The sequence below is a fragment of the Adiantum capillus-veneris genome, chromosome 26 (genome assembly GCF_014529385.1).
Source record: "Adiantum capillus-veneris isolate H3 chromosome 26, ASM1452938v2, whole genome shotgun sequence".
Classification (NCBI taxonomy): Eukaryota; Viridiplantae; Streptophyta; class Polypodiopsida; order Polypodiales; family Pteridaceae; genus Adiantum; species Adiantum capillus-veneris.
The window spans coordinates 93,278,831-93,567,188 of NC_140956.1; the positions used below are offsets into that span (position 1 = coordinate 93,278,831).

Consider the following 288,358-nt stretch of genomic DNA (forward strand, 5'->3'; position numbering starts at 1 on the left):
GAGAGATATTATACATGAGTGGATGTGTGATATGTTCAACCTTGCACTTCAACATGGTATGTGTAAAGTGTGAGCTTTGTCCTAAAGTATGAGTCAAGGAGAGAAGAGTGGAATTATCCCACATACTGTGGTGCAAGGCTGTAGAGCTACTTAAAGCTCATTTTCATGAATTAATAAACACAACTCTATTTTGCACTACATGCTTGTCTATGGTGAGCCAGTGTTAAGCTAATTTAATACTCAAGATTGTGTTTATGAGTCCAAGCTAATTCCATCTTGGAACCTAATTCACTTGAGTGATAATCTTGCTCACACACTCATACACTTGCACTATGTTTCTCGTTCATCCACCCTAGCTAGCACGATCCCATTCCCATCAAGTGGTATCAGAGCACCATGGTTTGCTAGCTAGGTTTGTTATTATACATTTTCATATTTGTACAATTAGCATTTCTTAATAACCATTAGCTAGATCCATTAGGTTTTATCTTCTTATGAATATCGCATGCCTAATTAGTACTCCATTGGCTAGCATGAGCATGTTCTTGAGTTAAACAGTCTTGGGCCACTACTCATCACTGGCTAATTGGAATCTTAATTAGAATTTTAATTCATTAATTTGTCATTAAGAGCTTGCATTTCCAGCTCTTGCATAGCCCACCGCAAGAGCTTTCCATCAAGACAATCCATGCTCAAATCGCCTCTCATTTGCACAGTTTAGAGCTCGATCACTTTTGCACACTCTCAATCTCTAGAATCCCTACAGAACTGCAGTCAAAGAGCCTAATTGTGGGTGTGTGTGTCGAACATTAAATTCTCCATGAAGGCATTTAAAAGGTGGGTAGAATTTTTCTTACTGAAGCCATGGGAACACCCCATTGAATAAAGCCATTGACCAAAAAGGGGAGACATAAGGGGCCACCCCCACATGGATGTCAGCTGTCGGACCTCAAAGGAGGCGCTCAGGCATTTTCAACAATTTCCCTCACGTTCGTGAACGAACCCACTCATCACCCGGTGCCTGTGCTCAACTGGCCGGCCGCTTGCGGCTGTGAAGCGCCATCCGACGGCCCCCTGCATGCATGCCCAACTACCCGCGTTGCCCAGCCCTGCCCGCACTACCCTGGTTTACCAAAGCAACCTATCCCATGAGGCTCAAAAGCCTTCAAATATTTAAGCTTGCCCTCCTCACAGGGGCGCATTCCCATGGGCAAGAGAATGAGCTAAACCATACCTTGGTAACCAGTCTCACCCACACCTTGGCCCAAACAAATCAGCAGCTACAAGCAAATAAGGACTCCAAGGCAACCTCAAACTTCAAGTTTATCCTTAGATCATCAAGACAAAGGCTTCATTGAGGATTGCTCCAAGGCTTCCAAGAAATTTTTCTCTCAGTACCAATTTTGTGAAGAGGTCCTTTACAAGTTAAGCAGAGAATCTCTCTCTCTCTCTCTCTCTCTCTCTCTCTCTCTCTCTCTCTCTCTCTCTCTCTCTCTCTCTCTCTCTCTCTCTCTCTCTCTCTCTCTCTCTCTCTCTCTCTCTCTCTCTTGCAATGAACCCTAAAGTTTTGCAGCCAAGCACAATAAATTGCAAGTAGATTTTCTATCATTTTCGAAGGGGAATTTGTGCTCATGTAAAGAGGTAGACACTGGCTAGGAGAGTCTCCTAAGCTAAGAGCCCTCTATTAGCACAATGCGGGAAAAAGAAATTGAGAAGTACAATAGGGAGGGATTTCACACCTGGTAAACAAAGTTAAGGGGTTACCTAATGAAAAAATGTTTATGGTCTTTCATCAGCACTGCCTTAGAGCAACAAGCCGAACCCGATGGCGTGCACACTAGGGCATCTACACTCTTAGCAAGTGCACAGAATTTGGCCAAAAACGAACAAGCATTAGGAATCATCACCACCTCCTTGCATGACAACTATGTGCATTTCATAGACAAATGTAAGCATGCACATGAAGCCTGGCATATCCTAGAAAGTAATTTTGGAGGCAAGGCCAAAAGAAGTAAAGTTAGTCTCAAAAAACAACTTTACAAGATCATTATGACTAAAGGGGAGGACATTGTTAGCTTAGTAAATAGGTTTAAGAGCATTGTCACGCAGCTCACTTACATTCATGTCAAAGTACCAGAGACGACAATGTGGCCATACTATTAAGTGCACTTTCACCTTCCTATGATCACTTAGTCACAATTCTTGAAGAAAAGAAACCGTCTTCACCTTTCCAAGATGTCATCAACTCAATCCAAGAAGAAGAAAGAAAGAAAAAAGGCTCATTAACATCATCAGGAGGGGCTTATGTCACGACATTCTCAAGGGGAAGATATTTGACATCGACATCATCAACTGGAAGAAAGTGTTATGAATGTGGAAGAATGGGACACGTAGCAAAAGACTGCTACACAAACAAAACTTGCAAATAATGCAGTAAGAAGGGACACTCTCCTTCTTGATGCTACTCAAATGGAGGTAGAAATAGTGGAGAAAGCAGTAGTAGTAGAAGCAACATCAGAAGCTACGAAGGGAAGAGATCTATCAAAGGGTCAGCTCACATGGTAGAAGACGAAGAAGACGAAGGCGAGAACAACCTTGTATTTTATGAAGACGTACTTTGAAGATGCAACCTCTCTACTTGTAGGGGAGGACTTTTATTTTCATGTGTGGATATTATCATCCTGTGTGGATTTTGTCAGCCTATGTGGATATTACCATCCTATGCGGATACCAACTTATCATCCTGTGTGGATATTGTATCTTCAGTATTTTGTCTTAGTCTAAACCTCAAGGGGAGGATTGTAAAGTGTGAGCTTTGTCCTAAAGTATGAGTCAAGGAGAGAAGAGTGGAATTATCGCACATACTGTGGTGCACGGCTGTAGAGCTACTTAAAGCTCATTTTCATGAATGAATAAAAATAACTCTATTTTGCACTACATGCTTGTCTATGGTGAGCTAGTGCTAAGTTAAGTCAATACTCAAGATTGTGTTTAGGAGTCCAAGCTAATTCCATCTTGGAACCTAATTCACTTGCGTGATAATATTTCTTACACAAACTCATACACTTGCACTATGTTTCTCTTTCATCCACCCTAGCTAGCACGATCCCATTCCCATCAGTATGTCTTACGATTTTGAGTACTAGTTGGGTCAAGCCTTTTCATAAAGGAGGGGATATAAAGAATGTAAACAACTACCAAACTATAATGATTGGGTCTCTTATGACAAGGTGCATAATGGAGATGAAATTGAGTGATTGGGTTGAAGAGAATGACAAGCGTGCAAAAGAACAAGCAGGTTTTTGACGCCATATCACCATTGATCATCTTGTCACTCTTCGTGTTATCATGGAGAAAAGTCGGTTGAAAGGCAAGCAATTGTATTTTTGTTTTGTGGACCTTAAGAAATCCTTTCATATGATTCCACGTAACAATTACCAAGTGAGTTTATGCTTGCGGTTTCTCGAATCTATAAGAAGATGATGTGTCAATTGCACATGGAAAGAGGAATTTTAGAAATTTTTGCAAGCACTATTGGGGTTAAACCAGGATGTCCGTTGTCACAACTCTCTTTGGTCTATGCATCGATCAATCGGAACAAATGGTACTTGACTTATGCAAGAAGAAGGCATTTAAGAGGTCACTATTTGCAATGCGGTAATCATGCTTTTGTTGTATACGGATGATGTAGTGCAAGCTTTAGAAGATGCAAAAAGATTATGGTTGTCCTTCAGAATTTCTGCTTGCATAGTGGGCTAATTGTGAATAAATCCAAAAACAAAGGTTATGCTTGTGAAAAACAACCATAAGGAGAAGTCATGCATTGTGTACAACAATGAAACACTTGAAGCTGTTGAGAGCTTTAAGTACCTTGGCCTTGAGGTTCTGGCCAATCACAAGTGGCATGAATGTGCTATGCGTCATTTGGAAGTGGGAAAGAGAGCATATTATGCATTTGAGAACATGTGTAATGCGGGAAACATCAAGTGCTGGGTTTTCGAACGTACCTTTTCGACACATTGGTGACATCGGTTCTTCTTTATGGAGTTGAAGTGTGGGGTGGGAGCATCTTGAATTCTATTTGAAAAGAGTTTGAGAATGTCCAAAAGCGTTTTCTTACAAGCTTTCTCCAAGTTAAGACACAAACACCATATATGCTCCTACTTCCTCAGTCGGGATCTCTTCTAATCGAAGTTATGAGCATGGAAAGGGTTGTGGAGTACATGATAAAGATGCATCAAAACCCCTCACATCAACTTCCTACAATTGCATGGGAAGCAAGAAAAAAAGTTCAAAAGATGCATAAAAGCAAGATCATGAGCACGGGATGGATCCAAGACAAAAAGAAGTGGTTTGGGAGATGGGATGCATTACACTTGCTACATGATGCCTCAATTGACTCGCAAGTAAATGAAGCTTTTCTACAATGCCAATGTATTACAGTTTAGGAGAAATTTGGTGGGTCACACTTCATACACTACACCACCCATATTGCCCCCAACTAAAAAACCATGGTCTTCGTTGAAAGAGAAAACCGTACTGACACTTACATGCTTGAGCCTATCCCCTTCTCAACGATACGCACTATTGCAGCCATACGGCTTAGCTCCCCCTCCCTTTGATGTGAGACAACGCATTGGGGTAATGGAGAAGAGTCAAATTGATTGTGCACATTATCCTCATTGCAAGTTCGAGTGTCTGAGTATCACACACTACTAGAGTGCTCATCTTTTGGTCACATCCACACTTGCTTCCCACACATATTTAGCCATGACTTAGACTTGCACACTTTCCTCTCCCAACCACAATGTGGGCTCTCCATTGCGACTCTCATCACCACATTTTTGGAGCATCGAGAGTCACTTATCAGTCACACACATACTACATCACATGTAACTTTGGTCCCATAGGTCATATTTGACCTTCGAGGACGATAATAAAATCTCTCTCTCTCTCTCTCTCTCTCTCTCTCTCTCTCTCTCTCTCTCTCTCTCTCTCTCTCTCTCTCTCTCTCTCTCTCTCACACACACACACACACACACACACACACACACAAGAAATGCAACCGTTTTTTTGACCTAATAGACAGCAGTTCACTCTTTTGATCATAACTTCTTCATCTAACTCCGATTTGGTTGATCTATAGCCTCAATCAAAGAGCACAACACCCTCTACACATTGATGTAAAGACAAAAAATTTAAGAGTTATGGAAGTCATTTCTGTAGCAGCATTTCTGAAGTGAACAGGTTCAAGAAAGTTGACTCTCATCTCCTATCTTACATACAATGTCTTCCGGCACTTGCAAGGGTTCTTCTTATTCAACAAGGTCCACAACCATTGTGGAACATGATCCAAAATCTCCTAAGTGTAGAGATAGCAACATAACCACCCAACCAACAACATCGGAAACCATGATCATGGCATACTTGGTATTGTTGCAAGAGACCGTAAACAAACAAGGCGAAGACTTACGAGCACTTGCAATGGCGAATGGCACATTAAGGGTACTTGTGGCTGAGAATGAGAATCTCAAGAGGACACTTGAGATGCAAACAACACGTTTGAAGCAACTTGAAGAGGAAGTCAAGGAATGTAAACGCTCTCTTGTGGACTTGAATGCTTTTAAGGAGCACATGAGCAAAGTAGAGCATGACCATGTATTGAAAGCGGAGAAATTTGACACCATGAGTCGGGATGTATGCGACATGAAAAATGTATACACCAGCAAGTCTTGGGCTAATGTATGTGGTAACAATGTGGTTCCTAATTCCTCACTCATTCAAGATATGGTTTAAACAAAGAATGTTGAGAATGTGGATGTGGAGGAGTTGAAGGAACGGGAGCGACGTTCCAAGAACATTGTTATTCATGGAATTCTCGAAGAGAAGTTAGAGACACATCCTTCTCTTACCATTGTTATCAAAGACTTCTTCAAAACCCACTCTGGCATGTCCGGAGTTCTGGTATATGGAGCACATAGAGTGGGGAAGCAAGGAGCTCCTTGCTCGGGAGAATGGCCAATTGTATATACCATGCCGGATGAGACCAAACAAAATATTATCCTTGATAATAGTTGGATCTATTTGAGAGATACAAAATGTTTTGTATGTGAGGATCGCACTATTAAGCAACAAAATATGCATCGCAAGGCATATGAGGAAATTAATGAGAAAAACAAGGAGATCTCTCACAAAGAAAATGTGCCTAAGGAGGAGGCAAGTCCCTCGAGAAACTAAGGATGCATGACCTATGACACCGAGTTACAATTGAAAATATACTTTTGGAATTGTAATGGATACCCATGGAATATGGGGGTTGGCATTGATGAAGCACAAGCAAAGCCGATGTTGTACTTCTTGTTGAAACTTGGAAGCATGATACACAAAGGATTAACGGCTTGGAGGATTACAATGTACATTCATTGATGTGGTCCAATAATCTCAAGCAACGAAGAGGGCAAGGAGGGGTAGCATGTATGGTTAAGAAAGGATTGGAAGATTTTGTATCAATTGTGAAAGATGACAAGTACAAATGTTATGTATGGCTAAAAATTATGACACCAAAAAGAGCACCCATTTTTGTATCATGTTGCTACATTCCTCATCATGATTCCCCCTTTTATGCTTGCATGGATAGAGATCAACCATTTTTTGATTTAGAAGAGGACATTGCTTATTTCAAAGACGAAGGTGATGTTATTGTATTTGGGGATATGAATGCTCGTACAAAAACATTGCAACATCATACTCAACAATTTGATATGCCATACATTTCAAGGGATTTGGAGGAAGTTCACTTGTATGATCGTAATTCAATGGATGAGAAAGAGCCAGATCACGTTGGAAAGTTACTTTTACACATGTGTAATAGCACGGGTATGCTCATTGCCAATGGTGTATCTTTGTCAAGTGGAACAAATGGATTTACATGTAGGAAACATAATGAGGAGAGTGTGATTGACTATATGCTACTCTCCGAAGCCATCATGTATTGCATAAAGAGTTTTATGGTTGGCCAATGGACTCCGAATTTCGACCATCGAACCTTATGTATTGACCTTTCATGTGGAGAAGCAACTAAGCATAATAATTTCAGCCAAAGGAAAGAGAAATTATCACTATGTATGGATTTCAAATGGGCACCAATGTACATCGAAATGGTTGAGCAAAAGTTATGGATGACAAAGCTTCAATATGACGCACCATTGGAAACTACATGGGAAGCCCTCAAGAAAGTTATTTGTTCTTGTGTGGAAGAATGATTTGCTATAAAGAATCCCCATGGTATCAACAAAGATAGATCACGCAAAAGGTGGTTTGATAAAGAATGTCAAGATGCTCGAAAGTCCTTGATAAAGCTTGATGCAACTATGGACAAAGACAACTATCAAAGTCATTTGCATACATACAAGGCATTGATTCAAAAGAAGAGAAGAAGATGGAAGTAAAGGAAAAAAAATTTCAAGTCCAAGAAAAGGCACATGCATGTGGAAGATTTTGGAGAAACTTGAGGGGCAAGCGGGTTGAGAATTTTGGCAACTTGAGTCTTGTGGATATGTACACACATTATAGGAAATTATATGAGCAAGCAAATGCTAAAAAAATGTCATTTTATGGTGCACTCCCATGTATGCCTTCTTTTTTTACTATTGAGGATGTATGCGGTGGGCTTGAAAAGTTGGCCACTTGCAAAGCGGGAGATTTTCAAGGTATCAAACTGGGGATGATCAAATGGATGGGACATGATATGCCTTATGATTGGAGTACTAATTGGGTTAAGCTTTTGCATAAAGGAGGGGATGTAGAAAATGTAAACAACTATCGGACTATAATGATTGGGTCTCTCATGGCAAAGTTGTTTGGGTGCATAATGGAGATGAAATTGAGTGATTGGGCTGAAGAGAATGACAAGCATGCAAAAGGACAAGCGGATTTTTGTCAATGCCATAGCACCATTGATCATCTTGTCACTCTTTGTGTTCTCATTGAGGAAAGTCGCTTGAAAGGCAAGCGATTGTATTGTTGTTTTGTGGACTTTAAGAAACCTTTGATATGATTCCACGTAACAATTTTTGGAGAAGGATGGAAGAACTACAAGTGCCAAGTGAGTTTATGCTTGCGGTTTCTCGAATCTATGAGAAGGTAATTTGTCAATTGCGCATGGGAAGAAAAATTTCAGAATTTTTTGTAAGCACTATTGGGGTTAAACAATGATGTCTATTGTCACCAACTCTCTTTAGTCTATGCATCGATCAGTTGGAACAAATGGTACTTGACTATGTAACATTTAATGGCCTAGTAACTTGTGTGTAGCGGAAAATAGCATAAACATAGTGAGCATTTCATAGAATAGATTCCTAATGAGCATAGCAAGAGTGCTTGGATGGAGAGAGCAACAAAAACCATAACACCTAGTTAGATATGCAGGAACAATACTTCAAAAGAGAGAGAAATCAAGCCATTGATAACAGTTAAGGACCGGATTTTCATGGAGCCAATCCCCCCTCCAAAAGGCTTTGTATTATAGGTTTCCCCCATTAAGGGAGTCATTTTACAATACAACACTTTGTGTTCCTTCAATAACTTGATGGTGCAAATGAAGATGGAAGCTTCAAGCACCATGCACACACTTATAAAACACAACATCAATTCCCTCACGGTCTTAGACCCAAGACCTCACACACCTTCAAAGATGGTGAGAGCTAGCCGGGTATGACAGTAGATTGAGAGGAAGAAGGAGTATTCATACAAGAAAGAAGTATATCTCATCACATAATCACTCATAAAAGCTTAGCATAGCTTAGTAATTAGCATGGTAGAGGAGATGAGCATGCATTGAAGCTTGGCACTTGGTTGGATTTGCATCACAAAGCTAAGAGTTGTTGGTGTAGGCCTCCCTTTTCACAAGCTTGGAGTAGATGATGAGTTTTCCATTAAAGCTTGAGAAGGAGAGAGAGTCTTCTTTGCTTCACACATGAGATTGTGTGAGTGTGTGTGTGATAATGCCTTGCCAAAATCCACCCCCTCTCTCTCTTCGTCGACCCCTCTTGCATTTTACTCATGTTGGCACCCCATTGGATCCTACAAAGCTTAGCCAATGATAATTGAGAAGCATAAGTGATAGCCTTTTGACATGTGTCCCCCTTTCCCCTTTTGTGAGAGCTTTAGGTATTTAATTAATTTAAAGTCTCATTGGACCCCTTTGTCTTCTGGCCAGTAGGAATCATGCAAGCCATTGGGCTGTTGAATGCTCATTGGACCCCTTGGGAGACTGTCCAATAGTCTTCTAGAGAGCTTAATTCCTATTAGTTCTTTTATCAAGTGTTTTAAAATGAATTAAACTAAATGTACTCTAGCCTAATTCTCATTGGTCAACCTCTATGGCCATCCAATAGGATTTGAATGCACCTTGGGGCAATTGGGCTAGGGAGCTGACACGTGTCCCCTATTCCCTTTGTCTAAAGGGAGCGTGAGTGTGTGTGTGTGTGTGTGTGTGTGTGTGTGTGTGTGTGTGTGTGTGTGTGTGTGTGTGTGTGTGTGTGTGTGTGTGTGTGTGTGTGTGTGTGTGTGTGTGTGTGTGTGTGTGTGTGTGTATGTGTGTGTGTGTGTGTGTGTTTCTCTCTCGTCCCCTACTAAAAGGGCTCGCCCCCTCCCTTCTAGGGATTTGCAAAGACTTTTAGGTCTTCCAAAGGCATCCAATTTCCCTAAGGTTTGACCATTGGACTTTTTATTGAATTTTGGAACCTTAGCATTTTGGAAGTCTTAATGGGCTGAAACTTAGGGTCTTTGAAGCCCATTGATGCACATTGCTCTTTTGCAGATGCACCCCCCCCCCCCCCCCCCCCCCCCCCCCCCCCCCCCCCCCCCCCCCCCCCCTTGGATCCCTATTTTCCCTCCTTTGGATCCCTATTATGGCCGGTCTGTCAGCTTAACCAATATTCTATCTTTTTCTCCCCTGGTACTTCCCTATATTAAATGATCAATTTAACATGAGAAAATCATTTAGGAGAATTATATTAGTTATTATGACATTACCTCTCTCTTGAAATCATAGTGGTTCTCGACTATGGGGTAGAGAAGATAAAGCCTATTCATTAGTCCTTTTTCTAGCGGGTAGAGGATCCCTATGTTACCCTACAACATCGTTCCAGAATGGATGAATAATCAATTTGGTGCTTGAGAGCCTAATCTGCCGCAAGCATCTCTACGCATTAGTCCTTTCGATCTTCCATAGTAGAGTGACAAGCTCTACTTTGTGTTTGGAAGACATCGTCTCCGCAAACTTAATTCTAAGCATGCATACTACTTAACATTTGTGCACAATAAAGAAAAAGAGAGTCTTATAAGACAAAAACTTTGTTCATTTTAAACATTTGTGCATTTGCTTACTTTAGGGAAGCATTGTAAGCATTGACAAGGTTTAGGTTATCCTTTAATTGTATGCCTTGCATCCATCTAGCATCTTCAAAAGGATAGTTCTTAAACTTAATAAGATACTGTCGGATAATCTTACCGCCTCTTAATACCTTGTCTTGATGTCGGAGAATGAACTCGGGCTGCAGCACCTCTTCTTGGTCCTCGATCTCCTGTGGGTCTTCAATAGTTGGTTCTTGAGGTGGCTCTCCTTTGTAAGGCTTAAGTAGGCTCACATGGAAAGAATTTTGTATGAGCCAATGCTTGTGCAACTTAAGTTGATAGGCCATCTCATTGATTGGTTTAAGAATCTGGAAAGGACCATAGTACCTTTTTGCTAATTTAGCATAGTACTTTTGGTGTCCCGTAGGATTCTTGCCCGTCATGTGCCTTAATCGAGCCTTGGGAAATTTAAGCAAGACCCAATCATTTTCTTTAAAGGCTTGGGCTCTTCTGTGCTTATCAGCAGCAGCCTTTTGCCTTTGCTGTGAGATAGAGATAGCTTCCTTAATCTTTTGGAAAAATTCTTGTAGGTCTCGGCTATAGTCATCTGTAGCGAATATCTTCCCGTGTACCTTAAGTGGCAGGGGACTTTTAGATCTTCTCTCAACTACCTCGAAAGGTGCTTTTCCCGTGGAAGTATGTACAGTGTTATTGTAGGCATACTCCACTAAGGGTAATTACTTCTCCCATTGGGACCTTTGATCTACTTCCATGACATAGGCTTTTAGTAGATCAAGAATTGTTAGGTTAGCTATTTCACTTTGGCCATCCGTTTGCGGGTGATAGGCCAAAGAGAAGTTTAGCCTTGTCCCTAACTTCTCAAAGAGACCCTTCTAGAAATTACTGGTCATTCTAGGATCTCTATCCGACACTATGGACATTGGCAAGCCATGGTACTTGAAGATTTGTGATATGAAGAGGTTTGCCATTTGATGGGCTTTGATAGTCTTTTTGACAGGTATAAAATGAGCTTGTTTGCTGCACCTGTCTACTATCATCCATATTCCCGTATTCCCATGGATAGATTTAGGCAATCCAAAGATAAAATCCATGGATATGCTCTCCCATGGTGAATAAGGGATTGGCAAAGGTTGAAGCAATCCAAGTTGCTTCCCTCTATTAAACTTTGTCTTTTGGTATACCACACATTTAGAAACATACTCTTGTATTTTTTCTTTCATGGCAAGCCAATAGAAATATGTTTCAATCCCTTTTAGGGTAGACTGAATCCCTTTATGCCCCGCATAAGGAGGAGCATGAGATTCATACATTACTTTCTCACGTAGTGAGTCAGTAACGCATGGTCTATTGCCATAGAGAAGATAACCATCTTGTAAAATAAATGGTTCCTCTTTCTTCCCTAGTGCAAGGGCTGAAATCACATCTCTAACATTGGGATCAATAGCGTACTCATCCATCATAGAAGATAGATCATTGTGAGTTGCTATGGAAACCGCATTCACTCTCGACCTTCTTGAGAGTGCATCGGCTACTTGATTATGTTTGCCAGCAATGTGAGCAATATGAAAATGAAATTGCGAAAGGAAATTTGCCCACCTCATTTGTTTGTCGGAGAGCTTGGTCTGTGTCATGAAGTACTTAAGGCTTTGATGGTCCGTCCGTGGAATGAAAGGAGTCCCCAATAAATAGTGCTTCCACGAGTCTAAGGCATGTAGAATTGTGAGGAGTTCCTTTTCATATATGTCAAGGTCGAGCCTTCGACTTTCATAGACTATGGTGTGCCCTTCTTGGAGTAAACCAGCTCCAAGGCACTCACCAGAAGCGTCACATTGGGCTTCAAATGGCTTGAGAGATCCAGCAGTGTAAGCAGAGGTCGAGAGATAAGTTTTTCTTTAAGCTTTTCAAAAGCATTGTTCTCCTTGGCAGACCACGTATACCTAACGCTTTTCTTTGTTAGGTCATGTAATGGTCCCGCGATTTGTGAGAAATTTTCTATGAAGCGTCTATTGTATGCACACATACCTATAAAGCTTCTTAGTTCATGAAGATTCCTTGGATTAGGCCATCCTTTTATTACCTCTAGCTTTGATGGATCCATTTGGATGTCATCTTGAGAGATAATGTGACCTAAATATTGAATCTCTTGTAAGAAAAACTCACTTTTTTTCGGTTAATATAAATTTTATTCTCTCGTAGGACTTGAAATAATACTTGGAGGTGTTGCTTGTGTTCATCTAGTGAATTGGAGTAGATGATAATATCATCAAAGAACACTCCAGTAAAGGCTTGAAAAGCTTCTCCATCAAGCGGTTAAATGTGCCTGGTGCATTGGTCAATCCAAAAGGCATGACAATGTATTCATAAAGACCAAACATAGTGTGAAATGCGGTCTTTACAATGTCTTGATCAACTATTCTTATTTGATAGTAGCCACTTTTTCGGTCAATTCTATTGAAGTAGGTTGACCCTTGTACCTTATCAAATAGTTCTTCTACCCATGGAATGGGAAACCTATTATTGATAGTGATCCTATTTAGTGCTCTATAGTCGACACACATACGGTATGTGCCATCTTTCTTTTGCACTAATAATACGGGTGAGCAAAATGGAGATGAGCTAGGCCTAACCATGCCCTTCTCAACTAACTCATGCACTTGCCGCATAATCTCCTCTTGTTGAGCTTGAGAAACTTTATAAGGAGGTTTATTAGGCGGTGAACTTCCTGGAAGAAGTTCAATTGCATGGTCATCATTGCCTCGTTTAGGAGGTAGTTCACAAGGGATGTCGTCAATAAAAACATCTTGAAAGCCCTTGAGAAAATTGGATAACTCTAATTCCTTGTCATTATTTATATTTTATTTTGCTAAAGCATTAGGTTCATTTTGAGAATATTTAACAAAAATCATGTACACGGTAATAGAGCTCTTTATTGACTTATTGAAAGCTTGTGTATGTACATTTGGTATGGTGTTACCCAACTCTTTGGCATCTATGTACATATCTTTTTCCCTGAACCTAAAGTAGATTTTCCTTTCAGGGAATTTAACATTGGAAGCCATGCAATCAAACCATGGTGCCCCTAGGATTACATCCTCGTGCTTGAGAGAAGAGATAAAGAAGTTCTCTTTGTCCACATAGCTGTGGACATGGAGCCTCAATTTCCCAATTAAGGGAGTGACTGAAGCTTCTTGCCCCTTGAAAGCACCATCGGCGGGTAGGACATGTCCCATATCATAGGCTTGAATGCCTAGCTTGGTGGCCAACTCTGTGGATATGAAATTGTGAGTAGAACCAGGGTCAAATAGAATAAAAGCATCATGTTCTCTTACCTTTCCCCAAGCATGGCATAGAGGAGATCCTTTGTGGTGAGCTTCCTCTTCTTGGATTTCGACCAAGGTAGCTCTAGGAGGCTCATTTCGTGTATTATTGTGGGGGCAAGCACGATAAGCATGCCCTTGCTCCCCGCACTTGAAATAGCGGTTATCTTTACGATAACGCTCAATCTCTTCTGGAGAGAGTTTATTTTTTCCTTTAGAAACTCCCTTCTCCTTAGATTTGTTGTTGTTGGCGTTGCCCTTAGGCGACTTTTGGACATTGTCCTTCCCCTTAGGCTCATTGTTATGGTCCTTGTTCTCCGTGGGCTTAAGATTTCTCTTAGCCCCTGTTTGGAAATTGATTCATGAAGCCACCATGGTATGGTGTATGACCACAGATATGGTGTGTGGCCTTCAGGAGTTGACATACTCCGCCATATCTTCAGTAAGCCCGCACAAAATTATTGTTTTTTCTCTCCAAAATCCATCTTTTTGAAGACAGTGGCTTTAAGACGTAAGTCCCAAAACTTGTCTACATATTTGTGAGTAGATTTGTAAGGAGAGAGCTTCAAGCTTCGCCATTCGGTGAGTACTTTGTCTTTGGCATCGGTAGCCAAAAACTGCTTCATGATGGAAGCTCTTAAAGCTTTCCATGTTCATGGAGCTTCACAGTTTTCACGTAGGCTAGATCACCATTGCCTGGTGGACTTTTGAAAATGCATAGCTACATGGCATAGCTTAGAGGACTCCGTGAAGCCCTCATCTCCAAACGCTTGATTGAATTGTTGGATGAAGGCCAAGACTTTGTCCGTAGCACCAAAGGTGCCATCGTAGGTAAGGAAAGAGATGTTCTTTCCTCATTCTTTGAACTTCTTGAGCGTGGACGACATCTTCCATGGGGCATAGGATTTTCTATGGACTCTTCTCTTTGGTGGTTCAAAAGTTGCACCATCGCTTTCTTCAGAAGATGAAGAATTTGAGGAAGATGGAGAAGAGGGTGACCTATTTCTCGTTGCCTTGTTCCTCCTTGTCTGCACCATCACTTTCTTCATAAGAGGAAGAGGATGGAGAAGATGGAGAAGAGGGTGACCTCTTTCTCGCCTTTTTCTTCTCTTTTTTTATGTCATCCCTCTTTGAATTATGGTGTGGAGAAGTGTGAGATGGTCTTCTCCGTTTAGGAGGTGATGGAGAGTGTTTTGAGAGTGTTTTGCCTGCCGTCTTTGTGGAGCCATCTCCACCGAGGTGGCAGGAGTCTCACTTCTTTCTTGTTCTTTTGGTGGGGCTCTTGAGTTCTCCTTTGGGAAGGAGATGCGTCATCAAGTAATAGATTTTTGAGCCCTTCATACAGATCCTCTTCTTCTTCCCGAATCACAGAGAGGCCTCTTTTGTAAGTCTCACAAGGAGGCTTCCTAGGTACTCTCTCTTCATGATGGGGAGTTTAAAGAATCCCATGAGCACGAAGCTGCCGTTGCACTTCACTTTGGAGGGATGGATTGCCCATGGCTTGTTGAAGCTTAGAAACAAGGTAGTTAACAAGCATAAGGGCATCATTAGTAGCCTTCTCATTAGCAAAATCAAAGCTATCAACATTAATTTCACTCTCTTTACTATTGTCAGTCATTTTAACTATTTTTAAGTGTAAAATGTTTAGGTGTACTTTGGCACCTCAAGCCCTAGTTGCTACTCCTCTTTACCCCTTTAGAAAAGCACTCAAGCTCCTGTACCCGTGGCTCGAATATCATTAATTGCAAGGAATAGAAGAGAGGGTCTTTCAACACCAAAACAGTACCGGCTCTTGTCAAGCTTCTAATAGCTCAATAGTGGTTAAGCCGTAGGCAAGCCCCGTAGGACTCCACTATTAAGACCACACCTCTCGACGATGATGCCTGTTAAGTATGGAGCCTGATTTACCCTTGTAATTTTCTGTGGTAAAAGCGCACATTTGTAAGGCCCCCATTATGAGGAGAAACCATCGTGCGTGAAGGAAAATCACTCACCGGAAACCAAAATTTTCACGGACAAGAATCAGGGGCAACTTTAGAGGCCTTGGGAGCGGAGGCCCCCGAGACTTCCTTTTCGCCGGAATATTATGGCCGGACGGCAGCCGTAAAGTGGTCGGAAAACAACCGGTCGGTTGGCCAGTGGCCGGTAGTCAATGGTCGATGGCCGGTGGTCGAAAGTCAATGGCCGGTGGCCGGTGGTCGGAAGTCAATGGCCGGTGGCCGAATTCAAAAGCGGACTTGTCTTCTCAAGGGCGACCACACAAGGGCGGATTGGAGGGTCCGATTTGGACTTATTCGCACAAGGGCGGCTACACATGGCTGTCTCTCATAAGAGAGGGCAGCCCTTTTGGCCTATAAAAGGAGGCCATTTCTACACACATTTCATAGTGTGAAGTTGATGCAACAAGGTGAGTGTGAGGTGGTGAGAGTGAAGCAAGGCGGGAGCTCTATCAAGGGTTTAATCCCTTTGTAAACTACTTCTTCTTTTGAAGTAATAAAGCCATTGAGTGGCTGCTTTCCCGTGGACGTAGCCCACATTGGGTGAACCACGTATATCGTGTGTACTCTCTCTCTCTCTCTCTCTCTCTCTCTCTCTCTCTCTCTCTCTCTCTCTCTCTCTCTCTCTCTCTCTCTAATCTCTTGTGTGTGAAATCTATCTCTCTCCATTAAGTAATCTACTCAAAAATCTATTTAGCTACGTCTTATTTTCTAACAACTGGTATCAGAGCAAGGTTTGCTCGTAGCTAAATTATCTCAAGGAAAGGATTCCTTGAATTGAGTGGGAGTTATGGCTGAGGAAGGAAAGCTCAAGATTGAGAAGTTCAACGGCAAAAACTACCAACATTGGAAGATGCAGATTGAAGACTATCTCTACCAGAAGGACCTCTATTTGCCACTAGGCGGTCTTGCGAAGAAGCCCGCAACAATGGCAGATGAAGCATGGATTGTCCTTGATCGAAAGGCACTGGGAACAATCCGGTTAAGCTTGGCGTCAACGGTGTCCTTCAACGTTTCGGAGATGAATACCACGGAGGACTTGATGAAGTCACTTGACGACTTCTATGAGAAACCATCGGCATCCAATAAGGTATTTCTTATAAAGCGCTTGTTCAATCTAAAGATGGCAGAGAATGGTTCATTTGCAGAACACCTAAATGACTTTAACACAAACATAAGTCAACTTCGATCAGTGAAAATCAATTTCGATGACGAAGTGCGAGCTCTCCTTATACTATCATCTCTACCGGATAGTTGGGGCAGCCTTGTGATGGTTGTAAGTAATTCTATCTCTGGCACAAATACTCTTAAGTTTGATGATGTTGTGGGTGTTCTCCTAAGCGAGGAAATGTAAAGGAGAAGCACATGAGAATCATCAAGTGCTGCACTATCAGTGGAAACAAGAGGAAGGCCTAAGGAGAGGTTCAAAAACCAAAAGAGTCGTGATTGCTCAAGGCGGAGCAAGTCACGCACAAAGTCAGTTCTTGAATGTTGGAACTGCGGCAAGAAGGGCCACGTCAAGAAGGATTGTTGGTCCAAGAAGAAAAAGGAGACAGAGTCTCAAGACAACAAGCCAACATCGAAGGCCAATGTGGCAGGTAAAGTAGAGCAAGATGCTCTAATTCTCTCATTAGACAATGTGTCTAATTCCTGGATAGTAGATTCCGGGGCTTCATTCCATGCGACACCACACAAGCAACATTTCCAAGACTACACCAAAGGTAATTTTAGGTATGTATACTTGGGAGATGATGAAGCTTGTGAGATTGTCAGCAAAGGTACAATTTCTGTCAAAACTGCTAACGGAAATGAATGGAAGCTTAAAGATTTTAGGCATGTTCCTTCTCTTCACAAAAATTTGATCTCTACAGGACAGTTGGACGATGAAGGTCACAACATTGCATTCGGAAACAAACGGTGGAAGATCTCAAAGGGATCTTTGGTGGTTTCCAAGGGAGAAAAAGTCGGTACACTTTACTTGTGTACTGTTAGCACGCAACCTTCAGCTTGTGCAGCAACTACAGAAGTTGACAGTGCGGTGTGGCACTACCGACTTGGGCATATGAGTGCCAAAGGAATGCAAATCCTTCAAACGAGGAAGCTTCTACCAGGTTTGAAAGAAGTGGACTTAGAGTTCTGTGAAGATTGTGTTTATGGTAAACAAAAGAGGGTAAAATTTCAAAAATCAGGAAATGAAAGAAAAAATAAAAAACTTGAGTTGGTTCATTCTAATGTTTGGGGTCCTGCAAGTACACCATCACTTGGTGGCTCATTGTACTATGTAACATTCATAGACGATGCGACTAGAAAAACATGGGTTTATGTCATGAAGAATAAATCCGATGTATTTTCCATATTTCAAAGGTGGAAAGCCTTTGTGGAGAATGAAACAGGTACCAAGGTTAAGTGCTTCAGATCCGACAATGGAGGCGAATATTGCAGCCAAGCTTTTGAAAGCTTTTGTGCTAGCAATGGCATTCGGAGGCAAAGGACAACCCCAAGGACACCTCAACAAAATGGGATTTCAGAAAGGATGAACAGAACAATCATGGAACGAGCACGAAGCATGCGGCTACATGCAGGCCTACCGCTTGAGCTTTGGGCGGAAGCTGTAAGTACGTCTGTGTACTTAATCAATCGGTCACTCTCAACGGCATTGGATGGGGGAGTTCCAGAAGGGGCATGGACAGGTAAACCGGTGAATTATGCATTTCTCAAAGTGTTTGGGTGTGAGGCTTTCATGCACATAGATAGAAGCCTAAGATCAAAGCTAGATGCAAAGTCCAAAAAGTGTTTCTTCAGTAGCTATGGAGAAGGAGACTTTGGGTATCACCTATGGAATCCTGAAGATGGTAAAATCTTAAGGAGTAGGGATGTAATTTTTAACGAACAAAATATGTACAAAGATTACTTGGAAAGAAAACAAACAAGAGAAACAGGTGATGAGTACATGGATCTTGAGGACGGTGAAGACTCAAGGACTGCAAACGGTGACAATGTGCAACAACGTCAACCAAATGAGGAGCCTCAACCTATTCCCCGAAGATCTACAAGAGCAAGTAGACCTCCAGAAAGGTTTGTTCCTTCCTTCAACCATATCTTGATCTCAGATTCTGGAGAGCCGGAATCATACGAAGAAGCTATGCCACATGAATCCAAAGAAGAATGGACGAAGAGCATGCAAGTGGAGATGGACTCACTACATCGCAACCAAACATGGGAGTTGGTTGAGTTGCCTAAAGGTAAGCGGGCACTTCAAAACAAATGGGTGTACAAGCTCAAGGAAGAAGAAGGTGGGAAGAAAAGGTACAAGTCTAGGCTTGTGGTAAAAGGTTTTTCTCAAAAGAAAGGTACTGACTTCAATGAAATATTTTCTCCTGTTGTAAAAATGAACTCAATTAGGCTTGTCTTAAGCCTTGTGGCTGCTCATGATCTAAATCTCGATCAAATGGATGTAAATACGGCATTCCCTCCCGGTGACTTAGAGGAGGAAATCTACATGCTTCAACCAAAGGGGTATGAAGTAAAAGGTAAGGAGAAAATGGTTTGCAGATTAAAGAAGAGCTTGTATGGTTTAAAGCAAGCATCAAGACAATGGTACTTGAAGTTTGATCGATGGATGTTGGATCATGGATTCACAAGATGCAACTCGGATCACTACGTCTACACGAAGAATTTGGGAGATGGGAAATTCATCATCCTAATGTTGTATGTTGATGACATGTTGATTGCAAGTGCTAACATGCAGGACATCAAAGACCTAAAAGAGGAGCTATCCAAATCTTTTTCAATGAAAGATTTAGGTGCTAAAAAGAGGATACTTGGTATGAAAATATCAAGGGACAGGACGAAGAAGACAATAAAGCTATCTCAAGAAGATTACATCAAGAAGGTACTAGAAAGGTTTGCAATGCAAAATGCAAAACCAGTTTCTACACCTTTGGCTGGTCATTTTAAACTAACGAAGGATATGTGTCCAAAGACACAAGAGGAGATAGCCTATATGTCTAAAGTTCCATATGTTGTAGCGGTAGGTTCTCTAATGTATGCTATGGTCTAGACAAGGCCAGACATTGCACATGCAGTGGGAGTTGTGAGTAGGTTCATGGACAACCCAGGTAAAGAGCATTGGCAAGCTGTGAAGTGGATACCTAGGTATCAAAAAGGGACAACAACAAATGCTTTGTATTTTGGAGGAACTGATATTTTTCTAGAAGGGTATGCTGATGCAGATATGGCAGGTGACAAAGATACTCGAAGGAGCACTACTGGCTATGTGTTCACGGTTGGAGGCACAGGAGTAAGCTGGGCTTCAAAGCTGCAGAAAGTGGTTTCACTTTCTACCACGGAAGCAGAGTATGTAGCAATGACGGAGGCAAGCAAAGAAATTCTGTGGCTTCACAGATTCTTAGAAGAGCTTGGATTCAAACAAGACAATTGTGTCTTGTACAGTGATAGCCAAAGCGCTATCCATCTTGCAAAGAACTCAGCCTTTCATTCAAGGACAAAGCACATTGAGGTGAGATATCACTTCATACGCACTCTTTTGGAAGAGGGACAGCTAAAGCTAGGAAAGGTGCATACAAGTGAAAATCCTGCAGACATGTTTACAAAGGTGGTCAACAAGGAGAAGTTGAGTTTTTGCTCATCTTCAATCGGCATTCAAGGATAAGAAGCCAGAATGGAAAGCAGTCACAGGTTTGGTTTGGAGATCAGTCTCCAAGTGGGAGATTGTTAAGTATGGAGCCTGATTTACCCTTGTAATTTTCTGTGGTAAAAGCGCACATTTGTCAGGCCCCCATTATGAGGAGAAACCATCGTGCGTGAAGGAAAATCACTCACCGGAAACCAAAAATTTCACGGACAAGAATCAGGGGCAACTTTAGAGGCCTCAGGGGCGGAGGCCCCGGGGACATTTTTTTCGCCGGAATATTATGGCCGGACAACGGCCGGAAAGTGGTCGAAAAACAACCGGTCGGTTGGCCGGTGGCCGGTAGTCAATGGCCGGTGGCCGGTGGTCGGAAGTCAATTCAATGGCCGGTGGCCGGTGGCCGAATTCAAAAGCGGACTTGTCTTCTCAAGGGCGGCCACACATGGGCGGATTGGAGGGTCCGATTTGGACTTATTCGCACAAGGGCGGCTACACATGGCTGTCTCTCTTAAGAGAGGGCAGCCCTTTTGGCCTATAAAAGGAGGCCATTGTTACACACATTTCATAGTGTGAAGTTGATGCAAGAAGGTGAGTGTGAGGTGGTGAGAGTGAAGCAAGGCGGGAGCTCTATCAAGGGTTTAATCCCTTTGTACACTACTTCTTCTTTTGAAGTGCTAAAGCCATTGAGTGGATGCTTTCCCGTGGACATAGCCCACATTGGGTGAACCACGTATACGTGTGTACTCTCTCTCTCTCTCTCTCTCTCTCTCTCTCTCTCTCTCTCTCTCTCTCTCTACTCTATAATCTCTTGTGTGTGAAATCTATCTCTCTCCATTAAGTAATCTACTCAAAAATCTATTTAGCTACGTATTATTTTCTAACAATGCCCTCTTATCTGCATGAAGCAGACGCACTGAAAGGTTGAAAAATTCATATTCTACTTACTCAATTGCAATTAATAATACCAACCATTTATATATTTAGCTCGAGGACTTCCCTTCTTGAGCAATAAAAGAGAAACCTTGTGCTCTGATACCAATGTAACATTTAATGGCCTAGTAACTTATGTGTAGCGGAAAATAGCATAAACATAGTAAAAATTTCATTAGAATAGATTCCTAATGAGCATAGCAAGAGTGCTTGGATAGAGAGAGCAACAAAAAGCATAACATCTAGTTAGATAGGCATGAACAATACTTCAAAAGAGAGAGAAATTAAGCTATTGACAACACTTAAGGACCGGATTTTCATGGAGCCAGTCCCCCCTCCAAAAGGCTTTGTATTATAGGTTTCCCACATCAAGGGGTCATTTTACAATACAACAATTTGTGTTCCTTCAATAACTTGTTGGTGCAATGAAGATGGAAGCTTTAAGCACCATGCACACACTTATAAAACACGACATCAATTCCCTCACGGTCTCAGACCCAAGACCTCACACACCTTTGAAGATGGTGAGAGCTAGCGGGGTATGAGAGTAGATTGAGAGGAAGAAGGAGTATTCTTACGAGAAAGAAGTATATCTCCTCACATAATCAGTCATAAAAGTTTAGCATAGCTTAGTAATTAGCATGGTATAGGAGATGAGCATGCATTGAAGCTTGGCTCTTGGTTGGATTTGCATCACAAAGCTAAGAGTTGTTGGTGTAGGCCTCCCTTCTCACAAGCTTGGAGTAGATGATGAGCTTTCCATTAAATCTTGAGAAGGAGAGAGAGTCTTCTTTGCTTCACACATGAGATTGTGTGAGTGTGTGTGATAATGCCTTGTCAAAATCAGCCCTCTCTCTCGCTCTTGGTCGACCCCTCTTGCATTTTACTCATGTTGGCACCCCATTGGATCCTACAAAGCTTAGCCAATGATAATTGAGAAGCATAAGTGATAGCCTTTTGACATGTGTCCCCCTTTCCCCTTTTGTGAGAGTTTTAGGTATTTAATTAATTTAAACTCTCATTGGACCCCTTTGTCTTCTGGCCAATAGGAATCATGCAAGCCATTGGGCTGTTGAATGCTCATTGGACCCCTTGGGAGACTGTCCAATAGTCTTCTAGAGAGCTTAATTCCTATTAGTTCTTTTATCAAGTGTTTTAAAATGAATTAAACTAAATGTACTCTAGCCTAATTCTCATTGGTCAACCTCTATGGCCATCGAATAGGATTTGAATGCACCTTGGGGCAATTGGGCTAGGGAGCTGACACGTGTCCCCTATTCCCTTTGTCTAAAGGGAGCGTGAGTGTGTGTGTGTGTGTGTGTGTGTGTGTGTGTGTGTGTGTGTGTGTGTGTGTGTGTGTGTGTGTGTGTGTGTGTGTGTGTGTTTCTCTCTCATCCCCTACTAAAAGGGCTCGCCCCCTCCCTTCTTGGGATTTGCAAAGACTTTTAGGTCTTCCAAAGGCATCCAATTTTCCTAAGGTTTTTGACCATTGGATTTTAAAGAATTTTGGAACCTTAGCATCTTGGAAGTCTTTGCTTATCCAATCATTTTAAGGAGGCCATGGCTTATAACCCTTGGTGCGTATTATAGGTGTCAATGAACCTATCAGTTGTTATCCATGTCCTACTTATAAAACTTTTTAAATTATGCCTACTATCCTTTTTAAAGCATCAAATGGTGCAAAGTATTTAGGAGACAAATATCCTTGCAAAAGTAAGTAGATAAACCAAAAGAAGTGTATTTCTACATGTTATTTTTGTAATCAGAAGGCCATCACCCCTTCCGATCCAATTGTCAAAAAATCATTTTAGCTTTGAAGTGTTATGATCAGAAGGCCACCACCCTTTCTGATCCAAATGTAAAAAGATCCCTCTTATATTTCATTTTTGCTAACAAATTTTGTGATGTATTCCAAATAAAATATAACTTTTTGAATTGCAAACCCCAAAACCTAAAGCTTTATTTTTTAAGGTTTTTAATGTGATCAAAAGGCCACTACCCCTCTGATCCAATTGACAAAAGATCCCCTAAACGTTTCATAAAAAAATGAAGTATTTAGAATATGATGTAATTATCCTTTCATAAGTGAATGGTTAGAAATTGTTGTGATCAGAAGGCTATCACCCCTTCTAATCCAATTGTTGTCCCAAAACCTTTTAAAGTATCCTAAAACATGAGCCAGTCACATAGTCAATCGGTTGCTTATTAAGTTTAAAAAATTTATATCAGACTAGTGTCCAAGTTGTTAACAAAATATCATGAAAAGTGAAGTTTTAAGTAGCCCAGATAGTAGCGGGCCACTCTATTTTGTTGGATTTAAAGTGCCATACAACTATAGCTTTAGAAATTCTATAACCCCATTCGATCTAATTAAAAACATGTTACCATTTACATGTGGTAGTGATGTGTGTAAACACACTTAGGACCACGAGACATTATTTCCCTCACTAGGAGGTTTCCCCCCCGTGCATTGTATATACGTCCATCACTCTAGGGCTATCTAATCTTTGCATTGCATACTAAGTAATACACTCTCTATTGTGTGCCTTGAGCTTCCTTCATCTTCTCCAAGTTGTGTGTGTTTTCTTACAACCCTAATTTCAACGATTGGTATCAGAGCGGGTTGCATCCTCTTGGGCTTACTCGACAGCAACTCCAGCACACGCCTTCTCACTTTCTCCAATTTTTGTGAGCTTTGGTGAGCATTCGCAGGTCTGTAATTATTCTGGAAAAGCTCAAAAAATATTTCTGCGTAGATTTTTTATTCAGGCTCATCTCGGCCTTTGTTTCCCGCAGTACTGGATAGGCAATTTTGTCATTTTGTGCAAGATTTTTATCAGTGCCATTTTCTGCATAACAGGTCCCTTACAGTCTCCTACGATTTGTGCTAAATACAGCTATTGTTCTTGCATCATTTCTCCTCTTTTTGGGCAGTTTTCACATCAGGTGCAACATTCGCCATGGCTGACAACAACACAGATGTGTTCAAGATGTTTGCTGCTGAGGACATATTGGATGGGGACAATCACCCTATGTGGGCTTAAATGATGCAACATGTCCTTGTGTCAAAGGGCGTTTGGAACATTGTGCAGGGCATTGATGTACGTCCTAGTTCTGAGGATGTAGGCAATGTTGAGGATGTTGCAGGTTTTGGTGGTAAGATTGCTGATGCCATAGCTGTTATGCCTACAATTGAGCGAGCTCATTGGGATGTAAAAGATTCACAGGCTCATGCATGGATTGTGTTGTCTGTGAAGCGCAATATTACTCCCCACATTCGTTTAGCAAAATTTGCAAAACAGGCTTGGGATATTCTGGCTAGTCTTTATGCAAATTGCAATGAGGCAAAAATTTCATTACTGCATAAAGAGATGGAGTCGAAGATTATGCATGAGAAATATAAAAAAGAAACTTTCCTGGTTGGTGACAAGGATATCAATGAGCAACTTATTTATGTAGGTGAAGTCACTTCAGACAGTTCCCTTGTGCAAATTGTTCTTGATGCCTTGCCAGATTCTTACTAGACTTTTGCTATTACTTGGAGACTTATGACCCAAGGAAATCCTGAAGTTGTCAAGTTTGATGCATTCTGCACATTGATGTTGCAAGAGTCTCTTTCCAAAAAAATAGGACTAGATAGCGTGCAATTGAACATGCCTTTATTGCAGGCTCAAAGAAAAGGTGGTAACAACAATGTAGCCACTCCTCATGGTTCTTCTGCGAGTGGTAAATCACCTGTTCCTAATGCTTCTCCTAACAGAAATTCTTCTAGGAATTTTGGTGATAAGGGAAAAAAGAAGATGCATTGCCATTATTGTAAATCTAATGATCACTTGATCAAGCAGTGTCCTAAGTTGAATGCCAAAGAGGCTAAGAAGAAAGCGGTTGGCTCCACTACTAATGGTGGTTCCACAAATGTAGCTATTGTTGAGTCTTCTGTGAAAGGAGACTGTGATGCTGATGTTGATGCAGAATGGGATTTTAGTATAGAGTGCACTTATGATCCTTCTATCCATGATGAATGTTTGTCAGTTGCTACAGATACTGAAGTGTGGTACTTTGATAGTGGTGCTACAAAGCACATTACCTCACAGCGTGACTTGTTTACATCTCTTGAGGATGTCCCTCATGGAAATTCAATCACTTGTGCTAACACCGCCTCTTATCCGGTCAAGGGAGTTGGAAAGATTGTGCTTACTACTGCAAATGGCAATTCTTTCACACTTGTTGATGCATTGTATGTACCTGGGATAAAAAGGAACATTTTGTTTGTACTACACTTGCTAGACTTGGTCTTGTTGTCAAATTTGTGTATGATACATGTACAGTTCATGATCTCAATTTTGGTTATGAAATTGGTGCATCTAACATTAATGTCGTGGGCTGTATAAGCTCAGTTTGTATGACAAGTGTGGGAAGAATTTTGCAAATACTATTGTGGATTCAAAGGCTATTTAAGTGCTAAACATTGGCATGCACATTTTAGGCATGTGAATTTTGCCAGTTTGCTACGTTTGCAGAAATCTGATATGCTTGCTTCTTTGCCGCCTCTTGAAGCACATGTCAAACATGTTTGTGAAGGCTGTATTTTGGGTAACATGCAACATTCAAAGTTTCCAAAGGATGGTTCAGTTAGGGCCACATGCAGGTTACAACTTGTTCATAGTGATGTTTGTGGTCCCATGCAAATTCTATCCTGGGCAATTACCTTTACTTCGTGACTTTCATTGATTATTATTCCAGACATGCATGGGTGTATCCACTTAAGGTGAAGTCAAAGTGTTTTTGTGCTTCAAACAATTTCTGGCTATGGCTGAAAATGTCGAATTATACTATGGGCACCCTCCATTCCGATCGAGGGGGGGAGTATATGTCTCAAGAATTTAATGCATTTCTAGCTAGTCGTGGGATAAAACACCAACGTACAGTGCCTTATATGCCTCAACAAAATGGTGTGTTGAGAGGAAAAATAGGTCACTTACAAAAATGGCACGATGTATGGTCAAAATTCAAGCTTTATAGTCTATGACTCCTTATGAAAGCTTTGCAGTCTATGAAAGCTTTGCAGTCTATGACTCCTTATGAAGCATGGCATGATAGAAAGCCTTCTATTGAGCATATGCGTGTTTTTGGATGTTTGGCATATGCTTTGGTGCCACAAACGCAGCATAGAAAATCTGATGATAAGGATGTCAAATGTATTTTTGTTGGTCATCCACAAACAAAGTGTATCTTGGTCTCATGGGATGTTGTGTTTGTGGAAGATTCTGTTCAGCCCTTGCTGTCATGTATAGCTAGAGACAATAATGTAAGCTCACATGACATTTATGACACTTTGTTGCCTCTTTTTGGTGGTAGAAGTTCTAATGTAAATTCCAATGAGGCAAATGTACAGCCTATGGGGGATTTTGAAAATGTTACAGAGACTAACCTATTATTGATGCAGATATACATGATGTACTTGACGAGGAAAGGGCTGAGAATGAGCAGGCTAGAGCTATGCCTAAATGGCTGGTGCATACTTTGCGTGTCAGTAAATTGGATGCACCTTTGTCTAGTCGTACTCGTTCAGATTCTCACCATGCATCTTATGCATCAGATTGTTATGCTTTGGTTGTGTCTAGCTTACATGATGTTGAGGAACCTCTGTCTTTTGATGAAGCTCATAATTCAAAAAATTGAATGGTTGCCATACAATTTGAATATGATGCACTTACAGAAAATGACAGATGGACTTTATGTGATTTGACTTTTGGCAAAAATGCCATTGGTACAAAGTGGGTTTTCAAATTTGAAACGCAAGCTGGATGGTGAGATTGATTGCTATAAGGCTCGACTTGTTGCAAAGGGTTATGCACAATAAAAAGGCATATATTATGAAGAGACTTTTGCTCCCACTTGTCGTATGACTACTATGCATTTTCTATGTGCATTGGCAGCTTATTTTGGTTAGGATGTACATTAGTCAGACATTGTTACTGCTTTCTTGAATGGTGACATATTTGAGGAAGTTTATGTAACACAGCCTCGCGGTTTTGTCATTAAAGGGCAAGAAGATAAAGTGTGCAAATGTAAGAAAGCTTTGTATGGGTTGAAGAAATCTCCTCGTGCTTGGTATGAGAAGGCTGACACTCATTTGGTCAAATGAGGCTTTTGTAACAGCCCAACAAAAAGCACATTGTATGTAAAGCGTGAGGGTGATGTACTTCTCATTGTCGTTCTCTATGTGGATGATTTGTTGATCATTGGTGGACCAAAATGAGAGACATATTTCTGAATTTAAGGCTGATTTGAATGCTACTTTCAAGATGAAATATTTGGGGATGTTGCATCATTACTTGGGTATATAGTTTAAGCAACGTGATAATGGTATTGCCTCGTGTCAGACAAGTTACATAGAGACATTGCTATGTAAGTTTGGACTTGAGGATTGCAAACATATTGCCAATCCCATGGAAACAGGTTTGAAATTGAGTCTTCATGATGATGCTGATCTTGCGGATGTCACTCTTTACCAAACTGATGTTGGATGCCTCATTTTTGTATGCAACATGAGGCCGGATATTCAATTTGCAGTCTCACAGGTCAGCAGATTCATGCATAGCCCAGGGTCTAAGCATTGGCAGTCTGTCAAGAGGAATTTTTTGCTACTTGAGTGGCACTTTACCTCTTGTCTTGTTTTATCCCAAGGGGAGATCATTGCCACCAAATTTACATGCTTTTTTGGACTCGGATTGGGCTGGTTGTTTTGACACACGGGTGTCCACAAGTGGTTTTTTTTTCATGCTTGGCAGCTCATGCATATCATGGTTGAGCATGAAGAAACCTACTATGGCCACTTCCAGTTGTGAAGCTGAGTAGTACAGGGCAGTCTTTCACAGCTACAGTTGAGTGTGTATGGCTCAGATGCCCTTATGGATGATTTAGGTGTTGGACAAGACACTACCAACACTATCTACACTGACAGCCAGAGTGCAGTGGAAGTTGCAAGCAACCCAATTTTTCATGCTCGCACAAAGCACATTGAGGTGCATTACCACTATCTCAAGGAGAGGCTCTCAATAGGAGAGATCATCTTGGCTTATGTGCTAACAAAGGACAACCTTGCAGATCTTTTCACAAAGGCATTGTCTCGTGAGAAGTTTGAAGCTTTCCGCAAAGCTTTGGGGTTACTCACCTTTGTGACTGATCATGTCCTCAGGGCATGGCACTTCCCTATACTCTATGTGCCAACTCTCGTTCACCGCATCACTCCTAGGGGGGATTTGTTACCATAACATGTGGTAGTGATGTGTGTGAACACACTTAGGATTGCCGGGGCATTTTTTCCCTCACTAGGGGGTTTTTCCCCATGTGCATTGTATATACTCCCATCACTCTAGGGCTATTGAATCTTTCCATTACACATTAAGTAATACACTCTCTGTTGTGTGCCTTGATCTTCCTTTGTCTTCTCCAAGCTGTGTGTGTTTTCTTGCAACCCTAATTCCAACAAAACAATTAGAGATTTATTGTTACAAACAAAGCACAAGCCAAGGTCTGCAAAGCCCAATATTGAGGTAAATTCAAGCACTAGAGCTAGGACTATCAGTAAAGCACTGGTTTTCATGTAAATCCATTCCACATGTCAGTTTCTTCAAGGAAAATTATCGACAACAATATCAAGAATCATAGCCCTAATCATTAAAGTCAAATCTGAGCTTCATTTATAGAGTTAAAACATGATTTTTATGCCAGTTTTTATATATATACAAATATGTGTCTTTTAATTTTTTACCACCAGATGGTAAGGTTTATTTAAACCAAAACCACAGCCAAACTCACCAACCATAGCCAAACTAGCCAACCATCCCAAGTATTACAAGGGAGTGAGAATATTCAAAAGTCTAGGAAAGATTAAACCATATCATCCTTTGAAGATCATAGCACAATGCAAAGAGACGATCATAGTAGCCATCCCCCAAGTGTAAGTCCAACATAATAGTCATATTGATACAAACTATCATGGCTCACCAATTTACTAACAGAATGGTTTTCCAAGGTTCCATGAACCCAAACGCCAAAGCCAGGTATACCAGATCAACTAATTATACCCAAGTAGTGCACAATCATCATAATATAGATCAATTAGTGTCATTAAAGGAACACAAAACCAAAAATAAAGAATCCGTACTCCTATAAACATAGATCAATCAAAGCATCCAGAGTCATCAATGAGTTCATCCAACATGAGACATGATTCATAGCTAAAATCAATTTATGCCCAGGAGTAGCAATTAGAGGCTATCAGATTATCATAACCAGCAACCTAGATGGGTAAATAGGAATTAGAAAGTAGAATCATATTAAAATTGGAGTGCGAGTATCATAACCAGCAGCATGGGAAGCAATAGCCAAGCCATGATCTTTACCATTATATTAGAATTAATAACCATCAGAAGCAAGCCCAATAATTGCAACCAATCCAGGAAGGGAGTGCTGAAAAAGTAAAGCCTGAGTGTCAACCAGACTCAAAACCAAGTGAAGAGCGAAATGAAGAGTCAACATGCATCATCATCTTATACCTATCATCAACTTATAAAAAAGATACCCCTATGTTTGGTCAGATCCATTTTGTATAGTAGAAAAAACACCAAAAATAAGTGAGCAATTTTTTTATTATAAAAAACATACAACTGTCTCAGTAATAAAAATTGACATAAACTACCAAATGCATCAAAGTCAAAATTGCAGCTATTCAAAACAATAGCTAATTTATGGAATAAGATCCTGACATACACCCACAATGCCTATTTGCATGAGATTAAAAGTGATGTTCTATGCAAGATTTTTCAAACTCAGTAGTCCAACATGGCCATCATCAGATTTACAACAGTAATTTACGACACTTAAATAATCATCAACCAAGCATGATAAAGAATAGAACTTGTGAAGTAGTGAACATTATTATCATCTTCATGTTGTATCAGTTAAACCATCAGAGAACCCATCATCACCCACTCTTACATAGGTTTAAACAAAAATCAAATAGTAAAACAAGGGTATAGAAAAACCCTCACCTTGGTTAAATAGGCAACTCATCCTCAGATATCATCAAGACCATCAAAGCCATGTACAACTACGAAATAGGCAACCTATCCACCATAGCAGTTTTGAAACTAGGAAAGCAGCTAGGTAGCATCTTTCATGATGGAATCCAATAGGCCACATTGAATGATGCTCCATATCCCAAGTATCCAGTAGCCTTGCAAGCCTCAGAGGAGCACATAAGCACAACAAATAAAGGGTTGCGCAGTAGGCTAAGCAGTTAATCGATGTCAGAAACGGCCACATTTATTTCAGCACAACCAAAGGGGCCGGGGGCGGGGGGGAATTATGGTATCCAATTGTGAGCACGATATTGTAGGCATTAGAGGTGTAGAGAGCGACATAGAGGGAGGAGGATAAAGGGATGGATAAAGGCTCGTCACAGAACATTTAGAGTCAAAGGTTAAGGTAACAAATGCAAGCATGAAAACCCACAAAGAATCCAACGCAATGACTTATGTCAGTACAAGTTTCCACACAGAAAGTCTCCAGCCCAAAATGTGAGTTCCCACCAACCATATCATATGATTAGAACAAGTAGCAAGGGTAAGTGCCAACAACCAAGACCATTTTCCCAACCATGGGTGTCCAAAATCACCATGCATTGAAAACAAAACCAAGCACCAACACCTGGTAACCACCTACAAGACATTATGTTCAACAACTCATAACAAGAAACTCCCATTGAGGGAAGTACAAGATAGAGACTCATGGTATTCACCCGCAAGACATTATAACCAACAGGTACATCAACAGCATCAACTTGGATAATGCAATTGAAGCCAGATTAAAGTGCCAAAGTGTGTGTGTGTGTGTGTGTGAAAAAATAACCATATGCTACATCAGTAGCTCAAATTTGTGTGTGTGTGTGTGTGTGTGTGTGTGTGTGTGTGTGTGTGTGTGTGTGTGACCAAGTAAATTCACAATTAACTAGCACAAGGCAGTCATTTAGATTTCGTCTGGCTCAGATGTGATGATACCCATTTGGTTGTTGCCCACATAGGCACTTAGGCAAACAAAGTTGTATTCCATCCCTCCCTCATTGTATTGTAGAATACATATGTTCTCGCTCATATGTGTAGTATGTGCATTTCATCTGGTTTGAGAGAGGTGCACAACACATGCACGGCTTCATAGTAGCTTGGCATGCACAACACCCAGGCTAGTCCTCTCTCTCTCTCTCTCTCTCTCTCTCTCTCTCTCTCTCTCTCTCTCTCTCTCTCTCTCTCTCTCTCTCTCTCTCTCTCTCTCTCTCTCTCTCTCTCTCTCTCTCTCTGGGCATGATCACATCTTGAATATTTAAATTTCTCTACAAATTGTAGGATAGAATCCTATTTTCATTTCCTAACCTTGGAGTAGACCTTCATATGCTTAGAGGTGGAAAAAAAATAGGGCAATTACTTTAGCCTCTAATCTACACAACCCTTTTTTTTTCAACAGTTCAAATCAAAAGTCACACTAACCTGGAGTGATGTCTTACAAAAGGTGCCAAGAGTGGGGTCCTATAGGAAACTCTTTAGGCACTGCTAAGATATTTATGTAGAAAATATGCTCAAAATATGCAAAATAATGGGATCATATAATGACAAGTTTGATCATGAGATATGTGCACTAGGTAAGTGATATGGTGGACATGGTTATGGAAAGAGTGCGAGTAGACATACAAACCAATAATTGTGATAACATCAACATAATCATGGCTACAAAGTTAGAGTGCCAAGCACCTTTGGGTGCCTTAGACCATCAAGTTAAGATGTGTGTAGGAGTGCCTTTATATAGGCATAGAAATAGAGATTTAAGTAGGAGTGTCTAGAATGGGTAATAAAAAAAATTCCATGAGATGCCTTTGGAATAAATCATTAGCATTGTAGAGATAAAGGTAAGTTGGAGTTAAGGTTGCAGGAATACACACACAGCTTGGAGATGGAGAAGAAGCTCAAGGTACACGATAGAGAATATATTACTAAGTGTGTGAATACAAGATAAGATATGTAATGGGATTTGATTATGATGCATTGACAATCATTTTTTGTAGCTGACTTGAGGCAAAATATAGTTGATTTATGGCTCATGCAATACTTTTATGGACATTTTTTAGTAGAGATCTAATTAGAAATAGTTATTTTTATGTCCAAGTGAACAATTGTAATCATTATTGAGTTGTTAATTGATATCTATAATACATGTGCAAGACAGAAATGCTCACTCTTACATAGGGGGAATTGTACTCAGTGATTCATGTCTCTCTTCTTCCCTCCTCTCATTCTCTCTTTCTTTGTGCTATGTGCATGCATAGCACTCTGTTCTAGGAGGTGTGCATGTCGCATGGCCTCTCATTATCTCACTCTTTTGGTTCATGGTGTTGTGATTTATGCACAAGGATTCTCTTGAGGTATATATGTTTTCTGGCTCTGTTGCAAAAGTATGCATGTAATTTTGTGTGTTTTGTAGGGAGGCTACACATCCGGCTATTGCAATGGTATTAGAGGCTTGCAAAAATTATCCTAGTGGTGCTGGTATCATGCTAGTGAGGAGAGTTGTGACATTCATACCCCAAAAGATGTTTATTTCTCTTATTTCATTAACCTAGTGGTGCTGGTATCATGCTAGTAAGGAGAGTTGTGACATTCATACCCCAAAGATGTTTATTTCTCTTATTTCATTAACAAGATGTTTTTTGTAATCTTGTCCTTTTCTTTCAAGCTTGATCGCTATTTGATTTATTTAAGTGAAGATTATCTTGATTAGAGGCATGGTTAATTCTTCAAAAGATTAGCTTTAGTAGGAGATTACTTGAGGTGAATCTGAGGGTAACAATCAATCAAATGAGATGCATGTGATTGTACTCATGCATGGAGAGAAAGGATTAGGCTATCATATTTCTTGTATGAGTTAGATCTAGAGTAGAAGAACAAGGAATAGAAGAATTAGATGAGATGCATGCGATTGTTCCCATGCATGCAGAGAAAGGATTAGGCTATCATATTGCTTGTATGTGTTATATCTAGAGTAGAAAAAAAGGAGAAGAAGGATTAAATAATATTTAATGTGATAGGAATATTTTGAGCTTAAAGAAGATGAATTTTATTGTTGTAGGAAAGAAACCACAAGATCTTTCTATCAAGGGCTGCTTCATCCAAAAAGATAAGTTTTAAGGAGGTTATTAAAGGAAGAAGAAGAAGTGGGGGTTGTAGAAGAAGGAGAAGTAAAGGAATTAACTTTTTCTCTTATCACTCTTGTTGTAGGAACCTACCTCAAGAAAACTCTCATAATCTCCCCTCTGTTGAATTTCAACAAAAGAGGAAATCAAAGAAATGCAAAAGAAGCGTGAATATGATGCTAAGTTAAAAGAAGAGGAGCAGCGCAGAAGCAACGGTAATGGTCAACATAGTAGAAATAGTGAGCACGACAATCAATAATTGCATTTAAAATCATCATCACTGTTAGTAGGAAAAGCGATAGCATGGTAATCGCATGAAGCTGTAGGACGGACAATATGGATGGACGATTCCAATAGGCTGCCAATAGCCTGAGAAGGAATGCAATTGATTGGGCAACGGCCTAAGCAAGAATGCAATTGATCAAGGAGCATACCATGTGTCGGATCTTCGGCAGGTTTTGCAGCACTACATGAGAACATCATGCCACCTGAGACACCACTTGGCAGAGCTAGCAAGTTGTAGAGTAGGTGGCTATAAGTATGAGACAAGTTGAAAACCTCAAGAAAAGTGGCATTTTTGACATTGAATAGTCTCTTAACTTGCTACCAACCTTGCATGCAACTATTGGGGGCTTAAAACAATGCTAGCTCTTTTGACTTAAAGCGATGACAAATATGTGTCATTCTCGAGAGAATCTTTAGCTTAAAACAACACGAGGCTCTTGTTTTTTTTTACTTACAACATTATTTTTTCTCCCTTCAATTACAATCCACAAAAGGGTGGCCCAAAATATTCACGACCTTTGAAATAAGTTCCATATTTTTTTTCCCAAAAGACCCTACCCACCTTTTGCAAAAAGTGTTTTCTCCTCTCTGACTCAACAATTTGTTTTAAAATCAATTAAAACATTTGTTTTCCCCCCTCCTCTGACTCAACAATTTGTTTTAAAATCAATAAAAATTTTCAGTGACCCCCCAATTGTGAGCATCATTCTAATCTTGGGTGATGAAAAACTAGAATGAAGAATTTTTTTCTTTCCCTTGGTGAAAAGAATTCACACAACTCATACAACAACCTACAATGACCAGAATGGCTAGATGTTAGGAGATGCAAGCATCACGAAGCAACAACTTATCATATACTACCATAATATACATACATAGCCTAGACACTAGTTTTGGACACTAGTCAATATCTCTAACTTATCTTTGACCAAAACAATGATGAGCAACTCTTGCTATCGCTCCAATACACAATAGATTGGGCAGCGCTCTAAAAACTGCAAACAATCTTATAATTGAGACATGGTGCAAACTACTCGTTGACCCTCTTGAAAATCCTATGCATGGCTTGCATAAGTATCATGACTGTCTCCCACACATTAAACACTTGAAGTTCATACGTTGCAAATCTTGACCTTTGGAAATCTCATGCCTTTGAGTGGTAACTTCATATGGAAACACACAATACTACAAGCCTCAATTGCTCTCTCTTTTTCTTCTTGATCACACAAACATACTTGAGTGTGGTTGGCTGATAGCTCCACTCCCCTTCCCGCATTTTCCAAATGATAAACCACCCTCTCTTTGCAGAAGTTCATAGTGGATGCAAAATCTCTCATTCTTGGAGGCAAGACCTGAACCATTTTGCAACTCGAGCAAAGCTATATCCAACTAACCAATCGATCAAGACTAATCTCAATGACCTGTCACATATACTCCCTAGTCTTATTGACCACCTTAAGGGATACAAGCTATGTCCTTTGGATGATATAAAATAGAAATCCCAACATAAAACATAGCATATATTTTTGACTTTCAACTTTGTTGTTTTATATGCTACCAAATTTAAACATGTGTTGTAGCTTTGGAAAATTACGTAGAACCTCTACTTGAGGTTAAGGAGTTGTATTCATCATAAAATATAATTGTTTTCAAGGGTAAGTGAATCTAGAACAGTTTCTAGCTCATTCAAGAAAGTAGAATGACAAGTCTATGCCGATTTCTAGTTTAGGTGTATTTGGAATGCTAGTGGTTCCTGTTTTGGATGATCCTCTCGCTTTGTTTTTGTCAACTTTGATAAGTTGAAGAGGAACTTGAACTCGCCATTGACTATGACAAACAAGGATTCTGCTTACCCAAGGGTGTTAAGTCCTTCTAAAATCCATTACTTTTTTATGATATTGTAGTATTTTTGTGTGTAAATTTGGTTTGGAATACTGCTATCATTTTTTGGTATACATGAGCTCCATAATACTAAGTGATAAGTGCAATATGTGCTTTTTATGCAATTGCAAGTACTTATGTACATGGTATTAGATACACTCTGGCTATACTCTCCCACCTCTATCATAGATATATGTTTGATTGGCAATAACGAAGCGCAAAATCAGACAAGTTGACAATTTTTTGATTCTTTTTGTTTTAACCAGGGAAAGGCCTTTTGGGTATGATGATGATAAGTTAACAATTTTTTGCAAAGTATGTTCTTATCTGTGTAAATAGTTCTCTTTTGTATTAAATATCAACACTTATAGGTAAGTCCCAACACATCAATTGAGAGCGTGACTTTGGTTCTTGAACATTGATTATGTGCAACTATAGCAAGACTTTGAGCCAACGGCTTTTAATTTCCCCCAGTTTTGCTTGTAAAATATATACTCTTTTACCTAGGAATCATACATTTTTCATTCACCTTCAAATTTTGAAGTTAATTATTAACTAATATTCATGTTTGTTGTTTTAGCGCTTACTTTTAGTTGTGTATGTTTACCTCCAACTCAATTGGACATATGATTCAAGTTGCCAAAGAGAGAGATACACATCTCCAATCCCACACTTGTTCATAATTTCTTCTAAACTCAATAAATTCCATCACGATTTTCTTTTGTAATTTCCACCGTAACTAGTTCATTTTCAAGTTATACAAGTTTCAAGCAAAGTCATGCGATAGAGATCAACAAGGGTTATTTTGAATGATAAATATTAAGGCTGTTGGTTATTCTTTACTAAAATTTACAGAGATTTTGAATGCAAAATAATAGAAATTGTATTGTAGTTTATGCCATGCCCAGTCCATGATTGGTCACTTATACAAAGATTTGTCGTTTTGACAGCACAACAATCAATGTACATTCACAAATTTTAAGCAGGAAAAATGTACATCCACACGTTTAGATAGCACAAATATGGATTCTCCAGTTTAGGTAGAACAATTATGAGTGAAAATTTCTCAATTAGGCAACCATAATGCAGATTTGTCAATTTAGTAGCACACCATGTTGGTGTCGATTTGTCGGTTAAGGAAACACCGATTACAAAATCATACTGCAGTGGTTGGCCACCACTTCTACTAGTGTGATTTTGTTAACCCAAGTATATGATGTAAATGATTTGGATTATATTGATATGGAATTGGATTTGGTTTATAATGATATAATTTTGATAGTATTTATAAGTATGGACTTGGAATTGATGGAGCTTTGTTATTGAATGGTGATTGTGACCAATGATATCTTGATACGCCAGGATATGACACATTGTACTTATTCTAACGGTATGGGACACTAGAATACATAGTGTGTGGACGAGGAAAGGCATAATAAATTTATTTTATTCAAGTTTGTGAGATTTTATTTCGATGCATGCTAATTTGATACATAATTTTAACCACTATTTTTTGCCAATTATGACTTGCAAATTAATAACATAGCAATTGAGGGACATTTCTTCCTTAATTGTAATGGAAATGGCCTATGAACATTGACAATAGCAGAATTAAGAGAATTATAGTGAGCATTTTTACGAGACTACTTTGAGAACACAAATGGTGAACTTAATTAGCGATAGCAACACAACCATTATACTTAATTATCTTGGCGTGAACAATATTTTTGCAAGAGAGAGAATTAGAGAACATGACAACAGTTGAGGACCCAAATTTATGTAGAACTTGTCCCCCCTACAATAGTCTTTTGTATCATAGATTCTCCCATAAAGAGAGACTCGGTATGATACAATATTTATGTTCCTTGTGACCTAGGTGATGCAATGAAGATGTTAAGCTTCATGCATCATGAGCTTTACATAAACTTTGTAAAAACATTAACCATCCTTGGCCTCAATCCCAAGGCCTTAAACACCTTTGAAGGTGGAGAGAGCTAGCGGGGAATGAGGGTAGGGAAGAGGAAGAAGAAGTAACATAGGAGAAAGAGATAGTTCCTCACTTATCATCACTCTCCTTGCATAACATACCATAATATCGTAATAATGATGATGAAGAAGATGGCAAGATTAAGCATTGAAGTATGGCTCTTGGTTGGATTTACATTCCAAAGCCAAGAGTATTGGTTTAGGCTCTCAAAAAGCTTGGAGAAGGAGATGGAGCTCTTGCTTTTTTGCACTTCACACAATGAGAGAGAGAGAGAGAGAGAGAGAGAGAGAGAGAGAGAGAGAGAGAGAGAGAGAGAGAGAGAGAGAGCGTGTGTGGGGGGGGGGGGGGGGGGGGGGAGTATACCCGTCAAGCTAGACCCCAAGTTTCTTGGGTCGACCCCCTCTTTTTGGCCTTGCTGGAAGCTCATTGGCTCTCACTAGCCTAGCCAATCACAAGCCTGGGTCATAACTAGCAATAGGGGTAGTCCTTGGACTAGTATCCTCCTTTCCCCTTTGAGAGAGATGACTTGATAAATTCTTATACAGTAATTTAATTAGCTAAATTATCATTGGACCGCTTTAGAGGCGAACCAATAGGCTTTAGGGCACACGATGAGGGCAACTTAGCTAGGGGGTTGACATGTGTCCCTTTTGCCTCTTTGAGCAAGGGGTGTCCTTTGGATGAAGGAGTGGACACTCAAGCCCATCCCCTCCTCCTTTTTAGGCCTTTCTTTGACTTTTTGGAACACCTTAATCCCCTCTAGCACCTTAGTCATTAAGCACCTCAAGAACCTTAGTCAGCAAGCACCTCAAGCACCTTAGTCAACAAGCACCTCAAGCACCATAATCAGCAAGCACGACAAGCACCTCAAGCTTGGGCCAGATTCCCACCTCAAGCATAGCCCTAGCTTGCCTAAGGTCTAAGGACTTTTACACAAACCATTGGTGGTATTTAATGAAGCTAACCCTAAGGACTTTCAAGCTCCATTAGCTAGCATTGCTCTCTGATAGATCATCTCTCATTTGGACCATTTTAACTTTGGTCCCATGTTGAGATAGATCCATAAGCACATGACTATAATCTAGCCCTTGTTCCCATTTATTCTCCCACATTAAATGATCAGTTTAATATGAGAAAATCATTTGGGTTGGTTAGATATTAGATATATGACATTACCTCTCTCTTGAAATCAAAGTCGTCCTTGACTATGAGGTAGAAGAGAGTCATTAGTCAATGTTTCGTAGCTGGTAGAGGATCCCTTTTAACTGTACGACGTCATTCCAAGATGGATGAGTAATCCATTTGATGCTTGGGAGACGTAGCTGTTGCAAGCATGTCTGCTCTTTAGTCCATATCATAGTTTCAACTCTTCCAAAGTACAGTGAAAATTTCTACTTGGTGTTTGAGAGACGTCGTCAACACAAACATGATTCGAAGCATGCATACTGCTTAAATTTTTGCACAAAAAAAAGAATTAGTTTTATAAAACAAAAACATTGATCATTTAAAAGAAATATGTACATTTGCTTACTCTAATGTAGCATTGTAAGCATTGACAAGGTTCATACTATCCTTAAGCTGTATTCCTTGCATCCATCTAAGCATCTTCAAAAGGATAATTTTTGAACTTAATAAGATACCATCGGATAATGTTACCATACCATAGTACCTTGTCTTCATGCTGAAGGATAGCTTTGGGTTGTAGCACATCTTCTTGGTCTTCGATTTTTGGGGGTTCTTCAGTAATTGGTTTACTTGGTGGCTCTCCTTTGTAGGGCTTAAGTAGGCTCACATGAAAAGCATTGTGTATGAGTCAATGGTTGGGCAACTTGAGCTGATAATCCATGTCATTGATTGGCTTCAAGATTTGAAAAGGACCATACTATCTTTTTGCTAGTTTAGCATAATACTTTTGGTGGCCTGTAGGATTTTTGCCCATTGTTTGCCTTAATCGAGCCTTGGGAAACTTGAGTAAGACCCAATCATTTTCTTTGAACGTTAAGGCCCTTCTGTGCTTATCAGTAATAGCCTTTTCCTTTGTTGAGATATGGATATAGCCTCCTTAATCTTTTGGAAATATTCTCGTAGGTCACGGCTATACTAATCAGCAGTGAATATCTTCCCATGTACTTTAAGTAGCAAGGGACTTTTAGGTCTTCCCTCTATGATCTCAAAAGGTGCCTTTCCCATAGTAGTATGGACATTATTATTGTACATGTACATAGTCTACAAGGGGTAAGTACTTCTCCCATTGTAAGCATTGATCTACTTTGGTAACATAAGTCTTTAGTAGATCGAGAATCGTAAGATTGGCTATCTCACTTTGGCCATCCATTTGTGGGTGATAGGCCATAGAGAAATTCAATATTGTACCTAGATTTTTAAAGAGACCTTTCCAAAAATTACCGGTCATTCTAGGATCTCTATCTGACACAATGAATGTTGGAAAATCCATGGTGTTTGAAAATTTGTGATATGAAGAGAGGTGCCATTTGGTGTGCCTTAATGGTCTTTTGACAGGAATAAAGTGTGCTTGCTTGCTAAGCCTGTCGACTATTGTCCATATTCCTGTATTCCCATGGATAGACTTGGGTAATCCAAAGATAAAATCCATGGATATACTCTCCCATGGTGAATTAGGGATTGGCAATGGCGGGAGTAACCCAGGTTGCTTCCCTCTTTCATACTTGGTCTTTTGGCATAGCACACATTTTGAAACATATGTTAATTTGGCAGTGAGCTTCCTAGTAGGAGCTCAATTCGATGGTCATCGTCCCCTCATTTTGGAGGTAAGTCCATAGGGATATCATCGATAAAAACATCTTGGAATCCATTTAGAAAATTAGACAAGTCTAACTCTTCTTGATTCCTACCATTTTCATTTGATAAAACATTAGGACATTTTGTAGATTGTTTGACAAAAATCATGTACGCAAAAACTGAGATTTTCATTAATTTGTCAAAAGCAGGAGAATTTACAAGGGGTATGGTACGACCAGGCTCATTAGAATCTATGTACATGTTCTTTTCCCTATACTTGAAATACATCCTTCTTTTAGGAAACTTTATATTAATATCCATATGGTCAAACCATGGTGCCCCTAAGATGAGATCTTCATGCTTGAGAGGAGAGATGAAGAAATATTCTTTGTCAATATAGCCTTGGACCTAAAGCCTCAATTTCCCAATCAAGGGAGTAATTGTGTCTTGTTGCCCCTTGAAGGCTCCATCGGCTACAACATCTCCCATCTCATGAGCTTGAATGCCTAACTTGGTGGCCAACTCCGTGGATATGAAATTGTGAGTAGATCCAGGTCAAACATGATAAAGGCATCATGATCCCTTAACTTTCCCCAAGCATAGGAGAGAGGTAATCCTTTGCAATGAGCATCCTCTTTTGGAGCTTCGATCATGGAAGCTCTAGGAGTCTGATTGCCGGCATTTCTTTTGGGGCAAGAACGATAGCCATGTCCTTGCTCCCCACACTTAAAGCATTTGTGGTCCTTACGAAAAGCTTCTAGCTCTTTAGGAGAGTTTATTTTTACCTTTGTAAACTCCCTTCTCCTTGGACCGGTTGTTGTTGTTGGAGTTGCCTTGGGAAGAGTTTTGGGCATTGTTCTTCTCCATTTGCTTCATTTCGATCTTTGTTTTCCATGGGCTTGGCATTCCTTTTAGCCCCTTGTTGGAAATTGATGCGCGAAGAAACCATAGTGTAGTGGATTACTACGATGATAGAACCAGGCCGTTGGGAGTTGACATACTTGACCATTTCTTCAGGTAATCTCGCACAGAATTGTTGCTTTTGCTTGATGAAGTCTATATTTTGAAAGACGGTAGCCTTGAGATGTAAATCCCAAAACTTGTCCATATATTTGTGGATAGACTCGTTGGAGAGGAGCTTCAAACTCCACCATTTGGTAAGCACTTTGTCCTTTGCATTGCTTGCAATGAATTGCTTCATGAGATGGAAACTCGTAGAGTTTTCCATGTCTTTGGGGCTTCGCCGTTGTCACGAAGGCTAGCTCACCATTGACGAGCAAATTTATGGAAGTCCATAGCTACATGACGTAGCTCTGAGGACTCTATAAAGCCCTCGTCTCCAAAGGCCGCATCAAATTGTTGGATGAAGGCCAATACTTTTTTGGTAGCACCAAAGGTGTCATCATAGGTGAGAAAAGAGATACTCTTTCCTCTCACTTTGAATTTCTTGAGATTTTGAGACCTTTGCCATGCAGGGTAAAATTTGCGATGTAGGAGAATAATTGTTGCTTTCGTCAAAAGAGGAGGAAGGTGAAGAAGAAGGAGAGGAGGGTGACCTCTATCTTGCCTTTTCTTGATTTGTTTCCCCTCTTCCATTTCGAAGTGACGAGGAGAAGGACTATGGGTTGATTGTTTCCTCTTGGGAGGAGTTGGCGATCGTCTAGACCACTGTCTTCGTGGAGCCATCTCTTTAGACGAACTTAGCAATTTTCTTCTTTCTCGTTCTTTGGATTCCTCCTCTCTTATGGGAGAGAGTCTTCTTTTGGGAGTCTCATCAAGAGGCCTCCTAAGCTCTCTCTCCTCTTAGAGAGGAAGGGAAATCCCATAAGCATGAAGTTGTTAACTTCGGCTTGCAAAGAAGGGTTGCCCATAGTTTGTTGTAGCCTAGTAACAAGATAATAAACAAACATGGGGGCATTATCATTAGTACCTTCATGTGCAAAATCAAAGTTGTAAATATTCATTTTACTCTCTCGATTATTGTCAGCCATGCTAATTAAACTTATGTATAAATACTTTGTGCTTTGGTATCCTCAAAAACCTTAGTCGCTACTCTTCTTTATCTTTGAAAATTAGTTCTCAAACAGCCACACCCGTGGTTTAAAGATTGTTGATTGCAAAGACTAGTGGAGAGGGTCTAACATTGCTCGACTGATTATGGTCCCTGTTGATCTTGCTAGTAGCTCAATAATGGTTAAGCCAAAGGCAAGCCCCGAGAGACTCCGTTATTAAGACTATAGTTTCCAATGGTGTACCTCGAACTAAGTCCTTTTCAACCAAGATAATAGATCCTTGCCCCACTTATCCTATTGCAATAAACATGTCCAACCTTTCATGGAAAACTTAAGGACCTCTTTTCTTAAGTAAGAAAAGAGAACCAATAGCTCTGATATCAATGTAATGGAAATGGCCGATGAACATTGAGGTCAGCGGAATTAAGAGAATTATAGTGAGCATTTTTATGAGACTACTTTGAGAACATAGAGAGTGAACTTAATTAGTGGTAGCAACACAATCATTATACTTAATTAACTTGGCATGAACAATACTTTTGCAAGAGAGAGAATTGGAGAACATGACAACAGTTGAGGAACGGATTTATGTGGAGCCGGTCCCCCTGCAATAGGCTTATGTATTATAGGTTCTCCCATAAAGAGAGACTTGGTACAATACAATATTTGTGTTCCTTGTGACCTAGGTGATGCAATGAAGATGTAAAGCTTCATGCATCACGAGCATAACATAAACTTTGTAAAAAAATTAACCATCTTCGGCCTCAATCCCAAGGCTTCAAACACCTTTGAGGGTGGAGAGAGCTAGCAGGGAATAAGTGATGGGAAGAGGAAGAAGAAGTAACATACGAGAAAGAGATAGTTCCTCACTTATCATCACTCTTCTTGCATAACATAGCATAATATCATAATAATGATGAAGAAGAATATGGCAAGCTTAAGCATTGAAGCATGGCTCTTGGTTGGATTTGCATTCCATACTCAAGAGTATTGGTGTAGGCTCTCAACTTCTCAACAAGCTTGGAGAAGGAGATGGAGCTCTTGCACTTTGCACTTCACACAATAAGAGAGAGAGTGTGTGTGTGTGGAAGAGTATACCCCTCAAGCTAGCCCCCAAGTTTCTTGGGTTAACCCCCTCTTTTTGGCCTTGCTTGAAGCTAGCGGGGAATGAGGCTAGGAAAGAGGAAGAAGAAGTAACATACGAGAAAGAGATAGTTCCTCACTTATCATCACTCTTCTTGCATAACATAGCATAATATCATAATAATGATGATGAAGAAGATGACAATCTTAAGCATTGAAGCATGGTTCTTGGTTGGATTTACATTCCAAACCCAAGAGTATTGGTTTAGGCTCTCAACTTCTCAACAAGCTTGGAGAAGGAGATGGAGCTCTTGCACTTTGCACTTCACACAATGTGTGTGTGTGTGTGTGTGTGTGTGTGTGTGTGTGTGTGTGTGTGAGAGAGAGAGAGAGAGAGAGAGAGAGAGAGAGAGAGAGAAGCGTGTGTGTGTGTGTGTGTGTGTGTGTGTGTGTGTGTGTGTGGGGGGGGGGGGGGGGGGGGGGGGGGGGGGGGGGAGAGAGTATACCCGTCAAGCTAGCCCCCAAGTTTCTTGGGTCGACCCCCTCTTTTTGGCCTTGCTTGAAGCTCATTGGCTCTCACTAGCCTAGCCAATCACAAGCCTGGGTCATAACTAGCAATAGGGGTAGTCCTTGGACAAGTGTCCTCCTTTCCCCTTTGAGAGAGAGGACTTGATAAATGCTTAAACAATTAATTTAATTAGCTAAATTATCATTGGACCCCTTTAGAGGCCAACCAATAGACTTTAAGCACACCATGAGAGCAACCTAGCTAGGGACTTGACATGTGTCCCTTTTGCCTCTTTGAGCAAGGGGTGCCCTTTGGATGAAGGAGTAGACACTCAAGCCCATCCCCTACTCTCATGGCTCGCCCCCTCCTTTCTAGGCCTTGCTTTGACTTTCTAGAACACCTTAATCCCTTCTAGCACCTTAGTCATGAAGCATCGTAGTCATTAAGCAACTCAAGCACCTTAGTTAGCAAGCACGATAAGCATGACAAGCACCTTGGTCAACAAGCACGACAAGCACCTTAGTTAACAAGCACGACAAGCATCTTAGTTAGCAAGCATGACAAACACCTTAAGCACCTTAGTTAGCAAGCACGACAAGCACCTCAAGCTTAGGCTGGGTTCCCACCTCAAGCACAACCTTAGCTTGCCTAAGGTCTAAGGAATTTTACACTAACCATTGGAGGTCTTTAATGAAGCTAACCCTATGGTCTTTCAAGCTCCATTAGCTAGCATTGCTCTTTGACATACCGTCTCTCAGTTAGACCCCTTTGACTTTGGCCCTGTGTTGAGATAGATCCATAAGCACGTGTCTATATTCTAACCCATGTTCTCGTTTATTCTCCCACATTAAATGATCAGTTTAATATGAGAAAACCATTTGGGTTTATTAGATATTAGATTATATGACATTAACGAAGAGGTATGTAACGGGATTTAATTCTAATGCATTAACAATTATTTGATGTAGTTGATGGGGTGGCGAATCATAGTTGATTTATGGCTCATGCAATGCTTTATGACATTTTATTAGTGGAGAGCTTTTATGTGCAATATTTAATCTTATGTCCAAGTGGACAATTGTATTCATTATTGAGTATTAAGTGATATCTATAAATAAATACGTGTAAGAGGGAAATGCTCACACTTACAGGGGGAGAATATTGTACCCAATACTTTGTGTCTCTCTTTCCCACCTCATCTTATTCTCTCTTTCTCTCTACCATGTGAATGCGTTGATATGTCGTGGCATGTTTACAACGTGAAATTCAAATGCTCACCTCACTTTTTATGCATTTGTTTTAATGTGGGACTAAATGCTACAATGTACATAATGTCATATGTGTGAAACAATTGCCACCATTGCATTCATGCGCATACCTTACCAGGGAGGTGAGGCCCTAGATGTGGCATGCCTAGTTTGGTTTAGAATGCACCTATATCAATTGCATCAAGATTGCACACTCGTATCACCTAGAAAGTTCAATGCAAGCGATCTTGTCCAAAATAGTAGGTTTCTTACGTAGCCATAAACGATGTATCTAAAGTGCTTAACAAGTGGAAAAATGAGGTTTAGTATGTGGTTTGATCCCAAGGGAATATTTTCACAAATTTAGGCATTTTTCTCAGTTTGTTTGACCTTTTTACAGACAAAAAATTGACATTTTTGGTTTAAAAGTCCAAAATGTCAAAAATAATCCAAAAATGGCTCAAAATGACACATCACTCATGGTGACATGACTATAAGGAACTAGAAATCTTGTTTGAAGAAATATATCAGTGCTTCAAGCCTCTTTGAGAAGGAATATGCATGCTTCTTCTATGGTGTGCTAGTGTTGTCTCTCACTGTTCCTACCTTGTATTCGAGTGTGTGGAGGTTCAAATTAGGGTTTCTGTCTTCCAAAAGGTTTGTGGGCTTGTCTAAGTAGGTGTTGAAGCCTCCATGAAATGGCTTCGATGAGAATTGAAGGAGGAAGATAGTGTTTATGATAGGGCAAATAGTTACTATGTTTGTGCAATTGGGAGTGAGGCTACACCAAATCATCGCACACGAGAGTTTTGAGTTGATCTTGGTTCTTTTTTAAATTGAAGCTTTCATGGACTGAATTTTGGTAAGTTTTATTGTGTCTTTTGCTTAAAAGGTTCCTTGAGTCGCTTGATTTTGCTACGAACTCTTACAGTCAAAGGCCTCGTACTTTCCTAGCCACACTGCATACTTCTTAATAGTGTAGTACTCCATTATAAGAGGTGCATGTGTTGTGTGGTCTCTCATCATCTCACTCTTTCCGTTCATGGTGTTATGATTTATGCAAAAGGATTCTCTTAAGGTATATATGTTTTTCGCCTTCAACAAGAGTATGCATGTTATTTTGTGTGTTTTATAGGGATGCTATGCCTCCAATTGTTGCAAGATAGCCCTAGGGTGATAGATGTATATGCAAAGAAAGGGGGGGGGAAAAATCTCCTAGCGAGGGAAAAAAGTGCAGCAGAGGTCCTATGTGTGTTCACATACATCACTACCATATACATGGTAATAAATCCCCCCCGAGAGTGATGCGGTGAATGAGAGTTGACACATAGAGTATAGGGAAGTTCCATGTCTTATATGGACATGATCACTTCACAAAGAGTAGAAAGCCCAAAGCTTTGCAAAAGGCTTACTAGTAGCTAACTAATAAAGGGTAACATTTGTAGGATCTCCACCATCATGTAGACTTAACTTCAAAAATGTTTTCATATGAGTGTCAATTGGTTTTCAATCATCAAGTCCAAACCTGCTTAATAAAGTTTGCACGTGCTTTGTTTGACATAATGAAATTCCCTCATCACATTGCTTTAATTGAATGCCCAAATAATGATGCAAAGCCCCAAATATGATGTCTCAAATGTGGTAGTTAAATTAGCATTAAATTTAGCAACATGTGTCTCATTCGGACAAACAAGCAACAAAGCTATCAATAAAAGATTAAAAGCAAGTCTTTCCATTCACAAGCTGAAAAATGAGTTGAGTAGAGCACTTTATAAGAATGGGAGCAAATCAATAATGGGTATGCCTATAAACGGACAAACAAAAACATTGTCTCAACAAGTCATAAAGGTTTGTCATCCACATCCAAACCTCCATTCTATGTGTTCTCTTGGACCACACGACAAAACTATGCGGTAGGGCACGACTTACACTTCTTATAACTTTTGGGGGGAGACAATGTCGATTCTCCACCATACTTCTGTATGGCACTTTTGTATGTCGTGCATTGCATATGGTTTATAGTTTTGTCATTTCCTCATTGCATAACCAAAGGTGCACATGGTTTTCTTGTAGCTTGACAAAACAACATTCTCTGCCTTGCACAAATGGACGAGACGCCTATTCAATGACTATGTCAATAGTCCAAGTTAATTTTGTATTTCTCTACACCACAATCTACTATATGTAAACAAATTGTTCCCGACTGCAAGAACACATCAATCCTAAAATGCATCAACACATCAAGACTAAACCATATCAATAATTTTCTTTGGCAAGGCCAACCAAACAATACTAGTTATTAACCTAAAACCATGCACTAAGTAAAGGTCTAAGGAATTCGTATGAAAAAATCCCTCCCTTGCAATTTAATGTACTAGTGAAATTTTGGTTCTACAATGTTGTAATACTCCCTGAGTATAACTAATAGAGGTTTCTTCTCCCAAGAAGGGCACACTTGTTTGGGTTCACTCTTGTGCATGCCACATTGGTGGACGAGAGGGGCAATTAGGGAGCATTTCTTACTTTCGTTCTTTTCTTTAAGCACAACCAAACCCTGATCCCACTAAACTATACTACCAAACCATTGTATCCTTGTAGTCTCCCAAGAATTCAAACCCTCATTGCACCACTTACCCTCATCGGCTATCTTTGCCATCAATATTCAATGAAAGTACATGAACTAATTTTTAAACCTTGAAACTTATCAAGAGCTTGATTAATGATATATTTTGCATATGAAAATCCCATGAAATCACCTGACCCAACCTTTTATCATATCCTAAATCTTATATAGCCTAGTCCCTATAGCCACTTCTCAAGCCCTCAACCCCGTTGGGCTATCTGAATGCTTAAGCCTTGGCCCAACCTTTCAATATAACGCCCTTCAAATCATAGCCCCTCTCTCACGTCCTCTATTTATTCTCTACAACTCATGTTTTCGTTGTTCTTAATAATTTTCCCTACTAGAGTTCTCCTTGGTAGTCATTCCTCCACTCTTGTGTCAACCTCTTATTCTTATCCATTTTGTGTATGGAACCTCTTAAAAGTTGCATGAGTAATGATCTACTAGCTCTCATGGAACCTCTTAAAAGTTGCATGAGTAATGATCTACTAGCTCTCATGGAACCTCTTAAAAGTTGCATGAGTAATGATCTACTAGCTCTCTTGTCTAAAACTTCATATCCTTGAAGGCACATTTCACATGCCTTTAGGATGCTCAATTCAAACATTGAAGATTGTAAGCATTCTTGAAAATGTTTGTACTCAAACCTTGATAGTGACAATTACCAAACCTTGTGACAAAGAATTTCTCTTAAACCAAGGTAAAGCCTTTAGGTTCACCACCATTATTTTGATCGAAGATACATTTCACATGCCTTCAATTCTAGCATTAAAGATTGATAGCTTTCTTGGAAATGTTTTTAAGCAAACCTTGATACTAACCCTTACCAAATCTGGTGACAAAGATTTTCTCCTTAACCAAGATAAGGCCTTTACTTCACCACCCTTATTTAAACCATAAGAGAGACGTATCATTTGCCATGATGAGACCCTAAAAGTACCAAAATACGTTGGGCCATTTTGAATACACACTCTCTTACCTTATTGCCATATGGCCCTTTTTTGTTTCTTTTTTTACTTGGTGTTTCTTACCCTTTGAAAAGTTTTGTATGTCTCATTTTACATATCTACTAGAACATCTTGAGAAATGAAGATACGTTTTGACTTTCAATTTTATAACCTGTAACCCTTGTTGTCAGAGCATCATAACCAATACAGATGCATTTGACATCCTTATCATTCATTTCATGTGTTGCGACACTAGAGTGTAAGCCAAGAAACCAAAAACACATGATGACTTGCTATAAAGCCATGTCCCATATGGAATCGTAGATTGCTAGTGGGACATATGTTAAGTATGCAGATAAAACACATGAGAGCCTCTAACGAGAAAGCATGTGGCAAAGCTTTGCTTTTGACCATATCATGCCATCTTTGTAAGTGAGATATTTTTCCTCTCAACAATACCACTTTGTTCAGGTGTATAAGGCAATATACACTGGTGTTTAGCCCCAAGACAACTAGAAATTCATCAACTTTTCTAACTTAATAGTCCCCCCTTTATCATATAAGGGTACCCACATTACAATCAAAACCATGTTTAGTCAATAGCAAAATAGACCTTTTCTTTATGGAACATGGAAAAGAAATTAGTTTAAAAAATGGCTATAAATTACCTTCTAGAAGCGTCTTGCAAGAAGCATCACAAACAATACATTGTGCATCACTTTGCCATGCTCTTCTTACTTGGAAGTGGGCTTAATGCTTAAATGGCCTCTTTTGCATTAATACTATTTAAAAATAAATAAAACCAAGTGGTTTTAGTATCTGATATAGAGGGGACATGGGATATGGATAACAACTATCGGTAAAATAGGAGACACTTGTGACACACACACACACACACACACACACACAAAATTGATGAATTTGTTCTTTTGTTTGTATTCATGCAAGGACCCTCTTTCCATGTTTGATTGACCTAGATTGCCTCCTATATATACCATAGATTGTAAGATATCTTTTATTCACCGCATGCTTAGAATGAGATATAATTCATTCATGTTACATGTAGAATTTGATGCCATCATAAGGTTTTCTACATCTCTTCTTGAACAAGCAATCGTTCTTTGTAGTAGTTATAGGGTATGTTTAAGCAACACAAACACTCATTCATAAGCACATGAATTCAGAATCATAAAAGGCACTTCAAAATTTTATCAAAAAAATTGGAGCTTGGAACAACAAGCATCATAATATAAGGCTTTAGAGGTGCTTGATAGACTCAAGGCCATAAAAACATTGAGTGTGAAAAATCAATCTACAATAAACAGGCTCTTGATAGGGCATATGCACTCTTCAAAATGGAATAAATTGGTACAAAATCAACTAATTGCCACATAGAGAATTTTTTAACAATGTGCATGTCCTCTCCACATAGAGAATGTGCATGTCCTCTCCACATAGAGAATCAACTAATCTGCATGTCCTCTCCACATAGACTATGTGACCCTTTTTATGTGCCAACGAAAGCAAATTCTCATTGTGACTCCATCTCTCTTAGCCTTCTCTTATTTTCACAAGAATGCGCTAAGACAAGAAATCCATTTGAGAAAATATAGACAACTCTCCTATTCCCTCTTCCCTTGCACCAAACAAAGGGGTTTTATCATATTAGAAGCGTTGATGTCCTAAGGATTTCATATGTTGGAACAACCATAGGCTAACCTTATGTGCACTTGAGAGCCTGACAAACATCTTAGTAGGTTTTACACATAAAGCTCCTGTGCTTTGGCTAACAGCATGGAGCACAAACATTATTGCACTTTCTCTTCGTCCACCAAAAGCTTCACTATGTAGGAGGCAACCTCTTTGTTAGAGTTTCCAAGGGATTCCTGCAACAAAAGAACAACATTCTTTTTGTCAGAACATGTTTTCTTGTGCATAATATCAAATAACCTGGAACCAGTGTGTTGCCTGAAGCAGACGACTGTGCACATATACATACAAAGGCACACGTGTTCTTACAAATAATAGCGTCAAGTGGTGTGACACAATGATATGTATATCTACATATGTATATAGATGTGGATATCTCTAGATACATACATACGTAGATATGCACACCGGCTGCTTTTGAGAACAACAGCAAGTCCTCTATTGCTAACATCAATTTACTGTGTACTATATGGAAGCAGATGCTTGCGCATTAAGATGGCACCAATCTGGCTAGGAACTGAACTTCCCTTGCTATGGGGGACATAGCATGCATATAGATGAACATGGCATGCAGTGCTGGCATCAAGAGAGGCACCACTGTATACATCCTGTCTGACAGTTTCTATAAGAATCCAAATAAATTACCACCAACTGGGTAATACACCGAGTATTCTTGCATTTGACTATTTTGTCAATAGGTCTCCTGTCCGTAACACATACATTATCCTTTGACGTTGTATATAAAAGGTGATTGCGACACATATATAAACTGTGCGGACTACTAGAGGAGCAGAGACCTGGTGGATCTTCAATTTTACTTCGGTGGTATACTAGACAGCAGATTCAAGAGCACAGCAAACCATGATGATGGCTACAGGCTGTGATTGTTGGGCAATCCTAGAATGGATATGGAGCGGAATCGTAGCTACCTCTACCTCTTCCTCTTGCTCTACCTCTAAATGAATGGCTTCCTCTACCATATGCAAATGGCACCTCAATTCACAAAAGACAGCCACATTAAGCTTTTTTTAGCTTACCATTCCCACACCTGTTGTCACTCTTTCAGCCTTATCATACGGACAATGAATCAACATAAGCTATTGAGAAATATAAATCTAACAGGCTCTGAAACACTTAACAATTGTATGGGGAACAATATATGCTCCAAGGACGAAAATGACCGTTTGATACATGGAAGGATGCCAAATGCTGATGAAATTTCCAATTGGCTGGCAGGGAAAGAATTAGCATTCACGGCTGTTCTTTTTCCTTTACATTATACACCTTCCCTGTACTCAGAGGATTGCAAGCTCTATGCACACATGCACACAGAATGTTGGAGAAACCGTAACTCTTCAAGAACATCTCTTCCATCAGTTTGCCACGAAATATAAACTGAGGTGCAAACCTGATTTGCAAGTGATACAGTGAGGCATTGTTCATGAAGTTTGAGATATATATATAAATACATATGCCTTTGATTCAGCCACACAAAGACGACCTTGTTTACTCAAGTCAGAATCTACATTATTCATTGCATGACCTTGCTTACATGAGACTAGTGGTTTTTAGAAACTGCAACATACGATAACATGATTTTTTCGGATATGACAACCTCGATTTCAAGCTATTGTTTTGAAGATACCTTAGGGTTCTTGATGAGTTCCTCAAGAACAACATCCAGCGCAGCACGCAGCTCTTTGAATAAAACAGCTGTCTGAGCTGGAGCATTCATCTTCAGCCATCCATCTACTGAAACGTGTCCTGTCTGAGACGCAAAAGCAAGTCATGCTTCATGATCTTCCAAGTAGGTGATGGTTGTTTTAAACAAGAATACCTGATGCTGGACGGAAATTGCACCACCAAAAAGTAAAAGCGTGTAAGGAGATACAATAGTTGTGTCCCGGATGTAAACCTTACTTGTTTTGACCTGTGGTGACACAAAAATTGGGTTCTAGAGGATGGTTAAACTAATTCTTCATAGAAAGGAATTTGGCCCTGATGAGTGCACCCTCATTTCTAGTGCTACTTTGGATCTCAGGGTCAAGCCCGAATATCTTAGCTTCACTACAGTCTATGAGCCCTTCAAACAGCTTGATAGAATAAAAGTTATTCACAGTCAAAATATTACTTTCAGCAAACTTGTGGAACCCTCCATATCATAAGCATAGTTTGATGATGCTGTCAGTTTGATATAGTGCAGAGTATTATTACTTTATGGGAAAAAAATTTCTATCCTAGGCAAAAGAAAGTCAAAATAATTGGGATTGACGCATGTAATTTGCCAACCTTTTCATGATACATTAGGAAAGGATGCTGAAACTCAGAGACATCGTGATTAACGGATGAAGGATGAATAAAAACTTCTTGTCGCCCATCAGTCCAAAGCACTTTTTGACTTGAGGCTAATCCAGCACGACTAGTAAGTGCATTAGCATGCCCAGATTTAACACTCTCATCATCCATTTTTGCAACGTTAGGATAAAGACCTGCACACATAGTAGCCTGGCAAGACCAAAGTAAGTGAAAGACTTGTGTATACACGTCTACATAATTTGGATCAAAGAACATAGATACCTTCAATATGGAAGGTAGATGTGCAGTACAATTGAATGGCCTTTGTGTATTATTCATCCAATGGTCTAAATCACCATTCTTGAGATTATTGACCTTGCATGAAAAGTGCCACTGCTTAAATTTCTTGATTTTAGGGGTTCCAAGTCCCCTAAAACTTATACTTCAAATCAGAGGTAATTGTCACCTCTTGCAGGCTGATAAACCCAATGTCCGCTAGAAGAACTGCAAACTGCAGCCGAAGATCTCTGTTTCACGAAGAGACTATGTGCAAATAAGATTCATCCTTGGAGGCATGGAACAACAGACTGATATAGATTCAATCACTAGCTGATTCTGTTCTTTAGAACTTAAGAGTAGAAGTTAATTCAACCCATTGGCCTGAATATAATTGCCTTGAAGAAAATGGGTTATAATACTCCTGAACTCATAAAGTAGAGGATAAATGAACCGCAAGTATTTAGCTTACTACCAATAATGCAATGTCAGATTGAGAAAGCAGAAGAACCGCAAGTATTTAGCTTATTATCAATAATGCAATTCCCCCTTCTCAAGCAGTTTTTATGTACGTAAAAATTCGTCCTTTTTTTTTCAAAAAGCCTAAAACTGAGAGTACTTCATACCTTTACTTATGCATTCACCAAGACTTCAAATAAAGATTAGAGTCCACGATTCTAACCAAACAGTGAAAACACGAAGCTAATCAATGTCTACAGCCAAACAGTGTCAAATGTCTCATGTCATGGTCTCATAAAACTAAAAGCATTAAAAAAAAGTACATAATGATAATCCAAGACTTAAGTATGAAGTCCTGACTCTAATAAGTTCTACAAACCTCACAATGCACGATTTTTTTTCTTTGAAAAAAAGAATCTGCATAGATCCCTATCCATACGCATGGATCTGTATTGTACGGACCTATCCGTACGTATGTGTATCTATTCTAACTTATACCCCCAGGAGGTCCTGGGAATGTATGCATGTATAAGTTAGCATAGATACACATACTTATACCTAGAATAATCCTGGATAAGCCCAGACTCACCCTTAAAGGAAAGTGCAAGCTATAAACCCATGGTAGTCACCGACAAGACAATATAGCCATCAGCTCCATCAACAGAGTACCGACTAAATACCACAACATCCCCACTAACGTCGTCAGTGCCCAGTAGTGGGTGTAGAACTAGGTACAAACATATGCTCCCAAACACAACACACACCACACGCGCACACACATGAGCATACACCAACACAAAATTCAACGTACTAAGTTTCTGTCATGACTTTGGAGATCAAGGGTAGACTCGGTCATAATGAAGCCTAGCACTAAAAAAAGCATTAAAGCTAAAAAAAATTAGCACAAAAATGAGGTAGTTGATAGGGCATACATACCACAAAAGATAGGAAGAATTAGCTCAATATCAACTAGTGGTAACTCGTCGCAACTTATATACATATACATTTATATATTTCTTCACATGCACATTGTCACAAGGACATGGCAACTGCTAATTACTGTCACGAGGACATGGCACCTGCTAACCTTAGTTGTTGGTTTCTTTCCAATGATTTTTATTTAATTTTTGGGACCCTCTTTTTGAAGTTGCAAATGGCTGGACATTGTATGGCCAGTGTGAAACAGTCGACGGCCGAGAGTTTCACCCGTAGACGGGAAGGCCTTGTTGCCACGAGTTGATTGGGCCAACCGACACTAGAATCCAAGCAGTAAAAGGATGTCTAGGCTCAGTTCAAAGTCATTTAGGCCCCCTCGCTACACTTATAAGTCGGTGGGTACTAAAAAATTAACTCAAAAGAGGCATAGTGGACACTTGGCAGTATCAGAGGCTTCAGAAAGTCAAACCAAGCCACCTCCGGCTGGAATTTGCGCAAAAATCACTTTGGGGCTGCCTTTCTCTCTCACTATGACTTACAGTGTGTGTGTGAGTAGTTGGTGCAAGTGTTGAAGCTTTAATGGAAAGCTTGCCTTCTCCCTTGCACTATGTAGCGCGATGATTCTGCTCTCGCACACCTCTCTCCTCTTTTGAATACAGAAATGTGATGCCCCGCTCGAGGGCTTTTCATATGTATGTACATTTGTGTGGGTTCATGCACGATTGCCGATACAAGAGCCTCTAGCACAAGTATTGGATAAGCTAGTTGCTAATCCCCCACAGGTACAGGTGAATTTGGAGAGATTTCATGCGAGAAATCTCCTCCGATTCAAAGGGCAAGTAGCCTTACAGGTGCGGGAGCTCGAGGACTTGCTACGGATGCGACCGGCTCACGAAACGGAGCCCAAAACAGAGAATACAGCTTGCTGTGTATTTTTGCAGGTTTAGGGTTTCGGCCCCAAACGGTTCCTAATACCCCTAGGAGGTCCAGGGACGCGAGGGGACAGCTGTGCGACTGATCTGACGCATTTTCACAGAAGAAAACAGAGAATTCAGCGTGCTGCAGATTCTTGTCAGGTTTTGCAAAGTGTCTGTATGTGTCGGGAAAGCCACTTTTTGTGTGGGAATACTGCCTGTGAAGCGTCCTAGTACTGTTATTCTGCCGAAATCGGGCCAGAACAGGTCAATTGCAACCCGGATTATGCAGGGCAGCTTGTAGGAAATCACAGGTTTTATTCCCTCTTTGAATACAATAAAGAAATACCGAAAGGGGCCCCAGTCTTTGGGGCCAACAGGTGTCGGCGTCTGCTTGGTAGTGCTCTAGCTTCCAAGTCGTGTGTGTTTGAAGTGTCAACTCCCGTTACAGGTTTTTATTTGCAAATTTTCTATGTGTCCTAAAGTCTGAAGTAAAGTTTCAGGTGAAAGCCTACGTCTACTGCCCTACGGGCCAGTTTCATGGTTCCATTGCCAGGATAGAATCACTTTTTCCTTAAGAAGTGAGCCTTGGTTGGTTTGCAGCGAAGACACGGAGTACAGGAACACAGGATTACACTACGGCCGACGAAGGGAAAGGCATCATGGAAGAGGGTTCCTCTTCACAGGACACGCAGGCAATTTCTACATTGTTTGAGGTTGGCGAGAGTTCACGGCCACGTCTGTCTATACCTCTTGTTGATGTGAATGCTCCACCAATGCAAGGCTTTATGACTGGGCAACTTGAAGATGATGCTTTCAGGACTCAGTTGGTTGCCGCTATGAATGTGTTTTCTCGGTTGGTGCAGAACCCAAGGTTTATGTAGTTTTTGCAAGCACCACCATCCACAACAGACAAGGCAACTCACACAGCCAGTAGAGCCCGATGTAGCTCAAGCTCGGGTACTTCATGCGCCCCAGCAGGATAGGGAGCACTCGCATGTTGCAGAGTCAGTGGCTCCAAGACAGGTTCCTCTCGTCCATGAACAGGTGGTTAGGACGCCAATTGCACAGGTTTTGTCAGTTCAGCCCACCACATTTCAAAGTCCACATGTTGCATTAAACAGACAGGGAACCAGTTTCTAGGCAATGCATCACGTTTTTCCACCACCCATGGTACATCCTGGGTATTTCGGGGATGGATATGTGTTCCAAAGTATGGCTGGTTATGCGCCTGGAAACCAGCAATATATGCCAGGAATAGTGTTTGGGGGTATGCAAGGCATGATGCCAAACCCCATGTATGCCCCATGTATGGTAATATCAGCATGCAACAAGGCTTTCAGAGCAATCAGAGCCAGTTTGGGGTGCCACAAGGCAATTTTAGCATGGCTGGTTTTTCTGGACAGCAGCCAGATATGGCACTTACGATGCAAAATGTCAATGGCCAAGGAATGACGATAACCCCTATTACAGTGCCCGTGTTGTAGACAATTCCTTATGACAATTTGGGGGCACAGGAAAAGCCAAAAGCTTACAAAGAAGGTGGTGCAGCTGTAAAGTTTAGCACTTTCAGCGGCTTGGAAGATAAGGCAAAGGCTACTTTCCTCCAGCAATTTGATACATCTTATGCAGAAGGGAATTTTACAGAGGTCTCTAAGGTCAGGAAAGCTGCCACTTTCTTGAAACACAATGCGCTTACATGGTGGATGACATTGTTGATGTAAGGACAGGCGTCCGCCACATAGGTATACTTCAAGCAAATGTTTGCATCTGCGTGGTTGTCAAATGAATTTGAAGCCTAACGGATTGGCACCAACTCACTACGGCTACTTGCAAGAGCCTACAGGAGTACAATCAAGGGTTTTGCAAAGCGTTGCTCTTAGTAACCTCCTACAGGTTTGTGCCACTGACAGAGCAGATTGAGAAGTATTGTTGTGTCCTGCCTAAAGGGCTTCGAGATTACTGTACAAAGAACAGAGTGGCTACCCTCACTCAACTTATGGAAGTTGCCAACACTGGTCTTGCCATGTTGAAGGGAGAGGACAATGGGTTTCTGGGCAACGTGAAAGGGGGGCAGCAAAAGAAAAATTCAGCAAAGAAGCCCTTTGTGAAAATGGCTCCTTAAGAATCACAAGGGTCAGAAAAGGTCAACAAGGACAAGGACTCAGCCGGGACTTCTGGAACACACGTAAAGAAACAGAAAAGGAAGCCTTTTGTGTGTAAGTCACTCGAGGAAAAGGTCTTGATGGCTAAGAAAAAATGCTTTATATGTGAGCAACTTGGTCACTTTGCTGCAGATTGTCCACAAAGGAAAAGACCAGGTGACTCAGATGATAAAGAGGACAAGAAAGGAAAGAAGACCAACCCACGACAGGGTGCCAGACATGGTGGGTGACAGGCCAAGCACGTATGTCAGTGAGTTATGCAGAGCATGGGGTAAAGTCAGAGACCAAACGGCACTTATCTTTTTTGATCCAAGTGCCAAAGCGAACTTTATCTCACCAGAGTTAGCTATGAAGCTGGGCATCAGAGCCGAAGAGATGGGGTACACGGCAGAGGCAAGGTTGGCATGTCCTGGTCACTCAGAGTGTATTACTCCTATCATTGGAAAGCTGCGTCTGCATATTCAGTCGTATGTGGACACAAAAGAGTTTTATATCATGCCAAAGGAAGGGTGTGATGCACTACTGGGAATCCCGTGGATGTTCAGGATACATGGCGTGCTGGATGTCTTCAACAAAACGATCACCCTTCAGCATAGGGGCAAATGTAAAGCTCAAAGGGGAGTCTGTCCCTAATGTATCTGCTTCGGCTATCACTTCTGTAATTAAACATCATTCTTCTGCCTACTTGGTTTTTGCACGTGATGTTTCACATAGTTGTCAATCAAATTTATCTGTGTTAGATAAAGAAAGGGCAACATTTTTGCGAGAGTTTAATGACTGTTTTTGTGATTCATTACCGTCACAATTGCCGTCGGAGAGGCCTGAGGACCATGCGATAGATTTGGTGCCATGGTGTAGCCCACCAAACAGACCTCCCTACAGGGTTAGTGTGGCTCAGCAGAAAGAGATTATGGGCCAGGTTGAGGAGCTTTTAGAGAAGGGGCTGATTTAACCTAGTTTTTCACCTTTTGCTTCCCAGTGCTCCTAGTGCAGAAGAAGAATGGCTCTTGGCGCATGTGTATTGACTACCGTGCGTCGAATAAGAATACCATCAAGAACGGGTTTCCTATCCCAAGGATTGATGATATTCTTGACCGTTTAGAGGGTGCTGCAATTTTCAGCAGGATAGACCTTAAGAGTGGGTACCATCAGATTCGTATAAGGCCAAAGGATGTGCACAAGACTGTGTTTAGGACGACATTTGGTCTCTATGAATTTTTAGTGATGCCATTTGGTCTTACAAATGCTCCTGCTACGTTCAATAGGATGATGGACCGGATTTTCTGCTCGCATCAAAAGTTTGTTGGCACGTTCTTTGATGACATGATAGTCTATTTGAAGAATATCATGAGGCGTCACTTGACCATTGTGTTCGAAGAGCTACGCAGTCACAGGTTACTCGTCAATCCTAAGAAAAGTGAATTCTTCTTGGAAGAGATCCACTTTCTTGGCCACATAGTGTCAAAGGATGGTGTCCGAATGGATCCCACAAAATTAGCCTACTTTGAGGAGAGATGTGGACGCCTTTGTGTGAGCATGCGTGATTTTCCAAAAGGTCAAGTTTGACAGGCAAAAGGTACTAGGATTATTACAACCACTGCCGTCTCCGGAAAAGCCATGGGAAAGCATTGCTATGGATTTTATCTTTGATCTTCCAAGAACGCCAACAGGGAATGATGGTATATGGACCATTATTTGCAGGTTCAGCAAGCAAGCCTCTTTATTCCTGTCAGGAAGAAGATAAAATCTGACCAGATGGCACGATTGTTCATGTACAATGTGTTTAAGTACCATGGTATGCCACAATCGATTGTCAGTAATCGTGATCCTCGCATGACTAGTTTGTTTCGGAGAGGATTGTTTGAGAACATAGGCACTACGCTCAAGTTCTCGTCTTCATTTCATCCACAAACAGATGGACAGTCAGAAGAGGCTAATTCTACTGTCTTGGATCTGTTGAAATGTTATGTGTTAGATAATAAGGGCAAGTGGGAATAATATTTGCCTATGCTTGAGTATGTGTACAACAATACCATGCCCATGACCATCCCCACAAGACAGTATATCCACATAGCATGCAGTTCACAAATCACACACTTAGTATACACTGAACACTCGTGTTTCAATCATTCAATCTAGCCATCTCATTCTGTCCAAAACTCTTGTTGCACCTAGAACACTGTTTAGCCATCTCATCCTTTCGGAACTCTTGATACAGCCGCAACAATATCCAGTCATCTTATCCAGATAGACATCTTGATGCACAAGAATTTCATTTACTTATGCATCACATCCAGATCTCACCGATCTCTAACAGATGTCAAGATGCACTAAGTTCAAATCATTCATCAAACAAAATGCTGCAAACATTTCATCTTTCTCTACATGTCTCTGACAATACACACATGAAAGAGCACAGGTTTCAATTCAATCAAGAAAATTTCCAATTCAGTGCACACAATTCATAAACTCATTCTGCAAATATTGTCAGCCCGCCAGTACCCTAAAATCTTAAAGAGAAATTAGTGACTTTATTCAATCTAGGCAATCTGTGACAAAGGAGTGGAGTGGGCTGTTGGGGTATAAAGCCCAATGTGGTCGCCCAGGTAAGTGGGCGGGCCGCCAGGTATGTACACATATTCTTTTGTAAAAACCTAATAAGAACTCACTATGCTCTACACATTACAGTAGAGCGAGTTCACCATATCGTCGTGCTCTTCTTCTCGCACTCTCTCTCGCGTCGCACTTCCGCTCGTACTCCTTCAACTGGTATCAGAGCTCAGATCGAGGCTTGGGGCAGCACGTAGGGCTCGGTGTGCTCAGAATTTCATTCTGAGGTCATCTCGGCCACTGTTCGGCTTCGACAAAGGTCTGCGCAGGCCATTTTCGACTACGTGGTCTCAGCGGGTGCAGATCCGACTCTGCAAATTTGGGATTTTCGGCCTACGACTGCAGATGCTGAGGATATCGACACTCCCAGAGTGTTGATTTGTGGTTGTCTACACATCGAAGGACGGCTCACAGTTCTTGGAGGCGTCACATACGACACGGACGCATCTACACACAGACTGTAGGCGACATCCACTAGTTCATCAGGTAGCTTTGCTGCTTGATATTCCAGATTTCATCCTGACATTGTAGGTACTTCCACATGGGATGTATTGTCAGAGATGATGTATGTTTGTTGAGGGTTTGCTGGCTGTGAGTCACGCAGCAAACAACCGCCGCAGCGGTTACAGCATATAGTGGGAAATTTGTGGATGTATGACTTTGTGGGAAGTCTATATACTGTCAGATTTACTGCAGCCTTTGTTGAGGGTCGAGTGAGGTTTTATTGAGCTGGGGGATTCTCGAATGTTGAGATCCTTTCGGTGATACAGGTCTTGGAGCGATCCCTCGAGCACCCTTAGACAGGCAGCTAGGATGTATTGACTGTGAGTTAGACAGTTGGGATTGCATCTTTGCTTTACTGCCGTTGAGGCATTGTCCCAGTCTATGCTTACAGGACAGTGACAGGACAGTCAGAGATAGTACAGGTGCAGGACAAGTTTACCCGCAGCTTACAGTGTCAGAGAGACAGTGTTTTTTGAGCTGTTTTTTGGTCTGTTTTTAGTACACCAGAGCCATTTTACAAAGGAGACTCTGCCAAAATTTCTGCAGAATCTGAAGCTTTCTTGGTTCATTTGACAGGTTGATATTGGTTCAGAGGTCAGTTTACAGGGGAAACTCTGCCGAATTTTTCCTAGAAAAGTAAACTACTGTGAAGCGTAGCTATGGCTGGATCACAGGACACTGCTCTTTACAATATCAAGAAGTTGGATGGAACCAATTTCCCATTGTGGAAGAAGCAGATTTGGCACATGTTGGTACAAAAGAAGCAGATAAAACCTATAAAGCTCAAGGGGATAAAACCGGAAGATATGGACGAAGATGAATGGAGCGAAATAGATGAATTGGCACTTTCTACCATTATGCTCACTTTGGCAGAAAGCGTTTACTTCAATGTAGCAGACGAGATGTCGGCTTATCAAGCAAGGTTAAAGCTAAGTGATCTTTATGAGAAGCAGAGTGCAGCTTCACAGGTATACTGGCTTAAGAAGCTTGTTGACTTGAAGATGAAAGAAGGGACACCTATGTCCAATCATCTGAATGAATTCAACACAATCTATAGTCAGTTGTCAGCTCAAGGTGTCAAGTTTGATGAACCTGTTAGAGCTATGTTCCTGTTCATCACATTGCCGGAAAGTTGGGACACTTTTCGCACAGCTTTGAGTAATTTTGCACCTCCAGATGGTTTGAACATAGCAGGTGTAGAAGGAAGTCTGCTTACTGAAGAAACCAATAGAAAGACAATGGACAAAGGCAAAGGAACAGCCTTAGTTGTCAGGGGAAGGACCAAAGAAAAGTACAAAGGTGGAAAGAGGAACTCAGTCTCGTAGCAAGTCCCGCAGTGCTAAAGGCAAGAGTGACATAGAATGCTACCATTGTGGCAAGAAGGGTCACATGAAAAGAGACTGCAGAGAATGGAAAGCAGAAAAAGGCAAAGAGAAAGCTGAAGACCATGGTGAGAAGAACAAGTCCTCAGTGAAGATTCAAGAAATAAATGTGACAAACATTGCTGCAGAGGATGACAGTCTAGTGTCAGGAGACATCTACTTCTTGAAGAATACAATGGACTCAACTCTTCTTACAGCATCTGATGGAAATGCACTGAGTGACTGGATGAGAGACTCAGGGGCATCACTTCATGTGTCTCCAAACAAGGAGTGGTTTACCTCTTATGTGACCACTAAAGATCATGTTCGGCTAGGCAATGGGCAGACATGTGAGATCTTAGGTGTTGGAGATGTACAATTGAAGTTTCAGAATGGCTCTTCTTTCACGCTGAAGAATGTGAGACATGTTCCTGCAATTACAAAGAGCTTGATCAGCACAGGTTTACTTGATGATGCTGGCTACGTCACCACTTTTGGACAGAACATGTGGAAGATATCCAAGGGTTCTATGACAGTAGCACATGGAGTAAAGTCTGGAGGACTTTACATGATTTATGTATCAAATGTCTCTAAAAATGTAATCAATGTAACCGAGCAGCCGAACGTTTCTTTGTGGCATAGCCGGTTAGGACATATGTCCAAGAAGGGAATGGAAATCTTGTCTCGTTCTGGTTATTTGCCTGGCTTTTCATTTAATGATTTTGAATTCTGTGAACATTGTCTGTATGGTAAGCAAACACAGCAGCCACATAAGCATAGAAGCAGTAGAAGAGATACACAGTTGGCACTTGTTCATAGTGATTTGTGTGGACCTATGCCTAACCTATCTCTAGGGGGAGCTTCTTACTTTATGACATTTATAGATGATTACTCGAGGAAAGTATGGATTTACTTTCTCAAGCACAAGGATGAAGCGTTTAGTGTTTTCAAAACGTTTGTGACACTTGTGGAGAATCAGAGTGGCAAGAAGCTTAAATGCTTACACACTGACAATGGTGGAGAGTATGTTTCAAAGGCCCTTCAGGACTTTTGTGAGTCAAAAGGTATAAAACGTGAACTTACTGCTCCTTACAATCCTCCTCAAAATGGTGTTGCTGAGAGGATGAATAGGACCATACAAGAGAAGGTCAGAAGTATGTTGTCTAATGCACAGCTGCCAAATGGGTTTTGGGCTGAAGCTGTATCAACAACTGTTCATCTTGTAAATAGATATCCTAGCAAGGTTTTGCAGAAGGATTCAGTGCCACAGATGGTATGGTCAGGCAAAATGCCCTCATACAAGCATCTCAGAGTCTTTGGCTGTGAGGCATATACTCACGTTCCAAAGGAATTTAGGAACAAACTTGAGCCAAAGAGTAGAAAGTGCATCTTTCTAGGCTATGGTAATTCTGGTGAGATGGGGTACAGACTTTGGGATCCCGAATCCAGAAAGGTTGTCCGCAGCAATGATGTTCACTTTAATGAATCCAAATATCATTCTAAACCAGAGAGGGTTGAGGAGATTAGAAGAGTTGTCTTCCAAGAAGATGGACCTGCACGTACAAGACAAAATGTCAGGGCTCAAGAGGAGCAAGGACAGGATAGAGTGGAACCACAGGTTGTGGCTGAGCCTGAGCCACCTATTGTGCGTAGATCTGGACGTGTCACGCGACCTCCTGATAGGTTTGTTCCATCTATGAACTATGTCATGTTGACTGATTGCAATGAGCCTTCATGTTACAAGGAAGCAGTGCAAATGAAGGACTCCGGGAATTGGCAATTGGCCATGCAGTCAGAGATGACAGCTCTGCATAAAAACAAGACATGGAAGCTAGTTAAATTACCACGGGGCAAAAAGGCTCTACCCTGTAAATGGGTTTACAGGTATAAGATCACCGCTCATGATAGTCAGCCAAAGTACAAAGCAAGTCTTGTTGCCAAGGGCTTTAAGCAAGAACAAGGCATTGACTTTGATGAAGTCTTCTCTCTGGTGGTCAAGATGACTACATTGAGATGCTTTCTTGCATTGGTTGCCATATTAGATTTGGTGTTGCACCAAATGGATGTCAAGACAGCGTTCTTGCATGGTGATTTAGATGTGGAAATTTACATGCAGCAGCCAGAAGGGTTTGTTGAGAAAGGCAAGGAAGATTGGGTATGCCAGTTGTTAAAGAGTCTTTATGGCTTAAAACAATCACCGAGGGCATGGTACCATAAATTCCACAAGTTTATGCTTTCTCAAAGTTACAAACGTAGTGAGTTCGATCACTGTCTATATACAAAGAAGGCTAAGGATGGTAGTTGGCTGATCCTTATTTTGTATGTGGATGACATGTTGATTGCTGGCAAGCACTTGGAAGAAATTTCAGCTATGAAGTCAAAGATGGCAAAATCGTTTGACATGAAAGACATGGGTGAGGCAAGTCATATCCTTGGTATGCGCATTGAGAGAGACAGATCAAAGAAGTTGATTTGGTTATCTCAAACAGAGTATATTGACAAGGTTTTGTAACGTTTCAATATGGAGAAGGGAAAGGCACTGAGTGTTCCATTGCCACCATATGTGAAACTTAGCAAACAAGATTGTCCTGTGTTTGAAGAAGAACAGGCTGAAATGGATAAGATTCCATATGTGTCTGCAGTGGGTAGTTTGATGTATGCAATGATTGCTACTCGCCCAGACATTGCATTTGCAGTGGGAGTAGTAAGTCGATACATGTCAAACCCAGGCAAGAAACATTGGGAGGCAGTGAAAGCAATATTGAGATACCTGAAAGCTACAAAGAGTATGCGTATATGCTATGGGAGTCAGGAGCTAAGTGTAAAGGGTTTTACAGACTCAGATTATGCAGGTGACTTAGACAACCGAAGGTCTACGTCAGGGCATGTCTTTACATTGGCTGGTGGAGCAGTATCATGGCGTTCTAGATTACAAGATTGTGTTACTCAGACTACTACAGAGGCTGAATATGTTGCAGCATCAGAGGCATGCAAAGAATCAATTTGGCTTAATCGACTAGTAACAGATTTGGGAATCAAAGAAGAGATGCCTGTGTTATATTGTGATAGTCAAAGTGCTATACAATTGGCTCGCAATCCAGTTTATCACTCAAAGACAAAGCATGTGGATGTGAAGTATCATTTCATCAAGGAAATGCTCGAGGATAAGCAACTTCAGCTTGTCAAAGTTCACACCACAGAAAATCCTGCTGATCTACTTACAAAAGGACTTCCCTCAGAGAGCTTTGCGCATTTTCGCAAGCAGTTAGGTGTAGGGTAGTACATCACTTCTCTACATCTCTTGTATATTAGCTTGTATAGTAGCTTCTCTCACACTTAAAGTACCACATTGGACTTTAAGTGGGAGGTTGTTGGGGTATAAAGCCCAATGTGGTCGCCCAGGTAAGTGGGCGGGCCGCCAGGTATGTACACATATTCTTTTGTAAAAACCTAATAAGAACTCACTATGCTCTACACATTACAGGAGAGCGAGTTCACCATATCGTCGTGCTCTTCTTCTCGCACTCTCTCTCGCGTCGCACTTCCGCCCGTACTCCTTCATGGGCCCCCCTCTTGTGCAGTCCGCACCGCACCAAATTCAACCTTGATGATTCATCGGTAACTCTTGCAATAAACACTGCTCATAGCCCAAAAGCTTCAAGGTACAACTCTCTCTGAAGAGAAATTGTGAGGTTTTCTTCCTCCATCCACTTTGCATCGAGGGCCAAAAAGTAACCTTGACCAAATTATCCGGTGGACCTAGCTTACCTTTCTGTTCTTTTCTCGTGCCCTGTGACCTGTTGGTAGCCCTTCTGGCCTCCCTGTCTTTGGCACCTCAATCTAGATCTAGGAATTCTCTAATCTACCGGCTGATTCCCTTTCCTTTATTTCCTTGTGCCCTAGGACCTGTGGGTAGCTTCGCTAGCCTCCCCTGTCCATTGGCACGTCAGTCTCAATTATCGGAACCCTGAGACGCACTATCATTTGATCCCCTTTCTTCTCTGGAATCCTTTGATGAGCTTGAATTTGGTTCCCTTAGTTCATTGGAATCCTCGGATGCGCTACCGTCTGAATCTCTTATTGCTCTAGAATCCTGTGATGAGCCGTCGTCCGGTTCCCTTGATTCATTCTCTTCACTTGCAGACTCTTGCCCTGTTGAGATGGATACTATCCTGTCCGTAGGAGAAGTCAATGAGCTGGCATGCATTCCAAATCCTTGCTTAGCATGTCCCATAAATCTCTAAATAGAGTCAGACTTCTAGTTTAGACAATACTCTCGAATCTCTTTTGGCAAACCACATCAAACCGCTGAATCTGGTCTCTCAAAGTAATCTTCCGAAACGAAGACACAGGCAAATAAGTATCCCAAAACCTCTGGTAGTAGTCATCCAATGTATCTTTCTTAGTCATTCTGTGAATCTCTTATTGTTCTAGAATCCTGTGATGAGCCGTTGTTCCGTTCCCTTGATTCATTCTCTTCACTTGCAAACTCTTGCCCTGTTGAGGTGGATCCTATCCTGTCCGTAGGAGAAGTCAATGAGCCTGCATGCATTTCAAATCCTTGCTTAGCATGTCCCATAAGTCTCTGAATAGAGTCAGACTTCTGGTTTAGACAATACTCTCGAATCTCTTTTGGCAAACCACATCAAAACCGCTCAATCTGGTCTTTCAAAGTAATCTTCCGAAACAAAGACACATGCAAATAAATATCCCAAAACCTCTGGTAGTAGTCATTCAATGTATCTTTCTTAGTCATTCTCAAGTGATGCCAAGCCGTGATGACATCTCTTTCATATTGATATACAAGTTGACATGAAAATTTTCTTGAAATTTTAACCACGTTGCAGGTGCTTCTTTGCGTAACAACAGAGTAGACCACCATGTCTGTGCATTTCCTTTTAAGTAAGATGCCGCCCTTCGCACCTTGGAGTGTTATGTGAACCAACCTCTAGAGAAGGCGACGTCAAACTGTTCTACAAACTCAAGGCCTCCATGGGTGTCTTTGTAGCCTGAAAACGTCTCAAACCTGACTACCTGTTTTCCTTCCTTGAACTCCTTGGTCTTCTTGCTCATTTGGTCACTGACAAAAGAGGACGAGCTCTCCTCCTCTGAACTGCTAGATGGACTCCCATGCCTGCTAGGCTTTTTCACAAATCTACTTTTCTTGCTTTTTCTCCGCTTCTTCTGGCTTTTCTCATCCTCTCTGGAACTAGAGGATGACGAACTGTCGGAACTCTGTGAAGATGAAGAAAGATTTGAGTCATCCTCGAAACGAGCACGCTTCTTTGATTTGCTTGCCACCTCAAAAGTGGACTTCTGGCCCAAATAACCAGGAAATCCCACGATTTCCTCTTCTTCTGAGAATGCTTCAAGCCTTTCATTATGTGGTTCATCTTCTTGTTGAGATCTCTCTCTAGCTCTTTTTGCGAGTACAGCTTCCGCTTTTTTACACTCTTCTGTCCTTTATCTTTCTTTTTTTTTTGTTGCAAGAAAAGAGATCCTTCCATTAGTTAATGATAACTGCCCGAAGGCTACAAACCACCTCTACAAGAAAGGGTTACATCAAAAACATGGGGAGACTCTCCCATTGAGAAAAAATATGTACAATGGAGGCTAGATCACGAGATGGGAGGAGGAAAAAGCCACATTGGTGGCCGGTAGTGCCATCTAGGCGCACCTTGAACCATGGTGAAGAAGAGCCCTTGGCGCCATAGTTGCAAGAAAGCCTCTCGGCGCTCCCGCATGCGGTCGGAGCTGCCCTGAAGTCTCTCAAACTGCCCCCCGAGTCAGTGTAACAGGGAAGCGGCGGAATGCAGCCCAAACGTTCCGAAACGGCGTTCCGACAAGTCCTGTTCCCAAAACGGAGTCGAGAACGGAACGCCGTTCTGGAACGGGATGTAATTGGAACACTATTCCGGAACGGGGTGGAACGTGAGGCCGAATGGCGGAACGGGCAGTCACAAACTGATGACGTGGCAGCACTCTACTGACGCGGACATGACTGTACGGAATTCAGCAGTTCACGATGATTGGCTGACGTGGCAGCAGTACGGAACTCCACGATTTGCGTTGACTTTCTGACGTGGTAAAATGTACGGACTTCCGCGTTTTACGATGGTACCTGACGTAGCCTGGCCATATAGATTTTTGCTGCTGCTTTTACTGGCAGATTTTTGACCAATTGCTTTTGGGACTAACATGCTTTTGAGTTTCGTGCTTTTGGGGCTCTGCTTTTAGCATCTCTTGTAATCTTTATAAGTGATCCAAGGGGGCTCACTTCTCAGAGCATCTGGACACAGTCTGAGAGTGAGCACCCACGGGGAGTTGTACTTTGCTCACAGATCAATATAAAAGAAATACCCATAGGGACGCCAGTCTTTGGGGCCAATCTCTCTTGGCATGGAACTATGCCAGGCCGTGTTGACTCTCTCATAATTGTGAATTGTTTTAAGGACTCTCTGCTGTGTCGCGATAGAATCTAGACTTGGGGTGTCCAAGTTTGTTACAGTGATATTAGAGCACGGCCGATTTCTCTTCTACCTGGAAATCCGACGCTTTCTCTCGCGACACCTATGGATTCCAAAAAGAATCAATCGATCGAGAAACGTTTTGTTCAGAACAGCATCTCACGGAATGCACTGATTGCGGGATACGCACAACAAGAGTCGAGGTTTTGTGCCAGAGCAGTAGAATTCATGTTGATATTGTTAGCCAAGTGATGTTGACAAAAAACGCCATGCTAGGCACTGCCTTGCTCGACATGTATGCCAAATGCGGTGTTCTTCATAAACCACAAAAAGTGCTCGATGAGCTTCCTGTCTGGAATGCTGTCTCTTGGAATGCTCTGATCGTGGGATATGCCCAATAAAGGCAGGGCCAAGAAGCGTTGGGCTGTTTTCTGCTGCAGCACACACACACACACACACACACACACACACACACACACACACAGAGAGAGAGAAAGAGAGAGAGAGAGAGAGAGAGAGAGAGAGAGAGAGAGAGAGAGAGAGAGAGAGAGAAATGAAATGAAATGAAATGTTATATTAACGTCTTCAAAAGGCCAAAATGACCTATGAGACCAATCAGTTACAAAATAGTGAATCTAATACCATGTCTGGGTACAAAAGAACTAGAAAAGAACTAGAAGTGGAACAAAATACTACTACTACTACTACAATCTAAAACTACGTGGGTGTAGCAGCTGATACAATAGGTACCCGGTAAACTGGATGTAACAGTGTGTGAAACAAAGATGGAAGAAATGGTGAGGATCCATCCTCATCTGCACTCTGGATGTCGAGAGAGTATGGCTCGAATCTTCTGTTGTAGTCTCCGTCGATGCTGTGTAGCTCCTCTCCTCAGTCGCGGTCGTCTGTATCTCTGTAGCTCCAATGCTCGGTCGATGAGAGTGCCAGTAGTGGTCGAATGAGTGTGGGACGAGCTCTGCAGTGGTGGCTGCTCCTCTGGCTGTCCCATATCTAGTGAAAAGAAATCTGTAATGTGTCTCTGGGACTGCCTCTCTCTAGCTCTCCCCATTAAAGTGTCTCTATACCTATGTAACTCAAGTAGATATAGTCCAAGACATCTCTGATCCTCATAACTCATGACCCTAGATAGAGGACCAAAACCCTCTCTGAATAAGCAGTGGAAACGCCCCCGTATCTCATAGAACACTGTGCAATGACATATGTAGTGCAACTCTGTCTCTGGCTCTCTCTGGCATAATCGGCATATCCTGCTGTCTGCTGGTATCCCTCTGAATCTACCAGTCTCAATCTCGAGCTGATGTGAGGATGTGCGTATCTGACCAATGGCACAACGCAAACCATGAGACATATGTGTGTCCATGTAGCTGGGTCGAATCACAAACCCATCTCCTGTGAGGTGGAGAAGATGCTCTCTATAGAAAGCCATCTTCGTGCTCAACTCCTGAGGCGGCTCTATCCATGTCCTCCTGGTGTCGAGCTGGATCAGGTCCTGACGAATGAGTCTAGTGATCTCCACCCGTGTAAGAGACAGCGAGGGTGCCTGAAGAGAATACTGGAAAGGGGGCAACCTGTCCATGGTGAAGCCATGCGTCTGAAACCATGAAGTCATCTGTGCATACCAGCATGAAGTGTCCCCCTGTAGAGCTAACTGTCTGGAAGACTCAAGGGCCAGTCTAGCATATCTGTCTCTAGTAGTATCCCATAGGCTGTGCACAAAGGACACTGATCTCGTAAGCGCCTCAATCTCCATGGGGGGGGCAGCTAGCTCTGCTCGAATGATCGCGTGAGGTACAGAGGCCTTGGCTCTAATCAATCGGGAGATCATAGATACCAAGGGCCTCTCCATACGTCTCCAACCATCCTGGCCTACAGAAGGTCCCCATACCTGTACCCCATACATCATAGCTGAGGCTACTAAAGTATCAAAGAGCCATAACTTTGTCCGAGGTTCCTGGAACTGAACCTGCGAACACATCCTCTCCAAGCCTCCCAAGGCTGCATAAGCTCTGGTCAGTCTAGTCTCTGCTGCTCTCCCCAAAGAAAACCTCGGCCCAGTGAAGACTATCCCAAGGTAAGTGTATGCATCTGTATACTCCACAATCTCTTGACCATACGTGAAGGTCGGTGCCGATCTCCTGATCCACTGCGGTGTGGTGTTAAACACCATGACCTTGGTTTTACAGAGAGAGAGAGAGAGAGAGAGAGAGAGAGAGAGAGAGAGAGAGAGAGAAATGCTATCTGTGTTAAGCATAAGGTTTTGTGCCAGAGCAGTAGGATTCATGTTGATATTGTTAGCCAAGTGCTGTTGACAAAAAACGCCATGCTAGGCACTGCCTTGCTCGACATGTATGTCAAATGCGGTGTTCTTCATAAAGCACAAACATAGTCTTTAGCAAAGACAAGATTTTTTCCATTCACTTTACATGGAATGGGTATGTTCATGGTTTTGTGTTGGAAATTGTTTCAGGAATTTTCAACCATGGAGATTCTTGAAGAAGAAGGAAGCATAACTCTAGACGAAGTTGAAGCATCGAAGGAGACTCAGAAGACTTTGTGTCGCTTTCGGCGCGGCCCAAAGAAGCAAGCGTTGCAGACCTTTATGAAATTCAAGTACCGCACAACCCACACATCAGAGTGGGCCGGCGAAGAGTCCCTTACAGGATTCCGGATGCTATTGGCAATCTCCCTCGACGCCATACAATTCGGTACCAGTACCTCACTTTGAAAAGGAGGGAATGTCACGTGACACATCCAACCCTATGTGTCCGTGGACAAGCTACAACATGATTAGGGTTCAGTTCAGTCAAGTCAGTCTAGAATAGGAAGTGATCTGGCACTTTTGTGAGTCTGTTCGCAGACCGTGCATGTCCAGACACTTAGATTAGATGCATATCCTCTAGTTGCACACAGCATGATCATCAGCATTCCCATCAAAATCCATCAGGGGAATTTTCCAGTGCATTTAGCCTATTTTCCCTATTTTTTGACATTTTTCACTTATTATTTTTAAGTGACTTTCCAGCAAAAGTAGGTAGGGCAATTTTGCTAAGTTTGTATATAAGCAAACTAGAGCTAGCACTATTTGGCAGAAGAGGTAGCAGGAGCTCCCCGCTCAACAGGCACCTTCTCAGCAAGAACCCGTCAAGAACCTAGCGTTTGCAGTTTACCTCATCGCCAACACACATTCAGCCTGGCATTTTCAGTTCCCTCCATCACCCACAGCCTCTGGCGTTTCCAGTGTTGGCATCGCCTACAGTCTCAAGCCTAGCCCTGGTGTTTTCAGTGCCATCATCGCCAGCCTTTCCTCAGCCCTAGCGTTTTGCTAGCGTTTTTCAGATGCAGCAGCGTTTTCATTTTCAGCCATAAACACAGCACTTGCAGCAGCGTTTTCAGCATTCCCCACAGTAGCAGATTCAGCCCTTGAAGCATTGCACAAGACCCCCATTTTCAGCCATCAAAAACGCAGCCAAAACAGTCATTTTCAGCCACGGAAATTCAGCAGATAGAAGACCACAGATTTCAGCTCTAAAGTCGTTGTCGTCGTCATCGGCATAGTCCCAAGTTGCATCAGTCCATTGCATCCGCATTGTACCACTTTGTGCAATCAATAAGTAGACCACTCTCGCCGACGAGAGTGGGGCCTTCGGAGGAGGGTTTTACAACGTCTCTGGTGTCGTATCTCTCTTCTCTCTCTATCTCTCAGTCTCATACACTTGCACGCACAGTGTCCATTCACTTTGTTTGTGGTCATAGCACTTCCCATTAAGAACGGAAGGCTCTACCTTCCATAAGAACTATAAGGAACCCTTGAGCACAGTTCGGAGCACTATCTAGAGCAAAGCGCAAACAATCATTCCGCTGCACCTAACAATGCTCTTCTTGTCACAGAAGCAGCTTTGCAAAAAGCAGATAAGGTGGGCTAACATCTTGTCACAGTTTAACTTCCACATTGTCTATGTTCACGCATTGTCTTGGAAGCCCCTAGTCTTGGCTATTTCCGCGATTCATCATAGAAGCTTTGAGGATATGGTTGATCAGTACGCCACCGATCCGGATTTTTCTGATGTGTTTACTCGGATACAGAATAGGGAGATAGTGCCAGGGTATTCCATACGGGATGGCTACTTGATGGAGAAAACAATGTTGTGTGTTACACAGCCGTTGAGGGAAAAGGTTTTGACTGAGTGCCATTGTCCACCTTTTACGGGTCACCGCGGCATTGACACCACCTTGAAAGGTGTGGAGCGTTATTTATTTTGGCCGAAACTCAAGAAGGATGTAGACGACTTTGTTCGCAGTTGTTTAGTATGCCAGAAGGTCAAGTTTGACAAGCATAAGGCACAAGGATTACTACAGCCTTTACCCATTCCCACCCGCCCCTCCGAAAGTATTGCAATGGATTTCATCTTTGATCTCCCGAAGACACAAAGTCGGTACGATGGCATTTGGACTGTCATTGATAGATTTAGCAAGCAAGCTCACTTCATTCCAATGAAGAAAACAGTCAAGCCGGACCATTTAGCGAGACTATTCATTCTCACAGATTTTTCGATTACATGGCATGCCTAAGACAATAGTCTCCGACAGAGATCCCCGATTCACAAGTTTGTTTTGGAGGGCTATTTGGGAGAACATTGGAACGCGGTTGCAGTTCTGTCATCATTCCACCCGCAGACAGATGGGCAATCTGAGATTGCAAATTCAATTGTTTTGGATTTATTGAAGTCTTACATCTCTAATCAGAAGACTCAATGGGAATGTTTTCTGCCTTTGGTGGAATTTGCCTACAACAACACGGTTCACTCTTCAATGGGGAAGGCGCCATTTGAGATAATTGAAGGTGCTCATAAGGTTCCACCCTTTCTCAGCACTAAAGACAAGATTTTTGAAGCCAACCAGTACACGAGGGCCTTGGAAAATGCTTTTGCCAAGGTCCGGGAGGCTTTAGAGAAATCTCAAGAACGACATAAGAAGGTAGCAGACCGACATCAACAAGATTTGAAATTAAAGGAAGACGATTGAGTGCTCTTATGTTTTGAGAAGGCACGCCTAAGGAAATGAAAGGGAAAGGAGCGGCTTTTTCCAAAGCTTAGCATGAGGTATTATGACCCTTTCTAGCTTAAAGAAAAGATAAATGATGTCTCCTTTCGACCCAAGGTGCCCGATACTTGGAAGATTCACAATGCGTTCCATGTGAGTCTCTTTGTAGCAGGGCTACAGTCACTTCACAAGCCAGACAGTTGGACAGTTGGTACAGTTGGTCTGGTTCACACTGGACGGACCCTCTGGGCTGGCTGGGGAATGACACGTGGTAGGGTACCGACGGTGGTCTAGTGGACATCGTGGCCAGGTCACCACCACCACTCAGTTTGGAGATAGACTTAGCTGACTGGACATTTATGAGCCGTTGGTGGCTCTTTATGATTATACTTATGAGTAGTCGTTTTGGGTCATTTGCATCATTATCTTTCAGGGTAGTCGTCTAGAGTGAGCATATACACAGAGCACTTATTCACCATCCCTGCACATCTGAGCCTTGACACCCCATTGTACCTGAGAGTCCTGGGCTGGAGCTGAGTGTGCTGCCACGCCAGAGTCTGTATCAGTTCTTTGAGATAGTCGAGTCATTTGTTGTGGTCTACTGTTGCTGTTGTGTCTCTGTGAGCTCAGTTGTTGTCTATTGTTTCCTGTTTTCAGTCTGTTTTGAGTGAGATTGTGACGCACATTGCACTGAGGAGCACCCACTGTAGAGAGCAGGACACACTATCTGCGCTATAGGTGCTCTCATTTTGGCGATCACAGTGGGACCTCAACTCAAGTCTCACTCTCTGTGAGGTGCACATCTTGAAGCTAGTTGGGTTTATCTAGCTTCGCCTACTTTGCCTAGCACTAGTGATCTGGTCCTCTCTCGCCCTGGTCCATTTGGTTTGGTCCTCTCTCGCCCTGGTCCATCTGTTATGGTCCTATCTCGCCCTGGTCCAATTGGTCTGGTCTCTCTAGCCTGGTCCAATCAATCCTCGTCCCTGGTCTCATTCTCCTCGACCCTGGTCTAGTCCTCCTCGTCCCTGGTCCAGCCTGGTCTAGTCACTTACCTGGCCTAGTAGAGTCTAGACCAGTCTTCATCCAATTCAAGGTTTTCTTACCCAAAGCTTGGTTGGATTGGTGGTCGCTACATGACATATACAAGGAGGTCAGTCGAGCGTCAAAGCGCACTACTGAGTCCTCTGAAGTACTGCAACAGAAGACGACCCTTAGTACCTAGTAGAAGTCCATCAACCTCATCACCCATACCTCCACGTACGACATCACCCATTTCTCCCTCTGGTTCCACATCTTCCAGATCACCTTCTCCAGTAAAGCTCTCTCCTATTCTGCTACAGCAGGCTACTGAGCAACAGGCTCAGCAAGGGGCCATGGAGCCGTTGGCTAGCGTTTTGGCCAAGGTAAACATCAAGTTCCCTACATTCCAGGTATCTCTCTGTAGGGGTCGTGGTCTTAACAGGGAAGATGCTTATTTGGTACTCTTTCCATCCACCTTGGATGGCTTAGCAGACAAATGGTACAGCCAGTTTGCAGAGAACCATTTTGCAACTTGGTCAGCCTTAAGACAACAGTTCTATGAAGCTTTCAGGCCAGGTGACTACCAGGAGAAGGTGTTGGATGAGTTGGCCAACATGGTGCTCCAGCCAGAGGAGACTTTTGCAGAGCTTATGACTAAGACCAAGTCTCTAGTTGCGAAGCTTCCCCAGCACCCCGGTGAATTCATGGTTAAGAAGTGGGTGGAGAAGGCGCTCCCCAAAACCTCTCAGCAAAAACTCCGAGAGAGCCTCCGACCAGATGCCACTCTGGAGGAATTCATCGCGGCTGCTACTAGGATAGAGGGGGCTAGGAAGCTGTTCACCAACTCCCCTCAGGTAGAGACCACCTGAGTGTTTTCGGAAAGTCCTTCTGATCCGATAACTTCTTTACGCACGGAACTGGAAGCCCTAAAGTTACAGAGAGCTCTTCAAGAGGAGACGTCAATCTCCCTAAGACAGGAGAAGCCCCCACATCACGACGCTTTGGATCAAATAAAGAGAGAGCTAGAAGAGCTTAGGTCTCAATAGGAAACTAAGGCTATGGTATGGTGCAGCTCATGCCGCTCTCCAGGACACCCTCCACAGGACTGTCCCCTTCGGGTTTACTGCCACTTCTGTGAAAAGTCTGGTCATGAGGACAAGGACTGCTACTACCTCAAGGGATTGTGACAAATACAGCAAAGCCTTGGTCATACTCTTCAACAAGGGGTAGCTCCGGCATCCAATATCGTTTCTCCCTGTGGCCATCCACACCACATGCCACCTTTATTGGCAGCCCCTCCTATGCAAGGTATGCAGAGCACTTTTCCCTCTCAAAGCTTTTATCATACCCATGCTCCCTCATCACCTCAAAGCTTCTATGCTTCCACCTCCAACTCCATGCACCAGAAGCAAGGACCACCTCGCCCTTGGACTCGCCCATTGAATCGACCCATTTGTGCTATAGATGCGGGGAATATGGGCATTACCAAAGCAAATGCCCCCTGCTAGAAGGGTCCCCTCCCAGCCGTCATTGCCCTGAAACGAAGGATCACTACAGTAAGGATTGCCCTAAAGTTCGTGCATCCACGGCTTCGAACCCGAGTCAAAGCCAGAATGAGTTTGCCTTTCCCAAGCTCAATTTGATAGCAGTTAGCACCGTTTCTCAGCCGCCCCCTTCTACCCACGTGGTTACCCCTCAAAATAAGCAGCCGCAGTTGGCAGAGGAGCCATCGGGCGTCCTCACCCGGACCTAGAGAGCCGCTCTCGGTCTTACAATTCCAACAAGTTCAACTCCCCCACACATTCTCACACCAGTGGATACCCTGCCTACAGCTGTTAACAAGCCATCCCCCAGTGCCATGAAGGAATCCAAATCTTTGCTCTCCAATATTGATGAAGCTTTTTTGGAAGCAGTTTCAGATCTACAAAAGATCAAGGTACCAGAGAAACCACTGGTAGAACAAGAAAAGCTTACAGCAGAGAACACTTTCCAAAAAGTGTCCCTCTATGACATGTTGCAGCTAGATGCGAGTTTTAGAAGTGACACCCTTGCAGTTATTCAATCACTTTACCCTGGAGCAGGTCTTAGTGGCAGGCACCTCCCAGTGCGACCGTCAGAGTCCTATATGATATCCAATCACGCTGCTCCCCTCACTGATTATAGAAGCCCTCGCCTGACAGTGTCCGTTTTGGGTCGGCAATTCTCATGAGTGATAGTGGATGGTGGATCTGGCATCAACCTGATGCCTGAGTTCACTATGTTAGCTCTAGGTTTATAGCCTACTCGCCATGCTCCCTTCACAGTTACATTGGACGACCAACGGACAGTATACCCAGTGGGCATCGTGGACAATGTGCCTCTTCAGGTACAAGACTTTACTTTTAACTTGGATTTTGTTGTGGTTCGTCTTCCCCAGGTTGAGGGCGGATTTCCTTTGCTCATTGGTAGACCATGGCTACGACACACTAAAGCCCTTCATGATTGGGGAAATGATGCAATGTGGATACATACTTCTGGCTCCCCGATGCAACCCATTCTCTTAGAAGGATGTATGGATCCCGTGGTGCAGCAAGTTTCTTTGTCAATGGAAACCAACCCTGAACAAGAACAGCCTACTACACCTGAAGGGTCAAATGAGGATCTGTTGGAGTGGTTGGATGCTACCAAATCTATGCCTTGTGATGGAGTCTCTATTCACTCTTTGCCGGAAGGTACACCCTCTTCCAATGTTTCCTTGGTGGACGCCTTTGAATTTGGTACGCCTATAAAGAATCATAGAAGCGGGAAGAAATCACCACTACAATATCTCTCTCGGCCCTACTCAACCCCTTGCCCCTACCCAACCCCCTCGCCCCTACCCAATCCCACCCCTCACCTCTCGCCCCTACCCACCCCTACCCAATCCCACCCCTCACCCCTCACCCCTACCCACCCCCTCTTGCCCCTACCCTCTCTTACCCTCGCCCCTACCCAATCCCACCCCTCACCCCTCGCCCCTACCCACCCCCTCTCGCCCCTACCCTCTCTTACCCTCGCCCCTACCCTTTTTCCCCTCGCCCCTACACACCCCCTACCTACCTAGCCCTCGCCCCTACCTACGTACGCCTCGCCCTATCCACCCCCTACCTACCCCCTCCTCCCCCTACCTAAACCCTACCTACCCCTCGCCCTCAGTGTTGAGAAGTAAGTGTTGCAAGGTTATCTGCAAGCATGGACCAAGTCATTTTCCTCTCACTATGGTTATCAATAATAAAAGATGCGCTGGATCCAAACCAAGCATATCTCTTTGTAGTGGAGCCTCATTCTGTTGTGCCAATTGGGATTCATGGACTATGCAATCATACTGGGTTCCTGCCTATTCAAAGGCTTAAGGCGTTTGCAAGCAGTGCAGTGTTTTTACTCCACTTTTGAGGTATGTAAGGTCATGGGCCTAGCACCTTCTTCAGGAAAGATGTACGGATGCACTACCTAGTGGTTTTCTTTCACAGTTTTTTCAGTATTCCTCTCACTGAGACGGTGAGCGGTCTTGTGGCGGGCAACCTGTAGCAGGGCTGCAGTGTCACTTCACAGGACAGGCAGTTGGACAGTTGGTACAGTTGGTCTGGTTCACTCTGGACAAACCCTCTGGGCTGGCTGGGGAGTGACACGTGGCAGGGTACTGACGGTGGTCTAGTGGACATCGTGACCAGGTCACCACCACCACTCAGTTTGGAGATAGACTTAGCTGACTGGACATTTATGAGTCGTTGGTGGCTCTTTATGATTATACTTATGAGTAGTCGTTTTAGGTCATTTGCATCATTATCTTTCAGGGTAGTCGTCTAGAGTGAGTATATACACAGAGCACTTATTCACCATCCCTGCACATCTAAGCCTCGACACCCCATTGTACCTGAGAGTCCTGGGCAGGAGTTGAGTATGCTGCCACGCCAGAGTCTGTATCAGTTCTTTGAGATAGTCGAGTCATTTGTTGTGGTCTACTATTGTTGTTGTGTCTCTGTGAGCTCAGTTGTTGTCTATTGTTTCCTGTTTTCAGTCTGTTTTGAGTGAGATTGTCACGCACATTGCACTGAGGAGCACCCACTGTAGAGAGCACGACACACTATCTGCGCTACACTCTTGAAACCTTTTAAAGGTGAGGTGCCACTTGGGGGGACCTAGTGAGCCAACCTGAAGTGGAAGAGAGCGAGAAGATACTTATTCTTGAACAACTTTTGGCACACAAGGAAAGAAAGATGAAAGGTAAAGTGATTCGGCGGTTCTTGGTTAAATTCAAGAACTATCTCGAAGTGGAACTTTACCTTGAAGCATTCGGTTTAGCATAGTCTACTCCGATAGAACCCCGAACTCAACAAGGTTGAATCTGGTGCAGGAGTTTGCACACGAGGGAGTCACTCCACTCCTTTGTCAATAGATTACCTCGATCGAATAAGGTCACTGATGTCCCCTTTGGGTTTCAGGGATACTGATGGGTTGACAATATTCTACTCTATGACTTTATGAAACGGAATTCCCAAAATTGAATATGATTGATTTGTACTCTCATTTGACTCGTTTGAGTGCAGGAACTGAAAGACGAAATGGCTAGAACATTTCGGTCTCATAAATCTCTATAGACAGATCGCAATAAAGATTAGTTAATCCGGCATCAGTGAGGTTCGGGATGGATCTAGATGTGGTTACTAAATACATTGTTGGCAGTCAGGGATTTGGAATGAAGTTTTCTGTGATTTGTCATGTGATGTCCTATGATGTGACTGTCGTCTTTGTACAAGTGCTAGATGTGTCGGGTCTAGTGCGTCGGTACTTAGAGTCAGTGTCTACTGAGACAGTTTATGGCCTCTTTCTATTTTGCAGGTGTAATCGAGGGCGATTACAATTCTTTCAAGAGGGGGGTATGTCACAAAGGGATGACGTGTCAACACTCTACCGACGCGGACAGGGCTGTTCGAAATTCCACAGTTCACGGTGACTGGCTGACGTGGCAACAGTATGGAACTCCACGATTTGCGTTGACTTGTTGACGTGGCAGAGTGTACGGACTTCCTCGTTTTACGTTGGTTGCTGACATGGCCTAGCCGTACAAATTTCCGCAATTGGCGCTGCTGTTTTTATTGGGAGATTTTTGACCAGTTGCTTTTGGGACTCTAATGCTTTTATGTTTCATGCTTTTGGGGCTCTACTTTTAGCATCCCTTGTAATCTTTATAAGTGATCCAAGGGGGGGCTTACTTCTCAGAGCATCTGGACGCAGAGTCTGAGAGCAAGCACCCGCGGGAAGTTGTACTTTGCTCACAGATTAATATAAAAGAAATACCGAAAGAGGCGCCAGTCTTTGGGTCCAATCTCTCTTGGCACGGAACTACGCGGGGCCGTGTCGACTCTCTCTCGTAATTTGTGAATTGTTTTAAGGACTCTCTGCTATGTCGCGACATAATCTAGACTTGGGGTGTCCAAGTTTGTTACACGGGCAAAAGTGGGCATTTGGGGGCAGAAAAGTAGGCATTTGGGGGCAGATTTGGGGCTGTTTGGGGGACACATTTGGGGCACTTTTGAGGGCGGGCTTGGGGGCAGTTTTGGGATTGTTCAAGAGTTGATTTGGGACTAAGTTGAGGTAACTCAAGCCTTACTTTTAGTCAACCGTTCCGGCCCCATTCTTGTTCCGGCTCCCACCCATTCCTGTCTTGTTCCGAACCCTCCCGTTCCTGTTTCCCATTCCGTTCCGGGCAACTATGCTCCCACTCCTCTGTCTGTCTGTCACTGTAAGAATCACTAGTGCATAATCTAAGAAATAATTCCTAGAAGAATGTAAACGAATCCTCCCATGTCACAGAGACGATCACTCGTGTAGAAGCGATCTATCCGAGATATATTCACTGATCCTACTCTACCGTCAGAGTGAGAGAAATATAAGTTCTCTTGAGGCCGCACAAAACCTGCATGCTGCCAAACATCTGAAATCCTCAAGGTCATACATAACTGCTCTCAAGCTGCCAACTCAGCCCCGTGCATAATAGCATGACTACCTCCAATCCTATTTGAGGGATCCTCCAACATGTTGAAGTCTCCCCCAACACACCACTACTCTGCATGCGGCAAAGACTCTACAATATGTGATCAAAACTCAGCTCGTGCACTTGCCACATTGGGCGCATAGATGTTCAAGAAGCCTATGAGGCAACCGTGAACCTGCATAGTAATCCATTGGGCCCTACCTAGCACAATAATACCTCTGTCCACAATGGCGTTCTTCTTCGCAATAGATGTACATACCCCTCCCTGAATGCAGTGTTGCCAAGAAACGCGTTTCTTCACTCATGAAACGTACGAAATGTTTCAGAAACGTTTCTGTATGAGTTTGGACGTTTCAAAGGTAAAGTCAAGGCTCATGTTACATGTAAACCTTGAAGCCTCTTGTTCTTTGTTTCGGTCGGTCATGAAATCCTCAATGTCATGAATGTAGCTTCTGACTTGCTTCTAATGATGAAAGTTAGTCCTATTCTCCCTCTTTTTCATGTCTAATTGTAAGGTAATGCTTAAAACATAGATCTCACCTTATACCACTTAAACTTACGTACATTTCTTTAGTTTGTACGAAACTTCTGTTTTGGCGTATCTTTCTCGGACGAAACCATTTCGAAACTTCTGAAACTCATTTCAAATGAAATGTTTCGAAATTCCGTGGCAACTATGCCTGAATGCCTCCAGGCCCAAAAGCAGCTGACCAAAAAGTCTCATAGTGGCCATGCAAAATCTGACCACATCGCCGAATGCGGTTCTCACAAAGATGATGCTCCTGGAGCATAAGATTATCAATCATACCACCCACAAGGCATCTCTCAAGCTCTTGACGCAAGCGGCCTCTCTGGCACTAAAAACGGGACCCACCTAAACCTTGTACATTCCATGAGACAATCCTCATGGGACCAGTGAGAAAAGACCCATGTTGCAACAACAGCCAATCTCGCTATCTTCGAGGCCGATTTGCATGGGAAGTAATCGCACCCGAACGACCTCTAGAAAAACGCATCTAGAGTCCAGTCCCACCCAATCCTAAGCAGAGGGTGCAATCCGTAGGGCTACATCCTCTGACCAAGAATCCTCATGTACAAATGCATAGCACGGGGGGCTCTGAGTGTCAACAAACGTGAACCACAAGGTATCTCATCCTGCTGCATCCGGTGTCACACTGAACTTGGGCCAAAGTGTCTGTACTAAATCTGTCACCCCCAGGTCCCCTGTGTGGTGTGAAACTCAACAGCCTGGACCTGGAGCCTGTCAAGAACTGTGTAGGGTCCACTCTGTGTGATCCCTGTCGCACAACGGAAAGGAAAAACCTACCGCTGTATCCAGAGCCTCGGTTCCTCTGGCTATTAGAAAGAGGACGTGAACTCGAAAGCAAGCTGCCTCAAGGTCGGGAGAAGGGTCAGCGAGGAAATGGGTGAAGCTGTAGTCGAAAAAATCTCATTGTCTGTCAATATCAAAACTGGTCTGCCAACGGGGGACTGCTGCAAAAGGAGAGGCCTGAACCAGAAGTGGCATCCTCAAGTAGGGTTGTCCCTCTCCAGCCATTCGCCTAATGGCGAAATCTCTACCAAGAGAGCGTCTAGTTGCAGATGAGTGTCTAGTCCCCTGTGCCAGAGAAGGAGTGTGGGATGGATCGGGTGATGAGGCTGAAGGCCCAGTAGGGGAAAGGGGGGGAGCAGGAGGTGGGGATGGAGGAGGGAAAGGGAGGGGAGGTGACGGCGGAACAGAGGAGTCTGAAGGTGGAGGGGGAGGAGGTGATGGCGGTGGTGGAGCTGAGGTGGAGGGGGGCTCCTCAGAGGACTCCTGCTGCAGAGGGTCGAAACGGTTCCTTGTCAGAACCCAAATGCTGCTGAGCTGCAGGAGGTCGGCCACTAGGGGGGTGCAGTCTGGCGAGCCCGTCCTTGTTGACGACAGCTAGCACCTGCTGTCAGCCATCAACTGCTACTGGCAGACGAGGTGCCACTCGACCTTTACTGCTACAGAACCCTTTCTCAGAAGGGCAACCGAACCAGGACAAGGTAGGCCAACACAGTGATAAGCAAAAGGGGTTTGGGGATTGACGGGCAGCGGCCGGAAGCGAGCAAGGAGGGGGCGGGAGGGCAGCAAGAGTATGGAAGGGGAGGGGAGGGGAGGGGGCGAGGATGGCGCGGGGAGGCTGGGCACGAGCAGCGTGAGCTGGGGGGGGGAAGGGGATGCGTAGGGCCGGGAGCAGAGCAGCGAGCCATCTCGCTAGCACAATTTGAGAAGGTTCTTTTTGTTCTAGCTTTTAGAGGGCATAGCCTATATAAGAGAATCACAAGTGCATAGTATGGAAATCAGAGCACGGCAAACTTTTTACCAACATGTTTTAAACGAATCCCTAACCGTGGGCCTGCATACCCTCCAGAATCCAAACATTTTCACTTTGGTGACTCGAACAGTCAGGGAACATACCTGAGCATTATCAAAGTTGGTGTACTCAAATAGTTCGCTTTGCAATATTCATAACCAGCTCTCGCCCCATGCTATAGATATAAACGTGAAGTCATGTTCAATAACACAAGACAAGACTGAGCTACTAAGCATGACAGCGAAGATAATTTCAGCCTAAGGTGATTACTTTATGTAAAACAGTGCTCCAACTGTTATATGCAGCAGCAATTGCAAGCTGGTCTGATTGCTGTCCTCGGCAAATGCTAACAGAGCTGTCATTAGATTTCTTAGCATCGACAAATGAGCGCTTTGCCTTTTCTGCAGCAGATATCTGCACGAACAAAAGACCATCACAATTCTCAGTTGCCATGTACTAGCTACTAGATTTTTCAAGTAGTGTGACAAAGAAACCTCTCACTGACCTGCTCTCGTGGAGCAGAGAAAGGAGACTTGTAGCTCAAACAAGCTGCAATTGTCAGTATTGGACTTACACATCCAAGGACTGCTCCATACAATATCATCTGCAACAAACATGGAAATTAACAAAGATATCTTTATAAACGAGACGTAGGGGCAAAGGATTTGGATTGTAGAGGGTGTTTCATCCCAAGAAAGAATTAGAATTTCAAGGCACACCTTGCCTACATGCACATCGACCGGTAGCTTGGCAAGATGGAAGCCCAGAGGGGTCAGTTCTTCGTTACTGTCCAAAGCCCCGACCTATATCAAACGAGGCATCACTCAATCATGAATTACTTGTATGATTTCTTGAATGCTTTGTGAATGAGCACACGTTTCTTATTTAAATATTATCTGCAATAAGCACACGAAAAAAAACTAGCCTCACGAAGTGTATGAATGGCAGAATCTACAGCTTCCATCTTTGGATGTTCAATAGCCTGGAAGGTCATGTCATAGAGGTTTGCTTAGACTACTTGGAAAGTTATTTATCCAGTAAAAGATGACAAAAATTAAAACTCCGTTAGCAGCGATAACATTTAATTCCCAACCTGTAAAGCAGAAAAAATAGTTTTCAACAAGAAAGACCCCTCTCTTCTGACTTGTCCTATTTGTACTTACGCACTTTTAGACAACTCAGTGGAGAAAAAACTTATCTTTTCGAGAAAAGCTCCAATCTTGCCGAGTGATAGAGATTTTATTTGTAAACAAAGCTCCACCAGTGGAACACGCAGCATCTCAGGTAGCTACAATAGCCAAGGCAGTCAGCTACTTCTCTCTGTTTTGATAGTAGTTCATAAACATATGTCTAACATACTTGGAATGGGCGTAAAAGGTCTTGAAACCGATACTTGGTGTATAAAGCAAAGCAATAACCAGGCTGCACACGCCCTGCTCGTCCAGACCTCTGCTTTACGTTTGCTTGAGATACCCAAGCTTCTTCCATTCGGGACATTCCCTAAACAGAAGCCATAGAGCTATAAACCAAAAAAATCTACAAAAAACATCTTCACTTCTAAGTCAGCCAGCACATCAACACTGTAACAAATCCCTCAAAGCATAATATATGAAATTTCTCAAAAACGGTCCTATGAGAAAAACAGGTTAAGTTGAAACCTCAGCAAAAACACCCAGATACTAACTCAATACCCAAAATATAAAGTAATGAATACGTTTAGAATACGAGTCCAACAATAAACATCTGTTTGCCTCTTCCTCAAATATCAAAGAAACAAATTTTAATGTTAATTGTTCAGTTGTAAAAAAGTACAAAGAAAAAGATTCATAGACTAACCCTGCGAGGATCATATCGCATTTCTTTGTGTTTTCCACAATCAATGACATGCACAACATCCTCAATTGTAATGCTTGTCTCTGCAATGTTCGTTGCAACCACTATCTAAAGCAGCAAGAAAAACAATATCAGAAAGCAAAAACTCAATTCTAAGCCAATAAAACTGATTTTCTTCATAAAGACCTAAACCAGTGGAAAGCCCAAATTGGCCATTCAAAGGAAAGTGCAAGTTATACACTCGTACATGACAAAATAACAATCAGCTTCATCATGCTTACCATTCAATATGTCCCCAATAACATAACTCAGTGGTCAATAGCGGATATGGATGTAGAATAGATGCCCGTGCACGCACATAAAAACTTTTTCCTTGGATTAAATCATGCCAATTGTATGCTCACACAGAGACACACATACAAGTACATAAACGTGCATGCAGTAATACAAAGGTCTCTTAGTGTTTCTGGCATGGCTCCTGAAATGCAAGGCAGACTCGCACTAAACAAAGCATTGAAAAAAAACTTTTATCCATTTGTAACTACTGTTAGTACATAAATCACCCGACCCTGAGATGAGCAAGCAGTCAAGGTTCAATTCAGAAATGAGACTAGAACCGAATCTATGCTTTAAAAGTGTGTACAGGGCAATACACAGATATCTTTTGAAGTACTGTAGCCCAGCTACAGTGCTTTTAGTCTTATAGTGGAGTGTCAGCATATGGGAGAGTGTTGTGTGGCAGTGTCTCTACACTGCTGGTAGTCTCTACAGTAGAGTGTTAGCATAGGGGGGTGGTGGTGCTAGAGTCTCTAGTCAAGATCAGTTGGACTAGGGGATCTATTGAGATGCTGACCTGGTGACTTTTGGACGAGCATTTTGGCAGGAGCAGGACTAGGGATAGCCAAGCCATCTGCTTGGCCTAACGCCTACCTGGTCTTTCATTGGCCACACCCTATGGGGTATACATCATCTAGTCACCACCTGTAAGAGATATTTCATCAGACATATCAGTTGCGACTATTAATAGCTTGGTGCTAAATTCACCATCACCTTAGCTGATCAATGCACAGTGCTACCCCTCAGCATAGTGGAGCACACTCCATTACAGGTTGTTCGTCTTCCCCAGGTGGCTGGAGGCTTCCCATCGCTCATTGGCCGACCTTGGTTGTGGCATACTAATTTACTAAGACATTGCATGATTGGGGAAATGACGCTATGTGGTTCACAAATCTTGGTTACCCAATGTGACCTGTTAAACTATGAAATCAGGTTGATCCAAACATCCAACAAAGCTTCCTCTCTATCCAATCCAACCTAGAGCACCGTCTTGACCATGCCATGGATGGACTTGTCTTGTGAAGCCTGAATCCCTACGATATTATACAGTCACCATCCACCCCGTGCCAGAAGCTGAGCGCGTTGCAACTAGTCCCCAAGATACCTCGTCTCCTGCTTGTTAATCAGTCTAGATATAGTTCTAGCAATACCGGGGCACGAGGTTGCAATGACACCCTTGATAGGCAAGCTCCGCTTGCATTATCAAGACTATGCTGGACATAAGGACTTCTATATCATGCCACTAGAAGGGTGTGATGTTCTCTTGGGGATGCACCAAAGGAACAATGTGATCATGGATGCTCGTGCTAGGAAGCTCTAGATGAAGAATGTAAAGGGCAAGGATCTAACCATTGACGTAAAACTCAAAGGAGAGTCTATTCCTCTTGTATTAGCGTCTACCATTTCTATACTACTAAAATCACATTTTTCCGCTTACATTATCTTTTTTAGAGTTCATCTAATTTGGCTTAGTTAGAGTCAAAGCATCTAGATTTTCTCAAGCCTCATGAAGTTTGCTTCTCCAAAGAATTTGAGGCGATTACCTCCTAAGCGACAAGAAGATCACACCATCGATTTGATTCCACTCCAAACAGACCCTCTTGAGGACAAGAAGAAATCGTGAGCCAAGTCAACGACCTACTGGAAAAGGGTTTGACCCAACCACGTTCATCCCCTCTTTGCTCATCAATGCTACTTATGCAGAAGAAAGATGGATCTTGGACTATATAGCTCTTAATAAGAAGAGTTTTTTACTACCCAGGATCGATCATATACTTGACAGATTGCAGGGTGCTACTTGCTTTAGTAGGATCGATATGAAGACTAGATACCATCAGATCAGGATCGTTCTTAGAGAAGAACATGGGGCTGCATTCAGGACGTCCTTCGGATTGTATGAGTTTTTGGTGATGTCGTTTGGGCTTACCAATGCTCTTGCAACATTCAAGAGGATGATGAACATGATTTATCGAGAAAACAGGCAGTATGTAGGCACATTCTTTAATGACATCATTGTTTTAGCCAAGTCCGAGGCAACGCGTCAAAAAAATTTGGCACGGGTGTTTAGAGCATTGTGGGAACATAGACTGGTGATGAACGGAAAGAAAAATGAGTTCTTTATGCGAGTGATACACTTCTTGAGGCATATTGTTATGTCTGAGGGTGTTAGCGTGGTCACCTTTGTGGAATGCTCATGCTGTGAGGAATTCTGGGGCTTTTGTACTTACTATCGACGGACGTTCATCAGATGGTTTGGGGAGGTTTCTTTGTCGTTGCATGCCCTTGCATAGAAAGGTGTACCATTCACTTGGGGACCGTCCACACTTTACAACATTTGAGTGACTTAAGGAGACAATAACCACATGACATCCTTTGCTACTCCACACTTGTAGAAGTCTTTTGAGGTCTATTGCGATGCATGTGGTAGCAATTTGGGAGCGATGTTGACGTAGGGGGGCCACGTGGTAGCTTACAAGAATCGGATGCTCTTAAAGTTAGCACAGATTTATAACAAGGAGCTCTTAGTATTGTTTCGTCATGACTTCGATGATATGAAGGAAAATCTTGTTCTCATTTAGATTTTGGCATCATTTTACATACTACAAAGACAGTTGTAGGTTATTCTGTCAAGGTTACTTACTTGATGCGAAAAGCAAAGCTATGTCTAACAAGGGCTTTGAGAGAAAAGTGTTCACAGAGTGCCATAGAGGGATAGACACGACACTCAAGGCAGTCAAGGGTTACTTCTATCTGCCTCACTCAAGGAGGATGTGAATTAATTTGTGTGTACTTGTTTGGTATTTCTAAAAGTGAAGTATGATAGACATAAATCAACACGACTTTTACCTATTCTGAATTGACCTTGGAGGACTCAAGGTGGGCATTACAGACTACAGTATCTAGACTATTGTAGATAGGTTCAGTAAACACGCTCATTTTGTACCGATGAAGAAGACAATGAAGTCTGATCATTCAGCTAAGCTGTTCATTGCATAGATCTTTCAGATTCAAAATATAATGTGTCATACAGAGTTCCCATGTTTACTAGTTTTTTTCGAAGAGCAGTGCCCATACATTTGGGTGCAACACTCAAGTTCTCTTCGCTGTTTCAGCCATAGACGGATGGGCATTCCAAGATCACATGTGGATCAAGCGTCGAGTAGTCTAGTGCAATGCGTGCTGCACAAATCACAAAGATTGAGAGAAGAGTCAACATTTTGTCTTTGAAATTTTGGGGGTATTGAGCTGACGCTACTCTGCCAGGAGATAACTATTTGATAAGTACAGATGTTGCACCATCATATGTGATGGGGTAACATGATGGGGTAACATCATATTTGATGTTACATAACGTCATATGTATGTTATGGTTGGAATTCCAGTGAGTGATTAAATTGTTCAAATAAATGATGTGTACTCTTTCAAATTGGGGTTTGTTTTAGTATATGTGAGGTATGATGGCTATGATGATGACTTTAGTGCATCGAGACATCAGTAAAAAGGTCAATAAGCCTTGATGTGATGACTAAATAGTTCATTGTGATCATAGTTTGTTTGAGAGGTCTCACCGAGGACTGATATGTGAATGTGATTGCTGATTGTTGTTTGTGCTAGTGCATGCTTTGTGATTTGTACTGCCTTGTGCATGATAATTAATGGAATGTCTCCATGGAGTCAATGTCAATTGAATCCTTGTTTTCTATCTATTTTGTAGGCATAATCAAGGGCAATTAATCTTCTTTAAATGTCTAACAACTACCTCTATATAAGAAAAGACATGCCACAAAGTCTGGACTATGCATTGTATTGAATCCAACCGCTCTCTATTCACCCGAAAATATGAACCTCAGAAACCAAGCATACCAAGATGACAAAAGATAATGGAAAATTAGGACAAAGTAACAATCACAAGCAAATCTGGCATATTCAATCCAAAGGACAAGAGATCTAACCTTACGCACACCTCTTGGGGGGATTTGAAATGCTCTTTGTTGTTCGATAACTGAGATGGACGAATGCAACACAAGTATCCAATTGGATGAAGCGCCACCAAAATGTTCTGAGGCAACTAGTCTATTGACTAAAGAAAGTATATCTCCCATTCCCTGCGGAGAATAAATAAACATCAAGAGAAAATCCATTCCAAATTTAGCATCAAAGACGTAATAATTCCAGATTTAGAGTCACAGAGGTGATCCAGTTCTTTTCCCATAAATACAGCACCTCTCTCCCCTTTTATGCCCCTATATAGAACTGTCACGAGAAGGATGGGCACTGAGAAGAAATTGAAAAACCGTTCACAAACATCAGGGGAGGCCTTTATATTTAGATAGGCCTCTGCTAATGTGATCAACTCAGACAAGTCAGTATGCTCTTCACAACTTATTTTGCAGATCAGTTACTCAAGCCTCTGAAAGAATAAAAAAGAGTGTTAGAGACTTTAGGTGTGCGTGCATGAATGAAAAACCTGGCCAACCCCAGCATATAGCCTTTCATCTCTGGTGCTCTCTTCCCATGTCTCTACCGTTTTGACTTCCCAGACTCAGGTTAGGTTTTCTTTCAGCATAAACTTTTGAGATTGGTGGTTTTGCTTTTAACTAGTAGTAGCCTATCAATTTGAGCTTATATTGATAAACCGTTGCAAAGTTTCCATATGACATGCTTTTAGGAGATGAATGAGAGCCTAGGACTCCAATTTCATCAACTCAAAACTGGAGTGATTGTAATGAAGAGCTCACTTAGCTCACTTTGCATATCAGCTTCTTGTGATCTGGAACTGAAGCAAAGGCAGGAAGATACGTGTTTAAGTTGTTTAATTTTATACTTTGTATTTGGAATTGTTGTCTGTTCTTCCACAAATGAGTGGTGGGAGATGTCAGCATTCTCTATATTCAATTGTGGTCCACTTCAGATTTGAAAGGCCAAATTTTAAATTCCTAAAGTGTCTAGCTACCCACTTTATAAAGTGGGCAGCCTCTGATTTGAAAAGCTCTAGATTTTGGGCGCCTCCACCAACAGAAAATCAGCCTTCAAACTCAGCCATCCCCCTTTTTCTCTCATTGGCAATTTTTCTCTCTCTAGGTCAATCCGAGAGCCCTCAGAGAGATCAGACTAGGATGCCAGGCCACAGATGAAGACCCTCACAAGCTGCAAACGGCGAGCTTTTGAGGAGGCACAGGAGCTTGAACTCTATTATCTATTCATGAGCCAAGATAATGTGACAGCATGGTGTAATCTCAGAAAGCCCCACCCAACCACACAAATTGAGGACCTACAGACATGGCATGACTACACAGAGGTTATATGAGGTACCAGGGCAGCCTCCGATCCTAGAGCCACCTGAGCCACAACCTACCAGGTCCACCTTTTTTTGTTGTAGATATGGTGGCAAAAGCCATCCTTTGACCAGCACCAGCTCAACTAATCATACTGGACTACAGAGTGAGCACCTCATGTACAGAGTTGACACCATAGCCCAGTTGATCGCACACATCTTCAACCGGGGTATGGTGGAGGGTTTACCAGAAGATAGACTAGGCACACTATCGTTCCTATTCACAAATCTGACCGATCTGCCCATGTCACAAATGTGATCACTAGCATAGAAACTTTCTATCCTTGATAGATAAACACCCCCTAATCTAGGGTTAGACCGAGAAAACGAGAGGCTAACTGAGGGTCGTATAAAGCCTGCATGCTGTCATACATCCGAAATCCTTAGTCATACATAGGCGTTCCCAAGAAGCTAACTCAGCCCAGTGAACAGCAGCATGGCTGCCTCCAATCCTGTAAGAAACTAGGCAACTAGGCTCTCCTGGATCCTCCTCCCAACCTCCCTTTATAGGTGGGCTCCTAGCCCCTTGCCCTAGACGGATCCCCTGTCCACACTGCCTAGCCCGGCCCTTGGCCGTAGTCCTTGCCTAGCCTAGTTCTTAGGGTACAGGACCCGTGTCCTGACATTACTCCCCCCTTAAAGAAGAGTTTTCGTCCTCGAAAACAAAAGTGGGAAACTTCTTCTTAAGAATACTGATGTTCTCGTTATTGATGTCCCATAAGTGAGCCAGTTGTCTGTATGACCGATAATTGGTGTAATGAGGAGGTTCAATTAAACTAAGAGGAATATCTTGATTTTCAACATTGTTGTCCGTTTACAACCACTTGGGTCTAAATGATAACTCCATATATAACTCACTTGAGTGCTGTAAAGGAGGAACCACAACTAAGAGTCACTTGGGTTTAAATGGTAACTCCATTTATAACTCACGTGAGTACTGTAAAGGAGTAACCACAACAAGGAGTTGTCCAAAGGCATAACCAGTTTTCAGATCTTCTGAAGGTACTGGAATAATGCAAGGAAACCTTGACGTAACTTTCCATGCAATTGTGAGCCAGATTTCCTACTCGCCTGAGTATCTTGAAAAGTCCGTTACATGTTCGTCCCTAATGAAGGTTACGTGCCAACGTACTCTGTCAGCACACCTGGTAAGTCCTTGACGTATGAAAGTATTGACACAATCTCCAACCCCACCCCATGAGGTGTTCAAAGTCGAAAATCGTACTTAAGCAAATTCTAGAATAGGGAGAAAATCATCTATTTAGAAATACGTTGTGTTAACGTATGCTCTTAGAAGATCCTTTAGCACAAGATTACTCTTTGTAATCTTTGTAATCTGCCTATCCCCTTGGATAACTGACAGTACTGAGGTGTGTTTTCCTCACGGTTTACAGACAGTCGTCCTAGATGATTGGTAAACGGGAAATCACAGTAGTGTTTAACATTGGTGAAGAATCAACAATGTCCGAAATAACCATCATGGTTAACTTGAAAAAATCCACAAACGCCCAAACCGAGCCATGACCTCTATTGGTGATTTAGTGGATCCAAAAGTAATCTCAGAGAGATAGGGCACATAGAGTGCAAAATGCTTCATAAGCAACAATCTGTGGAATATGCATGCCGTTCCAAATCAGCCCTTGCTAAACACTAGGGCCCATAACACCTAGTGTGCATGCATTTAGCAAAAACTAACCGAACCTGTAGATCCATAATGATGCTTGCCAATACGTATGGCAAATGTGATGTGCCTAGCACGCAATAAAAGGAATGTAAATAGTTCTGAAAAGAAACTAAATACTTTTAGTTGCAATCTTTTGCAAACCTTCTTGAAACGTCTAAATCACAATAAAAGGTGAAACATTGATCACTTCTAGATACAAACAATGAAACTTTTTCCTTAACAGTTTATAGCCTTGCTATGTGTATAAACAACCATCTGTAATGTTGTTTAGCAGTACTTGTACCTTAACAAGTCCTTCTAAGTATCCGACAATTTCTGGCCACGAAATTGCGCTTGATACGTCGTGCTAAAAATGGTCTGCGAAAACAGATGTGACCAGCACCTAGGGACTTTGTCGTGACACATAATTGAAATAATGGCGCCAGTGTCAGTCCAGAGACTCATATTCTCCACCTGTGGAATATGTCTCGTGTGAGGATGTATAAAAAGAATATCCGTCAAGTACAAGATGTACTTGTGTGTGGAGATAATTCTGAACACTCTACGACAAGAGTGAGAGGGACCCTCATTCGTCGCTCCACACTGGCTAAACCGAACTCCTTGAGTTCCTAGACCATGTTGTATCCCATGTGACAACATGTGCCAAATTGAACCCTACAAGTAGGTTCGTAACAGCATAAGGCAGAAAGATAGATTGGATACTTGGCCAAAAATACTTTGTGCCGACATGCCCTTGGCATGACTCTGTAACATTCAAGCGTACTTATACGTCTTGAAAAACCAAGCAAAGCATACTAAAAATGGAGTAATACCAAATCAATAGATGCATACCTGGAGATTTGGACGTAATGTTCACTTACGCGTATTCAAATGGAGAGGAGCACGTCTCCTACCTGAAAAAACAAACAGTATTGCACTGGGAACCTTGTTTGTTGCCTTTGCAACCTAAGCCCGTGAATTAGAATCTACGTAGTCAAATCCCTTGATAAGACTTCTTTGTAGAAACTGCTCAACTAGGAGATAACGGTGACCATCATAGTTAACCGTGTACAGGTCGATTGGAATCAACTTGAAAAGTGTGTTCGTCTGCTACCGCTTGGTAGATTGCGGAATTCTTTCCTTGAAAGTATAACCGGGAGAAATCAACGGTGATCCTCAATGCAGATCAAACTATGATCCTTAATGCCTATGGGGTGATGTAGCAATCACCCGCCGGGTCTTACCCCAAAACAATATGTCCGTAGACGCTCCGTAGTGCTATAGAGAGAGAAGGACATCCACACAAGTGAACTGCCTAGCTCTTGTGGACAGCCATGATGTCTCAACTGATTGCTGCATCTATACTTCCTTGTAGAAATCAGCTACTGTGAGTTGAAGATTTATCAAAAACGCAACTTGAGTGTCGCACTGAAAACATGTAGTGCAAAAATGACACTGTAAACATCCGTAATGACAAGACTCTTGCTCGGCCATTAATGGCGATGTATATTTCCCTGGATAGATCTGTTCAATCTTGAAAACAATCACCCAAGGAATGCCAATAGTTGGGTCTTACCCTTCTCATGAAATCGCCTCTTAGCCTGTTTGGCTCATAGCCCTTAGGCAAAATAGTGTTCAATCGACGAACCGATGAAGACTAATTTGAGTAGCATCTTAGCCACATGCTAGCTGTGAGTGAGAGCACCTTGGCCCAAGCTGGCTCACGAGCAGAATATGTATCAAAAGCTTCTTAGAAGAGTTTCGTTATTCGCGAAAGAAATAAGAAGAAGAGAGAAAAGAAAAGCATGCTGGGCCGAGGAACTTTCCTTAAATTTGTAGAGTGTGTGCCCAGAATGTGTGCTCTTAGACATCTTATGCCTGAATTGCAGCTTATCCTATAAGCATTCCACAATCTGTCTGTATGACGCTCTCATCGAGAGAGGTAACAGAAAACACAAGTTAAATCTTGACCATCTACCGTGTAGGGTCGTGACTGTATGAGGATGTCTTGAAAGGGGCACCTTGCCGGTGAATCTAGACGAAATTTTAGGTTCTTTTTAGTATTGTTGAGTGTTGATAGCAACCAACAATCTATCCGTACTCTGTCCTTGACAGAGTTGCGAGTGTGTTAGCGGAAGCGTAATGCATGAAGCGGTAGTATTGAATCCACCTCATTAGCATGCCTTGCATACAGAATTGTAAGCCCTTGCGGAGAGTGATGGCCTCAACCGTGAGAACCAAAACCATAAGTGCCTTGCACAGTTTAGACTGGGAGGGATTCTGTGAACTGATGTTCCTTATTTTGCCAATTCCCCTGGCCCTAAAGTATAAATAGGGAAAAACAAGAAAAACTTAAGCTTGGCTAACCTGGTTGTTGTTGTAGCGAGTTGGCCTGATAGTCCGTGGAAGAAAACTCGCCTAAAAAAATGGCGCATAGACATACCTGCTGCACGAGTGGGGTCTGTTGTATGTACAGATACGTCCCTTGTATCATGTACGCCCGTCTGTTTAGCATGAAATAACCTACTGGCATATTGTCAAGCACGTCACAAGTTTGTATACTCATAGCATAGGCCAAACATGGAAGTCTTGTCGTTGCATGATACTTTTCAGTAGACCCACTGTGGATGCTATCATGCCTCAGAGCTACAGATACTCTTGCTCATAGACAAATGTCCTCGTACCGGATTGGCTTGATGATGGAGACGAAGCTGTGCTCCAAAAATCTTGCTTTCCTCCACTTCGAGATAACACAACAAGGAGAGATCTAAAATTAACAACTGACGTAAGACCCAAATCGGGTGATTGATGTGTTGCTATAGGGAGCCTTGATCCTGAAATGTTTTTGATGGTAGACAAATTATACTTACTGATCGGCCTTGCCGAATACCACAAGCAGATAGGATTACCTCGTCTCTATACTCAAAGTTGAGACCGAGTTACCCCGTCTGTGTTCGACCTTGGTCAAGCAAAAAAGTGGTAATGATTTCACAGACAAGCCATACCTGTGTTATCAAATATCCATTGATGATGATCTTGGAGTAATGGTGAATTATGTGGAATTATGTAAATTGCGTTTGCCAATGACTTCGACCTCCGATAATTTTCCAAGCTGTGCCTGGTTGGTTGTAGTCGTGGATATGTTGTTCAAAGCGACCGTTTGGGTCGATTCCCTTTTGTTCGTCACTGCGAGAAGCGACCATTTGGGTCGATTCCCTTTGCATGCCAAAGTTGCAAGCCGTGCCGTACCGACTATATTGATGTCGAGAAAATCCTACAACCAAGGCATGCACGATCTCTGGCTGCATCTTTCCCTTGCGAATGCCCTTGGCCATGCTGGTCATGTGACAGGCCGCTTTGGGTGGTCCTTGGGTGGCCCATGGGCACCCTAGGGCGCCCAATAGTGGGAAAAAAGAAAAAAAAACAAAGTAAAAAGAAAAGCGAACTTGGCGCTGGCAGCAAGCGGTCGTCTGCGCAGGGGGGAAACCAGAGAGGACGCACGCTGAGGGCCGTTTCGAGCCAGGCTGCTGTGACAAACCATCCTCCTTGGCCCATGGCGAACTCGGCAAGCCTAACATAGCCCTGTTTCGCGCAGGTCGAAGTCGCCCGCCTCCCTCATGCAAGCGGCCATTCCCGCGTCCTCTCAGCCATGACGAGTCCAAACGGCTTCCTCTCCCCTTGCTAAGCGGCCATGCCCGCCTGCTCCTCATTGCCCGAGACCTCCTCCCTTCACAAGCGGTCGGACCGTGCCCACAAGCTGCTCGACTTCGTCTTCCCCTTGACTTGCATGGCATGAGAAGACCACGCCCTCCTCCTCCTTTCCCAGAATAGCCTAGGGCTCTGATACCAGGGTAAGAAACTAGGCAACTAGGCTCTCCTGGATCCTCCTCCCAACCTCCCTTTATAGGTGGGCTCCTAGCCCCTTGCCCTAGACGGATCCCCTGTCCACACTGCCTAGCCCGGCCCTTGGCCGTAGTCCTTGCCTAGCCTAGTTCTTAGGGTACAGGTCCCGTGTCCTGACAAATCCTATCCGAGGGGTCCTCCAACATGTTGAAGTGCCCCCCAATGCACCACTGATTTGCATGAGGCAGGGACTCCACAATATGTGACCAAAACTCAGCCTGCGTATCCAGATGGTTGGAGGCATAAACGTTCAAGAAGCCCACAAGGCTACCTTGAACCTCCATGGTGACCCACTGGGCCCTACATGGCACAATAATACCTCTGTCCACAATGGCCTACTGCTATGAATCCACAATAGTCATACATACGTCTCCTTGAATGCCACCAGGCCCAAAAGCAACTGACCAAAATGTTTCATACCTACCTCGTAGAACGTGTCCACATCGCCGAATGCGACTCTCACACAAATGATGCTCCTGTAGCATAAGGATATCAATAGGTCCACCCACAAGGCATCTCTGAGGCTCCTGTCTCAAATAACCCCGATGGCGTACAAATTGTGGTCCTCCAAGGCCCTGGATATTCCATGAGATAACCCTCATCGGGTCAGTGAGAGAAAACATATGTTGTTACAACAGTGAGGAAAGCAATCTTCGAGGCCGGTTTGGATAAGGAGTAGTCCGCATCCGATTGACCTTGAGATTAGCGAGTTTGCAACACATGTCCCACCCATGCCCAAGATGCCGTGCAATCCTCTGAGCCACATCCTCTACCCAAGAGTCCTCATGAGTGTATACCTAAGGAGGAGGAAGTTGCACATCTGCAAAAAAGTGAATAATGATGTGACTGTAGCCTGTGGCATCGGGCCAAGACAGTGTAAACTTGGCCACCGGCCTCAAAGTCTGTACCAGATCTGTGATCCCGAGGTCCCTCGTGCGATGAGAAAACTCAAGGGCCTACGTCCGTAGCCAACCAAATGTCGAATCCAAGGTCCAATCCTGTTGGTCCTGACCACAAAGTGGAAAAGAGTACCCCATTGTAGAGTCAAGAGCATCTGTACCACGTGCTACAAGAAACGGGATATGAACACGAAAGCAAGCCGCCTCTTAGTAAGCATGGGGGTCACCAAGAAATCAAGTGAAGGTGTCGTTGAAGAGGTCCCATCATCTACTGATGTCAAAACTGGAGAGCACCCATGAGGTCTCAACAAAGAGGGGAGGACAAAGGAGGGGCTGCCTCTCCCGAGACAACCTACCTGCAACAAAAGAGCTGCCCAAGGAGCGGTGTGCAGCAAGAGTGTGCTCAGAAGCAGCAGTGTAATCACTTCCGGCAAGGGACTGGGACAAAAACACAGAGACAGTTGCAATCTACACGCTCGACGAAACTTTAACACTTCAAAATACTTGAATAACTGTGAGAGGAAGAGAGAGTAGACAGCATGACTCGAAGGAGTTCTAAGCAAACACATATTGACCCAGAGACTAGAGCCCCTATTTCTTTAATATTATTGCCCACAAAGTACAATTCTTTAGGGTCCGACTCTCTCCGAGACGTTGCGTCCATATGCCCTTGAGAAGTGGCACTCTAGGCACTTATAAAGAGTACAACGGATGCCAAAAGCAGAGCCCCAAAAGCATCAGATCAAAAAGCACTTAGTTCTAAAAGCAACTGTTCTCAAAAGCTAGTGCCAAAACTGCCCAGAGCTACCAACGCAAAAAGCGGAAATCCGTACAGCAATGCCACGTCAGCATGTTAGTGCAAAAAGCAAAAATTCCTTACAACAACTGTCACGTCATCATTTTTACACATCCTCTGTGTGTGTGTGTGTGTGTGTGTGTGTGTGTGTGTCCTTTAGTTTTAGGCCCCTCGACAAGGGACAGTAAGTTGGTAGAGTTAGGATTATTAATTCCTAACCCTTTGGGCCACTCCACAGGACTTCACAAGTTGGTAATTCTTCTGTTTTCTCTTCTTCTAGGTTTTAGGCCCCTCAGCCGGTTCTTGAAAAACTTAGTGAAGCTTGTTCACCAACCGAAGGTCACTTAGATGTCCTAACATCATGCAGATGACATTCAAATGTAGAGAGAATTGATCACGGCACATATGATTCCGTCTTTGACCAAGAGAGAGTGACCACCTTCCTAGGGAGAGTGAGTCTGGGGCGGGAGCGCATTGCACCGATGCATCTATGACCTTGACGCGGAAACCCTAACCCTAAAACCCATCACATACTGCCTTCTAAAATCAAAGCAATCGTCCTCGATTGCAGGGTACAAAATATTCACACTTCTTGCAACTTAAACTCTCACAATTGATCATTCAGTCATGCATTCTTGTGTCATGATGGCCATGCACACATAAAAGCTAGAAGCAAACACCTCGGGTGCGTCTAAAAAATCGATCTTATGGCTAGTTGCTTAGCCAATGCCTAGAAGGTCATTGGTTCCTGCTTATGGTGTCCATCACACACCCAAGATCATATTCTTGGCCAATGCGATAAAAGGTTATTGGATCCTGCTTGTGGTGTCGTGCACACACCAGAAGATCATAGTTCTTTAGTCTTAGTCATAATCATAATCTTTATTCATCATAAATTCGTAAAAAAATTTCTAAATTTCTTTGCTTCAATTCGTGATTCTTAGCTTGCCGTCACTTCTTGAGTAGCTAGAATATTGAAGTCCAACACCAACTCTTTGTTCTTGTGCTTCAATTGGATCGTTCAATCTCTTGCATCCAATCGGGCATGATTCTTGTAGAACCAAGGCATGCCCAATAGAACATCACATCCTCTCAAATCCATAATGTGGAAGTCAACTAGAGGTTGAAGTGATCCAATCAATGGTGTTAATGACGTGTAAGTTCAATTAGCCATTTGTGCTTCAAATGACGTCCCTTTGACATATTCCTCAAATTCCTAATCTTGTAGCTAATTATGGGGAGATGAAATTTTGCATGGAGTTTCAATCAAAGAGAATAAGGGCATCTTGATCTTTAACCTTTCCGATAGCTTTGCATGGTTCACTGGATGTGTCGACGAGAGGAAACCTATCAAATCAGAAATCAATCCAACCGAGGGTTAAGGTTTCTTGTTCTCTGTGCTTTCATACGAGAGAGATCTTTTATTCTTGGGGTTTTCTAGGCAGTCCGAGGCAGCATGGCCGCAAAGGCCACATTGGTAACACCCTCCTTTAATCGGTATTGCACCATCTCTTCAGGAGTCAGTTGTCCATTAGATGTGTTGGTAATTGCAGTAGTTTGCGGTTGTAGGGTACCTTGGGTGGAGGATCATAAACTTGAGTTTCTCTTCTGGGAAGGGGCGGAAATGTCGGTAAAGAGTAGTTCTTTCTTCAAAATGTGATAACCTACTCCGGCATGTGATATGAGTTGACAGATATTTGAGACCACTTTTCCTATACAGTAATCTCGCAGTGAAAAAGATAGGCTCATAGTGTACTTCCCAATCACAGTGTACTTCTCAATCTGTTTTGCAAAAGTAATGTCTCGAAAGGTGGAAATTGGCAAATAGGCGTCCCAAAATCTTTCATTATAAGTTGGAATGTGTTCGAGGGATACATCCTGAGACCAAATGTCCCGTCAAGGAAGCTTGGGTAGAAAGCGAGCTTAAAATCATGTCCGGGTCTTCGGACTGTCATGTTTCTTGGTTAAAGCAGCCCACCATCTCTTGCACTCACACGTTCAAAAATCAATAGGACAGTCGGTTGTACCAGACCGTACATGCTAATACGCATAATTTCTTTTGAATAAATTTTCGAGGGATTGGGCGCCCCCATGGTAGTAACCAGGGGTTCCAATTATAGATGTGCACCTAGGGTGTGCAACGTTGAAGAGGGGTGAAATTAGGAGTGTTCTTTATGTATGCTCTATTAGGAGCCATTTTGGCTTGACATTTGTCACTACTGTGGGCCACTTGAAGCAATGTTATGTTCACACTTCTGGCTCTTTTTTATGTAGAATTTACACTTTCATTGTTCAATTGTCAGTTGGTAATCTTATTGTTCAGTGCTTGAAGGTTTTTCATTGCTCTTTTGTCAGCAGGTACAAATGTTTAATGTATGTTTTACACGATAATTATTTGGTACTTGGTTAGTGAATCTCCAATTGATAATGCGTGTAGTAATGTGTCCCCAAGTAGTTTGCATGATATACATTTTCTAAATCTCCATTGAGGAATGGAAATTTTGTTAAATGTCCTCTCATTTATTGGTTTTTTACGAAGGTACATATTTACGTACATAAAAAATTTATCCATACGGAACGACGTACACATACGTACCGTACATTATGTATGGTACCACCTTGATATTATGACTATAAGAAAGGATCTCATGCAAATTGACATAGAGAGGACAGAATGACGATTCCTGAGAAGTTCAAGAAGAAAATAGCTTTTCACAAGGAAAATTTTCTTCAGATTACTGAGGATGAATATATTCAACACGATACATGGATTCACACCTCTCAAATGGCCTTCGATCTGTCATAGGCTAGCTCTTAGATCTAGAGACATACGAGCATTATATATGTCGGTGCCTAGTAGGTTGGCAGACACGGAGACAATTTCACGCTCTCTTCAGATCCCCTAGTGAGGGTGATGGACTGGACTGGTTGAAGATGCATTGGGCTTTTCTTGCTGGAGTTACGTAGGCACAAACATACTATATTACAGAGTCAGACGCGCTCCAGCAGAGGATCCATTCAAAGGCAGATGACAACTTTCTTCTAGAGCAGCCACCCTCAGCTCTTTTCGGTTCTTGTGACTCTCCTGGATAGAGCTACACTGATTAGTAGATCCCAACGCACTCAACCCTCTTGCAGATCACCTCGCACATACATTTACCATTGCCGCATCCAGGCCATATTGACAGGCATAGAGCAGCTCCTAAGTTCTTTACAGAGGAGGAGATTGATGCCATGAGTGCATCAGCTCTAGAGAGACTTATGTGATGCTACTTACAGTGGCAACCCACTCAACAGATCAGGCTTTGGAAGCTACGCTACCAGCTGGCTCTACCTGTTCACTAATTTGTTACATTATTTATGTTAGTCTTCTGTATCTTTGTACTGGACATTGTGAATGTGGTGATGATTGACTTTCTTTTTAGGCCTTTATGTAAAAAACATTCATTTCCTTCTCTCAAAGTGAAGAAGCACTATATCCCAGTAGGGATGCACTAGATCCTCCTATGTTGTATTCTCTCAACCTTACCACTCATTCAAGTTAAACTTCAGATTTTAACTCTTTACAATTGTTATTTGTGAAGATCATAGGCCAGTGGGGCACTGTTGTCACTCACTCCTGCTGAGGCAAAAGTTTGTTAGAAAAAGAGTGCTCAAATGCAATATTTCGGGGACACTATGACACTAACTTTGAACACGAGAGTGCACAGCTGGTTTGAAAAGACTTCACAAGATCTATCAAAAAGTTTAACATATGTCAAGAGGAGACACGAATGTGGCAATTTATATTCACAGCAGGGTTGCCATTGAACAAACATATGGCAACATATGGTATGGCATCACATGGATCACAACCAAATATTTCGACATGCAGTCAAAAATACGTTGGGATACAGTCAATTTTTTTCCAAAAAATCGATGTTTTAAAACGCACCATGCACCAGTGTGGGCTGGGAGTAGATAAGATGCAGACAAGACTCTTACAGCAGCCAGCCCATATCGGAAGATATATGTGAACTATCTTCCATGCCCAGAGGAAATGCAAATTAACTGTCACACCCTCTCTAATGGAAGAAGAGTAGTGGACAGCGGCGAGCGCATTATGCAGAACCTAGCACAAGATCTATTTTCTTTGAGGCAAGGAACAGCCTAGAAGAGAGAGTGCAGTTCCACAGGAGCTATGTAACATTACACTCCCTCAGTAATAACTTGTATTAAGGCACCTTAGAGAAATTCTAAAACAATCTCTCCAAATAGAAATGTATAACATTTATTATGAAAATTACTCAATGAAATTCTCCAGAATCACAGTAAAATGCTTCAAAGTTAATGCAGCTTAAAGTTGTTATCTCTTCTTCAAAATAAGAGGGCTTACTGGTAAAAACACCAAAATAGCTCCTTCCTCACCAGTCTTATCAACATGCATGATAAGCTCTTCTAGCAGGTCAAAGTCAATCACATCCTCATTCAACTTGCGCTGGAACAGAGAAAACCAAAAAGGAAAACATGCTTAGGTGTTTTCGAATCTGAGAGCGTCAGAAGCACGAGCCTCGACGAGACTCCTAAGTAACTGCATTATAACACTTTCAAAAAATGAAAAAATCCCAACCAGGTTATTCTTTGTTCTTAGGCTGTTATTTTGATACAACGACTCATCGAAGTAAGGATTGCATGCCTCTTCCTCGAGCATTCCCTCATCACCCCAACCATATTGAACCAGATTCTGCCTTCCCCTGCTGCCGCTGACAAGGTTTCGTGAGGCTTTCTGTAATAAAATCAATGTGTCATTCTTACATAGGGAAAGTGAAGTCCAAGCGTGAAATGCCTTCAGCCTAGCACCATACATTGTTCTTCCAGTTAAAGAAGCTATTTTTCAATGCTGCCGGAGAGTCTGATGCAAGTTGATAATCCAGCATTTCATAAATATCCTCTAGATAAATGGTCTCAACAGGAAAAGTGCGACCTTGTACTTTTACAACTGGACAATCTCCGAAGTAGCTTGAAAAAATACTTGCATCCACAGTGGCAGACCTAAAGAAGAAGACCATCAGTATAGAATCTTTACATAACATGGAGAAACTACAAACAAAGAGGAATTCAGAAGCAAATAGAAGCATCTGAAAGTTACATTAAGATTATCTTCAAAGGCAATAATCTACTCCTTCTTCTTCTTTCAATCAGATCTTTTAAAATTGTAAGGATGAAATCGCCCTGTGAGAAATAAAACAAAGGGGGGGTGTCCACAACAATCGGAACATCTTTGTCACCACCAAGACAATGGCTAATCAAAACCGTTAAAACTTGATACAAACCAAAACTGAGCGTTCGTGCACTTCATCAACGATAACATGTGAGACTCCACTGAGATCACGATCACCCTTTCAAAGCAAAAGGTACAGTTAGACACAAAATGCAGAACATTCCATTCTTTTGCACTGAACACCAGATCCAGATTGTGCATGGATAAAGCGTTGAGAAGTATGAACCACTGCCCTGAGCGTGTACTGATGATCATATGCAATCGTGAAGCAAATGAAATTATCAACTGTCTTCTTAATTCTTGGTATGGCATGTTCCAACCTAAGAGCTACCCCAAAGATAAAATATCCTTCCAATTTGTTAAAAAAACTAGGGCAACCAACTTTAAAGGGGAACAATAAACTCAATAATACTAGTAAAAGCTCAAAAGTCAGGGGATGCAAATTAGAAGGTACAAGCCGAAGTATTAGGAAGAGACCAGAAAGGGAACTAATTCACTCAGGTATCATGCAGGTCAGCTTCTGCACCATCTTGCTGCACATGCACAAGGGAATAGGGTTATGCCATATCTATAGCCTTCGCCACCCCATTACGAAGCTTAACTAGACATCACAGACCACCACACCATAAAAGCCATTTTTTTCTATATTCAAAGCTCAACATGAACAAGTGGTGAACTTCTCGTAGGGTTCCATGCCTTTCCCTCCTTTAAAGCAAGAGCACTCTCAATGCAAACAAAATGAGTGCCGTTTCCTGACCAAGACCAAGGGGACTTAAACCAACAACCAGATGGTTATGAGTTCCAAGTTTTACTGTTATGCAAACTCAGAAATGAAATGAAATGTTATATTAAACGTCTTCAAAAGGCCAAAATGACTATGAGACCAAACTGATACAATTCTGGTGGATCTAATACAATGTCTGGGTACAATGTCTGCCAAAGAAACCCCTGTATCTATCACCATAATGATTCTCGACTTCACTCCTTGAAAATCAAAATAAAGAAAAAATGACGTTTATCTTTCCTTAAAATCAAAAAGACGTATGAAGAAAAATATGTGGGCAAACAACTGGAAATATCACAAGAGCTAAAAATAACATGAAATATCACAAGAACTAAAAAAGTACAAATATGATGACATGAACAAGAAAATTCCAGAGTGGAGGTCCGAGGACCGAATAAAGATAGAAACAATGTCCACAGTCATTTTAGTGTTATCCTTAAATAACACACCATGGGCAAAAACCATGTACTTCCCCATCACTTTGAATAAAGAGCATAATCATAACGTGAGTGGTTTTACATTATAGTACCTCTCTCGCTCCAAATTATAGACATTAAAAAGCATCTTACAGCAAGTCTCCGAAGAAGAATTCCAGTAGTACAGAAGAGAAGCTTTGTCCTTCGATGCCTGCAAGAAACCCTTGACGCTCGCTTTAGCTCATAAGACAAGATTTCTGAACACAAAAATTAGCTTCTACACAATCAGCAAGATCAAGAGAGCTATTATGCTTTTACAGATTTCTTTATTTTACACCAACTTGGCATGTCATTCATTCATACATACACTTACCAGGCACTATCAAGGCGCACTTGATATCCAACAAGGGAACCACTGCTTCCTGGAGGTCCTTCATCCTGCTCTAGGGCTACTCTCTCGGCAATTGAGATTGCCTGTTTTCACAAGGCTTCAAAGTTACCAAGCTTCAAAATCTTTCAATGAATCTTTCTTGCCAAATATACTTGTTACATACAGCTAACCGTCTTGGCTGCGTGCACACAATGTTGCAAAAAGCACCTTGATGGCTGGTGATAAGATCCTCAAGAATGTACTGAGGCACCTGATCACAGACACACGATCACACCATGCTGAAGGAAGCGTGTCATAACAATTTCAGGTGTGAACTCTTTGAAGTACTCTTACAACTAAAGCACCACAAGCCCTAAAAAATATTAAGAGAATGTCATATAACAGTCACGAGCTGGTAACGACCCTTTTAACACCATGCTTAGAACTTTAGCATGCCTTAATGTGGGTTCCACCAGCAAACCCAATCAGTTGTCGCCCAATGATATTTCCACAAATATATCTCTCTCTTTCTCCTTTCCATAATACTTGGTTGGTTGATTAAACCACAAGAATGGTCACATGGCCATATAGGCATGTATGTGGGGCTACTCGGTGGTTATTCAAAGATTCCTAGCCCTTTAGAAGCTGATGCTTCCCTTTCTCCACTTCAGTATTCCCTTGTACATCAGGAATAGAATTCGAGCTTGGTGGAGCGGGTTCCTTCTTCGTTTGTTCTTTCCTCGAAGATGCTTGTTTTTGCCGTTGCTGCCTTTTCTCTCCACAATAGATAGATCTTCCTTCTTTCTTGAAGGTTTGTACTTGGGTGGGTGAAAGATATTTAAGCCGCTTATCGGTGCCCTTTAGCTTAGAGTCCTAAATGGGACGCTTTTTGCCTTGGTTGCCTTGATCGTCATATACCACTCTTCGTCTTGCTCCATACATGCTTTGTTCCATCCTTCGAGGAGGTCCCGTAGAGTGTAGGTCATCAGCATTCCCATCATCCTCTGACAGGTACCATGGGGATACACCTTCATACTCGTTCAAAGCGTGTGGTTGAAGGCCTGCTTCGAGCTTTCGAATCTTTGCTCGTCGGAAATCTTCATGAAAGGGGTGATCTTTAGAGGAGCTGACCAATACTTGTCAATATAGGCTGTGACTTTCTTATGTTCCTTTCGGATGGCGGGCCAATCCCATTTGTTCCGGATATCCTTCACGAAGTCCGGCAGAAGGAATTGTTCGTAAAATTCAGCTTTGAATTGAGTCCATGTTTTGGCTTGAGTACCTTCAAGAATCTTTGCCAATCATCGATTGCTTGCCTTCTCCTTGAGATACATCCCAACACCATGCAACTTGGATTTTTCAGAGAAGTTTCCATTTGCAAAAGCAACTTCAAACTGTCTAATAAAAGACAACGCCTTGGAGATATCTCTCTATCCTGTGTAACTGTAAAACTTGGCGTGCTTGTCACCAGTTTGAAAACTCGCATCTTGTGGTGACGCTTGCATTTGTCCTTTTTGAACTTGGGCTTCTCTTCAGGGTTATGTAAAGAAGTAATAGGTGTTCTCCTTGTAGAAGAGGGTCTAGATATTGTATGAGAAGTATAGGCAGTATCATTAGGAGCGTATGAAGGGGAAGAGAGATGTAGTAGGCTACAGTGTCACTTTCACAGGACACAGTTACAGTTAGTACAATTGGTTTGGTCTGTTCACACTGGACGGACACTTGGGCAGTGACACGTGGCAGGGATACGGATGGTGGCCTAGTGGACATGTGGCCAGGTCACACTTAGCTGGCTGACATTTATGGGCCATTGGTGGCTCTTTATGATTGTATCTATGAGCAGTAGCCGTTGGGTCATTATCATTATCTTATATAGGTGGTCGGTTCATCGTCTAGCAGAAGAGTCTTACACAGAGCACTGCTCCACCATCCCTGCACATCTGAGCCTCGACACCCCATTTGTACCTGTGAGTCCTGGGTTGGAGCTGAGTGTGCTGCCACGCCAAAGTCTGTACATGGTTCTTTGAGCTAGTCGAGTCCACATGTTCTGGTCCACTGTTGTGTCTCTGTTGTTATCCATTGTTTCTGTGTTTCATTCTGTTTGAGAGAGTTTTCATTTGTTTGAGTGAGATTGTCACGCACATTGCATTGAGGGGCACCCACACTGTAGAGAGCACGACACATTATCCGCGCTACGGGTGCTCTCATTTTGGCGATCACGGTGGGACCTCAACTGAAGTCTCACTCTGTTGAGTAGCTGGTTTCTTCGCCTCGTCTGTGCAGCCTGTTGGTCTGGTTCAGCTTAATCTAGCTGGTCTAGTCTCTCGCCTTGTTGGTCTGATCCTCTCTCGCCTTAGTCCACCCAGTGCTCGTCCTGGTCTAGTCCTTCTCGTCCCTGGTCCAGACCAGGTGGTCTAGTCACTCGCCCTGGTCTAGTAGAGTCTAGACCAATATTCAGCCAAGTGAAGGTTGTCTTGCCCAAGTGAAGGTCTTCTTTCCCAAAGCTTGGTGGGGTTGGCGGTTACTGGATGACACATACAAGGTCTTTGGAGCGTCAAAATACACTACTGAGTCCTCTGAAGTACTACCACAGAAGGCGTCAACCCTTGGTGCCCAGTAGAAGCATATTAACCCCATCAGCCATACCTACTCATACGGCTACCTCCATTCCTTCGATCGGTTCTACATCCTCCAGGTCACCTTCTCCGTAAGGCTCTCCCCCATTTTGTTACAGCAAGCTAGGGAGCAACAGACTCAGGAGCACGAGGCCATGGAGGAGCTCACAAGTGTTCTGCCAAAGGTGAACATCAAGTTCCCTACCTTTAAAGGTCTCCCGGCAGAAGATGCAGACGACCATGCTCGGAGGTTTGTCTCTCTTTGCAGAGGTCGTGGCCTCAACAGAGAAGACGCATACCTGGTGCTCTTCCCGTCCACCTTGGATGGTCTTGCAGATAAATGGTACAGTCAGTTTGCTGAAAACCACTTTACTACTTGGACCATGTTAAGACAGCAGTTCTGTGAAGCTTTCCGACCAGGGGATTATCAAGAGAAGATTCTAGATGAGTTGGCCAACCTGTTGCTCCAACCCAAGGAGACATTTGTAGAGCTCATGACCAGAACAAAGTCCCTGGTCGCCAAGCTGCCTCAGCAACCAGGGGAATTCATGGTGAAGAAGTGGGTAGAGAAGGCTCTGCCTAAGACTTCTCAACAAAATCTCAAAGAAAGTCTCCGTCCTGAAGCCAGTCTGGAGGACTTTGTTGCTACTGCTACTAGAATAGAGGGAGCAAGAAGGCAGTTCACTGACTCTCCTCAGTTAGATACTGCCCCTTTACTCGTGGACAGTCCATCAGACCCTTTGACTTCTTTAAGAAGGGAACTGGAAGCCCTAAAGTTACAGCGGGCCCTTCATGAAGAGAGATCCTTCTCTCTCAGACAGGAGAAGCCTCCACATCAAGAGGCTTATGATCAGCTTAAAAGAGAGTTAGAAGAGCTCAGGTCTCAGCAGGAGACTAAGGCTATGGTATGGTGTAGTTCCTGCCGCTCTCCAGGACACCCTCCACAGGACTGTCCCCTTCGCTCTTATTGCCACTTCTGCGAAAAATCGGGTCATGAAGATAAGGATTGCTACTATATAAAGGGGGTCCTACTCTCCAACAAGGGTTAGCACCAGCATCCAACATGGTTTCCCACTACAGCCATCCCAACTACATGCCACCTTTGCTCAATACCCCTGTTGTCCAAGGTATGTCAAGTACTTTCCCGACTCAAAGTTTTTATAATGCTAATGCCACCTCAACCCCTCAGAGCTTCTACACTTCAGCCTCCGACTCCATGCAGCAACCACCTCGTCCCCCGTTTCGTCCTTCCAATCGGCCCATACTCTGCTACAGATGCGGAGAATATGGGCATTATCAAAGCAAGTGTCCTTTACCTGAGGGGTCCCCTCCTTGTCGTCATTGCCCTGATTCGAAGGATCACTACAGTAAGGATTGTCCCACGCAAAGGGCATCCACGTCTTCAAGCTCGACTCAAAACCAGCAAGAATTCACCTTCCCGAAGATAAACTTGATTACTGTGAACACCGTGCCTCAACCATCACCTGCTACTCATGTGGTTAAGCCATTGCAAGTGGAGGAGCCTGCTGGTGTCCTTACTCGGGCACAAAGAGCAGCTCTTGGTCTCAGTCTGCCCACAGGTCCACCTCGCCAGTCCCCACTTCCTCAAGCTTGTCTATTTGACCCAAAGGACGAGTCCTTCGAAATTGCTCAGAGCAAACCAACTTCACTGTTATCTGACATTGATGGAGCCTTCTTGGAAGGAGTGGCTGACTTGGAACAGATTAAGGTCTCAAAGGGAGCCCAGTTCGAAGGCGCCAAGCCCACAGCAGAAGCCATCTTGAAAAATACTTTTCAGCAGGTGTCACTATACGACATGCTAAGGCTCGACGCAACACTTAGACGTGACACCCTGTCAATCATTCAGTCTCTGTACCCGGGGGCTGGGCCTAGTGGCGGGCACCTCCCTGTACAGCCGTCAGAGTCTTATTTGATTTCCTATCCATCTGCTCCCCTCACCGATTATAAAAGTCCTCGCCTCACTGTATCTATTCTTGGGCACCAGCTATTCGGCGTCATCGTTGATGGAGGATCTGGAATCAATTTGATGCCCGAATTCACTACGATGGCCTTAGGTCTAAAGCCTACCCGACCTGCTCCTTTCACTGTTACATTGGCCGATCAGAGAACAGTCTACCCAATGGGCATAGTCGACAAGGTGTCTCTGAAGGTACAAGATTTCACTTTTAACTTGGATTTTGTGGTAGTTAATCTTCCCCAGGTAGAGGGAGGTTATCCCTTGCTGATTGGTAGGCCATGGTTGCGACATACGAAAGCACTTCACGACTGGGGAACCGAGGCCATGTGGATACATACTCCTAGCTCTCCAATGCAACAAATTCAGGTAGAGGGAGGTTATCCCTTGCTGATTGGTAGGCCATGGTTGCGACATACGAAAGCACTTCACGACTGGGGAACCGACACCATGTGGATACATACTCCTGGCACTCCAATGCAACAAATTCGTCTCGAAGGAGGTATGGATCCGGTCGTTCAGCACAGCTCTTTGTCAGTAGAGTCCAACCCTGACTTGGAGCAGCCGGTCCCTCCTGAGGGATCCGATGAAGACTTACTGCAATGGTTAGAAGCTACCTCTTCGATGCCATGCTATGTAGTCTCTCTTCAACCTTTGCCCACAGATTCACCCTCTCTCCCCGATCCTACACGTGAAGCTACACCTGAAGCCAGTAATCCCAGTCAGCCAAGTGAGCCACAACCAAGTGGACTGGTCTCTGGTGCCCATCCTTCAGAGGGTCCCTTAATGGAAACCATCGGCCTGGGTGAGCCTATAACCCACCATAGAAGGGGGAAAAAGTCTCCCTTGCAAGAGTTGGCCAACACCCCAGCTCCTTCCTTAGCCTCTACCCCATGTGACACTCCACCCATGCCGGAGCACTTTGAAGTATCTGAAGATTTACCATTTGCAGAGCTTCCATCAGGATGGTTGCAAGAAGAGTATGCTGATTTCAACATTGATCAAACGCCAGCTCATAATGTCCAGAAGCTAACAGAGGCGGCAAGGTCTTCTCTCCCTGACGCAGCCTCGCCAACTGCACGGCCTGACCCAGTCAGAGAGTTCAACCTAGGCGGCCCTGACAACCATCAAATGAAAAAGCTAGGTATCACATGCCGACACTCAACTTCGTACTATCCAGCAATGGTCTAGTGGAAAAGGTAAACGGCATAATCTGTAAAATCATCACAAAACAAGTGAATAACCACACAAGTGATTGGGATAAGCATCTCATGGCCGCTCTTTGGGCCTACCGCACGACATTCCGAACATCACTAGGTTTCACCCCTTTCCATCTGGTATATGGAAAAGAGGCCATTCTACCCATCGAGGTGCAGATAGCCAGCTTGCGAGTCATGGCTAGCCAGTTACAGCGCCCAATCGCCCATCTCCGCAACCACACCTTGGATCTAGAAAGGCTTCACTTAGACAGGGAAGATGCGAACAACTACTATGCGACGCAAGCAGAACGACGCCGACTCACATTCAATCAAGGGCTTAAGGAAAAGGGTCTGAAGAAAGGCATGTTAGTATTGAGATACGACAACAAATTCGACACTAGGAAAGATAAGAAGTTTCAACCCAGATGGGAAGGGCCGTTCATCGTCAAAAGACGATACACCAATGGTAGCTACAAATTGATGGAAGCAAATGGTCAAATTCACAAGACCAAAGTCAATGGATGGAGGCTCAAACGGTACTTCTTAAGGTTTGATCCGGAGATCATGGTAGATATTCCATAGGAGGGAGAACCCTCCAACTCCGCTGCTAGAGAATCAGAAGCAGAGCTAGAGGCATGAATGCCTTTAGCCAGAAGGGGAGGGCTAATGAAGGAAGATGATGAGAGCACTAGTGACTAGAAGCTCTTACACTTGTTACTTTAGTCTTTACTATTTAGTCTCTCCATTATGGTGTGCCACTTTTTGAGTACTTTGTAACCCCTTGGTCCCCCCACTTTTTTGTATCATCTTGAGTCTTCACTCTCTACTTATCATTTTGGTTTATGTAATGCTCATTCTCAAATCTCTACTTATCATTTTGGTTTATGTAATGTTCATTCTCTTGAGTCTTGAGCCTCGACTCAAGACTAAAGAGAATCTCTACTTATCATTTTGGTTCATTTTGGTTTATGTAATGCTCATTCTCTCGAGTCTTGACTCTTTACATTGTAGTATTGTAAATTGTAATTTGTACAAATGTCAAGTTTCTTTGAGTGTAAAGTTTAAAGTTGACGTTAATATAACATTTCATTTCATTTCTCTCTCTCTCTTTCTTCAAGACACCAAGATCTTGAACAAGAGTATCTGTTGGGACTGACTACATGGGCAGTGGGGAAAGGTCCAGGTGGCATCATTGTTACTGAAATCATGCTGATATGAAAAGTGACCTATGTGCTGCTGGGAGGACTGCTGGAGGTAGAAGCTTTCATAGTGATATTTGGACTCGCTGACATGGGGGTTGCGCCTTCGGGCAGAAGGCATCGCCCTTTGTAATGTCTGTACTCACCACACCTATAACAAAGCACATTATCATGAGCCTTTTGGAACTACAGTTTTATTTTTGTTTTATACGCCGTCTATGGCATCTCAAACTAGAATGTACTGACCCAGATGTAGCTGATTTGTACTAAAAGATAACTTAGGCCTCAACGGGATATTAATATAAGTTTCTCTCTCTTTCGTTCTTACTCCCCACCTTTCAGCAAAGGCTACAAACTCTTGAGCAGCTTTCAAATAGCTCATCAAAATTGTAGAGCGGAATTCAACAAACAGTTAAGATACGCAAAGATACCTGTGTGGTCTTCCCAGAGCCAGTTTCACCACTAATCACAACAACTGAACTCTTACGTATTTGATGAAGAAGCTCGTCTTTGGCTGAAAAGATCGGAAGACGTTCACGAGACTGAAGCTTTTCCTGCATATTAGAAAGAAACAGAAGTTAAGTATAATCTTTGCTGAAGGAAGACAAAAAATTCTTCTTTTTCGCGAGCGGGCCCAATCTAGGAATATGTAGCATACTTCATTAGACTCGTTGCAATAGGAAGCCTTACCTTGACCATTAAAGGGTGAAGTTTAAAGAAGAAACACAACTTTCAACAACTTCAAAACACAAGCAATCAATTTACAAGAAGCTAAACGCAAAGAGCTCCTCCTGTTGATGTCCCCTTTACTTCGACACTTTCATCCACCACCATGCTGAAGAGAAAAGGAAATTACTAAGTTACTTAAATAGCATCATGCTTCTCTGAGCTCAAAAAGCACCTGGCTTTGATTTTTGGGCATGTTTTTTGAGGCCAAGGGCTCTATAATAGACCCTGAGCTCTGATATTCAGTCATTTACAGGACACCAGATAGCAAGATGTCCTACACAAACATCCACCACCATGCTGAAGAGGAAAGGAAATTACTAAGTTACTTAAATAGCATCATGCTTCTCTGAGCACAAAAGGCACCTGGCTTTTGAGTTTTGGGCATGCTTTTGGAGGCTAAGGGCTCTATAATAGACCCTGAGCTGTGCTATTCAGTCATTCACAGGACACCAGATAGCAAGATCTCCTAGACAAACATCCAGCCAAAGTTGCCAAGTTCTTTGTGCAATGCAATACTCTACCAGCTTGATGCCCGAAAATAGATTGATGCCACCACTTCTCCTGTGCTGGAGCATCCTGGTCCCAAATCTTCTTTGTCTCTCAATTCACACTCGTTTGTACTTGTAAGTTGTGAGGATCTGTTTGTTAAGTTGTTGCAGGTTGTGGTCCTACAATACTACTATCAGTACCAAGTGATTATAGGGATTATACCTCCGTCATCTCAAAACCTGGACGTCAATGAACTTGTCCACGTTTGCTAGGAGAGAGGCTTGCAGGCCACATGCAAGCTATCCCAGCATGGATTGAAGGAAATCGACCTCTACTGCAGAGCTAGCTTTCTGTTTTAGCGAAAACAGGAAGTTGGAGGGTAGCTTCTATGGAGACGGGAGAGTGCTTAGGTCAGCATCCATGTCTGTCCTTGAAATTACGAACCAGTAAAATAGATATATTAACATCTCTTACAGGCCAAAATGGTGCATGACACTAAAGGTACAAATGCTGATGTCTCACCATAAAGTGAAACAAAACGGGAAGCATAATCCTAACCAAATCCCTAGCGAAAATAGAAGTGTAAAACCTCTTTAAACTCTTAAGTTGTAGGCCGCAACAAGGGGCATGTGGGAGGAATAGTCACTCCTCAACCCAATCTCCATGAAGGATTGCCTCAAGAGGAAGAGAAAATAGAAGTGTAAAAACCTCTTTAAACTCTTAAGTTGTAGGCTGCAACAAGGGGGCATATGGGAGGGATAGTCCCTCCTCAACCCAATCTCCATGAAGGATTGCCTCAAGAGGAAGAGATGGTTACATAGACCCTTAAATGGCAAACAATGATGGCTCGAATTTTCTGCTTGTGAGAAAACTGTAACCAAGGTCCTTGTGGTTGTGGACGTCTCGCTCTACAAATGGCAATGGATTTATCAAACATTACCCCTCTACAGAGGCATCTATAACAAGGTAAGTCAGTGGATGAAGATGTGGAACCTATTGGAGCTGGCGTACAAGCAGTTAAAAGGTCTCTAAGCACTCTCTATGTTGACAGCACGTGGCTCACTGCACCCTTGTCCCTCGAGAGATTCTCTCTCACAGTTCAAGCTCCAATAAAAAGAGCCCAAGACGTCTCTCATATACAAAGCACATGATCCGACACAATGGTCCAAAGCCTTCACCAATAAGGCAATGTTACCTCCCTCCAATCTCATAATAGATAGCACAACTGCATATATAATGCTCTCCTAACTCCACCTCCTAATGATATGTTACAGGCTTGGACACTCCAAACGAGAAATCAATAGCAACACACAGATAGAAACTGCAAAATCACTGAACTTGAAGAAATGAAATGAAATGAAATGAAATGTTATATTAACGTCTTCAAAAGGCCAAAATGACCTATGAGACCAATCAGTTACAAAATAGTGAATCCAATACCATGTCTGGGTACAAAAGAACTAGAAAAGAACTAGAAGTGGAACAAAATACTACTACTACTACTACAATCTAAAACTACGTGGGTGTAGCAGCTGATACAATAGGTACCCGGTAAACTGGATGTAACAGTGTGTGAAACAAAGATGGAAGAAATGGTGAGGATCCATCCTCATCTGCACTCTGGATGTCGAGAGAGTATGGCTCGAATCTTCTGTTGTAGTCTCCGTCGATGCTGTGTAGCTCCTCTCCTCAGTCGCGGTCGTCTGTATCTCTGTAGCTCCAATGCTCGGTCGATGAGAGTGCCAGTAGTGGTCGAATGAGCGTGGGACGAGCTCTGCAGTGGTGGCTGCTCCTCTGGCTGTCCCATATCTAGTGAAAAGAAATCTGTAATGTGTCTCTGGGACTGCCTCTCTCTAGCTCTCCCCAGTAAAGTGTCTCTATACTTGTGTAACTCAAGTAGATATAGTCCAAGACATCTCTGATCCTCATAACTCATGACCCTAGATAGAGGACCAAAACCCTCTCTGAATAAGCAGTGGAAACGCCCCCGTATCTCATAGAACACTGTGCAATGACATATGTAGTGCAACTCTGTCTCTGGCTCTCTCTGGCATAATCGGCATATTCTGCTGTCTGCTGGTATCCCTCTGAATCTACCAGTCTCAATCTCGAGCTGATGTGAGGATGTGCGTATCTGACCAATGGCACAACGCAAACCATGAGACACTGAGAGAGAGAGAGAGAGAGAGAGAGAGAGAGAAATGAAATGAAATGAAATGTTATATTAACGTCTTCAAAAGGCCAAAATGGCCTATGAGACCAAAAAAGTTACAATTGGTGAATCTGATACCATGTCTGAGTACGGAAATTACAAAGGTACAAAGAACTAATACTAATACGCTAAGGAGAAAAGAAACGGGGAGGGGGGTGTTTGTGGGTTCAGATGAAATTTCTCATTGGTCGCTGTCGGATCTCATCGACCTCCTCCATGGTCAGTACTCTGGTAGGGCGTCTTGCATGTCGAGCTAGAGTGATCTATATCTTTTGTTGCAGCCTTCGTCGGTAGTGGGAGACCCCCCAAGGTCGTGGATGTCTCGATCTGCCAAGTTCCGTGGCTCGATCAAGTAGTGTACCTCTAGTATGAGTAGGCTCTGATATTTGTTGTAATGACTGCTCCGTTGGCTCTCCTGTGGCTGGTGTAAGAAATCTGTGATTCGTCTCTGAGGCTGTCTTTCCTCTGATGTTCTCAGCAAGCGCTCCCTAAGTTTGCGCAGCTGGAGCAGGAACAATCCGAGACACCTCTAATCCTTGTATCTCATGACTCTAGAAAAAGGTCCAAACCCTTCTCTGAACAGGTAGTGGAAGCGGCCGCATATCTCATAGTATGCCGGGCCGTGACATGTGTAAAGCAGCTCTGTCTCTGGCTCTAAGTTGCATAGGTGACATATCCTAGCTCCTGCCAGCACCCATCGAAATCGGTCAGTCTCGATTTGGAGCTGATGTGAGGATGTGCGTATCTGTCCAATAGCGCATCTTATCCCATGAGATAAGTGTGTGTCCATGTACACAGGCCTAGTCACAAAGCCGTCCTCCGTGAGTTGGAGAAGATGCTCTCTGTAGAAGGCCATCTTCGTGCCCAACTCCTGTGTCGGCTGTATCCACGTGCTCCTGGTATTTAGCTGAATCAGATCCTGACGTATGAGTCTTGTGATCTCTGTCCGTGTGAGAGACAGGGAGGGTGCATCCAGAGAGTATTGAAGCGGAGGTAATCTATCCATCTTGAGACCATGCGACTGAAACCATGCTGTCATCTGTCCATACCAACATGTTGTATCACCTTGTAGAGCTAGTTGTCGAGATGACTCCAAGACAAGCCGAGCGTATCTTTCCCTGGGGAGATCCCATAAACCGTGCATAAAAGAAACTGATCTCGTCAACGCCTCCACCACGAGGGGGGGGTTGGCTAGCTCGGCTCGGATAATCTCATGTGGTACTGAGGCTTTAGCCCGAATCATCCGAGCGATCATAGAGACCAGAGGCCTCTCCATACATCTCCATCCATCTCTGTTGCCGGATCTCCCATGGTGGTCTACTGAGGGTCCCCATACCTGAACTCCATAGAGCATAGCTGGAGTCACTAGAGTGTCAAAAAGCCAAAACTTTGTTCGCGGTTCCTGAAACTGAACCTGCGAACACATCCTCTCCAGTCCTCCCAAAGCTGCATATGCTCTCGTCAGTCTAGTCTCTGATGCTCTCCTTAGTGAAAACATCGGTCCACCGAAGACTACCCCAAGATAAGTATATGCATCTGTGTACTCCACAGTCTTCTGGCCATACATAAATGTGGGTGCCGACCTCCTGACCCACTGTGGTGTGGTGTTGAACACCATAACCTTGGTTTTCCCCAGATTGACAGACAATCCACTGTCACGAGCAAATGTATGCAGAGCATCCAAGTGACGCTGCATCCCCTCTGGTGAGTCAACACAATATCATCAGCATATAGTAACAGTGGAATCCATGTCCCTGCTAGTTGAGCCCCCTCGTCCCCCTGACGCTCTACATAGTCCGAAAACTCATCCACATACATCCTAAAAAGAGTCGGGGATAGGGGGCATCCCTGCTTTACTCCAATATTGGAGAGGACCATGTCCGACATTCCCTCCATGGTGCGTACCCGCCCCATCACTGTCCTGTATAGAGCCAGATCCCCCAAATCAGCTCTGTAGGCACACCCATGTCATGTAATCTGCGTATGAGTCTGGCTCTCGGCACTGTGTCGAAAGCTTTGCGGAAATCCACAAAGCAACAATAGATCCTCTTGCCATGGTGTCTACCCTCCTCAATAATAGCTCTGAGTGTCAGAATCTGGTCAAGAGTGGAGAAACCTCTCCTGAAACCTGCTTGCCCTGGTGCTCTTATGCCCTCTCGCTCTGCCCATCTACTCAGCTCTTGTTCAAGAATGGATGCATACAGCCTAGCTAATGTGTGCCCAACCATGATGGTGCGATAATTCCCGGGAATCATGGGATCTCTTGACTTGAAAATAGGCACAATCGTGGACATACTCCAAGTCTCTCCCTCGCGTCATCTTTGCCACTCTGCTTCCTCATGGTCGGAAGGCCGCCCCAGGAGAGGTAGAAACTCTCTCCGTGGCTAACGGTTTCCCCCCCCCCCCCCCTCTCTCTACGCGGCTAAGTCTCTCTTTCTCTCTCTACGCTTCTCACCTCTTTCTCTCTCTCTACGCTTTTCTGTTTCTCTCTCTCTCTACGGAAGTTTCCCCCTTTCTTTCTCTCTCTATGCTAGGTTGGGGAGTGCACAAGGGAGCGGGGGCAAGGGCAGGGGCAGCACAGCACGGGGGGGGGGGGGGGGGGGGGGGGGGGGGGGGCAGCAGGGGAGCGCGAGGGACAGGGCAACAGGGAGCGCGAGGGACAGGGGCGAGCGAGAGAGCGCCAGGGTGCGGGAGCAGCAGGGGAGGATGCCATCCAAAAATGCAAAGAAGAACTGAGCGAGTCCATTAGTAGGATCAACCGTCACCTCCTAGGTACTATCAACATACTCAACGCGCGCGTGGCAGCATAGGAAAACACGATAAATACACTCGAGGATCGCGTGAAGGCTCAAGATGAGGAAATCACACTACTCAAGAAAGAGCTTGCAGAGGTGCGCTCGCAGAATGTCCTCGAAGAGGGAGAGCTTCAACCCTCAGTAATTGAAGAGCTTAACACGATCAAAGAACAAGTGCGGGCCATCAAAGAAGGTGGGGAGCAACAAAAAGAAATGACGACCTCGTGGGTAGATGTCATCACAAAGACCCAACAAAAAGCAGAAAAGGCCGAAAAATGGATCGAGATTGTCAAGAAAGGGAAAGGCAAGGAAATAACCCCCACCCCCACACCAACCATCATCAACTTGACACTAGAAGAGGAGCAAAGGAGATGTGTGCGGGCCTTACACATAAGGGTATGTGGCCTCAGAGACCAAGATAATGTGGAGGAAGAGGTGAAAGAACTCATGACTCTGATGGGGGTCAACGAATAGACGCATACGAGTGCCTAGAGACTGGGCACAAAGAAAAGCGGAAGCAACGGAGAAAGCTAGAAGGAAAGGGCACTCATTCTCCGCTTCCCGAGAGAGAGAGAGAGAGAGAGAGAGAGACAGAGAGAGAGAGAGAGAGAGAGAGAGAGAGAGAGAGAGAGAGAGAGAGAGAGAGAGAGAAATGAAATGAAATGTTATATTAACGTCTCCAAAAGGCCAAAGTGACCTATGAGACCAAAAAGTTACAATGTGGTGGATCTGATACAAAGTCAGAGAAACAAAGGTAACAAAAGTAACAAAATGACAAAATGACAAAATAAAATACTATGGAATCCTGAACTGCTAGGTGTGAACTAAGCAGCTAGCTAGCAGGGATAGCTAGATCACAAGAGATCCAGCATCGGTCGCTAGCGGATCTCATCGATCTCCTCCATGGCCAGTAGTCTGACCGGGCGTCGTGCATGTCGGGCCAAAGTGATCCGAATCCACTCATGCAGCCTCCGTCAATGCTGTATAGTCCTCCGCAGTCGTGGGCGTCTGGATCTCCCCAGCTCGGTCGCTGGACCGATCAGTGTGCCTCTGGTGTAAGGCGACGAGCTCTGCTGTGCTGGTAGCTCCTCCGGGAGTCCAGTGTCTTCTCTAAAGAAGTCTGTGATCTGTCTCTAAGACTGCCTAGCCTGTCCTCTCATCAGGCTCTCTCTGTGTCTGCGCAGCTCGAGCAAAAACAAACCCAGGCATCTATGATCCTCGTACCGCACGACTCTGGAGAGTGGTCCAAATCCCTCTCTGCACAAGCAGTGGAAGCGGCCTTGTACCTCGTAGTAGACGGGCCAGTGGCATGTGTAGTGCAACTCTGTCTCAGGCTCCATGTCACACAGGGGGCATGTCCTGGCCTCTGCTGGTACTCCGCTGTATCTCCCAGTCTCGATCCACAGCTGGTGTGAAGATGTGCGTATCTGGCCAATAGCACATCGTATCCCATGAGACAAGTGGGTGTCCATGTATCTGGGCCTCGTCACAAAACTGTCCTCCTTAAGCTGGAGAAGATGCTCTCAGTAGAAAGCCATCTTCATGCCCAACTCCTGTACTAGCTGTATCCATGTCCTCCTAGTGTCTAGCTGAGTCAAGTCCTGGCGGATGAGCCTGGTGATCTCGTATAGTGTAAGAGTCAAAGAGGGTGCATCCAGTGAGTACTGGAAGGGGGGCAATCTGTCTATGCTGAACCCATGCGCCTGAAACCATGATGTCATCTCCCCATACCAGCATGTTGTATCTCCCTGCATGGCTAACTGTCGAGAGGACTCAAATGCAAGGCGGGTATATCTGTCTCTGGGAAGTTCCCACATGGGGTGTATGAAGGAGACAGATCTAGTGAGCGCCTCAACCACTAATGGGGGGGCAGCTAGCTCTGCTCGGATAATGGCATGTGGTACTGAAGCCTTGGCTCTAATGAGTCGTGGGATCATAGAGACCAAGGGCTTCTCCATGCCCCCCCACCCATCAGTGCGACCTGTCCTCCCGTGATGATCCAATGAAGGTCCCCATATCTCAGCTCTATAGAGCAATGCAGAAGCCACCAAAGTGTCAAAGAGCCATAGCTTCGTCCCAGGCTCCTAAAACTGAACCTATGAACACATCCTCTCCAATCTATCCAATGTTGCATGGGCTCTGGTCAATCTAGTCTATGCTGCTCTCCTCAATGAAAATGTTGGTCCACAAAAAACCACTCCAAGATAAGTGTAAGCATCTGTATACTCCACTGTCTCCTGGCCATATGTGGATGAGGTTTCTGACTACATTGAGAGAGATGGTGATAGAGGTGCACAGCTGGCAAGGACATGGATTCCACTATTGTTATATGCTGATGATATTGTGTTGATCTCTGACTCTCCAGAGGGGATGCAACGTCACTTGGATGCTTTGCATAGGTTTGCCCATGAAAGTGGTAGAGAGAGAGAGAGAGAGAGAGAGAGAGAGAGAGAGAGAGATTAAATGAAATGAAATGAAATGTTATATTAACGTCTTCAAAAGGCCAAAATGATCTATGAGACCAGAGCGTTACAATGTGGTGAATGTGATACAAAGTCAGAGTACCAAAATGATAAAATAAAAGTACTACGGGATCCTGAACTGGTAGGCGTGAACTAAGCAGCTAGCTGGGTGGCTAAATCACAAGTCACAAGAGATCCAACATCGGTCGCTGGCGGATCTCATCAATCTCCTCCATGGACAGTAGTCTCACTGGGCGTCGTGCATGTCGGGCCAAAGTGACCCGAATCCTCTGATGTAGCCTCCGTCGATGCTGTGTAGTCCTCCGCAGTCGTGGGCATCTCGATCTTCCCACCTCGGTCGCTCGGTCGATCAGTGTGCCTCTGGTGTAAGGCGACAAGATCTGCTGTGGTAGTAGCTCCTCTGGGTGTCCAGTGTCTGCCAACAAACCCAGGCATCTCTGATCCTCGTACCTCATGACTCTGGAGAGTGTTCCAAAGCCCTCTCTGAACAAGCAGTGGAAGCGGTCTCGTATCTCGTAGTAGACGGGGCAGTGGCATGTGTAGTGTAACTCTGTCTCAAGCTCCATGTCACACAGGATGCATGTCCTGGCCTCTGCTGTATCTCCCAGTCTCGATCCGCAACTGGTGTAAAGATGTGTGTATCTAGCCAATAGCACACCGTATCCCATGAGACAAGTGGACGTCCATGTGTCTGGGCCTCATCAGAAAACCATCCGCCGTAAGCTGGAGAAGATGCTCTCTGTAGGAAGCCATCTTCGTGCCCACCTCCTGTGCTGGCTGTACCCATGTCCTCCTGGTGTCTAGGTTAGTCAGGTCCTGGCAGATGAGCTTGGTGGTCTTGGACTGTGTAAGAGTCAGAGAGGGTGCATCCAGTGAGTACTGGAAGGGGGGCAATCTGTCTATACTGAACCCATGTGCCTGCATGATATGTCTCCCTGCCTGGCTAATTGTCGAGAGGACTCAAGTGCAAGGTGGGCGTATCTGTCTCTGGGAAGTTCCCACAAGCGGTGTATGAAGGAAACAAATCTGGTGAGCCCCTCAACTACTAGTGGGGGGGTAGCTAGCTCTGCTCGGATAATGGCACATGGTACTGAAGCCTTGGCTCTAATGAGCCACGAGATCATGGAGACCAGAGGCTTCTCCATGTCCCCCCATCCATCAGTACGACCTGTTCTCCCATGATGATCCAATGAAGGCCCCCATATCTCAGCTCCATAGAGCAATGCAGAAGCCACCAAAGTGTCAAAGAGCCAAAGCTTCCTTCGAGGCTCCTGAAACTAAACTTGTGAGCACATCCTCTCCAGTCTCCCCAATGCCGAATGGGCTCTGGTCAATCTAGTCTCTGCTGCTCTCCTCAAAGAAAATGTTGGTCCATTAAAAACCACTCCAAGGTAATTGTAAGCATCTGTATATTCCACTGTCTCCTGGCCATATGTGAATGCGGGCGATGACCTCCTGATCCAGTGGGGTGGTATTAAATACCATGACCTTGGTTTTACCAAGGTTGACAGACAAGGCCCTCTCATGGGCAAACCTATGCAAAGCATCCAAGTGACATTGCATTCCCTCCGGAGAGTCGGAGATCAGCACAATATCATCAGCATATAACAATAGCGGAATCCATGTCCCTAACAGCGGTGCACCTCTATCACCATCTCTCTGAATGTAGTCAGAAACCTCATCCACATACATACCAAATAGAGTAGGAGAGAGCGGGCATCCCTGCTTCACCCCAATAGTGGAGTGAACCGGTGTAGATAGACCCTCTGATGTGCGTACATGCCCTACTACTGATCTGTACAGTGCCATGATCCCCCAAATGAGCTCTGTGGGTACTCCCATCTCCTGTAATCTGCGCATCAATCTAGCTCTGGGTACTATGTCAAATGCTTTGCGGAAGTCCATAAAGCTACAATAGATCCGTCTCCCATGGGATCTGCCCTCCTCGATGATGGCCCTGAGTGTCAAGATATGGTCAAGAGTAGAAAAACCTCTCTTGAACCCTGCCTCCCCAGCAGCACGCATTCCCTCCCTCTCTGCCCATCTACTCAGTTGCTGCTCAAGAATGGATGCATACAACCGTGCCAATGTATGTCCAATCATGATAGTGCAATAATTTCCGGGCTCCATAGGGTCTCCTGACTTAAAGATAGGTACAATCGTAGATAGGCTCCAAGTATCAGGCAAGCCCTCACACATGGCACAGTTAAACATAACTACTAGAAGCTTTGCTAGTAGATCTCTGGCATGCATTAAATGCTCAGCCACTAAGCCATCATGATCATATGCTCTCTCAGTCATCATCCTTTCAATGGCCTTCTTCACCATCTCAACAGTGAAAAAAGCACATGTGTGTGGGCATGGATCAGGGGGGTCGGGAAGGGGCTGTTGTCCAAAAACTATGTACAAAGATGATGCGTACTGGATCAGGTCTCTATAGAGGTAATGGTAGGGGGGGGGGGGGGGGACTGCTCATGAAAGAGCCTCAATGCCTCACGCGAGTCCTGACTCAAGAATAGCTAGTATAGATCCTGCTCTAGTCGAGCCAAAAATGCCCTCTTCTTCCGCCGCACTAGGCGTCGGAAGTCAATCTGTGACTGTCTATGTGTGATGTCCCCCAAAAGCACTTCCCTCTGAAGTCTAGCTCTAGTCCAACGGCATTCCTCATCATACCAGTTGTTCTGAGGCATGCTTCCAGAACGACGTCTCTGCTCAGGCTGTGTATGTGGATATGCCTCTGCTGCTGCATCATGTAATGTGTGTGTCAGTATAGTAGTAAGCTCCTCCAGAGGTCGTCCTGGCTCCTCAGTGGATAGCGAGTAGGAGCTGCTAGTCGTGGAATGTGTGCTACACTGAACTCAAAGAGATGGTCAGCGACACAAAAACATGATCCACTACCACCCCCACAGGTCTAGGCCCAACTATGAGATCTTGGATACTAGAGATGAGGCTAGGTTGTGCCATGACATAATCTACCGTGCTGGCTCCATGTCTTTGTGGAAAGCATGTGAAGCCTCCCGCAGCGGGAAATCTCTGTAGGCCATTCAAGATGGCCAATCCATGTGGAGTCCCCATGTCTATCAAGTGCCGTCCATACTCAGTATGTTCCCCATCCTCTGACATCCTGGATAGGCCCATCTCTGCAACATCCAGCTCTCTCAGCATCTCCTCTGAAGTATCATAAAATACCGTCTCATGATGGGCAGTCCTAGCATTGAAGTCCCCTAGAATGATAATGTCACCATCTCTAGAGAATTCCCATATGTCAGCATCCAAAATAGAGAAGGGGGAGGGGACTGTCCTCTGGATGGTGCATATACTGACATACTCGGGGGAAAGTAGCAAATGGCAATGTAAAGATATCTGCCGGTCTCTGCTCTCAATCTCACCCACATGTACCTAGCTTGTTCATCCCTACGAGCTATATGTATCAATGGCTACAACTCCTCCCTGAATAACATTGCCGCTCCTCCTGAGCCCCGCCCTCTGTGCTTTGATCGTGTCTCTTGTCTACAAATTGTCTCCCATCTGTATCCACTAATGTGAGGCATAGACTGCCCAGGGACCTGATGTGTTATAGAGTAGAAGATGATGTCTCTCCCGGTAAAACTCTCCTCAAAAGCACCCACATCAAGACGCATAGATCCATTACAATTCCAGGTAGCAACTTTGAGTGTGGTCCCATAGGCCTCACACCATCATGTGGAGCGTGGCTCCAATACCACTCTTCCATCTCGGTAAAAAGCAATCTTATCTTTTTCCCTTGCCGCTCTAATCTCTGGCATTACTTCCTGCATATGGGCGACCTGTGAGAGGTAAGGTCATCCTCAATAACGATGCCCGTCTTCTTAAGAGTTGGTCTCTTCTTCAAAAAGTTCTTCGCTTCCATGGAGAGAAAACGAAGGATGAGTGCCCTTTCTTTCGAGGTTTCCCCCTTGCTCCCATTTTTCTTGTTACCCACTCTCCAAGCTCTTGAGTGCATCAGCTCATGAGCCCCCATCAAAGCCATGAGTTCTTTTACCTCTTCGTCTACATTATCTTTGTCTTTAAGGCCGCGAATTCTCACATGTAGAGAGCGTGCACGTCTTCTTTGCTCTTCTTTTAATGTTAGCTTGATAATGGTGGGTGTGGATGTTGTTTCCTTGCTTTCCCTTTCTTGGCAACCTCAATCCATTTCTCAGACTCATCTGCTTTCTGTTGAGTCTTTGTAATAACGTCCACCCAAAAAGTCGTCATTTCTTTATGCTGCTCTTCCCCCTCTTTGATGGCTCGCACTTGCTCTTTGATTGTGTTTAGTTCTTGTATCACAGAGGGTTGCAATTCTCCCTCTTCAAGCGTGTTTCGTGATCGTGCCTCAACGAGCTCCTTCTTGAGTGACGCAATCTCTTCGTCTTGGGCCGTCATCCAATCTCCCATTGCTGTGATCTTGCTTTCTTGGGCCGAAACGTGATCCTCGAGCATTTTTATTGTCCCTAATAGGTGGCGGATGATCTTGTTGACGGTTTCGACCATTTCTTCTTTGCACCTTTGAACTGCATCTTCTAAGGGGTCGGGCTTATCATTTTGCTTCCTCATGTTTGATCGGTCCCAAAAACGAGAGAAAATTGACCTACACGCACAAGTGCTTCCACATTATGCATATATGTTCCACACTAAGCATGCATGGCATGCATTTCCTGCAATTTCTGCAAAATACGATCAAAACGACTAAAAATCCGCTTTATGCAATTTCTGCCAATTTTGCAATTTTTGAAAAATTAGCAATTTCTGCAGCTTCTAAATTCTGTAAATTCCTGTAAATTTTCTGAAAATTCTGCAACTGTCCGAAAAACTGAAAATCTGATTTTCTGCAAAATTATGACCACTGTTGCTGCTGTACCTGCGGGTGGGGGGGGGGAGGTGGAGGTGGGGTTGCAGCGCGAGGGGGGGGGGGGGGGGGGGGGGAGGGGTGGGGGGGGTGGTTACGCGAGGGGCTGTGGTGAGGAGGTTGAGAGAGAAAAATGAAATGAAATGAAATGTTATATTAACGTCTTCAAAAGGCCAGAATGACCAATGAGACCAAATTGATACAAAAGTGGTGAATCTGTTACAATGTCTGGGTACCTTAGTACTAAAGTACTAAGTGTGAAAATAAATGTGAAAAACTAAATACAAATTATTAAATAAACTTCTTAGGAGCATTCTGGGTGTCTTGGCTATAATGCTTCTAATCCTTTGTTGTAGTCTCCTTCGGTGAAGTGTGCTTCTGCATCTCGGTCGTGGTCGTCTTGATTTCCTAAGCTCAATCGCCCTGTCAATGAGGGTGCCTTTGGTATGAATGTAGGTACTCCTTTGTGCTGGCTGCTGGCCTCTTGCTTCTCCTTCCACTCCTGCTTCTCTCGATCCGAAGAAATCTGTGATCTCACCGAGGACTGATATGTGAATGTGATTGCTGATTGTTGTTTGTGCTAGTGCATGCTTTGTGATTTGTACTGCCTTGTGCATGATAATTAATGGAATGTCTCCATGGAGTCAATGTCAATTGAATCCTTGTTTTCTATCTATTTTGTAGGCATAATCAAGGGCAATTAATCTTCTTTAAATGTCTAACAACTACCTCTATATAAGAAAAGACATGCCACAAAGTCTGGACTATGCATTGTATTGAATCCAACCGCTCTCTATTCACCCGAAAATATGAACCTCAGAAACCAAGCATACCAACATGACAAAAGATTGCATGACTCTATCTAGAGGTCCAAAGCCTTCTTTAAATAGGCAATGGAAACGCCCACGTATCTCATAGTATACGGTGCAATGGCATATGTAGTGTAATTCTGTCTCCGGCTCCATTCCGCATAACTTGCACATTCTGCTCTCAGGTGGGATTCCCCTAAACTGCCAAATTCCCCTAGAGAGAGAGAGAGAGAGAGAGAGAGAGAGAGAGAGAGAGAGAGAGAAGAAGAAGAAGAGAGTTTTAACGTTGTAGAAAACTATCCCAAGTGACCTTAAAGATCTAGCCGACGAGAGGGAGGGGGGGAGGGGAGAGAGAGAGAGAGAGAGAAATGAAATGAAATGTTATATTAACGTCTTCAAAAGGCCAAAGTGACCTATGAGACCAGAAAGTTACAATGCGGTGTATCTGATACAAAGTCAGATTAACAAAATAAATTAAACTAGGATAACAAAAATATAAATACTGCGGAGAGAGAGAGAGAGAGAGAGAGAGAGAGAGAGAGAGAGAGAGTGTCGACACGCAACAGCGGAGTTCTATCCCCAGATGCACTGGCCCCAAAGACTAGCGCCCCTTTTGGTATTTCTTTATTATTCCTTCGCAAAGGTACAACTCCCGAGGGTCCTCTTCTCCGAGACTCTGCGTTTGATGCCCTCTAGACTAAGGCCCCAAGGATCCTTATAAATAGTACAAGGGATGCCCAAGAGTAGAGCCCCAAGAGCATCAACACTAAAAGTTCTTATCCCCAAAAGCATCCGCTCTCAAAAGCTCGCGCAAATCTACCAAAGGCTGCCATTGCAAATCGCTACAGCAGTGTCACGTGGCATGTCAATGCTATTTACGGAAATCAGCTAGCCAGCCTTCGCTTTGGAGTTTTTAGGTTTTGAGCCTCTCGGCCGGTGCTCCGTAAGTTGGTAGAGTTTGGATTGGAAGAGAAGGTTCTCCACATAGAGATCTCTTCCGAAAAAGTTGCTTTTCGAGAACCAAGTTGCGTTCCAAGTGTAAAAACTTCAAAGGTAATGTTTTTCATGTTTTAATTACTCAATACTTGTTTGCAAGAGCTCTTCCTTGTCGCGAGGGAGGAGGGCAAAGGAAGGCATAAGCCTCTGCACGAGAAAAGCGCTCTGAGGAAATAGAGCTAGATCGGCCCAAGAGTTTCGTACCCTGAGTTTGGAAGTAGATCCAAGGATCTGAGAGTGCTAGACTCTCGAGTTGGGATCGGAAACTTCAGATTCCCAAGGAAGGACTTCGCGTCCAGGAAAGCTAAGTTGCTGCTAGGGTTTCTACAGAAGAGGACTCCGGGAATAGAATCGAAAACGAGTTGCAAGGATGATGTCACAAACGGGAGTGCACACGAATAATCAACAAGCTGAAAATAAATACTCTTTGCTGATTGGAAAAACCAACCGTATCAAAATTTCCCTACGGCACCCCAAAATGGCCCGGAGTGCCTTGAAACCTTGGCTGTAAGCCAACATTACCATACATGGGGTTTGGCATCATGCCTTGCATACCACCAAACACTATTCTTGGCATATACTGCTAATTTCCAAGCGCATAACAAGCCATATTTTGAAACACAGGTCCACCTCAAAAATACCCACAATGTACCGGAGGTGGTGGAAATACCTGATGCATAGCCTGGAAGGTAGTTCCCTGTCCACTTAAACTAACATTTGGACGCTCAAAGGTGGCTGGCGGAACTGGTATAGCATGAAAAATTGGCGTCGTAGCCGCTTGTTCATGGATAGAAAAGGTTGGCCTTGGAGCCTCAAGTGACTCTGCAACATGCGAATGCTCCATGTTCTGCTAGGACACACTAGGGACCTGCGCTTGAGCTTCAACATTTGCAAGTTGAGGATGCTCCTTAGCTTGCTGTGACACTAAAGAAAGTTGCAAAAACTCTATAAACCTGGGGTTTTGCATCAAGAGATTGAGTATAGTCACAGCCGTGATAAGCTGGGTCCTAAACACATCCTCTTCTTGTTGCCCAATCCCTGCTCTTTGATCGCGAGACGCATTCACATCAAGAAAGCGTAAAGACATTGATGGCCATGAACTCTCGCTAACCTCACGTACTTTCGGATTAGCATGTCTACCCTATGAAGAAGAGCCCTCTTCTCTAGTGTCATCCGTCCTGTCAGCCACAATGGAATTCCAAGTACATGTACTTTGTGTCCTCGCCCAAACAAACCAAGGCTCACTTCTTGAGGAAAAAGTGTAGTCCCGACGACGGAACCATGAAACCGGTTTGTAGCCTTACTAAAGGGCAATAAAACTTTAGCTTTCACCCAAAACTATGTCGTCTAAATTTCCCTCCACTTTATGACACAAAGAAACTTCGCAAATGAACTAGCGACTGGAATTCACAACTTCAAAACAATCCACAACTTGGTAGCTAGAGTGCTTTCAAGCAGACAATGACACCCTGCTAGCCCCAAAGGCTTGCGCCCTTCCGGTATTTCTTTATTCAATTGCAAACAAACGACCCGAACACTTACACGAAACTCCCACCAAGCTGTCCAAACTTGTCGAGGGCTGAAATTGCAGGTTTTTGACCCAATTTCAACAGCATAATAAAAGTACACATCTAGGACAGACTCCCTTGCATTTTAGAAGCTTTCTGGTGAGCTGTAGGTCAATTCTAGCATACTGTAATTTCCTGTTTTGGTCACTCTTAGGTGCCCAAACCCTTGTATGACCACCCCAAGGCTTCCCCGAGGCTTCCTTTGTGTTATCATGCAGCTTCGGTGTGAAACCCTAAACCTGCAAATAAACACAACAGGTTGTAATTCTCTGTTTTGGATCGTTTTGAGCAAAGCAAACACATCTACGTGTGTCTCAAGAGCTCCCGCACCCAATGGGACACTTCCCCTTTGATTTGGACGAGTTTTCACGCGAGAAAACTCTCTTGGTTTTTTTCCCAAGAAAACAGATCCTTCCATTAGTTAATAAACTGCCCAAAGGCTACAAAAACACCTCTACGAGAGAGAGATACAACAGAAACATGGGGAGATTCTCCCAGTGAGGAAACAAAGTATGTACAATGAGGGCTAGAACATGAGATGGGAAGAGGAAAGCGCCACACTGGTGGCCAATAGTGCCATCTAGGCCCGCCCTGAACCATGGTGAAGAAAGGCCCTGGGTGCTAAAATCGCAAAAAAGCCTCTTGGTGCTCCCACATGCGGTCGGAGCTGCCCTGAAGTCTCTCAAACCGACCCCTGAGTGTATGCACCAAGATGTCACCAACAGTCTCTATCGGTGAGACATAGCGATCCTCGAAGATGCGAAAGCAGCGGACCACCAGATCAACCAAAGTGTCAGGCTGCAGAGGAGCTCCCAACACCACTCTCTTATCACTGCACCACTCCTGGGGGATGAGCGCTAAGGTAGGCTGGAGTGTAGGTCGACCCCCCTGAATCACTATCATCCTGCTGGTGGAAGCCAACTCAAAATGGAGCGTAGGACCCGTGAGAGTGGACCAGGCTGCAGCACCCCAAGTGTCCCGAGGAGCTATGGAGAGGGTTGGCATCAGCCAAAGAACCCGAAGCCAAACTTGTTGTGTCAAGGGGCAGTCCCACAAACAGTGACGCTGACTCTCCAGTGGATGGCCACAAGCTGCACATGCTGCCGAGAAGCCGCTGTGTAGCAACCAACTTCCAACTGCTGTAGCCCCGTGTGCAACTAGCCACTGAAACATAATAACCTGTCTTGGATGAGCCTAGCCACCTCTCTACTAGTAAGATTTCAGTTCCAATGGGTCCAACCATCTTGTGACTACCTGGCCTTGACTCCTACAGGATAAACTCTCGGTTGTTGGCCGTTTCACACTAGCCACGCAAAGTCCGGGCACTTGTAATTTCAAAAAGAGGATCCCAAAAATTAAATAAAAATCGAAGGAAGGAAACCAACAAATTAAGTTGATATTTGTCACAGTCTCGAGATACTCTTATGGGTGGGATCAGTCCATCTTCTCGTCCCCAGAACTATCAATCTTCTCACTCTCTCTCTATTTTTTTCTATATCAATTGGAAGTGATAAATCCTATGTATCAGAGTAAATTTTCTATTGTTATGCACTCCCATTTGTGACACATAGCTCCCACATTCTATGAAGAAAACAAATGCTCATATCTGGAATAAAGAAAGAGGACTTTGGCGGAACGTAGCCATCCAACAATTCCTCAGTACACAAGTCGAACTTCAGCCTTCGCTTAAGCAGACATCTGTTTCCAAAGCACACTTCAGCTTTGTTGATAAAACTCTTTACATTTATTTTTTGCATGAAAAAGATCCTTCTATTAATTTTTTGAAATTGCCAATGGGCAACATCTTACTTATCAAGAGGGTACATGGTACAAGAACACGAGGGGGGAGAGTCTCGCACGCTAAACAAATAATTATGCAATGGCTAGATCACAACTAGGAGGAGGGAAAAGCCATATAGGCGGCCGATAATGCCACTGAATGCCCTAGGCTCTAGTCCGCTATGAAGAAAGGCCCTGGCCGCCACAACTCTATGAAAGCCTCGCACTCTCTCTCTACATTTTCAAAGTTACCTTCAATCCTATGATATTGGCCCCGGAGCAAGTGCATGAGCTTCAGCCAGTTACCAGAAAGCACGTATTGTCACTACTGGTGACTCGGGTATGGTGTACACTGTATTGTCCAAGTGCATGGACACCGGTGGTTGCATGTATTGTTAGGTAGAGTCGGCATATTTGTACGATATGGGCATTCGTCCATCGTACGGAAACTTCCATGCTGCCAGTGGGGATTGGCGACTATGGGCTTTTGAAGCTCCACCGCTAGCTGAATTGCAGTAGTAGTACTCCAGCAACCAGTGGTGTCCATGCGAGGCAAGCACTCTAAACACGAGGATCCCTGTAATCGGTCAAGTATATCATCGATCCTAGGAATCGGAAATCTGTTCTTGATGGTGATTTTGTTGAGAGCTCTATAATTGATGCACATTCTCCAAGACCCGTCTTTCTTCAAAACCAACAACACTGGAGAGCAGTATGGTGAAGTACTAGGCTCGACAAGACCCTTTTCCAAGAGGTCTTTAACTTAGTTCATAATTTCTTCGTTTTGGGCTCAGCTCACACGGTAAGGTGGCCGGTTGGGTGATGTGCTTCCAAGTATCAGATCAATAGTATGATCCTCAGGATAAGCGGATGGTAACTTGCCTAGCAGGCCCTCTGAAAGGCAATCGGCATGAGTGTGGAGAAAATCTTGACGTTCTTTATCAAGTTCAGACATATTTGTCCTATTCTCATCATTCAACTCTCTCAAAAAGATCGAGTAAACCAACAAACTGGATTTCATTAATTTTAAAACGGCCAAAGCCGTTACAATAGGGACAGACTCGCCCTTAAGTTTTACATCAAGTACAATAGTTCGTCCTTCTCTGTAGTCAAAGTCGCTTTTCTCGCCCGATAGTCGACCACGGCGTTGTTCTTATGGTACCAGGGAATTCCCAAGAGGACATCACAACCTTCCAAGGGCATTAAGTAGAAGTCCTCATGCCCCAAATACCCTTGACAATGCAACCGAAGTTTGCCAATGACAAGTGTAATGGCTACGTCCCTGCCAGGTGCCGCTAGAACTGTCTCTACTAGTGGTCCCATCCGATCGGGTGTGATCTCGAGCCACGTCGCCAATTCAATAACCAGAAAACGCGTCAAATTTAATTGACTGTCCATCTTCTTTAAACTCTCGGACTTTCTTGCTTTTATCCTCCAGAAAGTCATACTGGTTGGCTTTATAGAAATTCTTCTTCTTTGCATAAAAATAGCTGTCGTTCGAACTATCCGAAGACGAGTCCTCTGTAGAACTGTTAACAATTGGGCGAGATTTAGACTTCTTTGCCTTTTTTCTTGCCCTTTCCGAAGCTTTGCTTTTTGCTTCGTTTTTTCCCTTTTCTGTCTTCTTCGCTCAAGTCAGAGGAGCTAGAAGAACTGTCAGAAGAAGAAGAAGAAGAAGAACAAGAACTTGGTACTCCTTCAAATCGCACATCCTTCTTATGCTTTCTTGTCGAAGCAAATGTAGACTGACGACCCAAATAACCCGGGAAGTCAGTGCCTTTCTTCTACTTTTTGTCGTGCTTTTCTGCTTTGTTCTGCGCGTCAAAAAGCTGAGAAATCCGTGTATCAACCACCTCTTCTAATTCTTGTTCTGTAAACATCCTTGGAGTAGGAGGTTTCTTGAGTGCCAGTTTGAGGGGTGGTTCTGTGGTTTGCCGCCACTGTGAATGCACCTCGTCGAAGGAGATCCGGCTCATAAATTTTGCAAATTTCGGGTCCTTCGCAAAATTTAGCATCATCTTTGTTGCATCGTCGATCAATCGTCGACGCTCCATCTCTACGAGCTCCGCCTGAGTAGGCCGAGGCGGGCCGTACTCCTCGCGTGAATCTTCTTCGTGATCTCTTCCTGCATCTTCGGATGCAGAGGAAGTCGATTGATCTCTGTCTGAATCCATAAGTCGCGTAAAAAGGATCGGATTTCCCGGTAGGAGAGAAATCAGCCGTGCTTTGATACCATTGTAACAGACTTGGACACCCCAAGTCAAGATTCTACCATGACACGACAAGAATTCACCTCAAAACAGTTCACAGTTCACTATTGATTCGACACGGCCCAACGGAGTTCCGTGCTTGAGATATTGGCCCCAAAGATTGGTGCCCCTTTTGGTATTTCTTTTTGTATTAATCTGCAACTCAAAGTACAAGGGAGTGGGATGCTCTCACTCTCAGACTCTGCGTCAAGATGTTCTGAGAAGTGGGAAGCCTGACCACACTTATAAAGATTTTACAAGGGATACCAAAAGCAGAGCCCCAATAGCTTCAAAGTTAAAAGCTCTCAAAAAAATAAAGCAAGGCTCTCTCTCACAAGCTCTTGCGTAGAATCCAGCCTACGTAAAAAGCTGCCAAAAATTCCGTATGCAAATTGCCACGTCAGCAAGGCTGTACAGATCCGCATTTTCTGGCACGATCTGCAGGGGTTGACCGTACGTCAGTGCCACGTCAGCATCCACCGGAAAATCCAGGAGCTGTCTGTTGCCAGCCGGGGGTGGGTGTGCTGTGTGTGTACTAGGCAACCACGTCGCCAGTTTGTGACATCGTGCGAGGTGTCTCCAAGATAGCCCCAATCTCTGAGCCTATCCTGGAAAGGAGCGGAAGGTACTCCCTCCTCAGGGCAGGGAAGCAGACTGAGATGGGTAGGTCTGCCTCCTCGACAAGAACATCAGTAGCTGGATTGAAACCATGGCGCCACTATCCAAAGTGTGCCCGAATTGCTGGGATGGCCAGGAGGCTCATCGCAATGACCTTGGACACCATCTCGGGAGTCTCAAACTCTATCTGGTAGTAGCCACGCCTCAGAAGCTGAACATCAAGGATCTTGCCCACCTCTGCGAAAAGGTAGGCCTCGAGGAGATCACGCACCTCTCCTCTGCTAGGTCGGGTGCCGATAATCTTGCAGCGCGGGGCAGGGTTGGAGCGCGAGGCCGCAAAGGGGGGGGGAAGGGGAGACTGGGGCGATGGGAGGGCAGCATGAGCTACGCAGGACGGAAGCGAAGCAACGGTAGATAGCGAGCTCTCTTCAAAATCACTATCAAGTGAAAATGATTTTTGTGCACACAATATATGAATTTATGAATTTATTGGTACCAATTATGAACGTGTAAATTTTCCAGTCCAATGCACCATCTGGGAATTTATCCGTGTCCAGATAGTATGATAAGTGGAACAATAGCCGGACGCAGCGCAGAGTAGTTCAGAACAAGCACATGAATAAGATGGTGTCCCCAGTTCGCTCAGAAAAGCTATAATTAAATAGTTTTTTTGATGGCCGGCAACTTCGGACATAGTGGAAATACAACCCAGAGGAAGTCGAAAGACATAGTCGGGAGAGAGATGAAATCGGCCGGGTTAATAATACCCCAGATTGGCCAAAAAAGTAGGATTAATGCCTATTTTTAAGTGTAAAGGTCAAAAAGCTTTTAAAATAAATGGCCGGCCAATTTGAACGCGGCTACAATTAATTAACATTAAAAATCTCAGCTTGTAGCGTAAAAAACAGAGAGACCAGCGTAGCAATTTTTCGATCACTCTCTCTCCACTATCATGCAGCATTAGTTAGCAATTCTTCCTGCAAGACTATAATGAAAGGCTAGCGCTACCTCTTGTAGGCATTCTGCAACACTTTCCCTTCACACAAACTTCGTGTCCGTGAAGGCCGTGCAGAGGTAGCACATTTTCTTGCTCTCGTGTCCGTGAAGGCCGTGCAGAGGCTATGAAGCCCGCAGCGGAAGCAGAATGCAGCCATAGGAGCTTGTGTGCGTCTTTGCAGGGAATAGTTGCACTCAGACAAGCACAATACCGGCTGCGCACGAAAATTTCAGTACTTTAACGCGTTCTAGAAGTAGAATTCAGTCAAGGACAACTCGTGAGGACATCCCCTACGTGAGCAGATATCAGTAGAAGCCTCTCCCCCGCCGAAAATCCGAGTGCGAAGCATACATAGCCGTTCACGGCTACAGGTATGATGAATTTTAGCCAATAGGCTTATATTCAAGACATGAACAGTGAATTCTGTTTCAAGTTCACATGCTTGTAGCAGTTTAGAAATTAATGAAAATCTCCTTCTGGGGGTGGGGGGGGAACCAGCCCATCTTCTTGTCCCTAGTGCTATGTCAATTTTTTGCATTGTTTTTCCCAACTTTTATGTCGTGCAGAATTCCACGTGAAAAAGTAAACTAGTTTTAAAGTCTTAAATTCACACTTCAGTTTCTCTATCACTGACCCATAGGCACGAGCAAACTTGATGGATTCAAATCTAAAACATGACTGTTGACCCAATAAATGTATGCTTAGGAGAAGAAGCGAGCAAGGAAATGGGATTGAAGGTGTAAAGCGTTTGACTTTGTACACGTGCACATGGGACCCAGCTGAGTGTGATGAGATGTAGGGAGGGAGTGGGAAGCTACAACTTATTTTCAGAGTATCAAATGTATAACAGATCCAGTACATGTATTTGCTTTTTTTTTTTCTAAAACCATACCACATTCCCCAGATTAGCAAATGCATAAATGCACCACATTCCTTTATCTCAGAAAATGTTTAACCGATCCAATAGATCTAAGTGATTTATCTTTTGCTAACAACATACCTTACATTCCCAGATTGGAAAAAAAATACCAATACCTCAACAATCTCATGTGAGAAGGAACCGAAAAACACACTAGTTTTGGGTAGGAGCTATCTGAGGGTACGTTCAGAACTTTCCTCTGCATGAATTCTTATTTTCATCAAGACCTCTTCTTTCTGGTTGTACTCATCAATGAGACACAAAGTTGTACCACGTTTTGGGTCGTTCTTTTGCAGTTATTCATGTATCTTCTTTTCTTTTCTTTTCTGATAACATTGTTTATTTCTAATACAGAAGACACAGTAGCTTCTGAATGGTCTTAAAAAGATTACAGATAACAGCAGAGGCCCAGGCTTTCTAGTTACTGCACGTTGGTGTTGCTAGCGAACCTGAACACAGCCTAGATGAAGCCTCCAATGCTACATGCCTTCCAACATGCATTGGAACTGTCTGCGTCTCAAACATCAGCTTACTGATAGCAGAGAATGCTGAAGTGAAGGGCAATCACTTTCTAGATCAAGAAGATGCAAACTTTCAAAGCTGTATTCATACAAGCCTCTTGACAGACACAAACAAGATGCCTTACTGAAAGATCTCAAAATGCATTGGGCAGATTGTTCAGAAGAAAAGTTACCTTGTAATCCTTTCTGTTTTTCGTTTCTTGGTATTTCAGAAGCAGATCTCTGCTCTCTTGACGTGATGTGTCCCCTGGAAATGTAGTCATGAAAAAGTCTAGATAAGTTCTGAAAGACCTACAATTGACTACTTGATACAGACACTCAATTTTCAAGGGAAGAACAAAAGCAGGCCGAAAAGAGCATACTTTTTTCCTCCTCTGCCTCGATGCCTATTGTAGCCTCTTCAGCACTATTATCAGAAAACGATATCTTCACATGGTGTTCACTATCAAGGGATTTACTTGGCAGCATACAAACATCCTCCCTTTCAACATCCCTCTGCTGCTTTCCAATATTCACAAGCGATTCAATAAAAATGGCCCTGCGATTTTGCTCCAAGTCGTCATCATCTATCTTCGCCTCTGAGCCTGAAGCCAGTATGTTTCTCAAAAATTCATAAAACTGCTGCTTGTCTATCAACTAACTGATCACTTCATTGCATGAATTCATCTACCTTGTGCATGCCACTGTAACATCATTGTGCGGTAGGGTTCAGGGATAATATGGTATAAAGGCAGCTCAGGAAATAAGGAAAAAAGAGCCCATGTGGCAACAACATTCTGAGCTTCCTGTAAAGTTTAAATCGTTTCACATGTAAACAGCAGGCAGATATAGAAATTTAGTTTAGCATCAATGTTTAGGAGTAGTGCCTCAATAGATTTGGAGTTCACAAATCGTTCAGGAACTCTGTATGTGGTTTTCCCTCCTACAATTTTGTTTTTACCACGACCAGAATTGGGCCGCATGACAGTTACATTGTAAGAGTACATGGTAGAAGTGGCTGTCCCCCTTTCATATTTTGGTACATCCCAGCCTCTCTTCTGACATTGTTGCTGAAGTATTGCCTTTGGTTGTCTCTGCATGTTTTTATGGATGGCATCAACACACCAAAAAAAACAAAAGGAGATTCAATATGCCTTTACACACGCCAAACACGTCTCTTTTACCTGATTTGGAGGCTTTTTTTCCATTTGTTGCCAATGCTTCTTCTCTGAAGTCTGAAGAGCCCGAGCCATTGCCTTCTCTCTGTTCTGTATGTCCAAAATACTAGCAGGAAGAACATCCTGTGTTGCATTTTCCTCATCAAACATGCCAGGCATACCATCTTCACTTTCTGACTGGCCTATGTCATGTTTAACATTCTCCCTAGTTACTTTCTCAGGACTACCATCTCCATGCACATCCATCTGCATGCTTAGACCAAGGTCGTGATCAATAGGCAGTTGCTCAACCTGAAAACTGTCAACATCTATTCCACTTTTACTTGGCACAGAATTGTAAGCACTTGAGCTTGCAGAGAGAATGTCTTCAGAGAGACCTGCCAAACAAATTTTGTCAAAGGAGGCGAAATCTGAATGAGCCTTGCCATCTTAAAGTAAGACCAGTACTGCACCTAAAGCAGCTATTTCTTCTTTCAATTTACGAATGAGATTCCCCGAAACAACCTGTTTCTGTTTGTCTCCTTTCTGCTTGGCATCTGCTGCTGCCGCTTTTGCAGCATGAAACTCAGATGCAATTGAGACAGCTCGTGCTTCCCGATTTGAGACCTTGCAGAGATAGCTTTCAAATAAGCAACCTCATTGAGCAAGACTAGAGACTATTGTTTTTTAAAAAAATGTGTGCACATACAGTTTCCTTGGTCTTGTCACGCTGACTAACTACTGACTCTGCAAGAACCTGCAGCATGGATACATCAGAGAAGCATTTCATAAAAATAACCTTGATTATTAAGTTGCTTTCAGGCCGAGTGCCTATAGATTTAGGCCCACAGGGTTGCAGTTGGCACAGCAAGTACACAGAAGAGATGTAACCTTCTATAGTTACTAATATAAAAAAGAAACACTACCCAGGGCATCTATTTGAGGCCAACACTCTCCACAGGAAAACTCCACATCATCAATGCCGAGATTTTAAGTGATCTTGTAAAGTTTCTAGTCTTTTTTCATCTGACCATTTTCTCACAGTCTGTCTATAGAGATTTTCCCGTTGGCATGTGGTGTCAACTAGTTATAGCACCAAATAATACATTTCAAGAAGGGTGAAACTTTGAAACTCTACAACGTTTCAAGTGGTGTTGGAACCTCTCACATGAAACCTTGGCTGATATGCCCCTTGATATTTTACCATAGCTCACAAAGTTGAGCCATTTCGGGCTCAGGCAATGAATTTCTCTTTATTTTTATACATTGACGCTTCAGTCCATTGCTTTGTTTAGCCTTTCTAAGTTTCTTATGGGGTGATACGTTTCGAAAAGAAACTCCGCGCCTGGGAATGGCGCGTTTCGGGCCTTAAACCTTTCCTGATGACCCTGACTGATGCACATGGTCGGGCTTGGTTTTGGCAACAGCTTATGCATTTATTGCCTACTGTGGATTCATGCATTCTCGGTGGGCACTTCAACAATATAAAGACTTCAACTGATTGGAAAACAAATGCTCCGCCGACCTTCCCTTCCATTTCTACAATGAAGAGAGATGCCTGGGATAGATTCTTGTCCTTTGTTCATATTGCGCATTCTCTGCACTTCACTTCGCGCTTTCGCAGATAGCATGGGCAGTTGTAAGAGGGGTTGGATCGGTTTTATATAGGTCCCTACGTGGTATCCTACGCCCATTTGACCTAGTACTCGCCTTTTCTATCTTGCTCCCGCTTCTATGCACATCCAGTTTTCCACTCTATTAGCTTTTAGACGAGGGGCTCGTATTCCAGATTTAGTTATGTAGGATCACTCTTCAAGTAAGACATTGCACCTGCTGCTCGATCACTCTGTATACCTCTGCTAGTGATATGCCCTGTATCCCTCCTCTCTGGCTGCTCTCGTTGCTACTCAATCTCTGGATGGAACAACATTGTGCTCTCTCCCCCCCGGTCTGTGAGCCTCTCTCTCTCAATAACCCTGCTCGATGTCGCTGAATCTCCAATAGATAGAGTTCAAGATATCTCTGATCCTGGTATGTCATAACTCTAGATAGAGACCCTAAACCCCCTCTACAAAGGCAGTGAAAGCGGCTGCATATCTCAAATTTTTGGGAGCGCTAGTGGGACAGCAGACAGCCAAGGAGAGTCACCATGTTCAAGTGGCTAGTTGCCCATCAAGCTACTCCAGTTGGGAGTAGGTTGTGCACAATGGCCTCTCTGCGGTTTGTACTACCTGTGACCATCCACTTGAGACCTAGCGCCACTATCTATGGGACTACCCCATGGCACAACAGGTTTGGCTTCGGATTCTTTGGTTGATGCCTACACTTTCTACAGCTAGCCAGTACACTTGGGGTGTTGCAGCTTGGTCCGCTTTTCATGGGCCGAGCACTTCGCTTTCAGATGGCTTCAGTCAGCAAGATAATTGTGTTACAGGAGGGCCGGCCTACACTTCAGCCCGTCGTAGAGCTTGTACTTCAAGAATGGAGCAGACATAGAGAGTGTTGTTGGGAGCTGCACCCTGACACTGTGGTTCATCTGGAGAGCCCAATGCTTTTGCATCTTCCAGGCTCGACCTATCCCACCGGCAAAGACAACACGTGACATCTAGTTGGAGCTCATCCATACATTCAGGGGCCGGTTTAAGAGACTTCTAGGGTTTCTTCCTATAGGTATTTTGTCATTAGTGATGTGCAGTTTGCCAACGTTTTGGGTCACCGGCCAGAGATTACAGCAACAAGGGAGAAGGGAAAGACAGCCTTCTACAGAGATTACACCAGCAAGGGAGAAGGTAAAGACAGCCTTCTGCAGAGATTACATCGGCAAGGGAGAAGGGAAAGACTTCCTTCTACAGAGATGATCAGGTGGTAATTGTAGAGCAACGCTCTACATGACGGTGTGAGACCTATGGGACCATACTGAAGATGGCAGCTTGGAATTGTGATGGATCTTATAGGTTGGATATGGGCACCTTTGAGGATAGCTTTCGGGACAGGGACATTATATTCTTCTCAAAGATTGATCAAGCCCCTTGACAAATGATGCCACATGTGACACGATATAGATGGGAGACAGCTGCCGGACTGACACACGATCTGAGCATGGGAGCAGAGGATCGGGGGGAGTAGCAATATTATTCAGAGAGGAGCTACAACTACTCCTACACATTGTACGAAGAGATGGGCATGCTAGATACATGTGAGTGAGGCTGAGGACCGACACAGGCCGATTTTTATACATTGCCATATGCTACTTTCCCCAGTACATCAGGCTATGATGGCCTTGATAGACATTGACAAGATAGAGAGGAGACAGAGTATGGGAGACATCTCACGGAGATGGCGACTACACATGGCCTGGCAATACTTAATGGCCTACAACGTTTTCCTAGAGCGGCAGGTTTCACATGCTTTCCACATAGGCATGGGGCCAGCACAGTGGACTATGTCATGGCACATCCGAGCTTCATTCCCTGCATTCATGATTTCACGGTAGGACCAAGACTAGTGGGTGCAGCAGTGGATCATGCTCTCTTGACACTTTCTGTCTCCTTTCAGTACAATACAGCCCAGGTGTCAGGAGGGAGGACACATACCCGCTATACATTTACACCAAAGACTGATTGTGTTTATACAAAGGAGATCTATAGTCGTCGATGTACAGCAGCCAGGCCACGACTCTTAGTGGAGGAGATCACCACTTTACTGACTGAGACATTGCATGATGCAACAGACCTATAGCAGATGTGCTCTATAGTCTGCCTCATCCTTCGAGAAGACAATAATGTCATCAAAGAAAGTGCCAACAAAAGATCTGTACTCTCTGAAAATCCTGTCCATCATTCGGTTAAAGGTCGTTGGAGCATTGGTAAGGCCAAAAGGCATCACCAAAAACTCGAATAAACCGAAAGTCGTCCGAAAAGCTGTCTTGTAGACATCTCTGTAGCAGGGCTATAGTCACTTCACAGGACAGGCAGTTGGACAGTTAGCTACAGTTGGTCTGGTTCACACTGGACGGACCCTTTGGGCTGGGAGTGACACGTGGTAGGGTGACTACGGTGGTCTAGTGGACATCGTGGCCAGGTCACCACCACCACTCAGTTTGGAGATAGACTTAGCTGGCTGGACATTTATGGGCCGTTGGTGGCTCTTATGGTTGTACATATGAGTAGTCGTGTTTTGGGGGCAGTTCTATCTTATCTTGCACGTAGTCGTCTAGAGGAGGTCTTACACAGAGCACTGCTTCACCATCCCTGCACATCTGAGCCTCGACACCCCATTTGTACCTGTGAGTCCTGGGCTGGAGCGGAGTGTGCTGCCACGCCAGAGTCTGTTCATGGTTCTTTGAGCTAGTCGAGTCCACATGTTCTGGTCCACTGTTGTGTCTCTGTTGTTATCCATTGTTTCTGTGTTGTTATCCGTTGTTTCTGTGTTTCATTCTGTTTAAAAGAGTTTTCATTTGTTTGAGTGAGATTGTCACGCACATTGCACTGAGGGGCACCCACACTGTAGAGAGCACGACGCATTATCCGCGCTACAGGTGCTCTCGTTTTGGCGATCACGGTGGGACCTCAACTGAAGTCTCACTCTGTTGAGTAGCTGGTTTCTTCGCTTCGCCTGTGCAGTCTAAGTCTCTCGCCTTGCTGGTCTGGTCCCCTCTCGCCCTGGTCCAACTTGCCCTCGTCTCTGGTCTAGACCCCCTCGACCCTGGTCTAGCTGGTCTAGTCACTTGTCTGGTCTAGACCCTGGTCTAGTCCTCCTCGTCCCTAGTCCAGCTGGTCTAGACACTCGTCTGGTCTAGTAGAGTCTAGACCAGTCTTCAGCCAGTTCAAGGTTTTCTTGCCCAAAGCTTGGTTGGTTTGGAGGTCACTGTATGACACATACAAGGAGGTCAGTCAAGCGTCAAAGCCCACTACTGAGCCCTCTAAAGTACTATCACAGAAGACGACCTTTGACACCTTGTAGAAATCCTTCAACCTCATCACCTATACCTCCACATATCACATCACCCATTCCTTCATCAGGTTCCCCATCTTCGCGATCACCTTCTCCAGAAAAGCTCTCTCCTATTCTTCTACAACAAGCTATTGTGCAACAGACTCAACAAGGAATCATGGAGCCACTAGCTAGTGTTTTGGCCAAGGTGAACATCAAGTTCCCTACATTCAAAGGGCTGTCTTCAGAAGATGCTGACGACCATGCAAGAAGATTTGTATCTCTCTGTAGGGGACGTGGGCTGAACAGAGAAGATGCTTACTTGGTACTATTTCCATCCACCCTGGATGGCCTAGCAGATAAATGGTACAGCCAATTTGCAGAGAACCATTTTGCAACTTGGGCAGCCTTAAGACAACAGTTCTGTGCAGCTTTCAGGCCAGGTGACTACCAGGAGAAGGTGTTGGATGAGTTGGCCAACATGGTGCTCAAACCTGAGGAGACTTTTGCGGAGCTTATGACGAAAACTAAGTCGCTGGTGGCCAAGCTTCCCCAACAACCCGGTGAATTCATGGTTAAAAAGTGGGTGGAGAAGGCGCTTCCCAAAACTTCTCAGCAAAAACTCCGAGAGAGTCTCCGACCCGACGCCACTCTCGACGAGTTCATCGCAGCTGCTACTAGAATAGAGGGAGCTAGGAAGCTCTTCAACAACTCTCCTCAAATAGATACTCCCTCTGTGTTCTCGGAAGGTAGTCCTACTGATCCTTTAACTTCTTTACGTAGGGAACTGGAAGCCCTAAAGCTACAACGAGCTCTTCAAGAGGAGAGGTCCTTCTCTCTTAGACAAGAGAAGCCTAAACATAATGAGGCATTGGAACAGATTAAGCGCGAGTTAGAAGAGCTCAAGTGTCAGCATGAGACTAAGGCTATGGTTTGGTGTAGCTCATGCCGCTCTCCAGGGCACCCACCACAGGAATGCCCCCTTCGGTTTTACTGCCACTTCTGTGAAAAAGCTGGACATGAGGATAAGGATTGTTACTACCTCAAGGGATTGCGTCAAATACAACAAAATCTTGGTCCTTCTCTCCAACAAGGGCTAGCACCTACATCCAACATGGTCTCACCCTACGGCCATCAAAACCAGTTGCCTCCTCTACTGACAACACCCCCTATGCAGCAAGGTATGCACAACAACTTTGCACCCCACAGTTTTTATCATGCCAGTACTCCCTCAGTTCCCCAAAGTTTCTACACCTCAGCCTCAAATTCCATGCAGCAACCACCTCGTCCCCCATTTCGTCCTTCCAATCGGCCCGTACTCTGCTACAGATGCGAAGAATATGGGCATTATCAGAGCAAGTGTCCTTTACCCGAGGGGTCCCCTCCTTGTCGTCATTGCCCTGATTCGAAGGATCACTACAGTAAAGATTGTCCCAAGCAAAGGGCATCCACGTCTTCAGGCTCGACTCAGAACCAGCCCGAATTCACCTTTCCGAAGATAAATTTGATTACTGTGAACACCGTGCCTCAACCTTCACCTGCTACTCATGTGGTTAAGCCTCTGCAAGTGGAGGAGCCTACTGGTGTCCTTACTCGGGCACAAAGAGCAGCTCTTGGTCTCAGTCTACCCACAGGTCCACCTCGCCAGTCTCCACTTCCTCACTCTGGTCTACCTGACCCAAAGGACAAGTCCTTCCCAATTGCTCAGAGCAAACCAACTTCCTTGTTATCTGACATTGATGGAGCCTTCTTAGAAGCAGTGGCTGAATTGGAACAGATTAAGGTCACAAAAGGAGCCCAGTTCGAAGGCGCCAAGCCCACAGCAGAAGCCATCTTGAAAAATACTTTTCAGCCTAGTGGCGGGCACCTCCCTGTACAGCCCTCAGAGTCCTATTTGATTTCCTATCCATCTACTCCCCTCACCGATTATAAAAGTCCTCGCCTCACTGTATCTATTCTTGGGCACCAGCTATCCGGCGTCATCGTTGATGGAGGATCTGGAATCAATTTGATGCCCGAATTCACTATGATGGCCTTAGGTCTAAAGCCTACCCGACCTGCTCCTTTCACTGTTACATTGGCTGATCAGAGAACAGTCTACCCAGTGGGCATAGTCGACAAGGTGCCTCTGAAGGTACAAGATTTCACTTTTAACTTGGATTTTGTGGTAGTTAATCTTCCCCTGGTAGAGGGAGGTTATCCCTTGCTGATTGGTAGGCCATGGCTGCGACATACGAAAGCACTTCACGACTGGGGAACCGACGCCATGTGGATACATACTCCTGGCTCTCCAATGCAACAAATTCGTCTCGAAGGAGGTATGGATCCGGTCGTTCAGCATAGCTCTTTGTCAGTAGAGTCCAACCCTGACTTGGAGCAGCCGGTCCCTCCCGATGGGTCCGATGAAGACTTACTGCAGTGGTTAGAAGCCACCTCTTCGATACAATGCTATGTAGTCTCTCTTCAACCTTTGCCAACAGATTCACCCTATCCCCCTGATCCTACATCTGAAGCTACACCTGAGACCAAGAATCCCAGTCAGCCAAGTGAGCCAGAACCAAGTGGACCAGTCTCTGGTGCCCATCCTTCAGAGGGTCCCTTGATGGAAACCATCGGCCTGGGTGAGCCTATAACCCACCATAGAAGGGGAAAAAAATCTCCCTTGCAAGAGTTGGCCAACACCCCAGCTCCCTCCTTAGCCTCTACTCCATTTGACTCTCCACCCATGCCGGAGCACTGTGAGGTATCTGAGGATTTACCATTTGCAGAGCTTCCATCAGGTTGGTTGCAGGAAGAGTATGCTGATTTCAACATTGATCAGACGCTAGCTCATAATGTCCAAAGGCTAACAGAGGCGGCAGAATCACGCAGCCTCGACCACTGCACCGCCTGACCCAATCAGAGAGGTCAACCTAGGAGGCCCTGACAGCCATCAGCCCATCTTATTAGCCACTTGGTTATGGGATCACCCCGCTCTACTCGACCTGGTAATCTCCTTCGTGCGCTCTTTCAAAGATGTGTTTGCCTGGTCTTACCACGATTTAGAAGGAATCCCAGCAGAGCTAGGAGTCCACACAATTCCTCTGGTTGAGGGGGCTAAGCCGGTCAGAGGACGTGCTTACAAACTGAATCCCAAGTATGCAGAAGCAGTCAAAATCGAGTTGGAAAAAATGCAAGAAGCAGGTATTATTGTACCAGTAGAGCACTCAGAATGGTTGTCTCCTATGGTTATTGCCCCAAAGAAGCAGTCCAACAAAATTCGAGTTTGTGTCGACTATCGGGCTCTGAATAAGGTCACAATCCCAGATGGATTTCCGACACCTTTTACGGAGAGAGTCCTCGAAGATGTCGCTGGCCATGTACTGTATAGTTTTATGGACGGATTCAACGGCTACAATCAGTTAGGAATACATCCTGACGACCAAATCAAAACAGCTTTTGTGACTCCCTGGGGTATTTTCATCTACACTAGAATATCTTTTGGGCTTAAAAATGCACCGCCTTCTTTCAATCGCATAGTATATCTCATCTTTTGTCCTCTGCTTACTGATCACCTTCGCATATTCATGGATGACTTTTCCACCTTCTCGGGTGCTCAATGTTCGACCCCAGTAGAAAATCTAAAGGAGCATCTTGCTCAGCTCTCTGCAGTCTTCCTCAGGTGCAGAGAGGCACGTTTGAAGCTCAATCCGAACAAATGTCATTTTTTGGTCACAGAGGGCACACTGTTGGGCCATGTGGTGTCTGCTCAAGGTTTGGCACCGGACCCAGAGAAGATAGTGGCCATCTTGAAGTTACCTCCTCCCATAAATCCCAAAGGTGTTCAGAGCTTTGTGGGCCACACCGGCTATCATCGCAGGTTTATACGTATGTATGCACAGGTGGCTCAACCATTGACCCGGCTCACCAGTGCTGCTGTTCCCTTCCGGTGGTCAACACCTGAGGCCGAAGCATTTGCATACCTCAAAAAACGTCTCACTGAAGCGCCTATTCTAGTTGCCCCGGATTGGGCCCTACCTTTTCATGTGCATACAGATGCCAGTCTGCTGGCTGTGGGTGCTGTGCTGACTCAGCCTAGCAAAGAGTTCAACTTGGATCGCCCTGTACATTATGCAAGTCGCCTGCTCACCAAAGTAGAGCGAAACTATAGCACCACAGAGAGGGAAGGATTGGCTATAGTGTATGCTCTACACAAATTTCGTCACTATTTGCTAGGGGTCCACTTCACAGTTATCGCTGATCACCATGCCTTGCGCTATCTGCTTAATAAGCCACAGGTTGCAGGTCGAGTATGGCGATGGCTCCTCCTATTCCAGGAGTTTGATTTTGAAGTGGTACTCCGTCCTGGTAAGCATCATGTAATGGCTGACCACCTCTCTCGCATTTACACAGGCGAAGAAGCTACCGGGATTGCGGATGACTTTCCAGATAGTAGTCTTTTTAAAATAGATACAACACCGGAATGGTACGGCGAGGTCCTACATTTTCTATCTACTGGGCTATACCCAGAGAGGGCATCCCCACTGCAAAAGAGGAGATTGTTGTTGAAGTCCAGGCCTTTCACTCTGATCGGGGGCTAGCTCTACAAAGCGGGACCAGATGGTGTTCTGAAGCGTTGTGTCTCGCCTCATGAGGTGGAGCATATTCTGGAGGATGCCCACAATGGTCCCACTGGTGGCCATTACCCTGGTCACATCACTGCTCAGAAGATTCTACAGAGTGGTCTGTGGTGGCCCTACATTTTTAAGGATGCAATAGCATATTCTAAGGTTTGTGATGTGTGCCAGAGATGTGGGCCGAAGCCGAGTAAGCAATCCAACCGTACTTTGCAGGTCTCAATGGCGTGGCTACCTTTTGAGAGATGGGGTTTGGACTTTGTGGGACCAATATATCCCCCGGCTCAACCAGGTAATCGCAAATATCTGCTAGTGGCTACAGACTATGCAACAAAGTGGGCAGAGGTACTAGCGACAGTAGATTGCACCGGCAATACAGTGGCCAAATTTTTATATGAAAATATTTTATGCAGATTTGGATGTCCCTTAGAGATCACCAGTGATAGAGGCAGTCATTTTGTCCATGACATGATCTCAAATTTGCTGGCCAATTACAAGATTTTTCATCGCAAGTCGTGCTCTTATTACCCTAGAGCCAATGGACAGGCCGAGAGCACCAACAAGGTTCTGATCGCTCTACTGAGGAAAGCATGTCATCTCCATCCAGCATCGTGGGCTCAGGCTGTGCACGGCACTCTTTGGGCATACCGCACATCTTTCAAAGCAACAACGAATCAAACGCCTTTTCAACTCGCTTTCGGTTTGGAAGCCATAGCTCCATTTGAGTTCAACTCCGGTTCCCCTAGGGTGGGCAGTCTGCGTGCAAGTTGGGGCACGGAATCTGCCTCTATCTCCCGTCTCACCTTATTGGATGAAAGCCGCCTTTTAGCTTCTCGTGCTCTGCAAGCGGAACAACTTCGTCGCAAAGCATGGCATGATCGCCACCTCAGAAAGCCAAAAATAACGCAAGGCACATTGGTGCTACTCTATTAGGCAAAATATTTGAAAAAAGCAAAGAAGATGGTTCCAGCTTGGCAAGGGCCCTTTAGAGTACAGGAGGTTTTGCCACAGGGGGCTGTCCAGTTAGTCACTTTGGAAGGCGTTCCTTTGCCACTGGTAAATGGCTCCAGAATCAAGTGCTATTACTCCTCTGAGTAAAGGGTCTGCAACTATCCCACCATCTGTAGGTTCTATGTCCCATCTCTCTCCTCCCCACTATCTTTCCATCAGAACGGGTGTTTTGTTACTGTCTCAGTTATGCTCTCCTCACGACTAGCTTTCCACCAGAATGGATGCTCTGTTACTGTCTCAATTTCTGCTATGTCTTGTTATTTGCGGTTAAGTATTAAGGTCCTTCCAGTTAAGCTTTCAGTCAAGCTTCTCGTCGGAGTGGTTTTGTTCAGTTTGACAAGTGGAATTTGCTTGGGGACTTGTGGGGACTCTGCTTAGATGGCAATTGGGATAATGAACAAGGTGTAACCAAGGACTTGACTTGATGAGACTCCCAATGCCATACTGTCTAGGGGAAGAATATGGCAGTGTTTATGTCAAAGAACTTTGATTCCAATAGCAGAAAAAACCTTTGGTGCCATTAAACTTTCAGCTTTGCTGTAGAACCTTAATCTCCTAATGAGCCAAAATTACCCTCCCTTTTATCTGCTCGAGATTTGTAGCTGCTCAAAAATTAGCACTTTGTACCTTCTCTTTGCTTCTGCTATCACTTTTATCACTTTGTGCCGAGTGTGATCGTTGCGCCCTACCTATCCCAACCCCAAACCCCTCGTCCCTAACCTCTCCGCAAACACACTCATCCCTATTCTATACCAACCCCTAGCCCCTACCCACTATCTCCCCCCTCGCCCCTATCCACTTATTCCCCCTCGCCCCTATCCACTATTTTCCCCCTCGCCCCTACCCACCCTCAACCCCCTCGCCCATACCCACTCTCTCCCCCCTCGCCCCTACCCACCCTCAACCCCCTCGTCGATACCCACTCTCTTCCCCCTCGCCCCTATCCACTATTTTCCCCCTCGCCCCTACCCACCCTCAACCCCCTCGCCCATACCCACTCTCTCCCCCCTCGCCCCTATCCACTTATTTCCCTCACCCTCGCCCATACCCACTCTCTCCCCCCCTCGCCCCTATCCACTATCTCCCCCTCGCCCTTACCTACCCTCAACCCCCTCGCCCCTATCCACTATTTTCCCCCTCGCCCCTACCCACCCTCAACCCCCTCGCCCATACCCACTCTCTCCCCCTCGCCCTTATCCTCTAAATATCCCTCGACCCTACCTCCCTTACTCCCTCGCCCCTATCCTATACGCATCCCTCGCCCTTAACCTACCTAAACCCCTCGCCCAATTCCGCCTGCATCCATCGATTAGCAATCAGAACCCATCGTTTTCAATCCATCGCGTGCTTTAAAACAGCCATAGCTTTTTTAACTCCACATCCGCTGCCTCCATCGCTTTGAAAGGACAAGCTATTCGTTTCTTGCGTATTCAAGCTTTTTCAGAGTTAGCACTGCACACTGCAGATTGACACAACTAGGAATTCTCTTTACAATGGCTGGAACAAGCAAGCAAGTAAGGAAAAAAAAAGCTCTCTCTCCAGAAAGGCCAACTGAGACATCCCAAAGTTCTGCAGAGGCAGAGGATGTGGATACATCCAACCATGGCCTCACTGATGTGTCCTCCACTGATCACAGTGATGAAAATTACAAGGAGTCCGAATCAAGCTCTGCTTCCGACTCCGAGTCTTCGAGCAACGAGGAAGAGGAAGAGGATGATGAAGAAGAAGCTGTAAAGAACCAAAAGAAGAGAAAAGCCATCATGCAGGTACTGGGTCATCCAATTCCTCGGCCTCCTTCCAAGACCCAAACCAAGTTCACATTGAACTTCCATCTGCAGCAGCCTCATCCGTCGCTTCGAGAAGTCCTATCAAAAGACCAGCTACACAAGCTAGGATTGTCAGCATTAGCAGACATCGATCTGCCTTCGGATATTCCCATGGATATGGTGCATGCACTCCTCAAGTTTTTTCCCCAAGTCAGAGGACACCCACTGAGTGCTACACGAATAGGTAACGCCTTGGGGATGACAACTTTTCCTGCAGTGAAACCGGCTACGCGCACCTATTCCCAACTTTCGAAAGATGCGACAATCGAGGCATGCAAAGAACTACTCAGTACGAATCATGCTGGCTATGCAAGGAATAAACAGCTCTGGTCCATTTTCAAGTATTACTTTTTGGTCAGAGATCCTAAAGTCGGCAAGGGCAAGGGCAAGGGCAAGGGCAAGGGCAAGGGTGACGTGCCTACTATATTCTCACACTGCGAAGGCCTATACTGCCTCATCCACACCATCCCATGTGGCTTTCATCAAATTTTATTTACCTCTTTACAGTCTCAGGCTAAAAGATTCAGAGCTCAGGTGCAATCTGTGCAATCTAGCTTTCAATGCTTCGCAGCTCCGATGTTGGCCTGGGTGATTAATATACCTGTTAGTCCTATGGATGTTGATGCGGCGATGCAGCGTAAAAGCTCTAAGAAAAAAGGGAAAGATATTGAACAAACAAAGGATCTATCTGAAAAGCCAAAGAAAAAGAGGGCAAAGGTAGTGAAGGACACAGTAGCATCTTTAGTATCCCTACCAGTCTCCGAAAGCCAACAGCTTCGAGTGAAGCAACCAGTTCGACGTTCCTCGCATACGGTCACTACTGATTCGATGGTAAGTTCAGGTGGTCCAGATCACACTATGCATGTCATAGCTGTGACTTCTACAGTGTGTGTTCCTCTCTCTACTGCTGCTATTTTTACACCTACCACAGTGACTAGCTCCCATGTCCCAGTGGCAATTGCTTCTTCTCCTATGCCTAGTCCTGCGGCAACCACTCCTACCATCTCTACTTCGACAGAGAGGCATGCGCCTAGTCCAGAGAGGCATGCTCCTAGTCCACCGCGAGCAGTGCCACTTGTCACACCAGTCCCACCAGTTGTACCACTCTCCAGCTCTCTTCACCCTGAATATTACACGACCTTCTACAGGATCGGACTCTACATCATTTTTTCGGCTATCGGAGGATATATTGCAGGAGTCTAGGCAAGCCATTGCCACCATTGAGCTGGGAGCAGAGCGTTTAGCAGCCACACACCAGCGTCACGCAGCTACTTACGCAGCTATGGAGGGAGCTCTGAAGGTTGCTGAGAGCGCCATCGCGGATAGGGATGCCACTATTTTCACACTCCAGCAGGCCCTGAAATTAAAGTCTCAAGTGATTAGTGACCTTCAGAATCAACTCCAAGGATTTAGAGAATTGCTGTTACAGGAAAATAGGGCAACGCAGCCTACGATGATGGGTATGGGATATGGGTGGACTGGAGCAGGTACACCAGTGCAGCATGCAGCAACCGGTCCTTCTCAACAGTTTATGGGACTTCACTCACAGACTCCAGTTCCCGTTCAGTACTACAACCAACAACAACAGTATCCTCCTCCTCAGGGGTTTCAGTCTTCACCATTGCATCAGATGCAAAATATGACTTATTGTGATGGAGTTGCTGGAGCACATCGGCATGGCTGTGTTACTCGACGTCCTCAGTACACTACAGGACAGGTGCTACCATTGGCTCAGCAGCAGGTGGCTGGTCATTTCTCAGGAAACCACTTACTGACAGGAGAGCTCACATACAGCAAGGCCCCACAATCGATTTGATGGCCCCACCTCCAGAAGCTGATCCTTCGGATGCAACAGTAGCCACCACTCTATCTCTTGGATGACAGATCCAGGAACTCACCATTGAACATACTAGTAGTTTTATTTCAAAGTTTCAGTCTTCCTCTCACCGAGACGGTGAGCGGTCTTGTGGCGGGCAACCTGTAGCAGGGCTACAGTCACTTCACAGGACAGGCAGTTGGACAGTTAGCTACAGTTGGTCTGGTTCACACTGGACGGACCCTTTGGGCTGGGAGTGACACGTGGTAGGGTGACTACGGTGGTCTAGTGGACATCGTGGCCAGGTCACCACCACCACTCAGTTTGGAGATAGACTTAGCTGGCTGGACATTTATGGGCCGTTGGTGGCTCTTATGGTTGTACATATGAGTAGTCGTGTTTTGGGGGCAGTTCTATCTTATCTTGCACGTAGTCGTCTAGAGGAGGTCTTACACAGAGCACTGCTTCACCATCCCTGCACATCTGAGCCTCGACACCCCATTTGTACCTGTGAGTCCTGGGCTGGAGCGGAGTGTGCTGCCACGCCAGAGTCTGTTCATGGTTCTTTGAGCTAGTCGAGTCCACATGTTCTGGTCCACTGTTGTGTCTCTGTTGTTATCCATTGTTTCTGTGTTGTTATCCGTTGTTTCTGTGTTTCATTCTGTTTAAAAGAGTTTTCATTTGTTTGAGTGAGATTGTCACGCACATTGCACTGAGGGGCACCCACACTGTAGAGAGCACGACGCATTATCCGCGCTACAATCTCCCAACACGATTCGGATCTGATGATATCCGCTCTTCAAATCGATCCTGCTGAAACAAGAGGATCCCTGTAGTCGGTCAAGAATATCATCGATCCTAGGAATCACAAATCTGTTTTTGATGGTGATTTTGTTGAGAGCTCTATAGTCAATGCACGTTCTCCAAGATCCGTCTTTCTTCAAAACCAACAACACTGGAGAGCAGTAGGGTGAAGTACTCCGCTCGATAAGAATCTTTTCCAAGAAGTCTCTCACTTGGTTCATAATCTCTTCATTATGAACTCGGCTCACACGGTAAGGTGGCCGGTTCGGTGGTGTGCTTCCAGGTATCAGATCAATGGTATGATCCTCAGGACGAGCTGATGGCAACTCGCTTGGCAGGCCCTCAGAAAAGCAATCTGCATGAGTGTGGAGAAAATCTTGGCGTTCTTTATTTAGATCAGACATATTTGTCCTATGATCATCATTCAACTCTTTCAAAAAGATCGAGTGAACAAACAGACTAGATTTCATTAATTTCGAAACGGCTGAAGCGGATACAATAGGGATAGACTCGCCCTTGAGTTTCACATCAAGTACAATAATTCGGCCCTTTTCAGAAGTCAATGTCGCTTTCTTCACCCGATAATCAACCACGGCGTTGTTCTTATGGTACCAAGGGACTCCTAGGAGAACATCACAAACTTCCAAGGGCATTATGTAGAAGTCCTCGTGCCCCAAATACCCCTGACAATGCAACCGCAGTTTGCCAATGATAGGTGTAATGGCCACGTCCCTGATGGGTGCCGCTAGAACTGCCTCTGCTTGTGGTCCCATCCGATCGGGTGTAATCTCGAGCCGTGCCGCCTATTTAGGTGAAATGAAGTTGGCCTTGGCTCGTCCATCAAAGAAAATCAGGGCTTCTTGATCTTTCACTTTGCCCCAAGCTCGGAAAAGTTCTGTACTCTCATCAATCGTGCTTAGGTCAGTTCCCATGCAATTTGGAACCAATCCTGCTTTCATCTTGCCTTTTCGTCCACGTTCCTCAGTTGCTTTCGAACTCTCTGGCCTTTCTTCATCTTGTTCTTTCTGTGCCTTTTTAGGGCACTTCACAGAGATGTGTCCTTGTTCCCCGCAGCCAAAACACTTCCCCGCTTTGATGTAGTTGGCTCTCTCCCGAAGAGTGAGCCAGGGTCGTGCATCCTTATCTTTCCTTTCTTGGGGGCTCTTCTTCTTTCTACTTTCATTTTTAGAAGTCTGTTCGGTTCTCTACGTCATGATCTCATATGTGGGGTAAGTCAGACTGCCTGAATGTATGGTAAAACCCCGTTTCACAAGACTCATCAATTCTTGAATAGAATCTGACTTTTGTTCTAAGCAGTGATCTTGAATCTTTGTAGGAAGTCTGTAGCTAAACCGCTCAATCTATTCTTTAAGCGAGATCTTCTTAAATGAAGAAGCGGATAGAAAAGAGCTCCAAAATCTCTCGCAATATGCGTCCAAAGTATCTTTCTTGGTCATTCGGAGATGATTCCAAGCAGTTCGTATGTCTCGTTCGTACTCCCGCGTCAACCAAGAAGAAATAAAAAGCCTTTCAAATTTCAACCATTTAACTGGTGCTTTCTTGTTCAATAGAAGAGTGGATCACCATGTTCGAGCATTTCCCTTGAAGTAAGAGGTAGCTCTCCGAATCTTTGGAGTGCTCTAAGTAATGCTCTTCAGAGAAAGCTATATCAAATTGTTGTATGAAGGCCAAAGCCCTCGAAGCATCTCGAAATCCAAAAAAAGTGTCAAATTTAATTGATTGTCCACCTTCTTTAAATTCTCGAACTTTCTTGCTTTTAACCTTCAAAAAGTCATACTGGTTGGCTTTATAGAAATTCTTCTTCTTTGCATAAAATTTGTGATCGTCGGAGTCCGAACTATCCGTGGCTTTATAGAAATTCTTCTTCTTTGCATAAAATTTGTGATCGTCGGAGTCCGAACTATCCGAAGACGAGTCTTCTGTAGAACTGTCAGAAACTAGGTGAAACTTAGGCTTCTTTTCCTTTTTCTTGCCCTTTCCGAAGCTTTGCTTTTTGCTTCGCTTTTTCCCTTTCTTGTCTTCTTCGCTCGAGTCGGAAGAGCTAGAAGAAACGTCAGAAGAAGAAGAAGAACTCGAGACTCCTTCAAAACGCACACGCTTCTTTTGCTTTCTTGCCGAAGCAAAAGTAGATTGACGACCCAAATAACCCAGGAAGTCAGTTCCTTTCTTCTACTTTTTGTCGTGCTTTTTTGTCTTTGTTGTTCCCGTCAAAAAGCTGAGTAATTCATGTATCAACCACCTACTCCAATTCTTGCTCTATAAACATCCTCAAAGTAGGAGGTTTCTTGAGTGCCGGTTTGAGGGGTGGTTCTGTGGCCTTCCGCCAATGGGAGTGCACTTCGTCAAAGGATGTCCGAGTCAAAAATTTTGCAAATTTCGGATCCTCGCAAGATTGATCATCATCTTTGTCGCATTGTCAACCAATCGTCGACGTTCCATCTCTTTAATCTCCGCTTGAGTAGGCTGAGGCGGGCCGTACTCTTCGTGAGAATCTTCTTCGCGATCTCTTCCCGCATCCCCAGATGCAAAGGAAGTGGATTGTTCGTTGTTGAAATCCATAAGTGTCGCGAGAAAAGGATCGGATTTCCCAGTAGAAGAGAAATCGGCCGCGCTCTGATACCACTGTAACAAACTTAGACACTCCAAGTCAAGATTCTACTGCGACACAGCACAGATTCACTTCAAAACAGTTCACAATTCACAGTTGATTGGACACGGCCCGGCGGAGTTCCATGCCTAGAGATATTGGCCCCATAGACTAGCGCCCCTTTCGGTATTTCTTTTTTTATTAATATGTGTTCAAAGTACAAAAGAGTAGGCAGGCGCTCACTCTCAGACTCTTCGTCCAGATGCTCTGAGTTGTGAGGCCCTGAAGCTGTTCTTTTAAAAGCTTTGCAAAATAAAGCAATTTGACCCCAAAAGCTTCTCAAAATATTGCGTAGGATTTCAGCTGCGCAAAAAGCAAGTCTCTGTACAGCTGCCTGTAAATCACGGAATTCCGTAGGCTCAGCCATGTCAGACTGTCAGCAGAAAATGCGCCACAAAATCCGGGAGTCCGTACGATAGTGCCACGTCAGCATGCCAACGGACTTTCCGGGATCTGCCAGCCGGGGTGTGTGTGTCTATCTGCTGCCCACTCAAAGTGCATCCAGCGGCCTGCCACGTCACCAATTTGTGACAAAAAGCTTATGGATCGCTAAGGAACTGACCACAAATCAACTCAAGAGTAAAGTAAGTGAGCTCAAGAAGATGCATGAAGCGCGCAAGCAAGGTAAATGGGCAGGATATCAAGGTGGCAAAGCCATCATCCAAGAGTTTCGAACCCCCAAAACAACCCTTTTATCAGCCGACCCTCCTTAGGTTTTGCTTTTCCCTTTCTTTCTACCTCTTGAATGGACCCTCAATCCCTAACTAATATGTATCACGATCACCTTCACTTAGAAGGAACCGTTGTAATGTTTTGCTTTGGTCCCATGGGTCTATATGACCTCCGTGGACGATAATTCAATCTCTCTCTCTCTCTCTCTCTCTCTCTCTCTCTCTCTCTCTCTCTCTCTCTCAGAGGAACAAAGGACTCGAAGAGGAACAAAGGAGACGTGTGCGAGCCTTACACGTTAGGGTATGTGGCCATAGAGACCAAGATAATGTAGACAAAGAGGTGAAAGAACTCATGACCTTGGTGGGGGTCAATGAGCAGACGTATACAAGGGCTTGGAGAGTGGGCACTAAGAAAAGTGGGAGCAACGGAGAAACCTCGAAGGAAAGGGCACTCATTCTCCGCTTCCCCTCCATGGAAGCGAAGAAAGACTTCTTGAAGAAGAGAGCGACTCTAAAGAAGACGGGCATCTTTCTTGGAGATGACCTCACCCTCTCACAGATTGCTCATATGCAAGAAGTAATGCCGGAAATAAGAGCAGCAAGGGAAAAGGGGAAGATTGCCTTTTACAGGGATGCAAAGGTGGTGATATTGGAGCGACGCCCCGCATGACGGTGCGAGACCTATGGGACCACACTAAAGATGGCAACCTGGAATTGTAACGGGTCACTCTGTCTTGATGTAGGGGCCTTTGAGGATAGCTTTACGGGGAGAGACATCATTTTCTACTCTGAGACGCATCAAGCACCAGGACAATCCATGCCACAGGTGAGCGAATATAGATGGGAGACAACCTGCAGACAAGAGACCAGATCAGAGCATCGAGGACGGGGCTCAGGGGGAGTGGCAGTTCTATTCACGGAGGAACTGCAGCCAATGATATATATAGCACACAAGGATGAACAGGCTAGGTACATGTGGGTGAGGCTCAGGGCAGAGACGGGCAGATACCTCTACATTGCTATTTGTTACTTTCCTCCTAGTACGTCAGTATATGCATCACCTAGAGGAAAATCCCCCTTTGCTATTTTGGATAATGACATATGGGAGTTTTCCAAGGATGGTGACATTATCATACTAGGGGATTTCAATGCCAGGACTACCCACCACCAGACAATATTTTATGATACTTCCGAAGAGATGCTCAGGGAGCTGGACGTCAAAGAGATGGGTCTATCCAGACTAGCACAAGATGAGGAATACACTGAGTATGGTAGATACTTGATAGATATGGGAACCGCACACAGATTGGCCATTGTGAATGCCCTACAAAGATTTTCGACAGCCGGAGCTTTTACTTGCTTTCCACACCGACATGCTGCAAGCACAGTGGATTATGTTATGGCCCAGCAGGGTCTCATCCCATTCTTTCAGGATTTCATGGTGGGCACTAGGCCAGTTGGAGTAACAGTTGATCATGCTATCGTGTCTTTCACCCTGACTTTTCAGTTCAGCACAGCTCCATTAGGTGGGGTCCCCATCATAGTAACAGGGAATGGCCGTTTTCAGGTCTCCGTTCCCCGTTCCCATTTCAAGTTCCCGTTCCGAATCCCCGTTCCGTGTTTCAAACGTGAGTACTCATAACAGGGAATGGCATTTTGTTTCACGTTCCCGTTCCGCGTTCCCGTTCCGGTTTCCCGTTCCTGGTAACTATGGTCCCCATACACACTCGGTATACCTTCATGAGGGAGACAGATGTTGTGTATATGGATGAGATATACAGGCAGCTATGCACTCGGGAGTCGAAACGGCCACTAGATGAACTCACTCAGATTTTGACAAAGACGCTCCATGATGCAGCATCAGAGGCATACCCCCATAGCCAGCCCACACAGAGACAATCTGGGAACATGCCCCAGAACAGTTGGTATGATGAGGAGTGCAAAGAGACGAGGATCAAACTACAGAGGGAAGTGCTCACGGATATTACCACACATCGACAGTCACGGATTATCTTTCGCCGCCTAGTGCGACGAAAGAAAAGGGCCTATCTATCTCAGCTAGAGCGGGATCTATATCAGCTATTTATAAGTCAGGACTCAGGCGAAGCATGGAGGCTATTCCACGAGCATTCACCACCACCCGCGGTCACCTCCACTGAGACATGGGGGGAATATGCCACATCTCTCTACACAGCATCAGGGCAACCACCTCTGCCGGACCCACTAGAGACATGCCCAGAGACATGTTCTTTCTTTACTGCCGAGAGGGTAAGGAAAGCCATTGACAGGATGAAGACAAGGAGAGCGCATGATCATGATGGTCTGGTAGCAGAGCACTTCATCAATGCCAGATATGCTTGCAGAGCTCCTGGCTATGATGTTTAATCAAGCCATGTATGAAGGTTTCCCGGAGACCTGGAGTATGTCTACGATTGTGCCTATTTTCAAGTCAGGAGATCCCATGATTCCCGCGAATTATCGCACCATCATGGTTGGCGACACATTAGCTAGGTTGTATGCATCCGTCCTTGAGCAAGAGCTGAGTAGATGGGCAGAGCGAGAGGGAATAAGAGCACCAGGGCAAGCAGGTTTCAGGAGAGGTTTCTCCACTCTTGACCAGATTCTGACACTCAGAGCTATTATTGAGGAGGGTAGACACCATGGCAAGAGAATCTATTGTAGCTTTGTGGATTTCCGCAAAGCTTTTGACACAATGCCGAGAGCCAGACTTATACACAGACTAGAGGACATGGGTGTGCCTACAGAGCTAATATGGGGTATTCTGGCTCTATACAGAACAGTGATGGGACGGGTATGCACCACTGAGGGAATGTCTGACATGGTCCACTTCACTATTGGAGTAAAGCAGGGATGCCCACTATCCCCGACTCTTTTTGGGATGTATGTGGATGACTTTTCAAACTATGTAAAGCGGCAGGGAGACAGGGGGGCTCAGCTAGCAAGGACATGGATTCCGTTGTTACTATATGCTCATGATATTGTGCTGATTTCAGACCTCCCAGAGGGGATGCAGCGTCATTTGGATGCTCTGCATACATTTGCTCGTGACAGTGGATTGTCGGTCAATCTGGGAAAAACCAAGGTTATGGTGTTCAACACCACACCACAGTGGGTCAGGAGGTCGGCACCCACATTTATGTATGGCTAGGAGACTGTGGAGTACACAGATGCATATACCTATCTTGGGGTAGTATTCAGTGGACCGGTGTTTTCACTAAGAAGAGCATCAGAGACTAGACTGACGAGAGCATATGCAGCTTTGGGAGGACTGGAGAGGATGTGTTCGCAGGTTCAGTTTCAGGAACCGCGAACAAAGCTATGGCTCTTTGACACTCTAGTGACTCCAGCTATGCTCTATGAAGTTCAAGTATGGGGACCCTCAGAGATCTGGTAATACAGATGGATGGAGATGGATGGAGAGGCCTCTGGTCTCTATGATCGCTCAGATGATTCGGGCTAAGGCCTCAGTACCACATGAGATTATCCGAGCCGAGCTAGCCGCCCCCCCCCCTCGTGGTGGAGGCATTGACGAGATCAGTTTCCTTTATGCACGTTTTATGGGATCTCCCCAGAGAGATACGCTCGGCTTGCCCTGCAGTCATCTCGACAACTAGCTCTACAAGGCGATACAGCATGTTGGTATGGACAGATGGCATCATGGTTCTAGTCGCATGGTCTCAATATGGATAGATTACCTCCGCTTCAATACTCCTTGGATGCACCCTCCTTGTCTCTCACACGGACAAAGATCACGAGGCTCATACGTCAGGATCTGATTCAACAAAACACCACGAGCACATGGATGCAACCGACACAGGAGTTGGGCACGAAGATGGCCTTCTACAGAGAGCATCTTCTCCAACTCACGGAGGACGGCTTTGTGACTAGGCCACCATACACGGAGGACGGCTTTGTGACTAGGCCACTTATCTCATGGGATAAGATGCGCTATTGGACAGATACGCACATCCTCACATCAGCTCCAGATCGAGACTGGCCGATTCCGAGGGGTGCCGACAGGAGCCAGGATATGTCACCTACGTAACTTAGAGCCAGAGACAGAACTGCACTACACATGCCACTACCCGGCATACTATGAGATACGCGGACGCTTCCACTGCTTGTTCAGAGAAGGGTTCGGACCTTTTTCTAGAGTCATGAGGTACAAGGATCAGAAGTGTCTCAGATTGTTCCTGCTAGAGCTGTGCAGACTTAGGGAGAGCTTGCTGAGGACATCAGGGGAAAGACAGTCTCAGAGACGAATCACAAAGTTCTTTACACCAGACAGAGGAGAGCAAACGGAGCAGTCATTACAGCCTACTCATACTAGAGGTACACTGCTTGACAGAGCCACTGAACTTAGCAGATCCAGACGTCCACGACCTCGGGGGGGCTCCCACTACCGACGAAGGTTGCAACAGAAGATACAGATCACTCTAGCTCGACATGCAAGACGCCCAACCAGAGTTCTGACCATGGAGAAAGTCGATGAGATCCGACAGCAACCGATGAGAGATTTCATTTGAACCCACAAACCCCCCTTCCCTCCCCCCCTTATTCCCTTTCTCCTTAGTGCCTTAGTGTTTTAGTGTTAGTTCTTTGTAACTTGGTAATTTCCGTACTCAGACATGGTATCAGATTCACCAATTGTAACGTTTTGGTCTCATAGGTCATTTTGGCCTTTTGAAGACGTTAATATAACATTTCATTTCATTATCTCTCTCTCTCTCTCTCTCTCTCTCTCTCTCTCTCTCTCTCTCTCTCTCTCTCTCTCTCTCTCTCTCTCTCTCTCTCTCTCTCTCTCTCTCTCTCTCTCTCTCTCTCTCTCTCTCTCTCTCTCTCTCCCGCCCGACAGCTTTCATCCGGGTAGCCTTGGCACCAGCCCCGCCCATGTACCACATCTTACATCCCCCCATTTGTACAGGATGGAGCTAGATAGCTTGATGCATTCTCATTCTCATGATTGTACTACCTTGAGCATATAGACATGCATATACCCCTAGAGATAGAGCTCCATCCCTCCTCAGATACTCCCCTACCTACCTACATTCAGTTCAGTTTTGTATCAGTTTTGTTTCATTTGTCTTTCCGATAGACGGATGACATACACACCATGTACATTTGATTTGTCTCATAGGCCGATTTCGGCCTGACATAGACGTTAAAAATCTTTCTTTCTTTCTTTCTTTCTTTTCTCTCTCTATGATCGTACCTATCTTCAAGGCAGGAGACCCCACCGAGCCTGAGAATTATCGCACTATTATGATTGGGCACACACTGGCACGGTTGTATGCATCCATTCTTGAGCAACAGCTGAGTAGATGGGCAGAGAGGGAAGGAATGCGTGCAACTGGGCAGGCAGGGTTCAGGAGAGGCTTCTCTACTCTTGACCATATCTTCACACTCAGGGCCATCATCGAGGAAGGCAGATCTCATGGGAGACGGATCTATTGTAGCTTTGTGGACTTCCGCAAAGCTTTTGACACAGCACCCACAGCTAGATTGATGCGCAGATTATAGGAAATGGGAGTACCCACAGAGCTCATTTGGGGGATCATGGCATTGTACAGATCAGTAGTAGGGCATGTACGCACCCCGGAAGGACTTTCTACACCGGTTCACTCCACTATTGGGGTGAAGCAAGGCTGCCCGCTCTCTCCTACTCTTTTCGGTATGTATGTGGATGAGGTTTCTGACTACATTGACAGCGATGGGGATAAAGGTGCACAGCTGGCAGGGACATGGATTCCACTTCTGTTATATGCTGATGATATTGTGTTGATCTCCGAATCCCCAGAGGGAATGCAACGTCAACTGGATACTCTGCATAGGTTTGCCCACGAAAGTGGTTTGTCTGTCAACCTTGGTAAAACCAAGGTTATGGAGTTTAATACCACCCCACAGTGGATCAGGAGGTCAGCACCTACACTCACATACGGCCAGGAGACTGTGGAGTACACAGACGCTTACACTTACCTTGGAGTGGTTTTCAGCGGACCTACATTCTCACTCAGAAGAGCAGCACAGACCAGACTGACTAGAGCCCACGCAGCATTGGGTAGATTGGAGAGGATGTGTTCGCAGGTTCAGTTTCAGGAGCCCCGAACGAAGCTCTGGCTCTTTGACACCTTGGTGGCTTCAGCATTGCTCTATGGGGCCGAGATATGGGGACCTTCTTTGGATCACCACGAGAAGCCGGGTCGCACAGACGGATGGGGGAACATGGAGAAACTTCTCGTCTCTATGATCTCGCGGCTCATTAGAGCCAAGGCATCAGTACCACGGGCCATTATCCGCGCAGAGCTAGCGGCTCCCCCACTAGTGGTGGAGGCGCTCACCAGATCAGTCTCCTTCATAAACTGCACATGGGAACTTCCCAGAGACAGATATGCTCGCATAGCACTTGAGTCCTCTCGACAATTAGCCATACAAGGAGATACAACATGCTGGTATGGGGAGATGACATCATGGTTTCAAGCGCATGGGTTCAGCATAGACAGGCTGCCACCATTCCAGTACTCATTGGATGCACCATCTCTCATTCTTACACGGTCGGAGATCACCAAGCTCATCCGCCAAGACCTGACCCAGCTAGACACAAGGAGGACATGGATACAACCAGCACAAGAATTGGGCACGAAGATGGCTTTCTACAGAGACCACCTTCTCCAACTTACGGAAGATGGTTTTGTGACGAGACCAAGATACATGGATATCCACTTGTCTCATGGGATACGATGTGCTATTGGCCAACTATGCACATCGTCTCACCAGCTGCGGATTGAAACTGGGAGATACAGCGGAGTACCAGCAGAGGCTAGGACATGCCCCTTGTGTGACATGGAACCTGAGACAGAGCTGCATTATACATGCCGCTGCCCTGTCTACTACGAGATACGAGGCCGCTTCCATTGCTTGTTCAGAGAGGGTTTTGGACCACTCTCAAGAGTAATGGGATACGAAGATCAGAGATGCCTAGGTTTGTTCTTGCTCGAGCTGCGCAGACACAGAGAGAGCCTGATGAATGGCAGGGCTAGCAGGTCTCAAAGACGGATCATAGACTTCTTCAGAGCAGACACGGGACAGCCGCAAGAGCCACTCCCACAGCAGAGCTCCCCCTTGTCTCACACCAGAGGCACATTGATCGACCGAGCGATTGAACTGGGGAAATCCACACGCCCACGACTGCGAAGGACTACACAGCACCGACGAAGGCTACGTCAAAAGATTCGGAGCACGCTGGCCAGGCATGCACGACGCCCGGTCAGACTACTAACCATGGAGGAAATCGATGAGATTCGCCAACGACCGATGCTAGATTTTTTGTGATAAGCCGCCCATTTTTTCTTAGTTTTTTGCTTAGCTCACATCGACCAATCTAGGATCCCATAGTATATATCTTTGTTTTGTACTGTTGTTAGGTTATTTTCGTTATGCTGACTTTGTATCAGATTCACCACCTTGTAACTTTCTGGTCTCATAGGTCACTATGGCCTTTTGAAGACGTTACTATAACATTTCATTTCATTTCTCTCTCTCTCTCTCTCTCTCTCTCTCTCTCTCTCTCTCTCTCTCTCTCTTTTTTGGAAAAAGTCAGGGCTGTATATTACTGAGTACAATGTAATCCCCAGCGGATGCCAAAATAGCCTATCACGTGGGGTGCACAAGCTGAATGTAAGGAGGAGAGCCACTATAGTGACAACTCGACTAGAACAATCTCATGGTGGTCGGTGTGATGAGTGGAGGAGAAACCACCGAGGAGGGGCATAATGCCACGTAATCTGGCCACCTGTAAGTGTGAAGAAGAGTGGGGATCGGGCCCAACGCCGAAGGAAGGCAAATCGGCGAGCCTCGGCTGCTCGAGATGTACCTGAGGAAGAATCCCACTACCAAATCAGGGTGTGAATGATGGCCAGCCAAATGGCAGTGAGGGTATCCTGAAGGAGCTGTGGAGCCACACTTAGAATGTGAAGACAACGAGCTCTCCAAACATTCCATAGTGTAATACTAGTGATGACTGAAAAAACTTCATCACGTGTCTGAGAATCCCCCTTCCAAGCAATTTGTGGTAGCATAGCCAAAGTCCCTCGCCGATAACCAGTCGAGGTAAGCATAAAGGCTGGATCTATGTCTGAGCCCTCGTAGAAAAGATGCGGGCCAGGCATCGGCATCAACCATGAGACAGATCCCCAAGTGAGAAATCCATTCTGAACACCTGCTCTGCTAAGTAGAAAGCAAACTGCAAGCCACACTACATGGGAAGCTGAGCATGACCAAAGACAGTGTGCAGGTGACTCAAGTAGTCGCAAAGGACAACGAGTACATAACGGATCATGACCCATAGTAGCTAGCCAAGTCCCAACTGGCAGTCCCGCATGTGCAATCATTCACATGAAAAAAGAAATACGACGAGCCGCATGTAAATCCCAGATGGCGGACCAAAACTGTTGCAAATAGGCATGGGAACTCTCTCTCTCTCTCTCTCTCTCTCTCTCTCTCTCTCTCTCTCTCTCTCTCTCTCTCTCTCTCTCTCTCTCTCTCTCTCTCTCTCTCTCTCTCTCTCTCTCTCTCTCTCTCTCTCTCTCTCTCTCTCTCTCTCTCTCCACAACATAGATGGAGACTGCAATAGAGGATCTGAGCCATGCTATCTCGACATCCAGAGTACAAATGAGGATAGACTCATAACCCATTATATCACCCTCTTGTACTAGGCACCCATTGTATCAATGATCACACATATCCCACATAGTACCAGCTAGTAGCACTCCGAAATTCATTTTTAGCATCATTTTTTTTAATGCCGAAACATAGTATCAGATTCACCAGTTTGTATCGGTTTAGTCTCATAGGTCATTTTGGCCTTTTGACGACGTTAATATATCGTTTCGTTTCATATCTGGCGTGCTGTACATGTGAGAGTTACCAGTCTAAAAGATCAAGATAAAGTCAAGAAAGAAGTAAGGGAGCTCATGGAGTTGATGGGAATAGATAAACCAACGCACACAAAGGTATGGAGAGTCGGTTAAAGAAGTGGAGGTGTTGGAGAGATATTGAAGGAACATGCTCTCATTTTTCTCTTTCCCACTATTGAGGCGAAGAAAGAATTTTTGAACAAAAGGGCCACATTGAAGAAGACCGGCATATTCCTTGGCGATGATCTCACTCTATCACAGATTGCCCACATGCAGGAAGTTATGCCAGAGATTAGGGCGGCAAGCGAAAAAGAAAAGATAGCCTTTTATAGAGAAGAGAAGGTGGTCATCATGGAGTGACGTTCCACATGACGGTTGAAGACCTATGGGACCAAACTTAAAATAGCAGTGTGGAATTTCAATGGGTCTCTCAAGCTTGCTGTGGGTGCCTTTGAGAACAGCTTTAGAGACAGAGATATTGTGTTCTATTCAGAGACTCACCAAGCCCCGGGTCAGATGATGCCACATGTGACTGGATAGAGATGGGAGACGGCTCATCAAGTAGATGCAAGATCTGAGCATGGGAGTAGAGGTTCCGGGGGGGGGGGCCTTTTTCAAGAAAGATTTGCAGTCGCTTGTACATATTATTCGGAGAGACGATCATGTTGAGTACATGTGGGTGAGATTGAAGGCTGACAACAGGCAGATTTCTCTATATTGCCATATGTTACTTTGCACCAAGTACATCAACCTATGCGTCACCTAGCGGAGAGTCTCCTTTCTTTGTGCTTGATGATGACATATGGGAGTTCTCTAGGGATGGGGACATCATTCTCCCGTGGGACTTCAATGCCCGAATGGGCAACCACCAGACAGTCTTCTACGATACCTCAGAGGAGATGTTGAGAGAGCTGGACACCATAGACATGGGCTGGACACATGCTCACGGGATACAGAATGTACAGAGTATGGGAGATACTTGCTAGATATGGGCACCGCACATGGGTTAGCCATACTTAATGGCTTCCAGAGATTCCCAGCAGCTGCCGGGTTTACTAGCTTCCCACTCGTCACGGGGCAAGCACAGTGGAATATATTATAGCCACGCCGCGCTTTCTTTCCCATATTGAGGACTTCACAGTTGGACCTCGGCCCATTGGGGTAGCAGTGGACCATGCCCTTTTGACACTCGACGTCTCCTTCCAGTTCACCACAATTCAGAGTACACGAGCAAGTGGTCCTACAAGATATACTTTCACTTCGAAGACAGACTCTATTTACATGGATGGGATTGTCTACTTTCACTTTCACTACATCATTTTGTTTAGGATGTTAGTCTTCTTTCAACACACAGACTTTGTATTAGATTCACCAGTTTGTAACTTGTTGGTCTCATAGATCATTTTGGCCTTTTGTAGACGTTAATATATCATTTCATTCCATCTCTCTCTCTCTCTCTCTCTCTCTCTCTCTCTCTAGCCCCCCATTCACTTCACCCCCTACCCCCTACTAATATCCTACACAAGTCCAGCTAGTTGCTTAGCTCACATCTAGCAGCTTAGGATTCTACAATACCTTTATTTTGTTCATCAGACTTTGTATCAGATCCACCACATTGTAACTTTCTAGTCTCATAGGTCATATGAGAGAGGTAATGCCAGAGATTCAAGCGATAAGGGAGAAGGGAAAGACGGCCTTCTACAGAGATGGTCGGGTGGTGATTGTAGAACGGCGCTCCACATGACGGTGTGAGACCTATGGGACCACACTCAAAGTTGCCACCTGGAATTGTAATGGATCTATGCGCCTTGGTGTGGGTGCTTTTGAGGATAGTTTTACAGGAAGACGCATCATCTTCTACTCTAAGACACATCAGGCCCCTGGGCAATCTATGCCTCACATTAGTGGATACACATGGAAGACAGCTTGTAGAAAGGAGACACGTTAAGATCACAGAGGACGGGGCTTTTGGGGGACATCACTCACAGATAGTCACAGATTGACTTTTGACCATAGTTACCGAGGAACGCCCCCTAGCCCCCGTTCCGGCGTTCCGGGGGGCAGTTCTCTTCCCGAACATTCCGGAACGTCGCGGAATGTCTGACATTCCGGGTGGCCAATGCAAACCGGAACGGCCGTTCCGGAACGTTCCGAAACGCCCCCGGACCGTTCCGGAATGCCCCTGGAACAGCCAACGGCTACAAACAAATTTGGCAAAAATTGAAAAAATTGAAGTAAATGTTTGGGCTTCTTCTGAAAGTGTGCAAGGCCTCAAGGACTCATAAAATGCACCCCCCTTCCCCTTTCTCTTCACAAGCTAATCCTCAAGGCTCAAGCTCTCCCTCTCACTCTCAAGATCTCTCCCTCTCAAGACTCACTCTCTCAAGGCTCAAGGCTTCAAGCCTTCAAGCTCTCTTCCTCTCCCTCCCACTCTCTCAAATCTCTCCCTCTCTCTCTCTCTCTCTCTCTCACATCATCTAGTCATAGCAAGGTTGAATGGTCTTCAAAACGAGTTTTTTGTGAGTATTAGAGTCAAAGCACTCTAATACTCCTTGTATTTAAACACAAGGAGCTAAAAATTGCACTATTTGGGTGTTTTTTATACCTCCCGTTCCGCGACGTTCCCGTTCCGGACCCCTAGCCGTTCCCCCGTTCCGCGGGGATCCCGTTGCCGTTCCCGTTCCGCGTTCCGGGTAACTATGCTTTTGACACCTAGTGCGGCGAAAGAAGAGGGCATTTTTGGGGCTGTTTTTGGTGTGCTCTTGGTGGGGAAGAGTTCTGCCCAGACACGTGTGGCAGCAGTACGGATTTCTAGATTTTGCGCTGCATGCTGACGTGATAGGCGGTACGCACGCTGACGTGGCAACAATACAAAACACTCGGCTGACAGACTAACGTGGCAAGCTGTGCGGACAGGCCCGTGTTTTGCGCTGACAGCTGTACGAAAATTCTGTAGATTACGCTGACTGGTTTTACTGCAGATTTTTGGAAACAGTTGCTTTTGGAACTTTTGCTTTTGAGTTTAACTGATTTTCGGGTTATGCCTTTGGCATCCCTTGTAAGAATAAAAGAGCCCTAAGGGCCTCACTTCTTAGGGCATCTGGACGCAGAGTCTGAGAACAGAGGACCCTGCGGGAGTTGTACTTTGCTCAAAGATTGATATAAAAGAAATACTGAAAGAGGCGCCAGTCTTTGGGGCCAATCTCTCTGGGCACAGGACTACACCGGGCTGTGTCGACCAAATTGATTTGTGAGGTTTAAAGTTGTGAAGTATTTTAAGTGAATCTTTCTCATGTCGCAACAGAATCTAAACTTGGGGTGCTCCAAGTTTGTTACAGTGGTATCAAAGCACGGCCGATTTCTCTTCTATTGGGAAATCCGATACTTTTTCTCACAACACATATGGATTTTGACAAGAATCAGTCGACTTCTTCCGCATCTGCTGATGCGGGAGAAGACCGTGCAGAAGATTTTAACGATTTAACAAAGGAAGAGTACGGGACACCTCGGCCTACTCAGTATGAACTTCAAGAGATGCAGCGTCGATAGCAGGTTGACGAGTGCATAAAGTAGATGATTCAATTTGCGAAAGACCCTCAGATTGCAAAATTTTTGTCCCAGCAATCCATCGTTGAAGTGCACACTCAATGGCAGAAAGCCACCGAGCCACCACTCCAACCGGCAATCAAGAAGCCTCCTACTCCGAGAATGTTTACTGAAGAAGACTCTATGATGCGGTCCAAGCCCTAATCAATCAGCTTCTGGATACGAAGAAGCCGTCGAAAAAGCAACCGAAGCAACGTAACAAGGGATCTAGTTTCCTCGATTGCTTGGGTCAAAAATCCAGTTTTGAAAATGCCAAAACGCAGAAGAAGCGTGTACGCTTCGAAGGATTGCCCAATTCGACCTCATCTTCTTCTGACTCGAGTGATGAGGACAGGAAGGGCAAGAAATGACGGACAGATCACATGTTTTATGCAAAAACAAAGCATTTTTACAGAGCCAATCAATATGATTTCCTCGACGACAAGGGCAAAAAGCCCAAAGAATTCAAAGAGGGAAGACAGGCAGTAAAGTTTGAGCACTTTTCAAGGTTTCGAGATGCTCACAAGGCTTTAGCCTTTGTCCAACAGTTTGACACAGCATTGGCCGCTATACAGAGCACTCCAAGATCAGACGGCAAGCATCCTTTCTAAAAGGCCATGCACGAACATGGTGATCCACTATGTTGTTAAGGAAACCAGCCCCGACAAAGTGGTTGAAATTTAAGAAACTCTTTATTTCTTCATGGCTCACACAAGAATACAAACAAGACGTGATTACTGACTGGAACCATGTTCGGATGGTCAAGACAGAATCTTTAGATTCTTATTGTAAAAGATTTTGGGAAATTTTTCTACATGTTTCATCCTTTAAGAATATTAGTTTTAAAAAAGTAGATTTAACGGTTTTGTTTTTGACTTCCCAAAGAAACTCGAGACTACTGTCTCGAAAGGAAGTCCGAGTCTATACAACAGTTGATGGGACATACGAAGCGGGGATTTGCTATACATTCGGGTAACTTGACTTACCCATCAGATGAACCTTCAACAAGTCATAGCAGAAACAATCGACGAAGAGATAGACGACCTTCACTGACAGAAGACCAAAGAGATTAATATTTCAAAGCAAAAAAGTGTTTTGAATGTGGAGAACAAGAACATATCGCTACACGGTGCCCCAAAAAGGCACAAGAATCAGGATGACTGGCAGATTGAAAGGACAGCAGGACGAGGCGATACTCATTCCAGAATAGATTTTTTGAACTAGCATTATTTTGCTTTATGAATTTATGAAACAATACTTTTTGAAAGATGATTTTAAATTTTGAATAAAACTAATGTTTTATGAAAGATCCTGTTAATTCTAGAAAAAGAGCAGAATTAAGAATGAGATGGAGCAGTGACAGCTCCCAAATGAACCTGATAACGAATCATGAAGCACGACTGATTCAATGGAATGAATGACTAGACCACTCTGTCAGTATGAACTTAAATATGGATTGGGATCCCCGGAAAAGATTTCTCGCACACGATAGTGCTTGAGGCGAATGATTCTCGCACACGACAGTGCTTGAGACGAATCGTGTGCGAGGCGAATGACTACTTGCACACGACAGTGCTTGAGGCGAAAATCTCTATAGACATGATTGCAATAGGGGATTAGTTAATCTGACATCGGTGAGGTCCGGAATGGATCTAGATGTGGTTACTAAATACGTTGCTGGCAGTCATGGTCTGAGATTTGGAATGAATGTTTTTGTGATTGATTGTCATGTGATGTCTTGTGATGTCATGTGCAGTGATGTGACTGTCGTCTTGGTACATGTGCTAGATGTGTCGTGTCTAGTGCGTCGGTACTAACAGTCAGTGTCTACTAAGACAGTTTATGGCCTTTGTCTGTTTGCAAGCGTAATTGAGGGCGATTACAATTCTTTCAAGAGGGGGGTATGTCACAAATTGATGACGTGGCAGTTCTGCCCAGACACACACGTGGCAGCAGTACGGATTTCCAGATTCTGCATTGACATGCTGACGTGGCAGGCGGTACGGACGCTGACGTGGCAGCAGTACGGATCACCCGGATTTATCGCCGATGGGCTGACGTGGCAGACTGTACGGACATGCCCGCTTTTTGCGCTGTATGGAAATTCTATAAATTACGCTGACTGCTTTTATTGCAGATTTTTGGAAACAGTTGCTTTTGGAACTTTTGCTTTTGAGTTTTACTGATTTTGGGGTTCTCCTTTTGGCATCCCTTGTAAGAATAAAAGAGCCCTGAGGACCTCGCTTCTCAAGGCATCTAGACGCAGAGTTTGAGAGCGGAGGACCCTACGGGAGTTGTACTTTGCTCAAAGATTAATATAAAAGAAATACCAAAAGGGGCGCCAGTCTTTTGGGCCAATCTCTCTGGGCACGGAACTACGCCGGGCCGGCCGTGTCGACCAAATTGAACTGAGATTTTGAAGTTGTGAAGTATTTTAAGTGAATCTTTCTATAGAGCTGGCCAAGATTCCTCGACGGGAGTTGTTGTCTGTCAATTATTCATCTAATTGTGCCCTAGGGATCTGCAAGCTCCCTAGCTTGCAAGATACCATCCCGTCTCATGGATTCTTACCTCGAAAAAACACCCAAAGTCATGAATAGGTCCTCTCTCTTCACTTATCGACGACCTATGCCAATCCTGGCTATGCATTGGGATGCTAGCATTCCCCAGAACTCCCTCAAGGCTGCCTTAAGCCAAGCTTCAATTGCCCTGTGACTCCTGCCAACATCAGCACACAAGCGAGAATCCATGGAAAGAGATGAAAACAAAACTTATCATAAATAGCCCTAGCTTGCATGTGCCCCATGTCCTATTCTCCCACTAGAAGATCCCGTACCACCTTAAACGGAAGGCGAGCGGACCTCTTGCACTAAACCATCACGATCCCATGGGCTCTAGTGGTTTCCTACATATTGCCATGTCATGTGTAAGAGAGCAGGAAACTGCTCTAATACCCATGTTATTCTTTCTGCACACATGACATGACAAGCCAAACATGCGCATAAAATGGCATAAGGGAAGACATTCAGTCGCATACCAGCCATGGAGCGTAACTGGCTCATCCCCCAAGCTTGGGATCCTGCAGCTACTCCGGCTTAATGCCACACCTCAAGGCCTGGCATGCCATACCACCAGCGTAATAATCACACAAGATATAGCCCACAAATGACCCCAGGGTCCTATTGACAGGACCTGATAACCGCCCTTACCTAAGGGCCTTGTTGATACTGGCAACGGACAAAACTGAGGCACCCATCCTAATATCTAGGAATATAGAAAAAAATATCACACCGCCGCAAACTCAAATACACTACGTGTTGGTTGCCCAATCATATGAAATTAAAACAAAAACTTAACTTGTGATTCAGCTGAATACCTCCCAATCTAAATCAGCACCACCGCTTGTTGAGGGGCTGCTACCTTCATCCTCCTATATTTCATTTCAATTTTATTGCTTGGTGAGCTTAACCAATTTGAAACATTTTTTACCAAAAAGATCTTCCTTTCACTGCAATGGAAAGTCACCTCAGCTAACTGATTCATATACTGCCGAATCCAGTCTGCTTGCTTTGCTTTCATATCCTTGTCCTGCTCATTTTCTTCACTAGGTGTAGTTTTGACCACAAGTCCTAGTTCATCATCTTGGTCACCAAAGTCACATGGTGTTGAGTTGGGAGGAACCCAATCTTCCTTAGCTGCAGCCAGTAATTGCACAGATGCTCCTACACTCCAGATAGATCTATCATGCATAAGTCCATCATTTTAAAAGCACTTGACATGACAATCTAATAAATTCATGAACATTCTCATCACAACAACAGGTGTTGACAGTTGCACTGGCACAAGAATAGAAACTACTCCTAAGCAGCAAAGGAAAAAGTAAGAAGAGATCCCAAATACCAATATCAAGATATCTTATTATAGTAAGCTTGTCCATGATGTTTTAACATAAGTACCTATATGTTTTGAACTGAAAATAATGAGAACGCTGGAGTGTATGACTTCAGGACATTTGCTGCACATTTCTTCTATTCTAACATTTAAATACGTAAAATGCAAAGTATCATTTGAAGCCATCAAAAACTTTATATATATAGCATAATACTATAAAGCTAGCACACACACAGATACATGTTAAGTTTCTTGCTTAGGTACTGAAGGTGTACTAATGGGGCTGTGCCACCTAAAAGGAGCGAATTTACATACCTTCCATATCCACATTCACACCACCAGAAGAAAACTTTTTGGGCAGTTCATCCCCTGGTACGTTTAAACAGAGCCAATCAAGTACATCCGATAGAGCAGCTTCACCCTAAGAGACAAATTCAAGTGAAAATGTGCAGCACACAAAAAATGAGTTAAGCAAGGCACCAAAACTCCTGTTGAATTGTAATGAGAAACCAAAATAAAAGTCAAACCAAGTAATTCAAAGTGAAATGACTTATGTCCATGCAAAAGGGAATTTACCAACGTCGTCTGTCTACTCTTGCTATGTTATTGGTGATGCATGTGCACTCAACCACATCACTTGCCCGTGTTGATATATCCTTAGCCTGGCCCTATAAAAAGACACTACAATGATCCCTTCTTTTTTGGGCGTCCCCCCAAGGCCAGTCCAGCTCTTAATACAAGTGCCTGTTTCAGACTCTCGTGTCATGAGTACACCTCATCAGAAAAGCACAATTCACTTGATAGATGTATGCGTATGCAATATCCAGAATAGATAACCCTGACAAAAAATGACCTATTGCCAAGCGCTGTTCTGCCATAACTGTCATTTTCTCTCAATAGAGAATTGAACTTTTGCGAAAGTTCCAGTCTCACCTTACCTAGTGAATTTCCCTTGTAGGACAGACACAATACAGTTTTGTTACGCATGATGTATTGTTACCCACTCACTGCTTATGTTAATAAGGACTGAAAAAGCCCAACCAAATTCAGCTTCATAATAGAAAGCGCATGTGTCTGTTCCAGCTGTTTATGTACTAAAAAGGCCCAACCAAAGTAGCAAACCGATTATGACATTCAAGGAATCCTTTCAACCAGAAAAGCGAATTATTCAGCACATTAGACAACCTGCACTCAACATTGTCACGTGCACATCTAACCCTATGTGCATGTAGACAAGTTGTTCCTACCTCTAGGGTTTAGGTAGCCTGGGAAGTGTTCTGGCACCCTTGTGAGCATGTACGCGGGCCATGCATGTCCAGGCACTTAGAGTAGCTGCATACCCTCTGATTGCACAACCCATAGCATAAGCATCATGATCCAGTACCCAGTATGAGCATGTTCCACCGCATAGATCCAATTTCCGACCGCGAGTGGGAACCACCTTTATTTTATAAGTGACTTTATCCCATTCTTATTTTCCAGAATCGTGGGCTGAATGGAAGGTTGATCGACCCAGCAATATGCATCTATATAAGCAGGGCCAGGGCGCCTAGAAAAAGCAGAAGAAACGGAGGAAACACAATGTAGCGCGGATAGTGTGTCGTGCTCTCTACAATGGGTGCTCCTCAGTGCAATGTGCGAGACGTCTCACTCGAAACAGAATAAAAACAAAGGAAACAATAGCTGATCAACACAGAGACACAGCAAACATATGGACTAGACTATCTCAAAGAACCGATACAGACTCTGGCGTGGCAGCACACTCAACTCCAACACAAGAACTCACAGGTACAATGGGGGTGTCGAGGCTCAGATGTGCAAGGATGGTGCAGACGTGCTGTGTATAGACTCGCTGCTCTAGACGACGACGTTGGACCATATATCAAGAAGATGACAATCCTGACCCAACAGATACTACTCACATGTACCACCATAAAGAGCAACCAACGGCTCATAAATGCAACCACCTAAGTCTATCTCCAGACTGAGTGGAGGTGGTGACCTGGCCATGGAGGTGGTGACCTGGCCACGATGTCCCCTAGACCACCGTTCGTATCCCTGCTACGTGTCACTACCCAGCCCAAAGAGTCCGTCCAGTGTGAACCAAACCAGACCAACTGTACTAACTGTGAACCAGACCAGACCAACTGTACTAACTGTGTGTCATGTGAAGTGACACTGTAGCCTGCTACAAGTTGCCCGCCACAAGACCGCTCACTGTCTCGGTGAGAGGAATACTGAAGAAACTGTGAAAGAAAACCACTAGGTACTGCATCCGTACATCTTTCGTGAAGCAGGTGCTAGGCCCAACCATTACCTTACATGCCTCAAAAAGTGGAGTTAAAAACATTGCACTGCTTGCAAACGCCTTAAGCCTTTGAATAGGTAGGAACCCAATATGATTGCATAGTCCAAGAATCCCAATTGGCAAAACAGAATGAGGCTCCACAACAAAGAGATATGCTCGGTTTGGATCCAACGCAACTTTATTTTCCATAACCATAGTGAGAGGAAAATGACATGGTCCATGCTTGCAGATGAACCTTGCAACACTTTCCATCGTGATGGCAGATTGAAGAGCATTAACAGCAACGGGATGGCAACCAGGTGAATGCTTGAAAGCCACAAGGAAACAGCCAAAAGGTTCTTCATCTTGCTCGTCTGCCTAGGTAGTGGGGCGAGGGGTAGGTAGGGGGTAGGTAGGGGGCGAGTCTAGGTAGGGGGGCGAGGGGTAGGTAGGGGGCAAGGCCTAGGTAGGGGGAGGGTAAGGGGTAGGTAGGGGGCGAGGCCTAGGTAGGGGGGGGGGGAGGGCGAGGCCTAGGGAGGGGGAGGGGGAGGGGTAGGTAAGGGGCGAGGCCTAGGTAGGGGGAGGGTTGGTGGGTAGGGGCGAGGGAGAGAGAGGGGTAGTGAGGGGAGATGGAGCAGAGAGATACCATGATTAGGGAATATATCAAGCTTGAAATCAACATGGTTTTGGTTGTATCCCGTCTTGAGGAAGCTTTGTGAAGGGAGTTCGCTAGACACACAGGAGAGCTTTGTTATGGTCGAAGAAGCAGACACCGATGGGGCTGATGTTGAAGGTTGTTGACCTTCTCTTTCTTTCTGCTTCTATGATTCTTCATAGGCTCACCAGATCCAAAGGCTACCACCAAGGGCGCACGGGGAGTAGCTTCTGTGACCTTCAACCTTTGTGCTGGCTCAAGTGGCCTATTAGGTTTAGTTACTGTGGAAACATTGGAAGAGGGTGTATCTTCAGGCAAAGAGTGAATAGAGACTCTATAATAGGGCATAGATTTGGTAGCATCCAACCACTCCAACAGATCCTCGTCTGACTCGTCACGTGGAGTAGGCTGTTCCAATTCAAGGTTGGTTGCTAGGGACAAAGAACTATGTTGCACAACGGGATCCATGCCTCCTTCTAGGTGAATGGGTTGCATCGGAGAGCCAGGAGTATGTATCCACATGGCATCGTTTCCCCAATCATGAAGTGCTTTAGTGTGTCGCAGCCATGGTCTACAGATGAGCAAGGGAAATCCGCCCTCCACCTGTGGAAGACGAATCACAACAAAATCCAAACTAAAAGTGAAATCTTGTACCTGCAGAGGCACCTTTTCCACTATGCCCACCAGGTATCTGTCCTCTGGTCGGCCAATGTTACTGTGAAGGGGGCAAGTTGAGTACGCTACAGGCCTAAAGCCATCATAGTGAACTCAGGCATCATATTGATGCCAGATCCACCATCCACAATTACTCCTGAAAATTGCTGCCCCAAGATGGACATTGTCAGACAACGGCTTCTATAATCAGTGAGGGGAGCAGCAGGATCGGATATCATATAGGACTCTGATGGTCGCACTGGGAGGTGCCCGCCACTAGGACTTGCTCCGGGGTAAAGAGACTGAATAACAGCAAGGGTGTCACTTCTAAAACTCGCATCTAGTCGCAGCATGTCAGAGGGACCCTTGTTGGAAGGTGTTCTTCAAGACTATCTCTGCTGTAAGCTTTTCCTGTTCTACCAGTGGTTTCTCTGGTACCTTGATCTTCTGTAGATCGGAAACTGCTTCCAAGAAAGCTTCATCAATATCGGAGAGCAAAGATTTGGATTCTTTCATGGCACTGGGGGAAGGCTTGTTAACAACTGAAGGCAGGGTATCCACTGGTGTGAGAATGTGTGGGGGAGTTGGAACTTGCTGGAATGCTAAGACCGAGAGCGGCTCTTTGGGCCCGGGTGAGGATGCCCGCTAGCTCCTCTACCAACTGCAACTTCTCTTGAGTGGTAACCACATGGGCGGAAGGGGGTGGTTTAGGAGTGGGGCTCACTGCTATCAAATTGAGCTTGGGAAAGGTAAACTCATTTTGGCTTTGACTTGGGTTCGCAGCCGTAGATGCACGAAATTTAGGGCAATCCTTACTGTAGTGATCCTTTGTTTCAGGGCAATGACAGTAGGGAGGGGACCCTTCTGGCAGGGGGCATTTGCTTTGGTAATGCCCATATTCCCCGCATCTGTAGCACAAAATGGGCCGATTCAAAGGGCGAGTCAAAGGGCGAGGTGGTCCTTGCTCCTGGTACATGGAGTTGGAGATGGAGGCATAGAAGCTTTGAGGTGATGAGGGAGCATGGGTATGATAAAAGCTCTGAGAGGGAAAAGTGCTCTGCATACCTTGCATAGGAGGGGTTGTCAGCAAAGGTGGCATATGGTGCGGATGGCCACAGGGAGAAACCATGTTGGATGCAGGTGCTGGCCCTTGTTGAAGAGTAGGACCAAGACTTTGTTGTATTTGTCGCAATCCCTTTAGGTAGTAGCAGTCCTTGTCCTCATGTCCAGACTTTTCACAGAAGTGGCAGTAAACCCAAAGGGGACATTCCTATGGAGGGTGCCCTGGAGAGCGGCATGAGCTACACCAAACAATAGCCTTAGTCTCCTGCTGAGACTTGAGCTCTTCTAGCTCACGCTTGATCTGTTCCAATGCCTCGTGATGTGGAGGCTTCTCATGTCGAAGAGAGAAGGACCCTCCTCTTGAAGAGCTTGATGTAACTTTAGGGCTTCCAGTTCCCTGCGTAAAGAAGTTAACGGATCAGAAGGACTTTTTGAAAACACTGAGGGGGTTTCTACCTGATTGGAGTGGGTGAACAGCTTCCTACCTCCCTCTATCCTAGTAGCAACCGCGACAAACTCCTCCAGAGTGGCGTCAGGTCTAAAACTCTCTCGGAGTTTTTGCTGGGAAGTTTTGGGAAGAGCCTTCTCCACCCACTTCTTAACCATAAATTCCCCTGGCTGCAGAGGAAGCTTGGCAACCAGAGACTTGGTTTTAGTCATGAGTTCTACAAAAGTCTCCTCTGGTTGGAGCACCATGTTGGCCAACTCATCCAAAACCTTTTCCTGGTAGTCACCTGGCCTGAATGTTGCACAGAATTGTTGTCTTAAAGCTGCCCAAGTAGTAGAATGGTTCTTTGCAAACTGACTGTACCATTTATCTACTAAGCCATCCAAGGTAGAGGGAAAGAGTACCAAATAAGCATCTTCTCTATTAAGACCACGACCTCTACAGAGAAATACAAACCTCCTTGCATGGTCGTCTGCATCTTCTGAGGAGAGTCCCTTGAAGGTAGGAAACTTAATGTTTACCTTGGCCAAAACACTAGTCAATGCCTCCATGGCCTCTTCCTCAGGAGCCCGTTGCTCAATAGCCTACTGTAACAAAATAGGAGAGAGCTTTACTGGGGAAGGTGACCTGGAAGATGTGGAACCGGATGGAGGAATGCGTGATGCCGTATGTGGAGGTATGGGTGATGAGGTTGGTGGACTTCTACTAGGTACCAAGGGTCGTCTTCTGTTGTAGGACTTCAGAGAACTCAGTAGTGCGCTTTGACGCTCTAATGACCGCCTTGTATGTGTCATGCAGCGACCACAAACCCAACCAAGCTTTGGCAAGAAGACCTTTAACTAGCTGAACACAGGTCTAGACTCTACTAGACCAGGGCAAGTGACTAGACCACCAGGCTGGACCAGGGACGAGGAGGGACTAGACCAGGGACGAGGAAGGCCTAGACCAGGACGAGAGCTGGTTGGACCAAGGTAAGAGAGGACCAGATAGCAGGCTGCACAATGCAAGGCAAAGTAGGCGAAGCTAGGTAAAAACCAGCTAGCTTCTGTATTTGTACCTCAACAGAGAGTGAGACTTCAGTTGAGGTCCCATCGGGCGTGCCAGAAATGAGAGCACATGTAGCACGGATAGTGTGTCGTGCTCTCTACAGTGGGTGCTCCTCAGTGCAATGTGCATGACGTCTCACTCGAAACAGAATGAAAACAAAGGAAACAATAGCTGATCAACACAGAGACACAGCAAACATATGGACTCGACTATCTCAGAGAACCGATACAGTCTCTGGCGTGGCAGCACACTCAGCTCCAGCGCAGGACTCACAGGTACAATGGGGGTGTCGAGGCTCAGATGTGCAGGGATGGTACAGACGTGCTGTGTATAGACTCGCTGCTCTAGACGACGACCCTAGACACCATATATCAAGAAGATGACAATCCTGACCCAACAAATACTACTCACATGTACCACCATAAAGAGCCACCAACGGCTCATAAATGTCAGCCATCTAAGTATATCTCCAGACTGAGTGGAGGTGGTGACCTAGCCATGGGCCTGGCCACGATGTCGACTAGACCACCGTCCGTATCCCTGCCATGTGTCACTGCCCAGCCCAAAGAGTCCGTCCAGTGTGAACCAGACCAGACCAACTATAGTAATTGTGTGTCCTATGAAAGTGACACTGTAGCCTGCTACACACAAGGAGGTCAGTAACCCACAGCACCTCAGGCTTTCCAGCATTTCTCCTCATCAAGGACCAGTGTTTTCAGCAAGAAACCAGCGTTTTCAGTTTTCAGCCCTTAGCCTCGTGAGAACCCGCATCATCCATTGCAGATCCTTGCCGTCATGACCCTAACATCCATTGCAGCCTGGTGTTTTCTGTTTTCAGCAGACACGAGCCAGCATTTTGCAGATTAAGCCCAGATCAGCCAGAAATTTCTGTTTTCAGCCACACACAATTAGCGTTTTTGCATTCTCAGCCTCGCTTGCATCAGCGGTTGCAGATCAGCCCCGTAGAACCGCCATAGTAGCAGATCCACCGCAAAAGTACCTAGCATTTTCAGAATTCAGCCTCGACATCGTCGTTGCCGTCGTCATCGTGGTCATGGTCGCCGTCGTTGTCATTGTCGTCAAGTACCACTACATCTAGAAGCATTGTGCCAGACTTTGTGCAATCTAAAGCAAATACCTCTTTAGCAATAGAGAGGAGGGGCCCTTGGAGGGGGGTTTGGGACCCCATCTGGTGTCGTCTCTCTCTCTCTCTCTCTCTCTCTCTCTCTCTCTCTCTCTCTCTCTCTCTCTTGCACTCACTCACAGTTTGCATTTCACTCTCTTGTTTTGGTCATTGCACATTCTCTCATTAAGTCAAGAAAGGCTCTCCCTTCCCATCAGTAAAAGGAACCTTGAGCACCCAGTGATCACTCATTCTGAGCCATACACCATTATTCACTTCCGCTGCACATTACATTGGTATCAGAGCTCTTTGGCAGTGTTCGGTATCATCACTCAAGGAAAGAAGCACAAAAACCGCACGAAATTTTTTTTGCTTCTTGTGGTCGCACATAACCCAAGACCTCTTGGGCATGTCGATCCCTAATCTGTGTTTTTGAAGAGTGGCAGGTAACCCAAGAAAGAAGGGCTTGTCCAGCCTCCCCTCCTTCCTCTTTTCCACTAATTGAGAGCGGACCTTGCACTTAGCGGCAGGCCAATCGATGTGAGGTGGGAAAAAGCAACCTTGGTGTGAGCGCAAGGCCGCCAAGGTGCACTTGATGATATCGGTTTTTTTGATAGCCTTATGCTTGAAGCAGGTGATGGTGTATCCCTCTCTTCTTCCTTTGATACTTGCATGCCGCAAGATGTGACTAGTGAGTTTTTTGACTATCTTCTTGATGAAGAAATGCATCTTGAGAAAATTATGGGTGCTTCATGGAAAAAAGATGCTTGTGCAGATGTCTCCAATGTGTTTAGGGGCTGGGTATGCCTCTTTGCAGGGATGTATGCTTTTCAATGCCTTTTGAGGGCTACTTTTGTTACTTATGGTGATGCTATAGATGTTTCCAAGGCTTCCAAGTGCCATATGCCCTATGTTGGCCCAAATGTAGGTGGTTGTGTAGGGGATAATAAAGAAGGAAATTTTATGATGCACATGCAGGTCTATGGCAAAGTAATTGATGGTTTTTTTGGTGAAAGGTTGGTGTATGGCATCTCTCGAGGTTTTCCTTGGGCGCCAGGTGGAAGTTTGATTAAGCTTTTGATGTATGGAAGGCCAAGCTGTTTTGTGTGGGATCCAGGTGGAGTGAGCATCTACTAGTGTTGCTGTTGAGCATGAATGCTCCAGCAGGCTAGGGGGGTTGGCAAACTATGATGGGATTTTTTCGGTTTGAAGTTTGCCAGCTCTTGTACATATGGTGTGGCGACTTTTTCCATTTTTGAGTGTGATATGGTTGCTTGTACAGTGCTGGGCAATGCCAATTTTTGATGTGTGCTCCTGGCTATGGTCTACAACTCGCCGTTTGATCAAGTTTGCAAAGAACGGATGCACTTGAAGCTTTTGGCAAGGGTCTTTAATCTCTATAGAATGTTTCTATTCGAGATGTCTACCTTGATGTTGATATCCATTGTTTATGACCGATCTTCTTGCAAAGATAATTGAGGGTCGAGCATCATTCAGGTTGTGATGAATGAGGCTACATCAGCAGCCTTCATAGGCATTGGGTATTGCTTGGGGTGGAGCCAGTAAAGTGAACGTAACGGCTTGTCAAGTTCAGAGTTAAGATGGTGAGATGATGCAATTACAACGAGGAGCTCATGCATCGGACCAAATAATACCAATGCTTGGGTGGGAATCGGACCTTGGCTAAATAATTAAGGGAAAAAGTGAATTGAGTTCTTAAGAAAGGGGGTCTGCAATGATTGGGATCATGGGCCTGCACGTGCAGAAGCTGCCAAGGAGAAAGGGGGCGAGAGAGAGCATACAGGGAGAGGGCCAGAGAAGGAAAAAAAGGAGTGGCAGCTACAGAAGCTCACAAAGGAGAGCATGTGAAGGATAGACCCAGGAAAGCAGAAGAAGGGGATGCCCGTCGATCATCGAGCTGCAGGTCGAGCTCTGAAGCGAGCTCATAAGGAGCAGCAGGAGGTCTCCATAGAGAGAGGCTAGTAAGAGAGGGGACTTCAACAGGGCTATAGAGTAGGGGGAGCTGGTTGTGGGCATCGAACTCCTGCAAGTTGAGGTCTCGAAGCTGAAGGTTGACATGGACTGCCAAGGGTGAAGGAGGTGCATGCCGATTTTCCATGCTCAAGGGCTGAAGGGAGGTGATTCAAAGAAGCAATTAGGGGGAGCCGTCAGGGTGTGAGTAGGAGATTAAGACTGAGTGAGGGCTCTCAAAGCAGCCAGGGCTTATTGTAGAGGGCGCAACTGCATATAGAAGGAGAGTTGATAAGAGGAGGGCGACCAGAAAAGAAGAAAATCGTGAGCAGCTGGCGTTGGTTGCAAGCATAAGCGCCAGGTTGGAGGAGGGTATTGGAGGCCACTTGCATGCAGAGAACGGGGAGGCGGCTTATGATTAAAGAGTAGGTGACCGACTTGAAAGGACCACCATCTGGTGACGCATGGGCTGCATATAAGGGCAAGGAGATCCATCAGGTCGAGGTTGGCTATGGATACTTGGAGAAGCCAAGAGATACTAGCTGGGGGCAAGAGTATATATAAATCAGCGAGGGGCTGAGTATGGCATCATAGGAAGAAAGGACTAGGCTCCAAGGCTGGTGATCAAAGACGGCGTCAACTTCAATCCATCAGGGAATCTTCCCGATTTTCAGTTTCTGTATGCTTTTGGTTTTAAAACAAATGTGGTTTCATGTGAAAAAGAGGATTTAGAGTAAGCATCTGAGCTGCAGACAAAGGAATTGCAATCAAAGGCGGATTGACTTGCACTTAGTCTTGCTGGCCCGTTTGCACCTTGTGTAGAAAGTGAGCAGCTCCTTGTCTTCGAAAAACTCCAACAGAGAGATAAAACCACCTTCAATACACTCTTTTATTTTAGCCATGTTCTTACATGTACTGCTACATGACAGAGGATGCACTAGGAATTATAAGTGGTGTTTCTTGTAGCCCCCATGGCCAAGGGTTTGGGTTGACAGCTGGATACAGTCTTTAAACTGGTAGTTGCAGGTGTTTGAGTGGATAGGTTGATGATCCGAACTGGCAGAAAGGCCTAGCTATAGAGGTTTTGGGTCTTGGCTTTCTTCTGTCAACGTGAAGGTGATGAGAGTGGAGTTGGAGAAGAAGTAGTTTCTAAACCAGGAGGATGTTCCCAGATCCTTCCCCATCACCATCCACGCCGCGGATTGCACCAAATCCTATGGAGGCTTTGGTCAAGTCAATGATAGAGATGATGCTACAACAAGAGGTGCAACGTGCCGCCATGGAAGAAAGAAGGGCAGCCATGGAGCATGAACAAGCACGCATGGCGGCCGAAGAACAAAGGGCAACTATGGAGCTCGAGAGTGAGAAAGCACCCAAGGCTCAATGCATAGCGGCCGAAGAGAAGCAAGCAGCTATGGAGTTAGAGCAAGAGGCGTAGAGAGACCAACGCATGCAGGAGTTGGTCCTACAGCTACTCTACTCGAAGTCCGAGCCACTCAAGGAGGCGGCGAGTCATCAGGTAGCCCAAGTAGAGACGAAGATTCCAACAATCTTGTCACTAAGAAGTTGACGTTTAGTAAGTATGATGGTAAGATGGATTCTTCTGTAATTCATTCTTGATTGCATCAATTTAATGCCTACTTTGCGACTAACAAGAAAACAAGCGACAATAAAGTGTTGACTATTGCCCTGTATCTAGCAGGTGATGCCATTAATTGGTATCAAGCTTGGCAAGAGTCACAGTTAGCTGAGCATCTTGAGCGTGCAAAGGAAGGCGTACCCCTCTCTATCAGTTGGGCCGACTTCCAAGACAAGCTCAAGGCTCGCTTCATGCCACCACAATACCTTGATCGGTTAAAAGAAGATTGGCGTGGTCTTAAGCAAAATGGATCCCCTGTTATGTCTTTTTCTAACCGTATTTTGCAGATTGGCGTTCAATTGCGAAAGTCGGATGAGGATCGCAAGGAGGCTTTCCTCTTTGGGTTAGACCAGTACATCAAGTTCGATGTACAAGGTTTCAGCCATAAGGACTATAATGACGCCGTCAGAATCGCCTTAGCACAAGAAATGAAGCACACCAAAGGCAAGCCGTAGGAGAACAAGTCGAGTACTTCTCAAGACTAACCGAATGGTAAGCACGTAAGACCATTGGTAAGCAGCATGAAGGTAATTCTTCATCTCAATCTTCTTCTACACCTAGAGCATAGAATTCTCACAATGATAATAAAGGAAAGGTTAAAACTCAAAAAACCCCTAAGTTGACACCTGATGAAAAAACTGCTCAAGGAATCTTAGGAGGTAGGTTAACTCTTGAAGGACGAGCCGAATATGCACGAGACAAAAGATGTTTTAAGTGTCACACTAAAGGTCACATGAACGAGATTGTTCTAAGGAAGACCCTAGAGAACCCACAAAATCCACATCATCTGTGAATGCACTCAGTGAGAACACTAATGTGTCGGAAGTTTCTCATGATCATGTAGATGACTCTCTCCTGCAGTGTTATGATCTTGTTTGATTCGGGTAGTATGCATGATGTGATTAGTGACTCTCTCGTCAAGAGCACACATTTAGAAGCTCTCCCCATAGATCCCATTGTGATCTTTGGACTTGCTCTTGGCATGCACTCTTCGTTCACGTATGAATGTCCTAATGTGACAGTGTTGATTCAAAATGTCGGTTTTCGTCGTCGTTTGTGATTTCTCCTCTCAAAGGATGTGATTTGATTTTTGGCATACTTAAGTGGTATTGATGGCCGGTTTTAAGTGGTATTGATGGCCGATAACCAGCCAAAAAAAAAAAGGGAGCTTGGTAATATAAAAAAATTAAAAAATGTTCTTTTTTTGTTGTTGCCGCCCCGCCACTCTCTTCCCTCCCATGCATGCGCTCACAGTGGGCTGCCCCTCCCTTGGCACCACCCTTCCCCCTCTCCTCCATTATTCCCCTCTCCCTCCTTCATTATCACATGCAACCGGAAACCCTCTCTCCCCCTCTCGTTCGTCAACCCACAGGGGGCCGCCATGCATGGGACAACTCTCTCTCTCCCTCTCATCTATTATTCATCTAGTCTCTCTCTCTCTTACTCACACTCCCTCTCGTTCTCTCACTCCCTCTCTCTCACTCTCTGTGTAACCAAGCCCTGAGGGCGCATAAAATATCTCTCTCTCTCTCTCTCTCTCTCTCTCTCTCTCTCTCTCTCTCTCTCTCTCTCAAGAGAGAGTATAGAGCATAGAAAGACATATTCGAATTGGAGGTCTTCCCGATGGGTGGGACACGCAAAGGCATGAAGATGAACAAGAGGAACCTGAATACACTGTAGAGACAGATACACTGACTAAACGATTGTCTCGGGTGGTCCCCTTCATCGATTTGGGAGAGCCAATGCATGTGGAAGTCAAAGGGAAACAAGCAAAGGTTTTCTACTATGATATGAAAGAAAAGATAGCAGTCTTGAAGCAGACAAGGTCATTAAAAGGTACATCCGTTTGGATATCAGATGAGCTGACACCTACCCAATTAAAGAACAGATCAGCAGAACTAGAAAAAGTAAGAGAAGCAAGGAAAAAGGGGAAGTGGGCAGTCTATAGAGAAGGAAGAGCCATCATTAGAGACTTTGTCAACAAATCACCTCAAGCACAGGAAACTAAAGAAACTTGATTGCACATCTTTCTTTTCTTTATATGTAGAAAGCATGGGTAATACATGTTGTAATGGTAAGCTCATGACCATGGAGCTCTGAGCTACTGAGGTAGTTTTATTTTATTTTAAATTTGCTATGATGGAAGACACTGTAACCAAGGATGTATTCTGATTTGTCCTATAGGTCAGCTTTGGCCTCGATAGGACGTTAATCTCTCTCTCTCTCTCTCTCTCTCTCTCTCTCTCTCTCTCTCTCTCTCTCTCTCTCTACCCCACATTTGTGGCTCGGGTTCGATGGATCCGCCTACCGAAGGGGAAGGGCCGGGTGTAGATAGGTACACCACCCCAAAAAAAACAACGGCTACTTTCAAACGGAGAAACAAAGATACTGTACTATCGCCAAGATCCTTACGAGTTGGGAAAACCTCCAGGATACATGATGAGCTGCTGATGGAGAAGGTCCCAGTGATGCTCAAATCAGAGCTAAACTATATGAGGGATGACATCAGGAAGGAAATGCATGGGAACGCTGAGAGCTACAGGAACTCCATGTATGGAGACATGATGAGAGAACTAAGGAGAGAGATCCGGGGGATACAGAATGAGGAAATTCAGATCGTGAAAACGGAATTAAGAAACCTAATCAAGGCCGAAGTAAATGTAACAAAATGCGTTATGCAAAAGAAACTCGATGAGGCAGTAGCAAGTTTTGAAGCATGGAGAACAAATATGGAAAAGCGCATAGGGGAAAAAGATGCAATAATCGAGGAGCTAAAAGGAGAACTTGTGGCTTGCAAATCTGCAACTAAGGAGAAGGGAGACGACCAACCTTCGGTGTTGAAGGAGCTCGAGGACATGAAGGATAAGATGAAAGCTCTACGGGAAGGAGATGAATAGAAATCGAAAACGGCATCTTCATGGGCGGAACGTCTTGTTAAGACACACGAAAAGGTTGATGAAGCAGAGAAATGGATTGAGGATGCGAAGAAAGGGAAGGCCCAGATGCCTGAGACCACACCTACCTCCACCATTATTAATATGACCATTGAGGAAGAGCAGAAAAGGAAGAATCGGGCTCTGCATGTGCGGGTCACAGGAGTCAAAGACAAAGAGAATGTAGATGAAGAAGTGGGGGAACTGCTACAACGCATGGGCATCACAGAGCCTACTCACACAAGTGTATGGAGAGTGGGCAAGAAAGGAATCGACGAGAAGGGAAACGTAAAGGATAGGGCACTTATTCTCCGCTTCCCGAATATAGAAATAAGGAAAGAATTTCTAAAGAAGAGGCCAACTCTTAAGAAAACCGGTATTTTCCTTGGAGATGACCTTACATTGGCACAAGTGGCACACATGCAAGAGTTGATGCCAGAGATCAGGGCAGCAAGAGAAAAGGGGAAAATCGCCTTTTATAGAGGAGGGAAAGTAGTGGTTCTGGAAAAGCGCTCATCATGACGGTGCGAGACCTATGGGGCGATGCTCCGGATAGCGGCGTGGAATTGTAATGGATCATATAGGCTAGATGTAGGTGCCTTTGAAGACAGCTTTAGGGACAGAGACATAGTTTTCTACTCAGAGACACCAGATACCGGGACAACTTATGCCACTTGTGAAGGGGTATTTATGGGAAACAACTGGTCGACCAGACAAGAGATCTCTACGAAGTAGCCGGGGTTCAGGAGGAGTAGCAGTCTTATTTAAAGAGGAGCTGAAACCACTACTACAGGTTATCAGGAAAGATGAACAAGCAAGGTATATGTGGGTGAGAATGAGAGCCGAGACAGGTAGATTTCTATATATCGCTATATGCTACTTCCCTCCAAGCACATCAGTCTACTCCTCACCTAAAGGACAGTCCCCTTTCTCCATATTGAATAATGACATATGGGAGTTCTCTAGAGATGGAGACATCGTTCTCTTAGGAGACTTTAATGCCAGAACGGCCAACTCTCAAGCAGTATTCTATGATACTTCTGAGGAAATGCTTCAGAGAAGTGGATTTATCACAGGAGGGGCTTACTAGAAACTCACAGGATAAAGAACACACTGAATATGGGAGACATCTCATGGAAATGGCAACTACACATGGTTTGGCCATACTTAATGGTCTAGAGAATTTCCCTTTATCTGGGGGATTCACATGCTTCCCGCACAGGCATGGGGCCAATACAGTGGATTATGTCATGACTTCACCAGGAGCTGAAACCACTACTACAGGTTATCAGGAAAGATGAACAAGCAAGGTATATGTGGGTGAGAATGAGAGCCGAGACAGGTAGATTTCTATATATCGCTATATGCTACTTCCCTCCAAGCACATCAGTCTACTCCTCACCTAAAGGACAGTCCCCTTTCTCCATATTGAATAATGACATATGGGAGTTCTCTAGAGATGGAGACATCGTTCTCTTAGGAGACTTTAATGCCAGAACGGCCAACTCTCAAGCAGTATTCTATGATACTTCTGAGGAAATGCTCAGAGAAGTGGATTTATCACAGGAGGGGCTTACTAGAAACTCACAGGATAAAGAACACACTGAATATGGGAGACATCTCATGGAAATGGCAACTACACATGGTTTGGCCATACTTAATGGTCTAGAGAATTTCCCTTTATCTGGGGGATTCACATGCTTCCCGCACAGGCATGGGGCCAATACAGTGGATTATGTCATGACTTCACCAAGCTTTATTTCTAATATCAAGGACTTTAAGGTGGGACCCAGACCGGTTGGGATTGCAGTGGATCATGCTCTCTTGACCTTATCAATCTCCTTCCAATACAATGCCTCTCAAGTACAAAGGAAGAAGACACACACAAGATATACTTTCACGCTAGAGACTGATTCAGTCTATGTGGAAAAGATCTATAATAGGATGTGGGCAGCCGAGCCAGTATGTACTATAGAGGAGATTACTTCTCAGCTAACAGAGATACTACATGGAGCAGCACAAGAGGCATACCCACATACTCAGCCTGATCAGAAGAGAGGATCTGGGAACATGCCTCAAAACAGTTGGTATGACGAGGAATGCAGAGAGACGAGAACCAAGGTCTAGAAAGAGCTTACACTTGGGATCATCACATATAAGCAGTCTCGGATTGCTCTTCGGCATATAGTACGTCGCAAGAAAAGGGCATTTTTAGCCAAACTGGAGAAGGATTTATATCAGCTCTTCTTGAGTCAGGACTCACATGAGGCCTTGCGTTTATTTCACGAGCACTCATCGCCTCCGACAATTACTTCTCGTGAGATTTGGGGTCAATATGTAACATCATTATATATGGTATCTACACAGCCTCCATTACCAGATCCGCTAGAGCCATGCCCTGCTACTAGTACTTTCTTTACTACGGAAATGGTGAAAAAATCCATTGACAAGACGAAGACAAGAAGAGCATATGATCATGAGGGTTTAGTAGTAGAACATCTGATCCATGCAAGGGATCTACTTTCAGAAGTCATTGCTCGTCTGTTTAATCGGGGCATGTGTGAAGGATTACCTGAATCTTGGAAATTATCTACTATCGTACCTATTTTCAAGTCAGGGGATCCTATGATACCCGGGAACTACCGTACCATTATGGTGGGTCACACACTGACCCGACTATACGCATCCATTCTGGAACAAAAATTGAGTAGATGGGCAGAGAATGAAGGCATAAGGGCAACAGGACAAGCTGGATTCAGGAGGGGTTATTCCACTTTGGATCATATTCTTACGCTCAGAGCCATTATTGAGGAAGGAAGAGCAAGCGGGCAAAGGATGTATTGTTGCTTTGTGGATTTTCGGAAAGCTTTTGATACAGTACCAAGGGCCAGATTGATGCACAGAATGCAAGAGTTAGGGGTCCCCAAAGAGATTATCTGGGGGATCATGGCCTTATACAGGTCAGTAATTGGTTATGTACGTACCCTAGAAGGGGATTCCAACATTGTTCATTCCACCGTTGGAGTAAAGCAGGGATGCCCACTGTCCCCTACTTTATTTGGTATGTATATAGATGAGGTATCAGACTACATTGATAGAGGGTGACAGAGGTGCTCAACTTGCAGGGTCATGGATCCCTTTGTTGTTGTATGCAGATGATATTGTATTGATAGCAGAATCACCAGATGGAATGTAGAGGCAGTTAGATGCATTACATAAATTTGCGGAGGACAACGGACTGTCGGTAAATTTGGGTAAAACCAAAGTTATGGTGTTTAACACCACACCGCAGTGGGTTAGGAGATCGGCACCTACATTTGCATATGGCCAGGATACAGTAGAGTACACAGATGCATACACATATCTTGGTGTGGTATTTACAGGACCGAAGTTTACTCTTAAGAAAGCAGCGGATGCTAGATTGTCCAGAGCCTCTGCAGCCTTGGGAGGGTTGGAGAGGACGTGTTCACAAGTGCAGTTTCAGGAACCACCAACAAAACTTTGGCTCTTTGATACTGTGGTGGCTTCGGCTATGCTTTATGGGGTCCAGATTTGGGGACCATCTGTGGATCAGGATAATTGGAAGTCAATGGAGAGACCTTTGGTATCTATGATTTCCCGAATGATTAGAGCCAAGGCCTCCGTACCACACGCGATTACCCGAGCAGAACTAGCTGCCCCTCCGATAGAAATTGAAGCTCTTACTAGATCAGTGTCCTTTATACATGGTTTGTGGGATACAAATAATTGCCAATATACTAGATTGGCCCTCGAATCCTCTCGACAATTAGCAATGAAAGGAGATACATCATGCTGGTATGCGCAATTGTCCTCGTGGTTTCAGAGACACGGGTTCAGTATGGAAAGATTACCCCCCTTCCAATACTCTCTTGAGGCTCCATCACTGGCAATCACACGAACGGAGATTAATAAAATCATCCGCCAGGATCTTATACAGTTGGACACTAAGAGGACATGGGTAGACCCTACACAAGAATTGGGCACGAAGATGGCCGACTACAAAGAAAACTTCCTACAGCTATCTGAAGATGGTTTTGTGATTCGCCCGAGCTACATGGATACCCACCTGTCTCATGGTTTGAGATGTACTATTGGTCAGATTCGTACATCCTCACACCAGCTGAAAATTGAATTTGGCAGATTTTGGGGAATCCCACCTGAGAGCAGAATTTGCAAGTTATGCGGAATGGAGCCAGAGACAGAATTACACTACATATGCCATTGCACTGTATACTATGAGATACGTGGGAGTTTCCATTGCCTATTTAAAGAAGGCTTTGGACCTCTAGATAGAGTCATGCAATACCAGGATCAAAGATGCTTAGGCCTGTACCAACTGGAACTACATCGGCATAGGGATAATCTAACGAGAAGACAAAGAGCACTACAGCCTCAGAGGCAGATCACAGATTTCTTCGGATCGAGAGAAGCAGGAGTGGAAGGAGAAGCAAGAGGCCAGCAGCGAGCACAAAGGAGTACCCACATTCATACCAAAGGCACCCTCATTGACAGGGCGATTGAGCTTAGGAAATCGAGACGACCACGACCGAGGTGCAGAAGCACACTTCACCGGAGGAGACTACAACAAAGGATTAGAAGCATTCTAGCCAGACACCCAGAATGCTCCTAAGAAGTTTATTTAATACTCTGTATTTAGTTTTCACATTTATTTTCATACTTTTCACACTTAGTACTTTAGTACTAAGGTACCCAGACATTGTAACAGATTCACCACTTTTGTATGAGTTTGGTCTCATAGGTCATCCTGGCCTTTTGAAGACATTAATATAACATTTCATTTCATCTCTCTCTCTCTCTCTCTCTCTCTCTCTCTCTCTATATATATATATATATATATATATATATGTCATTGAATTGTATACTATGAGATACGTGGGCGTTTCCATTGCCTATTTAAAGAAGTCTTTGGACCTCTAGATAGAGTCATGCAATACCAAGATCAAAGGTGCTTAGGCCTGTACCTACTGGAACTACATCGGCACAGGGATAATCTAATGAGAAGACAAAGAGCACTACAGCCTCAGAGGCAGATCACAGATTTCTTCGGATCGAGAGAAGCAGGAATGGAAGGAGAAGCAAGAGGCCAGCAGCGAGCACAAAGAAGTACCCACATTCATACCAAAGGCACCCTCATTGACAGGGCGATCGAGCTTAGGAAATCGAGACGACCACGACCGAGATGCAGAAGCACACTTCACCGGAGGAGACTACAACAAAGGATTAGAAGCATTCTAGCCACACACCCAGAATGCTCCTAAGAAGTTTATCTGTATTTAGTTTTTCGCATTTATTTTCACACTTTCACACTTTTCAGACATTGTAACAGATTCACCACTTTTGTATCAGTTTGGTCTCATAGGTCACTCTGGCCTTTTGAAGACGTTAATACAACATTTCATTTCTCTCTCTCTCTCTCTCTCTCTCTCTCTCTCTCTCTCTCTCTCTCTCTCTCTCTCTCTCTCTCTCTCTCTCTCTCTCTCTCTCTCTCTCTCTCGTCTCCCCACCCATACACTACACACAACCTCTCAGTCTCTCTCCCCAACTCCCTCACCCCTTCCTCCCTCTCTCCCCACCGCTCTCCATCTCTCTCTCCCTCTCTCCCCACCGCTCTCCATCTCTCTCTCTCTCTCTCTCTCTCTCTCTCTCTCTCTCTCTCTCTCTCTCTCTCTCTCTCTCCTGGGGGTAGTCTTTACTGGGCCGAGATTTTCTTTGAGAAGAGCAGCAGAGACTAGACTAACTAGAGCTGGTGCGGCTTTGGGAGGAATGGAGAGGATGTGTTCGCAGGTTCAATTCCAGGAACCTAGGACAAAGTTATGGCTCTTTGATACTTTGGTTGCCTCTACTATGTTATATGGGGTGCAGGTTTGGGGACCTTCTATAGGCCAGGATGGTTGGAGGCGTATGGAGAAGCCCCTGGTATCTATGATCTCTCGGCTGATTAGAGCCAAGGCTTCCGTACCGCAGGATATCATTCGAGCGGAATTAGCTGCCCCCCATATGGAGATTGAGACGCTTACCAGATCAGTCTCCTTTGTACACAATCTGTGGGATACTACCAGAGACACATATGCCACGGTGGCTCTAGAGTCCTCCAGAAAATTAGCTCTTAATGGGGATGCATCATGCTGGTATGCACAGATGGCATCATGGTTTCAGACACATGGTTTCACCATGGACAGGTTGCCTCCTTTTTAATACTCTCTACAGGCACCCTTGAGGTCTCTGACACGGGTAGAGATTAATAGACTTATTCGTCAGGATCTGATCTAGTTGGACACGAGGAGGACATGGATAGAGCCGTTATAGGAGTTGGGCACAAAGATGACTTTCTATAGAGAGCATCTTCTCCACCTCACTGGGGATGGGTTTGTGATTCGACCTAGCTATATGGACACGCATCTTTTCTCATGGTTTGCGTTGTGCCATTGGCCAGATACGCACGTCCTCACATCAGCTCGTGATTGAGACTGGCAGATTCAGAGGGACACCAGCAGATAGCAGGATATGCCGCTTATGCCATCTAGAGCCAAAGACAGAAGTACATTACATATGTCATTGCACAGTGTACTATGAGATACGAGGCCGTTTTCATTGTCTATTCAGAGAAGGTTTTGGGCCTCTATCTAGGGTCATGAGTTATGAGGATCAAAGATGTCTTGGGCTATATCTACTTGAGTTACACAGGCATAGAGAAACTTTACTGAGGAGAGCTGAAGAGAGACAACCCCAGAGACAGATCACAGATTTCTTTACACTAGATATTGTACACCCAGAAGAACAGACAGAGGAGCAGCCAACAGTGGAGAGGTCTACCCGCACTATTGGCATTCTCATAGACCGAGCATTGGAGCTAGGGAGATCTAGACAACCCCGATGGAGAAGAGGAGCTACACAGTTTCGAAGGAGGCTACAGCAAAGATTCGAGCCATACTCTTTCGTCGTCCAGAGTGCAGATGAAGATGGACCTCTATGAAGATGGATCTCTACTCTCCTCCCATATTGTCTTCACATTGTACTGCTTAGTTTAGGATCCCGCAGTATTTATATTTTGTTATCCTAGTTTAATTTACTTTGTTAATCTGACTTTGTATCAGATACACCGCATTGTAACTTTCTGGTCTCATAGGTCACTTTGGCCTTTTGAAGACGTTAATATAACATTTCATTTCATTTCATCTCTCTCTCTCTCTCTCTCTCTCTCTCTCTCTCTCTCGTGTCATCGTTACCTACACACACACACACACTTACCTACACACACACACACACACACACTCACACACCATCTCCCTCTCACTCTCGTTCTCTCTCCCCCTCTTTTCCTATGTAAGCAGCCAGCAACTAAACAAAATATATAATAGTCCCTCTCTCTCTCTCGTTCCCACACAACACTCACGTATACGAAAACACACACTCACAAGTACACACATATACACACACGCACCCTCATCTCCCGCTCTCTCACCATCTCTCTCTAGATTCGGTAAATGACATCCCTCTCTCTCTTACCATACACGAACACATACACCCACACATTTACACACGCTCACAAGCACATGCACATACGCACAAGTACACGCACGCACAAGAAGAAGAAAACCGGGAGAAGCTCAACAATCGACGCCCAACACAACAACGAAAGGACAACAAAATCATGCGGTGGCGACACCGAATCAAGAAATGACGCCGAAGACATGCCCCGGCCGGCCCTGAAAGTGACGAACGCGCTACACGGACGCACCAGCAAAGCCCGCCATTTACTGGCATCTCGTCCACGACATATCTCCGTAGTAAACATCCGTAGGGTAATCTATTTTTCCGTTTTCAAGCCAAAACCTTGTATAAAAAACCAATTGTATATTGCCACCTCTCTCTAGGTGATGGTCACAAAGGCCCCACCTAGGAGATATCATTTTACAGTTCTCATAAAACAAAGCAAGGGTCAACCATCTGGGACCCAACTCCTTGCTTTGTCTCTCTTGATTAGGACCCTAACCTAATCAGATTATCCTAAACTAATGCATCCTGCATCTATATAAGGGCACTGAAAGTTCACTATCAGGGGCAGCACTTGGGAGTCGGCACTTGAGAACGAAGCCATGCACACACCCTGACTCCAAGGGTCGCCACACACAAGAGTAGAATCTCCATGTATATGGAATTTTCTCTAGAAAACGCACTATAGGCTCTCTATGTCTCACTATCACCACAGCACCATCTCGCCAAAACTAAGGTTTCTATAAATATCGCTTTGAATCAAGTTTCCCTCACATCCCGAGGGGTTTTCATCACCTCTCTCTCTCTCTCTCTCTCTCTCTCTCTACGGCGTGTAGTATTCGTGCTATTTTAAATCACCGCTATCCGCGTCCTAGCCGCTATAAGCAAGGTGGTGTCCCATGTTCACTTACCGTGATGAGCTCGACGTGCACGCGTCTGGCGTTGAGGCCGTCGGGGTCCATTTTGCGCTTTGCGCTTGTCATTTGGTGCCCCCACTGAGGAGGGCTTCTCGAAAACCTTCAATTTACAAGACTGAAACGATGCGCATCATCAATCATGGACGAATGGCTGCAAGAATTCTCCAATTGGAGAACGGAGGAGGAGGAGATTGAAGAAGCACTAACCGCCTTCATCGAAGTGTTGCTGCCAAATAAAGGTATAGCCTCTACTCCTAAGTGGCCAAAAGGGGCTGCTCGTGCCAAAGGAAAGGAAGGGCACGCCAATCCTAAATCACATGCCCCCAAGGAAGAAACACGTAGCTACAAGAGTGCTTCGAGTTCGGGAAGCAGAATCGTGCGGCGCATGCGAGTGCTGACAGTCCACTTCGACAACCCCGAAGCAGAAGTGGTAAGAGGTTTCAATGCCCTAAAGAGGAGTGGTTTGGCTATTGACCTCGCTGCTTTGGAAGGCGAGTAGAGGGTCCCGTACAGCTCATCCTGAAGAAACTGTCTACCACGGGTGAAACCCAGTGGGCCGGAGACGAGTTACAACTAAATGGTGTGGAGTTCATGCAACAAGCTGACTACGATAATTACTTGCAACTGCCACTATCTAAAAGGCTAGGAGCGGTCAAACGCGTCGCCATCACTCCATATATGCTGAGCGACGAAGGGAAGGTAGAGCCTATGAAGGGCGATGACCTCCTATGGATATGCCGACTTGTCGACACCGGCATGGTAAGAGTGTAAATAAGTACTCTACACTCTATGCATCATGGATAACGGACCAACCGTCTTTGTTTCGGTTTCTGCAACACATGCATGTAAATATAAATGTAGATAGGAAAATCTTCTATCAACAGAAGATTGTATATCTGTTTGGTGTTGTGGGGCTAGGAGAGATCCTTAGCTCCCCAAACCCTATTATCCTCCCCGTGTTGGATTACCACCACTCTTTCAATGTTTCCATTTTTATCCTGTTTTGATCTATCCACCCAACCCTATAAGAAAGCCGCTATAAGCCACTAAGTCATTTGTTCTATAAAAAAAAAAAAGGGTTTGTAATTTCCTGCTGATTGATTTACCACCATGGCAAGTGTCTCTTTTCCCACATTTAGTGGCAAAAAGGGAGAAGACATCACCACCGATTTTCTGAATGACTTTGACATCGCTTGTGTGGTTTCCAACAAGGATGACGACGCCTCACGGCTATGAATCTTTCCTCTACTGATGAAAGTAGAGGCCAAGTCTTGGTACAATGCTTTGTCCCAAGCTACCAAGAATGCATGGGACGTATTACGTTTTGCCTTTGTGAAGAGGTTTGATGGAGGCACAACCTCAAAAAAGTTATGGCAGCTGCTGACAAAGTTAAAGCAAGGAGGTTTGCTAGAGTATGCCACTACGAATCCAAGTTTGTGGATTTGTGGGAATGATGGGTTGTCTCACTGGAGGAAGGTGAAGGAGCACCTAATTTCCTAAAGAAGGATCGTTTCATTGCTGGCTTGTGGTCGCCGCTTAAAGAGAAAGTGAAGGGGAGATTCCCTACAACATATGAGTTGGCAGTAAAAGTAGCCCGCCTTAGAGACAAGAAGTTGCGCATGCAAGCAAAAGTCAACGAGTCAGAGGAATCGAGCTCAGTCTGACTAATCCCAGTGGCCGCAACAGCCGCTTAGAGAACCCGACCAGAAGAGGCATCAGAAGAGCAGCAAGACCTATTGAGTCGCATGACTACTCAGCTTGAAAGTCTATCCGTACATTTGGTGCAACAAGGGCATGCACAAAACCGCAATCAAGAGCAAGGGAGAGGACAACGAAGGCAAAACCAAGAATACCACTGCTATAATTGTGGGGAGGACGGCCATGGTATGTACTATTGTCCTCATCCAAGAAGGCAAAACTTCAATAGAGAAGGAAGACAAAATCAGATCTCTCCACCAAGGGCTAAATCACCACCGCCCAGGCAACCAGGGCCGATTCCACCGATCCAAATCCTTCGACCACCAGTACAACCACCACCACCACCGCAACCTCTCATTCCACTGCTACCTCCACCATCTGCTGGAAACCAAGCAGTGAGTGTCATTAGCCTAGAAGCTGAAGGGAAGGCAAAGGTAGAAGAGCCGATCAAAGAGAAAAACAAAAGGAAGGGAAAAGTAGAAGAAGTGGATGCCATGGGGGTGAAGCGTGCCAAGCATGAAGCAGCATCTCAAAGGGAGGAGAAGATGAAAGGAAAAGGCGAGTCTAGCAAGGCATCTAAGCCTCGACGGAAGATCGACATTGTGGATTTTTCACTAGGTGAGTATGCTAAACCATATGACCTAGTTCAGGATGTATTGATGCAGGGTCCAAAGATAACCTAACCCCAATTACTCCATCTTGCACCAAGGATGAGGAGACAATGGACGAAGATAGTAAGTACTAGAAAGTCAAGACCAAGGATAGTTGGGGCTATCTCTGGGAGGAATCTTGACGACAACCTACCTATCATGGATGCTCACATCAAGGAGCAACGTATCTCAAACGTCTACATAGATGGTGGCGCACAGATATGCGTCATGAGTGAGAAAATGATGCAACATCTAGGCATAGAGGTAAGTAGGCCGGCACCATGCCGAGCTTAAATGGCAAATAACGTCAGAGTGAAGTGCGTAGGCATTGTGAATGCAGTCAAGGTAATGGCATTTAACACAGAAGTGGAGGTAGACATCTTTGTCATGCCACACAAAGGGGAGGGCTACCCTATCATTCTTGGAAGACCATGGCTCATTGCTATGGAGGCTAAGCAAGACTGAAGTACTGGAATGATCCAGATGAAGGATGCTAAAGCGAAGTCCATATTCTACGACATGGAGACTGGGAAGGAACGCAACATGATCTTGGAGGCATCGGAAGATAAGTTCACCAGTGACTCTTCAACCACCTCAGGAGAAGAGACGACAATAACTGAAGAGAGCAACAGTAGCATCGAAGTGATGGGAGTCATCCTCAGAGACCCAAAAAGATTGACACGATCTGAAACACCGTCGGAGAACCAAGAGGGACCATCAAGTACGCAACCCTTGGTGGATACAAGTTACATCGAATGCTCTCCAGTGAGTTAACTAGTGAAGAGAGAGAAGAATATGTCTCTATGCTAGGTAACTTCACCACATTGTTCATTGATGGTTATGATAAGATCATAGGCATCACAGTGGTACAACACCGCATAAGACTCAAGGAAGGAAGTAAGCCTGTAGTGCAAACGCTCAGAAGGCTTGGGATAATTCAACAAGAGGCACTGCTCAAAGAGGTAAGGAATTTGCTACAGGCAGGTTTCATTTACCCCGTCGAAGACTCAGAGTGGGTCTCTCCAGTGGTAGTCACACCAAAGAAGAACGGTACGTGGAGGGTTTGTGTAGACTACAAACCCCTCAACGCATCAACAAAGAGGGATCATTTTCCCCTTCCATTCCAAGACGAGATTCTCAACGAGGTAGCAGCTCATGAGCGCTACACAGTATGTGATAGCTACTCAGGCTACTTTCAGATTAGCATTGCAGAAGAAGACCAGAAAAAGACAACTTTCAAAACACCATGGGGATGTTTTGCTTACAGGGTGATGCCTTTTGGCCTCACCAACGCTCCAACCACATTCCAATGCTATGTGACTTTGTCTTCCAGCCATACTTAGGTAAGTCAATACGAGTTTCACAGATGATTTTTGCATCTACAGCTCTCGCTCCCTCCATTTAAGCAAGGTATATGATGGCCTGGCTAGGCTGCAAGCCTTGGGTGGCCAGCTTAATGTAGATAAGTGCCACATTGGTGAAAGCAAGGTCACTCTTCTCGGCCATGTAATTTCAGCAAAAAGAATTGAGGCTGACCCTAGCAAGATTCAAGCTTTAGTATCTTTGTCATCACCCACCACAACTAAGCAATTGGTCTCTTACCTTCAGAAGGAAAGGTATTTGAACAGGTTCATTCACTTGCTCTCTCAAGTGGTTCTCCCTCTACAACAAGTCACCCATAAAGATGTCTTCCTATGGAGTGAAGAAAATGAGCGACAGTTTAGCGAAGTGAGACAGATCCTGGCTACACTTCCCACCGTTGCACCCCCTAGATAGGACGAACCATTTTATGTTAACCCTAGTGTAGGAAGTAATACACTTAGAGCCGTACTAATGCAAAAGGACCCCCAAACCTCTTTCATGCGTCCTATCTACTTCTCTAGTTGCGTCATGACCCCATCAGAAAAAGGATTCACCACAATAGAGCACATGGTGTCCCTCTTTTCCTGTGTAAGCAACCAGCAACTAAAAAAAATATAAAATAATCCCCCGCTCTCTCGTTCCCACACACACACACTCACGTATACGAACACACACACTCACAAGTACACACATATACACACACGCACCCTCATCTCTCGCTCTCTCACCATCTCTCTCTCTCTCTGGATTCGAAAAATGACATCCCTCTCTCTCTTACCATACACGAACACATACACCCACACATTTACACACGCTCACAAGCACATGCACATACGCACACAAGTACACGCACGCCATACGCACGCACAAGAAGAAAACCGGGAGAAGCTCGACAATCGACGCCCAACACAACAACGAAAGGACAACAAAATCACACGGTGGCAATACCGAATCAAGAAATGACGCCGAAGGCATGCCCCGGCCCGCCCCCAAAGTGACGAATGCGCTATACCGACGCACCAGCAAAGCCCGCCATTCACCAACATCTCGTCCACGACGTATCTCCGCATTAAACAACCTTAGGATAATCTATTTTTCCCGTTTTCAAGCCAAAACCTTGTATAAAAAACCAATTGTATAGTGTCACCTCTCTCTAAGTGATGGTCAGAAAGGCCCACCTAGGAGATATCATTTTAAAGTTCTCATAAAACAAAACAAGGGTCAACCATCTAGGACCCAACTCCTTGCTTTGTCTCTCCTGATTAGGGTCCTAACCTAATCAGATTATCCTAAACTAATGCAGCCTGCACCTATAAAAGGGCATTGAGAGGTCACTATCAGAGGCAGCACTTGGAAGTCAGCACTTGAGAACAAAGCCATGCACACCCTGACTCCAAGGGTCGCCACACACAAGAGTAGAATCTCCATGTATATGGAATTTTCTCTAGCGAACGTACTATAGGCTCTCTATCTCTCACTATCTCTCTCTATCTCTCTATCACCACAATCACCATCTCGCCGAAACAAAGGTTTCTGTAAATATCGCTTTGAATCAAGTTTCCCTCACATCCCGAGGGGTTTTCATCACCTACGTCTCTCTCTCTCTCTCTCTCTCTCTCTCTCTCTCTCTCTCTCTCTCTCTCTCTCTCTCTCTCTATATGGTGTGTAATATTCACACCGTTGTCCGCGTCCTAGCCGCTCAAAGCTAGGTGGTGCCCTCTGTTCACTTACCGAGATGAGCTCGGCATGCACGATCCTAGCGTTGAGGCCGTCGGGGTCCGTTTTGCGCTTTGCGCTTGTCAGTATAAAGGTTATAACCCACTCATTGATTGGAAAGAAAACACTCCCTCTCACACAGTTGAAAGAGCACCTCCCGTGGCACTTCGCTATGACAAGAACATTCCGTCTTTGCCACTAGTCTCTCACTCTCATGATTCGAAAGAGATTAAGACACGTAGTATGATTGTCTCTCTCAGAACACAGTCTCATAGTCTAATAAACCATGAGTCATTGCATGAAAAGAACTCTCTTGCTATCATGTCTTCTCTGAAGCACGACACGCATTTTTTGCATGATAGAACTGTGATCGTTCGTAAGGAGCAACTTGGTGGTTTGGATGATGCTATCTCTAGTGAAGCTAACCTCATTACAAATACAATTAGTCACGCAAAACTGATCTTGGCTCTTGAGTCAAGGTCCAAAGAACCCATTCAGGAATTATTTTGTCTTCGCATGATTAGTCAGTACGCATTGTTCGAGTTTCTCATTCGTGACGGTCTCTTGTATTTTCCTCACCGTCTTTATGTGTTCCCTTTTCACAGGCATGCCGTATTTCACGATGAACATGATTCACTCACAGATGAGTACGGATGTATGCAGATCACTGTTGAAATGAAAGAAAATTTGCATTCAACAAATTCACAATCTTTCACGATTGCCCATTTTGTAAATCGGTTTTGCATGTTTATTCCTTGGCATGGCACAGTCATAGAAAAAGCACGAGCACGATTGTCCATCAAGCATTGGCACTTCCGTTGTGATTTGCCACAGTTGATAAGTTTAGGTCGAAAAGTCAAGATTCGATCTCAATTTTGGCACGTGTCTGTGAACGGTTTGACACACCGTCACTTTGTTCATCTGCATTGCATGAACAGTCATTTAGGAAGAATAGTCTTTTTCCAGTCACTCTACATGGAACGGATACGTTTATGGTTTTGTGTTTAAAGTGGTTTCAGAGATTCTTGAAAAAGGTGTACCCACGACCATAGACGAAGTTGGAGCATTGGAGCCGTAGCAGATCGTTCTGTGACTCTTGGGGCAGCCCAAAGAAGCAAGCATTGCAGACCTTCATGAAGTTCAAGTATCGCGCGACCCATGCAGCAAAGTGGGCAGGCAAAGAGTACTTCACAAGATCTCAGGAGTTGTTAGCGGACTCTACGGAGGCCATACAGCTTGGTACCAGTACCTCATCTTGAAAAGGGGGGGATGTCACGTGCACATCTAACCCTATGTGCATGTGGACAAGTTTTTTTTTTTCCGAAAAAAAGATCCTGCTATTAGTTAATGAAACTGCCCATAGGGCTACAACCTCCTCTTCAAGAGAGGGCTACAACAATCATGATTGGGAGATTCTCCCAATGAAAAAACAACATATGTACAATGAGGCTAGATCAAGAGATGGGAGGAGGGAAAAGGTGGACGGTAGTGCCATCTGAGCACACCCTGGACCCTCGTGAAGAAAGGCCCAGGACGCCAGTGTCGCAGGAAAGCCTCTCTACGCTCTCGCATGCGGTCGGAACTGCCCTGGAGTCTCTCGAACTGTCCTCTGAGAGTATGGATCAACCCTAGCCAAAGATCCCGAACAGTCTCTGCTGGTGGTACAGGGCGAGCCTCGAAGATGCGGAAGCAACGGGCCCGCCAGATGAACCAGAGTGTCAGGCCACTGATGAGCTCCCAACACTCCTCTCTCTCACTGCACCAGTCCTGCGGAGTAAGCTCTGTAGCAGGCTAGAGTGTAGGTCGACCCCCCTGTATCACTATCATCCTGCTGGTGGAAGAGAGCTCAAACTAAAGTGCCGGGCCCGTGAGAGTGGACCAAGCAGCTGCCCCCGAAGTGTACTGCTGAGCAGTGGAAAGAGCTGGCATCAGCCAAAGGACACGAAGCCACACCTGTTGTGCCAAAGGACAGTCCCAAAGACAGTGACGCTGACTCTCCACAAGATTGTCACAAGCTGCACATGCAGCCGAGAGACCACTATGTACAAGCCAGCTCCCAACTGCTGTAGCTCTGTGTGCAACCAGCCACTGGAACAAAGTGACTCGTCTCGGCTATATGGAGTCCCACAACCTCTCCCAAATAGACCCTCCTCCTGCCAATGAGATGCTGCAGAGCAGGACGAGCCTCTCTCTGCGCTGCCAGTATGTGACGTCCCAGTCGAACAGTGTACTGAAAGAAAGGGACGCCTGGATGGTCTGTGGAGGAGAAAGCGTTCCTCCACAGCCACTCTCCATGATCCCACTGTACTCGTGCTAGTGGACAGCTCTCCCAAGCCCACGGTCTCCAATGGCCAGTCTCCAGAGCTGCTGGGACGGGATCTATGACACAAGTCCTCCCACAGATGCCCACCACGCGAATACTCTGAAAACAGCACTCTGCCACCTGCGGGGCCTCTACTGCAACTCGGTGTAAGCGTCCCTCACCCTGTAGCTTGAAAAACAGGGAGGGTATAATCTCTCAGCAAGACCAAACTGAGATGAGAACCTCCAGTCGCGTGAAGGCTCCCATCCATTTGGGCACGGTTGACTCAAGAGGTGTGAGCCACTCAGCTGGTACTGCCTCTGAGATGTCCTGACACATGCTCTGCACCCTTCTCATGCCCTGTAGTTGAATGCCCCGAAGCTCCTCTGACAAGCCTGAAAACTATAACCAGCCACCTAGAGAGCCTGCTGGACCCTCTGTCATGGGACGCCAAGAAACATGAGGCCAACTACCAACCAAGTGGCCCCTCTGAGTGCTAACCATGGGGTTCCAAACAAGGGGCTGTCTCAGGCGCTCCTCCGTGCAAGTAGGCTGACACTGCTCCAGGCCTCGCCGCAGTTGCTCCCAGGAACGGAGCAGACTCACAACGAAGCGGTCTTCTAGTCTCCTTCTCAAGCCAACTCTACGCATCTCTATGAAAATCCATCGAGTCGAGGGTCGCCATGGGCCTCCAGCTTGAGGCACCCTAGCACTAAGCCGTTGAAGCAAGAACTCCTTCCAAGGCTCCTCACCTGGAAGAAGTCCTCTGACGATGAACTTCCCAAGAAGGGCTCTGCTCTGCTGTTGGGTCTATGATCCCCAACCCTCCCTGAGAACAAGGAAGAGTGATGACCTGCCATGCCACTTTGGCTTGGGCTATCTGAGTGTCACGCCCTAACCAAAGGAAGTTCTTGATCAGCCTCTCTACCTGGCTAATACAAGAACTTGAGAAGATCCAACAAGAAGTGATGTACCACATAGTAGCCAACAACACCTGGTTGGCCACTACAACTGTGCCTGCCAAAGAAAGTCGTGCGGAGCTCCAATGTAACAACTTCCTCCTGATAGACAGGAGGAGGGGAGCAATCTGCTCCTCCGGAGACAAGTCCAAACCAACCTAACAGCCGAAGTACCGAACTGCAGTCCCTGGGGGAATCCACCCGAAACCCTCACCTAACATCCAATCTAGCGTAGGAGCACTACCAACTGAGAAAGCCACAGTCTTTCTCCAGTTGATCTATGCGCCAAATGCACAACAGAAAGTCTCAAGAGCCTGCTCACACCTAACTGTGTGCCCGTCTGTACAAAGCTGACATCCCTCTGATCCAAGCATCTAAGAAGCCCATTCTGTGTAGAGTGCCATCCAAAAAATCCCAGTCAACTCTGTCGTAGGCCTTCTCAAAATTGAGAAGAAGAATCACCAAATCCTCACCTCGAAGCCGCGCGAGGACAGAAGCCTCCCAAAAAGTAAAGATGTTGTCAAGGATACTACGCTCCTTGACAAAACTTGTCTGAATCCCATGTATAAGGCTCTCTAGAAGTAACTGAATCCTCAAACTCAGAGCCTTGGCAAGAATTTTGTAGGCTGAGTTGAGGATGGTGATGGGGCGCCAGTTGAATCTCATCCAAGGAGCCACCCTTCTTGGGAATAAGGTAAATCAGGCCCTCACTCATGCTGTCACGCATCTCACCTATGTGCAAAATGTACTGAAAAGCACTACAAAGATCGGAGCCAAGCAAGTCCCAATACTCCAAGAAAAAGCTCGGGGTCAAGCCATCCTCACCTGGACAGCTACCACGGGGGAGTGCACTAAGAGCCGTGTATAGCTCCTCTAGCTGAAGAGGCAACTCAAGTCTCTGACGCATCTCCTCAGTCACAAGACAAGGCATCTGTGCCCACACCTGCTCTCTGCATGCATCCTGACGCTTTGACTGGGGCTAAACAGACAGTAAATCACGGTAAAAGTCAGTAGCAACTGCACGCATGTCCTTTGGCTTTGAAGCAACTGACCCGTCGGGCCTCCTCAACTGACTGACCTTGGCATGCGTATGCCGAGGTCCCACTGCCTCAAAGAAAGCGCCTATCACTCTGTCACCCACATGTGTCCACTGAGATGCCTGGCGATGGAAAGCAAACTCATGGCGCCTCTCCTCTGTGCTGACGAGCTCCTGGCGAGCCTGCTGTAACTGATCCTCCAACCAAGGACTGTCTGGATGCTGCTCCTGCATCCTCTGCAAGGAAGCAACGCCCCGTCGGAGGCGCTGCTCCTCAGCTTGCTGCAGCTAGGTGAGCCGAAGACTCCTGAAGAAAGAGCCGACTAAGTTGAGCAAGTACTGAGGCCACCCTGTCAGCAGGAGAGTCCTGTACGTCTAAGCTCTCTCTCCAAAGAGCCTCCACTCGCTCTCTGAGCGCAGAGTCCAGCAAGACCCTCTCTGGGATGCGTAGCATCGTGCTCCCCCTCCTCTGCCTATCAGTCACTGTGAGGATCACTGGTGCATGGTCCGAAAAGGAAGTCCCAGCCAAAATGCCAACAGTCCCTCCCAAGTCACAGAAGTGATCACTAATGTAGAAGCGATCTATCCGAGATAGATTCACTCCTCCCACTTGGCGGTCCGAACGAGAGAAGGCCAGGCTGTCAGGTTGCCTCACAACGCTTGAATGCTGCCACACATCTAAAACCCGCAGGCAGGCAGGGCTCAGTGGATTACTATGCAGGTTTAGGGTTGCCTGATGGGCTTCCTGAACATTTACGCGCCCAATGTGGCGAGCGCACGTGCGGAGTTTTGGGCTCACATTGCAGAGTCTCTGCCGTAGGCAGAGCAATGGTGCATTGGGGGAGACTTCAACATGTTGGAGGACCGAGCTGACAGGGTTGGAGGTAGCCATACTACTGTGCATGGCGATGAGTTGGCAGCTTGGGAGAGGCTATGTATGACACAATAATCCCCCTGCCCACAATGGCCTGCTACAAAGAGTCCGCAATGGTCATACATACCCCACCTTGGATGCCTCCGGGTCCAAAAGCAGCTGACCAAAAAGTCTCATAGAGACCACGCAAAACCTGACCACAACGCCGAATGCGGCTCTCACAAAGATGATGCTCCTGCAACATAAGAACGTCAATCTCACCACCCACAAGGCATCTCTGCAGCTCCTGACGCAGCCGACCCCTCTAACGCTGAGACTGGGGCCCTCCTAATCCCTGCACGTTCCATGAGATGATCCTCATCGAGTCAGTGAGAGAAAACAGATGCTGCAACAGCAGTCAACCTCGCTATCTTTGAGGCCGGTTTGCATGGGGAGTAATCTGCATCCGAACGACCTCTAGACAAGCGCGCAAGAAGTAACTGTCCCGCCCAGGCCCAAGCCGAGCGTGCAGCCCGAAGGGCTACATCCTCTATCCAAGAATCCTCATGCACAAAAACATAACACGGAGGGCACTGAGTGTCAGCAAACAAATGCACCACAATGTGCCTGCAACCCGCTGCATCTGGAGGTGTCACGCTGAACTTAGCAAGAGGCCAAAGTGTCTGCACCAGATCTGTCACTGCTAAGTCCCCTATGTGGTGTGAGAACTCAGTATCCTGGATCTGGAGCCAGTCCAGGACTGTGTGCTCGGTCCACTCTGTGACATCCCTCCCACACAACGGAAAGGAGAAACCGACCATTGTGTCCAGGACCTCACTGCCTCTAACTGCAAGCAAGAGGATGTGGACTAAAACGTTGGCCTCCTCCAAGTCGGGAGAGGAATCACCCAGAAACCGAGTGAAGCTGTAGTCGAAGAAATCCCATCCTCTGCGAATGTCGAAGTTGGTCAGACCTCTGGGGACCGCTGCAAAGGGAGAAGTGAGCACCAAAAAAGGCGGTCTCAGGTGGGGCTGTCCCTTACGAGCCACACAGCTCGTAGCGAAAGCACTACCAAGAGAACGCCTCGCGGCAGAAGCGTGGCCAATACCCTGCGTCTGAGGAGGAGTGGCGGAAGGGTCGGGAGACGAGGTTGTGGGCCCCATCGGGGAGAGAGAAGGGGCGGGGGGTGAAGGGGAAGGGGGGGGGGGGGGCCGCGGGGCGGTGGTGGTGGAGGAACAGAAGTGAACGGGGCCTCCTCAGGCAGGTCCTGCTTAAGGGGGTCAAAACGGTTTCCAGTCGGAACCCAGTGCTGCTGAGTCACAGATCTTTCGAAGAACCAGCCTGTGCATCCTGTGTACCTGGCTGCTTGGCATGCTCAGCCTTGGGAGGTTGCACATGCAATGTGGGTCGAGGTCTCCTGCAATGACAGGCCTTTGCCATATGGCCCATCTGCCTGCATATGAAACACTGGTTCGGGACACCCGAATACTCCACACTCTATATGATCCATCCCCCACTTACCCTAGGCAGCAGTACCACCTTGGGGAGGGAGTGAGTGTCACGAACAAGAACCCGCACAATAGGTAAACCTGCGGCCTTGGCCACAACTGAAGCTGCCGTGTGTGGAGACTCCAGAATTGTCCCGAACATGGAACCAATCCTGGGTAGGAGGGGATGGTACTCTCGCCTCAGGCCTGGGAAGCAGACTGAAATCAGTAAGTCTGCCTCCTCCTCGAGCACATCTGAAGTAGGGTCAAAACTGTGATGCCAACGTTGGAAGTAAGCTTGAGCTGCTTTGATGCGGAGTGGGCTCATCGAAATTACCTTGGTCATCATATCTGCAGACTCGAACTCAACCTAGTAGTACCCTCTCCCGGTGATCTTGCCCACATCGGAGAGAAGATGGGCCTGTAGTAAGTCCCGAACCTCGCCCCGATAGGGCCGAGTGCCAATGATCTTACAAATAACCGAAGTGGCTTGCAAGCGCTCCACTTCGGCCATCAAGCTCGCTTGCTCTTCTGGCGAAAGAGCAAGTCGAAGGGTCGGCTCCGCGGTGTCGGAGGAGGGGGCTTCAGTGGAGCCCCTCTGTGGTGGAGCAGAAGCCACCATTCTGTCTGCTGCTATGTCGAAGAAGGGCGGGCGGGTACGCTGAGAGCTGAGGCGGGCTGAATACGGGCTGGGGGTAGGCGGGAGGCTGGGCAGCGTGCAGGTGTTGGGCGGGGGGGCAGCACGCTGAGGGCTGGCGGAGGATTAGGCGCAGGGCGCAGCACGCTGGGGCGGGCAAGATGGCAGTGCGCAGGAGGTGGGGCTGGCAGAGGCTACGCGAGGTCAGAGAATGCAGCGATGGCGAGGGGGGGTGCGGGCAGCAGCAGCGAGCTCCTTCTCTACCGATCATGAATGCATGTGGACAAGTTGTTCCTACTTCTAGGGTTTAGGTAGACTAGGAAGTGTTATGGCACCCTTGTGAGCCTGTACGCGGGCCGTGCATGTCCAGGCACTTAGAGTAGTTGCATACCCTCTTACTGCACAACCCATAGCATTAGCATCATGATGGAGTACCCAGCATGAGCATGTTTCATCGCATGGATCCAGTGCCCGACCGCGCATGGGAACCACCTCTTATTGGCACTTAATTTAAAAGTGACTTTATGTCACAAACAGATGACGTGGCATGACCAGTCAGGCAGATTGTACAAGCAAGACAATATGGATGCTGACGTGGCAAAGACTGTATGGAATCCCGAAATTTGCACTGACTGCTGACATGGCAAACTGTACGGAGTCCCGGAATTTCCGCTAGCTAATGACGTGGTAGACTGTACGGATTTCCGCAAATTGCGTTGACTGCTTTTTGGCAGTTTGTAGGACCAGCTGCTTTTCGGACAGATTGCTTTTGAGTTTAATTGCTTTTGGGGCTCTGCTTTTGGGGCATCTCTTGTAAGAATAAATAGACCCTTGGGGCCTCACTCTGCAGAGCATCTGGATGCAAAGTCTGAGAACAAAGGACCCCTCGGGTGTTGTACTTTGCTCAAGCATTAACATAATAAAGAAATACCGAAAGGGGCGCCAGGTTTTGGTGAGCCAATACCTCTGGGCACGGAACTACGCCGGGCCGTGTAGACTCAATTTCAAAGTGTGATAAAGTTGTGAAGTATTTTAAGTGATTCTCTTGTGTGTTGTGTCCGATTCTCGACTTGGGTACCCAAGTCCTGTGATAGTGGTATCAGAGCATCATGCGTGTGCTTTTCTCAAAGCATATTGGTCCTATCAAAGAGCAGACATGGCACTTGGGCACAATTTTGGAAATTGTTATTGAAGAATCTTCATGTCCCAACCCCAGACTTATTAGCAACTCCCACCCTTACTTCATCACGCATCGAGCGCGCTCCCGTCTTCATCGCTCTGTCTTACAAGGCATAAGCCATAAAGAATCCCAGATTACATATAGGTTCTCGCGAAGGATCTGACAGAGATAACACCTCTCAGTGGGCAGGCAAAGAAAAGTGAAATGCGGCACAAGAACTGAAGAAAAGAATGAAGAATACGACAAATTTTGCCAAAAGACTTTTAAAAATCTCTTCGACGGTTAAGAATTTAGATATGCGACAGAAGGCAAAGTTGATCCTCTCAACAAGCTCTCCGCATCAAAGCAAACAGATCAGATATCCAACAACTTTAGAAAATTAGGGTTTTTGCAGAAATTTTTAGTATGTGTGGAATTAATGTTTTTGGAAGCTCTTGTTATCTGTGTGTAGATAACTACTAGGAGCAAGGAACATGCTTATGAAAGTATTTGGAAGCATGGAGTCGGACATCGACTCCTTTGCAACGAGGTGAACCATTTGCTTGAATTTTGCCTGTTTTGTAGGTGAAATCGAGGGTGACATGGCAAGGAATTTGCATCTGAAAGCAATCGGGAGCAACGGCAGCTCAGGAATGAATCCGTCGATTCAAGATAAAAAATGATGAATTTTGTTTTGAAATGATGCATGACATTCGCGATTGGCCTTACTTAAAGAATGTTCATGAAGTTCGAAGTTTTTTGGACTTGTGCTCTTATTATCGGCGGTTCATTCAAAAGTTTGCAGAGATAGCTTCACCTTCGCATTTATTGACTCAGAAAGAAGTCCCTTTCTCGTAGCAGCCGACAGAGGTGACTGCTTTCCAAACACTTAAGGAAAAATTGACCATTGGACGAGTGTTGGCTTTGCCAGATTTGCAAAAGCCATTCGAGGTTTTTTGTGATGCTTGTGGTCGTAGTCTGGGAGCGGTCTTGATGCAAGAAGGCCATGTAATCGCTTATGAAAGCAGTATGTTTTCACGGCCATAATTTATAGCACAGATCTATGAGAAAGAGCTATTGGCAGTGATCCATGCTCTTACACAGTGTGGCAACACTATTTACTTGAAGCCGATTTCGCAGTTTTTACAGATAATCAGAGTCTATGTTGCTACTTGTCACAGAAGCAGCTTTCGGAAAAGCAGATGCGATGGGCTAACATCTTGTCACAATTTCACTTCCAAATTATTCATAATCACGGACAGAAAAATTTAGTGGAAGATGCATTGTCTCGAAAGCCCCTAGTCTTGGCTATTTCCGCGATTTATCAATAGTTGACCAGTACACCACAGATCCTAACTTTGCGGACATTTTTACTCGGATATAGAATGGGGAGACAGTTCCAGGGTATTCCATACGGGATGGCTACTTGATGAGTAAAACGATGTTGTGTGTAGCAAGGACCAATGGGGGCGTAGAAACTGCTGAAGTGGCACGCTGTACGGCACCTCTCGTAAATTCCGTTGACTGCTGACGTGGCACCGTACGGAATTCCGCAATTTGCGGCGCTGTTCACGGCAGCTAGCGCTGGAGCTTTTGGGGCTAGTGCTTTTAGTACTTGAAGCTTTTCATGTACTGCTTTTGCACTTGAGGCCTTTATAAGAATTGCCAAGGCCTCTCCCTCAGATTGGCTTGGGAGCACTGAGTAGAGAGAGGACCCTCGGACATTGTACTTTGCCAAGAATTAATGTAAAAAGAAATACCGAAAGGGGCGCCAGACTTTGGGGCCGATACCTCTGGGCACAGAACTACGTCGGTCGTGTCCTCTCTCTCTAAGTTGTACTTAAGTTTATTAAGTGGTTTTCAGTTTCTCTCATAAGTGTCATGCCAAATTCTCAACTTGAAGTGTCCAAGTCTGTTATAGTGGTATCAAAGCCCAGTCGATTTTCCTTCTACGGAGAATCCGATCCCTTCTACCGCACACACATGGATTCAGTTGACGAATCCCGCAAGGACCAAACTAATACACCTAACAACTCAGGTTCGGGTGAAAATACCGAAGACTCGAATGGACGACGACCACCTTCTCTCGACTCGGAAGGGGAGTACAGACCCCCTCTACCCACGGAGTATGAACAAATAGAGATGCAACGTCAACAGTAGGGTGAAGCCTGTGCACGGCAAATGCTCCACTACTCAAAAGATCCTAGATACCGAAATTTTTGACCAAGCACCCGATCGACGAAATGCATTCTCGATGGCGTATGGCCATCAATTCACCTCTGAAGCCAACTTTGAAGAAAACACCTATTCCGCGGGTGTATTCGGAGGATGAATTTGACGAAGCAGTAGAAAGGCGAGTCAGCCGACTCTTGAAGACCAAGAAGTAGCCGAGGAGACACGGTCGAGCGGGAGACTATCTTGGCTACTTGGGTCACAAGTCTACTTTTGCAAATGCACGAAAGTCAAAGAAGCGTGTACACTTTGAGGGTGTTTCCAGTTCATCCTCGTCCTCTTCTGATAGTTCCAACAGTTCTTTCTCCTCTGACTCCAGTGATGAGGACAGAAAGAGCAGGAAGCGAAGGACTCAAAGACACAGCAAGAACAAGAAGAAGGCTAAGAAGAGCAGATCCCACCAAAGATCTCTGAAGTATTCAGACAATTCGAAGGACTCATCCGCCTCTGAGAGTTAAGACTCCGATTAGCAGATGGTTTACTCTACAAAGCTAACCAATATGACTTTCTCGAGGATAAGGGCAAGAAGACCAAAGATTTCAAGGAGGGTGGACAAGCCCTAAAGTTTGATACTTTTTCGGGTTTTCGAGATACTCATTAGGTCCTCGCTTTCATCCAACAGTTCGACATAGCTTACTCTAGAGAATGCTATTCAGATCACTCCAAGGTCAGGAGGGCAGCATCTTATCTGAAGGGAAACGCGCAAGCATGGTGGTCCACCCTACTGTTACGAAAGGAAGCACCAACGAAGTGGCTACAGTTCAAGCGACTTTTTACCTCTTCCTGGCTCACTCAAGAGTACGAACATGATGTGATCACCGCTTGGAATCATCTTCGGATGACCAAGAAAGATACTTTAGACATTTACTACAAGCAATTTTGAGATACTTTTCTACCGGCCTCTTCTTTCAAAAAGATCACCTTTAAGCAACAGATCGAGAGTTACATTATTCAGTCATAGGTCACATGAAAAAGAATGTCCTAAGAAAGAATCTAAAAAGGAAAACTCTACTGCGTCAACTTCTCACTCTACCCCTCAAGAGAATGCTATGAGTGTGGTAGAGCAAGAAGCTAAGCAGGAGGGGACTTTTGACGAGGATGAACTCATAAAATGTTATGGACATGTGAATGGTCAAAGGGTTGTTGTGTTATTTGATTCTGAAAGTTCTCATGATGTCATCAGTGAATCTCTTGTGAAACGTGCACGTCTTCAGGCTTCTTCTATCCCCACCCTTTCAGGGCACGGGTTTTATGAAGGCATGGACGCTTCGATCTCTCAAGAAGTTAATGATGTCAAATTGGTTATTCAACAAACTCAATTTATTCGTTGTTTTGTACATCCAAAATCCTCAAAGTCATACATAGGCGCTCCCAAGCAGCCAACTCAACCTCGTTGTTTTGTACATCCGAAATCCTCAAAGTCATACATAGCTCCCAAGATCCCAACTCGGCCCCGTGTATCCTATCCGAAAGGTCCTCAAGCATGTTGAAGTCCCCCTCCCCCCCCCCCCCCCCCCCCCCCATATGAAGGCATGGACGCTTCCATCTCTCAAGAAGTTAATGATGTCAAATTGGTTATTCAACAAACTCAATTTATTCGTTGTTTTGTACATCCGAAATCCTCAAAGTCATACATAGGCGCTCCCAAGCAGCCAACTCAACCTCGTTGTTTTGTACATCCGAAATCCTCAAAGTCATACATAGCTCCCAAGCAGCCAACTCGGCCCCGTGTATCCTATCCGAAAGGTCCTCAAGCATGTTAAAGTCCCCCTCTCCCCCCCCCCCCCCCCCCACCCCATGCACTACTGGTCTACATGAGGCAAAGACTCCACAATATGTGGCCAAAACTCAGCCCATACACTCGCATGGTTGGGCGCATAGATGTTCAAGAAGCCCACAAGTGTAAGGTGCAGCGGAATGAATGTTAAACTTTGCTAAAGATGAGTGCTCCGAATTGTGCTCAAGGTTCCTTTTACTTAGGGAAGGGAGAGCCCTCCGTTCTTTAATGAGAGCGTGCAAGTGATCACAAACAAAGTGGATGAACACTGTGAATGAAGGTGCTGAGACTAAGAGATAGAGAGAGAAGAGACCGGAAAGTTGTAAAACCCTCCTCCAAGGGCCCCTCTCTCGATGCCGAGAGAGGTCTACGCTATTGATTGCACAAATCTGGTACAAGTGTAGATGCGAAGCTAAGTGATGCTAATGCGGGAAACTGAATGCTTCGAAGACTACGGTAACGATGACGACGACCTCTATCTGTTGTTGTGGCCTTGAAGGCTGAAAATGCTTGACTCCTTGCTATTTCCAAAAACGCTAATTGACTGTTGACAGAAACACTGATTGGCTGACTGTAATTGCTTGGAAAAAATGCTGATCCTGCTTCTGTTTTGTTCACTGAATTGCTGTTGGAAACGCTGGCCTGGTGGTGCTGAAGCGTTGCTGCAAAAACGTTGTCCTGATGGTGCTGAAGCGCTGTTGCAAAAACGTTGTCCTACTGGCTGTAACGCTGCTGCAAAAATGCTGCTAATGGGGCTGAAATCGTTGGGACAGCAACCTGAAAAACGTTGTCTATGTTGCTGGGAAACGCCAGGTGGATGGGGTTGGTTCTTGCTGGAGAGGCGGAGAGAGTAGCCTGCTGCAAGTGAATTGCCTGGTGCACTTTCTCCTCTTCTACCAAATTAGCCTAGCGCTAGGTTTTCTTATATATTACTTTAGCAAAATTGCCCTACCCAGTTCCCAACAAAAGTCACTTAAAATAATAAGTGAAAAATGTCAAAAATAGGGAAAATAGGTTCTGTGCACTGGAAAAAGCTCCTGATGGATTCTGATGGTAATGCTGATGATCATGCTGTGTGCAACCAGAGGATATGCATCTACTCTAAGTGCCTGGGCATGCACGGTCTGCGAACAGACTCACAAAAATGCCAGAACACTTCCTAAGCTAGACTAACTGGACTGAACTGAACCCTTGTCATGCTGTAGCTTGTCCACGGACACATAGAGTTGGATGTGTCACGTGATATCCCCTCCTTTTTAAAGTGAGGTACTGGTACCGAGCTGCATGGCTTCCTTGTAGTCTGCCAACAACTCTGGGTAATCTTTGAAAAACTCTTCATCTACCCACACTGCTTCGTGGGTTCCGCGATCTTTGAACTTCAAAAAGTAGTCTTACTTGCTTCTTCGAACCATGTCGAAATCGATGCAACAACACTTGCTCCGGCTCCATGACTTCAGCTTCATCGATGATCTCCCGTTCTTCTTCTTCCGAAATGTCCTTTGGAGCTGTTCCTTGAAACACTTTCAACCAAGAAACATAGAAAAAGTTATGCATTGACCATGAGTTAGGCAACTGCAATTTCATTGAAACCTCATTTATCTTTTTAATGACTGGAAATGGACCATACATCCTAAAAGACAACTTGGGACACTTCTTTCCAACTTGCTTAAGACATTGCTTCATGATTCTTAAATACACCGAATCCCCTTCCTTGTTCGAAACAGCCTGACGATGCTTATTAGCCTGCTGTGAATAAGATTCTTGAGCCTTGCTTAGCCGAAGCTTCACACTCTCAAAAATCTCATCCAATGACTGACTTTCAGCATTGACATCAGGCATTTGACTGACCGAGCGAGTCAAAAGTGACTGGAACGGACGGCCAAAAGCTACCTCATACGGAGTTCGACCAATGGCAAAGGAAAAAGAGTCATTCAAAATAGCCTGGACCAATGGAAGATAGAGCTCCCACTGCAAGAGCTGATCATGCACATATGACTTTAAAACATCAAAAGCTAACTGACTGTAAATCTTTGTCTGGCCATCTAATTGTGGATGAAAAGCCGATGAAAAGTTCAACTTAGTGCCAAAATTTTCAAAGAGTGCACCAAAAATTGGACGTGAACTTAACGTCCCTATCTGAAACAATCGATTTTGGCAAACCACAGAGGGGCTACCAATGCTTTATGAACAACCGTGCCACATCTTGTGCAATGACTATGGCCTTACAAGGAATCAACATGCAAAACTTACTGAAACGATCAACAATTGTCAGACATTGAGTGTTCCTTGAATGCAAACTAGGTGGAAGGTTAGTCACAAAATCCATGGAAATATCTTGAAAAGGTCCATCGGGAATAGAAATCGGAAGCAAGAGGCCTTGCTGCTTACCCCGAGAAGCTTTTACCTTTTGACATATAGTGCACTGTGTGACATAACAAAACACATTCTTTCGCATTTTAGGCCAATAAAAGAATCTTTCTATTTTTTCCAAAGTGGTGTTCATTCCCCTCTGTCCACCCGTGACAGAATCATGTGCAACATGCAATATGATTCGCCTGAGAGAGGGCAACACACATAAACGTTGACGAAAATACAACAAACCATCACGAATGAGATAGTTGCTTGGCCCTTGGGAAGCAAGAGCATGCAACCATTGCTTACCAAACTTGGAATTCGCAGACTGGTTCTTCATGCTGTCGAAAGACACACCGTGAATAGAAACTGTGGATCTTGACTCAAGCCAAGATCTGTCCTTTGCGATTCAACGCATATGCAACAGGGTTAGCTTTTCCAGGTACATACTCAATCAAACCTCCAAATTGCTCAAAAAATTGTGACCACCGTGCTTGGCGATCACTCCAATGTGCACTAGGCATAGACTGGAGCCACTTGAGGGCTTGATGATCTGTGCAAACTGTAAACTCTCTACCATACAGAAAATGCTTCCAATGCTTAAGAGAGTGAATGACAGACAAAAGTTCTTTATTATAAACTGAATAATTCTTTTCTGCACTATTGAGCTTCCGGCTAAGGAAAGCTACAGGACGACCATGTTGCTGAAGCACGGCGCTTATGGGCGACATTGCTCGCATCCGTCCATACCTCAAAGGGGTCATCCCAAGAGGCAAGGATAAGACATGGTGCTTCTGTCACCGCAACCTTGAGAGCTGCGAAAGCCTCAATGGCTACTTCGGGCAAGTCTACGCACTGACGGCGAGTCTTAATTCCTTTCAAAACATCACTCATAGATGCGGCAATGCGTGCAAAATTCTCTATGTGCGAACTATATGCTTGATATAACCAAGAAAAGAATGCACATCATATGCAGTTTTAAACAAATCCCAATTACGTACATGTTCCACCTTCGAGGGATCTAGCTTGACACCTTCTGCAGAAATGATATAACCCAAATAAGTTACTTCAGTAAGAAAAAATTCAGACTTCTTAGCTGCAATGTACAACTGACATTCATCCAAACGGGTTAGTACCCTTTCGACATCCTTTTCATGTTGTTCCCACGATGCAGAAAAAATGAGAAATAGCCTACCATGAGACGATTAAATGTACCCACGACACCTGTCAATCCAAAAGGCAGAACAACATACTCCCATTGCCCTCGCGGTCTTGAAGATGTCGCCTTTGAATACCCGTACCTGATAGTATCCACTCTTAAAATCGACCTTGCTGAAAACCTTTGCCCCATTGAGCCTGTTAACCCTCGTGGCTCACGGACACCCTATCGCCTACGACGGACACCGTAATCGTATTATTTATTTAAGTAGAGTCAGGCACCGGGCTTGTCGGTCCAATAGGGAAAGGTAGAGTGATCGCCGATGAGAGGCGCACTCTAACACGAACATGCTAGGGTTAGTTGGCTAAGCATGGGCGCCCAAGTGTGAATGGGGTGAGCTCACATAAAAGCCAATTAAACCTAAAATTGAGTCATTCTCTCATTGTGCAATAGAAGCTGCTCTTGCTCCATCTCCACCTTCTCCTTCACCATCTCCTTGTGTGTGTGCGTATGAGAGAGAGTGTGAGTGTGTGTGCGATCAAGCGTTGCGGCAGCACGACGGCGGCGAGGCGGTTGAGCGCGGCGTAGCGGCGTCTCCCTCTTCTTCGCGGCGCGGGAATCCTTCATTCGCAACTACGCAGGAAGGTGAGTGACACACCGTTCTTCCTTGTGAGCTTGTCTGTTGTATGACTGTGTGCTAGGAGCCTTTGTGGCTCGCACACGGCGCGTAGCAAGTCCCTAGCCTTGACAGAGCCTATCAAGGATATACTCAATGCGAGGCATCGGAAACTTGTTCTTAACGGTCATCTTGTTCAATGCCCTGTAATCAACACACAAACGAGACGAACCATCTTTCTTTTGGACAAACAAAATAGGAGCAACAGAAGGACTTACACTAGGACGTATGAATCCTCTGGCCACCAACTCCGTGAGTTGCTTCTCTAATTCTCCTTCTTGTGTCTTGTTCAAACGGTAAGGAGCCTTACTGATCGGCTGTGCCCCCTCCATAAGCTTAATGCGATGGTCCTCCGGCCTCTCGGGTGGGAGACGGGGTGGAAGATCATCCTGCAAAAAGAGATGCTTAAACTTGGTAAACAAATCGGAATACTTGTCTGGAGCCTAAATGCAATTGGAGCAGCATAGATGAATGCCGCTTGTGCTCCTCGTCGTAATTCACGCTTTACCTCCACATGAGAAATGAGAGACAAAGAATGCAGACCCTCCTCAGCACAAATGATGATAGGGGAGTCAGTCTTGGCATTTAATGTGAGAGTGTTTGCCTCCCAATCAATGAGAGGGTTATGCTCACGAAACCATCTAATGCCCAAAAGCATATCACATCCTGAAAGAGGAGACACGAGAAATTTCCTACGGAAAGCAGCTTGTTGAACTGTAAACAACACATCAAGGCACTCTTTCGTGATGAGAGAGTCCGTACCGGGAGCGAAGCCAGAAACATCGAGAGGAGATTTCTGACTAACCTCTAGGCGGGCTCTCTCAACAAGAGAGGCACTGCCTGGATCAAACAATATGATAAAACGCTGACCCTTTACATGACCATAACACTTCATGAGAGACTCATCAATGTGTGTGTCAGAGACATGAGAAGATTCAGCTTGGTTCATTAAAGTGCTTCTAGTTGTTGTGAGTGCCTTTGGTTCTTTAGGTGGGGCTGTCTTAAGACAAGCCTTCTTAATGTGACCCTGGACGTGACATTAATAACATCTACTTTCCTTAGCATAAATCACTTGTTCTTCAGCCGTTATATACCCTACTACAATTCCTTGTGCAGCTTTTTCATTCGGGGTTAGCTTCGGTTTTGCAGGTGCTTTAGCTTTACCCTTAGATTCGTTGTTAGAGTTCTTTTCCGAAGGATTAGAGGAAGATGGGCTAGAAGAATTACCATTCTTACCATTCTGCGGGTTCTGAGAAGTCTGAGAGGTTGCTTGAGCAATCGCTACCACCTGGTTGAGATCGATTGGATAAGTACCTCCACGTCAACCTTGATATACTCGTCCAATCCATAAAGGAATGCCTCCTTGCGCTCTGCATCCGATTTGCGTAATTGAGTGCCGAGCTGCAAAACACGATTAGAGAGACATAACTGGCATACCATTTTGTTTGAGAGAGCGCCAATCGTCCTTCAATCGTACGAGGTACTAAGGTGGCGTAAACTGCGCCTTGAGCTTGTCTTTGAAGTCGGCCCAATTGAAAGAAAGGGACGCGCCATCCTCGGCTTCCTCTAGGTGCGCGGCTAACTGTGCCTCTTGCCATGCGTGGTACCAATTAATGGCATCACTGGCAAGGTATATGGCTGCCGTCAAAACCTTGCTATTGACTGTCTTCTTAGTTGTCGCAAAATAAGCATTAATTTGATGCAATCAAGAATGAATAACACTATCATCCATCTTACCATCATACTTATTGAAAGTCAACTTCTCTGTGACTGGGTTGTTGGAGTCCGAATCTCGGCTTGCGCCACTTGATGAACTACCAACATCTTTGGCTGGCTCGGTCTTCGAGGCAAGAACATGTCGATACAAACTCTTGCATGCTTCGTTCACTCTATGTTGCACGCTCTGCCTGTCTTTCTTCGGTGTCCAAGCGCACTCGCGCTCCAAGACAACACGATTCGCTTCTTGTTGTGCCATCATTTCCATCATCGATTTGACCAAAGCCTCCATAGGATTCGGTACAACTCGTGGCGTGGATGGCGAAGGAGGAGGGTCAGGAAAACCTCCTGGTGGGAAAAACTCTTCTTCACTACTCCCATGCTCACCACCTCCATGCGAAGTATCCATTCCGCTTCAGATGATGACCATACACATGAAGTCTTGGGTTCTTAAGTTCACAAGGTACTTGGGTTCTTGTGGGTCTTGGGTTCTTGAGGGTCTTGAGGTTCTTGGGTTATAGAGATTCTTCTTTCACTTGCAAACTGCGTTAGAGAAGGATCTTCTCTTCACCCTAGTTCTGCTCTTTTCCGTGGACGCACCCCTTGGCGGCCTTGCGCTCACACCAAGGTTGCTTTTTCCCACCTCACGTCGATTGGCCGGCCGCTAAGTCCACTGTCCGCTCTCAATGAGTGAAAAGAGGCACAAGGGGAGGCTAGACAAGCCCTTCTTTCTTGGGTTTCTTGTCACTCTTCAAAAACACGATTAGGAATCGACACGCCCAAGAGGACTTGGGTTATGTGCGACCACAACAAGCAAAAAAAAATTATGTGGTTCTTTCCTTGAGTTATACAGGTTCTTCCTTCACTTGCAATCTATGTTAGAGAAGGATCTTCTCTTCACCCTAGTTCTGCACTTCCGCGGGCGCACCCCTTGGCGGCCTTGCGCTCACACCAAGGTTGCTTTTTCCCACCTCACGTCGATTGGCCGGCAGCTAAGTCCACGGTCCGCTCTCAATGAGTGAAAAGACGCACAAGGGGAGGCTGGACAAGCCCTTCTTTCTTGGGTTTCCTGTCACTCTTAAAAAACATGATTAGGAATCGACACGCCCAAGAGGACTTGGGTTACGTGCGACTGCAACAAGCAAAAAAAAAGTATGTGGTTCTTTCCTTGAGTTATACAGGTTCTTCTTTCACTTGCAATCTGTGTTAGAGAAGGATCTTCTCTTCACCCTAGTTCTACACTTCCGCGGGCGCACCCCTTGGCGGCCTTGCGCTCACTCCAAGGTTGCTTTTTCCCACCTCACGTCCATTGGCCAGTAGCTAAGTCCATGGTCCGCTCTCAATGAGTGAAAAGAGGCACAAGGGGAGGTTGGACAAGCCCTTCTTTCTTGGGTTTCCTGTCACTCTTCAAAAACACGATTAGGAATCGACACGCCCAAGAGGACTTGGGTTACGTGCGACCGCAACAAGCAAAAAAAAATTATGTGGTTCTTTCCTTGAGTTATACAGAACACTGCCAAAGCTCTGATACCAATGTAAGGTGCAGCGGAATGAATGTTGAACTTTGCTCAAGATGAGTGCTCCGAACTGTGCTCAAGGTTCCTTTTACTTAGGGAAGGGAGAGCCTTCCGTTCTTTAATGAGAGAGTGCAAGTGATCACAAACAAAGTGGATGAACATTGTGAATGAAGGTGCTGAGACTGAGAGATAGAGAGAGAAGAGAATACGACACCGGAAAGTTGTAAAACCCTCCTCCAAGGACCCCTCTCTCAATGGCGAGAGAGGTCTACGCTATTGATTGCACAAATCTGGTACACAAGTGTAGATGCGAAGCTAAGTGATGCTAATGCGGGAAACTGAATGCTTCGAAGACGACGGTGACGATGACGACGACCTCTATCTACTGCTGTGGCCTTGAAGGCTGAAAACGCTAGACTCCTTGCTATTTCCAAAAATGCTAATTGGTTGTTGACAGAAACGTTGATTGGCTGACTGTAATTGCTTGGGAAAAACGCTGATCCTGCTGTTGTTTTGTTCGCTGAATTGCTGCTGGAAATGCTGGCCTGGTGGTGCTGAAGCGTTGCTGCAAAAACGTTGTCCCGATGGTGCTGAAGCGCTGCTGCAAAAACGTTGTTCAGCTGGCTGCAACGTTGCTAATGGGGCTGAAATCGCTGGGACAGCAGCCTGAAAAACGTTGTCTATGTTGCTGGGAAACACCAGGTGAATGGGGTTGGTTCTTGCTGGAGAGGGGGAGAGAGTAGCCTGCTGCAAGTGAATTGCCTGGTGCACTTTCTCCTCTTCTACCAAATTAGCCTAGCGCTAGGTTTGCTTATATATTACTTTAGCAAAATTGCCCTACCCAATTCCCAACAAAAGTCACTTAAAATAATAAGTGAAAAATGTCAAAAATAGGGAAAATAGGTTCTGTGCACTGGAAAATGCTCCTAATGGATTCTGATGGTAATGTTGATGATCATGTTGTGTGCAACTAGAGGATATGCATCTACTCTAAGTGCCTGGGCATGCATAGTCTGCGAACAGACTCACAAAAGTGCAAGAACACTTCCTAAGCTAAACTGACTGGACTGAACTGAACCCTTGTCATGCTGTAGCTTGTCCACGGACACATAGGGTTGGATGTGTCACGTGACAACAAGTCTATCCTGAACTTGCATGGTGACCCACTATGCCATGTCTGGCACAATAATACCTCTGGCCACAATCCTATCCAAAGGGTCCTCAAGCATGTTGAAGTCCCCCCCAGTGCACCATTGCTCTACATGAGGCAAAGACTCCACAATATGTTACCAAAACTCAGCATGGTTGGGCACATAGACATTCAAGAAGAAAATACCTCTCTAGCGATAGAGAGGGGCCCTTGGAGGGGGGTTTGGGACCCCATCCGGTGTTAAGTCCTCTCTCTCTCTCTCTCTCTCTCTCTCTCTCTCTCTCTCTCTCTCTCTCTCTCTCTCTCTCAACAGAACCTTCACTCACAGTATCTCCTCTCTCTAGTCTATTGCACAGTTCTCTCATGCAATAAAAGGAACTTTGAGTACGCACTACGTACTCATCTTCCTCTTGAGAGACATTTTTTTCTCCTTTTTGGAGTGCTTCTACTAGGTGTTATGCTTGCCAAACACAAAAATTCAGATGCTCATTGTCCATGTTGTTGACATGTGGAGAAGACTTGGGCCCATTTATTTTGGTTTGTTCCTTCTCAAACATTGCTTTTGCACATTTCGGTTGCCTTTCTGGCACATTTCCTTCTCTACGAGTTGGGCAGTGCTTCTTATTGTTTGGTGTGCCATCTTACCCTTCTATACATGCTACCATTTTCATCACTTGGGTTCCTTATTGGGCTTTGTGGTTTATTTGGATTTTACGGAATGACGTTTTGTTCCTTCAACCTCGAAGAGATCCACTTCTTTCCGATGTCTCCTCGATAGTCGTTACACTTCTCATTCACCATTCAGGTGATGTTTGAGACCCTAAAGTAGTATGACTGCTTTTAGTTGTTGCTGCCTCGACCCTCTTCTTTATGGTTTAAGTGCAGCATTCTACTCAATACATTATTTTCTTTACGGATTTTCCCTCATCCTGATGTTTCCCACCAGTAATATAAGTGTTACCCAAAAAAAAAGAACCGGGGGCGGGGGGAGGGGGACAAATGCAAAGCTGGCCAGCCTCATGAAAATGGAATAGGAGGCAAAAAAAAAAGGGACGCCCACCCTAGCAGTATAAGCAGGGGGCCTAAACATGAACACCAACACATAGGGTTGAGCTCGTAATGCCGCAAACTGGCCATACAAGAAGTATACCTTTATAACATATAGCTGGGCATGGCCACAAAACAGTCTCACGTCCTATAATCTGCCCCTCATACAATGCCTGAAAATGGAAGAGAAGGTGAAAACAAAGGGGCAGATTAAGCTGTTGTGTGGCTGTTCCTGGTTGTATGTTATAGGGTAAACTTCTTGTATGGCCAGTTTGCACCATTTTTAGCTCAACCTACATGCTGGTGTTTATGTTTTGGTCCCTTGCTTTGATTGGCACCACCTTTCAAGAGAAAGGGAGTGTTGTTGCTGAGGTTTTTTGAGCCCGTGTAAAATAGGTTTCTATATTGTATGCCGAGTGGCAGTTTGGAGCAAGGTTCTCTCTCTCTCTCTCTCTCTCTCTCTCTCTCTCTCTCTCTCTCTCTCTCAAGGCAGTGCCTTCCTCTGCTGCAGATGTCTTGTTGTTAGAGTGGGCACCCCTAAAACCTTTCCACATACCTAGATCTTTATTTAAGCATTAGCCAAGTCAATGCACAGAAAGCCTACTTCAGCAATTTAAGGATCCACGTCGTTAATCCTATAATCAAAAAGTGTAGCTCTTGGTTTCTATGATCATCCCCTTACATTTTCAACAGGTGAGTTTAAACACACTTTAAAGCATTTGAGATGTGTAAATGGTGCACAATATAATATATGCAGAAAGAGAGAGAACAGAAAGGTACCGGAGGCAACGACGAAAGGCCAAGCTCAATCTGTGATGTTGAAAAGCCTTCCGAGACAAGCTTTTCGTAGATGTTTCTCAGACGTTTGGCTGCCTGCTGCTTCTCCAGAGGCTCCTTTAAGGCAATGGACTCCCTTGCACTGCTGCTGGCATTGAGATTGTTGGTGTTTTGAAGTAGGCGGCGCAAGCGATGTTGGTTCTCAGCCGAGAGCTGTACCTGTGCCACACTCTTCGCAGGACGACTAGCGCTGCTGCTGCTGGAAGTTCCCTTCCTGCTTCTTGCATCGCCCCTCTTCTTTGGACCCATCACGTCTTCTTCGCCTCCAGGCTGCTAGTAGTGCATGAACATCAATTAGCGCTCCGACGTCGGGAGGAGGCTAGAGAGAGACTTCATATTTGGAGGACGTTCAGAAAATTCCTCGAAACCGAAATTCTGTCTGGGGGACCCATTCGTGACTACCTAAGTGACGGGGGCATGGGAGGGTGGGATCTAACGGTCGGGAGATTGTGGGTTGTAGTCTATAGATCTGCGTGGCGGTGCAAAAGGAACCTTAGATTACTTAGTTCCGAGGGGGGATCCCCCTCACTATCTCACACGGGCTGAGCAGAAGGGGATCAATGGCCTACGTCCATTTTAGGGATCGGGTGCGATCTGGATCGTCCGATGTGTTTTGTGTAAATTCGAGAAAATATGTAACTCGAGTGCATCAAAAAATGTAAATTCAGGTCGCCGCCCTTCCTTGGATTTGAACCGAAGACATCCCCTTTTCAAGCCTACCACGTTAACTACCTCGCTTACGCGTGCTTGTTGAAAGCATAGGGAGAAGGGTTCCTTTTATGATGAACCCGTCGATGTGTAAATTCAGGTCAGTTGTGTAAATTCGAGAAAATTGGTAAATTCGGGGCGTGCTGCAAGATCGACAGCCCACGATTCTCGCACTTCGAGAATTACGCGTAGGCCATTGAGATCCCCTCCTGCCCATGCCCGTGTAAGATAGTGCTGAGGCGGAGGGACCTTTGAAGTATTGTACACCCTTTTTGTTGGCACTGCCTTTGGGCAGAAAGAGAGGGTAAATGCAAGGGAGTTTTAGTCCATGTAGAACTCAGCACCTCTGTCTCCTCTTTAATTTATAGTCTCTCTTCTTCTTCTTTGTTTCCTTCTCTCTCTCACCCTCTCCTTCTCTCTCGCTTTCTTCAATCGGAGTGAAAGGCAGTGCCAACGTTTGTCTCCAAACGCCTTGTTTAATTAAATTTTTGTTTATCTCAAAAAAAAAAACCCACCACTACTCAAAAAAACATGAATTTAGGCTCGGTTTCAAACGAAAGCAGTGGACGAATCTCAACTCTCAGTTGGCACCCCTATTACAATTCACACAACATGGAGGAACGGAGCAAGTTACAAAGAAAGGTTGTGTGGTTTATATGAAGCCGCAATTATTGACTGACTGCATGGGACAAGAGTTTTATAGTTTCGAAGGCACGTTATTTCCAAGAAGACGCGCTAGGAGAGATGGTCAGGGTTTAGCATCGGAATGGGTAAATTGGAGGCTTGACCTTCAACATCGAGCAGTTGGACAACCATTGTTTTGTTTCCCAATCACGGGCGCCACGTGCCATTGTTTTTTATCGTCAATCTCTCTATCTGTGCGTGTCACACATAGTTGGAGAGGGGGTGTCTAGTAGGTTTGAGGAGGAGACATCACCCTATAGGCATTTGACATGTGGCGAATGACACTATTTTTTTTAACCTTTACTACCCTGTCTAAACCGGCCTTGGTGTAATGTCACCTACAAATTTTAAATTTCACCTCCAAATTTTGGCTCAAGCATGTAAGTATGAGTACGGTTTCCTTTTTCAGCGAAGAACATGGTTTTGTAGTTGGGGGCAACATGGGTGTTGTAATGTATGAAGCGTGACCCACCGGATTTCTCCCAAGCCGTAATACATTAGCGTTGTAGAAAAGCTTCATTCACTTGGGAGTCAATTGAAGCATCATGTAGCAAGTGTAATGCATCCCATCTCCCAAACCACTTCTTATGTCTTGCATCCATCCCGTGCTCAAGATCTTGCTTTTATGCATCTTTTGAACTTTTTTGCTTGCTTCCCAAGCAATTGTAGGAAGTTGATGTGAGGGGTTTTGACGCATCTTTATCATGTACTCCACAACCCTTTCCATGCCCATAACCTCAATTGGAAGAGATCCCAACTCAAGAAGTAGGAGCATATGGTGTTTGTGTCTTGGCTTGGGAAAAGTTTGTAAGAAAACGCTTTTGGACATTCTCAAACTCTTTCCAAGTAGACTTTGAGATGCTCCCGCCCCACACTTCAACTCCATAAAGAAGAACCGGTGTTACCAACGCATCAAAAAGATACTTCTTGAGAACCCAACACTTGATGTTTCCCGCATTACGCATGTTCTCAAATGCATAATATGCTCTCTTTCCCACTTCCAAATGACTCATAGCACATTCGTGCCACTTGTGATTGGACGGAACCTCAAGTAAATGCATTGGAATGATACTTCATTCTCTCTTTGAATATGAGACTCGGTCATTTTTGTGTTAATCTATGTCCTTTGTCTAAAACTAGATGTGTTTTGAACTTTATGTTCACTTTTGTATAAGTATAAGTTTAATACAACAACACACACGCGCGCGCGAGAAGAGAGAGAGAGAGAGAGAGAGAGAGAGAGAGAGAAGTGAAATGAAATGTCTATTTACATTTGCAAAATCCCTAAAATATCTATGAGACTAAAGAATCACATCATCGTCATGTGATTCCAATGTGTAACAACGAAAATACAAAAGACTAAGGTAAAAACTAATAAAAGGCAAACAAATAAGTGAACGAGTAGAGCCAATTGGCGGCCTATTTGCCAAAGCCTGATCTTCTCAGGTCATGGGCCATTGCATCATGGAAAGTCTTGTGCTCCTTGCCCTATCCTTAGTGACGCAATCACCTATCCCACATGTTAAGAATTTGTGACTCATAAGTACCATACTCTACTAATCTGTCTCAACCCACATACTCTTTGAAGTCTTCCCACCTCCAAATTTTTGCAACAATGCCGATCTCCAGCCATCCAATCTGCTTTAATGCAAGTTGCAAAGTATTTAACCATGCCATTGCCTATGCCTCCATTCCCAATGAGAAAATATGCAGCTTCATGCCATTATCATCCCACTCTAAAATGAGGTAGACATTTTTTTAAAATCGTAGGGATCCTTGTCCGCCTTATGATAGAATGTAGGGAACAACATCTTCCTACTTGTGAACATGCAATGTTTTCACCTTTTTAGAAAACTTATCATTTATTTTATTTTATTTTATTGCATTTCCATTGAAAGCAACCATGAGAGAAACACAAGCTTAGTTAAAATAAAATAAGGATATACATCAAAAGACACCTTGTACTAAATAAAGGGTAGAATAAAAGGGTGATCAAAATCCTTTACTTTGGCTAGCATATTTTGCCCAAACATATCCAATATCACTCTGCTAGACCGAATATTCTACATACCACAAGGTTGCCCTCTTGGAAATAGATGGCTACTAGCATATGCGCTTACACATCAAACGTAAATATAGATACACTTCAATTACATTAGATAATAGTCGACGACCTACAAGCCCTACTAATGTTCTTAAAGTGCATGTACCATAAGATGTACTCGTCCTCACTTTCAAGCATAAGAACTACACCTCTAGACAATTTTCTAAAAAAGGAAAACTCCTTCCTCGACAAAAACTTCACACCTCCAAAGATAGTAACCCCTTGGGAATTTAGCACTAGCTCAAAAATGTATGTTGTGAGCCTTACAATAGTGACTAGGTCCAAATGTAGTGCGATATAGATTAATGCCAATTTGTCCTCACTGGTGTTCTCTTGGTACCAATACTCCTTGCACATATTGAGTGGTACCTTCTCTCCATAGAAAGCTCAAGGTGAGGAGTGTCCACAATTGTGTACGCCAGATCAAGGGTGGCATGATGTAGAATCCACACCAGAGTGGGGATCTGTTGTAAAACTCACTCTCTAGCAAGCCTCAAGAAAAATGCTAAGGAGATTAGGAATGATACAAGAACTTTCTAAAAATAAGGTAAATTGAAGATTTCATCCCTCTTTTACACAATGAAAATGAGAAAATTACATCTGACACCTCGAGCGGGTGGATACCAAGACAGATCCATATGAGACCATCCCATCCAGACACCCATCAGATGTAAGTTTGTCTTCCTTCTCCAGCTAATATAAAATTCACTGCTTCGCTGGAAAAAAGAAGAAAAAAATGTATAGGTCAAGTGGCCTTCCGGAGCACTCACGAGTTAACATGAAAAATAGGGTGAACTTGTGAGTGCTCGAGAAGAGCTAACTTATAGGCCACTTGACCTATACGTTTGAAAACGATAAACGGTCCACAATATGGTGGTGAAAGTTTAGCAACTTTCCCATCTTCAGACTTTCTAAATTCTTCGGAACCTTGAGGAAAACTTTGTCTCCTTTTTTAAAAGTAGCAAGACGGTGATGCTCATCTGCGTACTTCTTATAACAATCTAGAGCTTGTTTAACATTCTCTCGAGCAACTCGAAGCGTATCAAAATGGTCTTGGAGAAAATCCTTCGCTTGTTGTATCTTCTCCATTGCCAACCCCACTGTAACGAGTGATTTAGGTTGAAAACCATATAAAAGCATAAATGGACTAAACCCTGTAGTCACATGCGTTGAACTATTATAAGAAAATTCCAATATAGGCAAGTAGTCTTCCCAATTGGTTTGCTTCTTGCTAACGTATGCCAGTAGCATATCCTCTAGCACTCGATTAACTCTTTTGGTTTGACCATCTGTTTCTGGATGATAAGTCGTACTAAGATTAAGTGTAGTTTCCAACTTTTGGAACACAGCTCTCCAAAAGTGATTATCGAACTTTCAATCTCTATCACTAATGATACTAGCTGGAAGACCTTAGAGTATATATATATGCTCCATAAATAGCCGTGCTAATTTCAGTGTCTTAACTGTAGTCTTAGTGGGAATGAATCGAACCATCTTTGTTAGACGGTCTACAATTACCTATATGGCATCTGGCCACGATTTGTATTAGGTAGTCCTACTACAAAATCAATAGAGATACTCTCCCACTTACCTTGTGGAATCTCTAAAGGATATCTACCTTGTGGCACTCTGCCTTATTAACTTGGCACTATTGGTAGTTTAGTATGTATTATTGAGCATCATGATGTAAGCCTGGCCAATCAAATTGTCGTCGAACTAAGGCATACGTCTTACGAATACCTGGATGACCAGCACTTGGATTATCATGACACTCAAATAATATTTGACGCCTAGTGTCTGAGTCCTTTGCCACACATACTCTACCCTTGTGGAGTAAGTAGCCATCATCAATGGAATAATTATTCCATCGCTCGCTTAAGCTCTTCTTGACTAGGGGTGGAGCTCAGTGTGTTGGAGTTTTTATCTGCGTGCACAGAAACATGTTGATCTAGCTCTGTAGAGACATGTAAGTGTGAGGAATCCCTTCTTAAAACTTCACTCCATACTTTAGCATATGAGTGATCTTGTACACTTTTTCCACGTAATGACTCCAAAAATTGACTCTTTATTTTCGTGAAAGCAAGTGAATTTATATGAGGCTTCCGGCTTAGTGCATCCTCTACTACATTATATCGCCCCTTGCAATATTGTAGCTTACAATCGTAATCTTGAAGGATCTCCGTCCATCTAGCTTTACGACCCTTCAAGTCCATTTGAGTAGTAAAGCGTGAACTATGGCATAGAGCTCCCTCTCGTAGAAAGAATAATTTTGTTGAGCTCTATCCAACTTTTTACTTTCAAAGGCTATAGGTCTTCCCTCCTAGAGAAGTATCGCACCAGTTTCTTTATCACTAGCATCAGTTTCTACCACAAATGGCTTGAGTGGGTCAACGATTGCTAGGATGGGAGAAGTGGCTACAGCTACCTTGAGCTGTTTAAAACTACGATGTTGGGCTTCTTCCGAAGAAAAGGTCTTACCTTTTGCTTTAAGTTGATCCCTCAAAGGAACAACGATTTTGGCATAATTGGATATATTGTCAATAAAATCCAGCCATGTCTAAGAAGATTTGAAGCTCCTCAACCGTGTTTGGGATGTGGCCATCGAAGAATGGCAGCAGCGACCTTGTCAGTGTCCATCTTGATGCTAGAATAAGAGATCATGTGACCGAGGTAATGTATCTATGTTTTAAAGAAATCAAACTTGCTTGGCTTAGCATACATGGTGTGAGTTCATAGCTGTTCGAACACTAATCGTAAGTGTTCTATGTGTTCGTCTTTAGTCTTACTGTAAATGAGAATGTCATCAAGGAAAACCACAACAAATTTTCCAAGATAGGGACATAAGACACTATCCATGAGTGTCATAAATGTAGATGGAGCATTGGTTAAACCAAAAGGCATAACCAAAAATTCAAAATGCCCGAACCGAGTTCTAAAGGCAGTTTTAGAGATATCTTTCAAAAGAATACACACCTAGTGGTATTCTGAATGAAGATCTATCTTTGTATAGTATCTTGCCCCATGGAGTTGATCAAACAACTCATCCACTCGAGACAGAGGATACTTGTTCTCGATGGTTAAAGCATTTAATCCGATAATCTACGCACATACGCATAGTACAATCTTTCTTTTTTACCAATAGAATTGGCGATGCCCAAGGCAAAGTGCTAGGTCTAATGAAACCACGGGTGAGGGAATTAGCCAATTGATGCTCGACCTCCTTGGCCTCACTAGAGTCATACGATAAGGTGGCTTACTCACCGGTTTAGTGCCCGACAGAACATCTATGCCATGCTGCACATCACGTGTAGGGGTGTAAATCCAGTGGTAAATCACTTGAGAATACATCACTATACTCCGTGAGTAAGTGAGTCAGCTTTTGCCGTGCAAAAGGAGGAAGTAAATTGGAGTTACGCTCTGATACCAATGAAAGGAGGAGAGTAATGCCGTGTGCTAGTCTCCACCCCAACCATTCTATCTTATAGCCTCCCCCTAGCATACACATTGTCCGACCGTGCTAGTGACCTTGCCCGTAGGAGCCGTGTCCTTACAGGAGACCTCTAGCCTTAGGATCACCACTCTTAGTAAACTCAAGGGGTGTTTTATAAGGCCATCAATTTTCATCTTTGGAGCGCTCAACTCTCTTCATGTTTCCTTATATAGAGAATCAAAGCGCTTGTGCTCATGGCATTCATGTCCTCCATGCTCTCTTGAGTGGCTTTGCCACCTCTCACACCCTTTGGCACTCAAACCACCATCCCCTCAAGCTCTCAAGGCACTACCACCATCTACCACCCCTCCTCCTACCACCATCGCCCATTGCCGCCGGTTCTCCTCCCACTCTTCCTTCTAGTGGGCTACTCAAGGACCTCCTCTCTCTCTCTCTCTCTCTCTCTCTCTCTCACACACACACACACACACACACACACATGTCTCTCTCTCCCCCTCCCCCCAACACACTCTCTCTTTCTCTCCCTCTCTCTCTCTCTCTCTCTCTCTCTCTCTCTCTCTCTCTCTCTCTTTCTCTCTCGCTACTCAAGGACCTCTCTCTCTCTCTCTCTCTCTCCCTCCCTCTCTCTTTCTCTCTCGCTACTCAAGGACTCTCTCTCTCTCTCTCTCTCTCTCTCTCTCTCTCTCTCTCTCTCTCCCTCTCTCTTTCTCTCTCGCTACTCAAGGACCTCTCTCTCTCTCTCATATCACACATTCACTGATTGCATATCAAAAGACAACAATGATAGAATTCACTCTCTCTCTCTCTCACTCTCTCTCTCTCTCTATCAATCTGTCTCTCTCTTTATTTTCTTGATTTTGTCTCTCTTTCTCTCACTTGTCTATCTCTACCCTCTCTCTCTCTCTCATCCTGTTTCTCTCTTTATTTTGCTGATTTTGTCTCTCTTTCTCTCTCACTTGTCTATCTCACCTCTCTCTCTCTCTCTCCCCCCCCTCTCTCTCTCTCTTTGATATCACACAGTCACTAATTGCATATCAAAAGACAACAATGATAGAATTCACTTTCTCTCCCTCTCACTCTCTCTCTATCAATTTGTCTCTCTCTTTATTTTCTTGATTTTGTCTCTCTTTCTCTCTCACTTGTCTCTCTCTCTCTCTCTCTCTCTCTCTCTCTCTCTCTCTCTCATCACACATTCACTAATTGCATATCAAAAGACAACAATGATAGAATTCACTTTGTTGAAAACTCAAAATAAATATCATCGTTTGCACAACTCAAGGTAAATGTGACAGCCCAACAAATGCTAGATTATTACAACAGTCTTTTTGCACTCAGTAAAGTTTTGAGCTCGTTATCAGCGAGACTAGACTGATGAATGAACATGTTGTTGTTTATGTCCATTCCAAACACTCTTAAGTAGATATAATACAAGTGTTTGCAAGCCACAAAGGTCATTCCTTCCCCTAACCTCCTTTGGAAGTCTCTGCAAGTACAACTAGGATTCCCAGCTACTGTGACTCGATATTTCTCACCACGTAACTTCGAGTTTGGTGTTACTACAATGAAGACTTCATGCTTACCGATCTTTACCATTTCCACTTGTTCGATGAACATTTCTAGTCTTAAAGCACTGTCGATCCTTTTCGATGCCTCTTCAGAAACACCTGTCCTATACCTGCCCACACGTCTTTGCCCTTGCACTTCCATAGTTTCTGTTGCGATATGAAACCCTGCTAGCTGCAAAGACTTTACTTCCAGTGCTGTTAAGTTCGTGCCCTGTGCCACTGCCCACTCAAGTGGAGGTCTTGGAGGCCGCATCACAATATATGGACATACATCCCACACATGTTTGACATCATCACTACAAAACCATACCCATGTCTCATTGTTACGCCCCTCCCAGTTGCGTTTCCCCCAAAAACTTGGTGCCGATGTTCCCTCTTTGCATAAATTCACCTTTTTCTTGCACTTTCCTCCTTTGATTTTTCCTTGGCAAGTGAACTTAGACCCCGGTTTGCACCTGCGGATTGCCCACATGGTGTCATTTATGTCAACCTCGATGGCCCTAATTGTCACTCCGTCATTCTCCTCATCCATAGAGTGATCTTGGGTTACCTGTGATGCATCTCCACTTTCGAGCCTTTCTTTGTCGAGCAACATTTTGAGTGACATACTCTGGCCTATGTGAACTATTTGCCTCCTCGCCTATAACATTGGCGAATGTCTTGCGTCGCCTTGTCATTGTAACCCGGTCTCCAAAAAACTATGGCACCTTTGGAAGATCAGTTCCTCCGATTGCATCGTTCACAACACGGCTAGTCTGTGATGGAGTAGGTGTGTGAAATTGTCGTGAAGCTTCCCTGTCTCTCATCTTGCTTATGCTTGGTCCGCTTCCTATATACTTACCCTCTGTATATGCCATTCTTTTGGATTGTTGAAGAAGAGTGTTCCCAATATCTGAAATTGTTGCATCGTACAAAGAAATTTTAGGCTTGTGACCTTCACCTGCTAGCCATGAAGCGTGACGTGACTATGAGAGATTTGTGCGAGGGACGACCTCGATGCAATAGTCATCTAAAGCCTACAAAAAAAGAAACTAATATATTTCATTGATATCATGAAGGGTCTAATTAAATGGACATCTTACAACCTATTCTAGAATAAATTTGAAAACTTACACCAACAATTTCCTTCCTCCAATGAGGGTACCTCGCATGCCACCAACTCAACCAGCACTCCATTGGGCCTAGATTCCATCTGCCACCTTTCCTGTTGCCCACCAAGCTCGAATGAACCGATATTGGGCCTCTGCATCTTCAGTGCTTTGCGCGCACCGCCACATTCGACACAGTCGCTTGTGCTCGTCTTGAAATGCATTGAGCACATATTTTGTGGTGTGGATCCCTAGACTTTGTTCCCAATGGAAAAGGCATGATCTCTCCCTACCTTTCATCACCATATCCGGACCTCCATTGAAAATTGTGCACACCGCATTCCAGTTTTCTTGGGCTTCATCTGCCATAAAGCCATCAAAATCTGGTGGGGGCACCCCATTGCGCTCTACCACGTTGATCATTTGTTGCCAAAATATCATATGTGTTGTAGTGTCCTCTTCTTTCATCTCACATATGGCAATTGTCATTAATTCTTGGACATTGAACATCAACACAAAGCCACATTAACATTTAAGTATGTGTCAATATGTGTTGAGTATTGAACAAGAAATTAAAAGAGTTAAATTAAAACTTGCCTCGGATCGTAAACATGTGCTGCCATGGTTGTCCATCCTTCTACTCGTCGAACGTGATCAAAGCAAACCCACGCTCTTTTTAGATCTCCATTTCCATTTCTTCGCATTTTATTGACAAGATCTATGCCTGAGCCAAGACCTGCTGTCGACATCTTGAATACAAAACATCTATCCTCCTCTCTATTAGATTGACCTGGAAAAAGCATTCCGTGGATTAAAAAAATGATCAAGCGTCTCTTTAAGTCAATTATCAATGACTCCTCTCCACGAGCACTCGACTCCCCATGAAATTTATGCACCCAATTCTTAATTCTGCAGAGAACATCATGAAAGTTTAGAAATATATAAGACTTTAAGTTTAAAATGTATATTAAAATGCATTTCCCATACCTTTGGCTTTTAACAAGAGGAAATATTTCTTGAAGCAGAGATGACAACTCTACTTGTCCAAGCGACGTGCATTCACCTGAAGAAGGTTGAAGGACAGATTGGGAAATAAGCTTAACCACCTTCATTTGGATTTTTCTCGACCCAGCTTGGATGCCAAGCAAATCACCAAAGACTTCACCCTTGCAATGGTACTTTTGGATGACCCTAGTTTGACATCATGGTCATGGCTCAAGAATAGTGTTTGTCGGTTGGCATTATGTAGTAAACTTGGCAGTCGCAGGTTTTTCAATAGCAGGCACATGTTGACAATAGAAGCACTTCAAGGTTCCATACTTTTGCAAGTCACCATTTAGCATTGGTCTCTCAATTAGTTTACATGTTATTCCATGCCTACAATTGTGATTTTGTCACTCTTCCCTTGTACATAAAACAAAAGAATAAGGAATACCTGTCCAAGACGACCGGTTGGGTATTCCTGTAGATAACACTTGCGAGCACTTTGCAAACACACATTTGAAATCACCTCCGCAATAGCTTTTCCTTATAGTTGCTGGAAATTTGATGTTTGTGGCTGTTGGTTTTGTCCACACATGACCATCCATTGATTGCTCCATTATATCCATAGCTGACCTCTCGATATTAGGTTGAGGTGGAAATTCAAACACCATGTTTCCATTGTAGCTTGATGGAATTTCTTCCACCCACTCCCATTCCGATGATGCGATCAAGGTCTTTAGCTTTGGAGATCTCATAGTGGGATGTAACGCTAGCTCCACTATGCTAAAGGAATCACCCATCGAAGCCCGGTCCTTCTTACATCCCTCTTGTAGTGGGGAGTCTAGGTCGATCACACCATTTTTGGGTGTTTTGTTGGTGGGGTCAAAGTGAAAGTCTTCTTTCTCTTCATCAGAAGAAAGCAACAATATGTCGGCATACTATAGTGTTGTAGTAGGTTTCACAGGGGAATCCAAGAATGCAACATACTCTGTGGAAACTTTAGCATCCAAAACATAAAGAGGAGAGCTATTACCTTTACCTGCATTCTGCAAAGGAAATGTTAACGGTTCACCTTCAATAGATTTTGCTAGGGCAAACACATTATAACCAGTTGGTGCATTTATGTCAGCTCCACATAGAACCAACAAAGATCCTTCCGATGATAGGTGGTGTGGTTTGCCAACCCCCACACCACCCACGTGAACGATGAAATGAGTGCTTTCCATTGAGAGAGAGAGAGAGAGAGAGAGAGAGAGAGAGAGAGAGAGAGAGAGGTGGGAGGAATGTGTTGGCAAAGTGAGGGACAAGAGGAGAGGATGAGAAGGGGAGATAGAGGAGAGAGTGAGAGATAGTAGTGAAGGTGCCCTGAGCACAGGATGTAGGTAGAGTGGACAAAGGGATGTGGATGTAGTGAAGGGAGGGACAGCTGGAGGGAAAGATGATCGAGAAATGGGGTAGAGTAGATAGAGGATTTTATAGATAGTCAAGAGAGAGAGAGGTTGGAGGAGAGAATTGAGGTAGAGTGGATAGTGGTTTGTATAGATAGTTAAAGGAGGGAGAGGTTGGAGTAGAGCTGAGAGAGAGGTTGGAGTAGAAACGAGGGATGGTGAGTGATGCTAAGTAGAGAGGTAGAGGAGTAGAGATGGTGAGTGACGGTAATAGAGAGGTGGAGGAGGAGAGATAACTAAAAGATGGAAAAAAATGGTAAGTTGTATTGAGCCATCTCTTTATATAACTCCTTGATACAAGTGAAATGTTGAGAGTAGGGAGGGTGGAGGTTGAAATGGTTACCAGAAAAAAAAAAGGAGTCACTAGTGATGTCGCTATTGCCTCCTCAAATTTTTATATTAAAAGCAATACTCCCTAGATATTTAAAGTCTCTTTCTATAGTTTCATACCACGTTAAAACTCTGTTCTTCTTCTTCTCTCTCTCTCTCTCTCTCTCTCTCTCTCTCTCTCTCTCTCTCTCTCTCTCTCTCTCTCTCGCACACACACATATACATACTGAATGTACGGTATCTTGTTGATACAACCTTCCCTCATCTTGCAATCTTGTTGGGTTGTAGCTTCCATTAAACATGTCAAAACTCTGGAAGGATTGCATGCACGTTGATGCTGCACATTGATGTTGCTCCGAGGTTGTGGTGGTACTATTGCAAAACATGGAGCCTCCCTCTCCCTCTCTTTTTCTCTCTCCTTCTCTCCATCCATGTCCTCTTCGTCGGCCATCCTCTCTCTCTCTCTCTCTCTTTCTCTCTCTCTCTCTCTCTCTCTCTCTATATATATATATATATATATATATATATATATATATATATATATATATATATATATATGTTGATGTAAGACTAAACAAAACCCATCCTCTCTCTCCCTCTCTCTCTCTGTATCTCTCTCTCTCTCTCTCTCTCTCTCTCTCTCTCTCTCTCTTTCTTTCTTTATGTTGATGTAAGACTAAACAAAGCCCACGTTACTTTGATAAAGGTGTTGCAGTATTGGAGAAAACAAAATCTAGAGGACATTTAACCGCATTCGGCTGTACAGGTCAGTCCTTTGAACAAATGCCGAAGCATTCTATTTTTTTTGAGATTCATTATTCGCATGGAATCTAGTATAGTTAATATATAGCTTACCATCTTCATAGCATTTGTGCATTGATGACAATTGATGTTTAGAATGTAGCTATCCATGATCTCTCTCTCTCTCTCTCTTCGCAAGGATTTCATCTGTGAAAATGAAACTTATGTGAGTATCAAGAAGAACATCACAACCTGAGGGAAGTAGTGTGTAATAGTATTGATATTTGTAGATTTCATTTCAATTTCTTGCGAAAAACAGATGGCTACGAAAAAATTGTCTTTTAGCAAGAATGAGCACGTGGTGCTCTTAAGCAAGGGCAGGGAAGTTGGGAAAGGAATTATGATATAGTCTCTACCCCACGAAAAGCTACATGGAAGAGAGTTTCGTAGAGGCACATTGGGAGTAGCCGTCCAATCGACATCAGCTCCCGGTCTCATGTTGCCACATGTTCCACCCATTGACGATGATGTGTTCACCTTAGGTGCAGCAGTAGGTACAGTTGTGGCGTGGCCGATAAGAGAATTGGTAATGAGACCTCTTAATTTTATTTAGTCTTACATGCTCTCTTTTGCAAGCATCATCGAACATTTTGTGTTCAGGCAAAAGGACAACGAACTGTATCCTCTGGAGGCAAAGGTTCAGTACCTGTCGCTCCAAGAGCCACTAGCATAGCATCAGGTGCTATGCCCAAACCAAGCGTTTCAAAGCCTCCTCCAAAGACTCTTGCTGCAGAGGTAAGCTACTGGAGTTTATTGCACTATTTACTCATGAAATTAATCGTTGTTTGCCAGTAACCTAGGCTAATAATTATTTGCCTATGGCCAAGTAGTCGACGGGTGTCAAGAAAAGAAGTGCAGATCAAGCAAGTGAAGTCGTTGAAAGCAAGCGGGTCACACGAGCATAGAAAGAAGAGGACCCTAGCTGGGCGCCTCCAAAGAAAAAGGGTAGAATTCCTTTGAAAAGGGAAGGTGCTAGCACAAAGAAAGAAGTCACCAAAGCGAAAGTAGTGCAGAAGCCAGTGAAAGCCAATGCAGAGGGCACTACACAGTCCGAGGTACCAGCACCATCAAAGGACCGGGTCCCTATTGCGAACTACTCAAGTGAAGAAGTTGACGAAAGAGAGGATGCGGGGGATGAAGATCGCGGTCTTTTTACTATTATCGAGAAATCCACGTTGAAATGGGATTTGCTCGACGACACTTTGCACCGCCTTCAGGTTGGTAATTTCTAAAATGGTATGCTCATCTAACATTCCTGACACAAACTACAAGATTGAAAACTATTCAAGTACGGTTATACAGGATACTCGCAAAGTACCACTGCCACCAGTGCCATTGTGCCGCTTGTTACCACATCCAGCGGTATGGCCAGTGCACGATCGTGTGCACAATCTAGCGTTGGAGTCCTCTAGGAATGGATATGTTCCACATCGTTCCAGGTTCATGCTTTCAATAAGGACTCCAGATCTAGATGCAATAGAAGTTAGTCATGCTATCGAAAAACCTGGGATCCAATCTGGATGCAACTTAATGAGGATTTTGAGAAACAATTGCATAAATCCGGGTGGGGGGACGTGAAAGGAAAAATGTTGTACACATGGAATGGGAATCACCGTCTTTGGGCATGGAATGCACAAATTGATACAGCTAGATTACTTTTTAGACTTTTGTTTCTGACTCAATATCAAGATGAGATGAATTTTGTGAAACTATGCAATATAATTTTGCTATGCAGTTCACAAAGAGGAGCCTAAGTACCATTGTTGCATGGAAGCTTGCATGGTTAAGGTCACTAAAGAGAACGAGGGAGAAGTTCTCATTGTGGTGGCATGCTTGAATCGGTAAGCTTAGCTATAACATAATTAACACATCCAAGTCGAATCGATAAGCTTAGCCATAGCATGAGTATTGCTTCCTAGTCAATTCGATAAGCTTAGCTATAGCATGATTATCGCTTCCTAGTCTTTTAATGGTGTAAGTTTTGTTGCCACAACATTAATCACAAAGGCTACGTAAAAACTTCCTTCATAGATATGCTATGTATGGTAAAAACAATGGGCACAGCCAACATGGATACATTGCTTAAGGGTTTGGAGGAAGATGTTCCAGGATGGTTGCAACGAGAATTAGATGCTGAAATGAATAAGCGTGGGGGATTGCAAAGACGCTGGTACAAGGTTCCTCTTATCGTGCTATCCCAACTTCTATATCCGGTAAGTTTCATTGTCCTTTAGGTTATTCTCACCATGACAATGTAGTGGATCAAACAAAGAATGAACTTATGTCACGATTCAGGCAAAGTATACAAAGGCTTTGCAATCTGTGAGTAATAAGCAAAACGAGCTCTCAACGGAGGAGTTCACTACCCATTACCGTAACACATTCTATAAGGCTGACAAGAAAGCCCAAAAAAATATGCAACGGGCATCCGCAATTGCGGATCCTAACTTAGGAGAAGAGTGGTGGAGGTAAGACTAATAGGGATTTCTTTCAAAGGGAGTTAAGTTTACATCACGTGCTGCTTAAAAAAATTTAACATTTGTTTCTAGATTGCTTACGGACATAGACTGGAGTAGGAGACCAAAGTGGTTGACAGATGATCGAATATATAGTCTTGCATGCGCTGACCTACCAGTTGATCATCGTAGCAATGTGCTAAGGGCCTTGGTTAGCAATGACCCAACCACATTATATCCAAGCCTAAAATCAGCACTAAGTAAGGTCATTTTGTGATAAATGTTTCAAGAAAAAGAGAGTATAGTATTAAATAACGTAGTTGTGTAATAATGTAGACGACCACTCCATATTTCGCACTTGGTTACGTCGAGAGACATGGTGGAATCGACTTGTGAACGAGGCTTTGAGACAGTATGCTTTGCTGAAGAAATCATGCCGTCTCCCTGAAAACGACACCCTAGTGACAACTATAAGGGAGTGGCAATCGAGGTACAGTGGCACATTGTATGAAGTGGACTGCGAGAGATTGAAAGGTGGACTCAAAGCTAATAAGCAAAAACAGAAGGAGGGTACTAACATGGCCGCCCAACAGGCATTTTACAGGTATGTAATCTTGTCCTAATTGATTCCTAAATCCTAAAAAAATTGAGTGGATGACAATAAGAATATTTTGGAAAACATATACCAGATGGGTGCGGAACATGGGTTGGACAGATAAAGTTCCAGTTACAAAAGAGTGGCTCAATGTGAAGCTCACTGCATGCATGTATACGGAAGAACAACGTGCAACATTGTGGCCCAAAAAAGTTTATGTCGAGTGTCCTCTTTTCATTGACTTTGCAAAGGACACATTCCCCCCCAACGAGCGGGAGCGGTTCAAGGAGGCAAAGACCGGTAGAGTTAAAAGACAGCAAGAAGAGGTAAAAGCATACAAAAACATAGTTAAACTATTTTCAAGTCATGTGAGGATTTAACTGCAACCCGTGAAATTAATTTTGCCAGGGTAAGAACCTACTTTCCCTAAAAGGAAAAGATGTTGTGACTAAGGAGACACATAACAAAGAAGAGGAGGAGGAGGATCGTGAACCAAGCCGCAACGACGGTGAATGTCCTTCGGAGTTTGAGGATGATGAAGACGAAAGTGATGTGCCGCCTTCTCCAACTGCTACACCTACAAGAGCCCCACAATCTACCCAGGCAAGTTTTCGCACACCCTTGTTGTTGCTTGAATGGAAAGGTTGTACTAATAGTACTCGTGTAATTTATATGCTCTCCACAGGGGAGCAGCGCGAAGAAGGATAAAAGTCAAGTAATGGACAAAGATACTCTAATGCCTCTAAACAAGGTTAGTACATCAAGTCTTAAAGTAGGTCAAGAGGGAAACACACAATCAATGGGAGGGAACCTATTAACACCGAGACGCTTGTCAACATGGAAGCCACCAAGAAGCCTAGAGAACCAAGGCACATTAATCAAGCCACCTCATCTTCCAACCCATGTACCCATGGAATCTGCGGGTATACAGGGGATCATTCAAGCTCCTAATAGTTCCACAACACATCAAGAATCTGAACCATCCAAATACTCATCAATACCTCCCCAGCAACAACAAGAACCATTGCCATCAGAAGCTCATAGTCATTTCCTAGAGCGTGAACAAGCGCCACCAGTATCTCATACCACTTCAAAGCCTTGTGTTCTTCCTTCGCACGACGGGGCACATGAGCAGGCACAACGACAGTGCACAGTATAGGGCCTGCTCATATACACCGCCAGGCGTCCACTGAAAGTGAAGGATTGTAGGATGCCATACGCTCTAAGGAAATGCCAACAATTATCGGTCTACCTCATAAGTATGGAATGATTGATTGTTAAATCGACAAGAGTCAATGGAAGAGTTGTAACATCTATGTAATGGTAAGTGTCTTTCTTCCTCGAGTAGTGTGAAAGACTGAATTATGTATCTCTCCTAGTATGATGCTAAGTAAGATCCATTTGGTAATTGATCGTCCTGAAGGCACCTGCACACTTCCTTCTTGCCATGCCAAAAGGAAACTCATAGTGTTCTATGTTAACGGTGTCCTGTTGAAACGGTGGCGGTGGGAAAGTGCTCCTTCCCACGCTGCAAATATTCTAAATGTAGGGCGAATGGGTGTGTCATTGCGACCAGGGATATTGCTATTGCTGAGGGTGATGTTTGAGCTATTCGATGTAGGGGTTTGGAGCTCCATGCAAGAGCAAAATCTCACCCCCATTATTGATTTAATTAAGAGTAAATAAAAAGAGACTGGGTATGGTGAGACATTTTTCAAGTTTTGCCTGCATCAAGGACACTGTGAAGACAAGCGTCCAAAATTCAATTTGGTGTTTGTGAAGAACTTTAGATCTGAATTGGTAGCCTCATACATCAAGGACCCTCTGGACACCATTCTAGTAGATGACAATCTTGAGAAGGCAATCGAAAACCCACCACATACGCTTGTCACAGTAAGGAGTTACGATGGAGCGAGCAACGACAATGTTCTCCTCATGAGTTTACTCCATATGTAGAAGGTCTTCATGCATATCCTGGGTTAGCATCGGATTATATCAAGAACACGCCTTTCAAACAGGGTACGCAATGTGTGTCATTAGATTCATTTAATAGGTGATTGGTTTCAAATACTGTCTTCTACGACTTCTTAGTAAACTTTCAGTATTAATGTAGTTTTTGCTAAGAGCATTGTCCCTAACCAAAATTTGGTTGTAGTTTCTGCAGCGCATGGTGCGGAAGTTGAGCACACAACGAAGGCGACACATGTTCTTGGAGGAGATGTGGTCATGGCACATCCTAAAATGTGATGAGGGAACCAAGAACATTGTGTACCCAGCAATGTTTAGTTGCTATATTGTAACTCAATGTCATCAAATAAATAAAAATATTTGGGTCATTTTTTAGTCTCCTCTTTCTATCTTTGTTTTAATCTATTTGGATTTAGATATGTACATGTGATGAGGGACCAAGATAATTGTGTACACAGCAATGTTTAACTGTTAACGTCATCAAATAAATACAGTTATTTGGGTCATATATTACTATCCACTCTCTATCTTTGTTTTAATCTATTTGGTTTTAGATATGTATAGAAGAGAGAGAGAGAGAGAGAGAGAGAGAGAGAGAGAGAGAGAGAGAGAGAGAGAATGCAAATATTGTAGCCTAAATGATTTTAGCATGCGATAGTGTGAACATGCACCCACGTCAGAGTAATTGTTTTCTTTTTTGTTAAATTAGATAAAAAACCACATCGCAATGTGGGGGGAGGGGTAGGGATTGGTTGGGTAGAGGAGAATAGAGAGGGTAGTAGCACATGGAGAGATGGAGAGAGAGAGGGGGGGTGTAGGGGTTAGAAAAACATATTGCAATGTGGGGGGCGGTATGCGGAATAGTGTGGAGAGAAGGTTTGAGGAGGAGCATAGAGATAGAGATAGAGATAGATAGATAGAGAGAGAGAGAGAGAGAGAGAGAGAGAGAGAGAGAGAGAGAGAGAATGCGAATATTGTAGCCTAAATGATTTTAGCATGCGATAGTACGAACATGCACTCGAGTCTGAGTAATTGTTTTCTTTTTGGTTCAATTAGATAAAAAACCACATCGCAATGTGGGGGGAGGGGTAGGGATTGGTGGGGTAGAGGAGAAGAGAGAGGGTAGGAGCAGATGGAGAGATGGAGAGAGAGAGGGGAGGTGTAGGGGTTAGAAAACCATATTGTAACGTGGGGGCCGGTATGGGGATTAGTGTGGAAAAGGAGAAGAGAGAAGGCCTGAGAAGGAGCAGAGAGAGAGAGAGAGAGAGAGAGAGAGAGAGAGAGAGAGAGAGAGAGAGAGGGAGAGAGAGAGTAAGCACCATTTAGTGGGGGAGAGAGAAAGACAAAGGACACATGAGGCAGATTGAGAGAGAGAGAGAGAGAAAGAGAGAGAGAGAGAGAGAGAGAGAGAGAGAGAGAGAGAGGGGGGGGGTGTAGGGGTTAGAAAACCATATTGCAATGTGGGTGGCGGTATGGGGATTAGTGTGGTAAAGGAGAAGAGAGAAGGTCTGAGGAGGAGCAGAGGGAGCAGAGAGAGAGAGAGAGAGAGAGAGAGAGAGAGAGAGGAATGAGGTAGAAGAGAGGGATGAGTAAGGAGGAAGAGGATGGCAGCTAGAGGAGGAGATGGAGGAAGAAGGTGGAGGGGAGGGAGGATGTTGGTGGAGGAGGCTGAGGAGGAGAAGCAAGTGGAGGGGATGAGGCACATGGGCAGCAAGAGGAGGAAGGAGGAGGGCGGCCAAAAAATAAAAAGCTCGCTCCATTGAGCTCGCTCGAAGACCTAACTCTAGTCAAATAAAGCATTCACCTAAGTTCTCATATTGATATCATAACTTCTTTTTTTGACCCAAGGATGAAATCGTAAGGAAGTTCAACTTATCAACAACAACATGAACCCTTGTTACTAATAGTATCCAATTGTTTGTTTTAGGGGGTTTAAGTTTGATAATGAGTTACTCCCGTTAAGTATGGACCCTCCTTTATCCCTTGTAATGTTTAGTTTTAAAAATGCACATTTATAAGGCCCCCATTATGAGGAGAAGCCATTGTGTGCAACAAAAATTACTCGTCAAAAAACAAAAAATTCACTTCGCCAAAATATTCCTTTTTTGCTAGAATATTATGGCCGAACGACGGTCGAAAAGTGGTCGAAAAATGGCCGTTTGATTCGTCGACAGTCAATGGCCGGTGATCGATGGACGGAAATCTTTGGCCGGTGGCCGAATTTAATGGCTAGTGGCCGATAACTAGCGGACTTGTCTTCTCAAGGGCGGCCACACATGGGCACTGTCATGGGAGAATTCAACTCGGACTTGTCTACACAAGGGTGGCTACACATGACTGACTCTCATGAGAGAGGGTAACCCTTTTGGCCTATAAAAGGAGGCCTCTTCTACACACAAAATGCATTGTGAAGTTGATGAAACAAGGTGTATGTGAGGTGGTGAGAGTGAAGCAAGGCGGGAAGGGTGTAATCCCTTTATAACCTACTTCTAGTTTGAAGTACTAAAGCCATTGAGTGGCTGCTTTCTTGTGGACGTAGCCCACATTGGGTGAACCACGTATCTCTCTCTCTCTCTCTCTAATCTCTCGTCTGTGAAAATTATCTCTTTCCATTAAGTAAAACACTCTAATCTCTACTGAGCTATGCCCTATTTCCTAACAGCTCCACCATATGGGTGCTCAAAGACTCACGTGATTCATCACATAAGAGGTGGTTTAGCTACCTATTGCATTTCAGGTGAAAGAAGGTTCAAAAATAGATTAGAGGATTGTGTTCGTGATATCCAAAAGATATAAGGTGGCAAATTTGGTTTCTGTCTGAGATATCCAGAAGACATATATGCGCACGTTAAACTTGGTTCAACATAGTCACAAAGATCTTCTCAACAAAGAGGCTGGTTATGAAATAGGATAAAAGAAATAATGCAATGGGAGTGTGTTTCACAAGGTGTCAGTAGTCTACTATTTTGGATGGTAATGTATACAAGTCCAAGCCCTTCTTTCCCAATAGTAGCTGGAACATTTGTGGCTTCTATTCTGAGATCAAATGAGGACTATATTAGTTGGACACTCGCGAAGAAGTTTCCATTTCATAGGATTTTGTCAAAGAACACCCCTCCATTGTATATGTGTAGGAACTTAAGGTTGGGTTCAAACAAGGTGGAGGTAGAATAAGGTGTAGGGGCATTTCAGCTGCATGGCTTGCTCCGATTGGCAAAGCATGTTGCTCTTGGCTATCGGACCCACCACGAGCTGGCCACCCTCCCCCCTCGAAAACCCTGATCTTCCTTTCAGCGGGAAGCATGGAGAGAGAGGAAGATCAAACAAAAATCAATATGAAACCCTCTCGAGCTCTTGTCTCCACATGTTGTGAACCTGATGATTGGGTACTCTTGAACATGCGCGATTCTACCTCCGCTTTCGTTCGAACCCAAACTAAGGCTTTTGTATGCAATTTCTATATAATTGCTTCTATTGTATCACATGGGAGGAGTGTTCCCTTTGAAGAGTCTCTTGGCCTCTCCCCTTGGGTTCTCCAATCTCCAAAAAAACCTAGGTTTAAAGTAATACCACGTACACATTTTGAGATTTACGTCTGAATTTAAAATTGAAGGTGAGAAAATTTACAAAATTTAGAGAAATTAGTGTAAAAACCTTCAAATATATTCAATTTACCGGTAAATTATTTGTCATATGCGGGTTTTCCTAGTTAAAAAAAAAAAAAAAAAGGCCACCGGAACTTCATTCACCTCATACTCTATTCTTGAGGCTCTTATACTCGATACTGGCTGTTAATTGAATTTCTTTTTCCACAAAAGAAAAGACTTCAAGCGTACTTTTCATCGGTGAAAATTACAGAATCGCGACTAGATTTGTGGAGTGTACCGGCAAAATTCTGCATGGTTTTATGGGGAAACCGGCCAGTGAGTGATATGTGTGTTACACAAAACAAAACAGGGAGAATGTTCATTGTTGAATGTGTCCTGGGTACCTACTTTTTAGGTGGGTGTAAAAAATGAGGAGTGGTGGAGCGTGTGAGGGTGAAGGGAAGGAAGCGTGGGAGCGAGTACGTAAAGAGAGTATAACGCTCTCTCTCTCTCGCCCTTGGACAGGTCGCGGCAGAAGCAATCAATCAAACTGGGTCTTCCTCTTTAATGAAGAAGAAGAAGTGGAAGTGGAAGTGGAAGAGGAAGAGAGAGACGGCCCCGCCGTTTTCCCAGCCCTTGTCGCTGTTCCCAATTCACGCAAGATGGGCCCGCGTCCTGCCTGCAAACGGGGAGCAGACGGCTGCCAGTTTGTAACCGACGTGCCTACAGCTCCTGAGCCTCCTCCTCGCCAAGTAGTAATTAGTAAATTGCGACGTATCAAGTGCTGTTGCTATCTTGTCTGCGCGCTCGCAGACTCGCATTCTCTCTCTCTCTCTCTCTCTCTCTCTCTCCACACGCGCCGCAGACCTCTCTGCTTCCCCTCTCTCTCTCTGTCCCCGGCCCATCCTTCCCCTCTCAATCATTCGTTCGTGCTCAGGTTCCTTTTGGAAAAGCAAGCTATGGCTATGGCACCCTAGGCTTTCAGCTCGTGCAACACCATTGGCTCCTAGCTAGCCCCTCCTGTACGTGCGCTGCCCTCTTATTTCTCTTTTGCATTCCAGCGATGGCTACAATGAAGTCCTTTCGTCCTCTCCTCCTCCTCCCTCGATCCTCCCCCCGTTCTCTCTCTCCTCATATTATCACACCCCTTTTCCCCATGTCTCCCACAGATCATTGAAGCGAAACCCTCACTCCCGCCTCCTCTGCTGGCTCCTCCGCCATGTCTCACCAACAAGTTTCCCACGTCAAACACAGCAGTCCCCAAAATGACAGCAGAGGTAAATTCGCAGTAGCACCATTTTTGTGAATTGGCCAGTACGAAAGCCTTAGATTGTCAATATTGCCTGTGCATTTGTAATGGCTCACATATTCTGTTTAATCAGGGAAATATTACAATGAGCTATGGCAGGCTTGCGCAGGTCCCCTTGTGTCGGTTCCAAAGATAGGCCAGCTCGTCATGTATCTCCCACAGGGGCACATTGAGCAGGTTAGCAACATGCTATGCAAAGCAATGGTGATTAGGTCTCTGAAGTAGCTGACCTTGGTACTTGGCTATGTGGTTGCAGATTAGTGCATCTACAAATCAGCCAACGGACTGCCCTGAGCTTCCCAAGCATGATCTTTCTCCTCACATTCTCTGTAGAGTTATGGACATTGGGCTTAGTGTAGGCTTGCTCTTCCTCTTCCTCTTCTTTGGTTCCCTTCTTGATGTGGATATTTACAACAAGCCTTACTGGCTTACATGAGCAGGCTGATCCAGAGACGGATGAAGTGAATGCCCAGCTTTCGTTATATCCAGAGACAATGGTAGTCTTTGAGCTGTAGCATTTGATTTGTTCACCCTACTAAAGTTGATCTTTCGTTTTGTTTGGTGACTCAGGGAAGTGATTTGCAAGCAGTAGTAGTAGGAGAGGAGCTGGCGTCATCTGCTTCCAGCGGAGCCTCTACCAACAAGCCCACTGTTCACATGTTCTGCAAGACCCTGACACCGTCCGACACAAGCACTCACGGAGGCTTCTCAGTTCCAAGGAAACACGCAAGCTGCCTTCCTCCTCTTGTGAGTATAGCCGTCCAGCTTCACAACTTCCTATGATGCTCTTTAGAGGGATTGGTAAATATTCAATTAACATTTTACCAAGCTGGGTTTTCGAGACCTGGTCTTCAAGTGATACCTTGAGTAGTCTCAGGCTCATGTGTCTGATGTTCCTGGTTGTTTTCAGTCTTTGTGAATAGGAGAGACTGGCTGATAGAGAGTATAGAACCTTTCTTTTGCTTACCTGTTTACACTTGTGTTGTGGATTATATGAAGGGAACTTAATTATCATTGCAGGACATGACTAAGTTCCCCCCCACTCAAGAGCTTGTAGCTACTGATCTGCATGGAGTGAAGTGGCACTTCCGCCACATCTATAGAGGTAGGGTTTCTGATGCATCGTATATGTTATGGATGCAATGGAGCCATTGGGTCCCTGACAGCCTGTGATCATACTTTTCCTTGAGCAGGCCAACCTAAGAGGCACTTGCTTACCACTGGGTGGAGTGTGTTTGTGAGTCAAAAAAAGCTTGCTGCTGGGGATGCGGTGATTTTCCTCAGGTGCAATGATGCTAGCTTCTTCATCTCTAGTGTTAGCCTGGTTTTTGAGCATACAGGAGGGAGGATGTTCTAATGATCAAGCTTGTCTCTCTTTATCTCTTATTTCTGCCAGAGGTGAAGATGGGGAACTTCGAGTTGGTATCAGACGTGCATTGCGGCAGCAAAATACCGCCTCTCCTTCAGTTTTACCAAGCCAGTGCTTGCAAATGGGAGTGATTGCCACAGCAACCCATGCCATCATTGCCCACACTATTTTCTGCATATATTACAAGCCAAGGTAGCCAGCTGTGATTCTGCTTTGCTGTGATGTAGCTCTCCTCATAAATTCCATTTCTGTTCAATCATTTCATAGCTTTGCTATCACTACATTGTGATTTCACAGAGTTAGCCCTTCCGAGTTCATCATACCAGTAGAGCGATTCAAGAGCAGTTTAAGTGTCAATCTGGCAGTGGGCAGGAGATTCAAGATGAAATTTGAGACTGAAGATGCGTCAGAAAGGAAGTGAGTGGCACTGGCAAATGTGTTACTTTAATCCCCTTTCTGATTGATATGTAGATAACTCTTCCTTGCAGGTATAATGGCACAATAACTGGAATTGAAGATTTTGATTCGATCAAATGGCCTTCTTCGAAGTGGCGATCATTAAAGGTGCATTAACTTCTTTGGTGCTTTGCTTTTGTGTCAACACTAACTAATATTGGTACGCGGCCCTTGCCCGACCATGTAACATGGCTAATATTTGGAAGGGATAAGCACCTCCCCCTGAGGGCCCTCTCGTGTGTCGAAAAAAAAAAACTAATATTTGTATGAAACACGGGGCTGTTTGCCAAGAGCCCCGTGAATGTGACTTTTAGAATGTACAATTCATCATGTCCATAGCTGGCCAACAAGGAGCATGAGCTGCACGTAGCCTTGCATTGTGAAGTCTGTCCAAGTGGTTCAAGGTTTTTGCAAGTTCAGAAGCTTATTGTGGGCTGCCCGGAGCAGGTTGGGTGGGATGAGCCCACCATACATGTACGCCATGACAGAGTTTCCCCTTGGGAGATTGAACTTTACGAGAATCCAGTTGCACGACCGATCCCTGTACCTGGGCCTCGGTGCAAACGGGTCCGTGCCACTAATCCTATTTCCTCTCAAGCTACTGAGCATTCGCTTTCAATGGTCTTGCAAGGTCAAAATCCTCGGGCCTTTGGCAAGGTAGTCGAGGATATATATCATGGGAGTCATCATCCTCTCCCATCCTCCTACCATCACTTTCCTCAACAGCTCCATTTGCAGGCAAGGTCAATTCCATTGTTACAGGAATCAAGAAGTGGGAATAGACACGGTAATGGAAAGTTATTCTGGGGGATGACTGGACTGGATGACCAAGGAAGCTACCCGTTCACTGGTTTTGTCACAGCTCAACAGCAGCAGCAGCAGTTTCTTTCTGATGCATCCATGAAGTTCTCATCTGGGGGCCATGTGCCAAGTACTCAACACTCTAGTGGGAGCAGTCCTCTAGCTCTGTCCAGTCAACATTCAACTTCAGGCCCTCCTGGACCAGGGACAGAGGGCTCAAATTGGCATGATAGGTCTGGACACCACCTTGGTGGCTGCTTACCCATCAGTGATTCTGCCCCAAACTGGATAAGCAATCAAAGGATGTCATTACCATTGCCCAGTGCCGAGTTCTCCAGTTTATCGACGGCCAAGGAGATGACAAATATGAGTATACAGCAAGCAGTGCAGGGCCAAGGTCTACATTCAAAGAGGTTGTCCTACTCATCAACATGGCAGGAACAGGACCCACACGAGGTGGGAATAGTGCCAGCAGGAGCACCGATGGCAGCTGTGGGAACAGAGCCAGCAGGAGCACCGATGGCAGCCGTGGGAACAGGGTGCAAACTTTTTGGTTTCTCATTGATAGATCCGCCTTCCTCCAAACTTAAAGCCAATGTGGATGTGAAAACTGTGGTGGAGGAACAAGCTGTTGAGTTAGATTCTAGTCAGCTAAATGTTTCAGAGCATGAGGTTGAACAGCCGAGTAAGGATATGAGTGCAATGGATTTGTCTGCCACCAGCTCTGAGCCTGAGCTTCAGAAGCCCCTTACCAACAATGATAGATTGAGGGAAGGGCAATGCAGGGGGCAATTTGCAGGCAGGAGCTGTACAAAGGTAACGAAGCCTTCTGGTTGGTGTATGTTAATGTTAATAAGGGCTGGTTGATTTTTTTACCCACTGTGGCATTAGGAGGCTTTGCTGCACACGTGTATGTTTCTGTTTGTAAGGCCATTTTAATTGTAACAAAGGCTGTTGTTGGGTCTGCATGTGCCCATGTGTATGGCCATTACAAAGGTAATTGTGCACATTGATTAACTTGGGTTTTCTTGGCAGGTGGTGAAGAAGGGGAGCATTGTATGTCGCGGAGTGGATCTCTCCAAACTGGGCAGCTATGATGAACTGTTCGAGGAACTAGAGAGGATGTTCCATTTGGAGGGGCAGCTGCGAGACAAGGATAAAGGTTGGCAAGTCGCCTACTCGGATAATGAGAATGACATGCTCGAAGTGGGCGACGATCCATGGGGGTAATGCTCATCTCTAAATCAGTCTTCGATTTTTTCTTTTTTTGTGAGAGATTTTATGAATGTCTTCAAAAGGCCGAACTCAGCCTACGAGACACATATGTGATATATTCTGTCAGCCCCAAAAAGGAAAAGCTGAACTGACAGTAAACACAATAGCCAAAGCTAACTGATAAACCGGTGACCTGGGGTGTGCAATGAGTGGTGACTATGATGGTGGATCGAGGGAGGATGGAGCTCTACTGCTAGGGGCTCAGAATGCAGGGTTATATGGAGCGACTGTCAAGCAAAATTTCTGACGCGCCGTTTAGGGTTTCCTGCGCTGGATCTCGCAACCTCACTGCAGCAGCCCCACTCGCCCTGAGCTGCACGTCCTCTGTGCAAAACAGAAAACCTCGCGTGCTGCCCCTCAGCGTCTACATTCGTGCTGCTGCATACCTGTACTGTGTTGTCCAAGCCTGCGTGCTGCTCCAGAACGTGCTTTGCACAGAGTCTGTGCTCTTTTCCAGAATCTGCCCTGCCTGCGCTGCTCAGAATCTGCACTCTCTACAGATTCCAGGACTGCAGTGCTAACCACCTTGCTGCCTTGCACCCCCTGCGCGAAGAGTGACACCTGCAGGCTGCACCTTTTGCCACCAAGCCCAAGTATTTGCAGTTCCACACTTCCTCATCGGACTGCCTTTTCAACCTGATTTTTGCAGGTGTTTCATTGGTGGAATTGTGCTTTTGGCCTTTGTAGGAGCTGCCCCCAGGAGGTTTTCTTCTGTGTCCTACTTTGGGTTTCTTGAAAATGGTGCCACCTTTTTTGTATATACATATGTGTATATATGTATATACATATATACATATGTATATATATATATATTATATAGATATGTATATGTAGATATATATATATATATATATATATATATATATATATATATATATATATATATATATATATATATATATATATATATATATATATATATATATATATATATATATATATATATATATACATAGATAGATAGATAGATAGATAGATAGATAGATAGATAGAGAGAGAGAGAGAGAGAGAGAGAGAGAGAGAGAGAGAGAGAGAGAGAGAGAGAGAGAGAGAGAGAGAGAGAGAGAGAGAGAAATGAAATGAAATGAAATGAAATGAAATGAAATGTTATATTAACGTCTTCAAAAGGCCAAAGTGACCTATGAGACCAAGAAGTTACAATGTGGTGGATCTGAGAGAGAAATGAAATGAAATGAAATGTTATATTAACGTCTTCAAAAGGCCAAAGTGACCTATGAGACCAGAAAGTTACAATGTGGTGGATCTGATACAAAGTCAGAGTAACAAGATGACAAAATGACAAAATGAAATACTATGGAATCCTGAACTGCTAGGTGTGAACTAAGCAGCTAAACAGCTAGCCGGGATAGCTAAATCACAGGAGATCCAGCATCGGTCGCTGGCGGATCTCATCAATCTCCTCCATGGTCAGTAGTCTGATCGGGCGTCGTGCATGTCGAGTCAAAGTGATGTGAATCCTCTGATGTAGCCTCCGTCGATGCTGTGTAGTCCTCCTCAGTCGTGGGCGTCTGGATCTCCCCAGCTCAGTCGCTCGGTCGATCAGTGTGTCTCTGGTGTGAGGCGATGAGCTCTGTTGCGGTGGTAACTCCTCCGGGTGTCCAATGGCAGCTCTAAAGAAGTCTGTGATCTGTCTCTGAGACTGGCTGGCCTCTCCTCTCATCAGGCTCTTTGTGTCTGCGCAGCTCGAGCAAAAACAAACCCAGGCATTTCTGATCCTCGTACCGCATGACTCTAGAGAATGGTCCAAAGCCCTCTCTGAACAAGCAATGGAAGCGGCCTCGTATCTCGTAGTATCTCGATCAATGTGTCTCTGGTGTGAGGCGACGAGCTTTGTTGCGGTGGTAACTCCTCCAGGTGTCCAATGGCAGCTCTAAAGAAGTCTGTGATCTGTCTCTGAGACTGGCTGGCCTCTCCTCTCATCAGGCTCTCTCTGTCTGCGCAGCTCGAGCAAAAACAAACCAAGGCATCTCTGATCCTCGTACCGCATGACTCTAGAGAATGGTCCAAAGCCCCCTCTGAACAAGCAATGGAAGCGGCCTCGTATCTCGTAGTAGATGGGGCAGTGGCATGTGTAGTGCAACTGTGTCTCAGGCTCGATGTCACACAGGGGGCATGTCCTGGCCTCTGCTGGTACTCTGCTGTATGAGAGAGAGAGAGAGAGAGAGAGAGAGAGAGAGAGAGAGAGAGAGAGAGAGAGAGAGAGAGAGAGAGAGAGAGAGAGAGAGAGAGAGAGAGAGAGAGAGAGAGAGAGAGAGAGAGAGAGAGAGAGAGAGAGAGAGAGAGAGAGATGAAATGAAATGAAATGTTATATTAATGTCTTCAAAAGGCCATAGTGACCTATGAGACCAGAAAGTTACAAGGTGGTGGATCTGATACAAAGTCAGAGTAACAAAATAACCTAATCAACAATACAAAACAAAGATATATATTATGGGATTCTAGATAGGTCGATGTGAGCTAAGTCGAAAAACTAAGCAAGAATGGGCGGCTAGTTGGGATAGCTGAATCACAAAAGATCTAGCATCGGTCGTTGGCGGATCTCATCAATTTCCTCCATGGTTAGTAGTCTGACTGGGAGTTGTGCATGCCTGGCCAGCGTGCTCTGAGAGAGAGAGAGAGAGAGAGAGAGAGAGAGAGAGAGAGAGAGAGAGAGAGAGAGAGAGAGAGAGAGAGAGAGAGAGAGAGAGAGAGAGAGAGAGAGACGTGACCGAAACCCTATTGTTGCACTACCTGCGCATGCAACAATAGCAGCCCTGCCACGCGCCCTGCTGCCTGTCTGGGTTCGCGCGAAGTCCTGCTGCTGGCCTGCTGCGCGCCAACCTCTGCGATGCTGCCTGTGCGCACCCTGCCTTGCCTGCCTCGCAAACTGCCTGCAGCCCTAACAACCCACCTCTGCAAACCCTAACTCCGTGAAACCCTAATTCCATGAAACCCTAATTCCATGAAACCCTAACTCCGTGAAACCCTAATTCTGTGAAACCCTTATCCCGAAAAACCCTAACTGTCCTAAACCCTGACTGTGTGTATCCTTCTACCGCTTGCAAGAGAAAGAGAGAAAGAGAGAAAGAGAGAGAAAGAGAGAAAGAGTCCAAGCTTCCTTTCGGTTCTTCCTTTTCTCGTTTGCCAGTCTAGCCCATTCTTCATGGCAGCTTTGCCGGTCTCGAGTGCTACACACGGCGCTCCATCACCACTTACCCGTCACGTGGACTGTACTGGCTACCTGTTGACACGAATTGACTCCAAAATACAACACTTGGCACAGCATGCCTTTGGGGGCCGGATGATTGGACAGTCTCCACCTCGCTCTTCTATACGTGATTGGTGTCAGACTGCATTGGGCACTACTCAGGGACGGGTGTCGGAGCTTACATTCCTTGGCAGGGGCATATTCATGGTACGTCTTTTAGATCCCGCCACTGTCTCAACTCTCCTGGCTCGCTCTCCGATACTCTTTGATCGCAGGATGATATACTTGACGAGGTGGTATCCCGAGTTTACTATTGAGGAGTTTGACAGTCGACACCTTATTCCCAGATTCCCTCTGACGCTCTCCTTCTCGGGTATGCCTCTCCATTTTATTGATGAGCATCTCCTACAGATGATTGCTGCTCATTTTGGCACAGTAGTTCCAGGATCCTGCATCTTCTCCTCTGGTCCACCTCGCATTCAGGTCCTGGTGTTTGGGGATACTTCATTACCAGATACAGTTACTATGGCTGTGCGCGATCGAGACTACTCTTGCCGAATGGTAGTCACTAGCCGGCCAGGACAATGCTTACATTGTCATGAGATGGGACACTTGGCACGAGATTGCCCCACCCTGCCACGCCATCGACGACAACAACAGTCGGCTCGTGGCACTCATGCTCAGCCACGTGGTCAACGTCAACAGCTGGTTCCTCCTACTACTACTCGAGCACCTCAGCAGCCTGCAGGTGCTCCTCGAGCTTCGACCCTCCATGTTCCTCCCTCTGCTTCAGTTCCTACTGAGACTGCATGGCAAACGGTGGGTCGTAATCATTCCTTCCGTCCTCGTCAGCAACCTACAACGCATGCAGCCCCCAATGTTACCTCTCCTGCTCCCTCTCAAGTTTCCACCACCCCCTTACCTCCTGCTTCTCCTCGCCATTCTTCTTCTTCAGCACAGGATCACTTACCTCTGCTACCAGCTCCTCCTTCACTTGCCGTTCCCCCGTCCGCTCCTTCCCCTCTTCCCGAGGTCCCTATTCCCATGCAGATGGATCATTCCCCTCTATTACCTCTCCCTTTTCCTCCTCTCCCTCTCGCCCTTACTCCCCCCCTTCACCTTCTGGTCCTCCCCCTCCCTCAGCCGCTCATACTTACGTCCCACGCAGTTTTCTCAGCTCCTGCCCTCTTTCCTCAGGCACTCACCGGGTTGAAATGTGCGGTGACTCAGAAGGACCATTGCGGGTGCAGCTCTACCTTATGCATCACAAGCCAGGTTGTGTTTCCTCTTTCATAGGCAGTCGCTCTCAGCCCACCCATTCTTTTTTCCTTCCATTCCATGCAGCTCAGGAATGGTCTGAGGATCAGGTTCTACATTTTGTGCATGCCTAATCTATGGCTCAGCTTCATTTATGGTTGTCTACTTCCGCTCCGGATATACCGTCTCCACCCTTCCCTTCCTTTATTGGTGCTATGGAATGGAGTGATGTTTATGCTTGCTATTCATTGCCTACGGTCATTCATGTATCCTCAGATGTGGTGCTTCCTATGTCTATGCCAATTTGGGGTGTCAAAGCTGCAGCATCGGTAATGCAATGTAAACAAGCTGAGGTCCGCAGTTGGTGCAATGAGACACCATATTTTAGAGAGGGCTTGCGGGTTGCTTTCCTACCGCCCGAAGCTCACCCCTTGGATGGCCCAGCTGCCTCCAAGAAGATGCGCAGTTAGTCAGATGCTTTACCAATTCTTTCATGCAGACCATGGATTTACATGTAGTTTCTTGGAATGCTAATTGTTTACAGACTTCTCGGGTAAGAGGTTCCCGCAAGCTTTTACTTTGCAGAGATTTACACGCTCATGTAGTGGGCACTGTGGATATATTACTAGTACAGGAGCATAAGATTGCCACTCCCTTTGGTAATCTCATGCCCTCGGGCGCTCACACTTTTTGGGAGCTTGCTCTGGGCATTCATGGACATAGTTGCGGTGTATGCATTTCAGTGGGGCCACGTTACTTGGCCTCAGTTCAGCAGCATGGCACCCTTGTCACTGGCAGAGCAGTCTATGTTTCTATTTGGATTCGGAACTCTATCATTGGTTTTATGTCAGTCTATGCACCCACTACTCCTCGGGAGAGGGCTACTTTTTGGTCCTCCTTGGCTACTGTTCTATCTGCTGTAGACTCTTGGGTTGTTGGAGGTGACTTCAACAACGTCGAGAGCGACTCTGATTGGCGATCCATCACACCTCCAATTCTATCATCCATTTCTCCTGATGAGCAGTCAGCTTGGGATCGATTTCTTCTAGCTATTCAAGGTGTTGATGCCTGGCACATCCCCTCTTTTGGTCACCACCCTGCTACACTTCATTACTCGTGGGGGTTTCAGAGACAACAGAGGAGATTATTAGAGCGACTTGATCGTTTTTACATTGGCCCTTGGGCAGCAGCTCTAGGTGGATTTACTACTATTTGGAGAGGGACCAGCCTCTCAGATCATTTACCCATCTCATTGTTTATCTCCTTCACTAGATTCTCTGCACAGAGACGAGGCTGCCACATCCCTGACAGTGTTTTCACCACTGAAGTTTTGCAGCAACAGATTCGTGCCTTATGGTCCACGAGTGCTTCTTATTGTGGTCCCCCTGGAGAGTTCCTTGCTCATTGCATTACTCAGTCTAGTATTTACTGCTGTGATCAGACTGCTATTATTCATCGACAGTTGAGAGTACGCGAGTTTGATCTTCATATTCCTCTTGGTTCCACACAGCGCTTGCTTGAGGAGTGGCCTCAGGATGCTTATCTGGTTGCTCGACAGACAGAGCTCACAGAGGAAATTCGTCGCGTACAGGAGGCTAGGTCTGAGTTCACTTATCATGCTTCAGTATCTCATTGGATAGCTAAAGCTGATCGAATGAATAAAGCCTTCTTCGCTGCGCATAAAGAGCGCCCTCCTGACACCACCCTCCGGACTTTGTGCGATGCTCAAGGGACACTTCATATGCATCCTGATGTTATTCTTGACATGTCTGCAGATTATTTTGAGGCATTGTTCACTGCTGATGTATGCACTACTGAGGTTTTACTAGCCCATGAGCAGATCTGGCATCACACCCGACGCCGTTGTACAGACACTATGGCCGAGATCTTGATGGCACCCTTCACACTTGCAGAGCTTTATGCTGCTATCGAGAGTCTAGATCCATCCTCTGTCCAGGAGAGGATGGCCTCACTAGAGCTTTCTTTTTGACTTATTGGGATGTATTGCATATACCACTACTTTGCGGTTGTCAGGACATCTTTGTATCCGGATATATGCATCCGGATCTTTGCTCAGGTCTCATATCTCTTATTCCGAAAGGGGGTGACACTACTCAGCTCCGCCAGTGGAGACCTATTACCCTACTTCCTTCGGTCTATAAGATATTAGCGTTACTGATCAGCCATCGCTTGCGATTGTTCTTACCAGATATTATTCATACTTCTCAGACAGGCTTTGTCATGGATCGATGCATACTGGATAATGTCTTCACTTTTTATGAGGCAGTAGAGTGGGCCATATCATCTTCTGAACCTCTCGCTTTTTTCATTCTTGACTTCGAGAAAGCATACGATTGTGTTGAGTGGGACTTTCTCGAAGGATCATTAGCCAGGATGGGTTTCCCCTCGAGATGGATCGCAGGCATTTCCGCTCTCTTCAGGACTGCCAGCAGTGCTATTACTATTGGTGGTCGTGTCAGTCGCAGTTTTGAGCTTTCTTGATCTGTCCGTCAGGGATGTCCTTTAGCAGCATATCTGTATGTTTGTCGGAGAGACTATGTCCGATTTTCTTCGTGCTCAGAGTCATGCATTTCGTGGCTTGACCATGCCAATACCTTCAGCTCCGGACCTTATCGATCAGGAGTTTGCTGATGACACTATGCTGATGTTGCGCTATTTGCTAGCAGCTCTTGATGCCATGCGGGAGGCCCTGGAGGTTTTTTGCGTTGCCAGTGGTGCACGTATTAACTGGGGTTACTGGTTGGCAATGATGACTTACCTACTTGGGGGGTAGCTGATGGTTTCACATGGCTGTAGCTGTGTCAGACATGCAGATATCGGGGCTTTCAGGTTGGATTTGACGTTTCCTCACAGCAGCAGTTTGCACACGTACTACAGTCTATTGGCAGGAAGCTATGTCATTGGTCTTCACGTCATCTGTCGTTGGTTGGCCGTGCATTGGTCGTCAACCAGGTCATTCTGGCTATATTATGGTTGGATTTGACGTTTCCTCACAGCAGCAGGTTGGATTTGACGTTTCCTCACAGCAGCAGTTTGCACCCGTACTACAGTCTATTCGCAGGAAGCTATGTCATTGGTCTTCACGTCATCTGTCGTTGGCTGGCCGTGCATTGGTCGTCAACCAGGTCATTCTGGCTATAGTATGGTATACGGCCTCTTGTTGGATGCTACATTCTGGAGTGATAGCTCAGCTCCGCAGACTAGTGCGGAACTTTTTATGGAGTGGCACAGATGAGACTACTGATACTTGTGCTGGAGTTCGTTGGTCCACGATTATTCGACCTAGGTCAGAGGGAGGCCTTGGCATTATTGATCCAGAATTACAGAGTCGTGCCCTTCTTACCAAGCTTATTGTTCGGGGTCTTTTTCCCGGCCAAGAACCTTGGAAGATGCTTCTTCAGGCCGCTATTTGCACACAGCAACTCCATGCCTCGGCACTAGAGATGGTCATACTTGGCATACAGGGTATCGTTTTCTCTTTACGGATGCCCCCTTGTTCACCAGCACTCTCTCACCCTTCATCCGATCACTCCTTCAGATTTGGGTTTCCATGTGACGGGCTATCATTCGCTCACCTCCCTCATGTCGTGAGGAGATTGAGCGCCAGCCTCTCATTTGGAATGATGCAGTTCTTGATTCTTCGGTGAACCCACCCCGTCAGCTTGGAGAGAGGACTCACATTGATTGGGCTGCTTGGGACACTGGCCCTGCTGTCTTTATGCAGTTGTTTCATGAGACGCGTATGCTGGATGCAGATTTTGTGGCAGAACATTATGACATTGGTCGCGGGGTGACAGACAGACTGCTTGAGATTGACTCCGCCGTTCCTTCACACTGGGACGCAGTCATGCGAGGCACGGTTCTGATGCCTCCACATAGTGGTTGGGAAGGTCTCTTTGCTCAGAGCACTCTCTTATTAGTTCGTTTGGACACCATGCTGTTCACAGTTGATACAGACTACTCTCAGGGGATTCATGCTAGATTGAGATATGATACCACCTCTCCGCACCTTGTCTACCCCGACGCTCGATGGGAGGCCATATGAGTAGTTGGCTCTCGCGGGAAGCGTCGTTGTGTTGACTCTCGTTTCGCTTCCGCTGATGCCGTCCTTTGGAGGCTTTGGGTGTGGGAGGGTCGTGCCCTATCTCAGCTTTATTGGGACCCAGGAGAGTGGCATTGGCCTCACTCTAACCCCATCGGTGCACCTGTATCATTCTTTGAGTACACTGTCAGAATTGGAAGATTAGCATTGATGAGACAGCACCCAGAGGAGCCCACTCGTATGCGTTTTTGGTTACATTCAGGTCTCTCTCATGCCTATCTACAGCAGTTTTGGTCAGCCATCTGGGATTTACATGCGGCTCGTCGTATTTCATTTTTCATGTGGAGGATTGCACATGCAGGACTTCCAGTTGGGACTTGGCTAGCTACTATGGGTCATGATTCGTTATGCACTCGATGTCCTTCGCGACTACATGAGTCACCTGCACACTGTCTTTGGTCATGCTCCTCTTCTCATATAGTGTGGCTAGCAGTTTACTTTTTACTTAGCAGAGCCGGTTTTCAGCATGGATTTCTCACTTGGGGCTCTGTCTCATGGTTGATGCCGATGCCCGGACCGCATCTTTTCTACGAGGGCTCAGACACAGATCCAGCTCTTATGCTTACCTCGACTTGTTATCGGCGAGGGACTTTGGCTATGTTACCACAAATCGCTTGGCAAGGGGGATCCTCAGACACGTGATGAAGTTTTTTCAGTCATCACTAGCATTATACTATGGAATGTTTGGAAAGCTCATTGTCTTCACATTCTGAGTGCGGCTCCACAGCTTCTTCAAGATACCCTCACTGCCATTTTGCTGGACATCATTCACACCCTGATTTGGCAGTGGGATTCTTCCTCAGGTACATCTACATCAGCCGAGGCTCGACGATTTGCCTTCCTTCGGCGTTGGGCCCGTTCTCCACTCTTCTTCACACTTACAGGTGGCCATATTACATGGCATTATGTCCCCCCTCAGTGGTTTCTCCTCCACTCATCACACAGACCACCATGAGATTGTTCCAGTTGAGTTGTCACTATAGTGGCTCTTTGTAACAGTCTTGGACACTCCAAGTCAAGAATTAATCGCGACAACACCAAATAACCACTTCAAAACAATTCACAGATCACAATAGATTTGCACTGGCCCGACGGAGTTCCGTGCCTAGAGATATTGGCCCCAGAGACTGGCGCCCCTTTCGGTATTTCTTTTTATATTAATCAATCATCAAAGTACACGAGAGAGCGGTTAGGGTTTCACTCTCAAACTCTGCGTCCAGATGCTCAGAGAAGTGAGGCCCTCACCACTAATTTAAAGGTTACAAGAGATGCCCAAAAGCAGAGCCCCAAAAGCTTGAAAGCAAAAGCAGATTCTCTCTCTCTCAATGAGAGTCAGTAAAAAAACAAGTTCTCTTTTTCTCTTTCTTTCTCCCAAATCAAAGCGAAAAGCTGAGATTTGCGTCGCTCAAAATTTCCCCAAAAAAATAAAATTAATAATCCGCCTCTGCGATTTCCGAAAATTAGGGTTTTTGGTAGAAATTAGGCTTTGCAAGAATGTTAGGGTTTCTGGCAGAAATTAGGGTTTTTGTTGTCCGCCACGTCATCACTTTGTGACACTCTCACCCTTACCTTTAGCTTGTACACCCAACGTGATAGGCTATTTTGGCATCCGCTAGGGATTATATTGTACTCAGTAATATACAGCCCTGATTTTTCCAAAAAAAAAAGAGAGAGAGAGAGAGAGAGAGAGAGAGAGAGAGAGAGAGAGAGAGAGAGAGAGAGAGAGAGAGAGAGAGAGAGAGAGAGAGAGAGAGATGAGATGAAATGTCATATTAACGTCTTCAAAAGGTATATTAACGTCTTCAAAAGGCCAAAATGACGTATGAGACCAAAAAGACTAAAAGTTACAACTGGTGAATCTGATACCATGTTTGAGTACGGAAATTACCAAGTTACAAAGAACTAACACTAGAACGCTAAGAGGAAAGGATGGGGGGGGGGGGTTTTGGTGGTTTTAGATGAAATCTCTCATCGGTCGCTACAGATCTCATTGACCTCCTCCATGGTCAGTATTCTGGCTAACGTCTTCAAAAGGCCAAAATGACCTATGAGACCAGAGCGTTACAATGTGGTGGATCTGATACAAAGTCAGAGTAGCAAAATGAAATGACAAAAGGATGAGATATAAATACTATGAAATCCCAAGCTGGTAGGTATGAAATAAGCAGCTAGCCGGGATAGCTAAACCACAAGTCACAAGAGATCCAACATTGGTCGTTGGCAGATCTCATCAATCTCTTCCATGGTCAGCAGTCTGATCGGGCATCGTGCATGTCGGGCCAAAGTGATCCGGATCCTCTGATGTAGCCTTCGTCAATGTTGTGTAGTCTTTCGCATTCGTGGGCGCCTGGATCTTCCCAATTCAGTCGCTCGGTCGATCAGTGTGCCTTTGGTGTGAGGCAACAAGATCTGCTGTGGTAGTAGCTCCTCCAGGTGTCCAGTGTTTGCTCTAAAGAAGTCTGTGATGTGTCTCTAGGACTGGCTGACCTCTCCTCTCAGCAGGCTCTCTGTGTGTCTATGCAGCTCGAGCAGAAACAAACCCAGGCATCTTTGATCCTCGTACCTCATGACTATGGAGAGTTGTCCAAAAGCCTCTTTGAACAAGCAGTGGAAGCGGCCTCGTATCTCGTAGTAGACAGGGTAGTGGCATGTGTAGTGTAACTCTGTCTCAGGCTCCATGTCACAGAGGGGGCATGTCCTGGCCTCTGTTGGTACTCCGTTGTATCTCCTAGTCTCGATCCGCAGCTGGTGTGAAATGTGCGTATCGGACCAATAGTGCACAGTATCCCAGGAGACAAAATGTATCTGGGCCTCGTCACAAAACCCTCTGTCGTAAGTTGGAGAAGATGTTCTCTGTAGAAAGCCATCTTCGTGCCTAGCTCCTGTGTTGGCTATATCCATGTCCTCTTGGTGTCTAGCTAGCGGATGAGCTTGGTGATCTCAAACTGTGTAAGAGTCATGGAGGGTGCATCCAGTGAGTACTGGAAGGGGGGCAATCTGTCTATGCTGAACCCATGTGCCCGAAACCATGATGTCATCTCCCCATACCAGCATGTTGTATCTCCTTGCATGGCTAACTGCAGGGAAGGGGTTTTGGTGGGATCGTCGGCGGTAAGCGTTTCAAAACGCAGGGATAGTGTGGGGGAGATCGGCACCGTTGACTGGGCTGACCCTTGCGTCTCAAAACGCAAGACAGAATGGGAGGATTCGATGACTGCTTGGGTAGCGTTTCGAAACGTTGTAGTGCAAAGGGGGGTCGACGACAGCAGCAGGCTGTGGTAGCCAACGTTTCAAAATGTTGCAGGGTGTTGCTTCTTTCTATTGCTCTTCTCCGGGTTGCTGCTCCACGCCAAGGCCTTCAAGGATCACACAACTCTGATACCATGTCAAAGTCGACAATGGGGAAGTGTAGAGACCAAGGGGGGGGGGCAGAGAGAGTCTCTTGAACCAATCAACCTTTGCAATGAATAATTGAATATGTATACAATGGAGGCAAGGGGTTGCTTATATAGCAAGCCCAATAAATTGCCCTACCCAAGACTTTGACAAATAAGTAAAATAAATACCTAAAGCCCAAACTAAGTAATGGGATCACATTGGGCAGTTCACTTGAGGTGCCTAAACTTTAACACGTGTGTGTGTGTGTGTGTCGGCTTTACTCTAATGTCTTTAGGTCCCTTGGGCCCTATCGGACGGGGTCCCATAAGTTGGTGGGGACTCCTCTTTAAACATAGGCCACTCGTCAATACTTTGCAAGTTGGTAAAACTTCTTCTGTTGCCTCTAGGGTTTAGGCCCCTTGGTCGGGGATCTGTCGGTTGGCTCCTATCTTCAGTGGCTTGACACATTAGTAGTTTGTGACAACTTCTTGTATCTGCAACTAGGACCACGTGTAATAATGTAACATAGTCATAGTCGTGAGATTCCCTCCCATTTACAATAAAACCCAAGGGTAGTTATAGAAACTCCAAGAGAAGAAAAATGTATATTGTAGTGCTTCTGCCTTCAAAGCTCTAACTGTTAAGTCCCATGTCATGGCACTATTATTGACCATAACTATTTTGCCAAACTGAAAATTGATCATATTTATAGTTTGTTTCATCTTTGTTGAAAGCACGAGTACAACATCTGCAACTCGACTAGTGCTTTTGTCAAAGTCATTTGGAACTTCCAGCTTTGTCCAAAAAAAGATTGAATCTTTATTTGCTTCGAGTAAAACTATTGGTAAAGTATTTGATTGTGCCGCCAAGCTTTTCCTTCTGAGCGGCGATAACGAGATGTTGAAAGTTTGAAAGGGATTCCACTGGTTTTTTTGGGACACAAAAAGTCTTGTGTTGTCTTAGGTTGAGAAGAAATATCTTCCATATGGTTTTTTTTTTCCTTTAAAAAGTTTCTTCGGAACAAATTATGTCCAAAGATTTATTTGCAGTGACTAAAGTGATGCTGCAAGAGTCTGCATTTTATTTATCCTTTGCACCGTTGAAGGTAAGGAGTAGTCTTCCAGTTTGAAGAAGAATTGTCATTCACTACGGCATCTGCTATCTGTTCATAGACAAAGACTTTGTTTTGCAAGGGTGATGACGAGGCGACTTTTTTTGCCTTGAACACGGCCAAAGAAGGGGCTATGTGCTTGTTGATTTTCACACAAGAACCAGAATCTTTTGAATCTTTAGCTTTCTCAACGGGTATTAAGGCTTCCAATTGAGAAGGGAGAGGTTGAGCGAGATGTGGCTTCTTAGACCTTTGAAGGATCCTCTTGCACAAGGAAAGAATCAATAAATCTTCAACTTTACCACCATTAGACAGGAAAGACTTAAATGTAGAGCATGGCTCGTGAGGGAAAACTTGTCTAGCGTCGTGGCGCTCATGACCAAGTACTCGACTAGGGTCGGATATAGTGGTCAACCAGGTGCTGTTGGCTACTATGTGGTACATTACGTCTTGTTGGATTTTCTTGAGTTCTTGCATGAGTCAGCTGGAGAGGTTGATCATGATTTTTTTGTGGTCAGGACCTGACATTAGTCAGGACCCAGGACCAAAGTGTCCTGGCTGGTCATCGCTTAACCATGTTCTCGGGCGGGCCGGGGGGGGGGGGTTTGGGGATCCAGCATGACAGAGCAGAGCCCTCCTTGGAAAGCTTGTGGTTAGAGGACGTCTTCCAGGGGAGGAGCCCTGGAAAGAGTTGTTGCTTCACTGGATTCAAGCCCGAGTCTCCCATGCGGACGGCCATTGGAGCTAGTCCAAGTGGATTTCTACAGAGGTACGCAGGGCTGGTCTAAGCAGGAATTGGAGCACCGATTTGTTGTGAGCTTGCTCAAGTCTTGGGAGCAATTGAGGAGTGGCCTGGAACAACATCAACTCACTTGCATGGAGGAGCGCTTGAGACAACATCTTGTTTGGAACCCCATGGTTAGCACTCAAAGAGGCCACTTGGTTGGTAGCATGTCTAACATTTCTTGGGGTCCCATGGCAAAGGGTCCAACCCGCACTCTTGACGATTGGCTTCAGTTTTTAGGCTTGCCCAAGGAGGTTCAGAGCATACAATTACGAGGCACGAGGGGGGTGCAGAGCATTTGTCAAGATACTACAGAGCCTATAGCAGCTGAATGGCATACCCCTTTTGAGGCATCGTCTCCCAGATGGATAGGGGCCTTCACATGGCTGGAGGTCCTCATTGCATTTTGTGCCTGCTCTGAGTCAGTACAAAACATGTTCGTTGAGGTGCAGGGAGAGGGTCGCCTTCACAAAGTTTCAGTAGAGGCACCACATGTTGCAGAGTGTTGTTTTCGGAGGATCTGAGTTGTGGGCATCTGTGGGAGAACTTGTGTCATAGATCGTGACCGGGCGGCTGTGGGCTTGGGAGAGTCGTCCTTTGGCACGATTGTAGTGGGACTCAAGAGTGGTTTTTGCCCAACCTGACTCCTAAAACAAAACAAAACAAAAAGAGTGGTTTTGGCGGGATTCCTTCTCTTCAACCGACTACCCAAGGATTCCTTTTTTTTAGTACATAGTTCATTTGGGGCGACACATATTGACCACACGGAGCAAGGTTTGCAGAGCAACAACACTTCACGGGCAGGAGGAGGGCTTCACAGTCGAGTTCTTGTCAGGCTTCTGGGAGCGCTTGTGGGACAGCTGCCAGGCTGAGGAGAGCTACCATGTTTTAGTGGTTGGTTGCGCATAGGGCTACAACAATTGGGAGTTGGTTGGTACACATCGGCTTCTCTACAGCTTGTGTAGCCTATGGCCATCCTTTGCAGAGCTTGTCACTGTTTGTGGGATTGTCACATATGCCACAACAGGTTTGGCTTGGGGTTCTTCGGTTGATGCCAGCGCTTTCCAGAGCTCGACAGTACAGTTGGGGTGCTACAGCCTAGTCCACACTCACGGGCCCTGCACTCCACTTTGAGCTGGCTTCCACCAGCATGATGATTGTGATTCAGGTGCGTTGATCTATACTTCAGCCTGCCACAAAGCTCATCCCTAAGAGTGGTGCTGTGACGAAGAGTGGTGTTGGAAGCTTATCTGTGGCTTGACACTCTAGTTTATTTGACGGGCCCGTTACTTTCGCATCTCCGAGGCTCGCCTTGTCCCACCGGCAAAAACTGTTCGTGACTTTTGGCTGGAGCTGATTCATACACTTAGGGTTCAGTTTGCGAGACTTCAAGGCAGCTCCGATCGCATGTAGGAGCGTTGAGAGGCTTTCTTGCGACTTTGGCTTCCATGGCCTTTCTTCCCATGGTTCAGGGTGTGCCTAGATGGCATTACCGGCCACCTGTGTGTTTTTCGCTCCTCCCATCTCGTGACCTAGCTCTCATTGTACATATTTTGTTTTCTCACCGGGAGTGTGTCACCATTTTTTTGATGTAGCCCTCTCTTGTAGAGGTGGTTTGTCGCCTTATTAATTAATGGAAGGTTCCTTTTCTTGGAAAAAAAAAAAAGCACCTCCATATACACTTCTTGGTGACCCTTCTTGGTGCCCTTTCGCGAAGAGATGCGTTCATGAGTAGTTGATGTGCAACAACCAACAAAGGGTAAGCTACACTTGCAAATAGAGGCACTTGTATGCGAAAGGGTGCCAGTAAGGTGAAGAGGTGTTGTGCGAGTTAATGTCGAAGGGACACCACCCAATGAAGAGGCACACGAAGAGTAACCAGCAAAGGTTTCTAGAAATTCATTGGGTAGGTGGCATGCCACACACATATCTGCGTCACTGTTTGTTATTTATGTAAGTGAAATAGAAAGATTCATGCTACCTCATGCTCGTATGTGTATGTGTACCACCTTTCTTTTGCTTCCATGCAGCTCTGGGAGAGGGTTAGAGTGTAACTGCGAGGATGAGAGGCTCATAACCTTCGGGTCTCGGGATTTTTTTGTGCTCTAATACCTCTGTGAGGATTAGTGGTGCTAATCCTAGAATTAATACTAAAACTTCATACTTAAGATTAAATTGAGACTCAAGAGACGAGGAGACTTGTTGAATTGATTTGATTGATTGAAACCGAGTACAATAGGCTCCTTATATAGTAGACGAAGAATCACCAATGAAAAGACACATTCCATGGTGAAGAGACATGACTGTAGACGTAAAGACACATCCTTTGGACGGACAACTGCAACCATTGAGTGAAGGGGTGTGACCAATCGTCGAGGAGTGCAGCTTTAGGTGAAGAGGCATATGTCTCTAGAGCAAAGAGTCGTGACCATCCAGGTGTAGGGGTCCTCCTTGGCATGTCACTTCTTGTATATGCAACTAGGACTAGATGTAATAATGTAACGTAGTCACAATCGTGACAGGAAGGCACATTGGATGTATATTGTTAGAGATTTTGGGATACTGTTCTATCGGCCTCTTCTGCTATTTTGTTGTGGGCTACCTAATCTTTAAAGAGATACGGGATTATTGTGCAGAAGAAGTCCGAGTCTATGCAATGATTAATGGGACATGCCAAGCAAGGGTTTGCAATGCACGTACTCACTCTTACTTACCCTACAGATAGGCTTGTAGCAGTCCGGATCAGACAAAAATCGAACAATGGTAATAGGAGGAAGGGAAAGAAATAGAAAAAGAAACCTTCGGGTCCTCGATTGTTAGCAGAGAAGCGCACCGAGTACTACAGAGGGTAAATGTTACGGATGTAGAGAACAAGGGCATGTGATTGCTAGGTGCCCCAACAAAGCGTCTAATGATTAGGCAGAGGACAAGCCGTAGAGTTCTAGAGCAATAGAGGAGTAAACAAAAAAAGGAAAGACAAAGCAAGACTGGTAGCTGATATTGTGGGGACCGACCTTGAACAAATGGATGAAAGTACGGAACTATGCAGAGAATGGGTCAAAGTATGAGATCAAGAAGCCCTCGTCCTCTTCGATGGAGGAGCCAAGGCCAATCATCTCGACTGAATTGGCGGCTTGGAATTATGCTAGAGGAAATGGGACCAAGGGTCTCATTTAGCCCAGTATATCACCTTACTGTTTGCTAGTGTTGTTGGTCGCAAAGAAAAATGGATCTTAGAGAATGTTTATCGACTACAAAGCCTTCAACAAAATCATCACAAAGAATAGGTTTGAATACCAAGGATTGATGATATATTGGACAGGCTACAGGGTTCTATTTGTTTCAACAGAATCGACATGAAAAGTGGCTATCATCAGATCAGGATCATTCCTAGAGATGTATACAATACTGTGTTCAGGACATCCTTTGGATTGTATGAAGATGTGGTGATGCCTTTCGGTCTTACAAATGCTCCTGCATCGGTCAATAGGATGTTGGACATGGTTTTAAGAGAGTATAGGTCATTTGTGCGCACCTTTTTCGACGACATCATCGTATTCTCCAAGAGTGAGGCAGAGCATAGACACCATTCGTCATAGATTTTCCAGGCATTGTGGCAACATTGACCGGTGGTTAATGGGAAAAAGAACGAGTTTTTCTTGTTAGAGATACATTTTTTTGGACACATTGTCTCTGCGGAGGGTGTAAAAATGGACCCGGCCAAGGTCGATACCTTTCGAGATTGGCCAGATTTGAGAGAGATTCATGAGGCTATTTCACTTGACTAGCACGTCCACATTGACTAGGCTAGAGGGGATGATGGGCCAGCATGCTCGTTATTCTGTTGGTCAGAAGCTTTCTCGGTTGGGGCACAAGTCATTGGAGCTACCTATGAGATCCGCAGAGGGGTTGTTGCCTGTATAAGAGAGATTGATGAGGCTATTCCACCTGACTAGCACACCCTCATAGGAGGACAGACTGTTTATCTTCTCATCACGGATGGTGGGTATACTTCGATCCTCACTTAGGAGACTCAATTGTTGCTCAGTAGGAGAATCTCATCTTTAGCGATGCGGAGACTAGCCATCATGGACGTGACATCAGATTGGAGTTTAGGGTGAGGTTTCGCGTGATCATCAATTGATTGCCCATTGGCAGCCTTTGTGCAGCCGGTGTGGATGGTAGTTTGTTGTTTGTTGATTCGAGTGGGCGTCCATGATGGGGTTCGTGACGTGGGCGGCAGTCGCATGGTTTTTGCAATTTTGGGGGTCACACATCTTTTTCCAGGGCTTGCCCACAGATCCGGTCTTCTTGCTTATTCCCTTGAATTATAGATGGGGCTCTTTATAGATGATCCCAAATGCAGGTCATCGACTGGACTAAATGCCAACGAGCCTCTGATCGACGTTTCCAAGAGGCTTAGTTACTGTTTCAAAGCCATTTTACCTAGCGTAAATGAGTTGTGGAAAAATATGCTAAAGGAAGCAGACGTACCTACCGATTCAAGTTCTATTTTAAATGATTCAGTAGGTGTGATTCCTGTCATAAACTTTTTGAACTCTTCAAGAAGCCTTAAGGAGAAATCTTCTCCTTTATGTCTCCAAACTTTTGACTTTACAACGTTATATACGAAGCTAAATTTAGAAGACCTTAAATTTAGAGTCAAGTCTCTTATTTCAAAAGTTTTTGCGTACAAGCTTGAGAAGGATAGGTACAAGGCATTGCTAGTAGAAGTAAGCCTTGAACTTTGACTTTTATGGTTGAATGGTATTCCTTTGAATCTACTAGTCTCAATCTCAAGCTGTTGTGAGGATGTGCGTATTTGACCAATAGCACACCGCAAACCATGAGACATGTGTGTCCATATAGCTGGGTCGAATCACAAACCCATCTCTTGTGAGGTGGAGAAGATGCTCTCTATAGAAATCCATCTTCGTGCCCAACTCCTGTGGCGGCTCTATCCATGTCCTCCTGGTATCCAGCTGTATCAGGTCCTGACGAAGTCTAGTAATCTCCACCCACGTAAGAGACATTGAGGGTGCGGGCAGCATGTCCATGGTGAAGCCATGCATCTGAAACCATGATGTCATCTGTGCATACCAGCATGAAGTGTCCCCCTGAAGAGCTAATTGCTTGGAAGACTCAAGGGTCAGTCTAGCATATTTGTCTCTAGTCGTAACCCACAAGCTGTAAACAAAGGAGACTAAACTGGTAAGTGTAAGGTGCAGCAGAAGTGAATGTTGAACTTTGCTCAAGATGAGTGCTCCAAGCTGTGCTCAAGGTTCCTATCACTTACGGAAGGGAGAGCCTTCTGTTCCTTTAGTGAGAGAGTGCAATGGACACAAACAAAGTGGTGAACACTGTGAATGAAGGTGCATGAGATCGAGAAATAGAGAGAGAAGAATATGACATCAGCATGTTGTCAAAACCCTCCTCCGAAGGCCCCACTCTCTATGGTGAGAGCGGTCTACTATTGATTGCACAAATCTGTACAATGCTTGGACTTGCCGACGATGTCCACGACGAGAGGGGCTGAAATCTGAAAACACTAATGGTTGGAAACTGCAAATCTTTATCTACTGAATTTTGACTCTATGTCGGTGACGATGTCGATGGCGACGATGCGACGACGACGTGCCGAAAACGCAGATGCTGAAATCTGCGTTTTCCGGGCTGAATCTGCAAACTACGCTGGATCTGACCGTGCGGCGAGGATCTGCTGCGGGAAGGTGAGATCTCTGAGGTTCTGGACTTCTATTGCGATGTCCGACCTCTGAAAACTGAAAACGCTGGATGGTTATGCTGATGCAAAAACGCTAGGGCTGAAAAGTCCTGCTGTGGAGAATTGCTAACGCTAGGGCTGATCTGTTGTTCTGCAACTACCGGGGCTGATTTGCTATGCAAAACGTCAAGGTTGGTCTGTCATGCAAAAACGCTAGGCCTTGCTGTTGATGTACAAAACGCTAGGGTTTCTTATGGGGGTCCTGTTGAGAAGGTGCCTGTTGAACGCGAAGTTCCTGCTGCCTCTTCTGCCAGAAAGTGCTAGCGCTAGGGTCCCTTATATAGTTGCTTGCTAAAATTGCCCTATCTAGTTTCCAACAAAAGTCACTTAAAAATAATAAGTGAAAAATGTCAAAAATAGGGAGAATAGGTCTATGCATTCTAAAAATTCTCTTGATGGGTTCTGATGGAAATCTAATGGTCATGCTCTGTGCAACCAGAGGATATGCATCTACTCTAAGTGCCTGGACATGCACGGTCTGCGAACAAACTCACAAAAGTGCCAGAACACTTCCTAATCTAACTGAACTGAACCCATGTCATGAAGTAGCTTGTCCACGTAGGGTTAGATGTGTCACGTGACAGTAAGTGCCTCAATCTCCATAAGAGGGGCAACTAGCTCTGCTCGAATGATAGCGTGGGGTATGGGGGGGGGGAGAGAGAGAGAGAGAGAGAGAGAGAGAGAGAGAGAGAGAGAGGAAGAAGAAGAAGAAGAAGAAGAGAAGAGAGAGATTCTTCAGTAGACTCCTCTAGGGTAGCAAAGTAGCGTCGATGGGTCTTTCTTCACACGTGGGCGAGCTCATCAGATTATTTTCGTCGGGATCATCGCCACAGGTGGCATTATGCACCCCCCTTGTGGTTCATTCTATACTTATCGTATAGACCACCTTGATGTTTACATAGCCTACACATTATTGCCACGTTTTTGTACTTCCTCTACGTGATAGGCCTGGGCAATTGTAGAGGTCTTTTATGTACACAGAATCTGGCCTTGAAGGGCGAATCTGGGCTTATCTTGGATTCATCTAGGTATATTTTTTAGTCATATAGTGGACATGCAGACATCACATTGTAAATTTTTTTTTGAGTTATGATCAGTTGATATTGTGCTAGTTCTTTCTATGTTTTGTGGTGCGTATGCCCTTTCAACTACCTGACTTTTGTGCTAATTTTTTCGATTTAATGCTGCTTTTAGTGCTAGGCTTCATTATGGTTGAGTCTGCCCTTGATCTCCGAAGTCATGATAGAAACTTAGTCTGCTGAACTTTGTGTTGATGTATGCTTATATGTGCATGCGTGTGGTTTGTGTTGTGTTTAGGAGCATATGTTAGTACCTAGTTCTACACCCACTATTAGGCATTGACGATGTTAGTGGGGATGTTGTGGTATTTAGTCAATAATATGCATGATGGAGCTGATGATTCCATTGTCTGGTCGATGACTACCATCATGGGTGTATATCTTGTACTTTCCTCTTAAGGCTGAATCTGGGCTTATCTTGGATTCATCTAGGTGTATCTTATGTACACATAATACAGCCTCTTTTCTTGTGTGCACACACACACACACACACACACACACACACATATATATATATATAGATAGATAGATAGATAGATAGATAGAGAGAGAGAGAGAGAGAGAGAGAGAGAGAGAGAGAGAGAGAGAGAGAGAGAGAGAGAGAGAGAGAGAGAGAGAAATGAAAACGAAATGAAATGTTATATTAACGTCTTCAAAAGGGCCAAAATGACCTATGAGACCAGAGCGTTACAATGTGGTGGATCTGATGCATAGTCAGAGTAACGAAATAAAATGAAATGACAAATGACAAAATGAGATACTATGAAATCCTAAGGTGGTGGGTGTGAACTAAGCAGCTAGCCGGGATAGCTAAATCACAAGTCACAAGAGATACAACATTGGTCGCTGGTGGATCTCATCAATCTCCTCCATGGTCAACAGTCTGACCGGGCGTCGTGCATGTCGGGCCAAAGTGATCCAAATCCTTTGATGTAGCCTCCGTCGATGCTGTGTATCTCTCCGCAGTCGTGGGTGTCCAGATCTCCCCAACTCAATCGCTCGATCGATCAGTGTGCCTCTCGTATGCAGCGACAAGATCTGCTGTGGTAGTAGCTCCTCTGGGTGTCCATTGTCTGCTCTAAAGAAGTCTGTGATGTGTCTCTGGGACTGGCTTGCCACTCCTCTCATCAGGCTCTCTCTGTGTCTGTGCAGCTCGAGTAGAAACAAACCTAGGCATCTCTGATCCTCGTACCTCATGACTGTGGAGAGTGGTCCAAAGCCCTCTCTGAACAAGCAATGGAAGCGGCCTCGTATATCGTAGTAGACGGGGCAATGACATGTGTAGTGTAACTTTGTCTCAGGCTCCATGTCACACAGGGGGAATGTCTTGGCCTCTATCGGTACTCCGCTGTATCTCCCAGTCTCGATCCGCATTTGGTGTGAAGATGTGCGTATCTGGCCAATAGCACACCGTATCCCATGAGACAAGTGGGTGTCCATGTAACTCAGCCTCGTCACCAAACCGTCCACCGTAAGCTGGAGAAGATGCTCTGTAGAAAGCCATCTTCGTGCCCAGCGCCTGTGTTGGCTGTATCCATGTCCTCCTGGTGTCTAGCTCAGTCAGGTCATGGTGGATGAGCCTCGTGATCTCGGACTATGTAAGAGTCGGGGAGGGTGCATCCAGTGAGTATTGAAAGGGGGGCAATCTGTCTATATGTGCGTGGAACCATGATGCCATCTCTCCATACCAACATGCTGTATCTCCCTACATGGCTGACTGTCGAGAGGACTCAAATGCAAGGCGGGCATATCCGTCTCTAGGAAGTTCCCACATGGGGTGTATGAAGGAGATAGATCTAGTGATCGCCTCAACCACTAATGGGGGGGCAGCTAGCTTTGCTCGGATAATGGCACGTGATACTGAAGCCTTGGCTCTAATGAGCAACGGGATCATAGAGACCAAGGGCTTCTCCATGCCCCCCCACCCATCAATGCGACCTGTCCTCCCGTGAAGATCCAATGAAGGCCCCTAGATCTCAGTTCCATAGAGCAATGCAGAAGCCACCGAAGTGTCAAAGAGCCAGAGCTTCGTCCGATGCTCCTGAAACGATACCTGTGAACACATCCTCTCCGATCTACCCAATGTCGAATGGGCTCTGGTCAATCTAGTCTATGCTGCTCTTTTCAATGAAAATGCTGATCTACTAAAAACCACTGCAAGGTAAGTGTAAGAATCTGTATACTCCATCGTCTCCTGGCCCTATGTGAATGCGGGCACTGACCTCCTGATCCACTGTGGGGTGGTATTAATAATTAAATACCATGACCTTGGTTTTACCAAGGTTGATAGACAAACCACTTTCGTGGGCAAACCTATGCAAAGCATCCAAGTGAAGTTGCATCCCCTCTGGAGACTCGGAGATCAACACAATATTATCAACATATAACAATAGCGAAATCCATGTCCCTACCAGCGGTGCACCTCTATCCACATCTCTCTCAATGTAGTGAGAAACCTCATTCACATACATACCAAGAAGAGTAGGAGAGTGCGGACAACCCTGCTTCACCCCAATAGTGGAGTGAACCGGTGTAGATAGATCCTCTGAGGTGCGCACATGCCCTACTACTGATCTGTACAATGCCATGATCCCCCAAATGAACTCTGTGGGTACTCCCATCTCCTGTAATCTGCGCATCAATCTAGCTCTGGGTACCGTGTAAAATGCCCGCAAGTCCACAAAGCTACAATAGTTATCCCATGGGATCTGCCCTCTTCGATGATGGCCTTGAGTGTCAAGATATGGTCAAGAGTAGAAAAACCTCTCCTGAACCCTGCTTGCCTAGCTGCACGCACTTCCTCTCTCTCTGTCCATCTACCCAGCTGTTGCTCAAGAATGGATACGTACAACCATGCCAATGTGTGTCTAATCATGATAGTGGGATAATTCCCAGGCTCCATAGGGTCTCCTGATTTGCAGATAGGTACAATCGTAGATAGACTATTAAGTATCAGGCAAGCCCTCACACATGGCACGGTTAAACATGACTGCTCGAAGCTCTGCTAGTAGATCTCTGGCATGCATAAAATGCTCGGCCACCAGGCCATTATGATCATATGCTCTCCCAGTCCTCATCCTGTCAATGGCCTTCTTCACCATCCCGGGGTGAAAAAAGCACATGTGTGGGCATGGATTGGGGGGATCGGGAAGGGGCGGCTGTCCATAAATTGTGTACAAAGATGATGTGTACTTACCCCAAGTCACAGGGGGGGGAGATAGCTCATGAAAGAGCCGCCATGCCTCACATGAGTCCTGACTCAAGAATAGCTGGTAGAGATCCTGTTCTAGTCGAGCCAAAAATGCCCTCTTCTTTCGCCGCACTAGGCGTCGGAAGAGTGATGTCCCCCAAAAGCACTTCCCTCTGAAGTCTAGCTCTAGTCTGGTGGCATTCCTTATCATACCAGCTCTTCTGAGGCATGCTCCCAGAACGACGTCTATGCTCAAGCAAGGTCTGTGGGTATGCCTCTCTTGCTGCATCATGTAATGTCTGTGTTAGTATAGTAGTAAGCTCCTCCAAAGGTCGCCGTGGCTCCTCTGTGCAATGACGTCTATAGATCCCGTCTATGTATACAGAATCCGTCTCCGGCGTGAAGGTGTAGCGAGTAGGGGTTGCTACACACGTGGACTGTGTGCTACAATGAATTGGAAAGAGATGGTCAATGACACAATAGCATGATCCACTGCCACCCCAATAGGTTTGGGCCCAACTATGAGATCCTGGATACTAGAGACGAGGCTTGGTTGTGCCATGACATAATCCATTGTGCTGGCTCTGTGTCTATGTGGAAAGCATGTGAAACCTCCCGCATCGGGAAATCTGTGTAGGCCATTCAAGATGGCCAATCCATGTGCAGTACCCATGTCTATAAGTGGCGTCCATACTCAGTATGTTCCCCATCTTGTGATAGTCTAGATAGGCCCATCTCTACGACATCCAACTCTCTCAGCATCTCCTCTAAAGTATCATAAAATACTGTCTGATGATGGGTAGTCCTAGCATTGAAGTCCCCTAGAATGATAATGTCACCATCTCTAGAGAATTTCCATATGTCATCATCCAAAATAGAGAAGGGGGACTGTCCTCTGGGTGGTGCATATACTGACGTACTCTAGGGACAGTAGCTAATAGCAATGTAAAGATATCTGCCATTCTCTGCTCTCAATCTCACCCACATGTACCTAGCTTGCTCATCCCTGAGAGCTATATGTATCAATGGATGCAACTCCTTCGTGGATAACATTGCCACTCTTCCTGAACCCCGCCCTCTGTGCTCTGATCGTGTCTCCTGTCTACATGTTGTCTCCCATTTGTATCCACTAATGTGAGGCATAGATTGCCCAGGGGCTTGATGTGTCTCAGAGTAGAAGATGATGTCTCTCCCATTGAAACTCTCCTCAAAAGCACCCACACCAAGACACATAGATCCATTACAATTCCAGGTAGCAACTTTGAGTGTGGTCCCATAGGTCTCACACCGTCATGTGGAGCGCAGCTCCAATATCACCACTCTTCCATCTCAGTAAAAAGAAATCTTACCTTTTTCCCTTGCCGCTCTAATCTTTGGCATTACCTCTTGCATATGGGTGACCTGTGAGAGGGTAAGGTCATCCCCAAGGAAGATGCCCGCCTTCTTAAGGGTTGGTCTCTTCTTCAAAAAGTCCTTCGCTTCCATGGAGGGAAAAGTGCTCTTTCTTTCGAGGTTTCCCCCTTGCTTCAAGTTTTCTTGTTGCCCACTCTCCAAGCTCTTGAGTGCATACAATCTTGGTGGATCTAATCCAATCTTTGGGTACAAAAATAAAAACGAAGTAAAGTAAAGTGAAAGACTAAAATCATCATCAATGCCCGAGGATGCCCGACATCGTGCCTGACATCGTGCGTTGTCCGAGAAAGTATTGCATCGGTTACTGAAGAGCTTTGTCAATGACTGCCCTTGTAAATAGTCGTACTGGGCGTCTCCCATGTCGTGCTAGAATATTCCTCATCTTCTGATGGAGCTTCCGTCGATGTCATGGTCGCCCTCGTAGAAGTGGGCATCTAGCTCTCTCGAGCTCAATGGCTCTGCTAGCTAATATACCTCTGGTATAAGTGGGCTCTGAAGTCTGTTGTGAAGCATGCATATCTGGCTGCTGAGTCCCTGCTCTAAAGAAGTCAGTGATATCCCTCTGTGAATGTCTCCCACTGCCTTGTCTCCTCAAGAGACTCTCCTTGTGTCTGCAAAGCTCTAGCAAAAACAACCCAGGCATCTTTGATCCCGATATCTCATGACTCTAACGAATGGTCCAAAGCCCTCTCTGAATAGATAATGAAAGCGTCCTCATATCTCATTGTTTACCGGACGATGACAAATTTGATGTAACTCTGTCTCTGGCTCTATATGACACAACTGGCATATCCTGGCCTCTGTTGGTACTCTCCTAAATCTGCCAGTCTCAGTCTCTAGCTGATGCGGAAATGTGCGCATCTGACCAATAGCACATCGTATCCCATAGGATAAATGAGTGTCCATATAGGCCCGTCTGGTCTCATATCAATCCTCTGTTGGTTGGAGAAGAATCGGAAGATGCTCTCTATAGAAAACCATTTTTGTGACCAACTGTGTTCAGGTGACTCCAAGGGATTGGTCGAGGGGGCTTCAGTAGAGTCCCTTTCTCTCTTCAAAGATAGTGTGGGAAAATTCTCTTATGCCTATTTCGTAGCCACCAAGGTAGCCAGAATGGCTATTCCAAGCATTGCCACAATTTTGCATCTCTAGGTTAGAGAGAGAAGATGCACAAAAATGTCAATTAAGGAACCTAGTGTATGGGCTTCTTGAATTCTAGAGAAGAACTGAAACATTCCAAAGGCATCAAGGAATTCTCAACAACTTCCATGCGAGTCGAACGACCTGAAAATGTCTTCCCAATTAAGAAATTTAAAACTTGGCTATGGTGAAAAGCAAGGGAAAGTGGACTGGAAGGTGTCCCAAGTATTTCTAAATCCAAAAGATCCCTAGGAAATCTTTTCGAAATTGTACATTATTTTTGAGAGCTGTTTGAGAATGGAGCAAGGTCATATGGAGGACAATTGAGGTGGAAAGGCAACTTTTATATTAAACCAGCCACTGTTGCTATCCATGCAAGCCAATTTTCCTATCTGATCAACTTCTCTTGTAATAGGCACATGCCAATGGCGAAAGGTGAGCTTACAATGTGCTAACTATGGAATTTTAGATCCCAAATTTTGTCCAAAAAACACCCTTCACATCCAAAATTTTGCAGGCTCTTAAAATGCATCATCTTCTGGTATGTATTTATGACTTTATTCTGTTTGTGGAGCATGGGAGTCTCGAAAGTCACAATGAGAAATCCGTCAAATTGTGCAAAACACGAGGTCGACCCTCAATGATCTTCCGAAGGTCTTTAATTTTTAAGGTGTTCTGAAGAAGGTGGTTTGCATGCTCCTTATGGGATGAAGGCTTTATGTTTCTGTATAGTAGTGACTTTCACATGCGTGCCATGGGTGTGTGTGATATTTCCAACATACTAATGGTTTTCTAAAGCTATGTATGTTTTTTTTTGAACAGGGAATTTTGTACCATGGCAAGGAAAATTCACATACTGAGCAGAGAGGAGGTAACGCAGGACAGCAAGCGCACGCCTAACCCTCCCAATAATTCTAGACAGGAGAAAAATTAAATTTTGGTAATGAACAAAAATACCAAATTATATTTTGTCCACAGAGAACTTCCAAGCCGTAGTATTTATCCTGTATGCCGCCAAAAGGGGGAAAATGTTCCTTTTTGCAGTACCGCAATATCTGTTTTTTGGTTGTATATGCACTCAACAATGCGACTGATATACTTATTCTCAAGGTGTCCATGTTGAGCAGTAGTGAGATAGTCTACATTTTTCACTGGATAGATTACATTTTCATTGCTTGGTTTTGTAACTTTTTTCTTTACAGGTATTAAGAAATCTTATATAGCATTTTAGAAAAGAGGAAGGGGGATACACCACTAACTCCCAAAGAAGTTGGTTTCGATTATAAGGGCGACCTGACATCGAATAGATCAGCATTTTCTATTCATCACAAAAGACATGGAAACTCTCAAAAGAGTGATACAATTCCAAAGGAATTATTCCTAAAATGCCAAATAAAATTCCTTTGGGGTCATGTTAAGAGGTGTGGATGTATGTGTGGTGTGTTGGGAAAGAGCCCAGGAATAAAGAACTTGAAGAAGGTAAGGGAGGTCATGAGGGTCATGGTCTTCTAGTTACACAGGAAAGATGAGGTCTGTGTCAAAAGTTGAAGTGTAAGAACTCATGCCTTTCTCGATTAAGCTCCGAATTACAGCCTGGATGTAAATATGAAATGTGTTGAGAATCTTTACATGCCAATTGGTGTTCCAAAAGCTGTCGCCTACCCAGGCAATAGCAAGCCCAAGTCGCCTGTTGTTGGTCGATCCATCGTATTCTATCCATTTGGGCATCTAAATTCTACAGCAGCCATTACTTTAGTAGCTCTAATAGCCAAGACAGAGCTGCTAGCAGCTGCACGTGTGTGGGAATGTTTTGAGCCAGAGGAGCCCTCCAAAAGCTGGTAAAAATTTGTTGCTGAATTGCTTATGAAGAAAACTACTATCCAAGTCTTGGCACTCTTACAACCTATATGATAATGATGATGGCAAGTAGGGACATGAGCAAGGATGGAAAGGCAATTAGAAGCAAGGGGCAATAGTCAATTAAGATCAAATGAGAGAGAGAGAGAGAGAGAGAGAGAGAGAGTTTTTAACTTTGTAGGACAACCCAAGAACTCAAAAATTATCCGACTAGTCTCTAACTCAATACTCGACCATTGCCTATGAAATATAAGTTTATGTTGCTAATACTGTTGATGTTGTGTGGGACCTAGCTCTTAATTCCAAGGAAAAGGTGAGTATTAGTAACTTCCCTAAATCTTGTTACCCAAAAAGTAGGAGCTTGTTTCTGAGCTACTACTAAATTGATTAGAATGGTTCTAAGGAATTTTGTGACATGGAGGAGGCAACCTCCTTAAAATGAAGAGCTCTCAACTATATTTTGGCCACACTTAGTGAAAAAGTTGGAACTTATTTTTTATAGACCCATTAGAAGGTATGAATTTTATGCAATGTAATTATTGTTTATATTATTATTTTTGATTTATATTCTTGATTTTTATTATATTTTATATAAAAAAGCATTCTATTTTATGAAATCCATAAATTACCAAAAGTCTTACTTTTTACTCTGTAAAAGATAAAATGCCATCTTTATGGGAAAAAAGGGAAGTCAAGTAATTTATGCATTCAACAATATGATCAAGAGACTTTTTTTTCTAATTTTACTTTATTTTATACAGTGTAAGTAATTATTTTACATTTTAATTTATTTTATATTATAAGGGCGTTACATTTTATGAAATCCATACATGAGCGGGAGTCTCTTGCTTTTCACCATGTGAAAGAGGAATACCTTGTGCTCACCTGGTGTTCACGTTGCTAGGGCTCTTGCCCTTGGACACTCGAGTGCATCCTCCTCTTGGGTTGGGTAACCCGAGGAGGAGGTTTCTAGTTGGTTGCTACGAGTGCTCTGTCGTTCCTAGCACGTGGTGCATCAATTAGGTGGCCGTGGTGATGCCTACGAGTGGCTCTTGCGCGATGGTACGCGGCCCTTGCCCGACCATGTAACATGGCTAATATTTGAAAGGGATAAGCACCTCCCATTGTGGGCCTCTGGTGTGGGAAAAAAAAAAACCATTTTTATGAGAAAAAGATAGAAAGCCAAGTGATTTGATGCATTTAACAATATGATCAATAGGCTTTAATATACTAGAGTATAGGATATCTAGTGAGGGATAGCCTTGAAGCAATATTCCACATCAATAGGATTTAGTATTACAAGATTTTAGCCAAATAATTTAATCATTACTAGAAGGAATAATAAACCATAAAGAGGCCTTGGAGCCAGCTTTGTTTGATTTTTTGGGTGACATTTTTGAAGAAACAAATCTTAAACCAAAAAATTTGTGATCGAAAAGGGCAAATCTTAAGAAGAGAACCCGCCAAATAGTGCATAGCTCATCTATGGCAACAAAAGGATTAGTAAAGGCAAATAATTGACATGATTAAAACCTAGCAAGGTTTTCCCTAAGAAAGGGATGATGAAAAATTGAAGTGTTTGTAGTAATGACATGTAATCCGATGTTAGAGAAGTTTTGATTGGAAGTAGAGCAGATGCAAGAAGTGTCTAACCAGTAAGAAGTCATCAGAGACAACTTCCTTAGCATTGTGAAAGCAAGAGACAACTTCCTTAGCATTGTGAAAGCAAGTTCCAATAATGAGAGAAAATTTCCAAGAGAGAAGGCCCTTCTAGAAAAAATGTATCTTTTTCCGAAAGTTTCTTATTGATCAGTGTTGCAAAAATTTAAGATGTGAGTTACGCTTTATCGACATGAAAACATGGAAATTAGATCTTTGAGAACTCTTTGGAAGTTGTAAAATGGAGTAAGCCATGAAAGGGAACACATCTCTTTAGGAGCTGCCATGAAACTCACTAAAGTGCTTTATGGTGGTCTCAAAAGCTTTGTTAGAAGGCTGAAAGCCTTGAATTTTCCTTGATTGAGCTGATTCTTTTGTAGAAGCAATGTTGGAGGGGTTAGGGAGTCTTTTAGCCCGAGGTTTTCCCTTTTGGAGTGGTAGAAGCTTTTAGAATACTCTCAATAAGAACGATGATCGGGGAGGTGGAATTGAGGGAGTAGTGGTTTACCCATGGCACAATTCATGGAAGCTTCAGGAAAAAGATCCTAGAAGTCATAAACAGACAAAAAATGCTTCGTGTTCTTTTTACGTCCTCTTGTTCTGATGACATGATTGTCGTAGATGGATCAATGGATTTAAGAAGAAGAAGAAGAAGAAGAGAATTTTAACGGTGTAGGAAACTATCCCAAGGGACCTTAAAGATCTATCCGACGAAGAGTTTTGAACTCAAGACCTGTTATTCAAGAGGGAAATGGCATAACCAATCTACCACACTTGGGTGACAGAAAAGGGGAAAATCAAAGTCAAGGTTGTTGCTAAAGAAGTGGGAGGCTTGGGTGGCAATAGGGTTGCATTGATCAACCATGGCGGGGTTGAAGTTGCAAAGGAGAGTACGAGCTTGAAGAGAGAACGGGGCCTGATGGTTTGGGTATCTTTTGCCAACAAGTTGTGGTCATGACAATAGAAGCGGTGTGTAAGTAAAACAAGGTGAAGTGGCTCGAAAGCCTGCTAAGTTAAAGGGGGAATGAATTTTTTTGGAAAGTAAGTCTAAATGAGTGTCTACAGTCACAGGAAATTTTTCTTGTGTTTTAAAATAAAATTATATTATCCATTAAAAATATATAATCACAAATGGTTTATATGTTAAAAAAGGCCCCACTTAAATAATAAGGTGAAAGATGCACATTGCACATTATCATTTGAAAACAAAATAAATTAAAAATTAAAAATAAAAAAATATATTGTATTATTCATTATACATGCATTATACATACACAAGTTAGATTCACAAGAGTCGACAACAAAAACCTCAGACTCTTTCTTCCACCTCTCTCTTCTTTCACAAGGGACGAAGGCAGTTCTATAAAATGTATTATGTACGATTTTGACATCCAATGCGTTGTAGTGTAGTAGTAGTGTTGTTCAATATGTAGCTGTTGGATTCAATTCAATCACACAGATCCACATTTTGTGCTAAAAAGTGGACGATAGAATTGCTCTTCCGAGGAGGAAAGGTTACTAATTTTTTTGTGGGTCCAAAGAAGTGTAATTTCTTTTTGTGGTAATGGACAACCATTCTTTTTTTAATGTCTTTCATCGGCTCTTGTGAACCCAACCATAGTCTGAATGGTTTATATATTAGAGAAGGCTCCACTTAAATACTAAGGTGAAAGGTGCATATTACACATTATTCCTTGAAAACAAAATAAAATGAAAAAAATTAAAATAGAAGCAATAAAATAAAATAACACGCTAAAAACTAAAATAAAAGAATATAATAATGCTTTCATTAAAAAGATAGTTTTAGTAAGCTTAGAGAATAATAAATAAATTAATTAAAGGAATAATATGAATATTTGTGGATTTTTTAAAATAAAAGAACTCTTTACAAGTGAAAGTGTATATAAAAAAAATCATTGAAACAATACTTCACATTGGATCAAACTCTTATGAATACTCTTCAATCCTTTCTTCTGAAAAACACTAGGGTAAAACCCCTAGTTTAAGAACTTAAAGCCAATGTCGGGTGCATTTTTTTTATTGTTGCGTAGTTTTGACTTCTCTCTAGTGCGGAACGTAGATGGTGTTAAGGTCGAGCTGTAGCAAAAAATTGAGGATCTACTGCCTCTCTGGCAATGCGTGCGGGATTGGACACATGTCAAAGTAACTACCATTATATGAAGTTTTTGGTTTACTACTAAACCTTGGGTTTAGGTTTACCCAATAACCTCGTGAGAAATAGTACAACAGACTAAGAGCATGCCAAAAATCTAATAAGTGGGGAAGTGTCTATAACCCGTACAAATTTCGTCATGGCACTCATCGACAACTGATAAGCTCAAACAAGGCTTTGACAAAAAATATATAATTGTGTTGACAATAGACAAAACATAACAAATCTATGACACTGAATAGGGAAAAATAATCTTTGAACTTTGCATATGTTGTTGTACCAGGGTGTAAGTATTCTCACTGTCTTGCTACCGTGCAGTAGCTAAACAATCTGTGACCTTCTGCGAACTTGAATCATTCGATTGAATTATAGGTGCGAATTGCCAAGGTCCAATTGACACTATTATTTACTTTTTCCTTCATTTACCTTTGTGTGTGTCGCCAACAAGCTACTACGACAACGTTACAAAACAACACCTTTTCTTGGTCCAAAGCTCTGCTGCAATGTTGTGAAATTCTGCTCGTTTACAAGCCGTTTGAGAGGGGGAATGGGGGGCACAGCCGGAACACACACACACTTGCCTCACTCTAGCTCAGGGCATTCACAACACCCCTATCCTCTCAAAAACACCTTCAAAAGATATGATTCACACTCACAGGCCACCGCCTGTACACGTCTCAACACACACGCTAGCAAGACCACCACACAGCTCACACCCACTACCATAGCTCGTCTTCTCGACCCTTACACACACACACACACACACACACACACACACACACACACACACACACACACACACACACAACCACTCAATCTCACTCTCTTAAAGAATCGCCGGTGTTGGGGGGGGGGGGGGGGGGGGGGGGGGGCACATCCACACTGCCGCCACCATGTGGTAACACAAGAGCATGAGAAAGAGATGGGGGGAAGGGGAAACAACAACAAAACTGGGAAACGGTGATTTGATTGCAGTTCAAGAGATACTTACAAAGCTTCACAAGCCATCAACATGGCAAATTTCATGACAAAATACAAAGGGGTGTTGACATGCACAGTCCTCAGTCCAAAACTCGACTCTGTAGGCTTTAGACAACACCAAAAAAGCCCTTCATTAGATTTAAAAAATGCCTTTTATATGGGGGGTCCTTCAACTTTGGAAACTGCACTCCTATTGGTCCATTTGGCACTCCATTTTAGCAAGATTTGGAACGACGGCTCCTCTCTTGAATTCCTATGTGCTCTCTTTGAGAGGGGTGCACTAGTGCCCCTAGCACTTTTTATTTTTTTGTATATTATTTCATTTCATTTCAGTTTTTCCTCTCTTTCTCACCTTTGAATTTTCCCTTTTGCTCATCTTTGGCCACCCACCTGCTCACTTTGTCCGGCCACTTGGACTGCCCTTGTCTGGCCTTTGATTTTTCTCTTTGGATCTCCCCCGGCTTTGATTCGACAAGCTTGGATTTGCCTCTTTGGATTGGCCTTTGTGCTCACTCCAATTCTTCTCTCTCTCTCTCTCTCTCTGTCTCTCTCTCTCTCTCTCTCTCTCTCTCTCTCTCTCTGTGAACCTCCCTTGCTCATCTGGGACCTCCTCCTCTCTCCACTTTGCACATGACTCCTCCTTGCCACTAGCGATGTCACGAGTGGGGGGAAGGCTTTGCTCTCGAAACGAATGGGCCTTGAAAGCCACCCGTAGGATCAAACTCCTATGTGGGTCCACATCAACACAGTTGCACATGGCGTTGCCTGGTCAATGCCACCCACTACAACCCTCTGTGCCATCGTAAAACCACCGAGAGCGCCCACTGAGGCGCCGTGCAACGCTCGTGGGGCACCCACCATGGCCACACAGAGAGAGAGCTCTCTCCCAAATCGTACATCTCATGAATGGCCACGTTCTGGACTAAATAGCCTTCAATGCCCTTGCATATGGGTTTTTTATCCACCATGTGTCAGCCCTCCATGGCGACCCAAGTCCCAACCTCCTAAAAATATCCTTATAGAGCCTTGAAAAACTCTTTTTTCCCCAATCTTCCTTGCATTGCACTTCCCTGCCCAATGATCCGATTTCAAAGTCGTAAAGCCCAACCAATTGACTCGGTTCCTGACTTCGACCCGCTAAATCTACACCGCATGTCGATCCCGCCGAGGCCTTGAACTGAGGGCCCCAACTTGTCAAAAAAACATCTGCCCAACTTTCCCGCAATTGCTCTCCGACTTCAGATATCTCACTGTTCAAAGCTCTGATTAATGAGCCGCTAGTTCCTATTGTCTTCACGTGATGCCCGACACCTTCTAGAACTTGGTCGAAGCCAAAAAAGTTCATGGTGGCACACCTTCCAGTGTGGTCACATGCCCGACCCCGACAAATCTTTAACATGCCATAACTTGCACATCCGAGGTCCGATTGACGATCCGAGAAGATTGGAATGCTCCACAACACGAGCACTTCACATCTATCCACTCACTCTAGCTCGGCCCACCTGTCTCTACTCGTCGTGTCTGTCGGGGATCTGCAACACTTCTAACTTTGAACTAGCATAACTTTTGCACCATGGCTCCGTTTGAGGAGCCGTGTGGACCAGCTCGTAAAGAATCTTGAACACCACTTTCTAGGGCACAAATATATCACTTCTAACACATTTACTTATCATACTAATTGGACCCTTATGGAGCCTTTTTGGCTTGTAAAACCACCTTAGACATACATTTCCGCTATCCCTTGCCTGCCCAGGTCTTTTGCACCTACCTTAGCACTTTGCTCTGCACTTGCATACTCCCATAGCACTGCATTGCAAACTTCCCTTCACATACCAGCTTTGGCTGCACCATCATTGCCCAACCCCCTTGTTGAACATTTATGCTCAACCACAGATAAACTTATTGAACTTAAAAAACTGTAACTCCCAATATACACTCTGTACAACCAAAAAATCTACCATATGTTAAAAAATTATTTGATGCTACCCACCACCTTGGCTCAAGTGGGTTGCCCAACCCTTTGCTTCATAGCATGTCTTCCACCTCGGTCAAAAACCTTGCATTGATCACCTCCATCCACCTGTAACAGCTCCTTGTAGTGTTGCACCCCAGCACATAGCCAACCGCACACATAAACTGCCAAAAGCATACTTTCACTACTCCCAACACCCACCTGCATTGATCACCTCCATCCACCTGTAACAACTCCTTGTAGTGTTGCACCCCAGCACATAGCCAACCGCACACACAAACTGCCAAAAGCATACTTTCACTGCTCCCAACACCCACCTGCATTTGAGCATCTTCAAATAGAGAACCATTGTGCTCACCAGACACTCCTGACATACATGACATACCTATGCATGTACCTGACCCTCCCTCCCAACCATATAAAGCGAGGTCCTCTTCAAGCGAACCATGTACCTGCTTGATCACCCACTATACATATGCTCCTACCAACATACCATTCAACCACCACACACATACCTCTTTGCAAAGCTTGGCCCCAATCACAACTTGGGAATCTCCATGCACCATATAGCATGCCTGCTGCTTTAGGCACTTTTCCACCTTAGGCTCCATGCTCTCCTCCTTACCTGCCATGCACTCAATTACAACATAATCAAAACCTTCTTTATCTAGTGGCCCTTCAAGGTCGATCATCACCTGCGTATCGACTTTAATTACTTGCTCTTCAAGCACCTGCTCTACCGCTTCATAATGCTCCACCAAGGAAGAGAGAAACTCATTCTCTACTGCGTCATCCTTGTCTTCTACCATAAGCAAGGCTACTTCATTCTTGTTGGAGAGAGAGAGAGACAGGGAGAGAGAGAGAGACCTCTCGCGCGCAGAAAGAGCAGCAAAGAGCACCAACCTGAAGTGGGTACTTGTGTAATTTTGCTATGTACACACACAGTTCCTGTTTAAGGCTTTAAGAACGTGACTAGGAGCACGCTTCCTTGAGTACTACACACATACACACACAATGACACACCTTTAATTAGAGAGCCGGACACACAGAGGTCACACACACACCCACACACACACACACTAACGCACACACACACATTGCCTCATGCAGGGTTGTGCTTGGGAATGTCTTCAAGCCTCTCTTATGGGACACACAGACGCATTGAATGGATGCCCATATCACGAAAGGGTATAGCCAAATGCAGGGAAGGTCATCGATACCAGATTGTGGCAATGACTTCAGGGGCAAAACCACCTGGCAAAACAACATCAGATCTGTTGCCAGCGATGCAACTAGGGTGAACCACAAAGCTAACATCATAGTGATATTGGGCTCGCCTGCGGATATTAGGCTCCTTTCCCCACATCTTCACTTGACTACGTGCGGAGGGAAAGGGATGGCTAGGGGCGAGGGGAAGGCAGAGGGTGGGTAGGGGCGAGGGGGAAGGGGAAGGGTAGGGGCAAGAGGATGGGGAGGGAGAGGGTAGGGGCGAGGGGTGAGGGGGAGGGTAGGGGCGAGGTTGAGAGAGGGTAGGGGCGAGGGGGTGGGTAGGGATGAGGGCAAAATGAGGGGAAGGGGGAGGGTGTGGGTGTTGGGGTATAGGTGTCTGTGCCTTGCCCGGCCGCCCAAAGTCTGGGCGCCCACTGACTTGTATACCTTATACATAGCATAAGTGTATAGGGGGCTGCTCAGTCTTTTGGAGTCTCCCCACCCACATCACATGTGTCTCTCCTTCTCTCTCTCTCTCTGACTCTCCGTCTGTGGTGCTCCCCGATCCCCTTCAATTGGTATCAGAGCTATGGTGACAGCGGAGAGCACGACGGCTTTGAGAGCTTCGAGGCGATAGCTCGCTCGCTCTCGACGGTAGAGAGATTAAGAAAGCTTGGAAGCTTTGTGAGAATGCAATGGGAGCTTGTGAGCTCAGTTGAGAGTGATGTCAGAAAGGAGTGTGGAAGATTGTGTGTAAGTGAAGGTGCTGCCCTAAAACTGTGTGCGCAGCAGCACTGTTTTCAGATTCGTTTTTCTCCTTGTAGAATTCAGATCTGAGAATCATGGCCACCATGCCCATTCGTTTCGACGTGGTCTACAACTTTGCAGAAGAAACTTTTTGCAAATTCCTCACCGTTTTGCTGATATTCAGCCCAGAATGACTGTATACAGAAATTCCAGATTTTCTGTTATCGCATTGTGTGCGAGTTTGATGCACTTTTGGAAGCACGGGAGATGCTTGAAGTTGAGTGCATAAATTCTGAGCTGAAGATGCAATTGCAGCTTGTGTTAAGCTTGTGGTTTGAGGGTTTTTTGGTAGACTTGGGCAACGAAGTAAGGAGGCTTTTAAACACCACCGAAGCGGTCTCTTGAGAGACGCAGTTTTTTGGAGCACAAAGGTGGAGCTTCTTTCACTGGTTTTCACAAGATACTTTGGCAGTGATTTTGTGCTTGGATTCATGATCCTTGTGGATGGTTTGCATATGGTTATGGTGCATGGTTGATGCCCATTATACATGCATTTTGACGAGCACTTTCAAGTATCGGTGAGCTCTCTTGAGAGCATTGTTTTCGCATTGAATAAGTTTCCGGATTGCAAATCTTTTGGCGCTTGCTTATGCGCGGTCACTCCATTGATGTATGTTGAGTGTAGTTTGATGCGCATTGATTGCTCATTGTATTGAGCTTGCAGGACAATGGTTATTTTGTGTTGATAGCCATTGTGCGTCGAAACTCTGGCGAAATTTTCCCAGGAGTTTTATGCGTATCATTTATGCGATCTAGGTAGAGATTGCAGGTTGCACTCAGCATTTGCGTGCGGTGTTCTCTGCAGGTGGGAGATTTGTTCGTGTGTATGCATCGATACCGCACAGTGTGGGCTTGGTGATTAGCTCACAGATTGCAGTGTGATACTAGAGCATGCGAGGCTTGTATTGACATTGCGGGAGCTCTATTTTGGAGTGTGTCTCACAGGTTTTACATTGTGTTTCTGGCCATATTTGTAGACAGTTTCCAGGTGTTGTTGGTGAGGTGGTTTTGCTTTCTAGTTTTCTACATTGTGCTCATGGAAGAGACAGGTGATCGATCAGATTGTGACCTCTCACAAATGCGCATGTTTGATGGGTCAGACTTTGCGGCATGGAGAGAGTGTATGCTTGATGCACTGACACAGCGAGGGTTGCATCGACCATTGAGTGGTGATGCAGGTAGACCTTCAAACATGTCTGACGATCAGTGGCAGGAGCTAGAGGAGATGGCACTATCTACGCTCTCTTTGCACCTTGCGGAATCTGTATATGCTCTTGTTATGTATGAGACTACTTCGAGAGCACTTTGGCACAGATTACATGATATCTATGATAGATCTGAGTCATCATGGACTCGTGTGAGACATGTACATTCACGAGCACGCCGACAGGTGACATGTTGGTATTGTGGTCAATCTGGACATGTTAGACGGCGCTGTTTTCGTCGTATGCGACATCGTAGGAGACATGGCAGTCTCAGAGATGTATGTAGTGATGCCATGGACTCAGTTGCTTTGACACTTGAGGCACATGTAGTGTCGGAGTATACTAGTGACAGGGATGTCACTTTTACCTCGAGCTATGCACGAGATGCTATACATGTGGATAGTGCACTCCCTTCGCAGTGGTTGCTAGACGCAGATGCTATGTTTCATGTCACGCCGCATCGTGCATGGTTTTGTAGCTATTCTAGCGGGATGCTTGGCAGTGTACGTTTGACCGATGGATCGATGCATGCGATAGCAGGTGCAGGAGATGTGAGACTGTCATTACCGAGTGGTGCATCTTACTTGTTACGACATGTGCGCTATGTACCAGATTTGACAGTGAGTTTGATCTCGATTGGTCAGCTTAGAGATTGTGGATGTTTGATTTCGCTACGAGAGCGAGATTTTGTGATGCATTTGGGTTCGCTAGTGATTGCGAGAGGTGCCAGGAGTGGTACAGGTTACCCATTGCATGTGGATGACGGGAGAGACGGTGTTGTCTCTGTGATCATGTAGCCAGGTAGACAGTGAGAGAGCAGGCGAGTCTCTTTTGCTTGTGGGTTGCAGGATGCTTTGCATGGGGTGCAGAGTAGTGAGCTTGTTGTGCACACAGTTGGGGCACGACTTGAGTAGTCACACAGAGAGGTGACAGAGTCAGACATGCATGCTTTGCTAGTGACTGAGCAAA

The 288,358-nt window shown here is 44.7% G+C and overlaps 2 protein-coding genes and 2 pseudogenes across 7 annotated transcripts; 2 read left to right on the forward strand and 2 right to left on the reverse strand.

The window, feature by feature from the left end:
- Positions 1-50,165: 50,165 nt before the first annotated feature.
- On the reverse strand, positions 50,166-222,453 carry LOC147423825 (DExH-box ATP-dependent RNA helicase DExH7, chloroplastic-like). 6 transcript variants are annotated; one of them, XM_086501807.1, is made up of 36 exons: positions 222,026-222,147; positions 172,065-172,232; positions 171,804-171,909; positions 171,123-171,319; positions 170,974-171,027; positions 137,445-137,492; positions 137,209-137,362; positions 136,763-137,133; positions 136,466-136,672; positions 136,270-136,384; positions 135,962-136,183; positions 135,773-135,846; positions 112,000-112,122; positions 104,765-104,851; positions 104,584-104,684; positions 104,364-104,421; positions 103,063-103,128; positions 102,879-102,961; positions 102,595-102,781; positions 102,360-102,515; positions 102,126-102,227; positions 89,108-89,260; positions 84,822-84,926; positions 84,345-84,485; positions 84,184-84,273; positions 83,911-83,967; positions 83,705-83,788; positions 83,491-83,589; positions 83,256-83,399; positions 83,090-83,160; positions 53,324-53,384; positions 53,140-53,232; positions 52,852-53,067; positions 52,400-52,492; positions 52,208-52,330; positions 50,166-50,738 (listed from the first exon to the last, which is right to left on the reverse strand). In XM_086501807.1, the coding sequence occupies exons 3-36, from the start codon at positions 171,808-171,810 to the stop codon at positions 50,661-50,663; spliced, it is 4,020 nt and encodes a 1,339-aa protein (XP_086357933.1). In that variant the 5' UTR covers positions 171,811-171,909; positions 172,065-172,232; positions 222,026-222,147; the 3' UTR covers positions 50,166-50,660. The 6 variants fall into 6 exon arrangements, 5 of the variants coding, with proteins under 5 accessions (XP_086357933.1, XP_086357931.1, XP_086357932.1 ...); XR_015186624.1 differs by lacking the exon at positions 172,065-172,232 and having other exon boundaries at positions 52,208-52,326; positions 222,026-222,450; XM_086501805.1 differs by lacking the exon at positions 172,065-172,232 and having other exon boundaries at positions 222,026-222,448.
- Positions 222,454-230,259: 7,806 nt separating this feature from the next.
- Positions 230,260-231,871, reverse strand: LOC147423826 (uncharacterized; annotated as a pseudogene).
- Positions 231,872-235,504: 3,633 nt separating this feature from the next.
- LOC147423827 (uncharacterized) lies at positions 235,505-236,477 on the forward strand (annotated as a pseudogene).
- Positions 236,478-244,373: 7,896 nt separating this feature from the next.
- Positions 244,374-276,655, forward strand: LOC147423828 (auxin response factor 18-like). The gene is made up of 13 exons (XM_086502330.1): positions 244,374-245,128; positions 245,234-245,337; positions 245,417-245,515; positions 245,601-245,657; positions 245,731-245,907; positions 246,181-246,265; positions 246,354-246,444; positions 246,557-246,721; positions 246,827-246,946; positions 247,018-247,093; positions 247,433-248,602; positions 248,822-249,012; positions 276,349-276,655. Exons 1-13 carry the CDS (start codon positions 245,071-245,073, stop codon positions 276,458-276,460), a joined length of 2,505 nt encoding a protein of 834 aa, XP_086358456.1. The 5' UTR covers positions 244,374-245,070; the 3' UTR covers positions 276,461-276,655.
- The last annotated feature ends 11,703 nt before the right edge of the window (positions 276,656-288,358 follow it).

Bases quoted from the DNA above. Each gene is read 5' to 3' on its own strand.
- LOC147423825 (XM_086501805.1), bottom strand. From the start codon at position 222,331: ATGGGTCCAAAGAAGAGGGGCGATGCAAGAAGCAGGAAGGGAACTTCC. The intron at 136,673-136,762 runs GTAAAAGAGACG...AAAAACATGCAG, and splicing joins AAAAAAAGCCTCCAAATCAG to AGACAACCAAAGGCAATACT. The intron at 84,274-84,344 runs GTATGTTAGACA...TGGCTATTGTAG, and splicing joins ACCTTTTACGCCCATTCCAA to CTACCTGAGATGCTGCGTGT.
- LOC147423828 (XM_086502330.1), top strand. From the start codon at position 245,071: ATGTCTCACCAACAAGTTTCCCACGTCAAACACAGCAGTCCCCAAAAT. The intron at 245,129-245,233 runs GTAAATTCGCAG...CTGTTTAATCAG, and splicing joins TCCCCAAAATGACAGCAGAG to GGAAATATTACAATGAGCTA. The intron at 245,908-246,180 runs GTGAGTATAGCC...TTATCATTGCAG, and splicing joins CAAGCTGCCTTCCTCCTCTT to GACATGACTAAGTTCCCCCC.